The sequence below is a fragment of the Ranitomeya variabilis genome, chromosome 3, assembly GCF_051348905.1.
Source record: "Ranitomeya variabilis isolate aRanVar5 chromosome 3, aRanVar5.hap1, whole genome shotgun sequence".
Classification (NCBI taxonomy): Eukaryota; Metazoa; Chordata; class Amphibia; order Anura; family Dendrobatidae; genus Ranitomeya; species Ranitomeya variabilis.
This window is the reverse complement of record NC_135234.1, coordinates 772,482,339-772,770,696: the sequence shown is the minus strand read 5'-3', so window position 1 is coordinate 772,770,696 and position 288,358 is coordinate 772,482,339. Positions and strand designations below refer to the sequence as shown.

At 46.2% G+C, this 288,358-nt stretch overlaps 1 protein-coding gene across 5 annotated transcripts; it reads right to left on the bottom strand.

Annotated features, from left to right (window-relative positions):
* Nucleotides 1-55,385: 55,385 nt before the first annotated feature.
* SLCO2B1 (solute carrier organic anion transporter family member 2B1) lies at nucleotides 55,386-274,337 on the bottom strand. Of its 5 annotated transcripts, none has more exons than XM_077298836.1 (15): nucleotides 248,086-248,261; nucleotides 224,680-224,786; nucleotides 158,741-158,878; nucleotides 153,640-153,802; nucleotides 152,656-152,877; nucleotides 138,763-138,861; nucleotides 129,304-129,434; nucleotides 121,770-121,872; nucleotides 115,990-116,154; nucleotides 113,467-113,665; nucleotides 112,367-112,526; nucleotides 97,285-97,454; nucleotides 95,127-95,191; nucleotides 92,030-92,150; nucleotides 55,386-56,265 (listed from the first exon to the last, which is right to left on the bottom strand). In XM_077298836.1, the coding sequence occupies exons 2-15, from the start codon at nucleotides 224,761-224,763 to the stop codon at nucleotides 56,079-56,081; spliced, it is 2,007 nt and encodes a 668-aa protein (XP_077154951.1). In that variant the 5' UTR covers nucleotides 224,764-224,786; nucleotides 248,086-248,261; the 3' UTR covers nucleotides 55,386-56,078. The 5 variants fall into 5 exon arrangements, with proteins under 5 accessions (XP_077154951.1, XP_077154950.1, XP_077154952.1 ...); XM_077298835.1 differs by lacking the exon at nucleotides 248,086-248,261 and adding an exon at nucleotides 241,795-243,179; XM_077298837.1 differs by lacking the exon at nucleotides 248,086-248,261 and adding an exon at nucleotides 274,113-274,337 and having other exon boundaries at nucleotides 55,485-56,265.
* Between the last annotated feature and the right edge of the window lie 14,021 nt (nucleotides 274,338-288,358).

Below are 288,358 nucleotides of genomic sequence, written 5' to 3'. Positions count from 1 at the left end.
CCTATGTACAAGAATATAACTACTATAATACTGCTCCTATGTACAAGAATATAACTACTATAATACTGCTCCTATGTACAAGAATATAACTACTATAATACTGCCCCTAGGTACAGGAATAAAGCAATCCTACTACAAATATTCTGTATCCTGCTATGTTTCTGGGTGTTTGCTGTATGATATCATGCGTGTGGCTATAAGGCGGTATACTATTCTCCGTCTTTCTCTCCTCTGTCTGTTTTTTCGTGTTTTCTCCTGGTAGCTCCGATCCTCTGTCGTTTTGCACCACCTGCTCCGCCATCTGTCAGTGTCTCTGGGGTCATGGTCTTTGTGTTGTAGGATTTTTTTGCTCCTCTATCTATGATAACTCTGTATTATACTCGCTCGGTGTAACATTAGTCACTGTGATTATCTGTGATGAGATTTATCCGTTCTTGCTGTTACGTTTTGCTCTTTTCTCAATACCACATGCATCTGCTCATCTTTGCCTTGGGGTCTTTTCTATTTAGCTCTGATCTTGGCTACATGGACATGAAAGAAAAATCTAAGCCAAGAAATCACAAATATGCTTCAGGGCAATGCAGACCTTTAAGTGCACCCCTAGCTGGAGGTGACCTTCAGAATGGGTGCCATGTAATACTGCGCTCCCCCTGTAGAGGTCCTTCCATAGCTTTTACAGGGGAGAACAGAGCGATCGACAATATTGAAGCTGTTCAGCTCTTGTTTCGCAGCCCCTTTACACGGGATGATGAAGAATGATGGGCACAGAATGACCAATAGTAGATAGAGATGAGCGAACCCAAACTTGGAGCTTCGGGGTTCGTACTGGACACCTAGATTCCGGTACCGAACCCCGAACATGGACTTCTTACTGTATCTCCAGTTTCCTGTTCGAGTTTGCTAGTCTCATAAAGTTTGTTGAAAGACTGCAGTACAGCCAATCAACAAGCTTTTAGACTGGGGGGCGCTTCCGGAACCATCATCACCATGGCTGTGATTGGTTGGCACAGCAAGTAACACACCTTGTATAAAGGTCGGATCATGAGTGCCGCCACCAGTATGCTTTCATTAGTTCTATGGGGGCTGGCTGCATTACATTTTATGGGGGCTGGCTGCATTACTTTTCATGGGGGTTGCATTACATTCTATGATGGCTGGCTGCATTACAATTTATGAAGGCTGCATTACATTCTATGGGGGCTGGTTACATTATATTCTATGGGTGCTGCAGTACATTCAATGGAGGCTGCATTACATTCTATGGGGGCTGGCTGCATTACATTTTGTGAGGGCTGCAATACATTTTAGGGGGGCTGCATTACATTCTATGGGGGCTGCATTACATATTATGGGGGCTACATTCCATTCCATGGGCGCTGCATTACATTCTGTGGGGGCTGACTGCATTACATTTTATGAGTGCTGCAATACGTTCTATGGAGGCTGGCTACATTCCATTCCATGGGGGCTACATTCCATTCCATGGGGGCTACATTCCATTCCATGGGGGCTGCATTACATTCTGTGGGGGCTGACTGCATTACATTTCATGAGTGCTGCAATACATTCTATGGGGGCTGCTTTACATTCTATAGTGGCTGGCTGCATTACATTCTCTGGGGCAGCATTGTACCCCTGTATGGGGCTGCATTGTATCCCTGTGTGTGGCAACAATGTACTGTATGGAGCATTATTGGATGTATTATACTGTATGGCAGGTCCAGCAAAATCTTAACTCCAATATGGCGCTATTTCCTTTGTGAGATTTGCACTGTGCCTCAAAAGTATTTTTCAACCTCATATGGGGGATCGGCATACTCAGGAGAAATTGCACAACAAATTGTGAGTTCTATTGTCTCCTGTTACCCTTGTAAAAATAAAAATTTGGGGCTAAAATAACATTTTTTGGGGAAAAATTTGATTTTTGTTTTTGTTTTCTATGTTATAAACTTTTGTGCAGCCCTGTGGGTTAAAGGTATTCACAACACATCTAGATACATTCCTTGAGGAGTCTAGTTTCTAAAATAAGGTCACTTTTGGGGAGTTGTAACTGTTTAGGCACCGCAGGGGCTTTCCAAATGGGACATGGCGTCGACTAATTATTCCAACAAATTTTGTTTTCAAAAAGGCAAATATGTCAGAGCAGATACAATGTTTTCAGAATGTTTCTCTCCTGGCTGACAAATACTGATGTAAAATATTGAGCAAATACTGAACGTGTGAACGTGGCCTAAGGAGGAGGAAACTTATCTATTATCAGAAGCCAGACTAAGCTGGGCAAATTCCCTGTACAGACGCACACAAGACCTGATGACAGAGTATGTGAGTGTGGGGGAGAGAGCAGCGCGGTATGTGAGTGTGGGGGAGAGAGCAGCGCAGTATGTGAGTGCAGAGGAGAGAGCAGTGCAGTATGTGAGTGTGGGGGAGAGAGCAGCGCAGTATGTGAGTGTGGGGGAGAGAGCAGAGCGGTATGTGAGTGTGGGGGAGAGAGCAGCGCGGTATGTGAGTGTGGGGGAGAGAGCAGCGCAGTATGTGAGTGCAGAGGAGAGAGCAGTGCAGTATGTGAGTGTGGGGGAGAGAGCAGCGCAGTATGTGAGTGTGGGGGAGAGAGCAGAGCAGTATGTGAGTACGGGGGAGAGAGCAGCGCAGTATGTGAGTGTGGGGGAGAGAGCAGTGCAGTATGCGAGTATGGGGGGGAGAGCAGCGCGGTATGTAAGTATGGGGGAGAGAGCAGTGCAGTATGTGAGTGTGGGGGAGAGAGCAGCGCAGTATGTGAGTGCTGGGGAGAGAGCAGCGCAGTATGCGAGTATGGGGGGGAGAGCAGCGCGGTATGTAAGTATGGGGGAGAGAGCAGCACAGTATGTGAGTGTGGGGGAGAGAGCAGCGCAGTATGTGAGTGTGGAGGAGAGAGCAGCACAGTATGTGAGTGTGGGGGAGAGAGCAGAGCAGTATGTGAGTGTGGGGGAGAGAGCAGCACGGTATGTGAGTGTGGGGGAGAGAGCAGCGCAGTATGTGAGTGCGGGGGAGAGAGCAGCGCAGTATGTGAGTGTGGGGGAGAGAGCAGTGCGGTATGTGAGTGTGGGGGATAAAGCAACGCAGTATGTGAGTGTGGGGGAGAGAGCAGCGCAGTATGTGAGTGCGGGGGAGAGAACAGCACAGTATGTGAGTGTGGGGGATAAAGCAGCGCAGTATGTGAGTGTGGGGGAGAGAGCAGCGCAGTATGTGAGTGTGGGGGAGAGAGCAGTGCGGTATGTGAGTATGGAGGGGAGAGCAGCGCGGTATGTGAGTGCGGGGGAGAGAGCAGCGCAGTATGTGAGTGTGGGGGAGAGAGCAGAGCAGTATGTGAGTATGGGGGGGAGAGCAGCGCGGTATGTGAGTGCGGGGGAGAGAGCAGCGCAGTATGTGAGTGTGGGGGAGAGAGCAGCGCAGTATGTGAGTGTGGGGGAGAGAGCAGTGCGGTATGTGAGTATGGGGGGGAGAGCAGCGCGGTATGTGAGTGCGGGGGAGAGAGCAGCGCAGTATGTGAGTGTGGGGGAGAGAGCAGCGCAGTATGTGAGTGTGGGGGATAGAGCAGCGCAGTATGTGAGTGTGGGGGAGAGAACAGCACAGTATGTGAGTGTGGGGGATAAAGCAGCGCAGTATGTGAGTGTGGGGGAGAGAGCAGCGCAGTATGTGAGTGTGGGGGAGAGAGCAGCGCAGTATGTGAGTGTGGGGGATAGAGCAGCGCAGTATGTGAGTGTGGGGGAGAGAGCAGCGCAGTATGTGAGTGTGGGGGAGAGAGCAGAGCAGTATGTGAGTACGGGGGAGAGAGCAGAGCAGTATGTGAGTACAGGGGAGAGAGCAGCGCAGTATGTGAGTGTGGGGGAGAGAGCAGTGCAGTATGCGAGTATGGGGGGGAGAGCAGCGCGGTATGTAAGTATGGGGGAGAGAGCAGTGCAGTATGTGAGTGTGGGGGAGAGAGCAGCGCAGTATGTGAGTGCTGGGGAGAGAGCAGCGCAGTATGCGAGTATGGGGGGGAGAGCAGCGCGGTATGTAAGTATGGGGGAGAGAGCAGCACAGTATGTGAGTGTGGGGGAGAGAGCAGCGCAGTATGTGAGTGTGGAGGAGAGAGCAGCGCGGTATGTGAGTGTGGGGGAGAGAGCAGCGCAGTATGTGAGTGCAGAGGAGAGAGCAGTGCAGTATGTGAGTGTGGGGGAGAGAGCAGCGCAGTATGTGAGTGTGGGGGAGAGAGCAGAGCAGTATGTGAGTACGGGGGAGAGAGCAGCGCAGTATGTGAGTGTGGGGGAGAGAGCAGTGCAGTATGCGAGTATGGGGGGGAGAGCAGCGCGGTATGTAAGTATGGGGGAGAGAGCAGTGCAGTATGTGAGTGTGGGGGAGAGAGCAGCGCAGTATGTGAGTGCTGGGGAGAGAGCAGCGCAGTATGCGAGTATGGGGGGGAGAGCAGCGCGGTATGTAAGTATGGGGGAGAGAGCAGCACAGTATGTGAGTGTGGGGGAGAGAGCAGCGCAGTATGTGAGTGTGGAGGAGAGAGCAGCACAGTATGTGAGTGTGGGGGAGAGAGCAGAGCAGTATGTGAGTGTGGGGGAGAGAGCAGCACGGTATGTGAGTGTGGGGGAGAGAGCAGCGCAGTATGTGAGTGCGGGGGAGAGAGCAGCGCAGTATGTGAGTGTGGGGGAGAGAGCAGTGCGGTATGTGAGTGTGGGGGATAAAGCAACGCAGTATGTGAGTGTGGGGGAGAGAGCAGCGCAGTATGTGAGTGCGGGGGAGAGAACAGCACAGTATGTGAGTGTGGGGGATAAAGCAGCGCAGTATGTGAGTGTGGGGGAGAGAGCAGCGCAGTATGTGAGTGTGGGGGAGAGAGCAGTGCGGTATGTGAGTATGGAGGGGAGAGCAGCGCGGTATGTGAGTGCGGGGGAGAGAGCAGCGCAGTATGTGAGTGTGGGGGAGAGAGCAGAGCAGTATGTGAGTATGGGGGGGAGAGCAGCGCGGTATGTGAGTGCGGGGGAGAGAGCAGCGCAGTATGTGAGTGTGGGGGAGAGAGCAGCGCAGTATGTGAGTGTGGGGGAGAGAGCAGTGCGGTATGTGAGTATGGGGGGGAGAGCAGCGCGGTATGTGAGTGCGGGGGAGAGAGCAGCGCAGTATGTGAGTGTGGGGGAGAGAGCAGCGCAGTATGTGAGTGTGGGGGATAGAGCAGCGCAGTATGTGAGTGTGGGGGAGAGAACAGCACAGTATGTGAGTGTGGGGGATAAAGCAGCGCAGTATGTGAGTGTGGGGGAGAGAGCAGCGCAGTATGTGAGTGTGGGGGAGAGAGCAGCGCAGTATGTGAGTGTGGGGGATAGAGCAGCGCAGTATGTGAGTGTGGGGGAGAGAACAGCACAGTATGTGAGTGTGGGGGATAAAGCAGCGCAGTATGTGAGTGTGGGGGAGAGAGCAGCGCAGTATGTGAGTGTGGGGGAGAGAGCAGTGCGGTATGTGAGTATGGGGGGGAGAGCAGCGCGGTATGTGAGTGCGGGGGAGAGAGCAGCGCAGTATGTGAGTGTGGGGGAGAGAGCAGCGCAGTATGTGAGTGTGGGGGATAGAGCAGCGCAGTATGTGAGTGTGGGGGAGAGAACAGCACAGTATGTGAGTGTGGGGGATAAAGCAGCGCAGTATGTGAGTGTGGGGGAGAGAGCAGCGCAGTATGTGAGTGTGGGGGAGAGAGCAGTGCAGTATGTGAGTGTGGGGGAGAGAGCAGCACAGTATGTGAGTATGGGGGGGAGAGCAGCGCGGTATGTGAGTATGGGGGAGAGAGCAGTGCAGTATGTGAGTGCGGGGGAGAGAACAGCACAGTATGTGAGTGTGGGGGATAAAGCAGCGCAGTATGTGAGTGTGGGGGAGAGAGCAGCGCAGTATGTGAGTGCGGGGGAGAGAGCAGTGCAGTATGTGAGTGCGGGGGAGAGAACAGCACAGTATGTGAGTGTGGGGGATAAAGCAGCGCAGTATGTGAGTGTGGGGGAGAGAGCAGCGCAGTATGTGAGTGTGGGGGAGAGAGCAGTGCGGTATGTGAGTATGGGGGGAGAGCAGCGCGGTATGTGAGTGCGGGGGAGAGAGCAGCGCAGTATGTGAGTGTGGGGGAGAGAGCAGCGCAGTATGTGAGTGTGGGGGAGAGAGCAGCGCAGTATGTGAGTGTGGGGGAGAGAACAGCACAGTATGTGAGTGTGGGGGATAAAGCAGCGCAGTATGTGAGTGTGGGGGATAAAGCAGCGCAGTATGTGAGTGTGGGGGAGAGAGCAGCGCAGTATGTGAGTGCGGGGGAGAGAGCAGTGCAGTATGTGAGTGCGGGGGAGAGAACAGCACAGTATGTGAGTGTGGGGGATAAAGCAGCGCAGTATGTGAGTGTGGGGGAGAGAGCAGCGCAGTATGTGAGTGCGGGGGAGAGAGCAGTGCAGTATGTGAGTGCGGGGGAGAGAACAGCACAGTATGTGAGTGTGGGGGATAAAGCAGCGCAGTATGTGAGTGTGGGGGAGAGAGCAGCGCAGTATGTGAGTGTGGGGGAGAGAGCAGTGCGGTATGTGAGTATGGGGGGAGAGCAGCGCGGTATGTGAGTGCGGGGGAGAGAGCAGCGCAGTATGTGAGTGTGGGGGAGAGAGCAGTGCAGTATGTGAGTGTGGGGGAGAGAGCAGCACAGTATGTGAGTATGGGGGGGAGAGCAGCGCGGTATGTGAGTATGGGGGAGAGAGCAGTGCAGTATGTGAGTGCGGGGGAGAGAACAGCACAGTATGTGAGTGTGGGGGATAAAGCAGCGCAGTATGTGAGTGTGGGGGAGAGAGCAGCGCAGTATGTGAGTGCGGGGGAGAGAGCAGTGCAGTATGTGAGTGCGGGGGAGAGAACAGCACAGTATGTGAGTGTGGGGGATAAAGCAGCGCAGTATGTGAGTGTGGGGGAGAGAGCAGCGCAGTATGTGAGTGTGGGGGAGAGAGCAGTGCGGTATGTGAGTATGGGGGGAGAGCAGCGCGGTATGTGAGTGCGGGGGAGAGAGCAGCGCAGTATGTGAGTGTGGGGGAGAGAGCAGCGCAGTATGTGAGTGTGGGGGAGAGAGCAGCGCAGTATGTGAGTGTGGGGGAGAGAACAGCACAGTATGTGAGTGTGGGGGATAAAGCAGCGCAGTATGTGAGTGTGGGGGATAGAGCAGCGCAGTATGTGAGTGCGGGGGAGAGAGCAGCGCAGTATGTGAGTGTGGGGGATAAAGCAGCGCAGTATGTGAGTGTGGGGGAGAGAGCAGCGCAGTATGTGAGTGCGGGGGAGAGAGCAGTGCAGTATGTGAGTGCGGGGGAGAGAACAGCACAGTATGTGAGTGCGGGGGAGAGAACAGCACAGTATGTGAGTGTGGGGGATAAAGCAGCGCAGTATGTGAGTATGGGGGGGAGAGCAGCGCGGTATGTGAGTATGGGGGAGAGAGCAGCGCAGTATGTGAGTGCGGGGGAGAGAGCAGCGCAGTATGTGAGCGTGAAGGAGAGAGCAGCGCAGTATGTGAGTGTGGGGGAGAGAGCAGCGCAGTATGTGAGTGTGGGGGAGAGAGCAGCGCAGTATGTGAGTGTGAGGGAGAGGAGCGCAGTATGTGAGTATGGGGGAGAGAGCAGCGCAGTATGTCAGTGTGGGGGAGAGAGCAGCGCAGTATGTGAGTGTGGGGGAGAGAGCAGTGCAGTATGTGAGTGCGGGGGAGAGAGCAGTGCAGTATGTGAGTATGGAGGGGAGAGCAGCGCGGTATGTGAGTATGGGGGAGAGAGCAGCGCAGTATGTGAGTGCGGGGGAGAGAGCAGCGCAGTATGTGAGCGTGGAGGAGAGAGCAGCACAGTATGTGAGTGCGGGGGAGAGCAGCGCAGTATGTGAGCGTGGAGGAGAGAGCAGCACAGTATGTGAGTGTGGGGGAGAGAGCAGCGCAGTATGTGAGTGTGGGGGAGAGAGCAGCGCAGTATGTGAGTGTGGGGGAGAGAGCAGTGCAGTATGTGAGTATGGGGGGGAGAGCAGCGCAGTATGTGAGTATGGGGGAGAGCAGCGCAGTATGTGAGTGTGGGGGAGAGAGCAGCGCAGTATGTGAGTGTGGGGGAGAGAGCAGCGCAGTATGTGAGTGTGAGGGAGAGGAGCGCAGTATGTGAGTATGGGGGAGAGAGCAGTGCAGTATGTGAGTGTGAGGGAGAGGAGCGCAGTATGTGAGTATGAGGGAGAGGAGCGCAGTATGTGAGTGTGGGGAAAGAGCAGTGCAGTATGTGAGTATGGGGGGGAGAGCAGCGCGGTATGTGAGTATGGGGGAGAGCAGCGCAGTATGTGAGTGTGGGGGAGAGAGCAGCGCAGTATGTGAGTGTGGGGGAGAGAGCAGAGCAGTATGTGAGTGCGGGGAGAGAGCAGTGCAGTATGTGAGTATGGGGGGAGAGCAGCACAGTATGTGAGTGCGGGGGAGAGAGCAGAGCAGTATGTGAGTGTGAGGGAGAGGAGCGCAGTATGTGAGTGTGGGGGAGAGAGCAGCGCAGTATGTGAGTGTGAGGGAGAGGAGCGCAGTATGTGAGTATGGGGGAGAGAGCAGTGCAGTATGTGAGTGTGAGGGAGAGGAGCGCAGTATGTGAGTGTGAGGGAGAGGAGCGCAGTATGTGAGTGCGGGGAAAGAGCAGTGCAGTATGTGAGTATGGGGGGGAGAGCAGCGCGGTATGTGAGTATGGGGGAGAGCAGCGCAGTATGTGAGTGTGGGGGAGAGAGCAGCGCAGTATGTGAGTGTGGGGGAGAGAGCAAAGCAGTATGTGAGTGCGGGGAGAGAGCAGCGCAGTATGTGAGTATGGGGGAGAGAGCAGCGCAGTATGTGAGTGTGGGGGAGAGAGCAGCGCAGTATGTGAGTGTGGGGGAGAGAGCAGCGCAGTGTGTGAGTGTGGAGGAGAGAGCAGCACAGTATGTGAGTGTGGGGGAGAGAGCAGAGCAGTATGTGAGTGTGGGGGAGAGAGCAGCACGGTATGTGAGTGTGGGGGAGAGAGCAGCGCAGTATGTGAGTATGGGGGAGAGAGCAGCGCAGTATGTGAGCGTGGAGGAGAGAGCAGCACAGTATGTGAGTGTGGGGGAGAGAGCAGCGCAGTATGTGAGTGTGGAGGAGAGAGCAGCACAGTATGTGAGTGTGGGGGAGAGAGCAGAGCAGTATGTGAGTGTGGGGGAGAGAGCAGCACGGTATGTGAGTGTGGGGGAGAGAGCAGCGCAGTATGTGAGTGCGGGGGAGAGATCAGCGCAGTATGTGAGTGTGGGGGAGAGAGCAGTGCGGTATGTGAGTGTGGGGGATAAAGCAACGCAGTATGTGAGTGTGGGGGAGAGAGCAGCGCAGTATGTGAGTGCAGGGGAGAGAACAGCACAGTATGTGAGTGTGGGGGATAAAGCAGCGCAGTATGTGAGTGTGGGGGAGAGAGCAGCGCAGTATGTGAGTGTGGGGGAGAGAGCAGTGCGGTATGTGAGTATGGAGGGGAGAGCAGCGCGGTATGTGAGTGCGGGGGAGAGAGCAGCGCAGTATGTGAGTGTGGGGGAGAGAGCAGAGCAGTATGTGAGTATGGGGGGGAGAGCAGCGCGGTATGTGAGTGCGGGGGAGAGAGCAGCGCAGTATGTGAGTGTGGGGGAGAGAGCAGCGCAGTATGTGAGTGTGGGGGAGAGAGCAGTGCGGTATGTGAGTATGGGGGGGAGAGCAGCGCGGTATGTGAGTGCGGGGGAGAGAGCAGCGCAGTATGTGAGTGTGGGGGAGAGAGCAGCGCAGTATGTGAGTGTGGGGGATAGAGCAGCGCAGTATGTGAGTGTGGGGGAGAGAACAGCACAGTATGTGAGTGTGGGGGATAAAGCAGCGCAGTATGTGAGTGTGGGGGAGAGAGCAGCGCAGTATGTGAGTGTGGGGGAGAGAGCAGCGCAGTATGTGAGTGTGGGGGATAGAGCAGCGCAGTATGTGAGTGTGGGGGAGAGAACAGCACAGTATGTGAGTGTGGGGGATAAAGCAGCGCAGTATGTGAGTGTAAGGGAGAGAGCAGCGCAGTATGTGAGTGTGGGGGAGAGAGCAGTGCGGTATGTGAGTATGGGGGGGAGAGCAGCGCGGTATGTGAGTGCGGGGGAGAGAGCAGCGCAGTATGTGAATGTGGGGGAGAGAGCAGCGCAGTATGTGAGTGTGGGGGATAGAGCAGCGCAGTATGTGAGTGTGGGGGAGAGAACAGCACAGTATGTGAGTGTGGGGGATAAAGCAGCGCAGTATGTGAGTATGGGGGGGAGAGCAGCGCGGTATGTGAGTATGGGGGAGAGAGCAGTGCAGTATGTGAGTGCGGGGGAGAGAACAGCACAGTATGTGAGTGTGGGGGATAAAGCAGCGCAGTATGTGAGTGTGGGGGAGAGAGCAGCGCAGTATGTGAGTGCGGGGGAGAGAGCAGTGCATTATGTGAGTGCGGGGGAGAGAACAGCACAGTATGTGAGTGTGGGGGATAAAGCAGCGCAGTATGTGAGTGTGGGGGAGAGAGCAGCACAGTATGTGAGTGTGGGGGAGAGAGCAGTGCGGTATGTGAGTATGGGGGGAGAGCAGCGCGGTATGTGAGTGCGGGGGAGAGAGCAGCGCAGTATGTGAGTGTGGGGGAGAGAGCAGCGCAGTATGTGAGTGTGGGGGAGAGAGCAGCGCAGTATGTGAGTGTGGGGGAGAGAACAGCACAGTATGTGAGTGTGGGGGAGAGAGCAGCGCAGTATGTGAGTGTGGGGGAGAGAGCAGCGCAGTATGTGAGTGTGGGGGAGAGAGCAGCGCAGTATGTGAGTGTGAGGGAGAGGAGCGCAGTATGTGAGTATGGGGGAGAGAGCAGCGCAGTATGTGAGTGTGGGGGAGAGAGCAGTGCAGTATGTTAGTGCGGGGGAGAGAGCAGTGCAGTATGTGAGTATGGAGGGGAGAGCAGCGCGGTATGTGAGTATGGGGGAGAGAGCAGCGCAGTATGTGAGTGCGGGGGAGAGAGCAGCGCAGTATGTGAGCGTGGAGGAGAGAGCAGCACAGTATGTGAGTGCGGCGGAGAGCAGCGCAGTATGTGAGCGTGGAGGAGAGAGCAGCACAGTATGTGAGTGTGGGGGAGAGAGCAGCGCAGTATGTGAGTGTGGGGGAGAGAGCAGCGCAGTATGTGAGTGTGGGGGAGAGAGCAGTGCAGTATGTGAGTATGGGGGGGAGAGCAGCGCAGTATGTGAGTATGGGGGAGAGCAGCGCAGTATGTGAGTGTGGGGGAGAGAGCAGCGCAGTATGTGAGTGTGGGGGAGAGAGCAGCGCAGTATGTGAGTGTGAGGGAGAGGAGCGCAGTATGTGAGTATGGGGGAGAGAGCAGTGCAGTATGTGAGTGTGAGGGAGAGGAGCGCAGTATGTGAGTGTGAGGGAGAGGAGCGCAGTATGTGAGTGTGGGGAAAGAGCAGTGCAGTATGTGAGTATGGGGGGGAGAGCAGCGCGGTATGTGAGTATGGGGGAGAGCAGCGCAGTATGTGAGTGTGGGGGAGAGAGCAGCGCAGTATGTGAGTGTGGGGGAGAGAGCAGAGCAGTATGTGAGTGCGGGGAGAGAGCAGTGCAGTATGTGAGTATGGGGGGAGAGCAGCACAGTATGTGAGTGCGGGGGAGAGAGCAGAGCAGTATGTGAGTGTGAGGGAGAGGAGCGCAGTATGTGAGTGTGGGGGATAGAGCAGCGCAGTATGTGAGTGTGAGGGAGAGGAGCGCAGTATGTGAGTATGGGGGAGAGAGCAGTGCAGTATGTGAGTGTGAGGGAGAGGAGCGCAGTATGTGAGTGTGAGGGAGAGGAGCGCAGTATGTGAGTGCGGGGAAAGAGCAGTGCAGTATGTGAGTATGGGGGGGAGAGAAGCGCGGTGTGTGAGTATGGGGGAGAGCAGCGCAGTATGTGAGTGTGGGGGAGAGAGCAGCGCAGTATGTGAGTGTGGGGGAGAGAGCAAAGCAGTATGTGAGTGCGGGGAGAGAGCAGCGCAGTATGTGAGTGTGGGGGAGAGAGCAGCGCAGTATGTGAGTGTGGGGGAGAGAGTAGCGCAGTATGTGAGTGTGGGGGAGAGAGCAGCGCAGTATGTGAGTGTGGGGGAGAGAGCAGCGCAGTATGTGAGTGTGGGGGAGAGAGCAGCACAGTATGTGAGTGTGGGGGAGAGAGCAGCGCAGTGTGTGATATAAGTAGACACAGATAGATGTATTTTGGGAGAGGGGTGTGAATCTAATATTCTGTGCACATTTTCTCATACCCTGCTGCACATCTCGCCACTTTTTCCTCCGTATTTTCATTGCTTCCTGGGGTTCACATAATGGATCTGTGCTGGGTTCCGGTGTTTCCATTTGGTCAGAGCAACTTCACATTACGATGAATGAATATATTTCTATGATTGTGTGCAGTGAAGTACAGACAGTATTCACTATCTTAGTCATATCCCCAGTAATGTACTGAGGCAACAGAGCAGCTCGTACCGAGCCATAAACCATGGGACAGAGATAATTTGAATTTTCCTTGCTTTAAAGAGAAAATATGTATGTAGGGAATATGAGATTGTCGGCGAGCACATTGTTCTGCAGCAAAGAAAGCTCCCAGAGATTTGTCTTCAGTATGCAGCTCCATGCAGTCATGTTCTACCATGAGATCGGTAGATAGATAGAAAATAGATTAATAATAGATAGATAGAAAATAGATTAATAATAGATAGATAATAGATAGGTAATAGATATAGATGATATATAGATAGATATTAGACAGATAAAAAGTAGATAGAGTTGTGTGAAAAAGTGTTTGCCCTCTTCCTGATTTCCGATTATTTTGTATTTTTGTCACACTTAAATGTTTCCGATCACCAAACAAATCTAAATATTAGACAAAGAAGTAAATCACAAAATGCAGTTTATAAATGTAGGACTTTATTATTAAGGGAAAAAGAAATACAAACCTACTGGGCCCTGCGTGAAAAAGTGATTGTCCCCTAAACCTAATAACTGGTTGGACCACCCTTAGCAGCAACAACTGCAGTCAAGCATTTGCGATAACTGGCAATGAGTCTTTACAATGCTCTGGAGGAGTTTTAGCCGCTCATCTTTGCAAAATCATTGTAGTTTAGCCACATTGCAGGTTTCCAAGCATGAACCACCTTTTTAAGGTCATTACAGCATCTCCATCAGATTAAGGTCAGGATTTTAGCTAGGTCACTCCAAAGTCTTATTTTTGTTTTTCTGAAGTCATTCGGAGGTGAACCGACCGTGTGTTTTGGATCATTGTCTGCTGCATAACCCAAGTGCTCTTCAGCTGGAGGTCACAAACAGATGGCCGGACATTCTCCTGCAGGATTTTTTTGTAGACAGCAGAATTCATGGTTTCTATTATCACAGCAAGTCTTCCAAGTCCTAAAGCAGCAAAGCAGCCCCAGACCATCACACTACCACCACCATATTTTACTGTTGGTATGATGTTCCTTTTCTGAAATGCTGTTTCTTCTACACCAGATGTAGTGGGACATACAACTTCTAAAAAGTTAAACTTTTGTCTCGTCAGTCCACAGAGTATTCTCCCAAAAGTCTTGGGGCTCATCAAGATGTTTTCTGGCAAAACTGAGACGAGCCTTTATGTTCTTATTTCTCAGCAGTTGTTTTCATCTTGAAACTCTGCCACGCAGGCCATTTTTGCCCAGTCTCTTTCTTATGGTAGAATCATGAACACTGATCTTAACTGAGGCAAGTGCGGCCTACAGTTCATTGGATGTTGTTGTGGGGTCTTTTGTAACCTCTTGGATGAGTCATCGCTGCGCTTTTGGGGTAATTTTGATCAGCCGGCCACTCTTGAGAAGGTTCACCATTGTTCAATGTATTTACCATAGATCTAAATTACCTTTGTTGCAGAATTTCTTTGGATCCTGGTATGATGTCTAGCTTTTGAGGAGCATTTGGTCTACTTCACTTTGTCATGCAGGTCCTATTTAAGTGATTTCCTGATTGAGAAGAGGTGCGGCAGTAATCAGGCCTGGGTGTGGCTAGGGAATGTGAACTGAGCTTCCCAAAGATGTGATAAACCACAGTCAATTTATGGTTTAAGCGGGAGGGGAGGGGGCAAATACTTTTTCGCACAGGACCCTGTAGGTTTGGATTTATTTTTCCCTTAATAATAAAGACCTTCGTTTAAAAACTGCATTTTGTGATAACTTGTGTTATCTTTGCCTAATTTTTAAATTTGTTTGGTGTGGCAAACACTTTTTCACACAATTGTAGATAGATAGATAGATAGATAGATAGATAGATAGATAGATAGATAGATAGATAGATACATACATAGATAGATAGATAGATAGATAGATAGATAGATAGATAGATAGATAGATAGATAGATAGATAATGGATTGATGCATAGATAGCCAGACTTGGTGTATGTAAACTTTTGATTGTGAGGTCTAAAGTTCAGGTACAAGGATGTAGTAATTTTGGAGCTGCTTCGTATAGAGACACCTGATGACAGGGCCCTGCCACACATCCGTACTGGTGGCATCCTGCCATGATATCTCTTCTCAATGTTGTTTCTTTCTTTTCCTTTCCCCTTGGGTCATTGATCCTGAAGAATTAATCATCTTGGTGTTGATGGAATGAAGAATTCTGATGAAATGATCCAGTCACATTTCTACAAGATTCAGGACAATGCTGACCATACACAGCGGTGGATTATGTCACAGTGTCGTATTCATCATGGACAGATGCTGTCACTTTAGGGCTGATGAGCTAATAGCTTTATTAACTGTACAGGTAAATGCAGTATGGATCAGTCAGAGGATAGATCCCAATTACATCGAATGATTGATGTCATCTCTGAGGACTTGTTCACTTTTGTTTTCCTTCTGGCCCAGACCGCCATATAGACTCCTTCCAGGTAAGATGTGAGTCTGCAGAGGTTATTGTTACGGCATCTTTTGGATCCTCCATTTTACAGAATGGAGCAGTCAGAGGAAACAGCTACAATTAAATCCAGTGGTTGGTGACTAGAGGTGCTCGGCGCATCTGTCAAGATTCACATACGTCAGATCGTGCAGATTTTACATTGAGATTCGATTTTCATCAAAATATAATCTCTGCAAACGAAATGTTCCTTATATTACACTCTGCCGTCAATAAAAGAACCCAGAGTATAATTAATATAGGATGTAAAAAATTTTTTATGGGAAGCTAATGCCTCACCGTTACGTAGTCCTGCCATAGCCACAGCTCATTGTCCTCTCCTCAGAGCCTCTTCTTTTCCTCTTCCTCCATCACATGCATTATCTTGGTTGTGGTTTGCTCCTTAACTAGGTCTGTGTATGCGCACTGTGTCATCACATGGGTGACACGGACGCATTTAGCATGTTGTGACTTTCAATGTGCAGCGCTAGAGCCACAGACGGCCATCTTTCTGCTGGATTCACATGGAACATGCTACAAAAAAAAATCTGTATTCAGGAAAAATTTAAAGAGAATTCAATTCTACTCAAACAAATTCCCTCATCTCTACCGGTGGTATCATCTCTGATAAGTTATTTGCTTTTTTTTTTTTTTTTTCCTCCTAGCCCAGACCTCCGTGAAGACTTCTTCCAGCTGCGATGTTCCTCTGCAGAGTTGAGTGTTCTTTGGATTCATAATTTTACAACACATGACATCTGCAATGTCTCTTCTTTGAGCCACAAAAACCCTTTTACAGAACCCTCCTGAAAGCCTCAACGTCGGTTGTGCCAGCCACAAGCCAACCACTGACAGCAATAATGGCTGTCCACAACCACAATGTAAACTTTGACTGCCATATTACCTTCTGAAGCCAAAATATCACTTCTACAATCCACAAAGTCCTCATGATAGCCACAATATACATTTTGACAGTCACAAAGTCCACATTACAGCCACAATGCCAGATGGAAGTCAAAATGCCCCAGAGACACAATGTTTCAAGAGAGACACAATACCACCCATGTCTACCACAATGGGTCCCGTGAGTAATTCAATGCCCAATATGACAGCCACAATGTCCTCATGACAGCCACAACCCCACATGACAACCTCAATGCCCATCATAGCCCTCATTTCATCCACAATGCTCATTATACTCCATAATTCATCCACAGGTCCCCAGGAAAGCAGCAATGCCTCCCCTTGCTGTGACCCCAGTGTCTGATCCGTGGCACCAACATTGCCGGAGATTTCTTATTTTTCCATGTGCTCTAAACTTGCCTCGAACTGTAAGCTGCCTCCTCGATCACAAATGTATAATGGAAGCTGCCGGTGATGGACGAGGACAGACTTAGTAATTATGTCTCAGACTAATCATTACCAGAACTTTTAATTGAGTCATAGAGAAATACGGTGTATCCAAAATGGCAGTAATAAAGCAGCAGAGAACATCGCTCGCTGCCTCATTGACTTCATGAAATGTTTATGTAAATGACATTGGAAGCAGATAGCCGCATGAGCGAGTACACAGTACAGGCAAATGATCAAACTCATGTTATTACTCAATGGAGAAAGAATATGTATGGAGTACACTGAATGCACCTCCACCAGCCTGACATCCACAGGTGTCCGAGGAGTCAAGGGGCAGCAAGAGAAACTTCCCTCAAAATGACTGCACCTCCACCAGCCTGAGATCAACAACAGGTGTCCAAGGTGTAAGGGGAAACCAAGAAAAACTTCCATCAACATTACTGCACCTCCACCAGCCTGAGATCCACAGGTGTCCGAGGAGTCAAGGGGCAGCAAGAGAAACTTCCCCCAAAATGACTGCACCTCCACCAGCCTGAGATCAACAACAGGTGTCCAAGGTGTAAGGGGAAACCAAGAAAAACTTCTCCCAAAGGTACTGCACCTCCACCAGCCTGAGATCCACAGGTGTCTGAGAAGTCAGTGTGCACCAAGAAAAACTTCCCTCATCATTACTGCACCTCCACCAGCCTGAGATCCACAGGTGTCTGAGAAGTCAGTGGGCACCAAGAAAACCCTCCCATGACATTACTGCACCTCCACCAGCCTGAGATCAACAACAGGTGTCCAAGGTGTAAGGGGAAACCAAGAAAAACTTCTCCCAAAGGTACTGCACCTCCACCAGCCTGAGATCCACAGGTGTCTGAGGAGTCAGGGAGCAGCAAGAAAAACTTCCCCCAAAATTACTGCACCTCCACCAGCCTGAGATCCACAGGTCTGTGAGGAGTCAGTGGGCACCAAGAAAAACTTCCCTCAACATTACTGCACCTCCACCAGCCTGAGATCCACAGGTGTCTGAGGAGTCAGGGAGCACCAAGAAAAACTTCCCTCAACATTACTGCACCTCCACCAGTCTGAAATCCACAGGTGTCCGAGGAGTCAGTGGGCACCAAGAAAAACTTCCCTCAACATTACTGCACCTCCACCAGTCTGAAATCCACCAGTGTCTGAGGAGTCAGTGGGCACCAAGAAAAACGTCCCTCAACATTACTGCACCTCCACCAGCCTGAGATCCACAGGTGTCTGAGGAGTCAGGGAGCACCAAGAAAAACTTCCCTCAACATTACTGCACCTCCATCAGCCTGAGATCCACAGGTGTCCGAGGAGTCAGGGGGCACCAAGAAAACCCTCCCCGACATTACTGCACCTCCATCAGGCTGAGATCCACAGGTGTCTGAGGAGTCAGGGAGCACCAAGAAAATCTTCCCCCAAAATTACTGCACCTCCACCAGCCTGACATCTACAGGTGTCTGATGAGTCAGGGAGCACCAAGAAAACCCTCCTCCAACATTACTGCACTTCCACCTGCCTGACATCCATAGATGACCAAGGAGCAAGGGGAGGGCCAGTGTCAAAACCCGGGGCCCTGAGCAAGCTGGGGATGACACACACTGTCGGGCACACTGGCATGCTATGGGGCCCCTGAGTCAGGCCTACCGTGTGCATTAAACTGTTTGAAATTCTTACCTTTCCTCGTTCCCCTCTGGCTGCAGGTCAGGTCTCTTGCGTGTCTCCTAAATCTGTGTCAGGAAGAAGGCGCAATGACATCACTAGAGCGCGACATCTGAACTGAGAAGTGCAGAGAGACAGAATAGGCTGAAGACACCGGAGCTGAGGAGACCAGAGCTGCAGCCAGCCGGGAACAAGGAAATGTAAGTATTTGATCATTTATTTTTTATGTTTGGGGCCCATTCTCTATGTAGCATTATATGGAGCCCATTATTTAGGGAGCATTATATGGGGTCCATTGATCTGTATGAAGCATTTTATGAGGCTCTTTCTGTATGGAGCATTATATGGGGCCCATTCTGTATGGAGCATTATATGGGGCCCATTCTATATGGAGCAATATATGGGGTCCTTTATACTGCATGGAGCACTATATGAAGCCCATTATTCTGTATGGAGCAATATATGGGGTCCATTATTCTTTATGGAGCATTATATAAGGTCTATTATTCTGTATGGAGTTTTATAAGGGGTTCATTTACCTGCATTGAATAGTATATAGGGCTCATTATACTGCATGGAGCAATATATGGGGCCCATTATACTGTATGGAGCAGTATATGGGGCTCATTAAACTGTAGTGAGCTGTTGTGAATTCTGTTCTTGGGCTCCCTCCGGTGGTTATAAGTGGTAGTGCTGCTGTCTGTCCTTCACAGCAGTTATCAGGTGTGTCCACTCTGGACTGGGCTATTTAGTCTGGCCTCACCCTTTAGTCAGTGCCAGTTGTCCATTGTATTCTGGAGGATTCACATCCCTTCATGGTTTCTCCTGCTTCCTGGTCTTTTCACCAAGATAAGTTCTGCTTGTTTGCAGCCCACATGTTGTGGGCCTCATTGTTCAGTGCATTTCATGTTTTTTCTTGTCCAGCTTAATCTGTGTAAGGATTTATGCAGTCAAGCTGGAATCTCTGGAGAGGCAGATATACGCTCCATATCTTTAGTTAGATGTGGAGTTGTTTGTATTTTCTGTGGTGGATATTTCCTAGTATTTTAATACTGACTGCATAGTTCTCTGTCCTATCTTTCCTATTTAGCTAGAATGTCCTCCTTTGCTAAATCCTGTTTTCAGCCTGTGTATGTTTTTTCCTCTCCTCTCACAGTCAATATTTGTGGGGGGCTGCCTATCCTTTGGGAATTTTCTCTGAGGCGAGAGAGTTTTCCCTTTTCTATCTATAGGGTTAATTAGTCCTCCGGCTGTGTCGAGGTGTCTAGGATCAGTAGGTACATCCCACGGCTACTTCTAGTTGCGGTGTTAAGTTCAGGGTCCGCGGTCAGTATAGATACCACCTTCTCCAGAGTACGTCCAATGCTACTCCTGGGCCACCAGATCATAACAGTGAGCATAATATGAGGTCCATTATACTGTATGGAGCAATATATGGGGCTCATTATACTGTAGGGAGCAATTTATGGGGACTATTATTCTGTATAGAGCAATATATGAGGCCTATTATTCTGTATGGAGAAATCTATGGGGCCCATTATATTGTATGGAGCAATATATGTGGCTAATTATACTGTATGGAGCAATATATGGGGCTCATTATACTGTATGATGCAATATATGGGGCCCATTTTACTGTATAGAGCAACATATGGGGCTCATTATACTGTATAGAGTTATATATGGGGCTCTTTATACTGTATAGAGCAATATAAGGAGCCCATTATACTGTATGGAGCAATATATGGGGCTCATTATAATGTATGGAGCAATATATTGGGCTCATTATACTGTATGGAGCAATATATGGGGCTCATTATACTGTATGGAGCAATATATGGGGACATTACATTGTATGGAGGACTATCTGGTGCCCATAATATGGAAAACTATACTGTCTGGCCTAAAATGAAAACTTTTGAATTCCCCAGGGCACTGTGTGCTGTGAGGATTTGCTGGTTTCTAAGCTATTGTAGAATTTACAATAGATATCACTCATGTGATGTAAGAAGTAAGTGAAATTATTATTATTTATATAGCACCATTGATTCCATGGTGCTGTACATGAGAAGGGGTTACATACAAATTACAGATATTACAGTAAGCAAACTAACAATGACAGACTGATACAGAGGGGCGAGGACCCTGCCCTTGCGAGCTTACATACTACAGGATGGTGGGGAAGGAGACAGTAGGTTGAGGGTTGCAGGACCTCTGGTGTTGGTGAGGCAGTAGCTTCGGTAGTGGTGAGGAGGCAGCGGGGTCAGTGCAGGCTGTAGGCTTTCCTGAAGAGATGAGTTTTCAGGCTCCGTCTCAAGGATCCGAATGTGGTGGATAACCAGACGTGTTGGGGCAAAGAATTCCAGAGGATGGGTGATATTCGGGAGAAGTCTTGGAGGCGATTGGATGAGGAGCGAATAAGTGTGGAGGAGAGAAGGAGGTCTTGAGAGGACCGGAGATTACGTGAGGGAAGATATCAGGAGACTAGTTTAGAGATATATGGAGGAGACAGGTTATAGATGGCTTTGTAGGTCAGTATTATTTCACCTTGCGGAGAGTGACATGTTAAGCATGTCGAGGTGAGGAGACTTAAAGTCGCAATGCTCCTCTGGGAAATATGAAAATTGTCTCTTCAGCGAGGAAGAGGACTAGAACTCTAGTGCCACCTATTGGAAGTAGCAATCCTAACAGTCAATGTCGACCCTTTAACGAGCCTTGTCACATGACTGAGAATAATAGCCAAACCAGAATCTCAATTTGCAGACACCGTGTTCCGGGGTACTGCCCCTCGTCAGTGCAAAGTGGAGATCTGATTTGGCTGATTGAAAGGCGTCTGACCGGGATCCAAGAAGTATCGTTTCTCCTTGCGGAGAGTGAAATGTTAAGCATGACGAGGTGAGGAGACTTAAAGTCGCAATGCTCCTCTGGGAAATCTGCAAATTGTCTCTTCAGCGAGAAAGAGGACTAGAACTCTAGTGCCTCTCAATCAGCCAAATCAGATCTCCACTTTGCACTGACGAGGGGCAGTACCCCGAAACACAGTGTCTGCAAATTGAGATTCTGGTTTGGCTATTATTCTCAGTCATGTGACAAGGCTCGTTAAAGGGTTGACATTGACTGTTAGGATTGCTACTTCCAATAGGTGGCACTAGAGTTCTAGTCCTCTTCCTCGCCAAAGAGACAATTTGCATAGGTCAGTATTAGTAATTAGAACTGGATATGCTGAGGGAATGGGAGCCAGTGAAGAAATTTGCAGAGGGGGGAAGTGGAGGAGTAGCGAGGAGAGAGATGAATTAGTCGGGCAGCAGAGTTAAGGATGCACTGGAGAGGTGCAAGAGTGTTAGCAGGGAGGCCACAGAAAAGGATGTTGCATTAGTCAAGGCGGGAGATGATGAGGGCATGCACAAGCATTTTAGTAGACTGACGGTTGAGGAAAGGACGGATTCTTTGGCATTATGCGAAACCTACTGTGTATTTCTCTGCCATATCTGTGCATTATGAGTTGTGGTATGTATTAAAGGTGCCCACTGTGACTCTTTCGCCCGGGGCCCACGAAAACCTGGAGCCGGCCCTGAGCCAGGGGGCACCAAGAAAAACATCCCCCAACATTACTACACCAGCACCAGCCTGGTAGAAGGTGTCATCCATCTACAGGTTTCAGGGCAGCCAGGATGGACCGATAAAACCTTCAACACAATTGCATCATTACAACAAGGCAAGCAGCAAACATTAAAAAGTGCTGGGGCTTTAAAAAAAATGTTGTCAATTATTAGTGTGAACACCCTCTTGTAATTGGAGATGCAGTTGTGGTCATAATCAGCCAATAACATTACCCCCCATGTTACATAGCAGTCAGCGCTCTGCCGCCATCATGTACAGTGGTTCTGATTTACCCCAGAGAAAGTGTTGCTGTTCTAGGATTTTCCTGACATTTTCTGGTCTGTAAACAGCTGACAACACAGCAAAGGATCTGATTGTGGAAAGTTGTCAGTAAGGAGATAAGACAAAAACATTTCCAAGGCATTATATCTACCATGGACACTGTAAAGATGTCATCAAGTAGGGGCTGAAATTTGTCCCAACAATGACATTAACGAAAACAAAAAGCCAGCTCACCAGACAGCCATTGGTAGGTGCACGGAACCTCCACGCCGATCCACGTGGTAACGTATAATGGTAGACAAAAGGTTGATTCCAGCTCCAAAAATGTCTTGAACAAATAAATCCTTTATTGGTGCATGTTTAAAAAGACACAGGCTGCAATGCTCTCCATGATAAAGACGGGAAACGAGCTACGCGTTTCGATCTATTACAGATCTTTGTCAGAGCTACATAGACACAGACATACTAACATTTTAAAACTACCACCGACCAATCAGCATAGAATGCAAAAACATGTGACTTAAGGTCCTTCTAATACAATACAAAATTATTCTAAAAACAACATTTTTATACAAAATATATCAAAATATAAATATATATAAAAAATAAAAAAGATAGAAGAAAAAAGAATAAACAGCTCATAAATATGATGTTAATAATGATACATTAACTTGTTGCGTTTATTAAGACCGGCTGGAAACCGGGTATTCAAGTAATAAATCCAAAAGGCTTCACGTGTGAGAAGACAGCGTTTGAAATTCCCACCTCGCTGGGGTTTATTTACACGTTCAATACCGTATGCCAAAAAATATTTAGTACTGCAAGCATGTTGAGTAATAAAATGTTTGGATGCAGCTGAAACTGATCGGGAAGAAACACCCCCATTTTCAATGTCATATAAATGTTCATTGATCCGTACTTTCAACTTGCGTGAAGTACAGCCAACATATGACAATTGACACATAGTGCAGTCAATTTTATATACCACGAAAGCAGTATTGCAATTAATATATTGTTTGATAATAAAGTTTTTTGATTTGTCTGAATTTGTAAATGACTTATTAATTGACGTGTGAGCACACATCTTGCATCTATTACTGCCGCATTTATAAAACCCATTATAGTTCAGCCATGTTTTATTCATGTTTTTATCTGAACGGAACATACTTGGAGAAATTCTGTTGCCTATAGTGGCAGCCCGTCTAGATATTACATTAATTCCTGTGTCAAGAATTCTCGCCAGACTTGGATCCTCATAAAGGATAGGTAAAAATGTATTAATAAGATTTTTAATTTTGCTAAATTGAGGGCTGAATTGGAAACAAATAAAAGGTTTTTTATTTCTGGTTCTATTTGTTGGATTTAAAACAGGTTCATTTGTAATAATCGGTGTAATTAAATTGTTACGATCTCTATGATCAACAATTTTACGTGCCCTATTTAACATCCAATACGGATAGCTGCGGCGTTTTAATTTGTTAGATGCCATATCAATTTCATTTTTTAAAACTATATTGTTACTGCAATTTCTCTTGACTCTAACGAACTCGCCAACTGGTATAGATTGAATAGTGTGCATGGGGTGTCCACTATGCGCATGTAAAATAGAATTGCCGCTAAGAGATTTATGATAAGTTTTTGTTTCAATAACCTGGTCAGCAACACCAATCAAATTCAGATCCAAAAAGTTAATTTCTTTTCGATTAAATTTGTGGGTAAAACGTAAATTATAATCATTCAAATTCAAATAATTAATGAAATCTGGTATGGCAGATACATCGGCAGACCAAATGATTTACAGGATAATGTGAATAGCTTGGAGAAGCTCCTATCACAGGAGACTAAAGTTTGGTGGGATCAGACTACCATGAATAATTATTTGGCCAAAGATATGGTCCCCCGTGGATTACGCATTAAGAAGATACCTACCACTATTTTTTCGTCTGAGTTTCAGGAAGAGTGGAACAATGTTTTGAGCAATTGCTCTTTGAATTTAATGAGACTTATTGTTAAATATGAAGATATTAAATTGAATGAAATACAGAAACAAATGGAGGATGTTAATTCATTATTAGTACAATATAAGAATTTGTCTCAGTTTGATTCTCTCATAAAGAAAATGCATGAAAATATCTCTGCATTAGAGGATGATATCATGGAGAGAAAGAAAAGAAAATTTACTAGAGACATGAATGACTATGCCACTAACAAAGTCTATGAATGGGGGCAGTGGGAGAACATAAATAGAACTCCTAAATCTATTTTGAAAAGAAACCAGTCTCATTTCAGACAAACGGCAGCAAAAATGCACGTGAATTTTACCTCCTCCGATCCGGATTCTTCGGACAATAATCGCAGCATGTCAGATGTGTCTGTTAATGATGTAGGAGTTGCTGGAAGGAAAAAGTTTTTTCGACATTCAAAAAACGCCAAAGGCGTGGGGGTAGAAAACACCGTGGAAAATCAAGGTGTCATAACGCGCAACAGGAGACGTCTATTCAAGTGAATAACAATGATAATGTCTTGAATTTATCATCTAGAGTTCTAACTGATGATCAACTTGCGGTTTTATCCCTTGGTTTAAATTTTGTCCCCAGCCAAAGATTTGATTTATTTTCCACTCTTTTGGATATCAATAAGTTTATCCGTAACCTAACAGTCAAAAAACACTTTTTGATTAATGTGGACAATTCAGCGGATGGTGAACAACAACAACAGGAGACTTCTATTCACACTAATGAGTTTCATGGAATGGACTTTACGGATCAGGTTTCTTTAGTTGTTTTACAATCTCTACATAATGAAAATCAAGCTAATGTAATGACAATTGATCAGTCTCATAATTTCACAACTAAAAACCCCAATTTTTATCCCATCCAGTCCAGATCTGAATGTATGGACAGATTTCAGGAGGTGATGGAGCGAGAATTGCGGAACTTAGATGAAAATGTAACTCTTAATGGGTCTGAATTTAATAACAATTTTTCACGGAAGCAATGGCAGGCCTTACATCAGCTACAGGATATGAAAGACATAATAGTCAAAATGTCCGATAAGGGTGGGTTGGTGGTTGTCCTCAATATAGCTGACTATCATTTCAAATTGATGGAATTGTTATCTGATTCATCCACTTATATTGAATTAAAAGGAAATCCATCTATGGAATTTAAAAATTAGACAATTAAAATAATTGAAGAGGGTGTTAGTTTGGGGGTCCTAACCAAAAAACAATCTGATTATTTAATTGTACAAGATCCTGTATGCCCCATCATACATGGTTTGCCAAAAGTACACAAAAGTGATGTTGTCCCCCCCTTAAGACCAATAGTATCTGGTATTGGCTCAGCTAATGAGCATCTTTGTGAATGGGTTGATTCCCTATTACAGCCCCTTGTGAGTAAGATCCCTGGTTACATCAAGGACTCAAGGGAAATTCTGGGGGTTTTTTCTAATAAAAAATGGTCAGTAAAATTTACTTGGCTTTGTTGCGATGTAGTTTCACTATATTCATGCATTCCACACCATCTAGCCATGCAGGCTCTCCAGTTCCATCTGGACAGTTTCAGTAATTATTCTTTGGATTTAAAACAATATATTTTACAGGTCACTTTTTTTCTTATGACTCATAATTTTTTCACATTTGATTCTCGTTATTATTTACAGAAAACAGGTGTGGCCATGGGTGCGAAATTTTCACCCTCTTTAGCCATCCTTGTCATGGCATTTTGGGAGTACAATTACATCTTTTCTGCTTCCAATCCTTTTTCATCTTGTATACAATGGTATGGCAGATACATCGACGATCTACTTATCATTTGGTCTGCCGATGTATCTGCCATACCAGATTTCATTAATTATTTGAATTTGAATGATTATAATTTACGTTTTACCCACAAATTTAATCGAAAAGAAATTAACTTTTTGGATCTGAATTTGATTGGTGTTGCTGACCAGGTTATTGAAACAAAAACTTATCATAAATCTCTTAGCGGCAATTCTATTTTACATGCGCATAGTGGACTGTTGTGAATTTCCAGTGTGGATTTTGATAGGGTTTTTGTTGACCATATAAGTTACCTTTCTTTATTCTGCTATCAGTAAGCGGGCCTCTCTGTGCTAAACCTGGTTCATTTCTGTGTTTGTCATTTCCTCTTACCTCACCGTCATTATTTGTGGGGGGCTTCTATCCAGCTTTGGGGTCCCCTTCTCTGGAGGCAAGAAAGGTCTTTGTTTTCCTCTACTAGGGGTAGCTAGATTCTCCGGCTGGCGCGTGTCATCTAGAATCAACGTAGGAATGATCCCCGGCTACTTCTAGTGTTGGCGTTAGGAGTAGATATATGGTCAACCCAGTTACCACTACCCTATGAGCTGGATTTTTGTATTCTGCAGACTTCCACGTTCCTCTGAGACCCTCGCCATTGGGGTCATAACAGTTTGCCAGGCCAATATTAAATGTTTAATGCATTGCAGAAGAGGGATTATAAGAAAGAAGATTCTGAGTTTTTTTTTTTCTTTTTCCCCTTTACCTCAGAGTGGCTATGCTTGCTGCAGACATGAATGTCCAGACCTTGATTACAAGTGTGGACCAGCTGGCTACTCGTGTGCAGGGCATACAAGACTATGTTATCAGAAATCCTAGGTCAGAACCTAAAATACCGATTCCTGAACTGTTTTCCGGAGACAGGTTTAAGTTTAGGAATTTCGTGAATAATTGTAAATTGTTTTTGTCCCTGAGACCCTGTTCATCTGGAGATTCTGCTCAGCAAGTAAAAATTGTTATTTCGTTCTTACGGGGCGACCCTCAGGATTGGGCTTTTTCGCTGGCGCCAGGAGATCCGGCATTGGCTGATCTTGATGCGTTTTTTCTGGCGCTCGGTTTACTTTATGAGGAACCCAATCTTGAGATTCAGGCAGAAAAGGCCTTGCTGGCTATGTCTCAGGGGCAGGACGAGGCTGAAGTGTATTGCCAAAAATTTCGGAAATGGTCCGTGCTGACACATTGGAACGAGTGTGCACTGGCCGCTAATTTTAGAAATGGCCTTTCTGAAGCCATTAAGAATGTTATGGTGGGTTTTCCCATTCCCACAGGTCTGAATGATACTATGGCACTGGCTATTCAAATTGACCGGCGGTTGCGGGAGCGCAAAACCGCAAATTCCCTCATGGTGTTGTCTGAACAGACACCTAATTCGGTGCAATGTGATAGAAAAACCGCAAATTCCCTCATGGTGTTGTCTGAACAGACACCTGATTTAATGCAATGTGATAGAATCCTGACTAGAAATGAGCGGAAAATTCATAGACGCCGGAATGGCTTGTGCTACTACTGTGGTGATTCTACACATGTTATCTCAGCATGCTCTAAACGTATAGCTAAGGTTGTTAGTCCTGTCACCGTTGGTAATTTGCAACCTAAATTTATTCTGTCTGTAACTTTGATTTGCTCACTGTCATCTTATCCTGTCATGGCGTTTGTAGATTCAGGTGCTGCCCTGAGTCTTATGGATCTCTCATTTGCTAAGCGCTGTGGTTTTACTCTTGAACCATTAGAAAATCCTATACCTCTTAGGGGTATTGATGCTACACCATTGGCAGCTAATAAACCGCAGTATTGGACACAGGTTACCATGTGCATGACTCCTGAACACCGCGAGGTGATACGTTTCCTGGTTTTACATAAAATGCATGATTTGGTTGTTTTAGGGCTGCCATGGTTACAGACCCATAATCCAGTCCTGGACTGGAAGGCTATGTCAGTCTCAAGTTGGGGCTGTCGTGGTATTCATGGGGATTCCCTGCCTGTGTCTATTGCTTCTTCTACGCCTTCGGAAGTTCCGGAGTATTTGTCTGATTATCAGGATGTCTTCAGTGAGTCTGAGTCCAGTGCACTGCCTCCTCATAGGGACTGTGACTGTGCTATAGATTTGATCCCAGGCAGTAAATTTCCTAAGGGAAGACTGTTTAATCTGTCGGTACCTGAACATACCGCTATGCGTTCATATATCAAGGAGTCTCTGGAGAAAGGACATATTCGTCCGTCTTCTTCCCCTCTTGGTGCGGGATTCTTTTTTGTGGCAAAAAAGGACGGATCTTTGAGACCTTGTATTGATTATCGGCTTTTAAATAAGATCACTGTCAAATTTCAGTATCCTTTACCGCTGTTGTCTGACTTGTTTGCCCGGATTAAGGGTGCCAAGTGGTTCACCAAGATAGACCTTCGTGGTGCGTACAACCTTGTGCGCATTAAGCAGGGTGATGAATGGAAAACCGCATTCAATACGCCCGAAGGTCATTTTGAGTACTTGGTGATGCCTTTTGGGCTCTCCAATGCGCCTTCAGTTTTTCAGTCCTTTATGCATGACATTTTCCGGAAGTATCTGGATAAATTTTTGATTGTTTATCTGGATGATATTTTGGTTTTTTCTGATAATTGGGATTCGCATGTGGAGCAGGTCAGGTTGGTCTTTAAAATTTTGCGTGAAAATTCTTTGTTTGTCAAGGGCTCAAAGTGTCTCTTTGGTGTACAGAAGGTTCCCTTTTTGGGATTCATTTTTTCCCCTTCTGCTGTGGAGATGGACCCAGTCAAGGTCCGAGCTATTCTTGATTGGACTCAGCCCTCGTCAGTTAAGAGTCTTCAGAAGTTCTTGGGCTTCGCTAACTTCTACCGTCGTTTTATCGCTAACTTTTCTAGCATTGTGAAACCTTTGACGGATATGACCAAGAAGGGCTCCGATGTAGCTAACTGGGCTCCTGCTGCCGTGGAGGCTTTCCAGGAGTTGAAACGCCGGTTTACTTCGGCGCCTGTTTTGTGCCAGCCTGACGTCTCACTTCCCTTTCAGGTTGAGGTGGATGCTTCGGAGATTGGGGCAGGGGCCGTTTTGTCGCAGAGAGGCCCTGGTTGCTCTGTTATGAAGCCTTGTGCCTTTTTCTCTAGGAAGTTTTCGCCTGCCGAGCGAAATTATGATGTGGGCAATCGGGAGTTGTTGGCCATGAAATGGGCATTTGAGGAGTGGTGTCATTGGCTCGAGGGTGCTAAGCATCGTGTGGTGGTCTTGACTGATCACAAAAATCTGATGTATCTCGAGTCTGCTAAACGCCTTAATCCGAGACAGGCCCGCTGGTCATTGTTTTTCTCCCGCTTTGATTTTGTTGTCTCGTATTTACCAGGTTCAAAGAATGTGAAGGCCGATGCTCTTTCTAGGAGCTTTGTGCCTGATGCTCCTGGAGTCGCTGATCCTGTTGGTATTCTTAAAGATGGAGTTATCTTGTCAGCTATTTCTCCGGATCTGCGACGTGTGTTGCAGAGATTTCAGGCTGATAGGCCTGAGTCTTGTCCACCTGACAGACTGTTTGTCCCGGATAAGTGGACCAGCAGAGTCATTTCCGAGGTTCATTCCTCGGTGTTGGCAGGTCACCCGGGAATTTTTGGCACCAGAGATCTGGTGGCCAGGTCCTTTTGGTGGCCTTCCTTGTCAAGGGATGTGCGGTCATTTGTGCAGTCCTGTGGGACTTGTGCTCGAGCTAAGCCTTGCTGTTCTCGTGCCAGCGGTTTGCTCTTGCCCTTGCCTGTCCCGAAGAGACCTTGGACACATATCTCCATGGATTTCATTTCTGATCTTCCGCTATCTCAGGGCATGTCCGTTATCTGGGTGATATGTGATCGCTTCTCCAAGATGGTCCATTTGGTTCCTTTGCCTAAGCTGCCTTCCTCTTCCGATCTGGTTCCTGTGTTTTTCCAGAACGTGGTTCGTTTGCACGGCATCCCTGAGAATATTGTGTCAGACAGAGGATCCCAGTTCGTTTCCAGGTTCTGGCGATCCTTTTGTAGTAGGATGGGCATTAATTTGTCGTTTTCGTCTGCTTTCCATCCTCAGACTAATGGACAGACGGAGCGAACCAATCAGACTTTGGAGGCTTATTTGAGGTGTTTTGTCTCTGCTGATCAGGACGATTGGGTGACATTCTTGCCGTTGGCTGAGTTTGCCCTTAATAATCGGGCTAGTTCCGCCACCTTGGTTTCGCCTTTTTTCTGCAACTCTGGTTTCCATCCTCGCTTTTCTTCGGGTCATGTGGAGCCTTCTGACTGTCCTGGGGTGGATTCTGTGGTGGATAGGTTGCAGCAGATCTGGAATCATGTGGTGGACAACTTGAAGTTGTCACAGGAGAAGGCTCAGCGCTTTGCCAACCGCCGCCGCGGTGTGGGTCCCCAACTACGCGTTGGGGATTTGGTATGGCTTTCTTCCCGCTTTGTTCCTATGAAGGTCTCCTCTCCCAAATTTAAACCTCGTTTTATTGGGCCTTACAAGATATTGGAAATCCTTAATCCTGTATCTTTTCGTCTGGATCTTCCTGTGTCGTTTGCTATTCACAATGTATTTCATAGGTCCTTGTTGCGGCGGTACATTGTGCCTGTAGTTCCTTCTGCTGAGCCTCCTGCTCCGGTGTTGGTTGAGGGCGAGTTGGAGTACGTGGTGGAGAAGATCTTGGATTCTCGCCTCTCCAGGCGGAGGCTTCAGTACCTGGTCAAGTGGAAGGGCTATGGTCAGGAGGATAATTCCTGGGTGGTCGCCTCTGATGTTCATGCGGCCGATTTAGTTCGTGCCTTTCATGCCGCTCATCCTGATCGCCCTGGTGGTCGTGGTGAGGGTTCGGTGACCCCTCACTAAGGGGGGGGTACTGTTGTGAATTTGCTTTTTGCTCCCTCTAGTGGTTACTAGTTTTTTGACTCTGGTTTTTCTGTCATTCCTTTTATCCGCACCTGGGTCGTTAGTTAGGGGTGTTGCTATATAAGCTCCCTGGACCTTCAGTTCTATGCCTGGCAACGTAGTTATCAGAGCTAGTCTGCTGTGCTCTTGTCTACTGATCCTGGTTCCAGTTATATCAGCTAAGTCTGCCTTTTGCTTTTTGCTATTTGTTTTGGTTTTGTATTTTTGTCCAGCTTGTTCCAAATCTATATCCTGACCTTTGCTGGAAGCTCTAGGGGGGCTGGTGTTCTCCCCCCGGACCGTTAGACGGTTCGGGGGTTCTTGAATTTCCAGTGTGGATTTTGATAGGGTTTTTGTTGACCATATAAGTTACCTTTCTTTATTCTGCTATCAGTAAGCGGGCCTCTCTGTGCTAAACCTGGTTCATTTCTGTGTTTGTCATTTCCTCTTACCTCACCGTCATTATTTGTGGGGGGCTTCTATCCAGCTTTGTGGTCCCCTTCTCTGGAGGCAAGAAAGGTCTTTGTTTTCCTCTACTAGGGGTAGCTAGATTCTCCGGCTGGCGCGTGTCATCTAGAATCAACGTAGGAATGATCCCCGGCTACTTCTAGTGTTGGCGTTAGGAGTAGATATATGGTCAACCCAGTTACCACTACCCTATGAGCTGGATTTTTGTATTCTGCAGACTTCCACGTTCCTCTGAGACCCTCGCCATTGGGGTCATAACAGTGGACACCCCATGCACACTATTCAATCTATACCAGTTGGCGAGTTCGTTAGAGTCAAGAGAAATTGCAGTAACAATATAGTTTTAAAAAATGAAATTGATATGGCATCTAACAAATTAAAACGCCGCAGCTATCCGTATTGGATGTTAAATAGGGCACGTAAAATTGTTGATCATAGAGATCGTAACAATTTAATTACACCGATTATTACAAATGAACCTGTTTTAAATCCAACAAATAGAACCAGAAATAAAAAACCTTTTATTTGTTTCCAATTCAGCCCTCAATTTAGCAAAATTAAAAATCTTATTAATACATTTTTACCTATCCTTTATGAGGATCCAAGTCTGGCGAGAATTCTTGACACAGGAATTAATGTAATATCTAGACGGGCTGCCACTATAGGCAACAGAATTTCTCCAAGTATGTTCCGTTCAGATAAAAACATGAATAAAACATGGCTGAACTATAATGGGTTTTATAAATGCGGCAGTAATAGATGCAAGATGTGTGCTCACACGTCAATTAATAAGTCATTTACAAATTCAGACAAATCAAAAAACTTTATTATCAAACAATATATTAATTGCAATACTGCTTTCGTGGTATATAAAATTGACAGCACTATGTGTCAATTGTCATATGTTGGCTGTACTTCACGCAAGTTGAAAGTACGGATCAATGAACATTTATATGACATTGAAAATGGGGGTGTTTCTTCCCGATCAGTTTCAGCTGCATCCAAACATTTTATTACTCAACATGCTTGCAGTACTAAATATTTTTTGGCATACGGTATTGAACGTGTAAATAAACCCCAGCGAGGTGGGAATTTCAAACGCTGTCTTCTCACACGTGAAGCCTTTTGGATTTATTACTTGAATACCCGGTTTCCAGCCGGTCTTAATAAACGCAACGAGTTAATGTATCATTATTAACATCATATTTATGAGCTGTTTATTCTTTTTTCTTCTATCTTTTTTATTTTTTATATATATTTATATTTTGATATATTTTGTATAAAAATGTTGTTTTTAGAATAATTTTGTATTGTATTAGAAGGACCTTAAGTCACATGTTTTTGCATTCTATGCTGATTGGTCGGTGGTAGTTTTAAAATGTTAGTATGTCTGTGTCTATGTAGCTCTGACAAAGATCTGTAATAGATCGAAACGCGTAGCTCGTTTCCCGTCTTTATCATGGAGAGCATTGCAGCCTGTGTCTTTTTAAACATGCACCAATAAAGGATTTATTTGTTCAAGACATTTTTGGAGCTGGAATCAACCTTTTGTCTACCATCCAACAATGACATTACCTAGAAGTAGCTATCCCTCAAAAACTGAGGAAATTACAATAAAGGAAATTGGTGCCAGAGGCCAACAGCCACATTAAAGGAGCTGCAAGAACTTCTTACCAGTCCTGGTTGTGTTCTGCATATGACAACAATCTCCCATATTCTTTATATGTCCGTTCTGTTGGGGAGAGTATCAATGCAGAGCCTGTCTTACAAAGAAAAACATCCAAGTCCAGCTTTGTTTTGCTTAAACCGTCATCAAAACTGTGTTTCCATCCAAAACACATAAAAAACTCTATTGTCTACAGCCAAGCCATCAGATACAATCGTATATGTTCCAACCCCATTGATAGAGATGAAGACCTTTTTGAATCAGGGCTACCATCCAAGAACAATTGAAAACCAGATTACAAAAGCCACCAGAATATCAAGGAATCACCTGCTACATTACAAAGCTAAAGAAGAAAATAACCGGGTACCTCTAGTAGTTACCTACAATCCAAATCTGGAGGTGCTAAGGGGAGCAGCACGGAAATTACAACCTTTACTACAAAAAGATGCCCGATTACAATCCTCCAGACCCCCCACTACTGTGTTTTAGGCAGCCCCCAAATCTAAGAAACATCATTGTCAGAAGCTCCCTGTCCTCTCCAACAGCTGCAGGAACCTTTCCTTGGAACCAGAAAAAATGTAAAACCTGTCCATTTATAATGACCACGGACAAGATAAAGATCCCCAACTCACATCAGGACTACAAGATCCCAGGTACCTTCAGCTGCGTCACTTCTAATGTGGTGTACCTAATTATTTGTGCTAAATGTCCAACTGGGGGTCTGTATGTGGGGGAGACAGGGCAGAAACTGAGAACAAGGATGAACTCTCACCGCCACACAATAAGAGAAAAAAGAATGGATCTACCTGTGGCCAAACATTTCTGTCTCCCCAATCGCAACATTATGGACATGAAATTACTTGTATTAAAGCGTAACTTCAAATCTCAGAGAGACAGAAGAGTTTGGGAATATAAACTGATGATGATCTTTGATACACTCAAATGACAGGAATGAATGTGTCCATGGATTTATGTCTTTTTACATCAACTTAGGAACTAATGAATTTGCCCCTCAGACCATGTGTGGTCATCACAACAGAACCAGACCCCAATCAGAGGACAATAAGACACTCCTTATCTAAGAACTGGTCCAATATTTATGGACATAACTGTTTATCACTCATGGTAATTCTGCTTCATGTCACCTGTCTTATCTATGGGGTTTTTTTTTCTGTGATGTGTTGTGCATGTGGAGCCCCCCCAGACGCAGGGCCACAGGGTACTCAGTACCGGGCCTCTCTGTCTCAGTTCTGGGGTTGTCACAGTGGCTAGACCCGGTCCGTGACCCTGCTAAGGGGCGTCCAATGAAAGATGTGATGATGGTGCGTGGTGTAGGTCACGGCGAATAATGAGGACACAGGGCTGTAGTCTCTTTACCTCTTTACTGAAGGCTTCAGGATCCTCAATCCAGAGTACTGCTAACAGGGCTGGCTGAGACCGGCCGGTCCGATGGCACCTCCAGAGTTCCCCTTGCAGGTGGAAATCTGTGCCTACCTTCTAGTGCCTGTGTGTTGTAGTACTTCCCTGCTGAGCACCACGGGATAGTCCTCACAACTGTTGTGTCTGTTTCTGATGTTCTTCTCTCACAACTCGTATCTGTTCTGATGTTCTTTCTCCGTCCCCCAGATGATATGGATACGACGCACCCGTATGACGGGTAGGCTTGGAGTTCTTCCGGGACCCTAGAGTCGCCCCTCTCCCACAGTTGCCCCCTATGTCTGCTTAGGTGATTTAGGTGAGACAGCCCGCCTATAATTAACTGTCCTGCCGTTGGTTTGAAGTAATGCTTGGAGCTCAATACTTCCTCGGCGTTCCGGCTACGCGCCTCAGTAGGATGTTGCCTCGATCTTACAGCACGACTCCTACTGGTGTTTCTCCTTTTTACTTTGATCTCGTTTCTCACTCTCCACAATAAACCTCGCTTCTTGTACTTTCTTGAGACACCGCCGCAATGTCGTGCAGGCGCGGTTCCTTAACGCTCTGTCTTGTTCACTAGGCCTCTGTCAGGATCCCACCCCTGACAGGGACCCCCTGAATCTTCCCCTGCAACACCCTCTGCCACAGGATGTTGCCTGGTTCCAACCCAGTCAGCTTCTGATCCAACTTTCTATCCAACCCCCAGTTTTACCAGATTGTGAGGAGTGGCCTAATACATAGAACCCTTAGCTCCCCCTGGAGGCCAGACTGTGAAGTGTATTGGTGTCTGTGATACCTGGTCAGATGAACTCCTTCAGTGCCATCAGACGTACCAATACTCCCCTTAGTGGCGGAGCATCAGTACTGCAATGACCAGGACTCTGGGGCGCTGCACATAAATATGTGATTCTCCAGCATTTCTTTTAGTCTATGCCTGATGAAGAGACCTGTGTAGTCTCGAAAGCTTGCAATTTGTTACCATCTTTTCAGTTAGCCATTAAAAGGTATCAACCACTGAGGACTCTCAATTCCAAATATTATTGTGACAAGTAATGTTTATATACTGTGATGTCATGTATTGTAAAGTGAATGTACTGTTTATAGGATTAGGGCTAGAATAGGATGTTAGGTAGTATAGGACAATAGTGGTGTAGAATAGAGGGGGGTACATTAGTGATAGAGAACAGCACAGAACAGAGAAGGAGATAGGCAGCACAGGAGTAAAGTTAATGCGAGGGGCAGCACAGAGCGGAGAAGTATAGTCAGGATAGTCATCCCCAAGCAGGATCCAGGGTCTAAGACCAGGGCGGGAGCAGATGAAATGGCATTCCCAGCACCATTCCCAATTGGAACCGGACGAGGGTCCGATATGGAGCTGGTGACAGGAAAGGCACAGATAGGACACGGATTGTCCAATGATACAGATTGGACACGAACTGTCCAGGGATATAGTTGAACTTGCCGGGAAAGGGAAGATGATGGAGGAGATAGAGCCTGTCCGGATGGCAGGGAGAGATATGAAGATGCATCTGTGTTTGCCGTGTGCTGCCTATGTAATGAAAGTAGTGCTGTCCAGTAAAGTTGTGTTTTTTTTAAAAGACTGGTGACTCTGAAATGTTTTGTGACGCTGAAGAGACCTAGACGGGGGGACTCCAGCAATTGAAGCGATTACTCTACTGCGCGCATCATACACACTACAGAAAAGACTTTGTGTTTCCTCTGTGGGGCGCCAGGGTGTGGGAACCATACAGCCAGTTGCCACAACTACCACCCTAGCTGCCTTACAATAATACATATGCATAGACATATATAATCTAAATGATTATACTGTAGTTACCTACATCTACCACTCGGGGAGGAGTTCACTGCATACTGTGGTATTATTGAGTGTGATGTATAGCCAGTATGCACAGAGCTCTTGGGCTTCCCCTAGTGGTGGCTAAAGGTAATCACATTTTCAGTGCAAATGGGGCCATAAAACAATGATGTTAGTTGTGTGTGATGCTTGTAGTTGCTCTGAAGCCTTTAAGCATAGGCGACCTTTAGGACACACCACCATACATTCAATTCTGGTGGTAAAAGCTGACTGTGCACATTGAGTAGGTGGCACTTGTTGGCTAATCTGCTCGACTCCAGCTCCTTTGCACTAATTGTCATCTGTAATCTAGCAGCAGGGAATATATAGGGAGTAGGGTATATTATTTTCATGCATTATTGCTGTATATTTACTGCAGGGTATTTGCTTGCTATGTTTTTGTCTTGGGTTTTGTCTGTTTAGTGGCCAGTGTGACCATGCGCTTACATGCTGCATGCACTCCAATTTATATTCCAGTTCATCTCTTTAGGTTTTTTTCTACAATCCTTGACTTGACTACTCATGGAATGTCCAAGAGGCTTCTGGAAAAAGTGAAGACCTCCCAGACTCCCTATAGAGTTGAAAAGTTATAAAATGTCCCAAGCACTGCTGAAGGAAGCATCGTAAAACTTTCCATAAACCAACACTTAAAGGCTTCCTGTGCTGAAGTTCTGTTGTGACGTGGAGACTTGGTGAGGAATTGCAAATTCCTGCGAGCGGTCAACAGGGCCTGGCTTTCTTGAAAGCTTCCTTATGGAAGGACAGTAGTTAATGATGGTGAGCCTGTTTCATCTAAGTCACCTGAAACTTCTGTCAACCAGGTATGACACTTCATGGCACTCGAAATCTGCATTGTGCAGAGGGGATGGTTGCGTTCAATCACATGTGTCCATTGAGCTAATGGAGAGATGACTATGGTGCATGGGATCCCAGAATGGAGAGGACAACAACTTTCTAAAACCTCAAAAGAAGATTACTGCAAGCAAGAAGATTGTGGTGGATCTCCTGGTCAGCATGGACTAGTTAAGTTTAACTCTTGGAGTGAGGTTGGTGCCTCCTATCCTGTTAATTTCAAGAATGGTTGAGTAATTGTTACCATTGTCCATGAGTGCAGAGGATGTGGTTACGAATCCAACCATGGTCATCACTTCATCTAGAGTTCTCGTAGGCTTCTTCTGGATTCTCTTGTCCTCCGCCCCAAAAGTATATTCAGCATGTTACGGTTTTTCCTTATAAACATGGTCTTATTTCATGTACTGTATGTGCAACCGAGATAGAAAAAAAATAAACTGTAAGCTCCACTGGGCACAGGGACTAAAGGGTGTGTGATAGTAGCACCACCATGTATGAGTTACCGGAAATAAAATACATAAGCTCAAAAGCTCCTGCCTTTCAAGGCTCGTCTCCATCCATGAATGAAGACTTCTTAGGTTGTTGCCTCTTCAATCTTAACTATTGATATAACTCAAAGACCTTCAGACAGCAATCACTCTACCACTCAACCCAATGTCAAAGGTTTGAAGACAGCAATGAAAAGCTTCAAGGAGGGTTATTACATCAAGTCGGAGAAATCAATCGTCTCTGACTATCCTAAGAGCCTCAAGGCAATGTGATTCATCAGGATGTGCTGGAGTCAATAGTGACATTTCTTCCTCTAAAGATCTATAAATAAAAGTGGAATGTCTCAGGCAAATGAGAAAGGAAGACGAATTAGAAAGGGATCATCACCTTGTGGCTTCGGAAAAAGTTATCGAAATTTAAATATAAGAAAAGAAAAAAAATTGATAAAAAAATTAGCTTAATTGTGATGCGGCTGCAGTGTAGTGTAGTGCAACCTCCACCAGGGGGTGCTGGCGAGGGAAGAGAGACCGCACACTCACAGCGCAGCAACACTGAGCGGCCGCACAGGTGTCACAGGTAAAGAGTGTTCAGACGAGCTGAGTCAGAACCTGTCAGGAGCAGAAGTACCAGAAGTAACAATAATGCACGTAGTCAGAGACAAGCCAGAAGTCAGAGCCAAACGGAAGCGCAGTATCCAAAACGTGAGAGGTAAGGTGAAGTCGGGGTACAAGCCAGAGAGTCAAAGCCGGTCGGGGAACATGGTATCAGAGATGGAAAACAAGAGGCGGAGCTCAGAGATCAGGCTGAGTCATACATTGTAGGGAAACAACCAGACAAACACTAAATCAGGGATAGGGAACGGGTCTCATACAAATACAGGAAGTCAGAGGTAGAAGGATCACCAGGGTATACGGGTCAGCTGCTCTAGCCTGGAAGCATGAGCTATCACTGATGCTGGCCAGAAGACTGCAGAGGACTTAAAAAGCCCAGCCAACTCCAAAACAAGGCCGAGGGGATTAACCCCTTTAATGACCAGTCCAGAGAGATGATAGCAGAAAACAAACCCTGAACTGGATCATGACATTAATTTCATCTGATCGTCAGACATCAACGCAAATCTGATAGTGACTGATTTGGATGGTACAGTATCTCTATGCTGGGACATAATGAGAGACTCATCCTATTAAACATTTGAAAAAAAAACTTCATAGTTTTGTAATTTTAAAGCAAACCTGTCACCAGGTTGCATACCGATATAGTTAAGACTCGAGGAGCGGTGTCTCCAGGTGGACCCTTCTGAGTGCAGAGCTCGGGGCAACTGCCCCCTTTACTTCCTGGTTGCTCCTGGTTCAAAGTATCCACTGGTTATCTGCTGAGCTTTTCTGTATTCTCCACGACAGAGTCACTTCCAGACTCTTCTGACGATGTCTTATCTCTCCGTGAAAAAAGGAATGACCAGTTCAAAAGTGGACGTACAGAATCCTTACCATTCAGGTGTTGTTGGAGGAGAGTCAGGAGGTCCAGCCAACATCAGTCTCTTGGATAAGGGGGCTTTTAGACATTTAGTGTCATGCGTAATTAGAGAAGATGATCCACATTGCATTAAAGACACAATACAAAGGCTGGGCAGCAACAGAAACAGAACTCGGGAGGACAATGGGAAAAGCAAAGGAGAGATGCCCGTTTCCCCATCTCGCAGTACACTACCTGCATACTTCAACCAATATACCAGTGTGGTGGGTCTCAGCCTTGGGATCCAAGCGCCCTTATCTGTTATATATAAAAACTAATATCTGTTTTCCGTTCTTGCGTGCCTGGAAATGACTGGACCAATCGGAACCAAATTTGGCACATAGATAAATCAGATGCTTCCAAAGGTTCAGCTCTCTAGGTATGACCGTTTTGGGGATATATTGTGCATGTGCACCAAAAAATGGAATACAAAAGGAAATATTAATTTATGTCCAAACAAGTCAACTAATCTGACCCAAAATTGATTGGTAAATACAGTAGGTGCTTTGGAAGGTTTCAGATAAGGTTTCAGCTCCGTAGGACCAAACTTTCTGAAAAACAAATATTAATTGAAATCTCTTTGGGACACCACTGGAGAGACGGAACATTTCTCCGCAGAACTGTTATGTCGGCTTCATATCATCATATCATATATTGGTGGGTATGTCATCTCTAAGGTTGTTCTTCATTGGGTCAAAATATTCAATGAAAGTTATTTCCTAAAGAAATTAATAATGATAAAACCCCCAAACATTGGATTCCATCCTTGTTTATAGTGAGAGGATTTCATGGTCACACCAAGGACATGGTTAGACTTTCTCCATATGTCTTAAGGTACCGTTACACTAAACGACTTACCAACGATCACGACCAGCGATACGACCTGGCCGTGATCATTGGTAAGTCGTTGTGTGGTCGCTGGGGAGCTGTCACACAGACCGCTCTCTCCAGCGAAAAAAGCGATCAGGGGAACGACTTCGGCATCGTTGAAACTGTCTTCAACGATGCCGAAGTCCCCCTGCAGCACCCGGGTAACCAGGGTAAACATCGGGTTACTAAGTGCAGGGCCGCGCTTAGTAACCCGATATTTACCTTGGTTACCATTGTAAAAGTTAAAAAAAAAAACCACTACATACTCACATTCTGATGTCTGTCACGTCCCCTGCGGGCGTCCACAGGGTTAAAACTGCTTTCGGAAGGAGCGCTGGTAATGCACGCGCTGCTGTCGAGAGCTTCCCTGCACTGAATGTGTCCATGCCGGCAGCAGCGGTGACGTCACCGCTGTACTCTGCTTTACGGCCGGCGCTGACACAGTCAGTGCAGGGAAGCTCTCAGCAGCAGCGCGTGCATATTAGCAGCGCTCCTGCCGAAAGCAGTTTTAACCCTGTGGACGCCGGCGGGGGACGTGACAGACATCAGAAGGTGAGTATGTACTGTTTTTTTTTTTAACTTTTACAATGGTAACCAGGGTAAATATTGGGTTACTATGTGCGGCCCTGCACTTAGTACCCAGATATTTACCCTGGTTATAAGTGAACACATCGCTGGATCGGCGTCACACACGCCGATCCAGCAATGACAGCGGGTGATCAGCGACCAAAAAAAGGTCCTAATCATTCCCATCGACCAACGATCTCCCAGCAGGGGCCTGATCGTTGGTCGCTGTCACACATAACAAGATCGTTAGCGGGATCGTTGCTACGTCACCAAAAGCGTGACGTTGCAACGATATCATTAACGATATCGTTATGTGTGACTCAGCTTTTAGGGAAATCTAATTATCTCACTGACAGTAATCTGATCTAATTAATAACTCACGAGCCCAAATATTTACATACAGTGTTAGGGCTAGCGGAACGCACCAAATAATTAGAAGGATGGTATAAGGTGCATTCGCAGCCCGGAGTCCACCGTGCAGAGATGGAACCTGCTGTTGAGTAATGACGGACTATATGGTGGTACAATGTGGATTCACACACGGGTTAGCTTCACCCGGTATGAAGGAAGCAAACCCTGTGGCGTCACAGGGCCGCGGTACCGCACAAAGAGCGCAAGCAAGGAGTCACAGAACTCTGTCCCAACTCAGGGAAAGAGTTCCTCTAGACCTCTTGCGCTCGACACCACTACTGGGGTGTCAGAGATTAATAAAAATAACAATTTAATGCACAAGAGTGCGTGCAGTGCCGCTCTGGCGGACGCCACTAACCACCCAGACTTGGGCCAGGAAAGCGCTCTATTAGCGCACGGCGCCGCACTAGCGGTCACTGCTATCAGACGCTGTATCATGTGCTAGCTGTGTGGAATAGCACTGTCAGGTGCTAGGTAGCTTCCACCATTCGTGAACAGTCAACAACACTAGGGATGGGAATGATTCGGAGCTTTCATCCATCGACAGGCATACATCCACACACACACATTAATAAGTTTATACTAGCGCATGGCTGTGCGGCCATGCGAACCTTTTATAGCGGAAGCTCTCCAGGACCTTCCTAGTGGTCCAATAGGAGCTGCTACAGTGCCTGAGTGTGTGATCCCCGACCTCCAATGAGAGGTCATCCCTTGGGGCATGCTCAGAAGAAAAGCAGGACTTAGTCCCAGGGACACCTGCTCGCCGCTGATCAGTACTGGTTACAATAGCTGAGTCTGGAAGGGCAGCAGTAACCAGTCGTCCAGTATCAGCTTGAGCCAGACTCCAGGACCGACATCTCTGCTGAGCAGGCTCCACTGTGGCTGGAGGAGGAGAATGGGAGACCGCAGCGGAGGTGGTTTGAGATTCCCCCTGTGCAGCGGCGGGAACTCGACACCTAACATACAGATCATGAAGAATTAATCTGCTTTTGATTTTTTTCACAGGTGATAGGAACAAGAAAGCGATTACTCTTATGGCTATAGCTATAAGAGCTGAGAGATGGGATCTGCATATTGGTCCTGGTGCCTCAAAGACAACAATGGCTCCTCTGAGCCTCATAGCAACTGCTCAGTCATGGAAAGCCATGCTATGAAACATGGGGGGCAAAGGGTCAGAGGTTATACATCAGGGGCAATGGGGTCAAAAGTTATACTGAGAGGGCAATGGGGACAGATGTTATACACCAATGGTTATGCAGCGGGATGTCATACTCCGGGGCTAAGGGCAGGATGTTATACTCTTTGGCTAAGGGCAGGATGTTTTACTCTGGGGATAAGGGCTGGATGTTATACACCAATAGTAATGAGGCTGGATGTTATACACCGCAAGCTAAGGGCCCGATGTTATACAATGGGGCAAATGTTATAAACGGGGGCTAATGAGGCTGGATGTTATACATTCAGGGTGAGGGGGCTGGATGTTATACAGAAGGGGAGTGAATGGGGCTGGATGTTATACATCAATGATAATGCAGCCAGATGTTATACACCGGGGGGTGATGAAGCCAGATGTTATAGAGAGGGGGGTGAATGGGGCTGGATGTTATACAGAGGGGGAGGAATGGGGCTGAATGTTACACACCTTGGATGAGGGGGCTGGATATTATACAGAGGGGGGATGGGGTTGGATGTTATACAGAGGGGGGAAGAATAGGGCAGCTGGATATTATACACCAGGGTGAGGGGGCTGGATGTTATACAGACAGGAGGATTGGGATCGATGTTATACAAAGGGGGGAATGGGGCCAGATCTTATACACCGGGGGTGAAGGGGCTGGATGTTATACAGAGGAGGGGGGGATTGGGCTCAATGTTATACATGGGGGGTGAAAGGGCTGGATGTTATACAGAGGGTGCAATGGGGGTCTGTAGTGTGAACATAAAAATGGATATTTTGAGTCCATATTGAAATATGCAGAATGCATTCAGACCATGATAGAGCAGCATTGCTGGTCATACCGTTACAGACAGACAATGTTCATAGTGACACAATCTTGAGAACTGTTTACTCCCATTGTCTGAAGATTTTTACCTCACAAATAATTCTGTTTCTCTATGTTTGTTGTTTGTTATTGTAAAACATGGAGTTTTGTTGAACCTAACTCTGTTGTGGACTTATGTTATCTAGGGAGCTTTTATGTTGTTTGGGTTTATTGCCCATTGTCTGATGTTTGCCTGGTATCTCTGATTCATGCTATCCCAAAAGCTGGCCACTAGAGGACGAAGCTGGACCAGAGTTACACCTAGTACAAATCACTATACAAGGCCAGAGAAACATGACTAAGATAGATGCAGAAAGTTGGGTACCCGTATTTATACACGTACAGTGTTGTGATATCTGCATACGTAGAGACGCCCATGCAGTGGTGTGAATTTTCAAGTAGTTCTCTGTCTTGGTGCTTATTTCTCTGATATTCCAGATGGATGATGTTTAAAAGCTCCTTGGTGATGATGTGAGTATATGTACTTAATCTTTATATGTACTTAATCTTTATATGTTAAAATATACAAAAGTGTACGCAATCATACTATGCCTTTAATTTGTACTTTGAAATAAAATTGCAATATATCGCAAGTAGTAGCCTTCTTTAAAGCCATATCCAAAACTTAGTTTTAAAAACTTGACAATACAGGGGCTGGATGTTATACATCGGGGGTGAGGTCCCGGATGTTATACAGAGGGGGGTGAAGGGGTTGAATGTTGTACATCAGGGGTGAGGGGGCTGGATGTTATACAGAGGGGGCGATGGGGCTGGATGTTATATACTGCGGGCAATAAGACAAGTAAATAATGGAATTCATTGATTAGGACTTTAATTCTGGGTCCAATACTTTTTTATGTATGTCCAGGACTACTCATTGGGGGCTGGCCTTGCAGGTTCTTTATATGTCATTGGGCTGAGACTTGACATTTAGTTTCAGGTTTATTATCTTTTTATTTTCAGCTACTGTAACTTGAGATTTATATATGTGGTGAAGAGATAAAAAATGGAATAAAAGTTAATAAGTTGAGAGAAGTTTTCTGAGAACTTCAGTAAATAAATAAAGATCTGTGAAGAAAAATCGAAAATAAATAATAGAAGGCAGAATATTTTATATCCTGAAATCCACAGCGGAGCCGATCCAGAAATCTGCAGAACAACTTTAAAGATTGATTTCTGTTATTAACTCTCCTTTCATGCGTTTCCCGGCGGATCTTCCTTCCAGCGTGATATATTCCGGGCCATTCCTCTGCGAGTCCTTCTGCTCCGCCATCGATTTTAATGTTCACCTTCGATGCCTTTTTGGACTGTCTGACCACAGAACGGCATCTGGCGCCACATATATCTTCCGGGCAGCTTGGCTTTGGAATTTAGGAGGTTAGATATTTACTTTGCAAAGTAATTAAGTTTAGGACTCGGAGCCTCCATTGCTTAAATTTAAAGGAGAGCCAGTAAAATATACAATGACAAAAGTTTGTGCACCCCTGGTCAAAATGACTGTTATTGTGAACAGTTAAGCAAGTTGAAGATGAAATTATTTATAAAGTTACAGATGACGGATTACATTTGTATTTCAGCCAATAGATAGATCGATAGAGAGATCGATTTTTTCATATTTTACATTTTAAAAATTACAAAAAGGAAAATGGGCCAATACAAAAGTTTGGGCAGCCTGCATGGTTAGTAGGACACCTGCCCCTTGTGAAAGCAAAGGTAAAACACCATGCGAAACGCACGTCGGGGGCTGAACCACCCGGTTTGCGCACTGCACGGCATTGACCTCCTCCACAGGGTAAGACGGTTTTACTCTTATTTCTTTGAGTATTTAACTCTTAAAGATAGCGCTGCGGTCAGATCATTGATACAAATGGCCTTCTTTGACCAAATGAAGCACTTCGCACTTTTCTAAATACGTATATGTTGACCGAGGCTACCCATACTTACTGTAACCCTGTATGCATGTTCACCTACCCAGCGAACAATTCCCTGTGGGGAACATTTTGGATTATTGTACACTGTGTCTGTTTGTCCTTTTGTTACTAAATCTTTTAATATTGTTGTTACCCTTTTGATAATTAAATGCAAGTTTAACTCCTTTAAACCAATTCCTCCTTTTTCTCTTGTTTCAAATGCCATGTTTTGGAGTGGTTTCATATGTGACTGTTATGCCCCCACTTGGTGCATGGTCTCATTAATTAACATGTTTCTTGTTTTCTTGTTTCTAATGGTTAGTACCTAGTAGCGCCCCCTTTTGCAAGTATCATAGCCTGTAAATGCTTTTTGGAGCCAGACAAGAGTCTTTAAGTTCTTGTTTGAGGAATTTTCTTCCTTTCTTCCTTGGAGAATTCCTCCGGTTCTGTGAGATTCCTGGGTCATCTTGCCTTCTCTGCTATTTTGAGGTCTAGCCACTGATTTTCAATTATGCTCAGCTCAGCGGACTGTGAGGGCCATTGTAAAACCTTCATCTTGCATCTTTTGAGGTCGGCTATTGTGGAATGTGACGTGTTTAGGATCATTATCCATTTGTAGTAGCCATCCTCTTCCTCTTCCTCTTTTCACATTCAGCTTTTTTACAGAGGGTGTGAAGTTTGCATGAAGAATTTGTTGAAATCTCATTGAATCCATTCTTCCCTCTACCCATTAAATGTTCCCCGTGTCATTGCCTGCAACACAACCCCAAAGAATGAGCGCTCCATCCTATGCTTAATGGTTGGCAAGATGTTCTTTTCCTGAAATTCTGTGCCCTTTTTTCTCCACACATACCTTTGATCATTGTGGAAAATACAGTTACATCCATATATATTTGGACAGAGACATTTTTCTAATTTTGGTTACAGACATTACCACAATGAATCTTAAACAAAACAATTCAGATGCAGTTGAAGTTCAGACTTTCAGCTTTCATTTGAGGGTATCCACATTAAAATTGGATGAAGGGTTTACGAGTTTCAGCTCCTTAACATGTGCCACCCTGTTTTTAAAGGGACCAAAAGTAATTGGACAGATTCAATAATTTTAAATAAAATGTTCATTTTTAGTACTTGGTTGAAAACCCTTTGTTGGCAATGACTGCCTGAAGTCTTGAACTCATGGACATCACCAGACGCTGTGTTTCCTCCTTTTTGATGCTCGGCCAGGCCTTCACTGCGGTGGTTTTCAGTTGCTGTTTGTTTGTGGCCTTTCTGTCTGAAGTTTAGTCTTTAACAAGTGAAATGCTGCACAATTGGGTTGAGATCAGGTGACTGACTTGGCCATTCAAGAATATTCCACTTCTTTGCTTTAATAGACTCCTGGGTTGCTTTGGCTTTATGTTTTGGGTCATTGTCCATCTGTAGTATGAATCGACGACCAATCAGTTTGGCTGCATTTGGCTGGATCTGAGCACACAGTATGGCGGCTCTGAAGACCTCAGAATTCATTCTGATAAAATAAAATGTAATTCTCATGATAAACAAACACAGATGAAAATATCCAGCTCATCCATATTTCTTGTCCCGAGTTAAGAATTGCATTTTAGATGCTTTCTGGAACTTTATTTGAACAGACTATGCATTTTGGAGCCAGTAATGGTGATTTACTAATAGGGTGTGATGCACCAGTAGTGATGACTATGGAGACTGGTTTCCATCCATCATTATGTCTGTGTGTTCTCATCAGGCGTATGTCACCCATATTTTATACTGTCAGTATTTAATAGGGATGAACTAATGTTGTAGGACTTATCATGAGTCACCAGCACCAGGAAAAAGGAAGTAGAATCAGAGAAGATCCTTCACGACCTTCTGTCAAATGAATGAATCATTATCGAGAAATTAGCTTGTTCTACTTTTTATTACTTTTCTTCCGTTTTCTGTTCTTGGCATGCTGATATAAAAAAGATGTACAATCAGAAAAATAAAGTCGCCATGAACTGGACGTGAGACTTCAGTTCAAAGCCTACGCCTGCATTGCTGCATACATACCAACAGCCCCAATTTTGCTTGGACAGTTCTCACAAAGGGATGGGGTTTGGTAAAACCTTACTAAAACTTACTTACAAAAATATTCAGCCCCCTTGGCATTTTTCGTGTTTTGCTACCTCACAATCTGGAATTTCGCTGTTTATTTATTGGTGTGTATCAATTCATGTAAAGAACAGGCCGACTACTGTGAACATTTGATTTTCTTTTTACTGTAAAGCAAACAACAAATAGGGCAAAATAACTGAAATCTTCTGTGTGTGTAACTATTCAACCCCCTAATGTCAGTACTTTGTAGAGCCTCTTTTACCCACAATTACAGCTGTAAGTCCCTTTAGATAAGTCTCTATGAGCTTTCTACATTTTGCCTCTGGGATTTTTGTCTATTCCTCAAGGCAAAACTGTTCCGGCTCCTTCACGTTAGATTTTTCCTCTGGTGAACAGCGATCTTCACGTCTGACCACAGATTCTCCATTGGATTAAGGTCTGAGCTGTGACTCATCCACTCCAGAAGATTTACACATTTCTCCTTACACCACTCGAGGGTCATTGTTGGGGGTCATTGTCTTGTTTGAAGGTGAACCTCCATCCCAGTCTCAAATCACTGACAGAATGAAACTGGTTTTGCTCAAGAATATCCCTGTATTTCACACCATCCATCTTCCCCCTCGACTCGGACCATTTTCCCTGTCCCTGCTGCCGAAAGACATCCCCAAAGCATGATGCTGCCACCACCATGTTTCAATGTGGGGGATGGTATCCTTGGGGTGATGAGCTGTGTTGATTTGGAACCAAAAAGTTAAATTTTGGTCTCATCTGACGGCACCATCCTCCATACATTTGATGAGTCTCCCACATGTCTTTTGGCAAACGAGTCTTACAATTTTTGTGTGTAAGTAAAGATATTTTCTCTACCGTAAAGGCCCCTTTTATGGAGTGTACGTCTTATTGTGGTCGTATGGACAGATACTCCAGTCTCTACCTGGGAGCTCTGCAGATCCTTCAGAATGACCTTTGGTCTCTGTGCTGCCTCTCTGATTAATGTCCTCCTTGCCCGGGCTGAGAGTTTTGGTGGGCAGCCCTCTCTTGGCAGGATTATTGTAGTACCATGCTCTTTCCATTTGATGATAATGGATTTGATGGTGCTCCGGGGATCATCAGATATTGGGAGATATTTTTTAACAAATCCCTGACTTGTACTTCTCAACAACTTTGTCCCTGACTTGTTTGGAGATCTCTTTGGTCTTCATGGTGGTGTTTGGAGATCTCCTTGGTCTTCATGCTGGTGTTTGGAGATCTCCTTGGTCTTCACAGTGTTGTTTGGAGATCTCCTTGGTCTTCATGGTCTTGTTTGGAGATTTCCTTAGTCTTCATGGTGCTGTTTGGAGATCTCCTTGTTCTTCATGGTGTTGTTTTGAGATCTCCTTGGTCTTCATGGTGTTGTTTGAACATTTCCTTGGTCTTCATGGTATTCTTTGGAGATTTACTTGGTCTTCATGGTGTTGTTTGGAGATCTCCTTGGTATTTATGGTGTTGTTTGGACATCACATTGGTCTTCATGGTGTTTTTGTTAGTGGTGCCTTTTGTTAATGGAGTTGCAGCCTCTGTGGCCTTTCAGAAAAGGTAAAGTGACACTTAGATTGCACAAATGTGGACATCTGGTCACTAAGTATGGGACTTATGAAAGGAATTGCTTGCACCAGGAACTTAGGATCTTCATCACAAAAGGGGTGAATATATATGCACATGCCAATTTTTAGTTATTTGATCCCATAAATTTAATTTTCACTGTCCTCTCTCCACTCCCATCACTGTTCTCTCCCCACTCCCATCATTGTCCTCTCATCACTCACATCATTGTCCTCTCCCCACTCCCCATCATTGGCCTCTCCCCACTCCCCATCATGTCCTCTCCCCACTCCCCATTATTGGCTTCTCCCCACTCCCCATCATGGCCTCTCCCCAATCCCATCATTGTCCTCTCCCCACTCCCCATAATTGGCCACTCCCCACTCCTTCTCATGGCCTCTCCCCACTCCCCATCATGTCCTCTCCCCACTCCCATCATTGTTCTCTCCCCACTCCCCATCATTGGCTTCTCCCCACTCCCCATCATGGTCCCCTCTCCACTCCCATCACTGTCCTATCCCCACTTCCCATCATAGCCTCTCCCCAATCCCATCATTGTCCTCTCCCCACTCCCCATCATTATCCTCTCCCCACTCCCCATTATTGACCTCTCCCCAATCCCTCTCATGGCCTCTCCCCACTCCCCATCATGGCCTCTCCCCACTCCCATCATTGTCCTCTCCCCACTCCCCATCATTGGCCTCTCCCCACTCCCCATCATGGTCCTCTCTCCACTGCCATCACTGTACTATCCTCACTCCCCATCATTGGCCTCTCCCCACACCCCATCATGGCCTCTCCCCAATCCCACCATTGTCCTCTCCCCACTCCCCATCATTATCCTCTCCCCACTCCCCATCATTGGCCACTCTCCTCTCCCCATTATGGTCCTTTCCCCACTCCCATCACTGTCCTCTCCCCACTACCCATGATTGTCCTCACCCCACTCCCCATCATGGCATCTCCCCACTCCCATCATTGTCCTCTCCAAACTCCCCATCACTGTCATCTCCCCATCATGGCCTCTCCCTACTCCCCCTCATGGCCTCTTCCCACTCCCATCATGTCCTCTCCCCACTCCCATCATTGTCCTCCCCCACTCCCCATCATTGGCCTCTCCCCACGCCCATCACTGTCCTATCCCCACTTCCCATCATGGCCTCTCCCCAATCCCATCATTGTCCTCTCCCCACTCCCCATTATTATCCTCTCCCCACTCCCCATCATTGGCCTCTCCCCACTCCCATCATTGTCCTCTCCCCACTCCCCATCATTGGCCTCTCCCCACTCCCCATCATGGTCCTCTCTCCACTCCCATCACTGTCCTATCCTCACTCCCCATCATTGGCCTCTCCCCACACCCCATCATGGCCTCTCCCCAATCCCATCATTGTCCTCTCCCCACTCCCCATCATTACCCTCTCCCCATCATTGGCCACTCCCCTCTCCCCATCATGGTCCTTTCCCCACTCCCCATGATTGTCCTCACCCCACTCCCCATCATGGCATCTCCCCACTCCCATCATTGTCCTCTCCAAACTCCCCATCACTGTCATCTCCCCATCATGGCCTCGACTTACTCCCCATCATTGTCCTCTCCCCACTCCATCATTGTCCTCTCCCCACTCCCCATCATGGTCCTCTCCCCACTCCCATCACTGTCCTTCCCCTCTCCCATCACTGTCTTCTCCTCACTCCCCATCATGGCCTCTCCCCATTCCCATCACTGTCCTCTCCCCACTCCCCACAATTGTCCTCTCCCCACTCCCCATCATTGGCCTCTCCCCACTCCCATCACTGTCCTCCCCCATTCCCCATCATGGTCGTCACCCCACTCCCTTCACTGTCCTCTCCCCACTCCCTTCACTCCCCCTCATGGCCTCTCCACACTCCTATCATTGTCCTATCCCCACTCCCCATCATTGTCCTCTCCCCACTCCCCACCATGGTCCTGTCCCCACTCCCCCTCATGGCCTCTCCACACTCCCATCATTGTCCTATCCCCACTCCCCATCATTGGCCTCCCGCCACTCCTCATCATTGGCCTCTCCCTACTCCCCATCATGGTCCTCTCCCCACTCTCATCAATGCCCTCTCCCCACTCCCATCAATGTCCTCTCCCAATCACTGTCCTCTCCCCACTCCCCATCATGCTCTTCTCCCCATCATTGGCCTCTCCCCATTCCCCATGATTGGCCTCTCCCCACTCCCCATCATGGCCTCTACCCAATCCCATCATTGCCCTCACCCCATTCCCCATCATTGGCCACTCTCCATTCCCCTTCATTGTCCTTTCCCCACTCCCATCACTGTCCTCTCCCCACTCCCCATGATTGTCCTTACCCCACTCCCCATCATGGCCTCTCCCCACTCCCATCATTGTCCTCTCCCAACTCCCCATCACTGTCATCTCCCCACCCCCCCTATGGCCTCTTCCCACTCCCATCATTGTCCTCTCCCCACTCCCCATCATTGTCCTCTCCTCACTACATCACTGTCCTCTCCCCACTCCCCACCTCACTCCATCACTGTCCTCTCCCCACTCCCCATCATGGTCCTCTCCCCACTCCCATCACTGTCCTCTCCACACTCCCCATCATTGGCCTCTTCCCACTTCTCATCATGGTCCTCTCCCCACTCCCATCACTGTCCTCCCCATTCCCATTACGGTCCTCTCCACACTCCCATCACTGACCTCTCCCCACTCCCATCACTGTCCTCTCCCAACTCCCCATCACTGTCCTCTCCCCACTCCCCCTCATGGCCTCTCCACACTCCCATCAGTCTTCTCCCCACTCCCCATCACTGTCCTTTCCCCACTCCCCATAATGGCCCTTTCCCCACTCCCATCACCATCCTCTCCACACTCCCATCACAGTCCTCTCCCCACTCCCATCAATATCCTCTCCCCACTCCCCATCATGGACCTCTCCCCACTCCCATCACTGTCCTCTTCCCACTGCCAATCATTGGCCTCTCCCCACTCCCCATCATGGTCATCTCCCCACTCCCATCACTTTCCTCTCCACACTCCCCATCTTTGGCCTCTCCCCACTCCCATGATTGGCCTCTCCCCAGTCCCATGATTGGCCTCTCCCCACTCCCATGATTGGCCTCTCCCCATCATGGTCCTCTCCCCACTCCCATCACTGTCCTCTCCCCACTCACATCACTGTCCTCTCCCCACTCCCCATCACTATCCTCTCCCCACTCCCCATCATGACCTGTCCACACTCCCCATCATTGTCCTCTCCCCACTCCCCATCATTGTCCTCTCCCCACTCCCCATCATGGTCCTCTCCCCACTCCCATCACTGCCCTCTCCCCACTCCCATCACTGTCCTTTCCCCACTCCCCATCACTGTCCTTTCCCCACTCCCCCTCATGGCCTCTCCCCACTCCCATCACTGTCTTCTCAACAGTGTATTGGGATAAGAAAACACTCATCTCTCCATCCGCCCTTCCGCAGCATCAATTTTTTCTTCTTGGCCCACTACTTTCTAAATTACACAGGCGCACATTGCATGCTGACATCATCAAGCCGCATGCACCTGTGTCACTGATAAAGCGCTGGGCAGGAATCCGGGAACCTGCAGCTCCACTGACATTTCCTCTTGTAGGCAGTGGAGCTGCCCAGCACGCCACACATGATGATGGCAATCTGGCCATGGGCCCCTTGAGAAATAGTCGAGACTGCCCTCATTATTACCACTCTGCAAGGGCCCCCCTCCATTCCCGTGCCCAGTGCAGCTGCACTGGCTATATGTCCGCCCCTGGTCTGGGACTGTTATTTGATTGTGGAAACTTTTATACAATGTTTGCTCTGGGGGCTTCACATACACTGATCCTGCGCTGAGCACAAAGGTTGCAACTTATAATTTGTCCTTTTTTAGAATCACTTTTTTGTCTTGTGGTTTTACCAGCCTTTCTTTTGTGCCAAATTTAGCAAAATGGCGCAAGAGAACACATTAATTTTGTGCAAATTTAAAAGTGCTCTTTGTATCTGTTTTCTACCTTTTTACAGAAAAAAAGTGGAACGATGCATTAAAACATTCGCAGCAAAATGCCAAGCGAACAAATAAAATCACTCCAGTAAGGGATCTAAACGTCAACACACAATGTTGTGACTTTTTAAAAAGTTGCAAATATTAAATGTTCTGTAAATATCTGAATTATAGAAGCCACATTTACAATTAAAACTAAAATGGCAATATGACAAGCATCAAAAAAAGGAAAAAAAACTAAAATTATGCAAAAATCCAATAATGAATCCAGCCAATAGAGTTATTTCTAAAGAATTTGTCCTTATTGATGACTGAGCAGGATTACAGTTGGTCATGTTTGGTATCGGTAGAACATGAAGTCAATGTTCACTCCGTTATATCTATAAATTTTATTACTACCACCCCTCCCGTAAGGCGCAATGAAGCAGCGACAGGTTATTGCCATCTTCCTTTATGGCACAATCACACAGTTCTGATTTATTTTTACTAAAGTCCACCTTCTCTGCCTCATACCAACATATATTATATTTATGTTTATCCAAACATCCAATTCTGCAGTAAAAACGCTCAAACTGGACCAGAAAAAGGATCACAACAAATACAGAAAAAAGAAATCCTGTTGGATAAACCGACATTATATAATATTGTTATAATATAACTCTATATTACTCTAGAAATAGATCAGATTCATTTGTATAGAAAAAGAGTAACAAATTCTCATCATATGTCCAATAATCATTTGTAAAATTAATGTGCATCTCTTGATTCTGAATAGTGAGTGCAGCTCTGGAGTATAATACAGGAGGTAACTCAGGATCAGTAATGTAATGTATGTACACAGTGACTGCACCAGCTGAATAGTGAGTGCAGCTCTGGAGTATAATACAGGATGTAACTCAGGATCAGTAATGTAATGTATGTACACAGTGAGTGCACCAGCAGAATAGTGAGTGCAGCTCTGGAGTATAATACAGGGTGTAACTCAGGATCAGTAATGTAATGTATGTACACAGTGACTGCACCAGCTGAATAGTGAGTGCAGCTCTGGAGTATAATACAGGGTGTAACTCAGGATCAGTAATGTAATGTATGTACACAGTGACTGCACCAGCAGAATAGTGAGTGCAGCTCTGGAGTATAATACAGGATGTAACTCAGGATCAGTAATGTAATGTATGTACACAGTGACTGCACCAGCAGAATAGTGAGTGCAGCTCTGGGGTATAATACAGGATGTAACTCAGGGTCAGTAATGTAATGTATGTACACAGTGACTGCACCAGCAGAATAGTGAGTGCAGCTGTGGAGTCACTGTGTACATACTGTACATTACCTATTCTATACTGTTTGTGAGTTACATCCTGTATTATACTCCAGAGCTGAGCTCACTAAAACTCTATTTCCCTTTATATAAAAACTGGTCCCTGATTTGTAAGAGCACAAATATTATCCCTGCCATTATAAAGTCCTGTACATATATAAATTGAAATAGAGCTTCTATGGGATGTGGGACACATAAAACATGGAATGTATCATGTTGATAATACAAAGAATAAAAAATCAGTTTATTTCTTTAAAAAGTAACGAGTTTGCTATAAAAAAGTCTCATTTTTTTCTCCAAGGATTTATAATTCTTCATGGATCTAGATAGGGAAACGTTCCAAAAAATAAAAATGTTATCTCCTCATTTTGTAATGGTTTATGCTGTGTCAGTTCTTATGTCCTGCCAGAAGTCCATGTTGATTACTATTCTCAGATATAAAGGATCATATTAGTTCTTTGATCATATTTGCAGGAATGCTGCTCTTAGACTTCCGCCTTACATCTCCTACACCCCATATTTTCTGATTTCACATCACATGTGGAAATGGGGGGCTGAGATTAGCTTCATACCACTAATTGGCAGTGAGGGGAAGGCCAACTGCAGCCAGAATAACAGCTGAAGCTAAAGCTCCTTATGGAATGTAGAAGAAATAAAGGCCGATTGGATCTAGGACGGTCACTAGGCAAAGTCTTCTTTATGAAAAAAAGGTCCGCTAGAGCTGGAATTGCAGCTTAAGTTCCAGTTTCTTTAATAGAAAGCAGAGCAAGAAAAGGCCAACTGGAGCAAGGATAGCAGATGAAGGTAACGTTTCTTTTATGAAACAATTAAAGGAAAACTAGAGTTTGGATAATGACTAAAAGGTAAAGTTGTATTTATGGATCTTAGAGAAAGCTGGAGCAGTGATAACAGCCTAATGTAAGCGTCCGTCATAAAATGTAGCGCAAGTAAATGCCATCTGAAGTTAGAATAGCTGCTAAAGAGTAACATCTATTTTGCGGAATACAACGCACAAAAATGTCACTTGGAGTTAGGATCACAGCTTAAGTTAAAACATTTTTTACGGCATATAGGAAAAGCAAAGATCAACTGGAGCTACGGTCGCAGCTAAAGATGATTTATAATTAAAATATAATGCAAGTAAGGGTTCATTGTAGCAGGGAAAGAAGCTTAAGACAAAGTTTTCCTTTTTGGAATCTAAAGCAAGTAAAGGCCAACTGGAGCTAGAATAGTAGATGAAGGTAAAGTGTCTTTTGTGGCACAAAAAAAAAAAACAAGTCAATTCCAATTGGCGCTAAGATAGCAGCCTAAGCTGAAGTTTCCTTTATGGGATATAAAACAAGTAAAGGCCAACTGGAGCAAGGGTAGCAGCTGATGAAGATGTTTTATTTTATTGGACTATAAAGCAAGTAAAGACCAAATGAAGCAGGAAAAGCAGTTGGAGGTTTTGTTTCCTTTATGGAACATAGAATAATTACAGGGAAACTAAAGCCAAGATTGCAGCTAAAGGTAAAGTTTCCTTTATGGAATATAGAGCAAGTAAAGGCCAACTGGAGCTAGAATAGCAGCTGAAGGTAAAGTTTGTTTTGTGGAATAAAGAATAAGTAAATTCCAACTGCAGCTAGAATAGCAACTTAAATTGAAGTTTCCTTTCTAGAATACAGAGCAAGTAAAATCAATTGGAACTAGGATATCAGCCACAAGTAAACATGAATTTATAGAATATACGGCAAATAAAGACTAGGTTTAGCTAGAATAACAGCTGCATGTGTACAAAGGAAAGTTTCCTTTATATAAAGTAAATCAATTAAATGGACTATGATAGCAGCTGAAGGTAACATTTCTTTTATGGAATATACGGTAAGTAGAGGCCAACTAGAGCAAGAACAGCAGCTTAAGTTGAAATTCATTCACAAAATGTCAATAAGTTAAACTGGATCTAGAATAACCGTTTATGTCTTATACAGAATGTTCTGAATTGTATCCATTCACATGTTTGACTATTTTTATGACTTTGGTCCCGCAAATTTCAGCATTAGGTTCATCATTAACCACTTCATAATTTTCCATTTCTCCTGAATCAATAAAAAAATGCATAATAGGTGGAATTTGTGAGATAAGTTATGTTCTTACTATATCATGTCTATGCCCAAACCACGAGGAAGCTTCTCGGACCTGTTTGCCTCAGCAGATACAGTATATGTTCAGCTCTATTGAAAAAAGTAACATTTATCACCAAGCAATCATCAGAACAAATACAAAGGAAGTTTATGACGGAAGCTGTTGGGTAATCCTTGGTCCTTGGACTTGTCTCTTTCCATGTAATATTTTTGAAACATTTGTAGCTTGTTCAGCAATTTTTTCCAAAAAGACATAATGGGGAAAAAAGAGGTTATTGCCAAATATCACCGCTGGAGATGAGAGGTTTCTAGTGAACTTCTATTGCCACGTCCCAAGTATTCGGTCATGTCCAACACTCATAGCACGAATTCTGCATCCCCATGGAACTTCCCGTCATTGATCTAAGCAGCCTCCTCCTTATCCCTCCCTGGGACAATGATAAGATTTTCCTGCTTTTCATTTAATTTATGCATCGCTGGATTTTGTTCGTCCTCTATCTTGACCTTTTCTTTGTGACGTAACACAAAGTAAACCGCAATGAAGAAGATCAAAGCTCCAATTTCAAAGAGAATCTGCAAGCCGATGTACCTGCGGAGAACAAAAGCCAGATGGGTGAAAGTGAAGATCATAGAGCACCGAGCCGCATTAATAATATTATGTATGCACAGCCAGACTCAGCAACAATGTAGATCTGTTCAATTTAGCTGAAGAGTCATTAGCACAATGTACTGTAAAACCGCTAGATCTAATAAATGCTTCTGCACAAAACTACATGTAAATCGGTGATACTGACTAGACATGAGCGAAAAGTCGGCAAAATTCGGTCACAGTTCGGTAAATGATCGTGTTCCACTAATGCTTTTGTTAGGACTTTGCTTAGGATAGTGGAGCTGCCTGGACATGTTTTATGAGAGAAGGGGATGTGTCTACATCAGAGGAGCGGCAGAGTGTAATTTTTTTCCTCCAATATCTTAATGTGTATACATTTTGGCAGCCAATCAGGGCACAGAAATTATCCACAATGTCCTGACATAAGGGCTTTTGTCATTTGCGACTGAAGTCACATGTTCTTCTCCATATAATAAGCGGACATGTTGTATTGCTGGCACAATTTTCTCAGTGTAACAGTGCAGAGAGGCTAGTCCTACAAGTTGTCATATTGTTAAATAGGATCCTGTCCTGTGAGAAATCGACCTTCCGACATCTAACTAGTTTGTGCTAATAGTGTTGTGCAGGCAGGAGTCCACATTTCCTACTACAAATTGTTTACTCTAAATCTATGTTGCAGTCAGGATTCAGGAGGCCCATTTGCTATTCAAAATAGATGGGGATAATATTGAGGTGCAGCAAGGAGGCCCCATTTGCTATTCAAAATAGATGGGGATAATATTGAGGTGCAGCAAGGAGGCCCCATTTGCTAATCAAAATCGTTAGGTCTAATTTTTAGATTCCTCCAGGAGGCCCCATTTAGTACTCAAGACCATTAGGATTAATATTGTTGTTCAGGCACACTATCTCAGAAAATAAATACAGATTGTTCATTTAGTAACAGGTGATTGACAGCTGTGGGCCTAGGGTTGTGAAACAGCTGGTTAAAAGAGGGGAAGAGTACATACCACATGAGTGGGAAAAAGTGAGGTCATGATGGAAGGGGGAATAGGCTTGGTGTATGACATGTACGTGGGTAATGTATTAATGTGAATGAAAGCTCAACTGAACAAATACCATCTTGTCCTATCCAAAGACCACTGACAACATGTTACTAGAAGGACTACTCCATTCCTTTTCTTTAGCAGCCGCACAAAGGTACGCCTTGTAGATGAGGGCCAGAAAGATCATGTGCTCCAGTGGATAACAAGCACTGCATCAAGTGGGCTCTCCTCCTCTTCCTCCATCTTAACATCACAAGCCGTACAATCCTCAAAGGTGGCACCCAAATAATGATTGTTTCCACCCTTATCACAACTTTCAAACAGCACAACTGACTGTGGAGAACCACAGATGGGCCATTCAGTGGAGCTTTTCACACATTCTATTCCATGGCCATCAGAGGTCTACTGCAAAGATTCACAGAATCCAGAGGAGGAAAGCATCTGCACTGATGCCCAAATTTTTTTCCTGTTGGAGCCAGGGTAGGACAAAGTAGGGTCCGAGCAGAGTCCAGACCCTCGCCACCAGACATTAACCACCAAGTGATCCTAATGAGACTGAGATACCTGAGTGGCAAACGCAGACTGTACTGTGCTGCCAGAGCAGGAATGGGAGGAGGGTGACTCTCAGGGTGAGGAGAGGGAGAATAGAGAGGATGACTATGAGGTTGTAGATCCAACTTTGTGTGAACCTAGAGGCATTTAGCTCAGTAGCTCAGCAGAGGAGGTGGAGGAGGAGGAAAATAAGAAGATTATGTTGTGGCTTGCTGTAAAGACATGGAGTGATGCAACCATGGCAAGCAGTGCATCCTCAGCCACAACTGTGGCTGAAGCCAGCATCGGTCATGAGTCTGCAGCTCACAGGGGCAGCAAGGGTTGCCTAGCCTGGCCCTTTTTTGAGACTGCAAAAGATGACCCAACTCAAGTTATCTGCCAACTTTGGAAAAAACATCTCAGTAGAGGCAAAAATTGCAATAATTTTACTACTTCATGCATGAACCTTAACATGTGCAATCGACATGCCTTAGTCTGGGAATCTATACTTTCTATCTATACTATCTATCTATACTCCATCACAGTGGCAAGTGTTCTGACACAGTTCTCTGGCTGCAGAAATACCACTTGTTTACCCCCTACAGTCAGTGTGAGTGAGAGCCCATCAGCTCTTATGGAAGTGGAAATCCCTACTGTTTTTGTTTCACCGAGCAAACCACATATTTCTCAATCCACCATACCATCTCTGCCTACACCTTACTTACAGTCCAGCAGTTTGTCCTGTTCACCCTACTTCATCCTTTCTCAGCACAGTAGCCAGACCTTGGTCCTGAAGTTATGGTCACATAAAAGAATATTTCCTCCTACACATGCCAAAGCTAAGAGCTTGACCTCCACTGTCATGAATCCCCAATGGCTAGGGATAGCACAGGACAAGCAAAGTACAAATAATTAACGGACGAGCTCTAGGGTGATGGAACCTGGGCTGACCGCTGCCCTACGCCTGACAAACGCAACTAGAGATAGCCAGGGAGCGTGCCTACGTTGGTTCTAGACGCCACGCACCAGCCTAAGAGCTAACTAGTACTGCAGAGAGAATAAGACCTCACTTGCCTCCAGAGGAATGAACCCCAAAAGATATAGTTGCCCCCTCACATGTATTGACGGTGAAATGAGAGGAAGGCACACACATAGAGATGATATATATAGCTTTAGCAAATTGAGGCCCGCTGTAAACTAGAAAGCAGAAAGATACAAAAGGGGACTGAGCGGTCAGCAAAAAACCCTAATCAAAAATACCATCCTGAGATTACAAGAACCCATGTGCCAACTCATGGCACATGGGGAGAACCTCAGTCCACTAGAGCTACCAGCTAGCATAGAGACATAATAAGCCAGCTGGACAAAAAAACAAACAACTGAAAATCAGCACTTAGCTTATCCTGAAAGATCTGGGAGCAGGTAGGCAGGAACCAAACAGAGCACATCTGAATACATTGATAGCCAGCAAGGGAATGACAGAAAGGCCAGGTAAAATAGGAAACACCCAGCCTCTGATGGACAGGTGGAAACCAAAGGCCGCAACCCACCAAAGTCACCCAGTACCAGCAGCAACCACCAGAGGGAGCCCACAAACAGAATCCACAACAGTACCCCCCCCTTGAGGAGGGGTCACCGAACCCTCACGAGAACCCCCAGGGCGATCAGGGTGAGCTCTATGGAAGGCGCGGACCAAATCAGTCGCATGAACATCGGAGGCGACCACCCAGGAATTATCCTCCTGACCATAACCCTTCCACTTAACCAAATACTGGAGTTTGCGTCTGGAAACACGAGAATCCAAGATCTTCTCAACAACATACTCCAATTCTCCCTCCACCAGCACCGGAGCAGGAGGCTCAACCGAAGGAACAACGGGTACCTCATACCTCCGCAACAACGACCGATGGAACACATTATGAATAGCAAACGATGCTGGGAGATCCAAACGAAAAGATACAGGGTTAAGAATCTCCGAGATCCTATAAGGACCGATGAACCGAGGCTTGAACTTAGGAGAAGAGACCTTCATAGGGACAAAACGAGAAGACAACCACACCAAATCCCCAACAAGAAGTCGGGGACCCACGCGGCGACGGCGATTAGCAAACTGCTGAGTCTTCTCCTGAGATAACTTCAAATTGTCCACCACCTGATTCCAAATCTGATGTAGCCTGTCCACCACCACGTCCACTCCAGGACAATCCGAAGACTCCACCTGACCAGAGGAAAAACGAGGATGAAACCCCGAATTACAAAAAAAAGGAGAGACCAACGTGGCAGAACTAGCCCGATTATTAAGAGCAAATTCGGCCAGTGGCAAAAAAGCAACCCAGTCATCTTGATCAGCAGAAACAAAACACCTCAAATAAGTTTCCAAGGTCTGATTAGTTCGCTCCGTCTGGCCATTCGTCTGAGGATGGAATGCAGACGAAAAAGACAAATCAATGCCCATCTTGGCACAAAACGTCCGCCAAAATCTAGACACAAACTGGGATCCCCTGTCAGAAACAATATTCTCCGGAATCCCATGCAAACGAACCACATTCTGAAAAAATAAAGGGACCAACTCAGAGGAGGAGGGCAACTTAGGCAAGGGCACCAAATGAACCATCTTAGAAAAGCGGTCACAAACAACCCAGATAACGGACATTTTCTGTGAAACCGGGAGATCAGAAATAAAATCCATGGAAATGTGCGTCCAAGGCCTCTTCGGGATGGGCAAGGATAACAACAACCCACTGGCCCGAGAACAGCAAGGCTTAGCTCGAGCACACACTTCACAAGACTGCACAAAGGTACGCACATCCCTAGACAAGGAAGGCCACCAAAAAGACCTGGCCACCAAGTCTCTAGTACCAAATATTCCAGGATGACCAGCCAACACAGAAGAATGGACCTCGGAGATGACTCTACTGGTCCAATCATCCGGGACAAACAGTCTTTCTGGTGGACAACGATCCGGTTTATCCACCTGAAACTCCTGCAATGCACGTCGCAAGTCCGGGGATACGGCGGACAATATTACCCCATCCCTAAGGATACCAGTAGGTCCAGAGTCTCCAGGAGAGTCAGGCACAAAACTCCTGGAAAGAGCATCTGCCTTTACATTCTTTGAACCTGGCAGGTATGAAACCACGAAATTGAAACGAGAAAAAAAACAACGACCAACGAGCCTGTCTAGGATTCAAACGCCTGGCAGACTCAAGGTAAATGAGATTCTTGTGATCAGTCAAGACCACCACACGATGTTTAGCACCCTCAAGCCAATGACGCCACTCCTCAAATGCCCACTTCATGGCCAAAAGCTCCCGATTACCCACATCATAATTGCGCTCGGCGGGCGAGAATTTTCTAGAGAAGAATGCACATGGCTTCATCACCGAGCCATTAGAACTTCTCTGCGACAAAACCGCCCCCGCTCCAATCTCGGAAGCATCAACCTCAACCTGAAAAGGAAGTGAAACATCTGGTTGACACAACACAGGAGCAGAAGAAAACCGGCGCTTAAGTTCCTGAAAGGCCTCCACAGCCGCAGGAGACCAATCAGCAACATCAGCACCCTTTTTAGTCAAATCAGTCAAAGGTTTAACAATACTGGAAAAATTAGCAATGAACCGACGATAAAAATTAGCAAACCCCAAGAACTTCTGAAGGCTCTTAACAGATGTAGGTTGTGTCCAGTCACAAATAGCCTGAACCTTGACGGGATCCATCTCAATAGTAGAAGGAGAAAAAATGTACCCCAAAAAAGAAATCTTCTGGACTCCGAAGAGACACTTTGAGCCCTTCACAAACAGAGAATTGGCCCGCAGAACCTGAAACACCTTCCTGACCTGTAGAACATGAGACTCCCAGTCATCAGAAAACACCAAAATATCATCCAAATACACAATCATAAACTTATCCAGATATTCACGGAAAATATTGTGCATAAAGGACTGAAAGACTGACGGAGCATTGGAGAGTCCAAAAGGCATTACCAAATACTCAAAATGGCCCTCAGGCGTATTAAATGCGGTTTTCCACTCATCACCCTGTTTTATCCGCACCAGATTATACGCACCGCGAAGATCTATCTTAGTGAACCACCTAGCCCCCTTAATGCGAGCAAACAAATCAGTTAATAATGGCAATGGATACTGATATTTGACTGTAATCTTATTCAGAAGGCGATAATCTATACAAGGCCTCAGGGAACCATCTTTTTTAGCCACGAAAAAAAAACCTGCTCCCAGAGGGGACGAAGATGGACGAATATGTCCCTTTTCCAAGGACTCCTTAATATAATTCCGCATAGCAGTATGCTCTGGCAGTGACAGATTAAATAAAAGACCCTTAGGGAACTTACTGCCAGGAATCAATTCTATAGCACAGTCACACTCTCTATGAGGAGGGAGCGAATTGAGCTTAGGCTCCTCAAAAACATCCCTATAGTCAGACAAAAACGCAGGGATCTCAGAAGGAGTAGATGAAGCAATTGAAATCGGAGGTGCATCACCATGAACCCCCTGACATCCCCAGCTTAACACAGACATTGTTTTCCAGTCCAGGACAGGATTATGAGTTTGTAACCATGGCAGCCCCAGCACTAGTACATCATGTAAATTATACAGTACAAGGAAGCGAATCACCTCCTGATGAACGGGAGTCATGCGCATGGTCACTTGTGTCCAGTACTGCGGTTTATTCATAGCCAATGGTGTAGAGTCAATTCCCTTCAGAGGAATAGGAACTTCCAGAGGCTCCAGACTAAAACCGCAGCGTTTAGCAAATGACCAATCCATAAGACTCAGGGCAGCGCCCGAATCCACATAGGCCTCGACGGAAATGGATGACAGTGAACAAATCAGAGTTACAGACAAAATGAACTTAGGCTGCAGAGTACCAATGGCAAAAGATTTATCAACCCTTTTTGTGCGTTTAGAGCATGCTGATATAACATGAGCTGAATCACCACAAAAACACAATCCATTTTTCCGCCTATAATTTTGCCGTTCACTTCTGGACTGAATTCTATCACATTGCATAGTCTCAGGTGTCTGTTCAGAAGACACCGCCAACTGGTGCACGGGTTTGCGCTCCCGTAAACGCCGATCAATCTGAATGGCCATAGCCATAGACTCATTCAGACCTGTAGGCGTAGGGAACCCCACCATAATATCCTTAATGGCCTCAGAAAGACCATTTCTGAAGTTTGCAGCCAGGGCGCACTCATTCCACTGAGTAAGCACCGACCATTTCCGAAACTTTTGACAATATATTTCCGCTTCATCATGCCCCTGAGAGAGGGCTAATAAAGCCTTTTCAGCCTGAATCTCCAGGTTAGGTTCCTCATAGAGCAATCCCAATGCCAGAAAAAACGCATCCACACTGAGCAATGCAGGATCCCCTGGTGCCAATGCAAATGCCCAATTCTGAGGGTCGCCCCGCAGGAAAGATATTACAATCTTGACCTGTTGAGCAGGGTCTCCAGAGGAGCGAGATTTTAAAGAAAGAAACAATTTACAATTGTTCCTGAAATTCAGGAAGGTAGATCTATCTCCAGAAAAGAACTCTGGAATAGGAATTCTAGGTTCAGACATGGGAGTGTGAACAACAAAATCCTGTATGTTTTGAACTTTTGCCGCGAGATTACTCAGGCTGGAAGCCAAACTCTGGACATCCATGTTAAACAGCTAAGATCAGAGCCATTCAAGGGTTAAGAGGAGGTAAGAAGCAGCTAGACAGCAATTAAGGGCTAGGCAGCAAAACTCTGAAGGGGAAAAAAAAAAAAAAAAAAATTTCCCTTAAACAATTCTATTTCTCCTGCTTCAGCCCAAAATATTAACACTTTGTGGGCCGGCTATACTGTCATGAATCCCCAATGGCTAGGGATAGCACAGGACAAGCAAAGTACAAATAATTAACGGACGAGCTCTAGGGTGATGGAACCTGGGCTGACCGCTGCCCTACGCCTGACAAACGCAACTAGAGATAGCCAGGGAGCGTGCCTACGTTGGTTCTAGACGCCACGCACCAGCCTAAGAGCTAACTAGTACTGCAGAGAGAATAAGACCTCACTTGCCTCCAGAGGAATGAACCCCAAAAGATATAGTTGCCCCCTCACATGTATTGACGGTGAAATGAGAGGAAGGCACACACATAGAGATGATATATATAGCTTTAGCAAATTGAGGCCCGCTGTAAACTAGAAAGCAGAAAGATACAAAAGGGGACTGAGCGGTCAGCAAAAAACCCTAATCAAAAATACCATCCTGAGATTACAAGAACCCATGTGCCAACTCATGGCACATGGGGAGAACCTCAGTCCACTAGAGCTACCAGCTAGCATAGAGACATAATAAGCAAGCTGGACAAAAAACCAAACAACTGAAAATCAGCACTTAGCTTATCCTGAAAGATCTGGGAGCAGGTAGGCAGGAACCAAACAGAGCACATCTGAATACATTGATAGCCGGCAAGGGAATGACAGAAAGGCCAGGTAAAATAGGAAACACCCAGCCTCTGATGGACAGGTGGAAACCAAAGGCCGCAACCCACCAAAGTCACCCAGTACCAGCAGCAACCACCAGAGGGAGCCCACAAACAGAATCCACAACACTCCACCATTTCCAATCTGTTGGCCACGGATATGCTGCCTTTCCGCCTGGTGGATACAGACGGTTTCTGAAAGTTGATAACCGTTGCAGTCCCTCAGTACCAGTTGCCCAGTTGCCATTACTTCTCTAAAAAAGCTGTGCCTGCACTACATCAGAATATTGCACACAACATCACCTGTACCCCCCCAAAATCTATGCAGTAAAGAATAGTAATAACGGTCCTAGGAGCGCTGGAAATGAGACCAGAACAAGGATTTTAGTGTTGAACCCTCTCAACGGTTTTAACCGTTGAAACGCGTTGTGTTCAACACTAAAATCCTTGTTTTGGTCTCATTTCCAGCGCTCCTAGGACTGTTATTACTATTCTTTACTGCATTTTGTATCCTCCTAGAAGGTTAACAGCTGGAGCTGCGGTGGACCCTTTCCATTAATTTTAACTGTGACCCTCACAGCGCTCCCCAGTGACCGCTTTCTTTTCCCTTGAATCCCAAAAAATCTATGTCAGCCAGGGTGCATTTCACCACTGACAGCTGGAAGAGTAAACATAGGCAGGGGAATTACATTTTGCTAATTGGGCACTGGGTAACTCTGGTGGCTGTGGGGGCACTCCACACATGTTGCATCGACTGTGGCAGCAGCAACGAGCCCTGGTACAGTATGTCCTTTTGAATAGCCTGGGCTTACGCAATCTGTACGTGGTGCAAATCATGCTTGCGGAGTGGGCACAGATGAATGACCTCTGCACCCTTTTGCACAGTTTAAAATTGCTACTAAGATGACTATCGCTGAAGATGCGACCATCATCATCACTATTCCTGTCATCTACATGCTAAAGCACTCTTTGAATAGTTCGCTGTAGAGGTGGTGGTCCCCGAGGAAGAGTTGGAAAAGGAGGAGGATGCGGAATGGATAACAATATCTCTAAGTTCTGGACTGTTGTTGCACATGCAGGTGCCATTGGATGGTGGATTGCAGTGATCGAGGGGAGCTCATGGTACCATACAAACTGTTAATGAAGGTGCAGGAGGCAAAGAACAAATGGATGAGGATGAGGAGGAAGAGGTGATGGGTGCGCAAAAGTCAGGAGATGAAGAGGATAATGATCTCCTCTCTGTTGTCCGTGGTTGGTGGTAGGGGAAAGAGAAAGCAACCGTAACTGTTACCCCACCACCAACACACCATGGTTTTTGACCTCAAGGAAGCACCCGACACATGAGCACCTTCTTGCTGCCCTATCTGCAACATGATGTCTGTATTGTTAGGATTAGAAATAGTGCTGACTATAGGGTTGCCACTCTGTTAGATCCATGGTACAAGAGTAAATTTTGCCAGATGCTTCCTACCTGGAAAGGGACACGCGCATGGTAGAGTATCAAAACATGCTTATAGACGGTTGTGATGGTGTGATATGTTATGTGGGTATCATTTTGTGTATATTTATATTATACTGATTGTTCTCTTGTAGTATGAGTTATTTGCCAATTGATGAATGGCTGTTATTTGCCATCTGATATCAGCCCCCACATTCCTGTACTGTTATCTCTCCACAGGGTCAGTGAATAAACCTGTTTGCTAATATGCTAATGACATACTGAACTAGCTTGTTGAAACAATGACCCCCTGTAGTGCCTTTATCCACCAGGCACCTTTGTCAGGTGTGGGAGGCCTGAAAAGCACCACAACCTGTTTGACTACTCCTGGAGATAAGAAGAGGACAGGAGCTGGGGGGAAATCAGATCCTGTGTGGAACCCATGATGTGAAGACAGCACTTCAGAGAGAGAAAGAAGGGAATATGGACTGTTATCCTCTGTGCTGGATTGTTGGACTTTTATCCTATTACTGAACTGCATTTGTGTTCTGGAATATTTTATCCTTTGTGTGGTGGATCGTATATATGGACCTTTCGTACTTTTGCCTAAATACAGGTCTTGGGATTGTTCACTATTCTCTTGCTCTGTTGATTATGTGATACCAGAGAAGGAACCTGTGACAACTGGTGACAAGCAGCGGGATCAACAGAGCGTAACCTAATGGAGAACCACCCACAGAGTGAGTACATAAATTGCACTGTATCCAGTTTACAGGAGAGAGCCAGAGACTTGGGCCTGAACTACCAGGGACTGACTAAAGAGGCCTTAATTGACCTACTGGTGGGTGCCAGCCAGACCTCCTACTCCCATATGTCTGAAGGACGAGCACTGGAGACGAGGACCCCCACCCCAAAAAGCCAGTGGGTGGTGTGGTACAAAGAAGAGATGGCGGTTCTGGGCCCAGGCGTCTCTCAGGAGTACAAGGAGGAGGCTGCCCGCCAGGCACAGCGGAGACAAGAAGCAATGGAGCTTGAAAGAGGGAGTAAAGCAATGTGGAATGTAAACCTAACGATCCGGGAGCCTGTACAGATCACCCGGACAGAGTTTAAGTCATTTGATGAGGCTTCCGAAGATGTGGAGGGGTTCTTCAAGGACTCTGAGCAGCAGTGTGCTGTGATGGAGGTGCCCCACTCTGGCTGGATGCGTTTGTTAGTGGGACTCCTGAACGGTAGCCTGGCGGAGGCTTACCGAACCATTGACTCACAGCGGAATTGGGATTATAACATTGTAAAGCGGACTATCCTGGATTACCATGCTATCACCCCAGACTCATATAGGGCCAAGTTCCGAGACCTCCCATGCACTTCGGGGGGATCGTTTAGGATGTATGCACATAAGATGTCCCAGGCATGTCGGAGATGGCTGGAAGCAGAAAATGCCTTTACTGTGGAAGATGTTATACAGGCGTTCCTTATAGAACAATTTCTTGTCAAGTGCCCCGCAGAGGTACGGGAATGGGTCCGGGAGCGCACGCCATGCACCGTGGATAGAGCTGCAGCCCTGGCCGATGAAGCCCTTACTATCAGCCCGCAATGGAGGAGGCTTCTGGACAATGAACCACAGCCTTCTCCTGCACCCCGTCCCCCTCCGATTATATCTGCCCCTCCACCCAGCCGCAGGCCGATGACAATCACAGCTCATAATCCTGGGCCCCAACAGTTCCGACCACGACCTGGGGGTATCACAGAGAGGAGATGTTACGGGTGTGGGCAACCTGGACATTTGCAGTCTGGCTGTCCCTGAAGGATTTGGAGGGAGCCCCACGCAGCCCCACCTCGTCCAGTGCATCTTGTGTACTCCATCCCGCCTGAGGAAGAGCTACCACCACCCCCACCAGAGTGGATCACTGACCACGGCACCATAGATACCCCTCCTGGAGTGTATGGACTCCGGCCTTTGTCCATCAGAAATACACAGCAACGGCATTGCCACCTGCAGGATGTCTTAATTGATGGATACAAAGTGTCGGGATTTAGAGACACGGGGGCATTCCTGACTATCGCTGACCCCCGTGTGGTTCGACCCGAGGCAATTCACCAGGGCCTGGGAATTCCCATTGTCCTGGCGGGGGGTGTCCACAAATATATACAGAGAGCTTTGGTACTTTTGGATTTTGGTTTTGGAGAAAAACTGTGTTGGATTGGAGTTATGGGAGGACTTCCTGCAGATATCCTCCTTGGGAATGACATTGGGGAGTTGCAAAGTCATTTTGTGGGAGCAGAAGGTCCATGGGCCTCTCACACTTCTGAAAGAACAATTGGAGGGAGATATCGCAGATATCGTAACACCCATCATTCCCTACGTTCTAGAGTTCAGAGACTGTCTCGCCCAGCTAGCTACCTTGGCTAATGAACATGTCTTGCTCACTTATTATGAGGGGGGAGAGGTTGTGATGGTGTGATATGTTATGTGGGTATCATTTTGTGTATATTTATATTTTACTGATTGTTCTCTTGTAGTATGAGTTATTTGCCAATTGATGAATGGCTGTTATTTGCCATCTGATATCAGCCCCCATTCCTGTACTGTTATCTCTCCACAGGGTCAGTGGATAAACCTGTTTGCTAATATGCTTATGACATATTAAACTAGCTTGTTGAAACAATGACCCCCTGTAGTGCCTTAATCCACCAGGCACCTTTGTCAGGTGTGGGAGGCCTGAAAACCACCACAACCTGTCTGACTACTCCTGGAGATAAGGAGAGGACAGGGGCTGGGGGGAAATCAGATCCTGTGTGGAACCCATGATGTGAAGACAGCACGTCAGAGAGAGAAAGAAGGGAATATGGACTGTTATCCTCTGTGCTGGATTGTTGGACTTTTATCCTATTACTGAACTGCATTTGTTTTCTGAAATATTTTATCCTTTGTGTGGTGGATCGTATATATATATGGACCTTTCGTACTTTTGCCTAAATAAAGGTCTTGGGATTGTTCACTATTCTCTTGCTCTGTTGATTGTGTGATACCGGAGAAGAAACCGGTGACAACAATCTTGTCTATAAGAGTGGTTTTCCCAAAGACAGCAGAGAGGCACACATTGTTCATTACAGTTACAGACTTCCAACCCTGGGATCGTCAAGTCATCAACGCAAAAACATTAGCAGCAGCAACAGTGTATGTGGCATGTTCAATTTCTTTGAGTTGTTTCACCCATTTTTAAGACCAGCCCGTACACTAGCAGAACAGAGTACACGTCTGACATGTTGTGAACGACTGGAGAGGATGGTGCAGGAGTATCTCAAGCTCAATATCAATGCCATCAGGGGGAATTTGAACCCTTTTGAATCTGGGTCTTCTAAAATGGAAAAGTGGCCTGAGCTCACCTCTCACGCCTCGGAGGTTTTGTCATGCCCGGCAGATAGTGTTCTCTCATAACGTCTTTTCAGCGCTGCTGTCGTGTCTTCATAGAAAAGTGCATTTTGCTGTCCCCTAAAAGTGTAGATGGCCTAACTTTCATCAAAATGAACTAGTCATAGATATCCAATGACTTTTACACCCCGGTCGCAGACAAGGTGATGGTGTAGTTTTTAGTGTAATGCATTGATCTCGTGTTACTGCAGTCTGCAACACCTTTTTCATGGTTTCTGTGCTTGCTGTTGCTCCTGCTGCTGATGTCACACAAAAATTTTTGAAATGTGGAGACTCCAAGTTGGGTCTCCATCTGTTGAGTTGCCGGTACTGGAAGGGGTGTCAGAGCCCCATTATACTGTTTCTACTCTGTGGAAATTGATGCTACTTTAGTGGTGTGTGGCAACAATCTTTTGAACTGTGGAGACTCCAAGTTGGGTCTCCATCTGGTTTGTTGTCTGAATTTGGCAGGAGTCTCAGAGCATCACGCCTTCACCTGTCACTTATCCACTTTGTACAAGAATGTAACTACTATAATACTGTCCCTTATGTACATAGGAGCAGTATTATAGTAGTTATATTCTTGTACATAGGAGCAGTATTATAGTAGTTATATTCTTGTACATAGGATCAGTATTATAGTAGTTATATTCTTGTACATAGGGGCAGTATTATAGTAGTTATATTCTTGTACATAGGGGGCAGTATTATAGTAGTTATATTCTTGTACATAGGGGCAGTATTATAGTAGTTATATTCTTGTACATAGGGGCAGTATTATAGTAGTTATATTCTTGTACATAGGAGCAGTATTATAGTAGTTATATTCCTGTACATAGGAGCAGTATTATAGCGGTTATATTCTTGTACATAGGGGCAGTATTATAGTAGTTATATTCTTGTACAGAGGAGCAGTATTACAGTAGTTATATTCTTGTATATAGGGGCAGAATTATAGTAGTTATATTCTTGTACATAGGGGCAGTATTATAGTAGTTATATTCTTGTACATAGGGGCAGTATTATAGTAGTTATATTCTTGTACATAGGAGCAGTATTATAGTGGTTATATTCTTGTACATAGGGGCAGTATTATAGTAGTTATATTCTTGTACATAGGAGCAGTATTATAGTAGTTATATTCTTGTACATAGGAGCAGTATTATAGCGGTTATATTCTTGTACATAGGGGCAGTATTATAGTGAGTATTACTATTTATGCATTTATTTATGTATTGGGCATTGTTGGACATGTGCTCAGTGTGGATATCCTCATTTAAACCTTGGACTGCTAAGTATTTATCCTCTATTGATATTTGCAAGTTTTTTATTATTTTCAATAAAACTCTTTCTGCTAAACCACCATGTGGTATTATTACCTATTCAATATGGTTTTTGATGAGTGTCTCCACTTGAGCTTGTGTTAGATGCACATACACACATATATATATATATATATATATATATATATTTTTTTTTTTTTTATTGATATGTATTCTTATTTGTGATCTATTGCTACTCACTGGGATTTTTCTTGGGTTTATTTTACTCTCTGGAGCCTGCTTTATTCATATCTTCATATACAGGGGATATTGACTATTTGTTTGGGTATGTTTTACATGCTTTTTAAATGTTTTTATGTTTTTGTAAACACTTTTTTTGCCTCAATAAAGCAATGTTCACTTTATTTATTCAGGTTGTAAGTGCACTTCATTTGCGCTACTTTTTTCTCTTTTTTCTAGGCAGTATTATTGTAGTTATATTCTTGTACATAGGAGCAGTATTATAGTAGTTATATTCTTGTACATAGGGGCAGTATTATAGTAGTTATATTCTTGTACATAGGAGCAGTATTATAGTAGTTATATTCTTGTACATAGGGGCAGTATTATAGTAGTTATATTCTTGTACATAGGAGCAGTATTGTAGTAGTTATATTCTTATTTTTATGAGCAGTATTATAGTAGTTATATTCTTGTACATAGGAGCAGTATTGTAGTAGTTATATTCTTATTTTTATGAGCAGTATTATAGTACCGTATTTTCCGGCGTATAAGACGACTTTTTAACCCCCGAAAATCTTCTTAAAAGTCGGGGGTCGTCTTATACGCCGGGAATCGTCTTGTACGCCGGTGTATATGGTGGGTGGGGAGGGGGAGTGATCCTGATGACGAGGGGGCGTCTCACAGGAAAGTGAGTAATCCCCATTACCTTATCCTAGCGGTGCAGCGTGGGGGTGTCAGTGCTGGGAGCGGCGGCGGCTGCTGTGTTCTGGTGCGGCGGCTCCTCTTCTGTGTGGGGCCTCTGTGCTGTGGGGTGGCGGCGGCAGCGGCGTATCTTTATCCAGTTGGGGCTCCTCCGGCATCTCCTTAGCCCTGGAGGCCCCGCCGCAACTCCATCGGTGCAATGTGGTGGCCTCCGGGAAAATGGCCGCTGCTCAGATTCAGATCTCGTGTCCCGAGATTTCGGGACGAGATCTGAATCTGAGCAGCGGCCATTTTCCCGGAGGCCACCGCATCGCACCTATTGAGCTGCCTCCGGGAAAATGGCCGCTGCATTGCACCGATGGAGTTGCGGCGGGGCCTCCAGGGCTAAGGAGATGCCGGAGGAGCCCCAACTGGATAAAGATATGCCGCCGCCACCGCCACCCCACAGCACAGAGGCCCCACACAGAAGAGGAGCCGCCGCACCAGAGCACAGCAGCCGCCGCACCAGAGCACAGCAGCCGCCGCCGCCACTCCCAGCACTGAGACCCCCACGCTGCACCGCTACGATAAGGTAATGGGGGATACTCACTTTCCTGTGAGACGCCCCCTCGTCATCAGGATCACTCCCCCCCCCCCCAAAAGGCACATATTCACCGGCCCTATAAGACGACATAGGGTGTATAAGAAGACCCCCGACTTTTAAGAAGATTTTATATTTTAACTGGTAAAGTTGGGGGGTCGTCTTATACGCCCAGTCGTCTTATACGCCGGAAAATACGGTAGTTATATTCTTGTACATAGGAGCAGTATTGTAGTAGTTATATTCTTATTTTTATGAGCAGTATTATAGTAGTTATATTCCTGTACATAGGAGCAGTATTATAGTAGTTATATTCTTGTACATAGGAGCAGTATTATAGTAGTTATATTCTTGTACATAGGAGCAGTATTATAGTAGTTATATTCTTGTACATAGGAGCAGTATTATAGTAGTTATATTCTTGTACATAGGAGCAGTATTATAGTAGTTATATTCTTGTACATAGGGGTAGTATTATAGTAGTTATATTCTTGTACATAGGAGTAGTATTATAGTAGTTATATTCCTGTACATTGGGGCAGTATTATAGTAGTTATATTCTTGTACATAGGGGCAGTATTATAGTAGTTATATTCTTGTACATAGGGGCAGTAGTATAGTAGTTATATTCTTGTACATAGGAGCAGTATTATAGTAGTTATATTCTTGTACATAGGGGCAGTATTATAGTAGTTATATTCCTGTACATAGGGGCAGTATTATAGTAGTTATATTCTTGTACATAGGAGCAGTATTATAGTAGTTATATTCTTGTATATAGGGGCAGTATTATAGCAGTTATATTCTTGTACATAGGGGCAGTATTATAGTAGTTATATTCTTGTACATAGGAGCAGTATTATAGTAGTTATATTCTTGTACATAGGGGCAGTATTATAGCAGTTATATTCTTGTACATAGGAGCAGTATTATAGTAGTTATATTCTTGTATATAGGGGCAGTATTATAGCAGTTATATTCTTGTACATAGGGGCAGTATTATAGTAGTTATATTCTTGTACATAGGGGGCAGTATTATAGTAGTTATATTCTTGTACATAGGGGGCAGTATTATAGTAGTTATATTCTTGTACATAGGAGCAGTATTATAGTAGTTATATTCTTGTACATAGGGGCAGTATTATAGTAGTTATATTCTTGTTTTTATGATCAGTATTATAGTAGTTATATTCTTGTACATAGGAGCAGTATTATAGTAGTTATATTCTTGTACATAGGAGCAGTATTATAGTAGTTATATTCTTGTACATAGGGGCAGTATTATAGTAGTTATATTCTTGTTTTTATGAGCAGTATTATAGTAGTTATATTCTGGTATGCAGGAGCAGAATTATAGTAGTTATGTTCTTGTACATAGGGAGCAGTATTATAGTAGTTATATTTCTGTAGATAGGGGCAGTATTTTAGTAGTTATATTATTGTACTTAATGCTGCCTATCAGGGGCTGGCTGGCAATTTTCAGCCTGGGAGGCAATCACAAGGCAGTGGCCCTCGAGTTGCAGTGGCCCTCCTTTTCCCTGCTTATATCTGGCCACTGCATTAAAGTAGCAGGGATAACAGGCTTTAAAAACAGGCTGGTACACAGATATGGGAACTGAATGGAGCTTGCTGCATAGATATGGGAGCAGAATCGAGCTTACTCCAGAGATATGGGAACAGAACGGAGCTCACTACACAGATATGGGAGCAGAACCGAACTTACTAGATTCAGAAATATGGGAGCCAAACCGAACTTACTGCAAAGATATGGGAGCAGAACCGAGCTTACTACAGAGATATGGGAGCAGAACCGAGCTTACTAGATTCAGAGATATGGGAGCCGAACCGAACTTACTAGATTCAGAGATATGGGAGCCGAACCGAGCTTACTACAGAGATATGGGAGCAGAACCGAGCTAACAGCAAGGATATGGGAGCAGAACCAAGCTTACTGCAGAGATATGGGAGGAGAACGGGGCTTACTACAGAGATATGGCAGCAGAAACAAGCTTACTACAGAGATAAGGGAGCAGAACCAAGCTTTCTACAGAGATTGAAGAACAGAACCGAGCTTACTACAGAGATATGGGAGCAGAAACGAGCTTACTACAGAGATATGGGAACAGAACCGAGCTTACTACAGAGATATGGACGCAGAACCGAGCTTACTGCAAAGATATGGGAGCAGAACCAAGCTTACTACAGAGATATGGGAGCAGAACCGAGCTTAGTGCAGAGAAATGGGAGCAGAACCGAGCTTACTGCAGAGATATGGGAACAGAATCAACCTTACTACAGAGATATGGGAGCAGAACCAAACTTACTACAGAGATATGGGAGCAGAACCTAGCATACTACAGAGATAAGGGAGCAGAACCGAGCTTACTACAGAGATAAGGGAGCAGAACCGAGCTTAATAAGTCTACTACATGGAACCAAGTCTGCTACATAGAAACTGGAGCAGAACTGAGATTACGACATACATACAGTACCATAATCTAGATTACTACATTGATAGAGTACCAGAACCAAGCTTACTGCTTAGATATGGTGCCATAACGGAGCTTACTTACAAACATACACACAACAATACAGCTACACAGTGCCTAGTACTATCACCACTACACAGAGAATACATAACATTATAATATCACCATTACCTCTACATGAAACTACATTCTATACAAAGACCAATGATGCCACCATACACTCCCTGACAGAAGTTGTGTCGCTTATCCATGTTATGTAAATAAAAGCTTATAACCTGATGTTAAATTCATCCATTGGTTGTATAAGTTATTCTTTTGAAAGCTGGAACCCTCCAAAATGTGATTTAGGTTAAGAAAATAAATTGTTATCAAAGCAGAAATATTGATCAGTTAATGGACACAGAATGGTCAGATTTTGGCAAGACAAAATTTTTGTTGCCCGCAGACAAATAATTAACTTAAAATACAAATATATGTTGCATAACATTGGTGAATGAAGTTGTGGTGCTCATCTAGATTCTTTGGCTTTGTCTTCCAAGCTTCCTCTTTCATCCTTCCCCAAACATGCTCAATGATGTTCATGTCTGGTGACTGGGCTGGCCAGTCCTTGAGCACGTTGATCTTTTTTGCCTGGAGGAACTTTGTTGTAGAGATGGATGTATGAGATGGAGCACCATCCTGCTGCAGAATTTGACCCCTTTTATGATTTGGAATATAAGAGGTAGCTAATACTTCTTGATATTTTAGGCTATTGATATTGCCTTCCACCTTGCAAATGTTTCGCACACCCCCATACTGAATGTAACCCCAGACCATGATCTTTCAACCACCAAATTTAACTGTCTTCTGGGTGTATTTTGGATCCATACGGGCTCCAGTAGGTCTCCTGCAGTGTTTGTGGCAGCTGTGGTGTAATTCTACTGAAGAGAAATCCATCTTCTGCCACTTTTCCAGTGTCCATCTATTTAGCAGGTTGTGGGAGTTTGCAAACGGCACACGGTTTTTTATTTGCCTTTTGTTTGTTTAGTGCTGGCTTCTGGGCACTGATTCCACCATGGAGGCCATTTTGAGACAGAATCCTACAAACTGTTCTAGTTGACACAGGTAAAGGTTTAGGTGTGCACTCAGCCTTAATATGGCGAGGTGCTGGTGTAACGGACCAATGGCCCAGAATAACAGTAAAAGTTAAATTCACTGCACTCTCTCTAGGTTTCTTATGCAATGTCTGGTATAAATGTATTATACATAAACTGGGAGCGTAACAGAATATTACAGCATCTGTGATTTTTTATATACAACGTTTCGGCTCAACCAGAGCCTTTGTCACGTAATCGCTTGTTCCAGCTAAGACAGTGATATACAGAGAAGGCGGAAAGTCCCAGCGGTGCAATATAAGCTCTATTGTTATCTAAATGTCCGCCTATGGAAGATCCTGTCCAGTAGTGTGGACCTGCAGTGTCTGTTATGACAAGCGGCGCTCCCGCGCCTTGCTAACGATCGGCGTGTCACGTGCGGTGAATTTAACTTTTACTAGTTGACACAGGGACTTGAGGTGACTAGGCCTGTTGGAGCTCTGCTGCTGTGGAAGAGAGGCTTGCTTTGGATTTTCTAACCAACAAACATTCCTCCTGAGCAGTTGTCTTGTGGGGTCTGCCGGACCTGGGCTAGTCAAACACATCTCCAGTCTCTTCAAATTTTTTTTTAATTCTTTGTACTTGACGCTGAGACACATTAAAGGTGCCCGCCACCTTTGCAGTGGATCTGGTCTTTAGCCTCTTGATAATCCAGGCTTTGGTTGCAGGGTGGATTTTTGGCATGTTGGCAAGAGCTCAAGTTGCAGTTCAAGTGAAGGTCTGGGGTGCTGGGTTTCTTTTTATACACACACACTAAATAACCGATCATTTACTGAGCACAGGTAAGGATGTAAACTAGGATTGGGTGCATTATATGACCAGGTGACAAAACTTTTGTCTTGCTAAAATCTGACCATTCTGTGTCCATTAACTGATCAATATTTCTGCATTGATGTCAATTTATTTTCTTAACCTAAACCACATTTTGGAAGGTTTCAGCTTTCAAAAGAATAATTTATACAACCAATGGATGAATTTAACATCAGGTTATAAGCTTTTATTTACATAACATGGATAAGCGACATTACTTGTCAGGGAGTGTACAACTTTTACTACTTGTATACTACAATACTGATCATTAATTTTAAAAAAGCACAACACTAAGTGCCATTGTATACAGGAACTCTATTTACGGTCAGTGTAAAGATACTACAGTGATCACTGGTGACATTATACACAGGAGATCTGTATGAGGTGTCAGTGTACAGGTAATACAGTGATCACCACTGCCAGTGACATTATACATAGGAGCTTTGTATATAGTATACATTGTATAGTGTCAAAGGGAGCATAGACACTAAAATAAGAAGTCACAACATTTTATTAATGGAATACAGAAAAAACCATACAAAAAATAATATGAATACTAATAACATAACACAATACAAAAACAATTCCAACATGTAAGCAGGAGGAGAGCCAACCAGTACACTAAAGGGTAGGGCACATATCCAAAATATGATCTAGGTAAGTATTAGCAGTCCATGAGGGTCACCTGTGCTCTCATATGAGAGAAGTGTCTGTAAAGGACTGACGCCTTATATCACAAGATACATCATTATGGCCCAGTACATGTATATCACCAAGGCAATAGCAACTCACCCATAGTGGATCAGGATACGTGTGCGACCTACCCGCTGCCCCTGACGCGCGTTTCGCTCGATCGCTTCTTCAAAGGGGAAGTGATGTGGGTGTCTTGCTACTAATGCACTATTTATAGGAAGGATCCCTTAGAGATTATTTATATAATTCTCTTGTCGGTATGGATGGTTTTTCTGTTTTTTAGAAGTCCATATTATTATTCTTTGCATTTATAATCTGGTGATATTTTCATCCATTATTAGTATTTATGCCCGAATTCCGTTTGTTTGAGAATGTGAGACACTAATGGTGCATAAATATGGCACATTTTCGATTAGTTCTTACATCTTAATAGGCACATATAATTGATATCTGTGTACGCATGCGCATGTTTACTTGCATCTCCATGGTAACACTACCGCGGACCTAATGATACTGGATGCCTGCTACACGCAGGCGCTGTATGCTCTTACTCTTAACCAGGGCTCAGGCACTTCCGGGGCTTTTTAGTATATACTTCCGGGTCTGTTGGCGCTAGTAGTGCGCATGCGCAGTTCTGTTTACCGGACACAGTGTGATCTCCATAGCGTCTATATGGAATGCGACGCGCATGGTGATTGGTACCATAGGCGTTTTTTCGCCCACATGCGCGCCGCATAATGACGCATATGGAGTGCGCACCTCTATGCACGTGTGGGTCTGAGATGCGCATGCGCCGATTATACTAGTATCCGGCTTCCTATAAATAGTGCATTAGTAGCAAGACACCCACATCACTTCCCCTTTGAAGAAGCGATCGAGCGAAACGCGCGTCAGGGGCAGCGGGTAGGTCGCACACGTATCCTGATCCACTATGGGTGAGTTGCTATTGCCTTGGTGATATACATGTACTGGGCCATAATGATGTATCTTGTGATATAAGGCGTCAGTCCTTTACAGACACTTCTCTCATATGAGAGCACAGGTGACCCTCATGGACTGCTAATACTTACCTAGATCATATTTTGGATATGTGCCCTACCCTTTAGTGTACTGGTTGGCTCTCCTCCTGCTTACATGTTGGAATTGTTTTTGTATTGTGTTATGTTATTAGTATTCATATTATTTTTTGTATGGTTTTTTCTGTATTCCATTAATAAAATGTTGTGACTTCTTATTTTAGTGTCTATGCTCCCTTTTTCCGCTAGTATATAATATGTCCCATTGGGAGTGATACTCCTATAGACTTGCTTTGATATTGGGAGAGCAATATCTGATTTTTTGAATATGCTCTCGGCCACTTACAATACATGCTTATTGATTATTGTATGCAATTGTATAGTGTCAGTGTACAGGTAATACACTGACTCACTAGTGACGTCTCTAGCTGAAGTCCTTCATCTTTGCTTTTCATTTTCATCCAGCACAGACTGCCGTCACTTCTTCCAGCCAGGACTCGTCTCTGCATAAAATAACAGTTACCTAGAGCACGGCTTCCAGACCACATTCCCCACTTTTTCCCTTTCTTCTACACCATGTTCCAAATTATTATGCAAATTATATTTTTCTCGGATTTTCCTAAATGGTCTGTGCAAATGACAGTCAGTCTAATAAAAGTCATCACCCGTTAGATTATACATCGAATTTTATTGGAGAAACCTCCCAATGATAACAGTATAATCTCCAAAATGAATAAAAACTCACAATGCACTGTTCCAAATTATTAGGCACAGTAGAATTTCTAAACATTTGATCTGTTTTAAAGAACTGAAAATGCTCATTTGTGGAATTTACAGCATTAGGAGGTCACATTCACTGAACAAAAAAGATATTTAACTCCAAAACATCCTAACAGGCCAAGTCACATGTTACCATAGGAACCCTTCTTTGTTATCACCTTCACAGTTCTCGCCTCCATTGAACTTGTGAGTATTTGGAGAGTTTCTGCTTGTATTTCTTTGCATGAAGTCAGAATAGCCTCCCAGAGCTGCTGTTTTGATGTGAACTGCCTCCCACCCTCATAGATCTTTTGCTTGATGATACTCCAAAGGTTCTGTATAGGGTTGAGGTCAGGGGAAGATGGTGGCCACACCATGAGTTTATCTCCTTTTATGCCCATAGCAGCCAATGACTCAGAGGGATTCTTTGCAGCATGAGATGGGGCATTGTCAGCATGAAGATGATTTTGCTCCTGAAGGCACAATTCTGATTTTTATACCATGGAAGAAAGTTGTCAGTCAGAAACTCTATATACTTTGCCGAGGTCATTTTCACACCTTCAGGTACCTTAAAGGGCCCTTTCAGCTGTTTCCCCATGATTCCAGCCCAAAACATTACTCCTCCATCTCCTTGCTGATGTTGCAGCCTTGTTGGGACATGGTGGCCATCCACCAACCATCCATCTGGACCACCCAGGGTTGCTCGACACTCATCAGTAAACAAGACTGTTTGGAAATCAGTCTTCATGTGTGTCTGGGCCCACTGCAACTGTTTCTGCTTGTGAATACTGTTTAGGGGTGGCCGAATAGTAGGTTTATGCACCACAGCAAGCCTTTGAAGGATCCTACACCTTGAGGTTCGAGGGACTCCAGAGGCACCAGCAGCTTCAAATAACTGTTTGCTGCTTTGTAATGGTATTTTGGCAGCTGCTCTCTTTATCCAATGAATTTGTCTGGCAGAAACCTTCCTCATTATGCCTTTATCTGCATGAACTCTGTCTGTGCTCTGTTTCAGTCATAAATCTCTTCACAGTATGATGATCACTCTTAAGTTTTCGTGAAATATCTAATGTTTTCATACTTTGACCAAGGCATTGCACTATTTAATGCTTTTCAGCAGCAGAGAGATCCTTTTTATTTCCCATTTTGCTTGAAACCTGTGGTCTGCTTTATAATGTGGAACATCATTTTTAAGTAGTTTTTCTTTAATTAGAATCACCTGGAAAACTAATGATCACATGTATTTAAGATTGATTTCAGTGATCCATTGAGCCCTGAGACACAATACCATCCACGAGTTTATTTGAAAAACAAAACAATTAAATCTTTATGACACTTAAATCCAATTTGCATCATAATTTGGAACATGGTGTACACTAGACATCTGAATACAGAGGTGCACCCACAAACAATATATAATTGGTTATTATGCAACCTCATAGATTGTAAGCTTGCGAGCAGGGCCCTCATTCCTTTTGGTATCTGTTGATCTATGTGTTTATTGTTATGCTTAATGTCCATTGTCTGTACAAGTCCCCTCTAAAATGTAAAGTGTTGGCACTATAGAAATAAAATTATTATAATTATTATTATTAACCATTCCAAATATAAATTATAATCCACCACTGTGAACCCACTAACTATAAATATCCACTTTCCCCATTTAATATATACATTAATTAGCACCTGTACTCTTTCCCCCAATTCATTACCAGTCACTTCATCCTCAACACCCCCCACTATGTACCTACCACTCTAACCCTAACCCCGATTCATTATAGTTACATGCCCCTCCCTCCCTAATTCATTGTCATGTCTTTCTCTCCCACCCTCTATTCATTATCAACTGCTCTACCCCACATTCAATACATCATTTACTCCCCCACCCTTAAAATTCATTATTTGTTCTTCCCCTAGATCATCATTTGCTCTCCCCACCCCCTCTTCAATTGATCATTTGCTCTCCCCACCTTCAATTAAATTGCTGTCCCCTGTCCCTCACACTGAATTTATCATTTTGCAGTCCCCCCACTTTAATTTGAAGTCCCCTTACTTCATTCATTGCAGTCCCCTATCACCCCCTCACTTCATCTGCAGTGACCCTTCATCATTTGCAGCCCCCTATCCCCCTTCCATTTCATCATGAGCAGTCCCACATCAGACACACTTCATCATGTGCAGTCCTGCAGTCCCCTTCTCCCACTTCATCATGTGCAGTCCCCTTACCCCCCCACTTCATCATGTGCAGTCCCCTTATCCCCCCACTTCATCATGTGCAGTCACCCTTACCCCCCACTTCATGTGCAGTCCATCTTACACTCCACTTTATCATGTGCAGTCCCCATTACCCCCCACTTCATGTGCAGATCACCTTACCCCCCCACTTCATCATGTGCAGTCCCCTTTAACCCCCAATTCATCATGTGCAGTCCCCCTTACCCCCCACTTCATCATGTGCAGTCCCCCTTACCCCCCACTTCATCATGCGCAATCCCCCTTACCCCCACATCATCATGTGCTGCCCCATTCCATCATGTACAGCCCCACTCTCCCCACTTCATCATGTGAAGTCTCCTTTATCCACTAAACTATCATGTGCAGCCCCACTCCCCCTTCATCATGTGCAGCCCCACTCCATCGTGTACAGTCCCACTCAACCTTCATGTGCAGCCCCACTTACCCCCTCACTCCATCATGTGCAGTCTCCTTTAACCCCCAAATTCCATCATGTGCAGCCTCCTTACACCCCCCACTTCATAACTTGCAGTTACCCACCATTAAATTTATTTTAAAAAGAAAACAAAAAAGTTTTTCATACTTACCTCACCAGTCGCTCCCCTGCAGTGCCTCTCTGCTTCTAGCATCCGGGTCATGTCGGCGTGTGCATGAGGACGCCATCGCGCATGCCCAACAGCTAACCTGGAAGTATAGAGAACATGAAGGGAGCAGTAGCTGCGCAGCCGTCAAGGTGACAGCCAAGCATAGCTCCTGGCCCCAGCGCAGACGTGTGCGCTAACTGTGATGCGGCTGTGTCTGCTGTCAGCCATGTCACAGTACAGCAGACATGGCTGCGCACAATTTGCTGTGTGGCTGTAGCCACCACCAGGCAGCCGGCCCTGAACAGCTGCTGGGGGAGCGGCCCGGGGGGCATTTGCCTCTTTGCCACCTGGGCCAGTCAGCCCCTGCTGCCTATATATACCACTTTAACTACTATCATACTAATATATATGCAGTACTGTGTTGGATTTCTCTTCCCCATGTCTCATTATCTTGTAGTATTCATCATAACCTGATTGCAGCAACCTCTCGTACATCATAACTATATTTGCTACTTTGTAGATTTTCATTACTCATCCTGACGTTTTCATTTTGGGAATTTGTTTCATTGGTTTACATGACTCCGTGTAATGAAATTCACTGCTAGTTTTCACAAAAAGGCCATAAAACTGCAATACTAAGAGTAATTGTACCATACAGCAAGCTACTTATTATAGAAGGACAAGGACACAGAAGTGGAAATTAATTCACAACCAATAACAAATAATAAGTATCCAGGGGTGACTATAGCCTCTTGTAATTTTACAGTTCATAAAACACCAACCATATTTTTTGAAGGGCTACACTGAAAAAGTGATATGTATAAAAAAGTTCTGCACTGTCTAAAAAAAAGTATTCTTATTTATAATGAGAAGTGTTATAGTAACTACTGTATATTCTTGTACATGGGGGGCAGTATTATAGTAGTTATATTCTTGTACATAGGAGCAGTATTATAGTAGTTATATTCTTGTACATAGGGGCAGTATTATAGTAGTTATATTCTTGTACATAGGAGCAGTATTATAGTAGTTATATTCTTGTACATAGGAGCAGTATTATAGTAGTTATATTCTTGTACATAGGGGCAGTATTATAGTAGTTATATTCTTGTATATAGGGGCAGTATTATAGTAGTTATATTCTTGTACATAGGGGCAGTATTATAGTAGTTATATTCTTGTATATAGGGGCAGTATTATAGTAGTTATATTCTTGTACATAGGGGCAGTATTATAGTAGTTATATTCTTATACATAGGGGCAGTATTACAGAAGTTATATTCTTGTACATAGGGGCAGTATTATAGTAGTTATATTCTTGTACATAGGAGCAGTATTATAGTAGTTATATTCTTGTACATAGGAGCAGTATTATAGTAGTTATATTCTTGTATATAGGGGCAGTATTATAGTAGTTATATTCTTGTACATAGGAGCAGTATTATAGTAGTTATATTCTTGTATATAGGAGCAGTATTACAGTAGTTATATTCTTGTACATGGGGGGCAGTATTATAGTAGTTATATTCTTGTACATAGGGGCAGTATTATAGTAGTTATATTCCTGTACATTGGGGCAGTATTATAGTAGTTATATTCTTGTACATAGGGGGCAGTATTATAGTAGTTATATTCTTGTACATAGGAGCAGTATTATAGTAGTTATATTCTTGTACATAGGGGCAGTATTATAGTAGTTATATTCTTGTACATAGGGGGCAGTATTATAGTAGTTATATTCTTGTACATAGGAGCAGTATTATAGTAGTTATATTCTTGTACATAAGAGCAGTATTATAGTAGTTATATTCCTGTGAAGAGGGAACAGTATTACAGTAGTTATATTCTTGAACATAGGGGCAGTATAGTAGATATATTCTTGTACATAGGGGCAGTATTATAGTAGTTATATTCTTATACATAGGGGCAGTATTACAGAAGTTATATTCTTGTACATAGGGGCAGTATTATAGTAGTTATATTCTTGTACATAGGAGCAGTATTATAGTAGTTATATTCTTGTACATAGGAGCAGTATTATAGTAGTTATATTCTTGTATATAGGAGCAGTATTATAGTAGTTATATTCTGTACATAGGGGCAGTATTATAGTAGATATATTCTTGTACATAGGGGCAGTATTACAGAAGTTATATTCTTGTACATAGGGGCAGTATTATAGTAGTTATATTCTTGTACATAGGGGCAGTATTATAGTAGTTATATTCTTGTACATAGGAGCAGTATTATAGTAGTTATATTCTTGTACATAGGAGCAGTATTATAGTAGTTATATTCTTGTACATAGGAGCAGTATTATAGTAGTTATATTCTTGTACATAGGAGCAGTATTATAGTAGTTATATTCTTGTACATAGAAGCAGTATTATAGTAGTTATATTCTTGTACATAGGGGGCAGTATTATAGTAGTTATATTCTTGTATATAGGGGCAGTATTATAGTAGTTATATTCTTGTACATAGGGGCAGTATTACAGTAGTTATATTCTTGTACATGGGGCAGTATTACAGTAGTTATATGTTATGACCCCAATGGCAGAGGGTCTCAGGAATAAATACCAAGTCTGCAAACACAAAAAAACAGCTCATAGGGCAGTGGTAACTGGGCTGACCATATATCTAATCCTAGCACCACAAATAGAAGCAGCCGGGGAACGTGCCTACGTAGGTTCTAGACGTCTCGCGCCAGCCGGAGAACTAACTAACCCTAGAAGGGAAAAGAAAGACCTTTCTTGCCTCCAGAGAAAAGACCCCAAAAGTTGGATACAAGCCCCCAACAAATAATAACGGTGAGGTAAGAGGAAAAGACAAACATAAGAATGAGCTAGGTATTTAGCAAAGAGAGGCCCACTAGGTAATAGCAGAATATAGTAAGATGACTTATATGGTCAGCAAAAACCCTATTAAAATATCCACGCTGGATATTCAAGAACCCCCGAACCGTCTAACGGCCGGGGGGAGAACACCAGCCCCCTAGAGCTTCCAGCAAGGTCAGAAATCACATTTAGTACAAGCTGGACAAAAATAGTAGCAAAGCAAGTAACTCAAAAAACAAAGAAGCAAGACTTAGCTTAATTTTGCAAGAGCCAGGACCAGCAGACAGGAGCAACAGAAGGATCTGATTACAACGATGCCAGGGACTGGACTAAGGATCCAGGAGGTTAATATAGCGACCCCCCTGGACTAACGACCCAGGTGAGTGCCAAACAGAAAAAAGACAATCCCAGAGTCATACCACTAGTGACCACAAGAGGGAGCCAAAAAGTCTAATTCACAACAGTACCCCCCCCTTAAGGAGGGGTCACCGAACCCTCACCAAGACCACCAGGGCGATCAGGATGAGCAGCGTGAAAGGCATGAACTAAATCGGCCGCATGCACATCAGAGGCAACCACCCAGGAATTATCCTCCTGACCATAGCCCTTCCACTTGACCAGATACTGAAGCCTCCGCCTGGAAAGACGAGAATCCAAGATCTTCTCCACCACGTACTCCAACTCGCCCTCAACCAACACCGGAGCAGGAGGCTCAACAGAAGGAACCACAGGTACAACGTACCGCCGCAACAAAGACCTATGGAACACGTTGTGAATGGCAAACGACACAGGAAGATCCAAGCGAAAGGACACAGGATTAAGGATTTCCAATATCTTGTAAGGACCGATGAAGCGAGGCTTACATTTAGGAGAGGAGACCTTCATAGGAACAAATCGAGAAGACAGCCATACCAAATCCCCAACACGAAGTCGGGGACCCACACCGCGGCGGCGGTTGGCAAAACGCTGAGCCTTCTCTTGTGACAACTTTAAGTTGTCCACCACATGATTCCAGATCTGCTGCAACCTATCCACCACAGAATCTACCCCAGGACAGTCACAAGGCTCCACATGTCCCGAGGAAAAACGAGGATGGAAACCAGAGTTGCAGAAAAATGGCGAAACCAATGTAGCGGAACTAGCCCGATTATTAAGGGCAAACTCAGCCAACGGCAAGAAGGTCACCCAATCATCCTGATCCGCAGAAACAAAACACCTCAAATAAGCCTCCAGAGTCTGATTAGTTCGCTCTGTTTGTCCATTAGTCTGAGGATGAAAGGCAGACGAAAACGACAACTCAATGCCCATCCTAGCACAAAAGGATCGCCAGAACCTGGAAACAAACTGGGATCCTCTGTCAGACACAATATTCTCAGGAATGCCGTGTAAACGAACCACATTCTGAAAGAACACAGGAACCAGATCGGAAGAGGAAGGCAGCTTAGGCAAAGGTACCAAATGGACCATCTTAGAAAAGCGATCACATACCACCCAGATGACAGACATGCCCTGAGACACCGGGAGATCTGAAATGAAATCCATGGAAATGTGTGTCCAAGGCCTCTTCGGGACAGGCAAGGGCAAGAGCAACCCGCTGGCACGCGAACAGCAAGGTTTAGCTCGAGCACAAGTCCCACAGGACTGCACAAATGACCGCACATCCCGTGACAAGGAAGGCCACCAAAAGGACCTAGCCACCAGATCTCTGGTGCCAAAAATTCCCGGATGCCCTGCCAACACCGAGGAATGAACCTCGGAAATGACTCTGCTGGTCCACTTATCAGGAACAAACAGTCTGTCAGGTGGACAAGAGTCAGGTCTACCAGCCTGAAATCTCTGCAACACACGTCGCAAATCCGGAGAAATGGCAGACAAGATAACTCCCTCTTTAAGAATACCAACTGGTTCTGCGACTCCCGGAGAGTCAGGCACAAAGCTCCTTGAAAGAGCATCAGCCTTCACATTCTTTGAACCTGGTAAATACGAGACCACAAAGTCAAAACGGGAGAAAAACAATAACCAGCGGGCCTGTCTAGGATTCAGGCGTTTAGCAGACTCGAGATACATCAAATTTTTGTGATCAGTCAAGAACACCACACGATGCTTAGCACCCTCGAGCCAATGACGCCACTCCTCAAATGCCCACTTCATGGCCAACTACTCCCAATTGCCAACATCATAATTCCGCTCAGCAGGCGAAAACTTCCTTGAGAAAAAGGCACAAGGTCTCATCACAGAGCAACCAGGGCCTCTCTGCGACAAAACGGCCCCTGCCCCAATCTCAGAAGCATCCACTTCAACCTGAAAGGGAAGTGAGACATCAGGCTGGCACAAAACAGGCGCCGAAGTAAACCGGCGCTTCAACTCCTGGAAAGCCTCCACGGCTGCAGGAGCCCAGTTAGCAACATCAGAACCTTTGTTGGTCATATCCGTCAAAGGTTTAGCAATGCTAGAAAAATTAGCAATAAAACGACGGTAGAAGTTAGCAAAACCCAAGAACTTCTGAAGACTCTTAACTGACGTGGGTTGAGTCCAATCATGAATAGCACGGACCTTGACTGGGTCCATCTCCACCGCAGAAGGGGAAAAAATAAACCCCAAAAAGGGAACCTTCTGTACTCCAAAGAGAGACTTTGAGCCCTTAACAAATAAAGCATTCTCACGCAAAACCTGAAACACCATCCTGACCTGCTCTACATGCGAGTCCCAGTCATCAGAAAAAAACAGAATATCATCCAGATAAACGATCATAAATTTATCCAGATACTTCCGGAAAATATCATGCATAAAGGACTGAAACACTGAAGGAGCATTAGAGAGCCCAAAAGGCATCACCAAGTACTCAAAATGACCTTCGGGCGTATTAAATGCAGTTTTCCATTCATCTCCTCGCTTAATGCGCACAAGGTTGTACGCACCACGAAGATCTATCTTGGTGAACCACTTGGCACCTTTAATTCGGGCAAACAAGTCTGACAACAGAGGCAAAGGATACTGAAATTTAACAGTGATTTTATTCAAAAGCCGATAGTCAATACAAGGTCTCAAAGATCCGTCCTTCTTGGCCACAAAAAAGAATCCCGCACCAAGAGGGGAAGAGGATGGACGGATATGCCCCTTCTCCAGAGATTCCTTGATATACGAACGCATTGCGGTATGCTCAGGTACAGACAGATTAAATAGTCTTCCCTTAGGAAATTTGCTACCTGGAATCAAATCTATGGCACAGTCACAGTCCCTATGAGGAGGCAGAACACTGGACCTGGACTCGCTGAACACATCCTGATAATCAGACAAATACTCAGGAACTTCCGAAGGAGTAGAGGAAGCAATAGACACCGGCGGGGAATCACCATGAATACCCTGACAACCCCAACTTGACACAGACATTGCCTTCCAATCCAAGACTGGATTATGAGTCTGTAACCATGGCAAACCCAAAACGACCAAATCATGCATTTTATGCAGAACAAGAAAACGAATCACCTCCCGATGTTCAGGAGTCATGCACATGGTTACCTGTGTCCAAAACTGCGGTTTATTTTCCGCCAATGGCGTAGCATCAATACCCCTCAGAGGGATAGGATTAACCAACGGCTCAAGAACAAAACCACAGCGCTTGGCAAATGACAGATCCATAAGACTCAGGGCAGCACCTGAATCCACAAACGCCATAACAGGGTAAGAGGACAATGAGCAAATTAAAGTCACAGACAAAATAAATTTAGGTTGCAAATTACCAATGGCGACAGGACTAACAACCCTTGTTAGGCGTTTAGAGCATGCTGATATAACATGTGTAGAATCACCACAGTAAAAACACAACCCATTCTGACGTCTATGATTTTTCCGCTCATTTCTGGTCTGAATTCTATCACATTGCATCAAATCAGGTGTTTGTTCAGACAACACCACCAGAGGATTCGCGGCTTTGCGCTCCCGCAAACGCTGGTCAATTTGAATAGCCAGCGCCATGGAATCATTCAGACTTGTAGGAATGGAGAAACCCACCATCACATTCTTAATGGCTTCAGAAAGGCCATTTCTGAAGTTTGCGGCCAGAGCACACTCATTCCACTGAGTAAGCACGGACCATTTCCGAAATTTTTGGCAATACACTTCAGCTTCATCCTGGCCCTGAGAAATAGCTAGCAAGGCTTTTTCTGCCTGAACCTCAAGATTGGGTTCCTCGTAAAGCAATCCGAGCGCCAGAAAAAACGCATCAATATTTGCCAATGCCGGATCTCCTGGCGCTAGCGAAAAAGCCCAATCCTGAAGGTCGCCCCGTAAAAAAGAGATAACAATTTTCACTTGCTGAGCTGGATCTCCAGATGAACGGGGTCTCAGAGAAAGAAACAATTTACAATTGTTCCTGAAATTCCTAAACTTAAATCGGTCTCCAGAAAACAGTTCAGGAATAGGTATTTTAGGTTCAGACATTGGACTACTGGTAACAAAATCTTGTATGCCCTGCACACGAGCAGCAAGCTGATCCACACTTGTAATCAAAGTCTGGACATTCATGTCTGCAGCAAGCACAAGCCACTCAGAGGTAAAGGGGAGGAAGAGAGGGAAAAAAAAAAATTAAAAAAAAAATTCAGAATTTCCTTTCTTATTATCCCACTTCTGCAATGCATTAAACATTCAATGTCGGCCTGGCATACTGTTATGACCCCAATGGCAGAGGGTCTCAGGAATAAATACCAAGTCTGCAAACACAAAAAACCAGCTCATAGGGCAGTGGTAACTGGGCTGACCATATATCTAATCCTAGCACCACAAATAGAAGCAGCCGGGGAACGTGCCTACGTAGGTTCTAGACGTCTCGCGCCAGCCGGAGAACTAACTAACCCTAGAAGGGAAAAGAAAGACCTTTCTTGCCTCCAGAGAAAAGACCCCAAAAGTTGGATACAAGCCCCCAACAAATAATAACGGTGAGGTAAGAGGAAAAGACAAACATAAGAATGAGCTAGGTATTTAGCAAAGAGAGGCCCACTAGCTAATAGCAGAATATAGTAAGATGACTTATATGGTCAGCAAAAACCCTATTAAAATATCCACGCTGGATATTCAAGAACCCCCGAACCGTCTAACGGCCGGGGGGAGAACACCAGCCCCCTAGAGCTTCCAGCAAGGTCAGAAATCACATTTAGTACAAGCTGGACAAAAATAGTAGCAAAGCAAGTAACTCAAAAAACAAAGAAGCAAGACTTAGCTTAATTTTGCAACAGCCAGGACCAGCAGACAGGAGCAACAGAAGGATCTGATTACAACGATGCCAGGCACTGGACTAAGGATCCAGGAGGTTAATATAGCGACTCCCCTGGACTAACGACCCAGGTGAGTGCCAAACAGAAAAAAGACAATCCCAGAGTCATACCACTAGTGACCACAAGAGGGAGCCAAAAAGTCTAATTCACAACAGTTATATTCTTGTACATGGGGCAGTATTATAGTAGTTATATTCTTGTACATAGGAGCAGTATTATAGTAGTTATATTCTTGTACATAGGAGCAGTATTATAGTAGTTATATTCTTGTACATAGGAGCAGTATTATAGTAGTTATATTCTTGTACATAGGAGCAGTATTATAGTAGTTATATTCTTGTACATAGGGGCAGTATTATAGTAGTTATATTCTTGTACATAGGGGGCAGTATTATAGTAGTTATATTCTTGTACATAGGAGCAGTATTATAGTAGTTATATTCTTGTATATAGGGGCAGTATTATAGTAGTTATATTCTTGTACATAGGAGCAGTATTATAGTAGTTATATTCTTGTACATAGGGGCAGTATTATAGTAGTTATATTCTTGTACATAGGAGCAGTATTATAGTAGTTATATTCTTGTACATAGGGGGCAGTATTATAGTAGTTATATTCTTGTACATAGGGGCAGTATTACAGTAGTTATATTCTTGTACATGGGGCAGTATTATAGTAGTTATATTCTTGTTCATAGGGGCAGTATTATAGTAGTTATATTCTTGTATATAGGGGCAGTATTATAGTAGTTATATTCTTGTACATAGGGGCAGTATTATAGTAGTTATATTCTTGTACATAGGAGCAGTATTATAGTAGTTATATTCTTGTACATAGGAGCAGTATTATAGTAGTTATATTCTTGTACATAGGGGCAGTATTATAGTAGTTATATTCTTGTACATAGGAGCAGTATTATAGTAGTTATATTCTTGTACAGAGGAGCAGTATTATAGTAGTTATATTCTTGTACAGAGGAGCAGTATTATAGTAGTTATATTCTTGTACATAGGAGCAGTATTATAGTAGTTATATTCTTGTATATAGGGGCAGTATTATAGTAGTTATATTCTTGTACATAGGGGCAGTATTATAGTAGTTATATTCTTGTACATAGGGGCAGTATTATAGTAGTTATATTCTTGTACATAGGAGCAGTATTATAGTAGTTATATTCTTGTACATAGGAGCAGTATTATAGTAGTTATATTCTTGTATATAGGGGCAGTATTATAGTAGTTATATTCTTGTACATAGGGGCAGTATTATAGTAGTTATATTCTTGTACATAGGAGCAGTATTATAGTAGTTATATTCTTGTACAGAGGAGCAGTATTATAGTAGTTATATTCTTGTACAGAGGAGCAGTATTATAGTAGTTATATTCTTGTACATAGGAGCAATATTATAGTAGTTATATTCTTGTATATGGAGCAGTATTATAGTAGTTATATTCTTGTACATAGGGGCAGTATTATAGTAGTTATATTCTTGTACATAGGAGCAGTATTATAGTAGTTATATTCTTGTACAGAGGAGCAGTATTATAGTAGTTATATTCTTGTACAGAGGAGCAGTATTATAGTAGTTATATTCTTGTACATAGGAGCAATATTATAGTAGTTATATTCTTGTATATGGAGCAGTATTATAGTAGTTATATTCTTGTACATAGGAGCAGTATTATAGTAGTTATATTCTTGTACATAGGGGCAGTATTATAGTAGTTATATTCTTGTACAGAGGACAGTATGATATGGAGTTCCTTTCCTCTATATGGGGGGAGTTGTTTTTAATTGTTTGGACTGTGAAATCTATGTTCCATTGTAATTTTAAATGAAGATTGTTTTCTACCTTGCAGTAGACTAGCATTAACATCTTTAATAGTTATGAGTGAATATACTCATTACTCGAGATTTCTCCAGCACGCTCGGGGGTCCTCCGAGTATTTTTTAGTGCTCGGAGATTTAGTTTTTCTTGCCGCAGCTGAGTGATTTACATCTGTTAGCCAGCATAAGTACATGTGCGGGTGGCCTGCTTGCTAGGTAATCCCACATGTACTTATGCTGGCTAACAGATGTAAATCATTCAGCTGTGGCAAGAAAAACTAAATCTCCGAGCACTAAAAAATACTCGGAGGACCCCCGAGCATGCTGGAGAAATCTCGAGTAACGAGTATATTCGCTCATCACTAATCTTTAATAATAATTTCTATCGTCTTGTGAGTTTACCTTTGCCTCAGCAGATTGTTATTATAATATTGGCAGGAGGCTTTGGCTCCACACTTCTTCCCCCATAATATACAGGTGCTGTCAATCATACTTCCAAACATGACGGGGCCAGGCAGCCAGGCTGGAAAATAGGTATTAAAGTCATAAATTACTAGAAAAATAATCACAGAATATTTATGAACTTTCTTATTCACCGTCATTTTCTCAGCATCGGTTCCATTTATTAGGACCATATACAGGTCCTTCTCAAAAAATTAGCATATAGTGTTAAATTTCATTATTTACCATAATGTAATGATTACAATTAAACTTTCATATATTATAGATTCATTATCCACCAACTGAAATTTGTCAGGTCTTTTATTGTTTTAATACTGATGATTTTGGCCTACAACTCCTGATAACCCAAAAAACCTGTCTCAATAAATTAGCATATCAAGAAAAGGTTCTCTAAACGACCTATTACCCTAATCTTCTGAATCAACTAATTAACTCTAAACACATGCAAAAGATACCTGAGGCTTTTAAAAACTCCCTGCCTGGTTCATTACTCAAAACCCCCATCATGGGTAAGACTAGCGACCTGACAGATGTCAAGAAGGCCATCATTGACACCCTCAAGCAAGAGGGTAAGACCCAGAAAGAAATTTCTCAACAAATAGGCTGTTCCCAGAGTGCTGTATCAAGGCACCTCAATGGTAAGTCTGTTGGAAGGAAACAATGTGGCAGAAAACGCTGTACAACGAGAAGAGGTGACCGGACCCTGAGGAAGATTGTGGAGAAGGACCGATTCCAGACCTTGGGGAACCTGAGGAAGCAGTGGACTGAGTCTGGTGTGGAAACATCCAGAGCCACCGTGCACAGGCGTGTGCAGGAAATGGGCTACAGGTGCCGCATTCCCCAGGTAAACAGCGGCAGAAGCGCCTGACCTGGGCTACAGAGAAGCAGCACTGGACTGTTGCTAAGTGGTCCCAAGTACTTTTTTCTGATGAAAGCAAATTTTGCATGTCATTCGGAAATCAAGGTGCCAGAGTCTGGAGGAAGACTGGGGAGAAGGAAATGCCAAAATGCCTGAAGTCCAGTGTCAAGTACCCACAGTCAGTGATGGTGTGGGGTGCCATGTCAGCTGCTGGTGTTGGTCCACTGTGTTTCATCAAGGGCAGGGTCAATGCAGCTAGCTATCAGGAGATTTTGGAGCACTTCATGCTTCCATTGGCTGAAATGCTTTATGGAGATGAAGATTTCATTTTTCAGCACGACCTGGCACCTGCTCACAGTGCCAAAACCACTGGTAAATGGTTTACTGACCATGGTATTACTGTGCTCAATTGGCCTGCCAACTCTCCTGACCTGAACCCCATAGAGAATCTGTGGGATATTGTGAAGAGAAAGTTGAGAGACGCAAGACCCAACACTCTGGATGAGCTTAAGGCCGCTATTGAAGCATCCTGGGCCTCCATAACATCTTAGCAGTGTCACAGGCTGATTGCCTCCATGCCACGCCGCATTGAAGCAGTCATTTCTGCCAAAGGATTCCCGACCAAGTATTGAGTGCATAACTGAACATTATTATTTGATGGTTTTTTTGTTTGTTATTAAAAAACACTTTGATTTGATTGGACGGGTGAAATATGCTAATTTATTGAGACAGGTTTTTTGGGTTATCAGGAGTTGTAGGCCAAAATCATCAGTATTGAAACAATAAAAGACCTGACAAATTTCAGTTGGTGGATAATGAATCTATAATATATGAAAGTTTAATTGTAATCATTACATTATGGTAAATAATGAAATTTAACACTATATGCTAATTTTTTGAGAAGGACCTGTAATATTTGTCAACTGAACCTCAAGGACTCAAGTTTCACTCTCCCTGCACACTAGGTAATGGGATGGAGAACCACATTACATCATTACTGGCGTACTAAACCTGTGGATATAAAGAATATTCCACCGGGTCTGATACATAATACATAGCATACTTCATTAGACATCCGGGACTCAGACACCAAGCCCCCAGATATTGATACTGGGACACCCAACATCTGGACCCAAATAATTGCGGTACATACAGATGGACGGAGACCACTAAACCACAGGACACTGGGATCACTAAACAACTGAGCATCAGGAGCCATGACACCTACCCACTCTACACAAGGGATTAGGACACTAAACGACTGTACCCCAAGGACAGCTATAAACTTCTGGACAGAAGGGACTGGGACACTAAATCACTGCACACTGGGAATTGAGACACTACACCACTAGACATTATGGACCAAGACATTAAACCACTAAAAACCAAGGACTGGGGCACTAAATGACTTGGACACCAGGGACCAGAACATTAAAGCACTTTGTTCCAGGGACTGGGACACTAAACTACAACACACCAAAGACAAAGAAACTAAATTCACAGACACCAGGGACTGAGACACCAAAACACTGGACACCAGGGACTAGGACATGAGACCACTAGGCACAAGGAACTGGGAGAATAAGTTACTGGTCATAAGGATCTAGTACCCTCAGCCACTGGACATCAGGTACTGGGACACTAAACCACACACACCAAAGACGAGGAAACTAAAGTTATGGACACCAGGAACTGAGACACCAAAACACTGGACACCAAGGAATGGGACATGAGACCACTAGGCACAAGGAACTAGGAGAATAAGTTACTGGACATAAGGAACTAGTACCCTCAGCCACTGGACATCAGGCACTGGGACACTAAACCACACACACCAAAGACGAAGAAACTAAAGTCATGGACACCAAGGACTGAGACACAAATACACCGGACACCCAGGAATGGGACATAAAACCATTAGGCACAAGGAACTGAGACCCCAAATTACTGGTCTTGGACCCTTAACGACTGGACACCAGATACTGGGGCACTAAGACTATGGTCACATTTAGAGGGGGCATACAGTATACCATTCCGTAGACAGGAGCAGCTGGTATCACTGTCCCACGGAGCCTTGTATGTTTAGTCAAATGTGTAAAGGAAATGATCCAGTGAAGCATCCACTGAGCTGTCATCAGGACAGGACAAGTGATCCCACCAAATGAAGCATCTTCTTACCGAGGATCCTCAAAAGCATAAACTGAATCCCAATAGCCAAGGACTTTTCTGCTGCATTCACACTCCTGAAATATAGAACAGGAAATAAATATAAACCATAGATTCAATGTAATACATTTATATCAGTTATAGAGATGAGAGGAGTGATTGGCGGAGGATCAACTTGGAGTTGGATCACCTGAAATTTGCAGGTACCCACTTTGCAATTAGAAACAAATGCAAAAAATGAAAAAGCAGGACGGGCACCAGTTCATACACTGCTGAATAAAAAGAAAGCGAGAGTAATAATGTCAGGTGCGGCTTTGTGGGCTTTCCCATAATGCCCTGCCCCTATCACATCATAAGGTCTAGCCCAGCCAATCAGGGAGGTGCTGGAGCTGCAGAGTTATGTGCATGTGAATAAGGAGACGCTAGAGTTACACGTTATGTGAATAGGGAGGCGCTGGAGAGTTATGTGCATGTAAATAGGGAAGTGCTGGAGCTGCAGAGTTATGTGCATGTGAATAGGGAGGTGCTGGAGCTACAGAGTTATGTGCATGTGAATAGGGAGGTGCTGGAGCTACAGAGTTATGTGCATGTGAATAGGGAGGTGCTGGAGCTGCAGAGTTATGTGCATGTGAATAGGGAGGTGCTGGAGCTACAGAGTTATGTGCATGTGAATAGGGAGGTGCTGGAGCTACAGAGTTATGTGCATGTGAATAGGGAGGTGCTGGAGCTGCAGAGTAATGTGCATGTGAATAGGGAGGTGCTGGAGCTGCAGAGTTATGTGCATGTGAATAGGGAGGTGCTGGAGCTACAGAGTTATGTGCATGTGAATAGGGAGGTGCTGGAGCTGCAGAGTTATGTGCATGTGAATAGGGAGGTGCTGGAGCTGCAGAGTTATGTGCATGTGAATAGGGAGGTGCTGGAGCTACAGAGTTATGTGCATGTGAATAGGGAGGTGCTGGAGCTGCAGAGTTATGTGCATGTGAATAGGGAGGTGCTGGAGCTGCAGAGTTATGTGCATGTGAATAGGGAGGTGCTGGAGCTACAGAGTTATGTGCATGTGAATAGGGAGGTGCTGGAGCTGCAGAGTTATGTGCATGTGAATAGGGAGGTGCTGGAGCTGCAGAGTTATGTGCATGTGAATAGGGAGGTGCTGGAGCTACAGAGTTATGTGCATGTGAATAGGAAGCTGTTGGACTTGCAGAGTTATGTGTATGTGAATAGGAAGCTGTTGGACTTGCAGAGTTATGTGCATGTGAATAGGGAGGTGCTGGAGCTGCAGAGTTATGTGCATGTGAATAGGTAGGTGCTGGAGCTGCAGAGTTATGTGTATGTGAATAGGGAGGTGGTGGAGCTACAGAGTTATGTGTATGTGAATAGGGAGGTGGTGGAGCTACAGAGTTATATGCATGTGAATAGGGATGTGCTGGAGCTGCAGAGTTATATGCATGTGAACAGGGAGGCTTTGGAGTTGCAGAGTTATGTGCATGTGATTAGGGAGGTGCTGGAGCTGCAGAGTTATGTGTATGTGAATAGGAAGGTGCTGGAGCTGAGAGTTGTGTGATGGTGAATTAATTATGTGATATTCTGCAGTAACAGAATTTTAAAAAACAGGTTTTTTTTTACTCTTCACATATTGCACATAATGACGGCAGTTTTCTGATTTTGCTCCTCCCAGCTGCAGTGTCTGCATTGATCTTCTGTGCAGGTGCCGCTGATTCTCACATCCTGTGCAGTGACTCACCGCGCCTGCGCAGATAATCAATACAGACACTGCCCACAGGAGGGCGGACTGGGTTCACGTAACCGTGCGCGTGCATAGCGCACACACAGGATTACAGCGCCGAACAGGTCAGTGTGACGCTAATTGGAGGGGGTACCATTATAATGAAGTGAGGGGGCAGTGATTTCCTCCAGACACCGCATGGCCCTGGAGCCTGGAAGATAACACTAAAATATAACATTATAAGTGTTTATCTCAAGATCTACACCGCAGCTATGAGGCACACAGGTAAGATTGGTGTAATCCTTCTGTTACCTGTATGCCCATAATAATAGATCAAAATCATCCGGGGGGGTGGGACAGATTCCTTTTAATGTCAGGAATTTATATAGTGACCCACATAACACACTAATATTTCTTAAGATCTGATCCTTATACATATATCTCTACCTAAGTATCAACATGATCGATGGCGTCTGGGATGTGCTGGCGACAGCCCCTGCCAGAAAGGACAGCACCATAAAGGGCAGGAAGAGATGGCGGCAGCTGCTTCCGCAGGACCCCGGAGTGGCCGAGCGGCCGGATCCTAGAGATGTTATACAGCGGCACCCGGTGTAGTTCTGTAACGAGGAGAACAAACATGTGTATTGTAGTTTATACTCCGTGTATCACATATCTAATGTAACAATGCAGATTTTCTATGTTCTTGTCCATTGTGGTCAGACGTTACATTATGACTAATCTTGGCCTTATCTTTGCCCGGAATGATTATTTTGCTACATGTATTTCTTATCTTGCAATGTACAAATACTTAATGACATCACATCTTCAGTCTTAGCTACAGAAAGGAGTTATCTCGAATACAGTCTTTTCCTTGCACCCCGTTTCCTTTGCAGCTGCCGTATGTTTGGCCAGTAGAATCCTGCCTTGATGATGATCATTGGGGATTTTACCAGCTGGGCTTAAGGTGATTCTGTGATCCCAGAGTCCGCTATCTTAATAGACGTTGTTGCTTTTGTCATCCAACACGTATGGCAGGACACGTGGCTGCTATGGGGTCTGTGGACTGGGGTTCCCCCATGCCAGTGCCGGCACCGTCTCCCATCTCCGCCCATCATCGCAAGTTCAACTGTATTGGCATCCTGGATGAAAGCAATAATGGAAGAGGGAGCGTCAACTGATGCTCCCTCTCCCATCATTCCCCCTCTGCATCTGACGCCTCAGTGCAGAGGGCGCGATGAAGCCACTAAATGGAATTCACTGCAGTGAGATGCACAGGCGCTGCAGAACGCTCGCTGCAGAGGCCGGAGCAGCAGGACAACAACGAGGAAAGGTGAGTATTTGTATTTTTTTTCTAAATCAGTGAGTAAATTGTGGTTTCCATAACACTGTACAGAGGACTATGGGGAGTGCATTATACTATGTAGCAGAGTATGTGGAGTGCAAAATACTGTATGGAGGACTACGAGGGTGCATTATACTGTATAGTCTATGAAGGGCTATGGAGACTGCATTATATTGTGTGGAGGACTGTAGGGAGTGCATTATACTATATGGAAGACTGGGGAGTGCATTACACTATATGGAGGACTATGGGGAGTGCATTATAGTGTATGGAGGACAATGGGGTGCATTTTACTGTATGGAGGACTATGGGGAGTGTATTATAGCATATGGACTATGGAGGACTATGGGGAGTGTATTATACTGTATGGTGGACTATGAGGTGAATTATACTATATGGAGGACTATGGGGAGTGCACTATACTGTATGTAGGACTACAGGGAGTGCATTATATTGTATGGACAATGGAAGACTATGGGGTGCGTTATACAGTATGGAGGATTCTGGGGAGTGCATTATAGTATATGGAGGACTTTGGTGTGCATTATACTGTATTGAGGACTATGAGGAGTGAATTATATTATAACGAGTATTATGGGGACTGCATTATATGCATTGTATGGTGAACTATGGGGAGTAACAAAAAATAAATCCACCAATCCAAGAATATTAAATACAAGCAGGGTGTGACTATAGCTAAAATTTAAGTGATTAACATATGCAAATGGAACGATCTCACCTCAAAGTTCTGGGCACTCAACGCGGGGGTAATGAGGCAATCAAACTGATTGATTGCCTCATTACCCCCGCGTTGAGTGCCCACCACGGATTTGGAGGGACACCTTACAAATTTCCCCTGATGAGTTTATACAACGAAACGCGTAGGGAAATGGTTTCTTTAATTTGGGGTTAAGCATAAATCCTTTTGGCAGCGTGGGTAAATGGGTAGGTGGGATGTGTGGCCGGAATGTGCCCCTCCTCCCGGATGCAGCGCCAACAGTGAGCGGTCTTATCCATAGCAAAGATAGAGAACTTTGAGGTGAGATCGTTCCATTTGCATATGTCAATCACCACTACTGCTTTTCCATTCCACAAGAAGGTATTTGGAATATAAGATATATGATGGTTGATTGCTTTTGTACTGCGATTCTCGTGTTTATGAGAATCCTTTTTCCCCTAGGAGATTGTTAAATTGAATGGTGGTGTAAAATCTCGGGGATTGTTGTGGTTTTACATTCCAAAGAATGTGATTGCCCTTTGAGTCCGTTTTTGTGTGTTTATTATGTTGGTTTATTATACCATTTTTAGACCTATTTATTAAAAGTTAAATTTTAGCTATAGTCACACCCTGCTTGTATTTAATGAACTATGGGGAGTGCATTATCGTATATGGAGGACTGGGGAGTGCATTATATTATATGGAGGACTATAGGGAGTGCATTATAGTATATGAAGGACTATGGAGAGTGCATTATACTATATGGAGGACTATGGGGTGCATTATACTATATGGAAAAGTATGGGGAGTACATTTTAATATATATAGAGGACCATGGGGAGTGCATTTTGCTGTATGGAGGACCGAGGAATGCATTGTACTATATGGAGGACTATGGGGTGTATTATACTATATGGACTACTATGAGGAGTACACTATACTGTGTGGAGGCCTATGGGGAGTCCATTACACTGCATGGAGGACTATGGGGAGTGCATTGTACTGTATGGAAGAATATGGGGAGTCCATTATACTGTTCAAGGACTATGGGGAGTGCATTATTCTATATGGAGGACTATAGCTAGTCCAATGTGCTGTATGGATGACTATGGGGAGTGTATTATGCTGTATGGAGGACTATGTGGAGTGCATTATACTATATGGAGGACTATGGGGAACTGCATTATACCATATGGAAGACTATGGGGCTCATTATAATTTGTGGAGTGCTATGTGAGGGCCACTATAATATATGGAGGGTTATTTGAGGGCCATTATAATATTTGGAGGGCTATGTGGGGGCCATTATAATATTTGGAGGGCTATGTGGGAGTCTTCATACTTTATGGAGGGCCATGTGGGGGGCTTGCTTTATAATATTTGGAGGGCTATGTGGGGGCCATTATAATATTTGGAGGGCTATATGGGAGTCTTCATACTTTATGTAGTGCCATGTGGGGGCTTGCTTTATAATATTTGGTGGGCAATGTGGGGGCCGTTATACTGTATGCAAGCAATTATACAGTGTGAAGGTTTGTGCGGGGGCCATCATATTGTGTTGTGGGCTGTGTGGGGGCCAGTATACTGTTTGGAGAGCTATCCGGTGCCATTATACAGTGTGATGAGGTGTGGGGGGCATTATACTGTGTTTAGGTCCATGATAAAGTACTACATGGTGGGCTGTGCTGAGATCACAGTTGGGGCATCACACAGTATTGGGGTCACCATATGTTTCCGGGGGAGTTGAGGTGGGGTACAGTAGGGTCATCATACTGACATATGGAGGGGACTGTGAAGGAATTCACTGGGGAGATAGGATACATTGTTTGGGGGGCACTTTTGTTGACATCAACCTCTATGGGCGCAATGAAAGGGGAATCTAGTGGCTCCAGTAGGAGGAAGTTACTTTCTAAAAGCTGCAAAGTAAATGGCTTACATCAGGAGGCTAAATATCTACAAAAGCCATAATATATCTGTTTGTTACACTTGCATCAAGTCTAGAAAAACCTTAGTCGGGAAATCAGTCTAAACTCCAACCTGATACATTGTAACAAACCAGATTAAGTCAGTGATTCAGGGATCTGCCATCTGGAACGGGGCTGTGGCTTTAATACCACGATACAAACATCACACATGTAGGATGTAGAATGTGTGGAGAGCGAGCAGCAGCCGGATACAATATTACACTCGTGTTTTGTGTTTATTCTGAAATTATCTTTATTGACAAACAGCGAGAAGCAATTATTTAAAGTAATGGAAACTTATCGGCAGAAGATAATGGGATTTTCCTGGTAATGCTTGTTTCATTATTGGACTCATTGTGCATTTGCCGGAGGACATCTTATATTTTATATTAGTGTGTTGTAGATGATCAATAATGAAAGGATTGTAGGAGGTAAAGACAGTCAGTCTGTACCAGCCTGAAATCTCTGATAACAAAGAAACTCATTTTATTCCCTCATTTTACAGTCTCTTCTCCCAGTAATGGCTGATAACAGGGAGTAATAGATTGTAGGTCTTTTATTAAATAAAAATACTTTCACATGACACTAACTATGATACATTACAAATAAAACACAACCGAACAAAACATAAGAACAAAGCTCCAATCAGACGGCAACAAACGACAAAAAAAAGAAACCTACTAATCAGGGACAAGGAAGAAAAATTCCAATTAAATAAAGAAAGCAAAAAGAAAAGACAACAAACAAAATACTCATAACTTACATGAATACCCCTGTAAAAATTATAAATAGTAAATAGTATAAAATCATACAAGACCCCCGGCCCAGCTTCATTCATACTACTATATACAACCCCAACTACATTCACACTATATCGTCCTATATACAATATTATATACAATATATACACTATAAACACATTATATACCGATTTATACAACGCCGCAAACACAACAAAACCCTACTGGTCCCACTGCCTTACCTCACATCCACCCCCTTACACCACCACATTCACCCTACAACAAACCTAAATACGATACAGTGTACAAAATTAACATTTTTTTTTATTTTTTTTTTTCTCTTTTTCCATTTTTTTCCATTTTTTTTTTTTAATATATTTATAAACACACACCTACACTAACTATCCCGCCACCCCTGATCCAGCTCTGGCCACAAAGTTCAGGAATTATCCGAGCTAGGATCAGGCCCCAAAGTTTTTCCCCAGGCGGGGCCTGGGCCAGGCCAGATCAGTCTCTTATCACCGCCGTTGAACCCCCCCAATCCCCCCACCCAACCTATCTAAGACCCTCTATTATACACACTATATACAATATATACAATACACTATACAATATATACATAAACCAACATCACAGAACACAACCTATATACTCACCACCCAAGGCTCAAGTTCGATGCCTGCAAACCTTCTATTCAGGGAACAGAAATACAAAACAAAAACCTAGGGTGTAAAGACATCAGCCCACCACCAGGATATAGGAGCGCTAACGGACTAAGGCACCCCGAAGGAGAAACCCCTCCAGAGATGGGCCGCCCTCCGGGCACCCAGTCTTTCGCACTCCAGAGAAACGCACCTTCACCAGGGCACCTAGGATGCTGCTACAAACTTCATCTACACGGAGGATTTTACTCTGCGTCGAAACTAAAACTCGTGCGTTCCACGTGAAGTACCTGACCACTGCGCTGACTAAGAATAAAGTGTCTCGGTCCCTTCTCCCGAGGTCTCTGAACGCTCCATAGGCCCACTCGGCATAGGACAGAGTGGCCAGCCGCGGCCAACCAATGGAAGCGCCCACCCTGTTGTACACCTCTGTATTAAAGGGACAATGAAGCAGGAAGTGCTCCATGCTTTCCAGCATGGTAGCACAAGCCTCACGGGGACAATTCCTGTCCTCGGAGCTCCTGTACTTCAAATTGTCCTTCACATACAACTTACCTTGGAAGCAGCGCCAAGTCAAGTCCCAATACTTCTTGGGGATCCTGCTAGAATTTAACAAACTTAACCCAACCTCTAGATCCCGACGTGGGCAGTCCTTGAGGACCAATGGTTTCTGAAAATGCGAAAGCAAGACCCGCATGTCGAGGAGTTTCCTCGGGAGGGACCTCACTTCCCACATTCCCAGACCCCACCGGCGCATCATTTTCAGAACCGGGGTAACATAAGCCGGGAGATGCCCGTGCGGTGTACGGAGATCCTTCAATCTTCCCCCTGTCTCCCATTCCTGGAAGAAAGGCTGAAACCATCCCTTGCAGGAGAATACCCACAGAGGAGCCCTCTCTTTCCAGAGGTTTGCCACGTTAACTTTCAAAAAGGCGTTCACTAGAAACACCACGGGGTTCACCATATTCAACCCCCCTAGTCTCCTCGTGCGGTAAGTGACCTCCCGTTTGACTAGGTTCAGTCTATTCCCCCATAACATCTGGAAGAACAGACTGTAGACCCATGTCCAGAGAGGCTCTGGTAAGACACAGACGCTGCCCAGGTAGATTAACAAGGGGAGCAGGAAAGCTTTGCACAGGTCAACCCTTTCCCTCAGGGTCAAAGACCAACCCTTCCATTGGTCCACTCTTTGGGCGACACCTTTGATTCTGCCTTCCCAGTTTTTCGTGGGGTAATCACCCTGGCCAAATTCGATGCCTAGGACTTTGGCATGTTCTTGGGGTTCGGGGAGGGTGTCCGGAAGATCAAACGCGGGATCCCCGCCTCCCAGCCAGAGACTCTCACACTTGTCCTGGTTGACCTTGGACCCGGATGCCTCCGAGTAGCTCTCCACTTCTGACATCACCACCATCGCCTCCTCTTGCGAAGAAACAAAGACGGTAACGTCGTCCGCGTAGGCCACTACCCTCAGGATAGCCTCCGGCGCCACCCCGCCCATCCTCACCCCCGCCAACTGTCCACAATCGACCCTTCTGAGGAAGGGATCGATCGCAAATGCGTAAAGCAAAGGGCTAAGAGGGCAGCCCTGACGGACACCAGATCCTACCCTGAAAGGTTGTCCAATCCACCCGTTTACCAGAGGGAAAGTCTCAGCCCCTGCGTACAAGGTCTTAAGCCAGTCCACAAACCCTCCAGGCAGACCATACCTCAAAAGAGTGGACCAGAGGTACTCGTGGTCGACCCGATCAAAGGCTTTTGCCTGATCCAGGGTCAGCAAGAACCCCTTCCAAAGGCCCGCCCTGCCTTGCTCCATGGCCTCTCGGACACCCAGAACAGCACTGAAAGTGCTACGGCCAGGAACGCAACAGTGCTGAGCCTCCGAAAGGAGCCGCGGTGCAAACTTCACCAGCCTGTTGAAGAGTATCTTAGCCAAAACCTTCCTGTCCACATTGAGAAGTGATATGGGACGCCAATTCTCAATGCGTGACGGATCCTTACCCTTTGACAAAATGATCAGAGCCGACCTCCTTAATGATCTCGGCAGAGTGCCCGAGGAGAGACACTCATTAAACACCTGAGTCAAGAGGGGGACCAAGGAGTCCCTAAAAGTCCTAAAGAACTCGGATGTTAAGCCATCCGGACCTGGCGATTTTTTGGGCCGGAGCCCATCGATCGCCAGTCTCACTTCCTCTTCTTTGATCGCTTCTGCCAAACCGCCCAGCGAGAGGTCAGCCCCTGGCTCAGGAACAGCTTCAGCCAGGAAAGCCGACATCCTGTCACGATCCAGTTCCTTCCTTCCCAAGAGGTGCGAGTAGTATGAACTGACGACCTCCAAGATCCCTGATCTGGACCTTCTCAGGGATCCCGTACTGTCCATCAGCCCCGTCACTATCTTACTATTCACTGACATCTTGCAGCTTCTGCAGGGGTCGGGCGAGTAGTACTTCCCGTAGTCCCTCTCAAAAACCAAAGATGCGTGCCTATCGTACTGACACCTCATTAGCAAGGATTTCACACTGGAGATCGCCTCGCGGCTACCCCCAGTCGAGACAAGATGCTCGAGTTTCCTCCTCAGGCTCTGATACAGGCGATCCCTGTTCAGGCTTCTGAGGTTCGAGAGTTGCCGGAAGAATCTCGCCACCCGATGTTTGAACATCTCCCACCACTCAGACTTAGTGTTACTTAGGCCCAGCAGCGGTACCTGGCTCTGAAGAAAATCCTCAAAGGACCGTCTTACAGCTTCTTCCTCAAGGAGTGATGAATTCAGCTTCCAATAACCTCTTCCCATCCGAGGAGTCTCTGTAACGCTCAGAGAAAACATAATCAAACAGTGATCGGAGAATTCCACCTCCACAACCGACAACGGCGAGGAAACGGCCTCCTCCTTCAAATAAAACCTGTCTAACCTAGACCTGCACTGACTACCTCTAAAAAAGGTGAACCCCGCATGGCCTGTGTTGTGCCGGATGTGGACATCCACCAGGCGTGCCTCACTTACTATCCTATTTAGCGCGACGCAATCGTAAGCCAGGCGGTCTCCGGAACCTCCTCTATCACAGGGTCTCGTGACGTTGTTGAAATCCCCTCCAAAGAGCACCTGCCGACTCGAAAATAAGAAAGGTTTGATCTTCATGAAGAGACACTTGCGGTCCCACTTGGACTGGGGACCGTAGATGTTAATGAGCCGAAGCTCCTGTCCCCCCATGGAGACATCTAGGATCAAGCATCTCCCCATTTCTAACTCGATCAATCGTCTGCATTCAACCTCTGCGGTCTTAAAAAGGACCGCCACCCCACTATACGGCTCGGCCGCAAGAGACCAGTAGGAGGGCCCATGCCTCCACTCCCGCCTTGCTTTATGCATGGTTGATAGGTCGGTCAACCTGGTCTCCTGCAAAACAAAATGTCGGCGTCAAGTTGGCCGAGAAAATGAAAGGCCGTGTACCTTGCCGCTTCTGACTTTATGCTGGCAACATTAATGGTTGCCAGCGTCAACGGGGTGGGTGCCGCCATCATGATTGATTGAATTAGATAGCCTTTTTCTTCCCACCCCCAACAGTTTCACCCTCTTCCTCTGACAATGATGAGTTTTTAGTGCGCTTAAGACAAACAGACTCATCCATTCTCTCCTTACATACACTCTGGCCCTTGTCTGGTGGTCCTGAGTTAGTCCCCCCCCCAGAAGGCTTTGTATTTGCCCCCTGAGAAGAAGACCCAGCGACCTCCTGAGCCCCAACAACCTTGTCCGCAACCTCCGACTCCGGGTCCCCATCGCCCCCCTCTGGAGGGGAGTCCTGGAGGGCCCGGAACCGGTTAGAGAGATCCACCAGAGGGGGGGCGGCTGGACCTTCCAATGGCACCTGGATCAGGGCTACGGAGTCAGAGGGGTCGCACTCCAAGGAGGAGGCTCGAGGCCCGGACCCCCTCTTTTCCTTAGTTGTTTTCCTGTTACCCTTTTTCTTTTGCTGTGACCACTCCCCCTCTCCCTCATCCAGACTGTCACCGGATGAAGGTTCCTGGGCAGACATGGCGTCCTTTTGCTCCTCCCTTTCAAGTCTCTTGACTTCCTCGCTCAATTCGCTGTCTTTAGGATCCTCAGCTGCAAGTGAAGCACCCGGGTCAGAGTTTAGGGTCATTACTCCCTGCCCCCTGTTCCCATGGCGCTGCTCCTGCCGCCTGATATTGGATGGCGGCAGCCTGCTCCTCACCGGTTCCCTGCCTCCTCCGCCTCTGCTGGTCCCTTCACCGGCGAGATTAGTCCCGGCTTTCGCCTGTCCCGCACTCACCGCTTTCAGGACCGCATTGGCAAATGAACGCGGACAGCGACTGAACGGGTGACCGAGGTCACCACACAGGTTACACCTAATCCTGCCACAGGTAGCAGCGAGATGGCCGAGGTCCTCACACAGTGCGCATTTCTGGGTGGTACACTGCGCACTGAAGTGTGTGGGGCTGCCGCACCTGTGACAGACCTTAGGTTGTCCCCGGTAGAAAATCAAGATCCTGCCCCTCCCCAAAAATGTTGAGGAAGGGATATGGGTAACGGTGTTTCCTGAAACCTTCAATTTCACCATGAAGGTCCAGGCTCCTGACCAGATACCATGCTCGTCGAGGGTCTTTTCGGGAATACCGACGATGTCGCCGTATCGTCCAACCCAGGTGGAGATGTCGACACAGGAAAGTGACTCGTTACTGGTCAAAACGGTCACCTTCCTGACCGAGTTCTGGCGGGATATTGCTACAGGGAGGAAACCCTGCCATTCGGGGCGACCCCGAGCCAGCTCATGGCGAGACCAGAAAAGCTCAAGGCCCTCCGGTCTCACGAAGCTGACATCGAAGTAGGAGGTCCCATAAGGATGGATCAAGGCGAAGATGTCATATGCCACGAAGCCCATCCCCAGCAGGAGCTCAGCAACCTTTGACCGATCAGGACAGGCATCCTTGCTTACCCACTGGAGACGGGCCACATTCCTACGGTTACTCCTCTGCCCCGGTGTCGGCAGAGACCAGACAGTCTCTGCCCCTCTATCTCGGAAGGCGGAAAGACCGTGTCTCTGTATCCAGAAAGACAGATCAACCTCCCTCCCCTCTACATTGATGGAACTCTCCCCTCTCCTCAGGGCGTCCAGGAAGCGCTGCTGCAAGTCACCATCCTCAGGGTCACCAGACAAGGGCGCACTACTACCCCCAGCAGTGACAGCTCCTGAATAGCTTGGGGCTGAAGACCCCGCCACCGCTGGGGGGGCAGCGGGACCACTACCTGCTTCCCCTCCACCAACACCATTAAAGCTCTCCTCATTCACTCCACCACCACCACTATTCCCATCATTTGTAACTCCACTACTCCCATCATTCACTCCACTACTACTCCCACCATTCACTCCACTACTACTCCCATCATTTCCTGCACAGCTCCTTTCATTCCCCTTACCACTGCCACCACTTCCCGTCACTTTATTATCAGTATTCTCACCACCATTTGTCCCAGTGTTCTCTACACCTGCCACAGTCACATCCATTCCTTCCTCACTTGTGTCTGGCTTCTCTGCACTCACACCTGCTGGACCGGGGGAGGGGTGCAGCACCACACCCGTTTTCCCTTGATTGGTGCTGACTCTCTGTTGTGTCTTTGGAGCGCCTTGCCCCCCCACTGCAGCAGTTTGTACTTTATTATTCTGGGCCCGCTGCATGTTGGGGGGCACCGCCTGCCCCGCACCCACAGACTTCGGGGTCCTGGTGGCATGCTGGGGCGCTGGAGCACTCTGTCCCCCTGTCGCAGCAGGGCGCCTCGTGTTCCCTGCAGATGATTTATCCTTTTTGGACACGCTGCTCCCCCGTCGCAGCTGCGTGCCTGTTCTCCTTTAAGGCGCACTGCGCCCCTGTCACAACAGTGCACCCCCCTTTCGCCGCACCAAGTTTCTCGGACCTGCCCCCCACAGCCCCGGCGTCGGCCGGCTCAGTCGTAGTGAGCAGGGATGGAGTCTGCCCACACCGTCCCCCTTTCGCAACGGCGTGGACACCCACCTCACCCTCCTCAGCCCCGGTGATAACCGGCTTAGCCGCAGAGGGCAGGGAGGGAAACTCCTCGGGGTCCCCTATGTCCGGCGCCGTGAGTACCTCCACAGCCTCGCCCCCTGGACTGTTCCCCGCACAGACGGCAGCACCGCCGGACGTCCTCCTCCTCTCCCCACCTTGCCTGTGCCCCGGACCCACTGCAGAGCCCGTGCCTTTAGGTTTGGTGGGGTTTACACAGGAGGTGGTAGGTGTAACATCATCCAACAGTACATATCTGTAACTCACCACCTCCCGTGCGGTCTCCTTCGTCGTCTTCTTCCTTTTCTGGGTTTCCTCTGCTGGCTCGTCCTCACCAAAGGAGAAGCGGTCCAAGTTCACTGGAGACTCCAGCTGTCGGATCTCCTGTAGCAGACCGCCCTCCTCCTCTTCCTCCGCTGACACTCCAGCCTGTGCTGTCGGAGTCCTCTGCCGTGCCGGGAGGCCGCTTCCCTGTTGTCGGCTCTGCGACTCACTCTCCCGGCTGGTTCCAGCTTGTAGGACTCCAGTTACAGCCACGTCGTCGTCCTCCTCCTCGTCGCTTAGGACGCCGGTTCTCCTGAGGTATTTAACCCCTTCATTTCTGAGAACCGCCGCTGATTCTTAAACCTCTCCAGGAAGGGACCTGCACTTTTCTCAATCCCCTCCCGGAGGAGCACTAACCGGACGACCTCATCTCTGAGGGCTCTGAACCTCTGCGAGGTCGCGGGTCTCTCCTTATTAGAGGCTCGGGTATTCAGGATCCGAGCTACCCTCAGCTCCTCCTTCAGCCCGGTCAGTGCTTTGCCGGCGTCCTCGTACTGACGTAGCATGGCGACCACTCGGGAGGAGAAGGTACTCGTGGACTCGCCGGAGCTCCTCTCCCCCCAGGATGTTCCTGGGCTCTCGTTCCTGGGGCGCCCCTGTCTCCCTCTCTGGGCGGACGATGAGCCGTCTCAGGGTTGGAGTAGGTGGGTAAGGTTTTTCTCACCCGTCCCGACCTCCTCAGTCCTTCTTGGGCCGGTTGCTGCTGCTGCTCTCTGTCCCCCGCCGGCACAGACCGGGGAACAGAAGCCTGGGAAGCCATGCCGGCCTCCCAGGAAGCCTGCCTCTCCCTGGGGAGAAGAGAGGCCGACTCTGGGCCTCCTGCTGGAAGTCCTGGAGCTCACAAAGCAGGTGCTGCTCCTAGCAGGGAGTAATAGATTGTAGTCACCTGAAGCCTCTCCTCAGTACAAGGCATATGAAAGCCGCATAGAGTTTGCTAAAAAACACATGAAGGACTCCCAGACTATGAGAAATAAGATTCTCTGGTCTGATGAGATGAAGATAGACCTTTATGGTGATAATTCTAAGCGGCATGTGTGGAGAAAACCAGGCACTGCTCATCACCTGCCCAATACAATCCCTACAGTGAAGCATGGTGGAGGCAGCATCATGCTATGGGGGTATTTTTCAGCTGCAGGGACAGGACGACTGGTTGTCATTGAAGGAAACATGAATGTGGCCAAGTACAGAAATATCCTGGATGAAATTTCTACATTTCTGTTTTTTTTTCAGTCAAGATGGGGTGCAGAATGTACATTAATGAGAACAAAAATGAACTTTTTTTAATTTACCAAATGGCTGCAATGAAACAAAGAGTGAAAATTTTAAAGGGGTCTTGAATACTTTCCGTACCCACTGTATATCTATAAACTGCATGCTGTGAGAGGGGAGGAGGGAGATGCAGCTGCAGTATCTCTCCTGTATATCTATAGACTGCATGTTGTGAGATGGGAGGAGTAAGATGCAGATACAGTATCTCCCCCTCTGTGTATCTATAGAATGCATGCTGTGAGAGGGGAGAAGGGAGATGCAGCTGCAGTATCTCTTCTTCTGTATATCAATAGACTGCATGCTGTGAGAGGGGAGGAGGGAGATGCAGCTGCAGTATCTCTCCTGTATATCTATAGAATGCATGCTGTGAGAGAGGAGGGAGATGCAGCTGCAGTATCTCTGCTTCTGTATATCTATAGAATGCATGCTGTGAGAGGGGAGGAGGGAGATGCAGCTGCAGTATCTCTCTTGTATATCTATAGAATGCATGCTGTGAGAGGGGAGGAGGGAGATGCAGCTGCAGTATCTCTCCTGTATATCTATAGACTGCATGCTGTGAGAGGGGAGGAGGGAGATGCAGCTGCAGTATCTCTCCTTCTGTATATCTATAGACTGCATGCTGTGAGAGGGGAGGAGGGAGATGCAGCTGCAGTATCTCTCCTGTGTATCTATAGAATGCATGCTGTGAGAGGGGAGGAGGGAGATGCAGCTGCAGTATCTCTCCTGTATATCTATAGACTGCATGCTGTGAGAGGGGAGGAGGGAGATGCAGCTGCAGTATCTCTCCTGTATATCTATAGACTGCATGCTGTGAGAGGGGAGGAGGGAGATGCAGCTGCAGTATCTCTCCTGTATATCTATAGACTGCATGCTGTGAGAGGGGAGTAAGATGCAGCTACAGTATCTCCCCCTCTGATTGCATGCTGTGAGGGGAGGAGGGAGATGCAGCTGCAGTATCTCTCCTGTATATCTATAGAATGCATGCTGTGAGAGGGGAGAAGGGAGATGCAGCTGCAGTATCTCTCCTTCTGTATATCTATAGACTGCATGCTGTGAGAGAGGAGGGAGATGCAGCTGCAGTATCTCTCCTTCTGTATATCTATAGAATGCATGCTGTGAGAGGGGAGGAGGGAGATGCAGCTGCAGTATCTCTCCTGTATATCTATAGAATGCATGCTGTGAGAGGGGAGGAGGGAGATGCAGCTGCAGTATCTCTCCTGTATATCTATAGACTGCATGCTGTGAGAGGGGAGGAGTAAGATGCAGCTACAGTATCTCCCCCTCTGATTGCATGCTGTGAGGGGAGGAGGGAGATGCAGCTGCAGTATCTCTCCTGTATATCTATAGAATGCATGCTGTGAGAGGGGAGAAGGGAGATGCAGCTGCAGTATCTCTCCTTCTGTATATCTATAGACTGCATGCTGTGAGAGAGGAGGGAGATGCAGCTGCAGTATCTCTCCTTCTGTATATCTATAGAATGCATGCTGTGAGAGGGGAGGAGGGAGATGCAGCTGCAGTATCTCTCCTGTATATCTATAGAATGCATGCTGTGAGAGGGGAGGAGGGAGATGCAGCTGCAGTATCTCTCCTGTATATCTATAGACTGCATGCTGTGAGAGGGGAGGAGTAAGATGCAGCTACAGTATCTCCCCCTCTGATTGCATGCTGTGAGGGGAGGAGGGAGATGCAGCTGCAGTATCTCTCCTGTATATCTATAGAATGCATGCTGTGAGAGGGGAGAAGGGAGATGCAGCTGCAGTATCTCTCCTTCTGTATATCTATAGACTGCATGCTGTGAGAGAGGAGGGAGATGCAGCTGCAGTATCTCTCCTTCTGTATATCTATAGAATGCATGCTGTGAGAGGGGAGGAGGGAGATGCAGCTGCAGTATCTCTCCTGTATATCTATGGACTGCATGCTGTGGGGGGGAGGAGGGAGATGCAGCATCTCTCCTGTATATCTATAGACTGCATGCTGTGAGATGGGAGGAGGGAGATGCAGCTGCAGTATATCTCCTTCTGTATATCTATAGAATGCATGCTGTGAGAGGGGAGGAGGGAGATGCAGCTGCAGTATCTCTCCTGTATATCTATAGACTGCATGCTGTGAGAGGGGAGGAGTAAGATGCAGCTACAGTATCTCCCCCTCTGATTGCATGCTGTGAGGGGAGGAGGGAGATGCAGCTGCAGTATCTCTTCTGTATATCTATAGACTGCATGCTGTGGGGGGAGGAGGGAGATGCAGCTGCAGTATCTCTCCTGTATATCTATAGACTGCATGCTGTGAGATGGGAGGAGGGAGATGCAGCTGCAGTATCTCTTACATGTCTGAGGGTAGGAGGGAGTTGAAGGAGACTTCTGTTTGGATTACAACACGCAGCAGAACTCCGGCTTCACTCCAGGAGGATCAGGAGGTTATGGAGAAGCTGGTAGGATACAATTTAGTAGTTGGCACAATCGGATAAGGGACTTACTTACCAGCACTTTATTCTCCTTGTAGTCAAAGTTCACGTCTTCGCAGCCGGCATAGCACGGGGAGATGTACTCGACGTCGTCCGCACCACAGATTGGGTTGAAAGCGGATTTGGAGCAGCCACAATCACTGCTGCATTCTGTAACATTGTGCCAAAGTCCAGCACTGAAAAACAATGCACATCTCCGATAAAGAAAAGTCTACGCGCCACTACTTATCTGTACTAATCCTAAAGGGCATCATGTCTTATACTCTAGTCACATCAAGAGCTGTGTTCACAGTGGCATGCCTCGAAAACAGAATGCGGAGGGTACCATCAAATACAATAAGTTATAGGGGTCTACCTGAGGCATGTCAAGAACAGTAATGCAAAAAAAACAAGAAAAAGAGGACATGCTATAAACTGGGACCACCAAGATACACAAACAAGTATAAAGTTTATTGGAAGCCACAAAACACCCAACATTTTTTTTTTAAACATTTAAAAACTGAAATACAGTACATCCCCATAATAGGGTCAAAACCACCAGACGGAGACCCAAATGACATCAATACATAGCATGAACAATACACCTTCAATAACCACATTTCACTACAGAAAAAAATGCGTAAATGCTAAATACAGATGATCAAATACAGACAATGTAGGGTATCACATGCACGAGAAAAAGCAGATATGGCTGAAGCCAGTTCACATCTATGTGTAATATTTAGAAGGTGGAGATTGGAGGCTGCCAAAAGAATTGCCTACCGCCTTAACTAGGGCTGAAAAATATGCTTACCCCCAAAGATGGAAAATTCATGCTTAAAGGTGCAGGAAATATAAAGTGTCACGTGCACTGAAGGGGAGATAGATAGAAACACCATTCCTCTAACATTGAGCTTCGAATCCCCTACAATGCCAGACTCCGCCAGTAGAGGGGGCTCACTGCATATAGATTTTACATTGTCCGCAATAATATCACAGTTTACAGTCAGCTCCCCCTAGTGGTGGCTGCAGATAGGCAGAGTTTTAACATTTAATCTCTGTATTCTGGACATTTGGGCTTTATAGGAGGATTGAATAACTGCAATGTAAACTGATTTGTACAAAACGTTTTCTTACCTCAAGCGCTGGTCGGCATTGGGACTTGCAAACTGCTGTGTGGAGCATCCCAAAAACAGCAGAGGAAGAGCGATCAGAACGCAGCACAACAATCCGATGACGCACATCGCTCCGCACTGCTTGGGGGACAACTGGAACCTCTTCATGATAAATCCACCTAATACAATGCCGGACATGGCCCCCGGGATATTCACCGATCCTGAGGAGAACGATGTTACTTTACTCAACCGTAAAAACGTTCCTTATGTCCATGACACTGATCACTCAGGGGGCCGTGCGCTATAAAAGCCATAGAAAAGCTTTCCAGGGGATTCTCACCCTCAGCCCCTGACCAAGCGGAATGTTTATCTTAAAGTAGTCATGTTGACAAAACATTGATACAATGTATCACACAGTTCAGGATGGTTATGGTCAGCGAGGGCCCCTATAACAATACCAAATATTCTATTACTAGCCCCCTAATCAGACACTAATGAGCCTTAGAGAAGCCATCAGGTTGTTTTTGGACCAATAACCCCCGCCCTGCCTTAATGCGGGTCTGGTAGAATAGATTGGAAGCTGCGTATGTATCAAACACATAAGAACTGGTAGTAAATGGTCTTATCAATGAAATGTCTCCATTTCCTTCCTTTCTTCATCCAGCAAAGCACTGACTTCATTAGACTAGTAGCATGTGCATCTAACAATACCGACGCGCTTCGAGTCCGGATGTTATTGGTTTTTTGAGGATCAAGTTACAAAATGACCAAACTACGGGTATAAAAGCACAAAGATCCCAATATTTATAGCCATTGCAGAGAGAGTGTATCGTGTCAGTATAGATCTTCTATGGATGCTTCCATCAATGGGAGCCGGCTGGATAGGAGAAAATATTCATGAGTTGATGTCATTCTATAAATTAATTTCAGCCTTGAGGGAATGTGATTTAGCTGTAACTGAACAATCTGCAGATTAATTCTGAAATGTAGCACTCACAAGAGGCAGTTTATTCTGACCAGATACATTTCCTCTGTAAAAGTTGTAATTAACTAATTTGAATATTAATCGCATTCTAAGTTCTATTTTGTGTTACATGGTTGTGTATGTAAACGCGTCAGTGTATTTTTACGCCCATAATACTATTTTACTGAAGTCACAATAAAAATATTTTGCTGTTATCTCGCTTTGCTGAATAAAAAATGTCATGACTTCTAACAAAGCTGCTAAATACCTGACATGCCTTATCCGGGCACAGTGGAGTGGATTGTCCAGGACCCAGAATGCACAAGATACATGTATTGGATGGGGTGAGCTGTATCACAAAATGTCTTATGTTACTGCTTCCTTTGTAACTTGATGTCCACTGACTGTTGCCAAGAGTAATCCGTCTCTAGCAGCAGATACAAAAATGGATTACAGGAAGGATCTTTGTATCTAGAGGAAATGGAGCAGGTCTTTGTCTCTACAGGAAGTGGGGCAGGTCTTTGTCTCTACAGGAAGTGGAGCAGGTCTTTGTCTCTACAGGAAGTGGGGCAGGTCTTTGTCTCTGCAGGAAGTGGGGCAGGTCTTTGTCTCTACAGGAAGTAGGGGCAGGTCTTTGTCTCTACAGGAAGTGGAGCAGGTCTTTGTCTCTACAGGAAGTGGGGCAGGTCTTTGTCTCTACAGGAAGTGGGGCAGGTCTTTGTCTCTACAGGACGTGGAGCAGGTCTTTGTCTCTACAGGAAGTGAAGGCAGATCTTTTTCTCTCTACAGGAAGTGGAGGTGGGTCTTTGTCTCTGTACAGGAAGTGAAGGCAGATCTTTTTCTCTCTACAGGAAGTGAGGTTTGCCTTTATATCGCTTCAAGAAATGGAGGCAGATCTTTGTCTTTCTTCAGGAAATAGGGTAGGTCTTTGTCTTTGTACCAATTGTGGTGAGGGGTCTCATTCAGGCCAGAGAAAAGATTGGGTAGTGGCAATGCATCCTGGGGAGTGGGAGAGAGACAAAAAGAATGTTCTTGCACCTGTAGTGCTGGCAGGAAGGAAGGGGAACAGTTCACTTAAAAAAGTGAGGGTGGCAAGTGACACAGCAGGAGAATAGGGACGGTTCCTGGACATACTTGCCTGACATGTGCAGTAAAGGCAGTTTTAGCTTCTTATGAAGTACCAGGGCAGCAAATCCAGACTCTACATGATTTGTTTAAAGGACGGGATTGAGGTCATTGCGATTCTAACAGCTCTGGCACATGTAGGCTGGGTAACATCCATCACTATGGCAGAGTGACGATGGAGTCCAGATAGTATGACTCCTCCTGATATTGACTCCACCCAGATGACTAATGGTAATTTGCATACAGAATGAAGTTTAAAAAGTGATTTTTGGCGATTTGCCTGCATCTGATTTAGCACAAAGGGGCGGCTGTAGAAACCTTATTAATTTACGTAAGTGGCCATAAGATGACCAAACCTGATGACATTACTGCTGGTTCCAGGGGCCAATCTATAAGTCCAGGCACCCAGAAATCACATCGTATGATCTATCACTGATTTACACCGTGGTCACCTACCGATCATCAGATTAGCCAAGGACGCCGTGATCGAAAACTGTCTCTCCAGGAACTTGGCCATGAATGTCGCCAGCCCGCATATCATGGCCGACAGATTCGCTTGAGCCAAAACCACCAAGATATAGATTGGATTTTTCAAAGTCCTGAGCAAAACTTTGGGAAAGACTGAAACAAAAAAAATTGAATTACTAACATGAATTACTGGAATTTTCTGGTTGTGTACTGTCGCTGTGCGTTGTACTACTGACGTTCACCACTAGGAGTGCTGTTAATTTAATGTCATAGAGACTGGACAAAAACATTGATGGCATCCAGGGGTCAAGATGCCAACTAATCCCGAAAATAAAGAGATAATGGTGTCTGCATATTCCTTGCTGGTTCAGATTTTCTGTCACCCTCTTGGTTTTCCATTAGTAGCAAAACTGACTACTTTCTTCCAAAAACAGCGCCACCCCAGTCTAATGGTTGCTTCTGGTATTGCAATTTACCACCATAGAAGTGATTGGTGTAAGCCTGCAATACCACGCAAAACCTGTTGATGGGGAAGGTGCTGTTTTGGAAGAAATATGCCACGTTTTTCTAATATTTTACAACCCCTTTAACATAAACCGATATGTTAAAGGGTTGTCCACAATTTTAAAAACATTTCTAGCAAACAACGCCACTTCTGACCACAGGCCGGCTCCATTATTGCAGCTCAGCTTCATTCGTTTCAGTGGACTCTAAACTGCAATACCAGAAACAACCAGGCGTGGTGCTGTTTCAAAAAGAATGACGACGAAATTTTCTAACACTGTAAAACCGATATCTACTGTTCATCCTGAGCCCCCTGATTCATGAATGTAATGCAAGGATGGCAGTGAATACTGACACATTTAGCTCGGTAGAAGGGATCGCTGTTGAGATATCATTTTGCATAGGACTGCAGAACCTGGGAAACAGTGAGTATATTAAAAATCCCATTACCCCTCCCCCTCCCATAATATTCGGCATCTGCAATTTTCATTTTCTGGTTTCAATTTTCAGATAAACCATATGCAGCTCCTGGAAAAGTGTGAATAATCCAAGGTCTCCGCGATGTCGAGTTCTTAACACATCGGTCTCGGGAGGATTCAGAAGGACAATGTCATTTTCTGTATTTAGAAGAAGGTTCCATGGAGGCATCAGACTGGACAGTAACCTCCATAAAATGTGCCGCCTCCTCCGGGACTCACGACGAACAGTAGCCCCGTCTGAAGTGTCACGATCAAAAAACACCTACACTGTGAAAAGGAGGAGGAAAAACTACAAGGACACCAAACACAAAAATGGAAGAAAATATAAGGACTGAGCAGAACATAGAGAAATAAACGATAAAATAACTGCAAAAAAATAATAGGAAAAAATGACATAATAATAATAGATTCAAATAATAAAATACTAGAAAAGAAACAAAAACACCTTCGTAAGAAATACAGGTAATAATAAAGCCAAAACAAAATAATAAAAAAAATCAATGAAAAAATAATTACATAGTAATAAATACAGATAACTGCAAAATACAAGAAAAAAAGAGAACAAGCCTACGTAATACATAAGGATAAAATAAATAAAAAACACTCTATGAAAAAATAATTACATAGTAATAAATACAGATAACTGCAAAATACAAGAAAAAAAGAGATCATGACTACGTAATACATAAGGATAAAATAAATAATAAAATACTAGAATAGAAACAAAAACATCTTCATAAGAAATACAGGTAATAAAGCCAAAACAAAAATAATAATAATAATAAAAAAAACACTCAATGAAAAAAAATTACATAGTAATAAATACAGATAACTGCAAAACACAAGAAAAAAGAGATCATGACTACGTAATACAAAAGGATAATAAAGCAAATACCAAATAAAAAACACTCAATGAAAAAGCAATGACATACTAATAAATACAGGTATCTACAAAACACGATAAATAGAAAAAGAAAAAATGTAAAGAAAATATTTAGGAAATAAAAAGCTGCTAAGTAGATAAAACAAGGGAAGCACAAATAAACTACAAAAATCTAATAATAAATATAAATTAATGTTTAAGAATGAAAATAATAAAATAAATTAGTGATCACATGAGAAGTACTAATAAATAAATAAATAAATAATTTAAAAAAACGTCGACCTCCCGATTTTTGACAACCAGCCTGGCTAAAGCAGACAGCTGGGATTCTCAGGCTGGTAAAGGTCCATTAGTAAACACTTAAAATTGATTGATAAAGCAAATATAGCAATGGTAAAACTTTACAAAATGTATTTCTAATATTAACCCGGTTGTCAGAAATTAGGTTTTGAAATGAGCTGTGCAGAAATTGAAATAAAGTTTAAAATTGAAACGTTAACGTTTTTGGCATTCCATAAATAAAATCTGCAGAAGGGATCAGGATATGAATGGTCCTGGTCTCCTCTGCAGAACCGCTGTGTGAGCATAAGATAGAAGTAGATCCAAACTGCTCAACATCGAAACTACAAACACCAAGAAGTAATAGTGGTGGAATTGTGGAAATCACAGGATGGAGACGTCGGTGATCTACAAATTGTGAAACATGGAAACTACATTTTTTAAATATTTTGATTCCTTCAGTTTAGAACACCCTTGAAATTGCTCTAGAAAATTATGTATTTCTCCAAGAAAATTATTGCAAGTACATGTTTTATTATACACGTTTATTTCCGGATATTGGAACAACACAAAAAAAATTGAAAAACAGGCACATTAGACATAAGTTCACACAAAATCCCCAAAAATGGACAGGACAAAATTTTTGGCCCCCTCAACTTAGTATTTGGCTGCACTCCCTTTTGAAAACAAATGTTGACCCTCCACCATATTTGACTGTAGGTGCTGTGTGTGTTTTTTTGTAGGCCTCATTCTGTTTCTAGTAAACAGTAGAATTATGTATTGTACCTGAAAGTTCTATCTTGGTCTCACCTGTCCACAAAACTCTTTCCCTGAAGGATTTTGTCTTTTGTACATTTTGGCTTCCTGAAGTCTAGCTTTTTTATGCCTCTGTGTCAGCAGTGGGGTCCTCCTGGGTCTCCTACCATAGTGTTTCATTTCATTCACATGTCGATGCATATTTCATGCTGAGCCTACAGGACAGCTTGAATTTCTTTGGACCTTGAATATGACTGCTTATCCACAACCCGGCTATCCTGTGGTACAACCATTCAGAAATTTTTCTCTGCCTTCCAGAGAGATTAGCTAAGCTGCCATGGGTTGCAAACTTCTTGATTATGTTTCACTTCATGTACAAAGGAACATCCAGATCTCTGGAGATGGACTTGTAACCTTGAGATAGTTCATATTGCTTAACAAATTTTGGTTCTCAAGTCCTCAGACCGTTCTCTTCTCCTCCTTCTGTTCTTCATGCTTAGTGTAGAACACACAGACACAGTGTGATTTTCATATTTCCCACACCTGTTACTTGCCACAGGTGAGTGTGACCGAGCATTACATGCTTGACACAAAGTTGTTCACCCATGATTTTAGAAAGGTGCCAACAATTTTGTCCTGACCATTTTTGGGGTTTTGTGTAAAATTATGTCCAATTTTTTGTGTTGTTTCAATACACAAAAAGGAAATAAACATAGGACTAACAGAACATGGGGAATTGTAATAATTTTCTGGGAGAAATACTTCATTTTCTGGCACAATTTCAAGGGTGCCAACACTTTCGGCCATGACTGTATAGGCCACGCCGGCTGCTCACAGGAGCTCCACTGACTTGTCAGTGATCCAGACTGAATAAATCAAGATATTCTGAAAATATTGTTTCCATTTTTCATCGTTTGCAGACCAGTGACGTCTCCATCCTGTGATCTGCATAATTCCACCACTTTTCCTTGTTGGTGTCCTGACTCCAACATCGAGGGGCGTATATGCAGATTCTCATTGGTTAATATAATGACCTTGGTGTAGACGACGTCCCCTATGGAGAGAGCAGCCGGTGACGGAGGATATTACACATATAATGGAGCAAGCTATGACTGTATACACAGAGAGAAACAATGTATCACTGACTGTATCACTGATGTTTGTGAGACGCGGTGACTCAGGAGCGTGAGCTCTGACCGGCCGCCTCTGCCAGATGGCTCTGGGCGTTATTATGTCGCTATATTTGGGAAACCATAACAAATAGTTGTGAGATCAGTTGTAAATCTGTCCTGTTATTCATATTTACACATGAAGGAAGAAGCGTTTAACCCTTAAAAACCAGCGACCATCCACATTATGATTAACAATGTAGCGGTCGGCCGGCTTTCTTCTTCTTCCTCTTTTCCGGGGGCGGCTCTTTGTTTCCTTGTCAGTGAGACATCATCAGCTCCTACTGTATATTGCTGCATTACCGGGAGAATGGGAGGTGAGGAAAGGGAGAAAGGAACTGGGATCATGGTAGGGAAAATAGGAAAAGAAGATTGGGAGAGTACAAAAAAGGAAAAAAGGGAAGAACGAAAAACTAAAGAAACAGGACAAGAAAGGAAAGGGAAAAAAGGCAAGGAAAAGAAAAGGGAGGAAGAAGAGAAAAAGAAACAAGAAAGAATCTGAAGGAAAGATGAGAAGGACATTGAGGAGCAGGAGGAAAAGAAGGAAAAGGGGGGAAGAAAAAAATGGAATAGTAAATAAAAGAGAAAATGATTCAGGAAAAAGAAAGGGAGAGAGAAGAAAGTGATGTCATCGTACTGGAAATAAAAGAATGGAAAGTGAAAAAAGGGAACAGAAAGGAGAGGAAGGGTATGGAAAAGTGCCTGGAACATGGAAAGGGAAGGAGAAGGAAAAAGAAAGGGAGAAAGAAGGGAAAATGAAGGAGAAGAGGAAAATAAGATAAAGAGTAAGGCAAAAGAAAAACAGGAGGAAAGAGAATGAAAGTTGATAGGGAAGAGCGATAGAATGAAGGGAAAGAGGAGGAGATATGGAAAGTGAAAGGGAAGGGGAAAGGTGGAAAACAAATGAAAATAAAAAGATGAGGAGAAGGGGAAGAGATGAAAAAACGCACGTCAATGAAGTGGGAGGTAAAGGAAGGGAAATGTAGAAGAAAGGTGGAAGAGAGAGAAGAAGGGGAAGAGAAAAAAGAAAAAGCAAGGAAAAAGGAAAAAGGGATGTGAAAGAAAGGGAGTGAATGGAAAAGTGGAAGGGATGAGAAAAGGGAAGAAGAAAAAGAAAGGAAGATGAAGGGAAAAGGTAACAGAAACAGAATAGGAACAAAATGTAAAAGTATAAAGGGAAAAGGAAGAGAAGGGGAAGTGGAGAGTAACAGAAAGGGAAAGGAGAGGAAGGGAAAGGGGAGAAGGGTGGGAGAAAGGAAAATGGGAAAATGCCATAAAAAGTGACAGCAAAGTAAAAGGAGAGAAGAGAAGTGGAAAAGAAAGGGAAGTGAAGGAAAGTAGGAAGAAGAAAAAGAGAAATGGTCAAAGGAATTGTGAAAGGGAAAGCGTCATATTTAGTAACAGGAAAGTGAAAGAGGAGGAGAAGAGAGAAGAATTGGAGAAAGAGAGGAAAGAGGAAGGGTAGAAAAGAAAACATGAAGGGGACATAAAGTGAAGGAAAAACAAAAAAGGATGGTGAAAAGTATAAGGAAAAAGAAGAAAAATGAGGAACATTTCCCACCGCAGACAATCTATTCCCGCAGTTATCACAGGAAACCTTCCTACTTTCCATCCGATGTGTCTTATGTATGAACCCAGCCTTGCAGGGGTTAACAGAGTTCCTGGGGCAACATTACGGGGGGCAATGAGGTGCAGTACCTCTGATGAACTTTGCCAAGGACACGGGTTCACTGGTGTCAGGATCATTTTTGAAGGCGTCCATCAGGCCGGGCTTTCTCTCCTCCGCGCTCTCAATTGTAACCTGCAAGAAGAAGAAATCGAGAAGAATCTCAAGAGCCAAGAAAAGGAGCAGAGACGTCCACAGCGCACAGAAGGGTTAATAAGAGACGGAGGATGTCACAGACATTCATCATCATCATCGTCATCATCGTCATCGTCATCGTACATTCTGCTCCAGGATGTGGAACATAGGGGCCGCAGAGCTGAGCACGCTCCTATGTATGGGTACAGATAATGTAGTAGATGTCACCTGCAGTCCTATGTAACGCCACAGATAACACAGTGATAGCTCTCTGAGTACAGATAATGTAGTAGATGTCACCTGCAGTCCTATGTAACGCCACAGATAACACAGTGATAACTCTCTGAGTACAGATAATGCACTAGATGTCACCTGCAGTCCTATGTAACGCCACAGATAACACAGTGATAACTCTCTGAGTACAGATAATGCACTAGATGTCACCTGCAGTCCTATGTAACGCCACAGATAACACAGTGATAACTCTCTGAGTACAGATAATGCACTAGATGTCACCTGCAGTCCTATGTAACGCCACAGATAACACAGTGATAACTCTCTGAGTACAGATAATGTAGTAGATGTCACCTGCAGTCCTATGTAACACCACAGATAACACAGTGATAACTCTGAGTACAGATAATGTAGTAGATGTCACCTGCAGTCCTATGTAACGTCACAGATAACACAGTGATAACTCTCTGAGTACAGATAATGCACTAGATGTCACCTGCAGTCCTATGTAACGCCACAGATAACAGTGATAACTCTCTGAGTACAGATAATGTAGTAGATGTCACCTGCAGTCCTATGTAACACCACAGATAACACAGTGATAACTCTCTGAGTACAGATAATGTAGTAGATGTCACCTGCAGTCCTATGTAACACCACAGATAACACAGTGATAACTCTCTGAGTACAGATAATGTAGTAGATGTCACCTGTAGTCCTATGTAACACCACAGATAACACAGTGATAACTCTCTGAGTACAGATAATGCACTAGATGTCACCTGCAGTCCTATGTAACACCACAGATAACACAGTGATAACTCCGAGTACAGATAATGTAGTAGATGTCACCTGCAGTCCTATGTAACACCACAGATAACACAGTGATAACTGTCTGAGTGCAGATAATGTAATAGATGTCACCTGCAGTCCTATGTAACACCACAGATAACAGTGATAACTCTCTGAATACAGATAATGCAGTAGATGTCACCTGCAGTCCTATGTAACACCACAGATAACACAGTGATATCTCTGAGTACAGATAATGTAGTAGATGTCACCTGCAGTCCTATGTAACACCACAGATAACACAGTGATAACTCCCTGAGTACAGATAATGTAGTAGATGTCACCTGCAGTCCTATGTAACACCACATATAACACAGTGATAACTCTCTGAGTACAGATAATGTAGTAGATGTCACCTGCAGTCCTATGTAACACCACAGGTAACACAGTGATAACTATCCGAGTACAGATAATGTAGTAGATGTCACCTGCAGTCCTATGTAACACCACAGATAACACAGTGATCACTCTCTGAGTACAGATAATGTAGTAGATGTCACCTGCAGTCCTATGTAACACCACAGATAACACAGTGATAATTCTCTGAGTACAGATAATGTAGTAGATGTCACCTGCAGTCCTACGTAACACCACAGATAACACAGTGATAACTCCCTGAGTACAGATAATGTAGTAGATGTCACCTGCAGTCCTATGTAACACCACAGATAACACAGTGATAACTCTCTGAGTACAGATAATGTAGTAGATGTCACCTGCAGTCCTATGTAACACCACAGATAACAGTGATAACTCTCTGAATACAGATAATGTAGTAGATGTCACCTGCAGTCCTATGTAACACCACAGATAACAGAGTGATAACTCCCTGAGTACAGATCATGTAGTAGATGTCACCTGCAGTCCTATGTAAGACCTGCAGGGAGCGGCTGGTGCCGGCATCTCATGACAATCTCTGACAATATGTTCAGCAGGTTTCTTGGCGCTGTACAGCACTGTGCACACAGGACCCTTGTCCCCATGTGGCAGCGCAGTCATACAGGGCACAGCTGTCAGTGGAGCTCAGTGATCCGGTCACTGGTGATGTCACATAATATAGGACTGGTCAGTGCTGCGCCTTACGGATTAATACATCTTCCTCAAGAGCAGAAATCTCTCAGCTGAAGGTTCGGCATCAGAAGTAGTCAGCAGCGCAGCACGAGGCGCTGGTCGTGTTTGTAGCATTAATTTAACCAGATGTCTCTATAAATGTCACGTCTTGTCATTATTACCTACAGTATGTCCCTGTGCCTGTGTCAGTGGTTACTGGTCCTGGCAGTGGTTACTGGTCCTGGCAGTGATTACTGGTCCTGGCAGTGATTACTGGTCCTGTCAGTGATTACTGGTCCTGGCAGTGGTTACTGGTCCTGGCAGTGGTTACTGGTCCTGTCAGTGATTACTGGTCCTGTCAGTGATTACTGGTCCTGTCACCGATTACTGGTCCTGTCAGTGGTTACTGGTCCTGGCAGTGATTACTGGTCCTGGCAGTGATTACTGGTCCTGGCAGTAATTACTGGTCCTGGCAGTAATTACTGGTCCTGGCAGTGATTACTGGTCCTGGCAGTGATTACTGGTCCTGTCAGTGATTACTGGTCCTGTCACCGATTACTGGTCCTGTCACCGATTACTGGTCCTGGCAGTGATTACTGGTCCTGTCACCGATTACTGCTCCTGTCAGTGATTACTGCTCCTGTCACCGATTACTGGTCCTGGCAGTGATTACTGGTCCTGGCAGTGATTACTGGTCCTGTCAGTGATTACTGGTCCTGTCACCGATTACTGGTCCTGGCAGTGATTACTGGTCCTGGCAGTGATTACTGGTCCTGGCAGTGATTACTGGTCCTGTCAGTGATTACTGGTCCTGTCACCGATTACTGGTCCTGTCACCGATTACTGGTCCTGGCAGTGATTACTGGTCCTGGCAGTGATTACTGGTCCTGTCAGTGATTACTGGTCCTGTCACCGATTACTGGTCCTGTCAGTGATTACTGGTCCTGGCAGTGATTACTGGTCCTGTCACCGATTACTGCTCCTGTCAGTGATTACTGCTCCTGTCACCGATTACTGGTCCTGTCACCGATTACTGCTCCTGTCACCGATTACTGGTCCTGGCAGTGATTACTGGTCCTGTCAGTGATTACTGGTGCTGTCAGTGATTACTGGTCCTGTCACCGATTACTAGTCCTGTCAGTGATTACTGGTCCTGGCAGTGATTACTGGTCCTGGCAGTGATTACTGGTCCTGTCACCGATTACTGGTCCTGGCAGTGATTACTGGTCCTGTCAGTGATTACTGGTGCTGTCAGTGATTACTGGTCCTGGCAGTGATTACTAGTCCTGGCAGTGATTACTGGTCCTGTGAGTGATTACTGGTGCTGTCAGTGATTACTGGTCCTGGCAGTGATTACTGGTTCTGTCACCGATTACTGGTCCTGGCAGTGATTACTGGTCCTGTCACCGATTACTGGTCCTGTCACCGATTACTGGTCCTGGCAGTGATTACTAGTCCTGGCAGTGATTACTGGTCCTGTGAGTGATTACTGGTGCTGTCAGTGATTACTGGTCCTGTCACCGATTACTGGTCCTGGCAGTGATTACTAGTCCTGTCACCGATTACTGCTCCTGTGAGTGATTACTGGTGCTGTCAGTGATTACTGGTCCTGTCACCGATTACTGGTCCTGGCAGTGATTCTTGGTCCTGGCCTGCTATTGTGAGGCTGCAGATAACACCGGCCCCATAGTGTCGCGGTGACAATGGCGGCCGTCTCCCGGCTTCCCTGTTATTTTTCTGATCACAGATTGTAAACATTTACAGTCATTTGACTTTTTCTCCCAAATCTCTAAAATGAAGAAGTCAGACTCGCGTCGTCCTCCGCCACTTCCTCTTTACACTGACATTAGCCATCCAGATCATGTGCCAAAAGGCATTGTGCAAGTGTGTGCCTACTGCAGACGTAGCAGAGCTGAATGTGTCAGACACCCGCCTCTTATATCGAGTGGCCAGTGTTATTTGTGCACAAGATGTTCGGATAAGCCAGGTTGTGGCCCTCGGGTCACCTGGCCTTGTACCTAGTATGGACTCTATGGACAGTCATCTTCCTACGCTTCCTCCTCTCTGTGTGAGTGCCACAGGTGGGGTAGCCGACCCGAGGAGTTCTGACGTAACATCTGCCATTATCCCCGCGAGTCAGTGGAAGGGTGAGACTCTGTGATGTGCTCCATCTTGGGTATTGTGCTGGGACTGTTCTATGTGTTATCTGCCTGTTTTGTGGTTCAATAAAGTATTACCGCCCTGTTTTACCCTCACCCTGTGTTGTCTGAGTAGCGTTATGCCCACGTAAAAGGGAGAGCGGGCGTTAGGCGGGACGATCCCTGGTCCATGCGGTTCCAGCTAGAGGACCCTGGGGTGCCCGCCGACCTCCTGTGTCTTCACAACCAATATTAGAGGAGTTGCACCATCTGGGGCACAACCAATGTCTGGGGCACAATGTTGGGGAACGGTTTGGCAAAATGTATTTTTTGGGCACTTTTTTTTACCAGTTGTGCCGTCCATGTGGCATTTCTTTTAGACGTAGCCATACCTACTATGTGGCACAGTATTTGGGTACATCGTGACCCACAGAAGGTACAGCAAGAGGGGCAGATGGGGCAGCAAACAACACATAATATAGGCTAGAAGCAGGAAGGGGCATTTGTGTAAGTCAAATAAAAGGTGAGAAGAGAACTCGAAAAGTGAGGAACCAAGAAGTGTAGGCAGCAAAACCCACAGACACAAGTTGCGGCTGGGAGAAGTCATCATGGCGGTCTGGGCCAGAGGGGAAACAAAAGTGCCCACCTACAATCAGGGGGGATGCCACCTGTGGGTCACCTCTATGATCTGCAGGACTGTATGGTCACCGTGTGGTGGTAATATTCTAGAGTCAGATGTATAAAGGTCATGTTGTGGTAGTATTACTTATGCCTCTTAGGGAATATAACTTTCGAATAGTGACTGATTAGAATATATGGCATACAGCTGAGTTATAGCTACAATATTTCAATATTAAGGGCCACAGTTTTGTACTAGGTGCCACACTCCGACCTAAACCAGCTCTGGAAATAGACATTTAGTAGAAGGGCCCCATCCCCATGTCTAATGTCCGCCATTGGGTGTAGCAGGGCTCTTTGGGCTCCACGTGCCCATGTTTGTCTCCGTCCCTCCTTTCTCCCCCATATTTGCTTGTTACAGCTCTATCCATTACGCTGCACTCAGCAAAACAGACAAACCACAACTCGTTCTGCGCCCAAACACTGCAGACTCCAGGATCTCGTTCTCATCACGTGGCCGCGTTATGGAAGAACATTCAGAATGATCGGACATAGAAAGGTGTAAGGTCGGAGTAAGATTCTGGCTCCCCAGAAGTTTTACTGAAGCTCAGTTAGGGGATGTGCAAGATTGGACGACTCACGGGCTCCGGGACATGACTACATACAGAGGGGCAGCACATGTGGCTGCAGAGGGTCCATGGAGATGGGCTAATGGGGGGCTTACTACAGGTTGGTCTTGTCCTTATATTCATGGAGGTGACAATCTGCACAGGTGCTGAAATATTGCTAAAATGGAAAGCATAGACCCGGACCTAAGACCTGGACCTATGAGTGTGGGGGGTCAAGAAGCACCAAAACAAGTCTTAAAGGGAGTCTGGAAGCTGGCTTTCTTTAGCTATGTAATCCGACAGCAGCATGATGTAGAGACAGAGACCCTGATTCCAGCGATGTATCACATAGTTCACTGAGTGCAACAGTTGTGATAGAATCACTGTTTTTTCTACTTCAGATATAGCAGAGCTTGAATGCTGAGCTGTGTATAACCCCGCCCACACCACGGACAGCTGTGTATAACCCCGCCCACACCATGGCAGCTGTGTATAGCCACGCCCACACCACTGACAGCTGTGTATTACCCCGCCCACACCACTGACAGCTGAGTATAACCCCACCCATACCACCGACAGCTGTGTATAACCCCGCCCACACCACGGACAGCTGTGTATAACCCCGCCCACACCATGGCAGCTGTGTATAGCCACGCCCACACCACTGACAGCTGTGTATAACCCCGCCCACACCACTGACAGCTGTGTATAACCCCGCCCACACCACTGACAGCTGCGTATAACCCCGCCCACACTACTGACAGCTGTGTATAACCCCGCCCACACTACTGACAGCTGTGTATAACCCAGCCCACCATTGACAGCTGAGTATAACCCCACCCATACCACCGACAGCTGTGTATAACCCCGCCCACACCAATGACAGCTGTGTATAACCCCGCCCACACAACTGACAGCTGTGTATAACCCCGCCCACACCATTGACAGCTGAGTATAACCCCGCCCTTACCACTGACAGCTGGGTATAACCCCGCCCACACCATTGACAGCTGAGTATAACCCCGCCCACACCACTGACAGCTGTGTATAACCCCGCCCACACCATTGACAGCTGAGTATAACCCTGCCCACACCACTGACAGCTGAGTATAACCCTGCCCATAACATTGACAGCTGCATATAACCCCACCCCACACCATTGACAGCTGGATATAACCCCGCCCACACCACCAACAGCTGCGTATAACCCCGCCCACACCACAGACAGCTGTGTATAACCCCGCCCACACCATTGACAGCTGTCTATAACCCCGCCCACACCATTGATAGCTGGATATAACCCAGCCCACAAGACAGCAGCATATAACCCCGCCCACACCATTTACAGCTGCGTATAACCCCGCCCACACCAACGACAGCTGCTTATAACCCGCCCACACCACTATCCATTATCTATCTATTACCTATTATCTATTTATTATCTATCTATCATCTATCTATCTATTTCCACAATCAGTGATGGTTTGGGGAGCCATGTCATCTGCTGGTGGAGGTCCACTGTGTTTTATGAAGGCCAAAGTCAGCGCAGCCGTCTACCAGGACATTTTAGAGCTCTTCATGCTTCCCTCTGCCGACAAGCTTTTTGTAGATGGAAATGTCATTCTCCAGCAGGACTTGGCCCCTGTCCACACTGCCAAAAGTACCAATACCTGGTGTAAAAACAACAGTATCACTGGGCTTGATTGGCAGCAAACTCACCTGACCTTAACCCCATAGAGAATCTATAGAGTATTGTCAAGAGGAAGATGAGACACCAGACCCAACAATGCAGACGAGCTGAAGGCTGCTATCAAAGCAACCTGGGCTTCCATAACCCCTCAGCAGCGCCACAGGCTGATCTACCTATCTATCTTCCCTTCTGCATTGTAAGATGTGTGTAATTCAGTGTCCGGACATAAGATGGCAGTTACCTCTTTTGGCATTTCCCTGGGGAAGAAGAAGTAAGGAATGGAGGCCAGCGCTACAATGCTCGCTGCCACTATGAAGCCGAGCCACCAGGCTCCGATCCAGCGCGGGTCACTGGGAGTAAGAACTATTTCACCTATGAAACAAATGAAAAGCAATGATGAGCAGATTCCCGATTTCTTGTATTAATACAATTTTTATAATGAGGTTTTTTCTTTATTATTTTACAAAACTTTATTTTTTTCTCTATAATAAAGCCTTTTATGTCTGGACAAAAATAAGTGAAACCACTGCCAATGTCATGGAAGGTTTCATCATTAGAAAGACATTTTAAAAGGGTTAATCACAACTCATGAGATGGGTGAAACGAGAAGGACGGCTGCTTCAATACTGGGTAGTATCAAGCTTTGTGGGCTCACTGTGGGGGCATCACAATGTGTATAGATAATACTGTGTGGGGTTACTGAGGGGGTATCATACTGAGTATAGGTAGGATCATACTATGTGGGGGCACTGAGGGGGCGTCATACTGTGTATAGGTAGGATCATACTGTGTGGGGGCACTGAGGGGGCGTCATACTGTGTATAGGTAGGATCATACTGTGTGGGGGCACTGAGGGGGCATCATACTGAGTATAGGTAGGATCATACTATGTGAGGGTACTGAGGGGGCATCATACTGTGTATAGGTAGGATCATACTATGTGGGGGTACTGAGGGGGCATCATACTGTGTATAGGTAGGATCATACTATGTGAGGGTACTGAGGGGGTATCATACTGAGTATAGGTAGGATCATACTATGTGAGGGTACTGAGGGGCATCATACTGTGTATAGGTAGGGTCATGCTATGTGGGGGCACTGAGGGGGCATCATGCTGTGTATAGGTAGGATCATACTATGTGGGGGCACTGAGGGGGCATCATACTGTGTATAGGTAGGATCATACTATGTGGGGGTACTGAGGGGGTATCATACTGATTATAGGTAGGATCATACTATGTGAGGGTACTGAGGGGGCATCATACTGTGTATAAGTAGGATCATACTATGTGAGGGTACTGAGGGGGTATCATACTGAGTATAGGTAGGATCATACTATGTGGGGGTACTGAGGGGGCATCATACTGTGTATAAGTAGGATCATACTATGTGGGGGTACTGAGGGGGCATCATACTGTGTATAGGTAGGATCATACTGTGTGGGGGCACTGGGGGGCATCATACTGTGTATAGGTAGGATCATACTGTGTGGGGGCACTGAGGGGGCATCATACTGTGTATAGGTAGGATCATACTATGTGGGAGCACTGAGGGGGCATCATACTGTGTATAGGTAGGATCATACTGTGTGGGGGCACTGGGGGGCATCATACTATGTATAGGTAGGATCATACTATGTGGGAGCACTGAGGGGGCATCATACTGTGTATAGGTAGGATCATACTGTGTGGGGGCACTGAGGGGGCATCATACTGTGTATAGGTAGGATTATACTGTGTGAGGGTACTGAGGGGCATCATACTGTATATAGGTAGGATTATACTGTGTGGGGGCACTGGGGGATCATACTGAGTTTAGGTAGGATCATACTATGTGGGGGTACTGAGGGGGTATCATACTGTGTATAGGTAGGATCATACTATGTGAGGGTACTGAGGGGGCATCATACTGTGTACAGGTAGGATCATACTATGTGAGGGTACTGAGGGGGTATCATACTGAGTATAGGTAGGATCATACTATGTGGGGGCACTGAGGGGCATCATACTGTGTATAGGTAGGATCATACTATGTGAGGGTACTGAGGGGGTATCATACTGAGTATAGGTAGGATTATACTGTGTGGGGGCACTGGGGGATCATACTGAGTTTAGGTAGGATCATACTATGTGGGGGTACTGAGGGGGTATCATACTGTGTATAGGTAGGATCATACTATGTGAGGGTACTGAGGGGGCATCATACTGTGTACAGGTAGGATCATACTATGTGAGGGTACTGAGGGGGTATCATACTGAGTATAGGTAGGATCATACTATGTGGGGGCACTGAGGGGCATCATACTGTGTATAGGTAGGATCATACTATGTGAGGGTACTGAGGGGGTATCATACTGAGTATAGGTAGGATCATACTATGTGAGGGTACTGAGGGGCATCATACTGTGTATAGGTAGGGTCATGCTATGTGGGGGCACTGAGGGGGCATCATGCTGTGTATAGGTAGGATCATACTATGTGGGGGCACTGAGGGGGCATCATACTGTGTATAGGTAGGATCATACTATGTGGGGGTACTGAGGGGGTATCATACTGATTATAGGTAGGATCATACTATGTGAGGGTACTGAGGGGGCATCATACTGTGTATAAGTAGGATCATACTAAGTGAGGGTACTGAGGGGGTATCATACTGAGTATAGGTAGGATCATACTATGTGGGGGTACTGAGGGGGCATCATACTGTGTATAAGTAGGATCATACTATGTGGGGGTACTGAGGGGGCATCATACTGTGTATAGGTAGGATCATACTGTGTGGGGGCACTGGGGGGCATCATACTGTGTATAGGTAGGATCATACTGTGTGGGGGCACTGAGGGGGCATCATACTGTGTATAGGTAGGATCATACTATGTGGGAGCACTGAGGGGGCATCATACTGTGTATAGGTAGGATCATACTGTGTGGGGGCACTGGGGGGCATCATACTATGTATAGGTAGGATCATACTATGTGGGAGCACTGAGGGGGCATCATACTGTGTATAGGTAGGATCATACTGTGTGGGGGCACTGAGGGGGCATCATACTGTGTATAGGTAGGATTATACTGTGTGAGGGTACTGAGGGGCATCATACTGTATATAGGTAGGATTATACTGTGTGGGGGCACTGGGGGATCATACTGAGTTTAGGTAGGATCATACTATGTGGGGGTACTGAGGGGGTATCATACTGTGTATAGGTAGGATCATACTATGTGAGGGTACTGAGGGGGCATCATACTGTGTACAGGTAGGATCATACTATGTGAGGGTACTGAGGGGGTATCATACTGAGTATAGGTAGGATCATACTATGTGGGGGCACTGAGGGGCATCATACTGTGTATAGGTAGGATCATACTATGTGAGGGTACTGAGGGGGTATCATACTGAGTATAGGTAGGATCATACTATGTGAGGGTACTGAGGGGGTATCATACTGTGTATAGGTAGGATCATACTATGTGGGGGCACTGAGGGGGCATCATACTGTGTATAGGTAGGATCATGCTATGTGGGGGCACTAAGGGGGCATCATACTGTGTATAGGTAGGCTCATACTATGTGGGGGCACTGAGGGGCATCATACTGTGTATAGGTAGGATCATACTGTGTGGGGGCACTGAGGGGGCATCATACTGTGTATAGGTAGGCTCATACTATGTGGGGGCACTGAGGGGCATCATACTGTGTATAGGTAGGATCATACTATGTGAGGGTACTGAGGGGGTATCATACTGAGTATAGGTAGGATCATACTATGTGGGGGCACTGAGGGGGCATCATACTGTGTATAAGTAGGATCATACTATGTGGGGGTACTGAGGGGGCATCATACTGTGTATAGGTAGGATCATACTGTGTGGGGGCACTGGGGGGCATCATACTGTGTATAGGTAGGATCATACTGTGTGGGGGCACTGAGGGGGCATCATACTGTGTATAGGTAGGATCATACTATGTGGGAGCACTGAGGGGGCATCATACTGTGTATAGGTAGGATCATACTGTGTGGGGGCACTGGGGGGCATCATACTATGTATAGGTAGGATCATACTATGTGGGAGCACTGAGGGGGCATCATACTGTGTATAGGTAGGATCATACTGTGTGGGGGCACTGAGGGGGCATCATACTGTGTATAGGTAGGATTATACTGTGTGAGGGTACTGAGGGGCATCATACTGTATATAGGTAGGATTATACTGTGTGGGGGCACTGGGGGATCATACTGAGTATAGGTAGGATCATACTATGTGGGGGTACTGAGGGGGTATCATACTGTGTATAGGTAGGATCATACTATGTGAGGGTACTGAGGGGGCATCATACTGTGTACAGGTAGGATCATACTATGTGGGGGCACTGAGGGGCATCATACTGTGTATAGGTAGGATCATACTATGTGAGGGTACTGAGGGGGTATCATACTGAGTATAGGTAGGATCATACTATGTGAGGGTACTGAGGGGGTATCATACTGTGTATAGGTAGGATCATACTATGTGGGGGCACTGAGGGGGCATCATACTGTGTATAGGTAGGATCATGCTATGTGGGGGCACTGAGGGGCATCATACTGTGTATAGGTAGGCTCATACTATGTGGGGGCACTGAGGGGCATCATACTGTGTATAGGTAGGATCATACTATGTGGGGGCACTGAGGGGGCATCATACTGTGTATAGGTAGGATCATGCTATGTGGGGGCACTGAGGGGGCATCATACTGTGTATAGGTAGGATCATACTATGTGGGGGCACTGAGGGGGCATCATACTGAGTATAGGTAGGATCATACTATGTGGGGGCACTGAGGGGGCATCATACTGTGTATAGGTAGGATCATACTATGTGGGGGCACTGAGGGGGCATCATACTGTGTATAGGTAGGATTATACTGTGTGGGGCACTGAGGGGGTATCATACTGTGTATAGGTAGGATCATACTATGTGAGGGTACTGAGGGGGTATCATACTGAGTATAGGTAGGATCATACTATGTGGGGGCACTGAGGGGGCATCATACTGTGTATAGGTAGGATCATGCTATGTGGGGGCACTGAGGGGGCATCATACTGTGTATAGGTAGGATCATACTATGTGGGGGCACTGAGGGGGCATCATACTGAGTATAGGTAGGATCATACTATGTGGGGGCACTGAGGGGGCATCATACTGTGTATAGGTAGGATCATACTATGTGGGGGCACTGAGGGGGCATCATACTGTGTATAGGTAGGATTATACTGTGTGGGGCACTGAGGGGGTATCATACTGTGTATAGGTAGGATCATACTATGTGAGGGTACTGAGGGGGTATCATACTGAGTATAGGTAGGATCATACTATGTGGGGGCACTGAGGGGGCATCATACTGTGTATAAGTAGGATCATACTATGTGGGGGTACTGAGGGGGCATCATACTGTGTATAGGTAGGATCATACTATGTGGGAGCACTGAGGGGGCATCATACTGTGTATAGGTAGGATCATGCTGTGTGGGGGCACTGAGGGGGCATCATACTGTGTATAGGTAGGGTCATGCTATGTGGGGGCACTGAGGGGCATCATACTGTGTATAGGTAGGATCATACTATGTGGGGGCACTGAGGGGGCATCATACTGTGTATAGGTAGGATCATACTATGTGGGGGCACTGAGGGGCATCATACTGTATATAGGTAGGATTATACTGTGTGGGGGCACTGAGGGGCATCATACTGTGTATAGGTAGGATCATACTGTGTGGGGGCACTGAGGGGCATCATACTGTGTATAGGTAGGGTCATGCTATGTGGGAGCACTGGGGGATCATACTGTGTATAGGTAGGATCATACTATGTGGGGGCACTGAGGGGCATCATACTGTGTATAGTTAGGATCATACTATGTGGGGGCACTGAGGGGGCATCATACTGTGTATAGGTAGGATCATACTATGTGGGGGCACTGAGGGGCATCATACTGTATATAGGTAGGATTATACTGTGTGGGGGCACTGAGGGGCATCATACTGTGTATAGGTAGGATCATACTGTGTGGGGGCACTGAGGGGCATCATACTGTGTATAGGTAGGATCATACTATGTGGGGGCACTGAGGGGGCATCATGCTGTGTATAGGTAGGGTCATGCTATGTGGGGGCACTGGGGGATCATACTGTGTATAGGTAGGATCATACTATGTGGGGGCACTGAGGGGGCATCATACTGAGTATAGGTAGGATCATACTATGTGGGGGCACTGAGGGGGCATCATACTGTGTATAGGTAGGATCATACTATGTGGGGGCACTGAGGGGGCATCATACTGTGTATAGGTAGGATTATACTGTGTGGGGCACTGAGGGGGTATCATACTGTGTATAGGTAGGATCATACTATGTGAGGGTACTGAGGGGGTATCATACTGAGTATAGGTAGGATCATACTATGTGGGGGCACTGAGGGGGCATCATACTGTGTATAAGTAGGATCATACTATGTGGGGGTACTGAGGGGGCATCATACTGTGTATAGGTAGGATCATACTATGTGGGAGCACTGAGGGGGCATCATACTGTGTATAGGTAGGATCATGCTGTGTGGGGGCACTGAGGGGGCATCATACTGTGTATAGGTAGGGTCATGCTATGTGGGGGCACTGAGGGGCATCATACTGTGTATAGGTAGGATCATACTATGTGGGGGCACTGAGGGGGCATCATACTGTGTATAGGTAGGATCATACTATGTGGGGGCACTGAGGGGCATCATACTGTATATAGGTAGGATTATACTGTGTGGGGGCACTGAGGGGCATCATACTGTGTATAGGTAGGATCATACTGTGTGGGGGCACTGAGGGGCATCATACTGTGTATAGGTAGGGTCATGCTATGTGGGAGCACTGGGGGATCATACTGTGTATAGGTAGGATCATACTATGTGGGGGCACTGAGGGGCATCATACTGTGTATAGTTAGGATCATACTATGTGGGGGCACTGAGGGGGCATCATACTGTGTATAGGTAGGATCATACTATGTGGGGGCACTGAGGGGCATCATACTGTATATAGGTAGGATTATACTGTGTGGGGGCACTGAGGGGCATCATACTGTGTATAGGTAGGATCATACTGTGTGGGGGCACTGAGGGGCATCATACTGTGTATAGGTAGGATCATACTATGTGGGGGCACTGAGGGGGCATCATGCTGTGTATAGGTAGGGTCATGCTATGTGGGGGCACTGGGGGATCATACTGTGTATAGGTAGGATCATACTATGTGGGGGCACTGAGGGGGCATCATGCTGTGTATAGGTAGGATCATACTATGTGGGGGCACTGAGGGGGCATCATACTGTGTATAGGTAGGATCATGCTATGTGGGGGCACTGGGGGATCATACTGTGTATAGGTAGGATCATACTATGTGGGGGCACTGAGGGGGCATCATGCTGTGTATAGGTAGGGTCATGCTATGTGGGAGCACTGGGGGATCATACTGTGTATAGGTAGGATCATACTGTGTGGGGGCACTGAGGGGGCATCATACTGTGTATAAGTAGGATCATACTATGTGGGGGCACTGAGGGGGCATCATACTGTGTATAGGTAGGATCATACTATGTGGGGGCACTGAGGGGCATCATACTGTGTGTATAGGTAGGATCATACTATGTGGGGCACTGAGGGGGCATCATGCTGTGTATAGGTAGGATCATACTATGTGGGGGCACTGGGGTATCATACTGTGTATAGGTAGGATCATACTGTGTGGGGGCACTGAGGGGCATCATACTGTGTATAGGTAGGATCATACTATGTGGGGGCACTGAGGGGGGCATCATACTGTGTATAAGTAGGATCATACTATGTGGGGGCACTGAGGGGCATCATACTGAGTATAGGTAGGATCATACTGTGTGGAGGTGATATGGGGGAATAACACTGTGTATGGGTATTATCATACTGTGTGGGGGCACTGAGGGGATCATACTGTGTATAGGTAGGATCATACTATGTGGGGGCACTGAGGGGGCATCATGCTGTGTATTGGTAGGATCATACTATGTGGGGGCACTGAGGGGGCATCATGCTGTGTATAGGTAGGATCATACTATGTGGGGGCACTGAGGGGGCATCATGCTGTGTATAGGTAGGATCATACTATGTGGGGGCACTGAGGGGGCATCATACTGTGTATAGGTAGGATTATACTGTGTGGGGGCACTGAGGGGGCATCATACTGTGTATAGGTAGGATTATACTATGTGGGGGCACTGAGGGGGCATCATACTGTGTATAGGTAGGATTATACTGTGTGGGGGCACTGAGGGGGCATCATACTGTGTATAGGTAGGATCATACTATGTGGGGGCACTGAGGGGCATCATACCGTGTATAGGTAGGATCATACTATGTGGGGGCACTGAGGGGGCATCATACTATGTATAGGTAGGATCATGCTATGTGGGGGCACTGAGGGGGCATCATGCTGTGTATAGGTAGGATCATACTATGTGGGGGCACTGAGGGGGCATCATGCTGTGTATAGGTAGGATCATACTATGTGGGGGCACTGAGGGGGCATCATGCTGTGTATAGGTAGGATCATGCTATGTGGGGGCACTGGGGGATCATACTGTGTATAGGTAGGATCATGCTATGTGGGGGCACTGAGGGGGCATCATGCTGTGTATAGGTAGGATCATACTATGTGGGGGCACTGAGGGGCATCATACTGTGTATAGGTAGGATCATACTGTGTGGGGGCACTGAGGGGATCATACTGTGTATAGGTAGGATCATACTATGTGGGGGCACTGAGGGGGCATCATGCTGTGTATAGGTAGGATCATACTATGTGGGGGCACTGAGGGGCATCATACTGTGTATAGGTAGGATCATACTGTGTGGGGGCACTGAGGGGATCATACTGTGTATAGGTAGGATCATACTATGTGGGGGCACTGAGGGGGCATCATGCTGTGTATAGGTAGGATCATACTATGTGGGGGCACTGAGGGGGCATCATGCTGTGTATAGGTAGGGTCATGCTATGTTGGGGCACTGGGGGCATCATGCTGTGTATAGGTAGGATCATACTATGTGTTAGCACTGGGGGATCATACTGTGTATGGGTATTATCATACTGTGTAAGGGGGCAATGTGTGTGCATCTGTGAGGAAGGCAAGTCTGGGACATCATACTACATGGTGGCCATAACTGATATACGGTAATAAACTTTGCAGGACTTCATTATGGACTGATTTTTGAGTAGTTGCACATAAAAGGCTTGGTGTCGTTTTGATTGTGGTTTAACTATCAAAAAAATCAGCTGCGGCTGCATTGGGGGTATGTGTACTGGCCCTGTAAATATAATAAAAGTCATGTTCCAATAGCATGCGTCAGTGGTGCAGGGACACTATGGCTACGAGGAGAGATGTTGCCTTCAGCAGAAGCATGGTGTCTGACCTAGATACATCTAGAGACTTGGCATCTCTCAGCAGCTTGAGGTTTCCTTGCAGAGAGCAGGTCTCGCACGCTGACATGGCGGCATATGCTGCCGCAGACACCTCGCCGGGCTGATAATAGAGGTTTTATGGATCAGCAGAAGGCAGCGACGCTCGGCAGCACAACGCCTGTCAGCTCGCCTTTATTTTTGGGTCGTGAAGCTTTGATGCCGGCTCAGCGTTCACACTCACTGGCTGGGAGCTTGTCAATGTCCACATAGTAGCGTAACATGGCAGATCCGAGGATGAAAGCGACGCCGGGGCCCATCACTGTCACAGAGAAGAGGATGCCTGCAAGAAGACAAAAAGTGGGAAGGTTCAGAGGAAACTCTGCATCCTGAGAAATACTTATGTGACTGCAACCAACGTAAAGAAATGGAGCAAAAAGTCCAAGATATAGTTCTTAAAGGGATCCAGGACTAGAACAAAATGGCTGCTCCTGTCCTTGTGTTCTGTCTGGTACTAAGGCTCAGCTCCATTTCCTGGTACTGTAGAGAGAGGCAGGTAAAGCAGACTCAGTGCCAGAAAAGGGAAGGAGCATAAAGGGGTAATGGGGGCAGCTCATACAACAGAGGTATGGGGTATATTAAAAAAGGGAGAAAGGAGAGGTATGGTGGAGAGGAAAATGGATGAAAGGTCAGGGATGGACCATGGCGAGAAAGGGTTAGAAACATTGTCAGACATGGATGTAGATATGTTCGGAGAGAAATGGATATGTGGCAGAGCTGAGATGGAGCCGTTAAAGGACAGAGATTGACAACTGTGAGGACAGGAGTGGACCGGCTGCAGGACAGAGTATGAGTCACAAAAGTATAGATATGGAGATTTGGCAGGACAGTGATGGAGCCATGTCGGGAGAGGGCTGGAGACATGACAAGACAGGGCTGGAGACGTGGCAGGACAGGGCAGGAGACATGGCAGGACAGGGCTGGAGAAGTGGCAGGACAGGGCTGGAGAAGTGGCAGGACAGGGCAGAAGATGTGGCAGGACAGGGCAGGAGACATGTTGGAACAGCTGGAGACGAGGCAGAACAGGGCTGGAGATGTGGCGGGGCAGTGCTGGAGATGTGACGGGGCAGAGTTGGAGATGTGGAAGAAGGGGGCAGGAAATGTGGCAGGACAGGGCAGGAGACGTGGTAGGACAGGGCAGGAGACATGGTAGGACAGGGCAGGAGATATGGTAGGACAGGGCTGAAGATGTGGCAGGGCAGGAGATGTGTTGGAACAGCTGGGGACATGGCAGAACAGGGCTGGAGATGTGGCAGGACAGGGCAGAAGATATGGCAGGATAGGGCAGGAGACACGTCGGAACAGCTGGGGACATGGCAGAACAGGGCTGGAGATGTGGCGGGGCAGTGCTGGAGATGTGACGGGGCAGGGCTGGAGATGTGGAAGGACAGGACAGGAGATGTGGCAGGACAGGGCAGGAGACGTGGCAGGACAGGGCAGGAGACATGGTAGGACAGGGCTGAAGATGTGGCAGGACAGGGAAGATGATGTGGCAGGGAAGGAGATGTGTCGGAACAGCTGGGGACATGGCAGAACAGGGCTGGAGATGTGGCCGGACAGGGTTGGAGACATGGCAGAACAGGGCAGAAGATGTGGCAGGACAGGGCTGGGGATGTGGCAGAACAGGGCTGGAAATGTGGCAGAACAGGGATTGAGATGTGGCAGTATAGGGCTGGAAACGCGGCAGGACAGGGTTGGAGATGTGACAGGACAAGGCTGAAGATGTGGCAGAAAAGAGATGAAGCCGTTAAAGGACAGAGCTTGAGGCCTGGGAGGACAGGGGTGTACCTGTTGCAGGATAGAGTAGGAGTCACAAAAGGATAAAGATGGAGATTTGCAGGAAAGGGATGGAGCTGTGTCAAACAGGGCTGGGGACGTGGCAGAACAGGGCTGGAGAGGTGGCAGGACAGGGCAGGAGATGTGGCAGGACAGGGTTGGAGATGTGGCAGGACAGAGGTGGAGACATGGCACGACAGGATTGGAGACGTGGCGGAACAGGGCTGGAGATGTGGCAGTGGAGCACCCCCACTCCCGCAGGGCTGAGGGGTACCCGGTACCGGGCCTCTTTGTCTCAGTTCTGGGGTTGTCACGGTGGCTAGACCCGGCCCGTGACCCTGCTGAGGGGCGTCCAATGAAGGTGGAGAGTGATGCTGTTGTGGTGTGGTGCCGGTCGCAGTAAATAACGAGGACACCAGGTTGCAGTCTCTTTACCTCTTTACTGAAGGCTTCAGGATCCTCAGTCCGGAATACGGTTAACCGGGCTGCGTGAGTCCGGCCGGTCCGATGGCACCTCCGGAGTTCCCTTTGCAGGTGGAAATCTGTGCCTTCCTTCTAGCGCTTGTGTGTTGTAGTCCTTCCCTGCTGTGCTTACGGGATAGTCCTCACAACTGTTGTGTCTGTTTCTGAAGTTCCCTCACAACTCGATTATGATGTTCTGTTTCGTCCCCCAGATGATATGGCTAGGACGCACCCGTATGACGGGTAGGCTCGGAGGTCTTCCGGGACCCTAGAGTCGCCCCTCTCCAGATGTTGCCCCCTGTGTCTGCTTAGGTGATTTTGGGTGAGACAGCCCGCCCAGAACTGACTGTCCTGCCGTAGGTTTGAAGTAAGGCCTGGAGCTCAATACTTCCTCGGCGTTCCGGCCACCGGTTATGCGCCTCAGTAGGATGTTGCCTCGTCTTACAGCACGACTCCTACTGGTGATTCTCCTTGTTGCGTTGATCTCGTTTCTCACTCAGCACAATAAACCTCGCTTCTTGTCCTTTCTTGAGGTACCGCCGCAATGAAGTGCAGGCGCGGTCCCGTAACGTTCTTTCTGTTCGCTAGGCCTCTGTCAGGATTCCACCCCTGACAGGGACCCCCCTGAATCTTCCCCTGCAACACCCTCTGCCACAGGATGTTGCCTGGTTCCAACCCAGTCAGCTTCTGACTAACTTCCTATCTAACCCCCAGTTTTACCAGACTGTGAGGAGTGGCCTAATACATAGCGCCCTTAGCTCCCCCTGGAGGCCAGACTGTGAAGTGTATTGGTGTCTGTGATACCTGGTCAGGTGAACTCCTTCAGTGCCATCAGACGTACCATAGCCCCCCTTAGTGGTGGAGCAACAGTACTGCAACGACCAGGACTCTGGGGCGCTGCACTAGGACAGGGCTGGAGATGTGGCAGGACAGGGCTGGAGATGTGGCAGGACAGAGTTGGAGATGTGGCAGGACAGTGTTGGAGATGTGTCAGGACAGGGTGGGAGATGTGGCAGGACAGAGCTGGAGATGTGTCAGGACAGGGTTGGAGATGTGGCAGGACAGAGCTGGAGACATGGCTGGAGACGTGGCCGGACAGGGCTGGAGAAAAGGCAGGACAGGGCTGGAGATGTGGCAGGACAGAGATGGAGACATGGCAGGACAGGGCTGGAGATGTGGCAGGACAGGGCTGGAGATGTGGCAAGACAGGGTTGGAGATGTGGCAGGACAGAGCTGGAGACATGGCTGGAGACGTGGCCGGACAGGGCTGGAGAAAAGGCAGGACAGGGCTGGAGATGTGGCAGGACAGAGATGGAGACATGGCAGGACAGGGCTGGAGATGTGGCAGGACAGGGCTGGAGATGTGGCAAGACAGGGTTGGAGATGTGTCAGGACAGAGCTGGAGACATGGCAGGACAGGGCTGTAGACGTGGCACATCAGGGCTGGAGATGTGGTAGGACAGGGCTGGAGATGTGGCAGGACAGAGCTGGAGACATGGCACGTCAGGGCTGGAGATGTGGCAGGACATGGCGGGAGACATGGCAGGACAGGACTGGAGATGTGGCCCATCAGGGCTGGAGATGTGGCAGGACAGGGCTGGAGACATGGCAGGACAGGGCTGGAGACATGGCAGGACATGGCTGGAGACGTGGCAGGACAGAGCTGGAGACATGGCAGGACAGGGCTGGAGATGTGGCAGGACAGGGCTGGAGATGTGGCAGGACAGGGCTGGAGATGTGGCAGGACATGTGGCCAGACAGGGCTGGAGACATGGCCGGACAGGGCTGGAGACGTGCAGAGCAGAGCTGGAGACATGTCAGGGAAGGGCTGGAGATGTATCAGGACTGGGATGGAGCCATAGCAGCATTGTAGCTCAGTGGTTAGCACTGCAGCCTTGCTGCACTGAAGTCCTTGACACAAATCCCACCAAGGACAACATCTGCAAGGAGTTTGTATGTTCTCCCTGTGTTTGCATAGGTTTCTTATGGATTCTCCTTCTTTCTCCCACAGCCCAAAGACTGATAGGGAATATAGATTGTGAGCCCCAATGGTGACAGAGATGATGAGGTCTGTACAGGGCTGTGGAAATATTAGCACCTTATAAGAGAGTAAAAATAAAATAAATAAGGGTTGGAGATGTGGACAGACCGAAATGGAGCTGTGGATGGACAGAGAAGGAGCTGTGAACGGACAGAGATGGAGCCATGGATGGACAGAGATGGAGCCATGGATGGACAGAGATGGAGCCGTGGATGGACAGAGATGGAGCTGTGGATGGACAGAGATGGAGCCATGGATGGACAGAGATGGAGCCGTGGATGGACAGAGATGGAGCTCTGGATGGACAGAGATGGAGCCGTGGATGGACAGAGATGGAGCTGTGGATGGACAGAGATGGAGCCGTGGATGGACAGAGATGGAGCCGTGGATGGACAGAGATGGAGCCATGGATGGACAGAGATGGAGCCGTGGATGGACAGAGATGGAGCTGTGGATAGACAGAGATGGAGCCGTGGATGGACAGAGATGGAGCTGTGGATGGACAGAGATGGAGCCATGGATGGACAGAGATGGAGCCGTGGATGGACAGAGATGGAGCTGTGGATGGACAGAGATGGAGCCGTGGATGGACAGAGATGGAGCTGTGGATGGACAGAGATGGAGCCATGGATGGACAGAGATGGAGCCGTGGATGGACAGAGATGGAGCCATGGATGGACAGAGATGGAGCCGTGGATGGACAGAGATGGAGCCATGGATGAACAGAGATAGAGCGGTGGATGGACAGAGATGGAGCCATGGATGGACAGAGATGGAGCGGTGGATGGACAGAGATGGAATCATACATGATACATTAGGAGACAGCTGGACAGGGATGAAGATGTTGCAGGACCAAACTGAAGCCAAGAAAGTGCAAGGAACCAACTGGTAAGGTCCTGCAACATCTACAAGGGACAGGTACATGAATGAAATAGGAGTGTGATGGAGAAACTGAGAGCTGGGGCACATAGATGAAAGCAAATCACAGAACGAATGAATGGAGCGAAGGATGAAGTACAGTGATAAGAGGACCAGAGAACATTGTTAGTTCTTTCTCCTTGTTTTGTTCCACACAAAGAGGAAGAAATCAGCCGGGAAACAGAATTATTTACTATTCACGCTCTTGTCATTGTGAAGTTGACTCTTTTCTGCCACTCACAATTCATGTACAAGCTTCCAGGAACTACTAGTAAAATTCTAACAAGATAACATTAGAAGAACATCAAAATACTGAAATGTTCAAGATGAAGAAACACCAAGAAAAATCCTGCATAAAACAGGACGCGTCTCATTAGCAGCGGCTGCAGAGTATCATGTCCTCTGGATATCTGCGATCTGTGACATGAAAGCAGACGCAGCGTTACATTATGCATGACGGCGCTCGTTATCTGGGGATTACCTGAAACTGAAGTCACTCTGCAAAATGTAATTTATGAGCAAATATTTGATCCTGCAAATTATAAACTGTGGAACCTGCAGAGCAGAAAGCGCCCGGTCCAGAGATAGAATTCATTACAATGATTATCCGGCAAGGAGCAGAATCTAGTACTTTATTATCTGAAGAAACCCAGATGAGATGGATGGATAATAGATAGATAGATAATAGAAAGATTAATAGATAGATAGATAGATAGATAGATAGATAGATAGATAGATAGATAGATAGATAGATAATAGATAGATAGATGATAGATAGATAGATGATAGATAGATAATAGATAATAGATAGATAGATAATAGAAAGATTAATAGATAGATAGATAGATAGATAGATAATAGATAGATAGATGATAGATAGATAGATAGATAGATAGATAGATGATAGATAGATAGATAATAGATAATAGATAGATAGATGATAGATAGATGATAGATAGATAATAGATAGATTAATAGATAGATAGATAGATAGATAGATAATAGATAGATAGATGATAGATAGATAGATAGATAGATAGATAGATAGATAGATAGATGATAGATAGATAATAGATAATAGATAGATAGATGATAGATAGATGATAGATAGATAATAGATAGATAGATAGATAGATAGATAGATAGATAATAGATAGATAATAGACAGATTAATAGATAGATAGATAGATAGATAGATAATAGATAGATAATAGACAGATTAATAGATAGATAGATAGATAGATAATAGATATATAGATAGATAATAGATAGATAGATGATAGATAGATAATAGATAATAGATAGATAGATGATAGATGATAGATAGATAATAGATAGATAGATGATAGATAGATAGATAGATAGATAGATAGATAGATAATAGATAGATAGATAGTAAACAAAAAGGGAAACAGCACAAAAAGATGTAAAAAAAGGCCTTTAATGCCCTGTGGCGTGGCAACGTTTCGGATAAAACAAATCCTTTCTCAAGCGATTTGCTTGAAAAAGGATTTGTTTTATCTGAAATATTGCCACGCCACAGGGCATTAAAGGCCTTTTTTTACATCTTTTTGTGCTGTTTCCCTTTTTGTCTACTGTCTAGAAGGCCATTAGAATGCTGGTCAGGGAAGCGTGCACACTTTAAGGTATTTTTCTGGTGCTGTTCCTCTTTTTCTACATAGATAGATAGATACAGGTCCTTCTCAAAAAATTAGCATATAGTGTTAAATTTCATTATTTACCATAATGTAATGATTACAATTAAACTTTCATATATTATAGATTCATTATCCACCAACTGAAATTTGTCAGGTCTTTTATTGTTTTAATACTGATGATTTTGGCCTACAACTCCTGATAACCCAAAAAACCTGTCTCAATAAATTAGCATATCAAGAAAAGGTTCTCTAAACGACCTATTACCCTAATCTTCTGAATCGACTAATTAACTCTAAACACATGCAAAAGATACCTGAGGCTTTTAAAAACTCCCTGCCTGGTTCATTACTCAAAACCCCTATCATGGGTAAGACTAGCGACCTGACAGATGTCAAGAAGGCCATCATTGACACCCTCAAGCAAGAGGGTAAGACCCAGAAAGAAATTTCTCAACAAATAGGCTGTTCCCAGAGTGCTGTATCAAGGCACCTCAATGGTAAGTCTGTTGGAAGGAAACAATGTGGCAGAAAACGCTGTACAACGAGAAGAGGTGACCGGACCCTGAGGAAGATTGTGGAGAAGGACCGATTCCAGACCTTGGGGAACCTGAGGAAGCAGTGGACTGAGTCTGGTGTGGAAACATCCAGAGCCACCGCGCACAGGCGTGTGCAGGAAATGGGCTACAGGTGCCGCATTCCCCAGGTAAACAGCGGCAGAAGCGCCTGACCTGGGCTACAGAGAAGCAGCACTGGACTGTTGCTAAGTGGTCCCAAGTACTTTTTTCTGATGAAAGCAAATTTTGCATGTCATTCGGAAATCAAGGTGCCAGAGTCTGGAGGAAGACTGGGGAGAAGGAAATGCCAAAATGCCTGAAGTCCAGTGTCAAGTACCCACAGTCAGTGATGGTGTGGGGTGCCATGTCAGCTGCTGGTGTTGGTCCACTGTGTTTCATCAAGGGCAGGGTCAATGCAGCTAGCTATCAGGAGATTTTGGAGCACTTCATGCTTCCATCGGCTGAAATGCTTTATGGAGATGAAGATTTCATTTTTCAGCACGACCTGGCACCTGCTCACAGTGCCAAAACCACTGGTAAATGGTTTACTGACCATGGCATTACTGTGCTCAATTGGCCTGCCAACTCTCCTGACCTGAACCCCATAGAGAATCTGTGGGATATTGTGAAGAGAAAGTTGAGAGACGCAAGACCCAACACTCTGGATGAGCTTAAGGCCGCTATTGAAGCATCCTGGGCCTCCATAACATCTCAGCAGTGTCACAGGCTGATTGCCTCCATGCCACGCCGCATTGAAGCAGTCATTTCTGCCAAAGGATTCCCGACCAAGTATTGAGTGCATCACTGAACATTATTATTTGATGGTTTTTTTGTTTGTCATTAAAAAACACTTTTATTTGATTGGACGGGTGAAATATGCTAATTTATTGAGACAGGTTTTTTGGGTTATCAGGAGTTGTAGGCCAAAATCATCAGTATTAAAACAATAAAAGACCTGACAAATTTCAGTTGGTGGATAATGAATCTATAATATATGAAAGTTTAATTGTAATCATTACATTATGGTAAATAATGAAATTTAACACTATATGCTAATTTTTTGAGAAGGACCTGTAGATAGATAGATAGATAGACAGAAACTCGGGATCAGTAATGTAATGTATGTACACAGTGACTGCACCAGCAGAATAGTGAGTGCAGCTCTGGAGTATAATACAGGATGTAACTAAGGAACAGTAATGTAATGTATGTACACAGTGACTGCACCAGCAGAATAGTGAGTGCAGCTCTGGGGTATAATACAGGATGTAACTCAGGATCAGTAATGTAATGTATGTACACAGTGACTGCACCAGCAGAATAGTGAGTGCAGCTCTGGAGTATAATACAGGATGTAACTCAGGATCAGTAATGTAATGTATGTACACAGTGACTGCACCAGCAGAATAGTGAGTGCAGCTCTGGGGTATAATACAGGATGTAACTCAGGATCAGTAATGTAATGTATGTACACAGTGACTGCACCAGCAGAATAGTGAGTGCAGCTCTGGGGTATAATACAGGATGTAACTCAGGATCAGTAATGTAATTTATGTACACAGTGACTGCACCAGCAGAATAGTGAGTGCAGCTCTGGAGTATAATACAGGATGTAACTCAGGATCAGTAATGTAATGTATGTACACAGTGACTGCACCAGCAGAATAGTGAGTGCAGCTCTGGAATATAATACAGGATGTAACTCAGGATCAGTAATGTAATGTATGTACACAGTGACTGCACCAGCAGAATAGTGAGTGCAGCTCTGGAGTATAATACAGGAGGTAACTCAGGATCAGTAATGTAATGTATGTACACAGTGACTGCACCAGCAGAATAGTGAGTGCAGCTCTGGAGTATAATACAGGATGTAACTCAGGATCAGTAATGTAATGTATGTACACAGTGACTGCACCAGCAGAATAGTGAGTGCAGCTCTGGAGTATAATACAGGAGGTAACTCAGGATCAGTAATGTAATGTATGTACACAGTGACTGCACCAGCAGAATAGTGAGTGCAGCTCTGGGGTATAATACAGGATGTAACTCAGGATCAGTAATGTAATGTATGTACACAGTGACTGCACCAGCAGAATAGTGAGTGCAGCTCTGGAGTATAATACAGGAGGTAACTCAGGATCAGTAATGTAATGTATGTACACAGTGACTGCACCAGCAGAATAGTGAGTGCAGCTCTGGAGTATAATACAGGATGTAACTCAGGATCAGTAATGTAATGTATGTACACAGTGACTGCACCAGCAGAATAGTGAGTGCAGCTCTGGAGTATAATACGCTATGTAACTCAGGATCAGTAATGTAATGTATGTACCCAGTGACTGCACCAGCAGAATAGTGAGTGCAGCTCTGGAGTATAATACAGGATGTAACTCAGGATCAGTAATGTAATGTATGTACACAGTGACTGCACCAGCAGAATAGTGAGTGCAGCTCTGGGGTATAATACAGGATGTAACTCAGGATCAGTAATGTAATGTATGTACACAGTGACTGCACCAGCAGAATAGTGAGTGCAGCTCTGGAGTATAATACAGGAGGTAACTCAGGATCAGTAATGTAATGTATGTACACAGTGACTGCACCAGCAGAATAGTGAGTGCAGCTCTGGGGTATAATACAGGATGTAACTCAGGATCAGTAATGTAATGTATGTACACAGTGACTGCACCAGCAGAATAGTGAGTGCAGCTCTGGGGTATAATACAGGATGTAACTCAGGATCAGTAATGTAATGTATGTACCCAGTGACTGCACCAGCAGAATAGTGAGTGCAGCTCTGGAGTATAATACAGGATGTAACTCAGGATCAGTAATGTAATATATGTACACAGTGACTGCACCAGCAGAATAGTGAGTGCAGCTCTGGGGTATAATACAGGATGTAACTCAGGATCAGTAATGTAATGTATGTACACAGTGACTGCACCAGCAGAATAGTGAGTGCAGCTCTGGGGTATAATACAGGATGTAACTCAGGATCAGTAATGTAATGTATGTACCCAGTGACTGCACCAGCAGAATAGTGAGTGCAGCTCTGGAGTATAATACAGGAGGTAACTCAGGATCAGTAATGTAATGTATGTACACAGTGACTGCACCAGCAGAATAGTGAGTGCAGCTCTGGAGTATAATACAGGAGGTAACTCAGGATCAGTAATGTAATGTATGTACACAGTGACTGCACCAGCAGAATAGTGAGTGCAGCTCTGGGGTATAATACAGGATGTAACTGAGGACATTCACAGCAGATAACCACCACTATGCCTCCCTCCTTTTGTAAGTGCACATTAGAAATACCCCAGAAATGTCTCGGAAGTGACCAGAAGGTGAGAGCTACAACTGTTTGTTAATTGTCATCACCCCTTTATCTCCCACACTTACTTACGCCCTTACAGCTTTTGCTCCATTAATCCTCACTCTCCTTCACTACCCCAAAACTTCAGCGCTCTCCAAATAAATAATTATCTCCCCCTCCCCACCTGACTTATTTTGCAGACCTGCTCCTCAATCTTACATCCCTATTACTGAACACAGAACAGGCCGGCCTCTCTCCTCCCACCTCCACTCATCCTCTCTGCTTCTCCTCACTGCTGGCAATATATCTCCCAGCGCTGGACCTCCGCAGCTGACGCCCCCATTAATTCTCTCTCCTCTCACTTCCCACCTACTAAAATCTACTGTAATATAAAGCCAATTGCTGTGACCCCTCTCCGCTGCTCCCTTTTTCTGGAACACTTTGGAACGTCTGTTCCATCTGCAATAAGCTCCACGTCATCCACTACCTCTTTAGCTCTCACAATCTATCTTCCGATCACTGCCTTAATTGACCACTTTTCCACCTGGTTTCAACGCTTTCTCTCTGCTGACAGTCCCACCATTATTATGGGTGACTTCAACATCCCTACTGACACCTGCAAGCCTGCAACCTCCAAAACTTCTACCACTTCAATCATTCTTTGGTCTTACACAGTGGTCCTCTGCAGCCATCCACACGGAAGGACGTACACCAGACCTTAACTTCTCCCATCTCTGCTCCTTAACTAATCTCACAGCCTCATCTCTCCCTATTTGACCATCACTTACTCACTTTCTCATCGCTGTCCTTAAAATCCCCCATGTTCAGAAAGTAGTGCACCCTCGTTGAAATTTTGCACACCTAGACATTCATACACTCTCCGATTCTATTCCACCAGTGTCCTCCATATCTTCACTCCACGACACAGACAGTACCACTGTTTTCTACAATGTCAAACTGGCACCATACTCGGTCGCCCATCTCGCGCATGGCAGAGTGCGACAAATCAATAGACAACCCCGGCACAACAACCTCACGAAATACCTTTGGCAAGTGTCCAGGGTTGCGGAGCGATGCTGGAAGAAAATACATTCACAGGAAGACTTCACTGCATTCAAAACAGCAACTTTCACTTTCAACTCAGCCCTCACCTCTGCTAATGAGGACTATCAGTATCTTCCTTATCCCACAACCCCAAATAGTTATTCAACACTTTTAGCTTCACTGCCCCTTCTGACCTCCCTCATCTACGCAGAAGACTTTGCTGCACATTTCAAAAATAAGATTGACCAAACAAGACAAGTCTTTATTGCAGATCCACCACAAAGCCTAAGTATAACAGACCACTGCTCCTCCCTCATAAACTTCCTCAAACATGTCACCTATCCTGAAAAGACCATCCCCCGACTCGACCTCTACATTCAACTATCGTCCCATGCCGCTGCTCCTGATCACCTCCAAACTCTTCGAACTGAATGTCCATGCTGAACTTTCCTTCCATCTCATATCTAACTCATTCTTCGACAGCCTACAACCCAGTTTCTTCCCCAAAGCTCCACCGAAATGCCTTGACCAAAATAACCTAGACTTACTGCCAAATCTAACAAACAATTCTCTTTATTCCTCATTCAAGACCTGACCTCTGCCTTTCACACAATCGACCACTGCCTCCTACTACAGATCTTTCCTTTCCCTGGAGTCAAAGACCTTGCCCTCTCCTGGATCTTCTGAGTACTTCTAATCTCACATTCAGCACCTCCCACACTACCTCCTCATCCCGTTCTCTCTTTTGGGGTCCCTCAAGGCTCTGTTCTGGGACCCATACTCTTCTCCATCTATACCTTTGTTCTGGGACAACTAATAAAGTCCCATGGCTTCCAGACCCATCTATATGCTGATGACTCTCAGATCTACCTCTGGCAAAGATGTCACCTCTCTACTGTCCAGAATCCCTAAGTGTCTATCAGCCATATCCTCCTTAATTTCTTTCTAAAACTCAATGTGAACAAAACAGAACTCATCATCTTTCCTCCATCTCATGTACCTTCCCTACCTAATCTATCCATCACAATAAATGATATCACTCTTTCCTCTGTACTGGAAATCCACTGCCTCGGAGTAACCCTCGACTTTGCCTTGCCCTTCAATCCACACATCCAAGCTCTTGACACCTCCTCAAAAAACAATTCAAAAATATTTCCAAAAAATGTCCTTTCCTCAATCATGAATCTACTAAAATAATAGTGTCCTTATCTCCCGCCTCGACTACTGCAATATCCTCTTCTGTGTCCTCCCAGCTAACACCCTTGCACCTCTCCAGTCCGTCATTAACGCTGCTGCCTGACATCCATTTTGCCTTTGCTATTTCTCCACTTCTCCCCTCTGCAAATCCCTTTTTTGGCTCCCAATTCCCCAACATGTCCAGTTCAAACTACTATCATTGACCTTCAAAGCCGTCCATAATCTTTCTCCTCCATATATGTCCAAACTAATCTCCCGATATCTTCCCTCACTTAATCTTCAATCCTCGAAGACCTCCTTCTCTCCTCCACACACATATGTTCCTCACCCAATCGCCTCTATGACTTCTCTTGAGCATCACCCATCCTCTGGGATTCTGTGCCCCAACAAGTCCGACTATCCACCACATTCGGAACCTTCAGACGGAATCTGAAAACCCAAAAAATAGGTTAAACCGCACCCTATGTCCCTTACAGCCTTCCTAGGCCTGTGGACGCAAGTCCTTGCCAGGGGGTCAGCCCAGCTAAAAAGTCCAATCCATAATGTAAAAAAGAGGACAGCGCCACAACGGTCAGTGATGAGAAAAAACTTACAGCTTTAATCTGCCAACTGCGGCGACGTTTCGGTATAAACCTTTATCAAGCTTGATAAAGGTTTATACCGAAACGTCGCCGCAGTTGGCAGATTAAAGCTGTAAGTTTTTTCTCATCACTGACCGTTGTGGCGCTGTCCTCTTTTTTACATTATGGATTGGAATCTGAAAACCCATCTCTTCAAGAAAGCCTACAACCTGCAATGACCACAAGGCCACCTCACCACTACCGGAGCTACTTCAACCCCTGACCTACTGTTTCCTTCCCACTATCCTGTAGACTGTAGGCCCCCAAGGACAGGGTCCTCTCCTTTCTGCACCAGTGGGTCACTATCAGTTTTTTCATTGTAATCTACATCCCTATCTTGTATGTAACCGTCTTCGTGTGCAGCACCATGGAATCAATGGGCTCTTATAAATAATAATACTCAGCTCACAATTGGGAAATAGTCATTAGTTCATGTTTTTTTACACCCAATCATTTTCTCATATTTAACAAGCCTGTGTTGCTGATTTTACCTATGTACAGAGGAGAGTTTCTTTTGCTGGCAAAGTCATCAATGTAGGAAATTCCAAATGGCTGTATGGGCACGCTACCGATGCCGAGCAGGATCTGCCCGATGAAGAGAATGGACAGAACATCCATGTTGCCTTTCTGAGCCTTCGTCACACACTGGTCGCTCCTGGGACTTTGGTTTATTGGTCCGGGCTGACAGATATCTGTTGAGTTACTGTAGACACCTGTTATAGAGAGTGGGAGAGAGAAGAGGGTGAGTATCTCCATAGTCGGCTCTTGTCTTCCAATGGTTGGTGTCTCCTCTCCGCACTGTGTTGCATCAGGTACACTGAGGGTTTGAGGCTCTTGTAGATGAGCCGATGTCGGTTTCATCCGTTGCTCTAGGCCACCAGGGAAGGTTTTATTCACCTGTTCACTAGCTTAGACCTTCAGGGAAGCTTTAAATCCTCCATTATCCTACATCCCTAATGAAGTAGATATCAACCCCTCTGCTACAAGAACAGTTCTTTTTCTTTTTAATTGCAGTACTTTATTCTTGAGAGGCCATATTGATCTGTCAAATGGTTTCCTAAACCACCAAAGAAAATCATTACCTCCTCCATTGCTCTAGGCCACCAGGTATTCACCTCTCCATTACCCTAGACCATTAGGGAAACAAACATTAATGTCCCCGGTAGATCACTGAGGAAGTAGGCATGAGTCCCTCTATTACACTTGACCACTAGGGATGCTGATATTACCCATTTCCTTTATATATTAAATAACGGAAATTAATTTCTCAACTACCCCTTGACCAACAGGATCACAAATACTAAACTCATAGCTAGAACACAAGGAAAGCATACATGTCCTCCTCAGCATCCCGGGGACACAAGAATTCCCATCCATGAAGCTCCTTGTATATCTATACTTTTTTTTGTCCTCTCAGGTTTCTTACATCCTATAGGCACAGCCCAGTAGGATAGTTCCCCAAACTCTTTACTTACTGGCAATAGATTTGTCATATTCATACTGTCCCATGATGAAGTGAGGTAGACACATGATGAATCCAGCAGCGCAGACAATCAGAGCCCCAGCACCGATGAACCGCGGTCGGTGGACTCTGCTTCCAAAGTAGCTGACGAAGACGATGAGCAAGGTGTTCCCGATCTGAAACCAAAAGTAACAGAAAAGTTACAAATGACCTGAAAATTCTCAAATATATGAGAAAACGTTTTTATAATTGGTTTTAATTGAAAACTGTTAACAATTTTGTTTTTGCATCTTGCATATATTACAGCACATTGCAAGCTGCTCATTCCAATCAATCACAACAGTGTAATGCCTGCTGCAGTGCAGTAGTACACAACCTCCACCAGGGGGTGAAGGAAAATAGGTACACTCACAGTGAAATCGCAGAGCAGCAGGCAGGAGCCACTAGGTGGCGAAAGAGTAGTAAGACAAAGCCGGGTCAGCAACTGAGAGGGAATGAGGTACCAGAGGTCACAGCAATACACGTGGTCAGAAACAAGCCAAAGAAGTCAGAGCCGAATGGGAGGAGGAAAGCCAGAAATGCAAGACAGTCAAACAGGTCAGAGAACAAGCCAAGTCAAATACCAAGGGTTCACAATGCGGGGAGCGAGTACAACAATGAGCGAAGTCACGGGAACACAGGATCGGGACCTAGGTTAACGGGCAGAGGATAAATCAGGGTATAATGGGGTCAGCTGCTTAAGCCAGAGACAGGAAGTATAACTGACACTGCTTGCAGGTAACAGTGGACTGAAATAGCCAGACAGATCCCAAAACAAGGCCAGGGGAGAGATGTTGTGAATTCTGCTTTTGGGTTCCCTCCGGTGGTTGTAGGTGGTAATGCAGTTGTCCCTGAGTTGCAGTCCTGGTCAGGTGTATCTGCTGATTGCAGTTCTGACTGGGGAATTTAGGTGTGCAGGATTCATTAGTCCTTGCCAGTTGTCAATTGTTGTTGGGAGGTGTAGGACCTCTACCTGGTTCCTCCTGCCTTCCTGCCAAATCAGCAAAGATAAGTGTCTGGTTTTTTTTTCCTGTGACACACATGCTGTGTGTTTCACAATTCAGTGCTATTCTTTGTGTTTTCTTGTCCAGCTTAGATTGTGTCAGTATTTTCTCAGTCTTGCTGGATTCTCTGGAGTGGCAGATATACATTCCATGTCTTTAGTTAGATTGTGGAACTTTTTGTATTATCTGCTGTGGATATTTTTGGAAGGGTTTTAATACTGACCGCCTAGTAATCTGTCCTATCCTTTCCTATTTAGCTAGAGTGGCCTCTTTTGCTAAATCCTGTTTTCTACCTGCGTGTGTCTTATCTTCTCCTTCTCACAGTCATTATTCGTGGGGGGCTGCCTATCCTTTGGGGGTCTGCTCTGAGGCAAGATAGCATTCCTATTTCCATCTATAGGGGTATTTAGTCCTCCGGCTGTGTCGAGGTGTCTAGGGTTGTTAGGCACACCCCACGGCTACTTCTAGTTGCGGTGTTAGTTCAGGATCTGCGGTCAGTACAGGTTCCACCGACTCCAGAGAAAGTTTCATGCGGCTCCAAGGTCACCGGATCACAACAGAGAGAATAATCAGAAACAAACCCCAGACTGGATCATGACAAAAAGTTTGGGTTTCCGGTTGGCTCCCTTTTCAAGCCCTCCTGTCTTATCCTGAATGTAAATCGGATCATACATAACAAATCATTTCAGGATTCAGCTTACATTCACTTTCAGAAGAAAGGTATAGCTCTAGGCAGAGTCGACTGGGAGGCCAGACTGTCAGGGTTGAACAGAATTGACCCCCCGAGGAAGCCTACGCGAAACGCGCTTCGGGGCCGCCGGACAGACACTGGCACCGATTCTTTTTTTGGGTAAGACAGGCATAGCTTCACTTCTAGTTTAGCCTACTTTAGGATTGAAAAGTAGTTACCTATATGGCTCCACTAGGCACATGTGTGATTTTATTGCACTATGCACCTTTATGGTATACTTTATATTGATTGATAGTCTGACATGTCCCTAGTGGCCATAGGCTCTTGCCTTTTCTTTGCCCTGGGTGTTATTTTCAGTGGTTTTTGTCTGCCGTATATGAGCTATACGTGTACCTTGTATGTCAAGTCTGTATTTATGTGTATTTAATATTTATAATAAAAATTGTTACCCTTTTTAGTAAATGATGCCTTTGGGTTTATTCGTACTCCGTGGTTCTTTGTAGGATATGATTAGCAGTGGAGTTTGTGCCCTGTATTTCTCTATGTCCATTATAAGGGTGTATCCCTGTGATAGGTCTTGATTGATATGCATCAGTGGTATTTGTATTTAGAATTGAGCAGCTTGCAGTGCTTTCTGATACATGCAGGCTGCAGATGTGAAATGTCTACATTGTAACTAACGTACAGTTCTATTAGCAAGAGTTGGGCAAGATGGATTTTCTGACTATTTTATTTCAATACCGGTACCCAACATAGTGCCACTGTCGTCCATGTGGCTGTGTTTAGAACTGCAGCTCATCCCCATTGAAAGCTGAGCTGAAGTACAAGGTAAAGCCAAAAGGATGAAAGCAGCAGTAAGTTGAGTGCTACTTCTTGCAGCAGTAAGTTGAGTGCTACTTCTTGCAGCAGTAAGTTGAGTGCTACTTCTTGCAACAATGCAACTCCTTCTTTCTGCTAAGTACAGACTAATGACATCAATGTTGTCTCACAGAAAGCCTTTTTATGTTTGTGTCATCATGGTTACTATTGAGGCAGGAGGCCTGGCATGTTCCAGCCATGGACATGGGGTGTGAGATTGCTCAGCTTCCTTCTATAATAGAAAGACTGATACTCATTGTGCACTTTGCAGATGAATCAATGAGAAAAACCCTTGCATTTTTTTGATTGTCACAAATTTCAACATCAATTAATGTTAAACTGCAACTTATCTTGTGAGGAATAGCATACGTAACACTTCCATGAAGAGGAGCATGAGCAGATATTGTGGTTTCATCACTAAAATCTCATGTAGCATGCAGTCATTTAAAAAAAAAAATTTCATAGAGGTCAGAGTCAAGAGTCTGGCACCAAGTAAGGCCTCCCCCCATTGTGAGATTTTGGGGTGAATCATAATGCCTGTCCACATGGGCAATGTCCTGGCCAAAAGTCCCTTAATCAATTGGAAAGATAATTGCTTCTAAAATAATAAACAGATAATCCATCTAAATGGTATCAAGTCAAAAAGATTAAACTGGCCCGAGAATATAGCAGAGTATGCCCTGGTGGACCAAGGTTTGGTCAGAATAATGGGCCATAAAAGGTCTAGCGAAAGACAAGTCCATTTGGAGGTGACTCTGGAGCAATCTCTTACCAGTAAAGTATCTTTCTTATGAGATAATGCAGTAATAACACACCATATATAATGATAATAGTAAGGATTACAATATAACTTTACGGAATGATCTGAATAGAAGGAAGAAGGACCTCACAATCATCTCAACTGGTGGCCTCAAGGGGTAAAAGGCGAATACTAATGACTAGGGATGAGCAGACCCAAGGAAGTTCAGGTTCGTCAGGTTCGGCTGAACTTTAGTCCAAAGTTCGGTTTCAGTACCAGAACTTGGCAAACAAATGTGGATAGGAAAATTACTAATAAATAACAGATTAAAAAAATATACAAAATAATAATAATCTTGAACCGGAAGACAAAGGTCCAAGTGGAGGAGTGGAACAGTTCCTTGCATGTGTAGTTTACTGTACTTGTTAATAAATAAATACATGAAAAAATGATGTGGGGTTGACTAACTAATCAACCACAAAAACTATTACCCAGATTGCTACCACAACAGGGCAATCGGGAAGAGATGAGGCTAAGTGCCAGAATTGGAGAATCTAATGGACGCGACATTTCTGGGGTGGCTGAGGGTTGGTCTTATTAGGCTGGGAAGGGGCCAATATCCAAAGACATTCCAGCCTATCAATATCAGCCCCCAGCTGTCTACTTTGCCTTAGCTGGTTATTAAAAATAGGGGGACCCCATGTCATTTTTGGGTGGGCGGTCCCCCATATTTAATAACCAGCAAAGGCAAGGCAGACAGCTGGTCCATGGATATTGGCCCTTTCCCAGCATAATAAGACCAGCTCACAGCTGTCTGATTTCTTTCGGCTGGTTATTAAAAATACGAGAGACCCCTCGTCATTTTTTTCATTATTTATTTATTTTACACAGTCCTATGTATGCTTGGCATGACTGTGATGACTGCGGAAGTGCCCACAGCCTAAATGTTTGTTGATTGGCTGCGCTGCAGTCTTTTAACAAGCTTTATTAAGCACCTGAACTCCGAACAATATAACAAACTTTTCACGGACTACAGTACGAGTTGGCTCATCCCTACTAATGACTATGGTGTTCTTCATGCTGACTTCAGAGGGGCACAAACGGAAAGATTAGATGCAATTCAATTCACACAGGAAATAAATATAGACCCCTTGACCAGAGCAAAAAAAATAATTGGGTCAGGTCTGAGATCAAAATTTATTTAGACTATGTGGTTCTGAGGTCTGAATTACGTAGGCATAGTCAGGGGTCTGTCTATTTCTATTGATCTGGGATCTGGGTTTATTATGCAATTGATTTAGAATTCCTCCTGAATGTTGGGGTCAGTAATGGTCTATGGGTTGGATTTACAGTTTAAAACAATTTAGTAGCCAAGTATATGAGACCTGGTATGGAAGATTAGGGGCTTGATTTCTAAACTTATTCTGAAGTCTATATTCGTTGAGAAGGTCTGTAGTTTATAAAAGGTCTAGACTGAGTTCAAAATTCATATTGGGATCTGGATTTTGATGCTTCCGTTGGACCATCCTACATTTTCTACTCATGTGGAGGATAATGGATGTTGGATTAGCGTTTTTGTTTTGTCATCCCCCTACATAATAATTTGGGGAGCAGCACATCACAGTAGAAGGGTCGTCAGTCAGCAGAGTCTGAAGATGTGGATACATTTGGAGGACTGTGGCTGCAGGAGCTGGTCGTTGACTTGGACAGAGGATCTGGGCATCTTCTGGGTGTTTGGAGCAGCATTCCAATGGAATAGCATTTCTGGGTGGGTTACAGTCACCTCATTAAAGGAAGCAAGAATCCCAGATGTCTGACTGGAGAGCCCAAATCGTTTCTCGATGGTGGAGATTGAACTTTTGAGGTAGCCGGAGAGGAGGAGCTGAGAGAGTTGGAGGAGACCATGGCAAACCACGAAGACCTGAAAGAATGAGAAATGTTAATCAGTTTATATGAGAGATGAAAGCAATAGAGCAGAGGACAAACTGATGATACTCAGAGGATGCGGAAAACTAAAGGGACAAAACGTTCAATACAACCCTGCAACAAAATGTATTATACAGTGTGTCTGTAAAGTCATGGTGCACTTTTGGCGCCCTTTCTCTGGCCCAATCAGATCACACCTGTTCATGACAGATTTCAAGAACCAATCAAACAACATAAACTCATTTAAGCTGTTGCTGAGCCCCCAGTCAGATTAACCCCTGATAAACTAAACTCTGATTAATAAACTGCCAGGTCTGTGACATCATGCAACCACTATCGTTAGGATGTGTGGAGGGCAACAAATGGAGCCCACATCGAACTGCACTGAATAGGTGTGAAACTGGGAGAATTTTTCTTTTATTTGGAGCAGATTTCACATTTCTATCGTCTTTTGTTGCTTCCAGTGACTGGTCAAAAGTGCACCATGACTTTACGGACACACTGTAGTCACAAATACTTACATTAGAGTAATAAATCTCCCCGATTGTGTCACTGTCCTTAAATATTATTACTATGTTGTATCCAAAAACTATTATTACGTAACAACTAGAAATGTCAGGCATACTAAAAGATGTAACTTAGGATCAGTAATGTAATGTAATGTATATACACAGTGACTGCACCAGCAGAATAGTGAGTGCAGCTCTGGAGTATAATACAGGATGTAACTCAGGATCAGTAATGTAATGTATGTACACAGTGACTGCACCAGCAGAATAGTGAGTGCAGCTCTGGGGTATAATACAGGAGGTAACTCAGGATCAGTAATGTAATGTATGTACACAGTGACTGCACCAGCAGAATAGTGAGTGCAGCTCTGGAGTATTATACAGGAGGTAACTCAGGATCAGTAATGTAATGTATGTACACAGTGACTGCACCAGCAGAATAGTGAGAGCAGCTCTGGAGTATAATACAGGATGTAACTCAGGATCAGTTATGTAATGTAATGTATGTACACAGTGACTGCACCAGCAGAATAGTGAGTGCAGCTCTGGAGTATTATACAGGAGGTAACTCAGGATCAGTAATGTAATGTATGTACACAGTGACTGCACCAGCAGAATAGTGAGTGCAGCTCTGGAGTATAATACAGGATGTAACTCAGGATAAGTAATGTAATGTATATACACAGTGACTGCACCAGCAGAATAGTGAGTGCAGCTCTGGGGTATAATACAGGAGGTAACTCAGGATCAGTAATGTAATGTATGTACACAGTGACTGCACCAGCAGAATAGTGAGTGCAGCTCTGGGGTATAATACAGGATGTAACTCAGGATCAGTAATGTATGTACACAGTGACTGCACCAGCAGAATAGTGAGTGCAGCTCTGGAGTATAATACAGGATGTAACTCAGGATCAGTAATGTAATGTATGTGCAGCGCCCCAGAGTCCTGGTCGTTGCAGTACTGTGGCTCCGCCACTATGGGGAGCTATGGTGCGTCTGATGGCACTGAAGGAGTTCATCTGATCAGGTATCACAGACACCAATACATTTCACAGCTGGGCCTCCGGGGGGAGCTAAGGGTTCTATTCACTAGGCCACTCCCCACCATAGTGGGTAAACTGGGGGTCAGGCAGGAAGTTAGATCAGAAAGCTGACTGGGTTGGAACCAGGCAACACCTTGTGGCAGAGGGTGTTGTGGGGGAAGATGCAGTAGGGTCTCTGTCAGGGGTGGGATCCTGACAGAGGCTTGGCAACTTGAACGACCGTAACGGGACCGTGCCTGCTCCGGGTAGCGGCGGTGCCCAAGGAAGGATTAGAAGAGAGATAGATTGTGCTGAGTGAGAAACGAGATCACGCAAAAGGAGAAATACCAGTAGGAGTCGTGCTGTAAGACCGAAGCAACATCCTACTGAGGCGCACTACCGGTGGCCGGAACGCCGAGGGAGTATCATAACATTCAGCTTCAAGCAATACTCCAAACAGCGGCAGGACAGTCAGTCTAAGGCGGGCTGTCTAACTTAAATCACCTATGCAGTCTTGGGGGGCAACTTGTGGAGAGGGGCGACTCTAGGGTCCCGGAAGAGCTCCGAGCCTACCCGTCAAACGGGTACCGTCCCAACCAGAACACCAGGGAGGGACGGAGGATTAGCAGAACATCATCTAATCGAGTTGTGAGGGAACTTAAGAAACAGACACAACAGTTGTGGGGACTTTCTGTACACGATCGCGGATGGCCTGCGTCGTCTCTCCCACGTACAGCAGGCCACATGGGCATTTTAATAGATAGATAACCCAAGACGAGTCACAGGTGAAAAAATCGGGGACATGAAAAATTTTACCGGAATGAGGATGATGGAACGTGGGGCCTTTGAGGACATTGTGGCATTGGGAACAGTGGAGACAAGGAAAAGTTCCCTTACGTGGGTTTTGCAGGAAACGTTGGCGAGGTACAGATTTATTGGTGCCTATATCAGCTCTAACCAGGGAATCCTTAAGATTGGGGGCTCTTCTGAAACAGGGGAGAAGATATTTAGGGACCTCTCTTCTCATGATGACAATTTGTCTATATATTCTACAAAACCTAACCATGACATGTTATCTCTTTGCTCAGAGACACCATAATTATTACCCAGATTGTTGTGAATTTGGATTCTGGGCTCCCCCGGTGGCCGCTTGTGGAATTGGACCTGTCATCCTCTTTCCTGTTTCACCTGATTCCATCAGTAGTGGGTGTCGCTATTTAAGCTCATTTCTCTGGTGGTTTCTTGCCGGTCAACAATGTTATCTGATGCCTCTCAGTGCTTGTTCCTGCTTCTAGACAACTACTAGATAAGTTGGACTTTTGTCCATGTTTTGTTTTGCCTATTTGTTCCAGTTCACAGCTGAAGTTTTGTTACTGTGTCTGGAAAGCTCTCGTTGATCAGGGATTGCTACTCTGGCGTTATGAGTTAATGCCAGAGTTTAAGGTAATCTCTGGATGGTGTTTTGTTAGTGTTTTTCTGCTGACCATGAAAGTATACTATCTGTCTTCTGCTATCTAGTAAGCGGACCTCAAATTTGCTAAGACTATTTTCCTGCTGCGTTTGTTGTTTCATCTGAACTCACCGTCATTATATGTGGGGGGCTACTGTCTTCTTTGGAATATTTCTCTAGAGGTGAGCCAGGTCTTATATTTCCCTCTGCTAGCTATTTAGGTCTTAGGCCAGAGCTGGGCATCTAGCGATAAATAGGAAATGCTACCTGGCTATTTCTAGTTGCGCGGCAGGCTTAGTTCATGGTCAGTATAGTTCCATCTTCCGAGAGCTTGTCCCTCTATAGGCTTGCTATGATCTCTGCCTGCAGAGATCATGACAGTTTGACCGGCCAGTAAAGTGTTAAAGACCCAGGTTGAGAAAGGAGAGTTATAAGAAGTCTGCTGAAATTTTTTTTTTTTTTTCTCCTCCAGTCTGCCTTGCTGCAGTCTTTTCTCTCTCTCTCCTCCTAATCTCTGTATGCTCTGTGTGCACCTGACAATAATGGATCTCCAGAGTGTAACTGCGGGTTTGAATAATCTCATCACGAAAGTACAAAATTTACAAGATTTTGTGGTACATGCTCCGGTATCTGAGCCGAGAATTCCTTTGCCGGAGTTCTTCACAGGGAATAGAGCTAGCTTCCAGAATTTCCGAAATAATTGTAAGCTTTATTTGTCCCTGAAGTCTCGTTCAGCTGGAGACCCTGCTCAGCAGGTTAGGATTGTGATTTCCTTGCTCAGGGGTGACCCTCAAGATTGGGCCTTCTCATTGCCAGCAGGGGATCCTGCGTTACGCGATGTGGATGCGTTTTTTCTGGCTTTGGGCTTGCTTTATGAGGAACCTCATTTGGAACTTCAGGCAGAAAAAACTTTGATGGCACTATCTCAGGGGCAAGACGAAGCTGAAGTTTTCTGCCAAAAATTCCGTAAATGGTCTGTGCTTACTCAGTGGAATGAGTGCGCCTTGGCGGCAACTTTCAGAGAAGGTCTCTCTGATGCCGTTAAGGATGTTATGGTGGGGTTCCCTTTGCCTGCAGGTCTGAATGAGTCCATGACAATGGCTATTCAGATTGATAGGCGTCTGCGGGAGCGCAAACCGGTGCACCATCTGGCGGTGTCTATGGAAAAGACGCCAGAAAGTATGCAGTGTGATAGAATTCTGTCCAGGAGCGAGCGACAGAATTTTAGACGGAAGAATGGATTGTGTTTCTATTGTGGGGATTCTACTCATGTTATATCAGCATGCTCTAGGCGTACAAAGAAGCTTGATAAGTCTGTTTCCATTAGCACCATTCAGTCTAAGTTTATTTTGTCTGTAACCCTGATTTGCTCTTTGTCATCCATTGCCACGGACGCCTATGTTGACTCTGGCGCCGCTCTGAGTCTTATGGATTGGTCCTTTGCCAATCGTTGTGGTTTTGATTTAGAGCCTTTGGAGACTCTTATTCCTCTGAAGGGGATTGACTCCACCCCATTGGCTAATAATAAACCACAATACTGGACACAAGTAACCATGCGTATCAATCCGGATCACCAGGAGATTATTCGTTTCCTGGTGCTGTATAATTTACATGACGATTTGGTACTGGGATTGCCATGGTTGCAGTCTCACAACCCAGTCTTGGACTGGAGAGCAATGTCTGTGTTGAGCTGGGGATGTAAGGGTATTCATGGGGACGTACCTTTGGTTTCTATTTCGTCGTCCATTCCCTCTGAAGTCCCTGAGTTCCTCTCTGATTATCAAGACGTCTTTGACGAACCCAAGCTTGGGTCGTTACCTCCGCACCGTGAGTGCGATTGTGCCATAGATTTGATACCGGGTTGTAAATATCCAAAGGGTCGTTTGTTTAATTTGTCTGTGCCGGAACATGCTGCTATGCGGGAATATATAAAGGAGTCTTTGGAAAAGGGACATATTCGTCCATCCTCTTCTCCCTTGGGAGCTGGGTTTTTCTTTGTCTCAAAAAAAGACGGCTCTTTGAGACCATGTATTGATTATCGGCTTCTGAATAAGATCACTGTTAAGTATCAATACCCATTGCCATTGCTTACTGATTTGTTTGCTCGTATAGAGGGTGCTAAGTGGTTCTCTAAAATTGATCTTCGTGGGGCGTATAATTTGGTGCGGATCAGGCAGGGGGATGAGTGGAAGACCGCATTTAATACGCCCGAGGGCCACTTTGAGTATTTGGTCATGCCTTTTGGTCTTTCTAATGCCCCTTCAGTTTTCCAGTCTTTTATGCATGATATTTTCCGCGATTTTCTGGATAAATTTATGATAATATATCTGGATGATATTCTGATTTTTTCTGATGACTGGGACTCTCATGTCCAGCAGGTCAGGAGAGTTTTTCAGGTTCTGCGGTCTAATTCTTTATGTGTGAAGGGGTCTAAGTGCGTTTTTGGGGTCCAGAAAATTTCCTTTTTGGGGTATATTTTTTCTCCCTCTTCCATTGAGATGGATCCCGTTAAGGTGCAAGCTATTTGTGACTGGACTCAGCCCTCCTCTCTTAAGGGTCTTCAGAGATTTTTGGGCTTTGCCAACTTTTACCGCCGATTTATTGCTGGTTTTTCGGATGTCGTTAAACCACTGACTGATTTGACCAGACAAGGCGCTGATGTTGCTAATTGGTCCCCTCATGCTGTAGAGGCCTTTCAGGAGCTTAAGCGCCGTTTTGCCTCTGCCCCTGTGTTGCGTCAGCCTGATGTGAATCTGCCTTTTCAGGTTGAGGTTGACGCTTCGGAGATCGGAGCTGGGGCAGTGTTGTCGCAGAAAGGTTCCGACTGCTCCGTCATTAGGCCTTGTGCCTTCTTTTCTCGCAAATTTTCGCCCGCAGAGCGGAATTATGATGTTGGGAATCGGGAGCTTTTGGCCATGAAGTGGGCGTTTGAGGAGTGGCGCCATTGGCTCGAGGGGGCTAGACATCAGGTGGTGGTATTGACTGACCACAAAAATTTGATTTATCTTGAGACTGCCAGACGCCTGAATCCTAGACAGGCGCGCTGGTCTTTATTTTTTTCTCGCTTTAATTTTGTGGTGTCATACCTACCGGGTTCTAAGAATGTTAAGGCAGATGCCCTTTCTAGGAGTTTTGACCCGGACTCTCCTGGTAATTCTGAACCCACAGGTATCCTTAGGGAGGGAGTAATTTTGTCGGCCGTTTCTCCTGATCTGCGACGGTCCTTGCAAGAGTTTCAGGCGGATAGACCGGATCGTTGTCCGCCTGATAGACTGTTTGTTCCGGATGATTGGACCAGCAGAGTCATCTCTGAGGTACATTCTTCTGCATTGGCAGGTCATCCCGGAATTTTTGGTACCAGGGATTTGGTGGCAAGATCCTTCTGGTGGCCTTCTCTGTCACGAGATGTGCGAGTCTTTGTGCAGTCATGTGACGTTTGTGCTCGGGCCAAGTCTTGTAGTTCTCGGGCTAGCAGACTGCTGTTGCCCTTGCCTATTCCTAAGAGGCCTTGGACACACATCTCGATGGATTTTATTTCAGATCTGCCTGTTTCCCAGAAGATGTCTGTCATCTGGGTGGTCTGTGACCGTTTCTCTAAAATGGTCCATTTGGTTCCTCTGCCCAAGTTGCCTTCTTCTTCTGAGTTGGTTCCTCTGTTTTTTCAGAATGTTGTCCGATTGCACGGTATTCCTGAGAATATTGTTTCTGACAGAGGTACCCAATTTGTATCTAGATTTTGGCGGGCATTCTGTGCTAGGATGGGCATAGATTTGTCTTTTTCGTCTGCTTTTCACCCTCAGACTAATGGCCAGACCGAGCGGACTAATCAGACCCTTGAGACATATCTGAGGTGTTTTGTCTCTGCTGACCAGGATGATTGGGTTGCTTTTTTGCCATTGGCAGAGTTCGCCCTCAATAATCGGGCCAGTTCTTCCACCTTGGTGTCCCCGTTTTTCTGTAATTCGGGGTTTCACCCTCGATTTTCCTCCGGTCAGGTGGAATCCTCGGATTGTCCTGGAGTGGATGCGGTGGTAGAGAGATTGCATCACATTTGGGGGCAGGTTATGGACAATTTGAAGTTGTCCCAGGAGAAGACTCAGCGTTTTGCCAACCGTCATCGTCGTGTTGGTTCTCGGCTTTGTGTTGGAGATTTAGTGTGGTTGTCTTCTCGTTTTGTCCCTATGAGGGTCTCTTCTCCTAAGTTTAAACCTCGGTTCATCGGCCCTTATAGAATATTGGAGATTCTTAATCCTGTTTCTTTCCGTTTGGACCTCCCTGCGTCCTTTTCCATTCATAACGTTTTTCATCGGTCGTTATTGCGCAGGTATGAGGTACCTGTTGTACCTTCAGTTGAGCCTCCTGCTCCGGTGTTGGTTGAGGGTGAGTTGGAGTACGTTGTGGAGAAAATTTTGGACTCTCGTGTTTCCAGACGGAAACTCCAGTATCTGGTCAACTGGAAGGGTTACGGCCAGGAGGATAATTCTTGGGTCAATGCATCTGATGTTCATGCTTCTGATCTTGTTCGTGCCTTCCATAGGGCTCATCCTGGTCGCCCTGGTGGATCTGGTGAGGGTTCGGTGCCCCCTCCTTGAGGGGGGGGTACTGTTGTGAATTTGGATTCTGGGCTCCCCCGGTGGCCGCTTGTGGAATTGGACCTGTCATCCTCTTTCCTGTTTCACCTGATTCCATCAGTAGTGGGTGTCGCTATTTAAGCTCATTTCTCTGGTGGTTTCTTGCCGGTCAACAATGTTATCTGATGCCTCTCAGTGCTTGTTCCTGCTTCTAGACTACTACTAGATAAGTTGGACTTTTGTCCATGTTTTGTTTTGCCTATTTGTTCCAGTTCACAGCTGAAGTTTTGTTACTGTGTCTGGAAAGCTCTCGTTGATCAGGGATTGCTACTCTGGCGTTATGAGTTAATGCCAGAGTTTAAGGTAATCTCTGGATGGTGTTTTGTTAGTGTTTTTCTGCTGACCATGAAAGTATACTATCTGTCTTCTGCTATCTAGTAAGCGGACCTCAAATTTGCTAAGACTATTTTCCTGCTGCGTTTGTTGTTTCATCTGAACTCACCGTCATTATATGTGGGGGGCTACTGTCTTCTTTGGAATATTTCTCTAGAGGTGAGCCAGGTCTTATATTTCCCTCTGCTAGCTATTTAGGTCTTAGGCCAGAGCTGGGCATCTAGCGATAAATAGGAAATGCTACCTGGCTATTTCTAGTTGCGCGGCAGGCTTAGTTCATGGTCAGTATAGTTCCATCTTCCGAGAGCTTGTCCCTCTATAGGCTTGCTATGATCTCTGCCTGCAGAGATCATGACACCAGATGTTGTATATACTTTATTTTCTTATTTTATTTTTTTTCGGTTCTTTGTATATATTTATTGGTGGTGTCTCACCTTATGTTGTAGTAACTGATGAAGGTCCTGCCTTTTGGACCGAAACGTTTTGTGGTGTACTACATTAAATTCTTCATTTGAGCATCCATAGCACAAAAGAAAAAAAGATGAAATGACGGTCCAACTCAAAAAAATAAATACAAATAAACTTTTATTTATACATAATATGACCAAAGTGCAGGGAAGGAAAAATCGGCACTAACAGAAAAACACTGAAAGCAGCAGCAGGAGGCGCATGCCCAGGACCATGTCCACTAAGTACATATTAGTCTAAAAGACAAGGTTCTCGTAGAAAATAACTAAGTAGACGGTACAAAATAATCACTAGAAAATTAGGAAAAATAACACAAAAACCCAGTATTATTCAATACATATAGATTGCGGCAAGAAAATCGATAATCCGCAACAATGCATAGCTATAATCAATTGGCGAGAGATCACACAGCCACAAGACCATTCTAACTAGAGTGATATATGCAGGATAGCTGCAATGGGTATGACCGTACACATGTGGAAACAAGATCACCAAAGATCTGGCTACAGCTAGTGTGCTTGTAATCATATAGCAAAAAATCATTGAAACTAATAAAAAGATAACACACGCTGAGCTCATAGAAAGCACTAAGGCCAACCATGTATGACAGTAATACCCTGTAATATACCAGCCACTAGAATCGCTGAAGTAACTCACCGCACAAAGAAGACAATGGTGCCTGGGGACCCGGAGGCGCGTCCCCAGGCACCATTGTCTTCTTTGTGCGGTGAGTTACTTCAGCGATTCTAGTGGCTGGTATATTACAGGGTATTACTGTCATACATGGTTGGCCTTAGTGCTTTCTATGAGCTCAGCGTGTGTTATCTTTTTATTAGTTTCAATGATTTTTTGCTATATGATTACAAGCACACTAGCTGTAGCCAGATCTTTGGTGATCTTGTTTCCACATGTGTACGGTCATACCCATTGCAGCTATCCTGCATATATCACTCTAGTTAGAATGGTCTTGTGGCTGTGTGATCTCTCGCCAATTGATTATAGCTATGCATTGTTGCGGATTATCGATTTTCTTGCCGCAATCTATATGTATTGAATAATACTGGGTTTTTGTGTTATTTTTCCTAATTTTCTAGTGATTATTTTGTACCGTCTACTTAGTTATTTTCTACGAGAACCTTGTCTTTTAGACTAATATGTACTTAGTGGACATGGTCCTGGGCATGCGCCTCCTGCTGCTGCTTTCAGTGTTTTTCTGTTAGTGCCGATTTTTCCTTCCCTGCACTTTGGTCATATTATGTATAAATAAAAGTTTATTTGTATTTATTTTTTTGAGTTGGACCGTCATTTCATCTTTTTTTCTTTTGTGCTATGTATATTTGATGATAGGCCCTAAGGGTCAGTGGTCACTTTTTTGGTACGGATGGTCGTTGTATTGCACGTTACCATGGTGACTAGTTCTATAAGCTTCTATTTATTTGAGCATCCAAGTTGAGTGCAAGGTTTTCATTTTTTCCATTGTAAGGTGTGGGAACCTACCTTGGCACCTCCATCCAGTAGTGCACGCGCTCTTGTTTATTGCACCAGCAGAATAGTGAGTGCAGCTCTGGAGTATAATACAGGATGTAACTCAGGATAAGTAATGTAATGTAATGTATATACACAGTGACTGCACCAGCAGAATAGTGAGTGCAGCTCTGGAGTATAATACAGGAGGTAACTCAGGATCAGTAGTGTAATGTATGTACACAGTGACTGCACCAGCAGAATAGTGAGTGCAGCTCTGGGGTATAATACAGGAGGTAACTCAGGATCAGTAATGTAATGTATGTACACAATGACTGCACCAGCAGAATAGTGAGTGCAGCTCTGGGGTATAATACAGGATGTAACTTAGGATCAGTAATGTAATGTATGTACACAGTGACTGCACCAGCAGAATAGTGAGCACAGCTCTGGGGTATAATACAGGATGTAACTCAGGATCAGTAATGTAATGTATGTACACAGTGACTACACCAGCAGAATAGTGAGCACAGCTCTGGGGTATAATACAGGATGTAACTCAGGATCAGTAATGTAGTGTATGTAGTGTTGAGCGATACCTTCCGATATCGGAAAGTATCGGTATCGGAAAGTATCGGCCGATACCATCAAAGTATCGGATCTAATCCGATACCGATACCCGATCCCAATGCAAGTCAATAGGACGAAAATATCGGAATTAAAATAAACCCTTTCTTAACTTGTAGGTTCATTCTACATGAAGGAAAACAACTAAGAATAATGTAGGATGTATTGGGGGACGTGGCGGAGACATTAAAGGCACAGAGGTTTAGCCCAATCTAATAGAATAGCAGGATTTTGTTTTGTTTTTTATGACGTTCGGCGTTAGAAAGATTTTGACTATGTTAATTTTTTTTTTATTTTGTCAGATATTGATGTTTCACTACTTCCACGCCCTTCACCTTCTTTTTTACTTCTCCCACACTTTCTTCTTCATTATCCTCATCATCAGCTTCCTTGACATCAACTTCTTCACCTTATTCATCTTCTTCTTCATCTTCTACCTATTATTTTTTTTGTTACATTGTTCATATTCTTTTTATTTTACTATTATCTTCTTCATATTCAACTTCTTCATCATATTCTTATTTGTGACAGGCATTCCCGTACTTGTTATCTATAAAAGTTTGAAGATTACACCTTCCGTTCTGCCTGTCACAAAACAGTTACATTTGTCCGCGTTCAGTTTGGCCTGCAGCATCAGGCTTTATCCAGGGGCACCACGAGGAGGAACGGACTCACCCCCATACACTGCTTAGTTTTCTTCTGCTTATAATTTATATAATATCTTTTGCTCTGATATTTAGTCTTATGCTTAATGTTCTTCTGCTCTTTGTTCTGCAGCCTCTTGTTCTTCTGCTTCTCGGTCTTCCAGGTCGTCGTCGTCTCCAGGGTCGTCGTCTCCGGGGTCGTCGTCATCGGGGTGGTCTTCAGGGTCATCGTCTCCAGGGTCGTCATCATCTCAGTGGTTGTCGTCTCTGGTGTCGTCGTCATCTTAGGGGTGGTCTTCCGGGTCGTCGTCTTTAGGGTCTTGAACTTGGAAATGTAGCAGAAGGTACAAGAAGGCTGAGAAAATGCCGAGAAACAGCTGATGGAACTGGAACTCGGATGGCTACCTGAAGGTCCAAGAGCCAATGGAACTACCGAGGACCAGCTGACGTTACTGAAACCCGGTTACTAAGCAGGAGGTACCCGTGCCTGAAAGCACTGCCAAGGACCACCTGACGTTGGTGGAACTCGGATACCCAGAGGGAGGCACCTAAGCCAAAGGCTCTGCCCGCAACCAGCTGACGGTACTGGAACCAGGATGGGGAGCAGAAGGTACAAGAGCAAAAGACACTGCCGAGAACCAGCTGACGGTACTGGAACCCGGATGGGTAGCCGAAGGTCCAAGAGCCAATGGAACTACCGAGGACCAGCTGACGTTACTGGAACCCGGTTACTAAGCAGGAGGTACCCGTGCCTGAAAGCACTACCAAGGACCACCTGACGTTGGTGGAACTCGGATACCCAGAGGGAGGCACCTAAGCCAAAGGCTCTGCCCGGAACCAGCTGACGGTGCTGGAACCAGGATGGGGACCTATTCAAGCTTGTCTTCCTAGAGCCCCAACTAGCGGTGTTGGAACAAAGGGTCAGCAGGGGGAGCAGAGTGTAGGCCGAAGCCTGCACTGGAGGCATTTGTAGGTCTGTTGTGTCTGCGTGGCTGTTGCAGGACACGTTGCCGGCTACACAGCAGGGGAACAGCTGGCGGTGCTGAACCCCACTGACACATTGGCTGGTGTTTATCTCTGTGCAGCTAGCAGTACCGGGCCCCAACTGGTGGTGTTAGAGCCCAGGGTCAGCAGGAGGAGAGGGAGCAGAGTGTAGGCCGAAGCCTAATTGAACCAATTTTAAAAGTAACCTTTAACCCCCCCTCAGGTGTTACAAAGTAGAAGAGCCACACCTTATGCAGCAGTAGTGCTGCACAAGTCAAAGGTTGCTCTTTTAATTTTGTTCCTTGCACAAGCTGAATGAAACACGTACAACAGTTTGGCCCTTATAGAGTCAATCTGTCTTGGAGGCGGGAGTTCCCTTCGTAATGAGACGCAGCACAGCTGGCAAAAATACCACCTTGGTGCTTGGCGCGGCCTCCTGAGCATCGCATTTTGCTGTACAGGAGTCTGCGTTGTTGCGTTATCCCTTGGCCATGCGCTGCCCGTCTTCTGACATCATTTCATGTCGGCTGGTGCGGTTCGCGATGCCCATGAATCCCAGCCCCGCAGTGTCTTAACAGTGTTTCACACTGCGGGGCTGGGATTCATGGCCTGGCGCAGTACATAGGTTCGCCTCTCGCTCGTGTCCTTACACCTGCTACAGACTGTGCGGCGTCAGCTGATCCCTTATCGCATGCCACGGCCATGAAGCCGCACAGTCTGAAGAAGGCGGAAGGAGATGAGGGACAGGCGAAGAAATGCACCGTTCATGCCCATCAATCACACCCTCGCAGTCAAAATAAATAAGACACCGAGGGGCGTTGTGTCGGGCAGGGCGGCCGCAGAGGCGCAGCCAGCCAAACAATGATGTCAGAAGAAGGGCTGTGCTACCAAGGGGGTTGTTGCGTGTCATTACAAAGGAAAGTCACACCTCAGGGACGTTTTAATGTTCTCAGGGGACACATTGTAGACGTGTTCTGTTCCACGTGTGCAAGGAGAATAAGGTTATGAGCCACCTTGCACACATGCAGCATTACTGCTGTACAAGGTGGCTGTAAAACATACAAACACGTGGGGGAGGGGGGACAGGTTCCCTTCAATTTCAGTTCTTGCGTCTGCGTGGCTGTTGCAGGACACGATGCCGGCTACACAGCAGGGGAACAGCTGGCGGTGCTGAACCCCACTGACACATTGGCTGGTGTTTATCTCTGTGCAGCTAGCAGTACCGGGCCCCAACTGGCGGTGTTAGAGCCCAGGGTCAGCAGGAGGAGAGGGAGCAGAGTGTAGGCCGAAGCCTGCACTGGCGGCAGCTTTGTGTCTGCGTGGCTGTTGCAGGACACGATGCCGGCTACACAGCAGGGGAACAGCTAGCGGTGCTGAACCCCACTGACACATTGGCTGGTGTTTTTCTCTGTGCAGCTAGCAGTACCGGGCCCCAACTGGTGGTGTTAGAGCCCAGGGTCAGCAGGAGGAGAGGGAGCAGAGTGTAGGCTGAAGCCTGCACTGGCGGCAGCTTTGTGTCTGCGTGGCTGTTGCAGGACACGATGCCGGCTACACAGCAGGGGAACAGCTGGCGGTGCTGAACCCCACTGACACATTGGCTGGTGTTTATCTCTGTGCAGCTAGCAGTACCGGGCCCCAACTGGCGGTGTTAGAGCCCAGGGTCAGCAGGAGGAGAGGGAGCAGAGTGTAGGCCGAAGCCTGCACTGGCGGCAGCTTTGTGTCTGCGTGGCTGTTGCAGGACACGATGCCGGCTACACAGCAGGGGAACAGCTGGCGGTGCTGAACCCCACTGACAAAGTGGCGTGTGTTTTGCTCTGTGCAGCCAGCACTTCCGGACAGCAACTAGCGGTGTTGGAGCCCGGGCTCTGCAGGTGGAGCAGAGTGTAGGCCGAAGCCTAATTGAACCGATTTTAAAGGTAACCTTTAACCCCCCCCTCAGGGGTTACAAACTACAAGAGCCACAGCTTGGGCAGCAGTAATGCTGCACAAGTCAAAGGTTGCTCTTTTAATTTTGCTCCTTGCACACGCAGAAAGAAACACGTATAACATTTAGGCCCTTAAGCAGTCAAACTGTTTTGGAGGCGTGAGTTCCCTTTGTAATGAGATGCAGCACAGCTGTCAAAAATCCCACCTTGGTGCTGGGCGCGGCATCCTGAGCGTCGTTATTTGCTGCACAGGAGTCTGCGCTGTCGTGTTATCCCTTGGCCTTGCGCTGCTAGCGCTGCCCATCTTCTGACATCATTTAATGTTGGCCGGTGCGATTCGCGATGACCATGAATCCCAGCCCCGCAGTGTCTTTACATTGTTAAAACACTGCAGGGCTGGGATTCATGGCCTGGCGCAGTACATATGTTCGCCTCTCGCTCGGGTCCTTACACCTGCTTCAGACTGTGCGGCGTCAGCTGATCCCTTGTCGCATGCCACGGCCATGAAGCCGCATAGTCTGAAGAAGGCCGAAGGAGATGAGGGACAGGCGAACTGATGCACTGCTCATGCCCATCAATCACACCCTCGCAGTCAAAATAAATAAAACACCGAGGGGCGTTTTGTGGGTCAGGGCGGCCGCAGAGGCGCAGCCAGCCAAACAATGATGCCAGAAGACGGGCAGCACTACCAAGGGGGTTGCAGCGTGTCATTACAAAGGAAAGTCACACCTCAGGGACGGTTTAATGGTCACAGAGGACACATTTTAGACGTGTTCAGTTCCACATGTGCAAGGGGAATAAGTTTCTGAGCCACCTTGCACACATGCAGCATTACCGCTGTACAAGGTGGCTGTGAAACATACAAACGCCTGGGGGAGGGGGGACAGGTTCCCTTCAATTTCAGTTCTGGTGTCTGCGTGGCTGTTGCAGGACACGATGCCGGCTACGCAGCAGGGGAACAGCTGGCGGTGCTGAACCCCACTGACACATTGGCTGGTGTTTTTCTCTGTGCAGCTAGCACATCTGGGCGCCAACTGGCGGTGTTAGAGCCCAGGGTCAGCAGGAGGAGGAGAGGGATTAGAGTGTAGGCCGAAGCCTGCACTGGAGCAAGTTGAAAGGGAACCCTTAAACCCCCCCCCCCCTCAGGGGTTTGTAGCTGAAAGAGCCATCTTGTACAGCACTAATGCTGGAAAAGGTAAACTTAGCTCTTTTAATTATGGTCCTTGCAAACGCTTAACTTGACACTTATGAAATGTGTCCCCTCATACCGTTAAACCGTCCGGTCGGAGGGACTTTCCTTTGTCATGTGACGCAGCACAGCTGTCATTCTTACCCCCTTGGCGCCGTGCGCCGCCTCCTCAGCGTTGTTTGAATCTGTCCCGGAGCCTGCGCTGTTATGTTAGCCCTTGTCCATGCACACATTTTGCGTTGCCCATCTTCTGACATCATTTGGTGTCAGGCTGGCTGCGCCTGTGCGGCTGCGCTGGCCAAGATCCCGCCTCGCTGTGTCATCTAATGTAATCACTCTGCGGACCTGTGATCCATGGGCATGCGCAGAGCATATCCTTGCCTCTCACTCCCCTCCTTCCAGCTTCTTCAGACTGTGCGGCGTCATGGCCGTGGCATGCTATTGGGGATCAGCTGACGGCGCACAGTCTGAAGAAGGCTGAGGGAGATGAGAGAGAGGCGGAGGTTAAGATATGCACTGCGCATGTCCATGGATCACAGGCCCGCAGTGGGATTAAATCAGAAGACACTACGAGGCGGGATCTCGTCCAGCGCGGCCGCACAGGCGCAGCCAGCCTGACACCAAATGATGTCAGAAGATGGGCAGCGCAAAATGTGTGCATGGACAAGGGCTAACATAACAGCGCAGGCTCCGGGACAGATTCAAACAACGCTGAGGAGGCGGCGCACGGCGCCAAGGGGGTAAGAATGACAGCTGTGCTGCGTCACATGACAAAGGAAAGTCCCTCCGACCGGACGGTTTAACGGTGTGAGGGGACACATTTCATAAGTGTCAAGTTCAGCGTGTGCAAGGAGCACCACAAAAAGAGCCACTTTTTCCTTTTGCATCATTATTACTGCTGCACAAGGTGGCTCTTTCAGTAACAAACGCCTTGGGGGGGGGGACAGGTTCCCCTAAATTTAAGTTGTTGGGCCTGCGTGGCGGTCGCATGACACGTTGCCGCATACACAGCAGGGGAGCAGCAGGCATTACTGAACCCCACTAACACATTGGCGAGGTTTTTGGCTCTGTGCGGACAGCACTTCCGGACAACAACTAGTGGTGTTGGAGCCCAGGGACAGCAGGAGGAGGAGGTGGAGGAGATAGGAGGGATTGCCACACACACAGCTGGGGAACAGCTGACGTTACTGAACCCCAATAACAGAGGAGCGACTGTTGGGACTGTGCGGGCCGCACTTCCGAACAACAACTAGCGGTGTTGGAGCCCAGGGACAGCAGGAGGAGGAGGTGGAGGAGATAGGAGGGATTGCCACACACACAGCTGGGGAACAGCTGACGTTACTGAACCCCAATAACAGAGGAGCGACTGTTGACTGTGCGTACAGCACTACCAGGCAACAACTAGCGGTGTTGGAGCCCAGGGACAGCAGGAGGAGGAGGTGGAGGAGATAGGAGGGATTGCCACACACACAGCTGGGGAACAGCTGACGTTACTGAACCCCAATAACAGAGGAGCGACTGTTGACTGTGCGTACAGCACTACCAGGCAACAACTAGTGGTGTTGGAGCCCAGGGACAGCAGGAGGAGGAGGTGGAGGAGATAGGAAGGATTGCCACACACACAGCTGGGGAACAGCTGACGTTGCTGAACCCCAATAACAGAGGAGCGACTGTTGACTGTGCGTACAGCACTACCAGGCAACAACTAGCGGTGTTGGAGCCCAGGGACAGCAGGAGGAGGAGGTGTAGGAGATAGGAGGGATTGTTGCCACACACACAGCTGGGGAACAGCTGACGTTGCTGAACCCCAATAACAGAGGAGCGACTGTTGACTGTGCGTACAGCACTTCCAGGCAACAACTAGCGGTGTTGGAGCCCAGGGACAGCAGGAGGAGGAGGTGTAGGAGATAGGAGGGATTGTTGCCACACACACAGCTGGGGAACAGCTGACGTTGCTGAACCCCAATAACAGAGGAGCGACTGTTGACTGTGCGTACAGCACTACCAGGCAACAACTAGCGGTGTTGGAGCCCAGGGACAGCAGGAGGAGGAGGTGTAGGAGATAGGAGGGATTGTTGCCACACACACAGCTGGGGAACAGCTGATGTTGCTGAACCCCAATAACAGAGGAGCGACTGTTGACTGTGCGTACAGCACTACCAGGCAACAACTAGCGGTGTTGGAGCCCAGGGACAGCAGGAGGAGGAGGTGTAGGAGATAGGAGGGATTGCCACACACACAGCTGGGGAACATCTGACGTTGCTGAACCCCAATAACAGAGGAGCGACTGTTGACTGTGCGTACAGCACTACCAGGCAACAACTAGCGGTGTTGGAGCCCAGGGACAGCAGGAGGAGGAGGTGGAGGAGATAGGAGGGATTGCCACACACACAGCTGGGGAACAGCTGACGTTGCTGAACCCCAATAACAGAGGAGCGACTGTTGACTGTGCGTACAGCACTACCAGGCAACAACTAGCGGTGTTGGAGCCCAGGGACAGCAGGAGGAGGAGGTGGAGGAGATAGGAGGGATTGCCACACACACAGCTGGGGAACATCTGATGTTGCTGAACCCCAATAACAGAGGAGCGACTGTTGACTGTGCGTACAGCACTACCAGGCAACAACTAGCGGTGTTGGAGCCCAGGGACAGCAGGAGGAGGAGGTGGAGGAGATAGGAGGGATTGCCACACACACAGCTGGGGAACAGCTGACGTTGCTGAACCCCAATAACAGAGGAGCGACTGTTGACTGTGCGTACAGCACTACCAGGCAACAACTAGCGGTGTTGGAGCCCAGGGACAGCAGGAGGAGGAGGTGGAGGAGATAGGAGGGATTGCCACACACACAGCTGGGGAACAGGTGACGTTGCTGAACCCCAATAACAGAGGAGCGACTGTTGACTGTGCGTACAGCACTACCAGGCAACAACTAGCGGTGTTGGAGCCCAGGGACAGCAGGAGGAGGAGGTGGAGGAGATAGGAGGGATTGCCACACACACAGCTGGGGAACAGCTGACGTTACTGAACCCCAATAACAGAGGAGCGACTGTTGACTGTGCAGACAGCACTTCCGGGCACCAACTAGCGGTGTTGGAGCCCAGGGACAGCAGGAGGAGCAGAGGAACACAGTGTAGGCCGAAGCCTGATTGGAGAAAGTCGAAAGGGAACCTTTAACCCCCCCCAAGGCGTTTGTAGCTGAAAGAGCCAGCTTGTGCAGCACAAAGGATGCAAAAGGAAAAGGTGGCTCTTTTCATTATGCTCCTTGCAAACACAGAACTAAACACTTATAAAATGTGTCCCCTGATACCGTGAGACCGTCCCGGAGGTGGGACTTTCCTTCGTAATATGACGCAGCACAGCTGTCATTCCTACCCCCTGGGCGCCGTGCCCCGGCGTTGTTTGATTCCGTCCCGGAGCCTGCGCTGTTATGTTATCCCTTGGCCAGGCACACTTAGCGCTGCCCATCTTCTGACATCATTTGGTGTCAGGCTGGCTGCGCCTGTGCGGCCGCACTGGCCGAGAGCCCGCCTCGCAGTGTCATCTAATGTAATCCCACCGCGGGCCTGGGATCCGTGGCCATGCGCAGTGCATATCCTCGCCTCTCACTCCCCTCCCTACAGCTTCTTCAGACTGTGCGGCGTCACGGCCGTGGCATGCTATTAGGGATCAGCTGACGGCGCACAGTCTGAAAAAGGCGTAGGGAGATGAGTGAGAGGCGGAGGTTCAGATATGCACTGCGCATGTCCATGGATCTCAGGCCCCCAGTGGGATTAAATCAGAAGACACTGCGAGGCGGGCTCTCGGCCAGCGCGGCCGCACAGGCGCAGTCAGCCTGACACCAAATGATGTCAGAAGAGGGGCAGCGCTAAGTGTGCCTGGCCAAGGGATAACATAACAGCGCAGGCTCCGGGACGGAATCAAACAACGCTGAGGAGCCGGGGCACGGCGCCAAGGGGGTAGGAATGACAGCTGTGCTGCGTCATATTACAAAGGAAAGTCCCACCTCCGGGACGGTTTTACGGTATCAGTGGACACATTTTATAAGTGTTAAGTTCTGCGTGTGCAAGGAGCTAAACAAAAATAGCTACCTTTTCCTTGTGCAGCATTACTGCTGCACAAGGTGGCTCTTTCAGTAACAAACGCCTTGGGGGGGGGGGGACAGGTTCCCTTACATTTCAGTTGTTGTGTCAGCGTGGCGGTCGCAGGACACATTGCCAGCTACACAGCTGGGGATCAGCTGACGTTACTGAAACCCAATAACACTGGGTCGTATGTTTTGACTGTGCAGACGGCATTTCTGAGCCTCAACTGGCGGTGTTGGAGCCCAGGAATTAAAGTTCAGGTGGTAGAAAGATGAACACAACAGGAGACCTGGATACTGTAGACAGTCACCAAATTATTTAATCAGGAAGAGGAGTGGCAAATTCCTGCGAGATCCAGGCCTTGTTCATTTTCAGGAAAGTAAGCCGGTCAATGTTATCGGAGGATAGTCGCATGCGACGGTCAGTTAGTACACCACCTGCAGCACTAAAGACGCGTTCCGATAATACACTAGCCGCAGGGCAAGCCAGCACCTCCAATGCATACTGGCTTAGCTCTGGCCATGTATCCAGCTTTGAGACCCAAAACTTGAAAGGGGAAGAGCCGTCTGGGAGTACAGCAAGAGGGCAAGACATGTAGTCTGTCACCATCTGACGTAACCGTTGCCTCCTGCTGACTGGAGCCGTCTGTGATGGTGTAGACTTTTGTGGCGGCACAAAATACTGTGCCACAGTTGGGCCATACTGGTCTTGCCTTGGGCAGAGGCACTGCTTCTGCTCCCTCTTTGTGCAGAGCCTCCTCCACTGCCTGGACGCACTGAGCTGCTTTGTAATGCACTAGCAGCACTTCTCTCACTTGGAATGGAGAAGATGATGGAATTCACCAGTGTGTCTTGGTACTCCCGCATTTTTCGCTCCCGGTTCAACGGTGTGATGAGGCTTTCTACGTTGTCCCGGTTGCGAGGATCGAGGAGGGTGAACACCCAATAATCAGACATGTTGAGAATGTGGGCGATGCGGCGGTCGTTTCTCAGGCACTGCAGCATGTAATCCACCATGTGCTGCAGACTGCCAACTGGCCAAGAAACGCTGTCCCCTGCTGGAGGCGTGATCTCTGCCCGCTCATCATCACCCCACCCTCGCTGTACACACTGAGTACTGGACAATTGTGTAACTCCCTCCTCTGGACGGATGTCTTCCTCCTCCATTGACTCCTCCTCATCCTCCTCACAAAGTGTCCCCTGCCTACGCGTTTGTGAGGAACCACGTGGCGCTGACTGTCCAGAAGATGATGGAAATGGTGAATCCTCATCCTTCACCTCTTCCACAACATCATCCCTTAGCGCTTGCAGTGATTTTTCAAGCAAGCAGATAAGGGGGACAGTCATGCTGACTAGTGCATCATCTGCACTCGCCATCCGCGTGGAATAATCAAAGGGACGCAAAACCTGGCAGACGTCCTTCATAGTGGCCCACTCTGTGGTTGTGAAGTCTGAACGGCGCGGAGTGCGACTTCTTTGCGCCTGATGCAGCTGGTACTCCATTACAGCTTGCTGCTGCTCACACAACCGCTCCAACATATGTAACGTGGAATTCCACCTGGTAGGTAGGTCACATATGATGCGATGTTCCGGCAGGTGGTGTCGGCGCTGCAGAGCCGCAATGCGCGATTTTGCCGTGCTGGAACGCCGCAAGTGAGCACACTCTAGGTGGACCTTGTGCAGCAGTGCATCAAGATCCGGATAGTCCCTCAAAAAACTCTGCACGACCAAATTGAGCACATGTGCCAGACATGGGATGTGAGTGAGGTTGCCGAGGCCCAGAGCTGCCACCAGATTTCGGCCATTATCACACACTACCATGCCTGGCTGGAGATTCGCTGGCACAAACCACACATCGCTCTCCTGCTTGATGGCATTCCAGAGCTCCTGCGCTGTGTGGCTTCGATTCCCCAAAGAAATTAATTTCAAGACGGCCTGTTGACGTTTGGCCACGGCTGTGCTCATGTCGGTCGTAACAGGTAAACGTTCATTACGGGTCCATGTGGAGGTGGACTGTGACGGCTCCTGCATCGATGATTCTGAGGAACTGGTGTAAGAGGAGGAGTCAATGCGTACAGAATGGATTCCTGCAATCCTTGGAGTGGGCAGGACACGTCCTGCGCCACTCGCACGATCTGTACCCGGCTCAACGACATTAACCCAATGGGCAGTGAGGGAAAGGTATCGCCCCTGTCCATGTTGACTGGTCCACGCATCGGTGGTGAGGTGGACCTTGCTACTGACGGCGTTCAGTAGCACGTGTTTTATGTGTCCCTCCACATGCTTGTGCAGGGCAGGGACGGCTTGCCTGCTGAAGTAAAAGCGGCTGGGCACATTGTACTGTGGGACTGCCAATGACATCAAGTCACGGAAGCTGTCAGTCTCCACCAGCCTGAATGACAGCATTTCCAGTGACAGAAGTTTGGCAATGCCTGCAGTCAGAGCCTGTGCTCGTGGGTGGTTTGACGAGAAAGGCTGCCTTTTCTCCCATGCCTGTACTACCGATGGCTGTAGACTGGGCTGGGAGTGTGTGGATGACTGGGAAAGTGGTGCTGCGGGTGGAATTACAGTGGGTCTCTGGACAACAGGGCCAGAGGTTCTTCCACGGCGATCCTGGGAGGAAGCCGAACCAGCTGCATGTGAGCTGGAGGAAGAGGCAACACGAGCTGAAGAGGTGGTAGCTGCCGCTGTTGGTTGGCCAAGCTCTTCAGTGTGTTTTTCTAACTCCGCCGCGTGCCTGTTGCGCACATGTTTCCACATGTTGGAGGTATTGAGGTTGCTGACATTTCGACCTCTTTTGATTTTGTGATGACACACCTTGCATTTGACATAGCAAATGTCATCTGCAACTGTGTCAAAAAAGGGCCAGACACTGCAAGTCTTGGGAGCGCCCTTTTTGGCTTTTGGAACAGACATGCTCCTAACAGGTGCCAAAGTGGAGGCTACAGGCTGCGCAGTCTTCCCCCTCCCTCTACCTCTTTGGCCCGTTCTAGGAATCTCTTCCTCGGAGCTGCTCCCACAACCTTCCTGTCCCTCACGCCACGATGGGTCAAGGACCTCATCATCTACACTACCCTCTGCCACCAACTGCTCCTCCTGGGTAGTCTCAGCAGCAGAGCACGCACCAGAAAGTGACACCTGAGTGTCATCATCAGCGGATGCGGCCTGCGATGTGGTGACCGGAGGCACTGGCCCACCCGCCTCTTCAGACTCAGAGAGAAAAAGCTGTTGGGCATCACTGCACCCTGCCTCTTCTTCCATTTCTCCAATGCTGCTTGGCTGGCCCCCTGTTTCCAAGCCAAGAGATTCAGAGAACAGAAGTAGAGACGGCTCCTGTCCTGGGCTCTCTGTCTGCCTGGCCAATTTGGCAGGTGGTGAAGAAACAGATGGCTGCTCTCCAGTGCTCTGTGTCTGAGAGGATGTGGCACTAATTGAAGTCGATGCGTTAGCTGCCATCCATCCGACAACGGCTTCAATTTGGTCTTCACGCAGCAGCGGTGTACGGCGCTCTGCGACAAAGCTGCGCATGAAGGACTGTTCCCTGGTGAAACTGGGTGCTGAGGAGTCACCGGTGCCCGCAGCAGGCACAGAATCCCCACGTCCTCTCCCTGCTCCGCGCCCACGCCCACGTGCCTTACTCCCTGCCTTCTTCATCTTGGTTGACTGATAAAGATAAGCAGAAAAGTACTAACGGCTTTGTGTGCTTATTCCTGAACAGCTCCGAGTCCTAACAGGTATAGGAAACACTAATTTTCTAAAGTGTGGACTAGACTTTAATATGAGCTAATGTGGCCTACACAAATGTAAAGTGGTGTGTTTGGTGAACTTTATTATTTATTTATTTTTTGGGGGCTGAACTGACAACAGAGAGAGCTGCAGTCACACGGAGACCGTGCAGACAGCCGTAAACGGCGCTGCAAGGCCCAAAAAACCTCCTCTACTTTATCCTATGTAGTGTTTTTCCACAAGTTAGCTGGATACGGGTGGAAAGACACTAATAGGAATTTTTTGAAAAAATGTGCAGCAGCCTGCACTACTTAAAACAAAAGGAAAATTGATTTTACGGTATGACGCAGTGAAGAACCCTGAGCTGGAGACAACCAGGCTATGGCTGCTCACAGACTACAGGGCGAGCTGCAGTCACACGGAGACCGTGCAGACAGCCGTAAACGGCGCTGCAAGGCCCAAAAACCCTCCTCTACGTTATCCTATGTAGTGTTTTTCCACAAGTTAGCTGGAGACGGGTGGAAAGACACTAATAGGAATTTTTTGAAAAAATGTGCAGCAGCCTGCACTACTTAAAACAAAAGGAAAATTGATTTGACGGTATGACGCAGTGAAAGTCACTAATAGGAATTATTACAAAAAATGAGCAGCAGACTACACTACTTGAAAAAAAAAAAAAAAAGAACAGTATGAGGCAATGAACCACCCTCCCTGAACTGAATACAACCAGCTATGGATGGCCTATGGCTGCACTCAGACTAGAGAGTGGGCTGCACTCACACACACACACACACACAGACCTTGCAGATCGCTGTGAAAACAGCGCTACAAGGCAAAAGCAAGATGATTAGTAGGTGAACACAGCGGTTGCTAAATTAGCCTTTGAAAAGCACAAAGAAGCAAATCGCTATTTCTAAACTGGCCCTCAGTCAGCAAACAGCATCCTGTCACTAACTGAATTCACAGCAGAGTGAGCGAAAAATGGCGCCAGCGACTTTCAAACTGCATCATGACATCATTTCAGCAGCCAATCACAGCCTTGCCAGTAGTTTCATGCCCTCCATGCTGAACAGGATGTGCCCACACTTGGAATCATTCTCATTGGCTGATTTCGTGCAAATTTGTGCAGTTTGAATCCTGGGAACTTCCGATTCCGGTATCCGATACGCGGCAAGTATCGGATCTCGGTATCGGAATTCCGATACCGCTAAGTATCGGCCGATACCCGATACTTGCGGTATCGGAATGCTCAACACTAAATGTATGTACACAGTGACTGCACCAGCAGAATAGTGAGTGCAGCTCTGGAGTGTCATAGAGGAAGAGGCGGAGCCTGCTTGCCGTGTGCTCTGTGTGCTGCCTAGAGAGAGCTCCTTGGAAGGGAGGTAAAGTTTTTCATCCAGGACTTTTTGTCTGCCCCCTTCCCAGGAAAGAAGGCTCATTTTGGGACTGGCCTCCGGGGCTGGGCCCCCGGCTCCCACCTCCCGGTCCAAGCCGGCGGGGGGTGGGATGACTCCAACTCCGGCTAGGGCCACAAGATCTGGCCAAGGATCAGGCAAGGGATCCAGTATGAAGACCCGTAGGACCCCTGAGGCCGCGGCGGCTCCTTCCCCCGGAGGTAGGCCTAGTACGAGCAGGGGTGCTGCAGCGGTGCCCCTTGGTTGGGGTACTAAGGTGGCTAGAGAATCCGCCGTGGGCTATGGTTCACGCATCCATGCGCACCTCTGCGAGTATGAGGATGCCTCAAGGAAGCTAAAATCCCTCTGGGGGGAGTTGAGGGTAGCTAAGGAGAGGTCTGACAGGGCCTCCTGCAATAAGAAGGCGAGCTATCCGCCGCGGTCAAGAAGATAAAAAAATCCATACAAGACCTGGAAAGCCGGAGGTGTGAGATCCTGGATGGCAGCCGGCCCTTCCGTGAAAAGCTGGAGAACGATGACCGGTTCAGAGCCATGACCGGTGGGGCTCCGGAGGGGTCACGGAGCTCCGGCCAGGTGGTGGAGGAGGATGATAAGGAAGAGGAATGCAAGGAGGAGGTCGCGCCCTACCCACCGCCTGGTGGCCTGGTAAGAGATCTCCAGGCGTCGCATAGCGGGATAGCCCCCGAGCAGGTGGCTCTCCCGTCAGATTCTGGCCCTTCAGGGGACAGCGGGAGCGAGGGGGAGGATGAGGATGGTGGTAGGAGCAGCGAGGGGGGCTGCCTCGTCATGCAGCAGATCCGGCAGATCAAGTCCCCGGTCCGTTTTAACCAGCTGAGGTTCGGGGATGAGATCTGTGAGGACGAGGCAACCAGGAGGGGGATGAAGAGAAAGGCAAAGAAAAGTAAGAAGAAGAAAACATCTACTGTGGAGAAATATGTGTATGTCCCCCTCTCTGGGGCCCCCGATCCCGCTGTGCGGCACCCGCTACCCACCCCGGCTCGGGCTCTGTTGTGGGTCCGCAGCGAGGGAGCGGGGAGATTACAGGCCATGACACGCAGGACGCGGCCTCTGTTTGTGGTAACGGAGGGGGTAGTGATATGTCGGATATGGAGCATCGTGTGGAAGGTGGCCCAGAGGTGGGCAAGAGAGTGGCAGCCGGGACCGCATCTCCGGCGGTGAGCGCTGGGGTGTCCGGGTCCCGCACTTACGGATCCGATAAAACTGGATCGCTTCTGGTGACCCAGGCACCTAGTAAAGTAAAGGGGGAGGGGCCTGTGGCTCCGGCAGAACCGGCTCATAAAAAGAAAATGGTGGGGGCTCCCCTGGCAGGGTCTGCAGTGAAGTCGGGGTCTCCTGCATTGGGGGCACCGCCGCTGGTGGATGCTGAGGGGGAGTGGCCTAGCCTGGGGTCGGCTGCTGGAGTTGCTGTGGCCAGGCTGTTTGTGGCCCAGGGTGTGGTGGTGGGGGGTGCTGTGCCCCAGGGGACTGGTACCGCCGGGGGGATTCCTGGGGGTGGATCCAGCTCTGGGTCGGCTCTGGGGGTCCCGCTGCGGCCGGTCTCAGGGGGCGTGGCCTCCTCAGCACCTGCTGCCCATGTAGGAGCAGCTTTGGATAGCTGTGCTGTGCGGCTGGAGGCTGGGGGCGTGGTTGCTGCAGTCTGCAATGGAGCAGGGACTGCAGCTGCAGCAGACAGCAGCAAGGGCGCCTGCCTGGCGGGGTCCCCTGAGTCTGGGGGCTTACCTGCGGTGGGGGCTCCGGTGACAAGGCAGGATGGAGCTGGAGGCGGGTCTGCACCTGGCTTCCTACCTGCCAGTGAGGGAGGAGGCTCTGCGCCTGCTGTGGTGGAAAGTCAGGCTGTGCTGCTTAAGTCATATGGCAGCACGACCCTTAAAGGGACACAAGCGCTGTGTGTGCCAAACCCCCCAGCAGGGAAGATGCCACCAGTAGGTGGCAGTAGCAGAGGGGAAACAGAACCTGGAAGTACCCAAAAGGTGAGGCAAAATAATACTGACCCCAGTCTGCATGTGAGTGAGAGTGGGGTGACTGATGGAGTGGATGAGGAGGGTGCGGGTATGGAAGTGTCTATGGTTGAGGATGCGAGTGGCAGTGCGTCTAAGGTGGCAAGTGTGAGTACGGTGTCTGATGGTAGTGGGAGAAGGGGGGAGGGGGCCGGTCCATCTGCCCCCCCAGCCACAGGTTCTCTGAGTTATTCAGGGGTGGTGGCTGGAGCCTCGGGGTCTAGTCAGGGGGTTTCCTCGCCTCTGGACCTCAGGGATAGCATCTTGCGGCGCCGTTTCCTGGAGGCCCTCAAAAAGGGAGAACGGACGATCGAAGTAGAGGGAAGAGTGGTGGACTTGGCCTTTTGGCTGGATAGACACGGCCAGGCTGCCTTCCAAGATAAAAGGGAAGGGGAAACGGTTTGGTCCCTCCCGACAGCCGGGCAGGGGGTGGCCAGGCGGAATGTGGTCCGTCTTCGGTGGAGGGGCAGTGAAGCGTGCCCGCCAAGGGCGAGGGTTGTGGAGCTCCTTCTGAAGATGGACTTCAGGGCGACGGACATCTTTGCCCTGATTCATCCGTTTGGCACCTCCTTCTTCGATGTCAGTTTTGTTCGGCCAGAGGGCTTGGAGCTTTTCTGGTCGAATTTCGAACTGGCAAAGGGGGAGCCCGGCTGGCGACACTTTGCTGTGCAGGCGGTGTCTCGCCAAAATAGTGTAAAGAGGGTGACCGTTCTGACAAGTAACGAGTCCCTCTCTGGGGTCGACATAATGACGTGGCTTTCCCGTTATGGGGAAGTCACCGAGGTCCCTAAAAAAAATAGGGACGAGTTTGGCATTTGGTCAGGGGGCTGGACCTTCATGGTAAAGTTGAAGGTTTCAGGAGGTACGGTCACCCACATCCCCTCCTCAGGATTTCTGGGGAGGGACAGAATCCAGATCTTCTACCAGGGGCAACCGAAGGTCTGCCACAGGTGCGGTGATCCCCGCCACTTCAGCGCAGGCTGCAAGGTGCAGAAATGTGCCTTGTGTGGCGGGGTAGGCCATCTTGCCGCGGCCTGTGGTGACATTAGGTGTCACCTGTGTGGTGACCTAGGTCACCCGTATAGCCGCTGCCCCCGTTCCTTTTCCAGCACCATCTCTGGCCCGGCAGGGGGGAGCCGAGGGGGGGTCCCCGGAGGTGCAACTTCTGCTGGGGCTGAGGGTGGAGGCGTGAGGGGAGCTAAGGGGTCAGTGAGGAAAGGTGAGGCTGGTACATCTGCCCACCAGTGGCAACAGGTGAGGAGCCGTAAGGGCAGGGGGAAGGATAAGCCTCAGGCATCTGGGGTGATGACTGCCCCCACCCTGGAGGCGGCAGCCGAAGCCTCTGAGGCCCTGGGGGAGAAAGCGGTGAGCGAGGAGATCCGGAGGATGGAGAGGGAGGAGTTGGCTGCTTCTGATAACTCTTCCCAGTATGAAAGTCTGGATGAAGAGGTGGTAGAGCAGCCTAAAAAGACGGGTGACAATCGTACCAGTAAGAGTCGGAAGAAGAGGAAGAACAAGGCTAAAAAATCTAAGCCCCCCCCTGGCCACTAGGGTGCCTACGGAAGGGCCTGCCGACTCCCCTCTGATCCCCCTCTCCAATCAGTTCCAAGCCCTCGATGACTCTGCTGTGTCGGAGGTCGGGGGTGAGGGACCGGACGCAACATCTGGGGTGCCTTCGGGGAGTGGTGAGGTCTGTCCTCTGGGGGATTCACACTCCTCTGGAGGGGGGACTACCTCGGGGTCCAGGGGCGAGGAATCTATTTCTGGGAAGTCCAGTGCTGTAAAGGAGGATATGGACACCTCGGTATCTTTAAAGAGGAGGGGTGAGTCTGGCTCTTCCTCAGAGGGGGAGAGGAAATCAGGGGGTACGGTTAAAAAACAGGCCATCTAACTCAATCACCCATGATGGCGGAACCTACCCCGTTGTCTCTGGCGTCGATTAATGTCGCCAGCATAAAGTCGGATACGGCTAGATTTACGGCCTTTGATTTTTTCACCCGGGTTGAGGCTGATATTTTATTTTTGCAGGAGACCAGACTAACGGACCTCGGGTCCATCTACAAAGCAAAGAGGGAATGGAGGAGTGGGCCCTCATACTGGTCTCTTGCGGCCGAGCCGTATAGCGGGGAAGCGGTCCTTTTTAAGACCGCGGAGGTGGAATGCAGACGGGTGATCGAGGTAGAAATGGGGAGATGTTTGGTCCTTGACGTCTTCATGAGGGGACAGGAGCTTCGGCTCATCAATATATATGGCCCGCAATCTAAGTGGGACCGTAAATGTCTCTTCCTGAGGATCAAGCCCTATCTTTTTACGAGCCGGCAGGTGGTCTTCGGTGGGGATTTTAATACTGTAACCAGACTCCGTGATAGGGGAGGCACCGGAGACTGGGGGTTAGGTAGGAAGTTAGTTAGAAGCTGACTGGGTTGGAACCAGGCAACATCCTGTGGCAATGGGTGTTGCAGGGGAAGATTCAGGGGGGTCCCTGTCAGGGGTGGGATCCTGACAGAGGCCTAGCGAACAGAAAGAACGTTACAGGACCGCGCCTGCACTTCATCGCGGCGGTACCCCAAGAAAGGATAAGAAGCAAGGTTTATTGTCCTGAGTGAGAAACGAGATCAACGCAACAAGGAGAAACACCAGTAGGAGTCATGCTGTAAGACGAGGCAACATCTTACTGAGGCACGTAGCCGGTAGCCGGAAACGCCGAGGAAGTATTGAGCTCCAGGCCTTACTTCAAACATACGGCAGGACAGTCAGTTATAGGCGGGCTGTCTCACTCAAATCACCTAAGAAGACATAGGGGGCAACATTTGGAGAGGGGCGACACTAGGGTCCCGGAAGAGCTCCGAGCCTACCCGTCATACGGGTGCGTCCTAGCCATATCATCTGGGGGGACGAAGAAGAACATCATAATCGAGTTGTGAGGGAACTTCAGAAACAGACACAACAGTTGTGGGGACTATCCCGTAAGCACAGCAGGGGAGGACCACAACACACAAGCGCTAGAAGGTAGGCACAGATTTCCACCTGCAAAGGGAACTCTGGAGGTGCCATCGGACCGGCCGGACTCAGGTAGCCCGGTTAACCGTATTCCGGACTGGGGATCCTGAAGCCTTCAGTAAAGAGGTAAAGAGACTGAAACCTGGTGTCCTTGTTATTCACCGCGACCTGCACCGCACCACAATATCGTCGCACTCTCCACCTTCATTGGACGCCCCTCAGCAGGGTCACGGGCCGGGTCTAGCCACCGTGACAACCCCAGAACCGAGACAGAGAGGCCCGGTACCGGGTACCCCTTGGCCCTGCGGCAGTGGGGGCGCTCCAACTTGGCGTCACGAACAGGATCTACTTAAGCCTGAAGAATCAGGTCATGTGTGCCTTGGAACTGTGACTTATTATACTTGGACTGTGACTTATTGCAAAGACTGTGCATTGCCACTTGCCGCCAAAAACCGCCGCCATTACAGCGCTGAGGAGAGCGCAGGAGGAGAAGAGGGGCGTGGAGTAGGCGTGGACCAGCTGAAGAGCGCGAAAGACAATGGCCGCCCAGTCTAAACATTTTTGCATCCTGAGGACGTGTCCGTCAGCAGCCAAGGTCCGCCTTCTCATCCTCTTTGGAGGGTGGAGACCATGGAGACGGGGCCACTCACGAAAGAGACCGCAGGAAGAAGACACTGGAGAGGAAGCAAAGATGGTGACGCCGGGAGCACCGCGTGGGGACGACCCGACCCAGCATGAGGCTGCACCATCCGACACAGCCCCAGACGTGCCATCGTTGCAGGGACTGGCCCTTAATGAGCTACCGATGGGCAGACTGTTGTGAATTTGGTTTCTGGGCTCCCCCGGTGGTTACTGGTGGTACTGAACTTGTGTGCTTCATCTCCTCTGTTCACCTGTTTCCATCAGGATGTGGGAGTTTCTATTTAGCCTTGCTCCTCAGTCATTTCTATGCCGGCCAACAATGTTACCAGAAGCCTTTCTGTTGCATGTTCCTGCTCCTAGACTACTATGAGCTAAGTTGGACTTGTAGTCCTAAGATTGTTTTGCATTTTTGTTCCAGTTCTCTGTTTTTGAATATTTCTGAGGCTGGAAGCTCTTGTGAGCTGAAATTGCCACTCTGGTGTCATGAGTGGATATTAGAGTCTTAAAGTAATTTCAGGATGGTGTTTTGAAAGGGTTTTCAGCTGACTGTGAAGTTCCCTTTTCTGTCTTCCTACTATCTAGTAAGCGGACCTCAATTTGCTAAACCTATCTTCATACTTCGTATGTCATTTTCCTCTAAAATCACCGATATGTGGGGGCTACTGTCTGCCTTTTGGGGAAAATTTCTCTAGAGGTAAGCCAGGTCTGTATTTTCCTCTGCTAGGGTCAGTCAGTCCTCCGGCTGGCGCTGGGCGTCTAGGGATAAAACGTAGGCACGCTACCCGGCCACTGTTAGTTGTGCGGTAGGTTTAGCTCACAGTCAGCTCGAGTTCCCATCTTCCAAGAGCTAGTCCTTTTGTATGCTATACTACGGTCTCTTGCCATTGAGAACCATGACAGTTTGGCCGGCCAAGAGTTAAAATAATTGGCAGAAGAAAGGAGAGAAAAGAAGTCTGCAGAGAGTTATTTTTTTTTTTTCTGAGTTTGCTCATTAGTTGATTCACTTGCATCTCTGCTTTCTGCAGCCTTCGTCTCTCTCTCCTTCTAATCCTTGAATGGTTCTGATTTCACCTGATTAAAATGGATCCTCAGAGTTTAGCTACTGGTTTGGATAATCTCGCTATGAAGGTTCAAAGTTTACAGGATTTTGTAATTCATGCTCCTATATCTGAACCTAGAATTCCTTTACCTGAATTTTTCTCCGGGGATAGATCTCGCTTCCAGAATTTCAAACATAATTGTAAATTATTTCTTTCCCTGAGATCTCGCTCTGCTGGAGATCCTGCACAGCAGGTCAGGATGGTAATTTCCTTGCTCCGGGGCGACCCTCAGGATTGGGCATTTGCTTTGGCACCAGGGGATCCTGCGTTGCTCAATGTGGATGCGTTTTTCCTGGCTTTGGGGTTGCTTTATGAGGAACCTCATTTAGAGATTCAGGCTGAAAAAGCCTTGATGGCCCTGTCTCAAGGGCAAGATGAGGTTGAAATATACTGCCAAAAATTTCGTAAGTGGTCTGTGCTTACTCAGTGGAATGAGTGCGCCCTGGCGGCGAATTTCAGAGAGGGTCTCTCTGATGCCATTAAAGATGTTATGGTGGGGTTCCCTGTGCCTACAGGTCTGAATGAGTCCATGACAATGGCTATTCAGATTGATCGGCGTTTGCGGGAGCGCAAACCTGTGCACCATTTGGCGGTGTCTACTGAGAAGGCGCCAGAGATTATGCAATGTGATAGAATTCTGTCCAGAAGCGAACGACAGAATTTTAGGCGAAAAAATGGGTTATGCTTCTATTGTGGTGATTCAACTCATGTTATATCAGCATGCTCTAAACGTACTAAGAAGGTTGATAAGTCTGTTTCAATTGGCACTTTACAGTCTAAGTTTATTCTATCTGTGACCCTGATTTGCTCTTTATCGTCTATTACCGCGGACGCCTATGTCGACTCTGGCGCCGCTTTGAGTCTTATGGATTGGTCCTTTGCCAAACGCTGTGGGTTTAATTTAGAGCCTCTGGAAGTTCCTATACCTCTGAAGGGTATTGACTCCACGCCATTGGCTAGTAATAAACCACAATACTGGACACAAGTAACTATGCGTATTAAACCGGATCACCAGGAGATTATTCGCTTCCTTGTGTTGTATAATCTACATGATATGTTGGTGCTTGGATTGCCATGGCTGCAATCTCATAACCCAGTCCTCGACTGGAAAGCAATGTCTGTGTTAAGCTGGGGATGTCAGGGGACTCATGGGGACGTACCTTTGGTTTCCATTTCGTCATCTATTCCCTCTGAGATTCCGGAATTTTTATCTGATTATCGTGACGTTTTTGAGGAGCCTAAACTTGGTTCACTACCTCCGCACAGAGATTGCGATTGTACTATAGATCTGATTCCGGGCAGTAAGTTTCCAAAGGGTCGTTTATTTAATCTATCTGTGCCTGAACATGCTGCTATGCGGGAATATATTAAGGAGTCCTTGGAAAAGGGACATATTCGTCCTTCGTCATCTCCCTTAGGAGCCGGTTTTTTCTTTGTATCTAAAAAAGATGGCTCTTTGAGGCCGTGTATTGATTATCGGCTTTTGAATAAAATCACGGTTAAATATCAGTATCCTTTGCCACTGCTTACTGATTTGTTTGCTCGAATAAAGGGGGCCAAGTGGTTCTCTAAGATTGATCTTCGTGGGGCGTATAATTTAGTGCGAATTAAGCAGGGGGATGAGTGGAAAACCGCATTTAATACGCCTGAGGGCCATTTTGAGTATTTAGTAATGCCTTTTGGTCTTTCAAATGCCCCTTCAGTCTTTCAGTCTTTTATGCATGACATTTTCCGTGAATATTTGGATAAATTTATGATTGTGTATCTGGATGATATTTTGATTTTTTCGGATGACTGGGACTCTCATGTCCAACAGGTCAGGAGGGTTTTTCAGGTTTTGCGCTCTAATTCCTTGTGTGTAAAGGGTTCTAAGTGTGTTTTTGGGGTTCAAAAGATTTCGTTTTTGGGGTACATTTTTTCCCCCTCTTCCATTGAGATGGACCCTGTCAAGGTTCAGGCTATTTGTGATTGGACGCAACCCTCTTCTCTTAAGAGCCTTCAGAAGTTTTTGGGCTTTGCTAATTTTTATCGTCGATTTATAACTGGTTTTTCTGATGTTGTTAAGCCGTTGACTGATTTGACTAAGAAGGGTGCTGATGTTGCTGATTGGTCCCCTGCTGCTGTGGAGGCCTTTCGGGAGCTTAAGCGCCGCTTTTCTTCCGCCCCTGTATTGCGTCAGCCTGATGTTACTCTTCCTTTTCAGGTTGAGGTCGACGCTTCAGAAATCGGAGCTGGGGCGGTTTTGTCGCAGAAAAGTTCCGACTGCTCCGTGATGAGACCTTGCGCGTTCTTTTCTCGTAAATTTTCGCCCGCTGAGCGAAATTATGATATTGGTAATCGGGAGCTCTTGGCTATGAAGTGGGCTTTTGAGGAGTGGCGTCATTGGCTTGAGGGGGCTAGACATCAGGTGGTGGTATTGACCGACCACAAGAATTTGATTTATCTTGAGTCTGCCAGGCGCCTGAATCCTAGACAGGCGCGCTGGTCGTTATTTTTCTCTCGGTTTAATTTTGTGGTTTCTTACCTACCGGGTTCTAAAAATGTGAAGGCGGATGCCCTTTCTAGGAGTTTTGAGCCTGATTCCCCTGGTAATTCTGAACCTACAGGTATCCTTAAGGATGGAGTGATATTATCTGCTGTTTCCCCAGACTTGCGACGGGTCTTGCAGGAGTTTCAGGCGGATAGACCTGATCGTTGCCCGCCTGGTAGACTGTTTGTTCCGGATGATTGGACCAGTAGAGTCATCTCGGAGGTCCATTCTTCTGCGTTAGCTGGTCATCCTGGAATCTTTGGTACCAGGGATTTGGTGGCAAGGTCCTTCTGGTGGCCTTCCCTGTCGCGAGATGTGCGAGGTTTTGTGCAGTCTTGTGATGTTTGTGCTCGGGCCAAGCCTTGTTGTTCTCGGGCTAGTGGATTGTTGTTATCTTTGCCTATTCCGAAGAGGCCTTGGACTCACATCTCCATGGATTTTATTTCTGATCTCCCTGTTTCTCAGAAGATGTCTGTCGTCTGGGTGGTGTGTGACCGTTTCTCTAAGATGGTCCATTTGGTCCCCTTGCCTAAATTGCCTTCCTCATCCGAGCTGGTTCCTCTGTTTTTTCAAAATGTGGTTCGCTTGCATGGTATTCCGGAGAATATCGTTTCTGACAGGGGAACCCAATTCGTGTCTAGATTTTGGCGAGCGTTCTGTGCTAGGATGGGCATTGATTTGTCTTTTTCGTCTGCTTTCCATCCTCAGACTAATGGCCAGACCGAGCGAACTAATCAGACCTTGGAGACTTATTTGAGGTGTTTTGTGTCTGCGGATCAGGATGATTGGGTTGCCTTTTTGCCCTTGGCGGAGTTTGCCCTCAATAACCGGGCTAGTTCTGCCACCTTGGTTTCTCCTTTCTTCTGTAATTCTGGGTTTCATCCTCGTTTCTCTTCCGGTCAGGTGGAGTCTTCGGATTGTCCTGGAGTGGATGCTGTGGTGGAGAGGTTGCATCAGATTTGGGGGCATGTGGTGGACAATTTGAAGTTGTCCCAGGAGAAGACTCAGCAGTTTGCCAACCGCCGTCGTCGTGCTGGTCCTCGTCTTTGTGTTGGGGACTTGGTGTGGTTGTCTTCTCGTTTTGTCCCTATGAAGGTTTCTTCTCCTAAGTTTAAGCCTCGGTTCATCGGCCCGTACAAGATATTGGAGATTCTTAACCCTGTGTCCTTTCGTTTGGACCTCCCTGCATCTTTTTCTATTCATAATGTCTTCCATCGGTCATTGTTGCGCAGGTATGAGCTACCGGTTGTGCCTTCCGTTGAGCCTCCTGCTCCGGTGTTGGTTGAGGGTGAGTTGGAGTACGTTGTCGAGAAGATCTTGGACTCCCGTGTTTCCAGACGGAGACTTCAGTATTTGGTCAAGTGGAAGGGCTACGGTCAGGAGGATAATTATTGGGTGACAGCCTCTGATGTTCATGCCTCCGATTTGGTCCGTGCCTTTCATAGGGCTCATCCTGATCGCCCTGGTGGTTCTGGTGAGGGTTCGGTGCCCCCTCCTTGAGGGGGGGGTACTGTTGTGAATTTGGTTTCTGGGCTCCCCCGGTGGTTACTGGTGGTACTGAACTTGTGTGCTTCATCTCCTCTGTTCACCTGTTTCCATCAGGATGTGGGAGTTTCTATTTAGCCTTGCTCCTCAGTCATTTCTATGCCGGCCAACAATGTTACCAGAAGCCTTTCTGTTGCATGTTCCTGCTCCTAGACTACTATCAGCTAAGTTGGACTTGTAGTCCTAAGATTGTTTTGCATTTTTGTTCCAGTTCTCTGTTTTTGAATATTTCTGAGGCTGGAAGCTCTTGTGAGCTGAAATTGCCACTCTGGTGTCATGAGTGGATATTAGAGTCTTAAAGTAATTTCAGGATGGTGTTTTGAAAGGGTTTTCAGCTGACTGTGAAGTTCCCTTTTCTGTCTTCCTACTATCTAGTAAGCGGACCTCAATTTGCTAAACCTATCTTCATACTTCGTATGTCATTTTCCTCTAAAATCACCGATATGTGGGGGCTACTGTCTGCCTTTTGGGGAAAATTTCTCTAGAGGTAAGCCAGGTCTGTATTTTCCTCTGCTAGGGTCAGTCAGTCCTCCGGCTGGCGCTGGGCGTCTAGGGATAAAACGTAGGCACGCTACCCGGCCACTGTTAGTTGTGCGGTAGGTTTAGCTCACAGTCAGCTCGAGTTCCCATCTTCCAAGAGCTAGTCCTTTTGTATGCTATACTACGGTCTCTTGCCATTGAGAACCATGACAGTTTGGCCGGCCAAGAGTTAAAATAATTGGCAGAAGAAAGGAGAGAAAAGAAGTCTGCAGAGAATTATTTTTTTTTTTTCTGAGTTTGCTCATTAGTTGATTCACTTGCATCTCTGCTTTCTGCAGCCTTCGTCTCTCTCTCCTTCTAATCCTTGAATGGTTCTGATTTCACCTGATTAAAATGGATCCTCAGAGTTTAGCTACTGGTTTGGATAATCTCGCTATGAAGGTTCAAAGTTTACAGGATTTTGTAATTCATGCTCCTATATCTGAACCTAGAATTCCTTTACCTGAATTTTTCTCCGGGGATAGATCTCGCTTCCAGAATTTCAAACATAATTGTAAATTATTTCTTTCCCTGAGATCTCGCTCTGCTGGAGATCCTGCACAGCAGGTCAGGATGGTAATTTCCTTGCTCCGGGGCGACCCTCAGGATTGGGCATTTGCTTTGGCACCAGGGGATCCTGCGTTGCTCAATGTGGATGCGTTTTTCCTGGCTTTGGGGTTGCTTTATGAGGAACCTCATTTAGAGATTCAGGCTGAAAAAGCCTTGATGGCCCTGTCTCAAGGGCAAGATGAGGTTGAAATATACTGCCAAAAATTTCGTAAGTGGTCTGTGCTTACTCAGTGGAATGAGTGCGCCCTGGCGGCGAATTTCAGAGAGGGTCTCTCTGATGCCATTAAAGATGTTATGGTGGGGTTCCCTGTGCCTACAGGTCTGAATGAGTCCATGACAATGGCTATTCAGATTGATCGGCGTTTGCGGGAGCGCAAACCTGTGCACCATTTGGCGGTGTCTACTGAGAAGGCGCCAGAGATTATGCAATGTGATAGAATTCTGTCCAGAAGCGAACGACAGAATTTTAGGCGAAAAAATGGGTTATGCTTCTATTGTGGTGATTCAACTCATGTTATATCAGCATGCTCTAAACGTACTAAGAAGGTTGATAAGTCTGTTTCAATTGGCACTTTACAGTCTAAGTTTATTCTATCTGTGACCCTGATTTGCTCTTTATCGTCTATTACCGCGGACGCCTATGTCGACTCTGGCGCCGCTTTGAGTCTTATGGATTGGTCCTTTGCCAAACGCTGTGGGTTTAATTTAGAGCCTCTGGAAGTTCCTATACCTCTGAAGGGTATTGACTCCACGCCATTGGCTAGTAATAAACCACAATACTGGACACAAGTAACTATGCGTATTAAACCGGATCACCAGGAGATTATTCGCTTCCTTGTGTTGTATAATCTACATGATATGTTGGTGCTTGGATTGCCATGGCTGCAATCTCATAACCCAGTCCTCGACTGGAAAGCAATGTCTGTGTTAAGCTGGGGATGTCAGGGGACTCATGGGGACGTACCTTTGGTTTCCATTTCGTCATCTATTCCCTCTGAGATTCCGGAATTTTTATCTGATTATCGTGACGTTTTTGAGGAGCCTAAACTTGGTTCACTACCTCCGCACAGAGATTGCGATTGTACTATAGATCTGATTCCGGGCAGTAAGTTTCCAAAGGGTCGTTTATTTAATCTATCTGTGCCTGAACATGCTGCTATGCGGGAATATATTAAGGAGTCCTTGGAAAAGGGACATATTCGTCCTTCGTCATCTCCCTTAGGAGCCGGTTTTTTCTTTGTATCTAAAAAAGATGGCTCTTTGAGGCCGTGTATTGATTATCGGCTTTTGAATAAAATCACGGTTAAATATCAGTATCCTTTGCCACTGCTTACTGATTTGTTTGCTCGAATAAAGGGGGCCAAGTGGTTCTCTAAGATTGATCTTCGTGGGGCGTATAATTTAGTGCGAATTAAGCAGGGGGATGAGTGGAAAACCGCATTTAATACGCCTGAGGGCCATTTTGAGTATTTAGTAATGCCTTTTGGTCTTTCAAATGCCCCTTCAGTCTTTCAGTCTTTTATGCATGACATTTTCCGTGAATATTTGGATAAATTTATGATTGTGTATCTGGATGATATTTTGATTTTTTCGGATGACTGGGACTCTCATGTCCAACAGGTCAGGAGGGTTTTTCAGGTTTTGCGCTCTAATTCCTTGTGTGTAAAGGGTTCTAAGTGTGTTTTTGGGGTTCAAAAGATTTCGTTTTTGGGGTACATTTTTTCCCCCTCTTCCATTGAGATGGACCCTGTCAAGGTTCAGGCTATTTGTGATTGGACGCAACCCTCTTCTCTTAAGAGCCTTCAGAAGTTTTTGGGCTTTGCTAATTTTTATCGTCGATTTATAACTGGTTTTTCTGATGTTGTTAAGCCGTTGACTGATTTGACTAAGAAGGGTGCTGATGTTGCTGATTGGTCCCCTGCTGCTGTGGAGGCCTTTCGGGAGCTTAAGCGCCGCTTTTCTTCCGCCCCTGTATTGCGTCAGCCTGATGTTACTCTTCCTTTTCAGGTTGAGGTCGACGCTTCAGAAATCGGAGCTGGGGCGGTTTTGTCGCAGAAAAGTTCCGACTGCTCCGTGATGAGACCTTGCGCGTTCTTTTCTCGTAAATTTTCGCCCGCTGAGCGAAATTATGATATTGGTAATCGGGAGCTCTTGGCTATGAAGTGGGCTTTTGAGGAGTGGCGTCATTGGCTTGAGGGGGCTAGACATCAGGTGGTGGTATTGACCGACCACAAGAATTTGATTTATCTTGAGTCTGCCAGGCGCCTGAATCCTAGACAGGCGCGCTGGTCGTTATTTTTCTCTCGGTTTAATTTTGTGGTTTCTTACCTACCGGGTTCTAAAAATGTGAAGGCGGATGCCCTTTCTAGGAGTTTTGAGCCTGATTCCCCTGGTAATTCTGAACCTACAGGTATCCTTAAGGATGGAGTGATATTATCTGCTGTTTCCCCAGACTTGCGACGGGTCTTGCAGGAGTTTCAGGCGGATAGACCTGATCGTTGCCCGCCTGGTAGACTGTTTGTTCCGGATGATTGGACCAGTAGAGTCATCTCGGAGGTCCATTCTTCTGCGTTAGCTGGTCATCCTGGAATCTTTGGTACCAGGGATTTGGTGGCAAGGTCCTTCTGGTGGCCTTCCCTGTCGCGAGATGTGCGAGGTTTTGTGCAGTCTTGTGATGTTTGTGCTCGGGCCAAGCCTTGTTGTTCTCGGGCTAGTGGATTGTTGTTATCTTTGCCTATTCCGAAGAGGCCTTGGACTCACATCTCCATGGATTTTATTTCTGATCTCCCTGTTTCTCAGAAGATGTCTGTCGTCTGGGTGGTGTGTGACCGTTTCTCTAAGATGGTCCATTTGGTCCCCTTGCCTAAATTGCCTTCCTCATCCGAGCTGGTTCCTCTGTTTTTTCAAAATGTGGTTCGCTTGCATGGTATTCCGGAGAATATCGTTTCTGACAGGGGAACCCAATTCGTGTCTAGATTTTGGCGAGCGTTCTGTGCTAGGATGGGCATTAATTTGTCTTTTTCGTCTGCTTTCCATCCTCAGACTAATGGCCAGACCGAGCGAACTAATCAGACCTTGGAGACTTATTTGAGGTGTTTTGTGTCTGCGGATCAGGATGATTGGGTTGCCTTTTTGCCCTTGGCGGAGTTTGCCCTCAATAACCGGGCTAGTTCTGCCACCTTGGTTTCTCCTTTCTTCTGTAATTCTGGGTTTCATCCTCGTTTCTCTTCCGGTCAGGTGGAGTCTTCGGATTGTCCTGGAGTGGATGCTGTGGTGGAGAGGTTGCATCAGATTTGGGGGCATGTGGTGGACAATTTGAAGTTGTCCCAGGAGAAGACTCAGCAGTTTGCCAACCGCCGTCGTCGTGCTGGTCCTCGTCTTTGTGTTGGGGACTTGGTGTGGTTGTCTTCTCGTTTTGTCCCTATGAAGGTTTCTTCTCCTAAGTTTAAGCCTCGGTTCATCGGCCCGTACAAGATATTGGAGATTCTTAACCCTGTGTCCTTTCGTTTGGACCTCCCTGCATCTTTTTCTATTCATAATGTCTTCCATCGGTCATTGTTGCGCAGGTATGAGGTACCGGTTGTGCCTTCCGTTGAGCCTCCTGCTCCGGTGTTGGTTGAGGGTGAGTTGGAGTACGTTGTCGAGAAGATCTTGGACTCCCGTGTTTCCAGACGGAGACTTCAGTATTTGGTCAAGTGGAAGGGCTACGGTCAGGAGGATAATTATTGGGTGACAGCCTCTGATGTTCATGCCTCCGATTTGGTCCGTGCCTTTCATAGGGCTCATCCTGATCGCCCTGGTGGTTCTGGTGAGGGTTCGGTGCCCCCTCCTTGAGGGGGGGGTACTGTTGTGAATTTGGTTTCTGGGCTCCCCCGGTGGTTACTGGTGGTACTGAACTTGTGTGCTTCATCTCCTCTGTTCACCTGTTTCCATCAGGATGTGGGAGTTTCTATTTAGCCTTGCTCCTCAGTCATTTCTATGCCGGCCAACAATGTTACCAGAAGCCTTTCTGTTGCATGTTCCTGCTCCTAGACTACTATCAGCTAAGTTGGACTTGTAGTCCTAAGATTGTTTTGCATTTTTGTTCCAGTTCTCTGTTTTTGAATATTTCTGAGGCTGGAAGCTCTTGTGAGCTGAAATTGCCACTCTGGTGTCATGAGTGGATATTAGAGTCTTAAAGTAATTTCAGGATGGTGTTTTGAAAGGGTTTTCAGCCGACTGTGAAGTTCCCTTTTCTGTCTTCCTACTATCTAGTAAGCGGACCTCAATTTGCTAAACCTATCTTCATACTTCGTATGTCATTTTCCTCTAAAATCACCGACAATATATGTGGGGGCTACTGTCTGCCTTTTGGGGAAAATTTCTCTAGAGGTAAGCCAGGTCTGTATTTTCCTCTGCTAGGGTCAGTCAGTCCTCCGGCTGGCGCTGGGCGTCTAGGGATAAAACGTAGGCACGCTACCCGGCCACTGTTAGTTGTGCGGTAGGTTTAGCTCACAGTCAGCTCGAGTTCCCATCTTCCAAGAGCTAGTCCTTTTGTATGCTATACTACGGTCTCTTGCCATTGAGAACCATGACAGCAGACCCAACTGGCCGCCGTCTGAGGAGTGTGTGGCCGCAGCCGAGGCCCGGCAGATAGCATGCCGCCGGGAGGCCGATGCTCGTGTAACCGCTCGGCTGGGCCAGCCTACGGAGGTCCGCCTAACTCTGGTGTCCCCTGCTCCCTCTATCCCGGCCGCGGCAGAGTGCGAGCTGCAGGCGCAGGGCCTGAGGATCCTGCCGGAGGCAGAACATCTGCGGCGCCTGATGACGGCGTGGAGGAATAGACCCCAACCTGCGGTCCAGATCGACCTGACGGAAGCCGAGGAGGTTCCCCCGTCACATTGGGGTGTGGTGGTGTTCTTCAACTCCCGGGAAGGACGGGGAGTTATACAAGAAATTGGAGAGCCACTGCAGGTCCGTGTGGATCGGGAAGAGGTGGAACCCTGCGGGGGAAGGTACGTGTTGTGGATTCTGTTTTTGGGCTCCCTCTGGTGGTTACGGCTGGTACTGGGTGACTTTGGTGGGTTGCGGTCTCTGCTTTCCACCTGTCCATCAGAGGCTGGGTGTTTCCTATTTAACCTGGCTTTTCTGTCATTCCCTTGCCGGCTATCAATGTACTCAGATGTGCTCAGTTTGGTTCCTGACTACCTGCTCCCAGATCTCTCAGGATAAGCTAAGTTCTGTTTTTTAGTTGTTTGGTTTTTTGTCCAGCTTGCTAATTATGACTCTATGCTAGCTGGTAGCTCTAGTGGGCTGAGGTTCTCCCCATGTGCCATGAGTTGGCACATGGGTTCTTGTAATCTCAGGATGGTTTTTGATTAGGGTTTTTTGCTGACCGCTCAGACCCCTTTTGTATCATTCTGCTTTCTAGTTATAGCGGGCCTCATTTTGCTAAATCTATTTTCATCTCTATGTGCGTGCCTTCCTCTCATTTCACCGTCAATACATGTGGGGGGCAACTATACCTTTTGGGGTTCATTCCTCTGGAGGCAAGCTAGGTCTTTATTTCCTCTGCAGTGCTAGTTAGCTCTTAGGCTGGCGCGTGGCGTCTAGAATCAACGTAGGCACGCTCCCTGGCTATTTCTAGTTGTGTTTGTCAGGAGTAGGGCAGCGGTCAGCCCAGGTTCCATCACCCTAGAGCTCGTCCGTTATTTATGTTATTTTGCTTGTCCAGTGCGATCCCCAGCCATTGGGATCCATGACAGTATAGCCGGCCCACAAAGTGTTAATTGTTTGGGCTGAAGCAGGAGAAAAAGAAGTGTTTTAGGGAAAAAATTTTTTTTTTTTTTTTCCCCTCAGAGTTTTGCTGCCTAGCCCCTAATTGCTGTCTAGCTGCTTCTTACCTCCTCTTAACCCTTGAATGGCTCTGACCTTAGCTGTTTAACATGGATGTCCAGAGTTTGGCTTCCAGCCTGAGTAATCTTGCTGCAAAAGTTCAAAACATACAAGATTTTGTTGTTCACACTCCCATGTCTGAACCTAGAATTCCTATTCCAGAGTTTTTTTCTGGAGATAGATCTACCTTCCTGAATTTCAGGAACAATTGCAAATTGTTTCTTTCTTTGAAATCTCGCTCCTCTGGAGACCCTGCTCAGCAGGTTAAGATTGTAATATCTTTCCTGCGGGGCGACCCTCAGAATTGGGCATTTGCATTGGCACCAGGGGATCCTGCATTGCTCAGTGTGGATGCGTTTTTTCTGGCACTGGGATTGCTCTATGAGGAACCTAACCTGGAGATTCAGGCTGAAAAGGCTTTATTAGCCCTCTCTCAGGGGCATGATGAAGCGGAAGTATATTGTCAAAAATTTCGGAAATGGTCGGTGCTTACTCAGTGGAATGAGTGCGCCCTGGCTGCAAACTTCAGAGATGGTCTTTCTGAGGCCATTAAGGATATTATGGTGGGGTTCCCTGCGCCTACAGGTCTGAATGAGTCTATGACTATGGCCATTCAGATTGATCGGCGTTTACGGGAGCGCAAACCTGTGCACCAGTTGGCGGTGTCTTCTGAACAGGCACCTGAAACTATGCAATGTGATAGAATTCAGTCCAGAAGTGAACGGCAAAATTATAGGTGGAAAAATGGATTGTGTTTTTATTGTGGTGATTCAGCTCATGTTATATCAGCATGCTCTAAACGCACAAAAAAGGTTGATAAATCTTTTGCCATTAGTACTCTGCAGTCTAAGTTCATTTTGTCTGTAACTCTGATTTGTTCACGGTCTTCCATTTCCGTCGATGCCTATGTGGATTCAGGCGCTGCCCTGAGTCTTATGGATTGGTCATTTGCCAAACGCTGCGGTTTTAGTCTGGAGCCTCTGGAAGTTCCTATTCCTTTGAAGGGAATTGACTCTACACCATTGGCTATGAATAAACCGCAGTACTGGACACAAGTGACCATGCGCATGACTCCCGTTCATCAGGAGGTGATTCGCTTCCTTGTACTGTATAATTTACATGATGTACTAGTGCTTGGTCTGCCATGGTTACAAACTCATAATCCAGTCCTGGATTGGAAAACAATGTCTGTGTTAAGCTGGGGATGTCAGGGGGTTCATGATGATGCACCTCTGATTTCAATCGCTTCATCTACTCCTTCTGAGGTCCCTGCGTTTTTGTCTGACTATCGGGATGTTTTTGAGGAGCCTAAGCTCAATTCGCTCCCTCCTCATAGGGATTGTGACTGTGCCAGGGCCGGACTGGCCATCGGGCACTTCTGGCAAATGCCAGAAGGGCCGGTGCCAGTAGTGGGCCGCTCGATCCGCCTCCCCCCGCCCCCGCCGTCGCATTCAACTGTACCGGCGAATATATATTCAATGATGGAGGAGAGCGTCTACAGACGCTCCTCTCCCATCATTCCCCGCTCTGCCTCTGACACTGCGGGTGCGCGATGACGTCATATCATCGCGCACCTGCTGTGTCCCGGGCAGACTGCACGCTGCTGAGACAGAGACAGGAGCAGGAAGGCGGAAGCAACGCTGGCAAGAGGAGAGGTGAGGAGAGTTTTTTTTTTTTCTGGACTGTGGGGCCATTCTCGGAGGAGGTGAGGGGAGGAAGAGAAGAGATGTGGGCTGTATATAGTTCTCTGTGGGCTGTGCTCTGTGCTGTATACTGCTGTGGGCTGTATATAGTTCTCTGTGGGCTGTGCTCTGTGCTGTATACTGCTGTGGGCTGTATATAGCTCTCTGTGGGCTGTGCTCTGTGCTGTATACTGCTGTGGGCTGTATATAGTTCTCTGTGGGCTGTGCTCTGTGCTGTATACTGCTGTGCTATATATAGTACTCTGTGGCTGTGCTCTGTGCTGTATACTACTGTGCTATATATAGTTCTCTGTGGTCTGTGCTCTGTGCTGTATACCACTGTGGGCTGTATATAGTTCTCTGTGGGCTGTGCTCTGTGCTGTATACTACTGTGCTATATATAGTACTCTGTGGCTGTGCTCTGTGCTGTATACTACTGTGCTATATATAGTACTCTGTGGCTGTGCTCTGTGCTGTATACTACTGTGCTATATATAGTACTCTGTGGCTGTGCTCTGTGCTGTATACTACTGTGCTATATATAGTACTCTGTGGGCTGTGCTCTGTGCTGTATACCACTGTGGGCTGTATATAGTTCTCTGTGGGCTGTGCTCTGTGCTGTATACTACTGTGCTATATATAGTACTCTGTGGCTGTGCTCTGTGCTGTATACTACTGTGGGCTGTATATAGTTCTCTGTGGGCTGTGCTCTGTGCTGTATACTACTGTGGGCTGTATATAGTTCTCTGTGGGCTGTGCTCTGTGCTGTATACTACTGTGCTATATATAGTTCTCTGTGGGCTGTGCTCTGTGCTGTATACCACTGTGGGCTGTATATAGTTCTCTGTGGGCTGTGCTCTGTGCTGTATACTACTGTGCTATATATAGTACTCTGTGGCTGTGCTCTGTGCTGTATACTACTGTGGGCTGTATATAGTTCTCTGTGGGCTGTGCTCTGTGCTGTATACTACTGTGGGCTGTATATAGTTCTCTGTGGGCTGTGCTCTGTGCTGTATACCACTGTGGGCTGTATATAGTTCTCTGTGGGCTGTGCTCTGTGCTGTATACTACTGTGGGCTGTATATAGTTCTCTGTGGGCTGTGCTCTGTGCTGTATACTACTGTGCTATATATAGTACTCTGGCTGTGCTCTGTGCTGTATACTACTGTGGGCTGTATATAGTTCTCTGTGGGCTGTGCTCTGTGCTGTATACTACTGTGGGCTGTATATAGTTCTCTGTGGGCTGTGCTCTGTGCTGTATACTACTGTGGGCTGTATATAGTTCTCTGTGGGCTGTGCTCTGTGCTGTATACTGCTGTGGGCTGTATATAGTTCTCTGTGGGCTGTGCTCTGTGCTGTATACTGCTGTGCTATATATAGTACTCTGTGGCTGTGCTCTGTGCTGTATACTACTGTGCTATATATAGTTCTCTGTGGTCTGTGCTCTGTGCTGTATACCACTGTGGGCTGTATATAGTTCTCTGTGGGCTGTGCTCTGTGCTGTATACTACTGTGCTATATATAGTACTCTGTGGCTGTGCTCTGTGCTGTATACTACTGTGCTATATATAGTACTCTGTGGCTGTGCTCTGTGCTGTATACTACTGTGCTATATATAGTACTCTGTGGCTGTGCTCTGTGCTGTATACTACTGTGCTATATATAGTACTCTGTGGGCTGTGCTCTGTGCTGTATACCACTGTGGGCTGTATATAGTTCTCTGTGGGCTGTGCTCTGTGCTGTATACTACTGTGCTATATATAGTACTCTGTGGCTGTGCTCTGTGCTGTATACTACTGTGGGCTGTATATAGTTCTCTGTGGGCTGTGCTCTGTGCTGTATACTACTGTGGGCTGTATATAGTTCTCTGTGGGCTGTGCTCTGTGCTGTATACTACTGTGCTATATATAGTTCTCTGTGGGCTGTGCTCTGTGCTGTATACCACTGTGGGCTGTATATAGTTCTCTGTGGGCTGTGCTCTGTGCTGTATACCACTGTGTGCTGTATATAGTTCTCTGTGGGCTGTGCTCTGTGCTGTATACTACTGTGGGCTGTATATAGTTCTCTGTGGGCTGTGCTCTGTGCTGTATACTACTGTGGGCTGTATATAGTTCTCTGTGGGCTGTGCTCTGTGCTGTATACTACTGTGGGCTGTATATAGTTCTCTGTGGGCTGTGCTCTGTGCTGTATACCACTGTGGGCTGTATATAGTTCTCTGTGGGCTGTGCTCTGTGCTGTATACCACTGTGGGCTGTATATAGTTCTCTGTGGGCTGTGCTCTGTGCTGTATACCACTGTGGGCTGTATATAGTTCTCTGTGGGCTGTGCTCTGTGCTGTATACCACTGTGGGCTGTATATAGTTCTCTGTGGGCTGTGCTCTGTGCTGTATACCACTGTGGGCTGTATATAGTTCTCTGGGCTGTGCTCTGTGCTGTATACCACTGTGGGCTGTATATAGTTCTCTGTGGGCTGTGCTCTGTGCTGTATACTGCTGTGGGCTGTATATAGTTCTCTGTGGGCTGTGCTCTGTGCTGTATACCGCTGTGGGCTGTATATAGTTCTCTGTGGGCTGTGCTCTGTGCTGTATACTACTGTGGGCTGTATATAGTTCTCTGTGGGCTGTGCTCTGTGCTGTATACTGCTGTGGGCTGTATATAGTTCTCTGTGGGCTGTGCTCTGTGCTGTATACTGCTGTGGGCTGTATATAGTTCTCTGTGGGCTGTGCTCTGTGCTGTATACTGCTGTGGGCTGTATATAGTTCTCTATGGGCTGTGTTCTGTGCTGTATACTACTGTGTGCTATGTGCTATATGTAGTACACTGTGGGCTGTGCTGTATGTAGTACTCTCTGGGCTGTGCTGTATATAGTACTCTGTGGGCTGTGCTATATATAGTACTCTGTGGGCTGTGCTGTATATAGTACTCTGTGGGCTGTGCTGTATATATTGCTCTGTGGGCTGTGCTGTATATAGTACTCTGTGGGCTGTGCTGTATATAGTACTCTGTGGGCTGTGCTGTATATAGTACTCTGTGGGCTGTGCTGTATATAGTACTCTGTGGGCTGTGCTGTATATAGTACTCTGTGGGCTGTGCTGTATGTAGTACACTGTGGGCTGTGCTTTATATAGTACTCTGGGCTGTGCTGTATATAGTACTCTGGGCTGTGCTGTATATACTTCTCTGTGGGCTGTGCTGTATATACTTCTCTGTGGGCTGTGCTGTATATACTTCTCTGTGGGCTGTGCTGTATATAGTTCTCTGTGGGCTGTGCTGTATATAGTTCTCTGTGGGCTGTGCTGTATATAGTACTCTGTGGGCTGTGCTGTATATATTACTCTGTGGGCTGTGCTGTATATATTACTCTGTGGGCTGTGCTGTATATATTACTTTGTGGGCTGTGCTGTATATATTACTTTGTGGGCTGTGCTGTATATATTACTTTGTGGGCTGTGCTGTATATATTACTCTGTGGGCTGTGCTGTATACTACTGTGTGGACTGTGCTGTATACTTCTACGTGGGCTGTGCTGTATACTACTGTGTGGTCTGTGCTGAATACTGCTCTGTGGGCTGTGTTATCTACTACACGGGCTGTGCTATAGTATGCAGGCTGTGCTGTATACTATGCGGTTTGTGCTATATAATATGCGGGCTTTGCTATATACTATGGGGAGTATATTATATTCTATACTATGGGGGGCTGCATTATATTCTATGGGGGGCTACATTATATATTAAGGGGAGGTGGGCTGTATTATATTCTATGGGGGTTACATACTCTGGGGTGGCTGCATTATACTCTGGGGTGGCTGCATTATACTCTGTGGTTGGTGTATTATACTCTGGGGTGGCTGCATTATACTATATGTGGGCTGCATGATACTGTATCGAGGACTATGGGGAATACGTTATACTATATGAAGAACTATGGGGTGCATTATACTATGGGAAGTGAATTGTACTACATGGATGACTGTGGCGGTGCATTATACTATATGGAGCACTATGAGGAGTGTATTATGCTATATGGAGGACTATGAGGAGTGTATTATACTATGTTGAGGACTGAGCAGTGTATTTTAATATATGGAGGACTATAGGGAGTGTATTATACTATATGGAGGACTATGGAGCACATTATAATATATGGAGGACTATGGGGTGTATTTTACTAAACAAGTAAAATGCTGCATATTCAGATTGTTTTTGCTGGAACAAAAAGCCTTGTTGTCAGCAGCACATTGCCAGTGTAAACTGTAGATGTGCTGCTGAAAACATGATACTGTATGGTGATCTGTTAGTGATCTATTAGTGATCGTTCTGTCCCATCATTATTCCTCAGCTGGTGGAAAGAGGCCGGGAAACAAGCGTTGAACAACTTCCGTATTGTCGATCAAACTCATTTAGCGGCCTGAACTCAGCGCACGTAAATACAACAGAAAGGCTTCTGTGTGATGTGGAATATGTTAGCTTTTGGGGCCCCATTTTAAACTTTGCCTAGGGCCCCACTTTGCCTAAAACCGGCCCTGCCTACAAGTGTACAAAGATATTATACAGTCACCATGTGACAAGTGGGCCTGTGTAACTTCAAATGCCAGGGCTGAATTTTAGTCCCAGTCCGGCCCTGGACTGTGCTATAGAATTAATTCCTGGCAGTAAGTTCCCTAAGGGTCGTTTATTTAATCTGTCAGTGCCAGAGCATACTGCTATGCGGAATTATATTAAGGAGTCCTTGGAAAAGGGACATATTCGTCCATCTTCGTCCCCTCTGGGAGCGGGTTTTTTTTTCGTGGCAAAAAAAGATGGTTCCCTGAGGCCTTGTATAGATTATCGCCTTCTGAATAAGATTACAGTCAAATATCAGTATCCATTGCCATTATTGACTGATTTGTTTGCTCGCATTAAGGGGGCTAGGTGGTTCACTAAGATAGATCTTCGCGGTGCGTATAATCTTGTGCGGATAAAACAGGGTGATGAGTGGAAAACCGCATTTAATACGCCTGAGGGCCATTTTGAGTATTTGGTAATGCCTTTTGGACTTTCTAATGCTCCTTCAGTCTTTCAGTCCTTTATGCACAATATTTTCCGTGAATATCTGGATAAGTTTATGATTGTGTATTTGGATGATATTTTGGTGTTTTCTGATGACTGGGAGTCTCATGTTCTACAGGTCAGGAAGGTGTTTCAAGTCCTGCGGGCCAATTCTCTGTTTGTGAAGGGCTCAAAATGTCTCTTCGGAGTCCAGAAAATTTCTTTTTTGGGGTACATTTTTTCTCCTTCTACTATTGAGATGGATCCCGTCAAGGTTCAGGCGATTTGTGACTGGACACAACCTACATCTGTTAAGAGTCTTCAGAAGTTCTTGGGTTTTGCTAATTTTTATCGTCGGTTCATTACTAATTTTTCCAGTGTTGTTAAACCTTTGACTGATTTGACTAAAAAGGGTGCTGATGTTGCTAATTGGTCTCCTACGGCTGTGGAGGCCTTTCAGGGACTTAAGCGCCGGTTTTCTTCTGCTCCTGTGTTATGTCAACCAGATGTTTCACTTCCTTTTCAGGTTGAGGTTGATGCTTCCGAGATTGGAGCGGGGGCGGTTTTGTCACAGAGAAGTTCCAATGGCTCGGTGATGAAGCCATGTGCGTTCTTTTCTAGAAAATTCTCGCCAGCCGAGCGCAATTATGATGTGGGTAATCGGGAGCTTTTGGCCATGAAGTGGGCATTTGAGGAGTGGCGTCATTGGCTTGAGGGTGCTAGACATCGTGTGGTGGTCTTGACTGATCACAAAAATCTGATTTACCTTGAGTCTGCCAGGCGTCTGAATCCTAGACAGGCTCGTTGGTCGTTGTTTTTTTCTCGTTTCAATTTTGTGGTTTCATACCTGCCAGGTTCAAAGAATGTGAAGGCAGATGCTCTTTCCAGGAGTTTTGTGCCTGACTCTCCTGGAGACTCTGGGCCTACTGGTATCCTTAGGGATGTAGTAATATTGTCCGCCGTCTCCCCAGACTTGCGACGTGCATTGCAGGTGTTTCAGGCGGATAAACCTGATCGTTGTCCACCAGAAAGACTGTTTGTTCCGGATGATTGGACCAGTAGAGTCATCTCCGAGGTCCATTCTTCTGTGTTGGCTGGTCATCCTGGAATATTTGGTACTAGAGACTTGGTGGCCAGGTCTTTTTGGTGGCCTTCCTTGTCAAGGGATGTGCGCACCTTTGTGCAGTCTTGTGAAGTGTGTGCTCGGGCTAAGCCTTGCTGTTCTCGGGCCAGTGGGTTGTTGTTATCCTTGCCTATCCCGAAGAGGCCTTGGACGCACATTTCCATGGATTTTATTTCAGATCTCCCTGTCTCACAGAAAATGTCCGTTATCTGGGTTGTGTGAGACCGCTTTTCTAAGATGGTTCATTTGGTACCCTTGCCTAAGTTGCCTTCCTCTTCTGAGTTGGTCCCTTTATTTTTTCAGAACGTGGTTCGTTTGCATGGGATTCCGGAGAATATCGTTTCTGACAGGGGATCCCAGTTTGTGTCTAGATTTTGGCGGACGTTTTGTGCCAAGATGGGCATTGATTTGTCTTTCTCGTCTGCATTCCATCCTCAGACGAATGGCCAGACGGAGCGAACTAATCAGACCTTGGAAACTTATTTAAGGTGTTTTGTTTCTGCTGATCAAGATGACTGGGTTGCCTTTTTGCCACTGGCCGAATTTGCCCTTAATAATCGGGCTAGTTCTGCTACTTTGGTCTCTCCTTTCTTTTGTAATTCGGGGTTTCATCCTCGTTTTTCCTCTGGTCAGGTGGAGCCTTCGGATTGTCCTGGAGTGGACGTGGTGGTGGACAGGCTACATCAGATTTGGAATCAGGTGGTGGACAATTTGAAGTTGTCTCAGGAGAAGACTCAGCAGTTTGCTAATCGCCGTCGCCACGTGGGTCCCCGACTTCTTGTTGGGGACTTGGTGTGGTTGTCTTCTCGTTTTGTCCCTATGAAGGTCTCTTCTCCTAAGTTCAAGCCTCGGTTCATCGGTCCTTATAAGATCTTGGAGATTCTTAACCCTGTATCTTTTCGTTTGGATCTCCCAGCATCGTTTGCTATTCATAATGTGTTCCATCGGTCGTTATTGCGGAGGTATGAGGTGCCCGTTGTTCCTTCGGTTGAGCCTCCTGCTCCGGTGCTGGTGGAGGGAGAATTGGAGTATGTTGTTGAGAAGATCTTGGATTCTCGTGTTTCCAGACGTAAACTCCAGTATTTGGTTAAGTGGAAGGGTTATGGTCAGGAGGATAATTCCTGGGTGGTCGCCTCTGATGTTCATGCGACTGATTTGGTCCGCGCCTTCCATAGAGCTCATCCTGATCGCCCTGGGGGTTCTCGTGAGAGTTCGGTGACCCCTCCTCAAGGGGGGGGTACTGTTGTGGATTCTGTTTTTGGGCTCCCTCTGGTGGTTACGGCTGGTACTGGGTGACTTTGGTGGGTTGCGGTCTCTGCTTTCCACCTGTCCATCAGAGGCTGGGTGTTTCCTATTTAACCTGGCTTTTCTGTCATTCCCTTGCCGGCTATCAATGTACTCAGATGTGCTCAGTTTGGTTCCTGACTACCTGCTCCCAGATCTCTCAGGATAAGCTAAGTTCTGTTTTTTAGTTGTTTGGTTTTTTGTCCAGCTTGCTAATTATGACTCTATGCTAGCTGGTAGCTCTAGTGGGCTGAGGTTCTCCCCATGTGCCATGAGTTGGCACATGGGTTCTTGTAATCTCAGGATGGTTTTTGATTAGGGTTTTTTGCTGACCGCTCAGACCCCTTTTGTATCATTCTGCTTTCTAGTTATAGCGGGCCTCATTTTGCTAAATCTATTTTCATCTCTATGTGCGTGCCTTCCTCTCATTTCACCGTCAATACATGTGGGGGGCAACTATACCTTTTGGGGTTCATTCCTCTGGAGGCAAGCTAGGTCTTTATTTCCTCTGCAGTGCTAGTTAGCTCTTAGGCTGGCGCGTGGCGTCTAGAATCAACGTAGGCACGCTCCCTGGCTATTTCTAGTTGTGTTTGTCAGGAGTAGGGCAGCGGTCAGCCCAGGTTCCATCACCCTAGAGCTCGTCCGTTATTTATGTTATTTTGCTTGTCCAGTGCGATCCCCAGCCATTGGGATCCATGACAGGTACGGTCCCGACCTGGAGCCTGGAGACGCGGTGACTTACACCCGGTGGAGGAGAGAGGTTGGCTGGATAGCTCGGGGCGTCCAGCAGTGCGTCGCACTCCAGGCCGCTGCTGGAACGTCGGAGGACGAGCCTCCTGCAAGGAAGGCGCCGGAACCTGCCCCCGCGGAACCCCAGGGAATTCAGGCCCACCGCATAGCTACAGGTCGTGCTCACCCACGAGTGAGGAGGGTGTCCCAACGAGGGATCCTATCATTGCTGGGACCGGTCCTTGCTACACCATCACGACCCGTTTGTCCGGTGAGGCCCGGAAGGAGACCGCCTCCTGCCCAGCCAGAAACTGAGTAAGCAAGAATGCTTCATCATTTGTATATAGTTAACTGTCTGTCTTACTATGTGTTTTCTTGCTGCTACAACCCGACTAGGGTTAACTCTTAAAGGGATCCCTTAGTTTACCCGGGATCCCTATTTTGCCTTTTTGCTTTTGTTTTTGTTTCTTGTTCATCATTGTTGAAAAGAACTGCTGGATCATGAACACTGCATGATTACAAACTTATTGTAAATAGTTTGCACCTTCTTAAAGGTGCCCTCTACTGGTTTTACAAAGAAAAGGACTCTCTGCGAAGAAACTGTTCTTGGAAACAGCACCGGAGTCCTTGCTGTACACGAACTTGCAGCTTGAGAAGTTGCACTACCTCCGAGAGCCTTGGTCCCTTCCTAAAGGGGACGTTCACCAATAGCACTTAAAGTCGAATAATGCTTACATGTAAAAGTTATATGTAGTTAGCTAGTTAATTGTAAGAAATGTTTAATAATGTGTTAAAGAACGAGGACAGGAAGTGAACCTGTACGGGGTTAGTCGGTGAGTCCTCCTAGGAGCCATACAGAGATGGCTCAGTGATCTTGAACTGAGAGAAGGTTGATAAGTTCTATACTGTGTATAGTAGCAGAAATGCAGTAGGCCCGGGCAGAAAGGGGCGGTCCTGCAAGAGAACGAGAGGCAGTAGGCCTGGGGCAGATAGACAGGCGGTCCTGCAGATGTAAAGGTGGAAAATGAAGAAAAGTTGATTAGCCTTATAGTGTTTTATAAGAAGGTCTTTAGTGGATTCAGTGTGTACGTCCTTAAAGGCAACGTTAAATTATTGTTCAGAAATTGCACTAAGTAGAATACCCGGTTGGGTAAGAAAAGTTATTTATAGTATGTTATTTAAAATATTTAACCATGTTTGTAACATTCAAGTGTCCTCACCTCCCATAAAGGGAAGCTCTGTTCAAGTTTACTTGTTATTGCATTTCAAAATTGTATGTCTTTTTGCTGACATGTATTGTTGTTTTCTTCCCAGTCCAGGAGTACTGGGTTTAACCGGGGTGGAGTGCAGCGTCCCAGAGTCCTGGTCGTTGCAGTACTGATGCTCCGCCGCTAAGGGGGGCTATGGTACGTCTGATGGCACTGAAGGAGTTCACCTGACCAGGTATCACAGACACCAATACACTTCACAGTCTGGCCTCCAGGGGGAGCTAAGGGTGCTATGTATTAGGCCACTCCTCACAATCTGGTAAAACTGGGGGTTAGGTAGGAAGTTAGTTAGAAGCTGACTGGGTTGGAACCAGGCAACATCCTGTGGCAGAGGGTGTTGCAGGGGAAGATTCAGGGGGGTCCCTGTCAGGGGTGGGATCCTGACAGAGGCCTAGTGAACAGAAAGAACGTTACGGGATCGCGCCTGCACTTCATCGCGGCGGTACCCAAAGAAAGGAAAAGAAGCGAGGTTTATTGTGCTGAGTGAGAAACGAGATCAACGCAACAAAGAGAAACACCAGTAGGAGTCGTGCTGTAAGACGAGGCAACGTCCTACTGAGGCGCGTAGCCGGTGGCCAGAAACGCCGAGGAAGTATTGAGCTCCAGGCCTTACTTCAAACCTACGGCAGGACAGTCAGTTATAGGCGGGCTGTCTCACTCAAATCCCCTAAGAAGACATAGGGGGCAACATTTGGAGAGGGGCGACACTAGGGTCCCAGAAGAGCTCCGAGCCTACCCGTCATACGGGTGCGTCCTAGCCATATCATCTGGGGGGACGAAGAAGAACATCATAATCGAGTTGTGAGAGAACTTCAGAAACAGACACAACAGTTGTGGGGACTATCCCGTAAGCACAGCAGGGGAGGACCACAACACACAAGCGCTAGAAGGTAGGCACAGATTTCCACCTGCAAAGGGAACTCTGGAGGTGCCATCGGACCGGCCGGACTCAGGTAGCCCGGTTAACAGTATTTCGGACTGGGGATCCTGAAGCCTTCAGTAAAGAGGTAAAGAGACTGCAACCTGGTGTCCTCGTTATTCACCGCGACCTGCACCGCACCACAATATCGTCGCACTCTCCACCTTCATTGGACGCCCCTCAGCAGGGTCACGGGCCGGGTCTAGCCACCGTGACAACCCCAGAACCGAGACAGAGAGGCCCGGTACCGGGTACCCCTCGGCCCTGCGGCTGTGTGGGCGCTCCAAAAGCGTAGCCTTGAATAGCATAGTAAGCGAAGCTCGCCTGGTGGATGTCCACATCCGGCACACCCCAGGTCACGGGGGTTTCACCTTTTTTAGGGTAAGCAGTAGGTCTAGGATAGGTTTTTTTTAAAGGAGAAAGCCGTCTCTTCTGCAGTGTCCGCTGTTGAGGTGGAGTTCTCTGATCACTGTTTCATTTTCTTTACTTTGAATGTTACAGAGACCCCCCGGATGGGGAGAGGCCTATGGAAGCTGAATTCGTCCCTTCTGGAAGAGGCGGAAGTAAGACAGTCCTTTGAGGAATTTCTTCAGAGCCAGGTACCTCTCTTGGGTCTTTGTAGCAGTAAGTCTGAGTGGTGGGAGATCTTCAAAAGAAGGGTCGCAAGGTTCTTCCGTCAGCTCTCGAGCCTCAGGGGCCTGAACAGGTACCGCCTGTATCGGGAGCTGGGGAGGAAACTCGAGCAGCTCGTCTCGACTGGAGGGGACCGAGAGGAAATCTCCAGGGTGAAGACCTTGCTCAAGAGGTGCCAGTATGATAGGCACACATCCTTGGTTTTTGAGAGGGATTTCGGGAGGTACCGCTCGCCCGACCCTTACAGAAACTGCAGGTTGTCAGTGAATTGTAAGATGGTGAAAGGACTGATTGACAGTACGGGGTCCCTGAACAGATCCAAATCAGGGATCCTGGAGGTGGTCAGATCCTTCTACTTGCACCTCTTGGGGAGGAGGGATCCTGATCGGGATGAGATGTCGGCTTTCCTGACTGAAACCATCCCTGAGCCAGGGGATGACCCCTCTCTTCATGTTTTGGCAGAAGCAATCAGGGAAGAGGAAGTGAGACGGGCGATTGATGGGCTCCGGCCCAAAAAGTCACCCGGGCCGGGTGGCTTAACATCCGAGTTCTACAAGACTTTTAGGGACTCTTTGGTCCCCCTCTTGACTGAGGTGTTTAATGAGTGCCTCTCCTCGGACATTCTGCCCAGTTCAATGAGGAAGTCAGCCCTGATTATCCTGTCAAAGGGTAAAGACTCGTCCCGTATTGAGAATTGGCGTCCCATAGCGCTTCTCAATACGGACCGAAAGGTTCTGGCAAAGGTGCTTTTTAATCGGTTGGTGCAGTTTGCGCCCCGGCTCCTTTCGGGGGCCCAGCACTGCTCTGTTCCAGGCCGCAGTACATTTAGTGCTGTGCTCGGTGTCCGGGAGGCAGTGGAGCAGGGCAGGGCAGGTCACTGGAAGGGGTACTTGCTGTCCTTAGACCAGGCGAAGGCCTTTGACTGGGTTAACCATGAGTACCTCTGGTCCGTCCTTCTGAGGTATGGTCTGCCTGGGAGGTTTGTTGATTGGTTGAGAGTTTTATACCATGGGGCAGAGACTTTTCCGCTCGTGAACGGTTGGGTCGGACACCCTTTTGAGGTGAGGTCTGGTGTCCGCCAGGGCTGTCCTCTGAGCCCACTGTTATACGTGTTTGCGATCGACCCCCTTTTAAGGAGGGTGGAGCGTGGACCGTTGGTGGGAGTCAGGATGGACCAGGCGGAGCCAGAGGCCGCCTTGAGGGTAGTGGCGTATGCTGACGATGTTTCCCTTTATGTATCCTCGAGAGAGGAGGCAGATTGGGTGATGTCTGAGGTTGAATGCTACTCGGTGGCATCCGGGTCCATGATCAACCGGGACAAGTGTGATAGTCTCTGGCTGGGAGGGGGAGATCCAAGTTTTGATCTCCTGGACACTCTTCCAGGGCCTCAGGCCACAGCAAAAATATTAGGCATCAGTTTCGGCCCGGGGGACTATTCCCAGCAAAACTGGGAGGGCAGACTTAAGATTGCCGCCCAGAAGGTGGATCAGTGGAAGGGTTGGTCCTTGACCCTAAGGGAAAGGGTTAGTCTTGCCACGGGCTATTTGCTTCCTTTGCTAATATATTTGGGCAGCGTCTGCATCTTGCCAGAGCCTCTTTGGACACGGGTCTACAGCCTGTTTTTCCAATTATTATGGGGAAATAGGCTGAACCTAATCAAGAGGGAGGTCACGTACCACACGAGGAGACTAGGAGGGTTGGGTATGGTCAACCCAGTGGTGTTTCTAGTAAACACCTTTCTTAAGGCAAACATCGCCAACCTCTGGTTAGAGAGGGCTCCTCTGTGGGTATTCTCCTGTAGGGGGTGCTTTCGGCCTTTCTTCCAGGAATGGGAGGCAGGAGGGCAGGTAAAGGACCTTCGTACACCTCATGGGCATCTTCCGGCTTATGCTACCCCGGTTCTGAAGGTGATCCGTCGGTGGGGTCTGGGAGTGTGGGAGATCAGGACCATGTTGAGAAAGTTTCTTGACAATAGGGTCCTGTTGACCCACTTTCAGAAGCCCCTGTCGCTCAGGGATTGCCCAATCCGGGATCTGGAGGTGGGGCTCGGGTTATTAAACTCTAAGCGGATCCCCTTGAAGTTTTGGGACTTGGCTTGGCGCTGCTTCCATGGGAAGCTGTATGTGAGGGACAACCTGAAGTGCAGATGCTCTGATGACCGGGATTGTCCCCGCGAGGAGTGTGGCGGTATGCTTGAAAGCATGGAGCATTTCCTGCTTCGGTGTCCCTTTAATACAGAGGTCTACAGCAGGGTGGGTGCTTCCATTGGCTGGCCCAGGCTGGCAGGTCTTTCCTATGCGGAGTGGGCCTATGGGGCATTCAGGTCCCTTGGTGGCCGAGATTGGGGCACTGTTTTCTTAGTTTAGTTACTAGGTTCCACACGTGGAATGCACGGTGTCTAGTGTCTACTCAGCGGAAAGTCCTCCCCAGGGAAGAGGTGATTAGGAACATCCTGGGTGACCTGGCAAAAGTGCGCTTGCTGGAGTTTGAGAGGCTGGGTGCAGGGAGGGCCTCTCTTCTTTGGAGGGGTTTCTCCTTTAATGTGCCCTAGGGAGAGTTAGGTTCTGTGTGCCTGTGATAGGGTTGAGTTAGTCTTATTTATCTTTTTGTCTTTATTTTGTAGGGTCAGATAGATGTGTAGGGACAGGGAGGGACAGATAGGGACAGTCTTTAGGGACAGGTAGTTAGTATTAGGTTGGTAGTGAGGGTCAGTGAGGGACAGGTAGGGGCAGGTAGGGAGAGATTGGTAGGGCTATAGGGACAGGATTTTCTCTTTTGTGTTGTTAGGGAGGGTCAGGGTGATGTGCGGTAGATTAGGGTGAGAGCCTCTATGGTCTCCAGTTCCTGGTGGTGGGCTGTAACCCTCACTCACAGATTTTTGTTTTGTAATTGGTAACCCGGGTATAGGGCTTGCAAGCATTGAACTTGCGCCTGTTCTTTGGTCATGATTATGGTGTGTACTGGTTATTATTATGTTGAATTGATATATGTTATTATAAGGTTATTTTTATATATATATATATATATATATATATATATATATATATATATATATATATATATATATATATATATATATATATATATATATATATATATATGTGTTACATGTGTACTATGATGCGTTTAGGGGGGATTTAGTTTAGGTGGGGTGGGGGGTTTCTTGGGGGGTGGGGGGATGGGTTTTGGAGAATGGACGTTTGGCGGGATGCCAGGGGAAAAAAAAAGGCCATAAACTTTTATGGACCTTGCTGTGTAGGAAAAGCCACAAACTTTCGTGGGACCTGGTGTGATAGGCCACAAACTCTCGTGGGACCTGGTGTTATAGGCCACAAACTTTCGTGGGACCTTTGGGGAATGGTGGTGGTTTAGTTTAGGAGGAAAAAATAAAAAAATAAAAAAAATACATAAAATAAAAAAAATAAAAAAAATATATAAAATAAAAAAATATATAAAAATATATGATTACGTTTCGGCCAGGAGGCCTATTTACTTTGTTTAGGGCAGATGGCCGACTTTTGTTTATTTTTCTAGGGATAAATGCATGGGTATGTGTGTATGAGGGGAAAAAGGAACAAAGGAAGGGAAAAAAAAGGATATATGTTAAGGTCTCTTCCCTTGCTGGGGGTATTAATGAAATAGAGAAACATTTTGTTTGTATAAATCTGTTGGACATTGGACTTTTGGGGATTGTGAATAATTTGTTTTGTTATTGAGTTTGTCTGTAAGTAGTGTTGAGCATTCCGATACCGCAAGTATCGGGTATCGGCCGATATTTGCTGTATCGGAATTCCGATACCGAGATCCGATACTTTTGTGATATCGGGAATCGGTATCGGGATCGATATTAATGTGTAAAATAAAGAATAAAAATAAAAAATATTGATATACTCACCTCTCCGACGCAGCTTGGACCTTACCGATGTAACCGGCAGCTTCCGTTCCTAAGAATGAGCGCTTGAAAGACCTTAGATGACGTCGCGGCCTGTGATTGGTCGCGTGAGCGGTCACGTGACCGCCACGCGACCAATCACAAGCCGCGACGTCATCTAAGGTCTTTCAAGCGCTCATTCTTAGGAACGGAGGCTGCCGGTTACATCGGTAAGGTCCAGGCTGCGTCGGAGAGGTGAGTATATCAATATTTTTTATTTTTATTCTTTATTTTACACATTAATATGGATCCCAGGGCCTGAAGGAGAGTTTCCTCTCCTTCAGACCCTGGGAACCATACAGGATACCTTCTGATACTTGGTGTCCCATTGACTTGTATTGGTATCAGGTATCGGTATCGGCGATATCCGATACTTTTCGGGTATCGGCCGATACTATCCGATACCGATACTTTCAAGTATCGGACGGTATCGCTCAACACTATCTGTAAGCTTTGCCTGTAAGTTTTGTTTTGTACTTTTATAATAAAAAAAGAGATACAGGATGTAACTTAGGATCAGTAATGTAATGTATGTACACAGTGACTGCACCAGCAGAATAGTGAGTGCAGCTCTGGAGTTCGGTTTCTAATGTCATAAGTCAGCAGCTCTTAGGGTACAGAGAATACATATTGCACAAAAAGTTTTGTGTTATACAAGGGTAGCGTGCGAGAACACAAAAGTTATATCTAGTAATTCTCACGTGAACGGTGGGGGCATCACTGCGCACATTTGAAATCTCTATATGACCTGGTAAAACTAGTAATTCCCGGTCTCCTGCATACCCGGGATGTCACACATCTTCCATTACATAACTGATTTTATAACAGATGCAGGTGGAGCATGAAAAGGAGAAAATTCATAAAAAGGGCGAGTGCGCTGTAAGTGAGGAGTAGCCTGAGGGTGAGTACGCTGTGAGTGAGGTGAGGGCTGAGGGTGAGTACACTGTGAGTGAGGATTGGACTAAGGGTGAGTACGCTGTGAGTGAGGAGTGAATTGAGGGTGAGTGCACTGTGAGTGAGGTGAGGGTGAGTGCACTGTGAGTGAGGAGTGGACTGAGGTTGAGTGCGCTGTGAGTTAGGTGTGGATTCAGGGTGAGTACGCTGTGAGTGACGTGTGGGCTGAGGGTGAGTGTGCTGTGATTGAGGTGTGGACTGAGAGTGAGTGCGCTGTGAGTGAGGTGTGGACTGTGGGTGAGTGCGCTGTGAGTGAGGTGTGGACTGAGGGTGAGTACGCTGTGAGTGAGGAGTGGACTGAGGGTGATTGCACTGTGAGTGATGAGTGGACTGAGGGTGATTGCGCTGTGAGTGAGGTGTGGACTGAGGGTGAGTGCGCTGTGAGGTGTGGACTGAGGGTGAGTGCGCTGTGAGTGGGGTGTGGGCTGAGGGTGAGTACGCTGTGAGTGAGGTGAGGGTGAGTGCACTGTGAGTGAGGAGTGGACTGAGGGTGAGTGCGCTGTGAGTGAGGTGTGGGCTGAGGGTGGGTGCGCTGTGAGGCGTGGACTGTGGGTGAGTGCGCTGTGAGTGAGGTGTGGACTGAGGGTGAGTACGCTGTGAGTGAGGAGTGGACTGAGGGTGAGTGCGCTGTGAGTGAGGTGTGGGCTGAGGGTGAGTGCGCTGTGAGTGAGGTGTGGACTGAGGGTGAGTACGCTGTCAGTGAGGAGTGGACTGAGGGTGATTGCACTGTGAGTGACGAGTGGACTGAGGGTGATTGCGCTGTGAGTGAGGTGTGGACTGAGGGTGAATGCGCTGTGAGGTGTGGACTGAGGGTGAGTGCGCTGTGAGTGGGGTGTGGGCTGAGGGTGAGTACGCTGTGAGTGAGGTGAGGGTGAGTGCACTGAGTGAGGAGTGGACTGAGGGTGAGTGCGCTGTGAGTGAGGTGTGGGCTGAGGGTGGGTGCGCTGTGAGTAAGGCGTGGACTGTGGGTGAGTGCGCTGTGAGTGAGGTGTGGACTGAGGGTGAGTACGCTGTGAGTGAGGAGTGGACTGAGGGTGAGTGCGCTGTGAGTGAGGTGTGGACTGAGGGTGAGTGTGCTGTGAGTGAGGTGTGGGCTGAGGGTTAGTGTGCTGTGAGTGAGGTGTGGGCTGAGGGTGAGTGCGCTGTGAGTGAGGTGTAGGGTGAGTTCGGTGTGAGGTGTGGACTGAGGGTGCGTGCGCTGTGAGTGAGGTGTGGGTGAGTGCGCTGTGAGTGAGGTGTGGGTGAGTGCACTGTGAGTGAGGTGTGGGCTGAGGGTGAGTACGCTGTGAGGTGTGGGCTGAGGGTGAGTACACTGTGAGTGAGGAGTGGACTGAGGGTGATTGCGCTGTGAGTGAGGAGTGGGCTGAGGGTGATTGCGCTGTGAGTGAGGAGTGGACTGAGGGTGATTGCGCTGTGAGTGAGGAGTGGACTGAGGGTGAGTGCGCTGCGAGTGAGGTGTGGGCTGAGGGTGAGTGCGCTGTGAGTGAGATGTGGACTGAGGGTGAGTACGCTGTGAGTGAGGAATGTACTGAGGGTGATTGCGCTGTGAGTGAGGAGTGGACTGAGGGTGAGTGCGCTGTGAGTGAGGTGTGGGCTGAGGGTGAGTGCGCTGAGAGTGAGGTGTGGACTGAGGGTGAGTACGCTGTGAGTGAGGAGTGGACTGAGGGTGATTGCGCTGTGAGTGAGGAGTGGACTGAGGGTGATTGTGCTGTGAGTGAGGTGTGGACTGAGGGTGAGTGCGCTGTGAGGTGTGGACTGAGGGTGAGTGCACTGTGAGTGAGGTGTGGACTGAGGGTGAGTACGCTGTGAGTGAGGAGTGGACTGAGGGTGAGTGCGCTGTGAGTGAGGAGTGGACTGAGGGTGAGTACGCTGTGAGTGAGGTGAGGGTGAGTGCGCTGTGAGTGAGGAGTGGACTGAGGGTGAGTGCGCTGTGAGTGAGGTGAGGGTGAGTGCGCTGTGAGTGAGGAGTGGACTGAGGGTGAGGAGTGGACTGAGGGTGAGTGCACTGTGAGTAAGGAGTAGACTGAGGGTGAGTGCACTGTGGGTGAGGAGTGGACTGAGGGTGAGTGCGCTGTGAGTGAGGTGTGGACTGAGGGTGAGTGCGCTGTGAGTGAGGTGTGGACTGAGGGTGAGTGCGCTGTGAGTGAGGTGAGGGTGAGTGCCTTGTGAGTGAGGAGTGGACTGAGGGTGAGTGCGCTATGAGTGAGGTGAGGGTGAGTGCGCTGTGAGTGAGGAGTGGACTGAGGGTGAGTGCACTGTGAGTAAGGAGTAGACTGAGGGTGAGTGCACTGTGGGTGAGGAGTGGACTGAGGGTGAGTGCGCTGTTAGTGAGGTGTGGACTGAGGGTGAGTGCGCTGTAAGTGAGGAGTGGACTGAGGGTGAATGCGCTGTGAGTGAGGTGTAGGGTGAGTGCGGTGTGAGTGACGTGTGGACCGAGGGTGAGTGCGCTGTGAGTGAGGTGTGGGGGAGTGCGCTGTGAGTGAGGTGTGGGCTGAGGGTGAGTGCGCTGTGAGTGAGGTGTGGGCTGAGGGTGAGTGCGCTGTGAGTGAGGTGTGGGCTGAGGGTGGGTGCGCTGTGAGGGAGGTGTGGACTGAGGGTGAGTACGCTGTGAGTGAGGAGTGGACTGGGTCATTCCATGTCAAGTGAACCAATGATTTTTACCACTATATTTTTAATTCTTTTGAGATTTTGTTATTTGGTAATAGTGTGTCAGAGAATGCAAAATGTGAAGAAATAAAAAATTCTAGATTTTTTTTTTTATTTTTTATTGATTTTCAAAGTTCGGAAAAAGTGCGAATTTCGGTGTTGCCTGCCTTTACATTTCTCCCCATAACTCGGGCTAGAAAAGAGATAGAGAAACAAAATAAACACCATTCTACTCAGAACTGTACAGGCTTTCACCAGATATGTCACAAGAGTATCTTTGATAATATTTTACCTATGCGAACGCAAGCGCAAAATTTTAAAACGCATTTCCGAAAAAAAACGTTTAATTTAAAAATTTCAAAAACTGCATATGTGCCTGTTATACTCCTATTCACATCTGTACCAAAATATAAGATGGGATCTTGATGGGATCATATTTTAAAAAATAAAACTATTACAGTGTCAGTTCAAAAATCTTGATTTCAGATCTGCTCAGCTTGTGGTCTAACAGTGTGGGGTCTATATTTACCAAATAATCCATGATTGCTAGATATTACTGTATTATTTTACTATGTTAGAGCTTAGAAGCAGGAGAGGACAGAGGAGAAGCTTTGTTAGGGCTGAGAATGACCAGGGGTAGACAGTGACTGCAGAGCAGATGACCGGCCGGCAGCTCCAGCCTCCACAGACCGTATTCACACCAAATTATCACCCAGGAAACTCCTCAAATGGAGGGAGAAAAATATTCTTAACATCCAGTTCATGTATTGTACAAACCAGGACTACAAAGAGGAGGAGGAGAGTTTGTTATAACATCGGTTACAGGAAGCAGAACCCATCACAGGGACTCAGCAATACCGGACTGTCATCCCATGTAGTGGAAATAAAGACAGTGACGTCCATGACGTGGTAGAAGGCGGCACAAGATCGGCAATGGATGACACAACTGGCTATGTGACCTGTGAATATGATCGGCGCTGGCGGCTACTGGACTCTCCAAAGATTGTGAAAATGAAGACATAGAAGTGACTTTTAGGCACCTTCTGGTCCAGCGCCGTCCTATGTGTATCCAAGAAAATCAGACATTGTAAAAGTGAATAAAAATCAGATATAACTCGGGTGGAGCCGAGCACCATGACAGCCGCACATACTGACACAGAAGGAAACGGCCATTGCTAGTGAGCGCTTATGGACAAGATGACATTTCATCCTCTAGAAGGGACACATTGATGATAACAGGCCAGTGTAAAAACCTACTATTAATTGTTTGATTAGTTCATATTTTATAGAACGAGGATTTAACTACTGGACTATTCTTCTTAAACACTTCAGAAATGACATGTTTAGTGATATAGTAGAAAAAAAATTGTTCCATGTATAAATAGGTGGTAGAAATATTGGTTCTTTTAATCTTGTTTTTAACATATAATTAGGACGAGACTATTTAGAGAATCACACTTGAGGATGTGATCACGTTTTATCTTTTGGCTTGTTCAATGAATTCAGGTTAAAAATGCTGAGCAAGTAGTTATGATGATTAAGATGTATTTATTCTGGCACTTTGGTATTTGTTTTTTGTGTTTCTTTATTGTTACATATAAATGTTGAATGCAATAAGTTGTAATTTGAAAAGAAAAAAGGGAAGAAGCTCACACAAACATAAAATCAGATGATTCAAGGCTTAAAAAAAATACAAATGTGATAGATCCCAAGTTGAATCCCTGTACAAATATAAACAAGGACACACATAAAACACATGCATGTTTTCACAATTTTAAAAAATACGTTTTTTTCAGAATTGCGCATCAAATTTTTTAATTTGATTTCTCCAAAACAAAATATAAAGAAACATAGTCTTGTGACATATCAAATGAAAGCCGGTACCGTTCTGAGAAAAATGATGCCTCTCCCACCTCTATATCTTAATTCTAGCCCGAGATATGATAAAAAATGTAAAGCCATACCAGGCCAAAATCCATGCTTTTTCAAAACTTTAAAAATCTGTAAAAAATTAACTGATGAAGAAAAAAATTCTAAACTTTTAATTTGTAATTAACTAAAGTTGTACTTCATAAAAACAAAAAATAAAAAAAATCTAAAGACGTAAGGTAAAAAAAATATTCATATTTGGATCACTTGATATGGAATGACCCGACTGAGGGTGAGTGCGCTGTGAGTGAGGTGTGGACTGAGGGTGAGTGCGCTGTGAGTGAGGTGTGGGCTGAGGGTGAGTGCGCTGTGAGTGAGGTGTGGGCTGAGGGTGAGTGCGCTGTGAGTGAGGTGTAGGGTGAGTGCGGTGTGAGTGAGGTGTGGACTGAGGGTGAGTGCGCTGTGAGTGAAGTGTTGGTGAGTGCGCTGTGAGTGAGGTGAGGGTGAGTATGCTGTGAGTGAGGTGTGGGCTGAGGGTGAGTACACTGAGTGAGGAGTGGACTGAGGGTGATTGCGCTGTGAGTGAGGAGTGGACTGAGGGTGAGTAAGGTGTGGGCTGAGGGTGAGTGCGCTGTGAGTGAGGTGTAGACTGAGGGTGAGTACGCTGTGAGTGAGGAGTGGACTGAGGGTGATTGCGCTGTGAGTGAGGAGTGGACTGAGGGTGAGTGCGCTGTGAGGTGTGGACTGAGGGTGAGTGCGCTGTGAGTGAGGTGTGGACTGAGGGTGAGTACGCTGTGAGTGAGGAGTGGACTGAGGGTGAGTGCGCTGTGAGTGAGGAGTGAGGTAAGGGTGAGTGCGCTGTGAGTGAGGAGTGGACTGAGGGTGAGTGAGGAGTGGACTGAGGGTGAGTGTGCTGTGAGTGAGGTGAAGGTGAGTGCGCTGTGAGTGAGGAGTGGACTGAGGGTGAGTGAGGAGTGGACTGAGGGTGAGTGCACTGTGAGTAAGGAGTAGACTGAGGGTGAGTGCGCTGTGAGTGAGGAGTGAGGTAAGGGTGAGTGCGCTGTGAGTGAGGAGTGGACTGAGGGTGAGTGAGGAGTGGACTGAGGGTGAGTGTGCTGTGAGTGAGGTGAAGGTGAGTGCGCTGTGAGTGAGGAGTGGACTGAGGGTGAGTGAGGAGTGGACTGAGGGTGAGTGCACTGTGAGTAAGGAGTAGACTGAGGGTGAGTGCGCTGTGAGTGAGGAGTGGACTGAGGGTGAGTGAGGAGTGGACTGAGGGTGAGTGCACTGTGAGTAAGGAGTAGACTGAGGGTGAGTGCACTGTGAGTGAGGTGTGGACTGAGCGTGAGTGCGCTGTGAGTGAGGAGTGGACTGAGGGTGAGTGAGGTGTGGACTGAGGGTGAGTGCGCTTTGAGTGAGGTGTGGACTGAGGGTGAGTGCGCTTTGTCGGTCTCTAACCTTGATGCTGGTGAATGGATTCCTGCAGCATTTCTTGTTGTTTGTCTGACTTTCACAGTAGATGTTTTGACTCGTGGCCGTCATTTTCCTTCAGATACTTTACTTCTCTGTAAAAAAAAGAATGTAGTGTAAGAGGATCTCAGCAGCTCAGACTCTTTCCATCCTATCAACTTCAGGGAAAGAAAAGGGTGAGGATAAAAAAATACATTACACCATCATCTTCTGTAATGATCTGGATGCCGGAAAGCCGCAGGAGGTCAAATTACCCAAGAAGTAAAACCGGGACAGATCAAACATCGTGAAAAAAGTTTATGCCACAAACTTAACCACAACTCTGGCCTCACCCAATTACATCTCATTCTCCCTTTGCCACGTACATATATATGACAGTGTGGAATAAATGTGGTGCACACATTGTAACGATTCCACAGTTGTGCAGAAGGTCACATGACATACGTATGAGATTTGCATACTAGCAGTCGCATGCCAACTCGTCTACTCAGCTAATGACTGTAGGTATGCCAATCGTAAACATGCGGTCACATGACTGCCTACTCACGCCAGCAATACTGGGATATTAAGATGGCTCTTGCACCGAACACTGTCAAGTTTCAGCAGTTTGCAACAACAGAGTGACTGCACAGTTTCAACTTAATTCTGGACATCACCTTTTATTAATAATATAGTGCATTTGAAAGATACAAAATTGACTGTGCCTCTAGATGCTGTTCTTCTTTATAGGCACATGGTACTGGTACATTGTGAGACAGCGCTAAATAAAATTACACCTCTATGTACTAACTAAATAAGTGTTTGTATGTATCTCTATCTATCTATATATATGTTTGCTGCTTTAGTTTGTACACAGAAAAACTGTATCTCAACGTACCAGTACAATGTGCCTATAAAGAAGAACAGAAGAACATAATTTCCTTCTATGACAGAATCCCTGACTGGGTGGATCAGAGAAACGCAGGAGATATAGTATATTTTGACTTTAGCAATGCATTTGACAAAGTATCTCATACCATCCTTATTTAAAAAAAAAAAAAAGACCAACTATGGAATGGACAAGGCAACTGTTAGGTAGATTCATAACTGGCTCAGTGATCGGACCCAAGGAGTGGTCATAAATGGTTGCACATCCAGTTGAAAGAATGTCTCAAGTGGAGTACCACAATGCTCAGTCCCGGCGTCAGTGTTGTTCAACATCTTTATCAATGATTTAGATGAAGGAATTGAGGGTAAACTGATTACACTTGTTGATGACGCAAAGCTAGGAGGGATATCTAATACCAGAGAGAGGATTCAAAAAGATCTAAATACACTGTGGGCAGCAACTAACAGAATGGTTTTTAACAAGGAGAAATGCAAAGGCCTATATCTGGGCAAGAAAAATGAAAAAAGCATATATAGAATGGGAGGAATAGAACTAAGCAACAGTACGTGCGAAAAAGACTTGGGTGTAGTAATAGATCACAGATTGCACATGAGTCAACAGTGTGATGTAGCAGCAAACAAGGCAAACACAGTTCTAGGATGTATTAGGAGAAGCATAGAGTCTAGATCACATAAAGTAATTATCCCGCTATACTCCTCCTTGGTCAGGCCTCGTCTGGAATACTGTGTCCAGTTCTGGGTGCCACATTTTAAAAAAGACTTTGAAAAACTGGAGCAAGTTCAGAGAAGAGCGACCAGGATGGTGAGCGGACTGCAAACCATGTCCTATGAGGAACGGTTACAGAATCTGGGAATGTTTAGCTGCAAAAAAAAGACTAAGAGGAGACTTAATAGCCGTCTACAAATATCTGAAAGGCTGTTACATTGTAGAGGGATCATCATTATTCTCATTTACACATGGAAAGACGAGAAGCAATGGGAGGAAACTGAAAGGGAGAAGATACAGATTAGATATTAGAAAACACTCTGACAGTGAAGGTGATCAATGAGTGGAACAGGCGGCCACGAGAGGTGGTGAGTTCTCCCTCAATGGAAGTCTTCAAACAGAGGATGGACAGATGTCTGTCTGAGAAGGTTTTGTAAATCCTTCATTGAGCAGGGGGTTGGACCAGATGACCCTGGAGGACCCTTCCCACTCCAGCAATCTAGGATTGTATGATTAACAGAATGTAGAGGTGTAGCCATATATAATTCTCTTATCCTTGGCAATATAGAGTTCCTTTGTCAGAGGAGGAACTGAACAATCAAGGTATCGCCTGAGTTTGCATGGAGGACGCATCACTGTGCTACAGAGCTGAAGTCGGGACATAGCCCTGATGTATTGGGACAGCAGAACACCTCCCCCAATTTGTCAATGTCCTACTGGATAAAAGATGGTTGGGAGGAATGGCCCGTAATGTTCTCCTGACACATTTAAGGAAAACAAAAAACTATGAATAATATATCATAGCTGAAGGACCCAGGACTTTTAGGTTAACCCCTCAGTCACCACTAAGAGCAAGTAAAAAAACCGACACATGTAAAGTCCAGCTTGTCCAGTCTATGTCTCTACCTTAGTCCACTCAACCATAAGCTTGAGAAGAGGAATACAAGTGTAGAAATAATCGGCTATAAACGTAAGAGACCCTATCCTTGCCAGATATTTGGGAATTTAGTCTCTATAATGAGGTGAGAAGATACCAAACTCCACCAGAACTTCCCCAAATACAAAAACTTAAGGGCTTTTGAAGCCAACACCGACATTTGATTGTTTGCAACACTAAAAGCAGAGAATGCAACAAATGGCATCCACAGATCTCCTTCTCTCCATAACTTGTAGGCACGGCTGACCCTTGTGGAGGGAAGGCTTTAGGATGGATTCACAAGTAAATAAGATCCGTTTACAATTGTCCGAAAATTGAGATCAATAAAGAGTAACTGGAATAGTGATGAAGGTATGAAAAGAAAAACAGTAAAATATTAAAAGTATTTCACTGGTTCCCTATCACTTCCTGACAAAAGTGGTGGCCTGAGGAGCAGAAACTGTTCAAGGAACATATGTCTGCCTGAGGCTTACTACTAAACTCACAAGCAGCGCAGCGTAGCCTGTATTATCTGGGTGACGGGTTATTATCTTTACCTCTGTTAGCAAAAATCTGAAGATATGACAATTCTAAGAATCAGATAGGAACAAAAGTCTTCATAAACGTAGAATCACACAATGCAGAGAAACGACATTCCTACCGTGAAAGAAAAAGTAAGCAATCAGACGAGCGAATGGCCAAAGTGCAGAAGTCATAATAATCTACTGTAGAAGAAACAAACAAAGAAAATCCAGACATATTAGAAGACCCTGAGTGAAGAGTAACGGCACTGGTGTACAGGAAGCTGGGAGATTTCTATGTACAAGAATATAACTACTATAATACTGCTCCTATGTACAAGAGTATAACTACTATAATACTGCTCCTATGTACAAGAATATAACTGCTATAATACTGCCCCTATGTACAAAAATATAACTACTATAATACTGCTCCTATGTACAAGAATATAACTGCTATAATACTGCTCCTATGTACAAGAATATAACTACTATAATACTGCCCCTATGTACAAGAATATAACTACTATAATACTGCTCCTATGTACAAGAATATAACTACTATAATACTGCCCCTATGTACAAGAATATTACTACTATAATACTGCCCCTATGTACAAGAATATAACTACTATAATACTGCCCCTATGTACAAGAATATAACTACTATAATACTGCCCCTATATACAAGAATATAACTATTATAATACTGCTCCTGTGTACAAGAATATAACTACTATAATACTGCCCCTATGTACAAGAATATGACTACTATAATACTGCCCCTATATGCAAGAATATAACTATTATAATACTGCTCCTATGTACAAGAATATAACTACTATAATACTGCCCATATGTACAAGAATATAACTACTATAATACTGCCCCCTATATACAAGAATATAACTACTATAATACTGCTCCTATGTACAAGAATATAACTACTATAATTCTACCCCTATGTACAAGAATATAACTACTATAATACTGCCCCTATGTACAAGAATATAACTACTATAATACTGCTCCTAAGTACAAGAATATAACTACTATAATACTGCCCCCTATGTACAAGAATATAACTACTATAATACTGCCCCTATGTACAAGAATATAACTACTATAATACTGCTCCTAAGTACAAGAATATAACTACTATAATACTGCCCCTATGTACAAGAATATAACTACTATAATACTGCTCCTATGTACAAGAATATAACTACTATAATACTGCCCCTATGTACAAGAATATTACTACTATAATACTGCCCCTATGTACAAGAATATAACTACTATAATACTGCCCCTATGTACAAGAATATGACTACTATAATACTGCCCCTATATGCAAGAATATAACTATTATAATACTGCTCCTGTGTACAAGAATATAACTACTATAATACTGCCCCTATGTACAAGAATATTACTACTATAATACTGCCCCTATGTACAAGAATATAACTACTATAATACTGCCCCTATGTACAAGAATATGACTACTATAATACTGCCCCTATATGCAAGAATATAACTATTATAATACTGCTCCTATGTACAAGAATATAACTACTATAATACTGCCCATATGTACAAGAATATAACTACTATAATACTGCCCCCTATATACAAGAATATAACTACTATAATACTGCTCCTATGTACAAGAATATAACTACTATAATTCTGCCCCTATGTACAAGAATATAACTACTATAATACTGCCTCTATGTACAAGAATATAACTACTATAATACTGCCTCCTATGTACAAGAATATAACTACTATAATACTGCTCCTATGTACAAGAATATAAATACTATAATACTGCTCCTATGTACAAAAATATAACCACTATAATACTGCCCATATGTACAAGAATATAACTACTATAATACTGCCTTTATGTACAAGAATATAACTACTATAATACTGCCCATATGTACAAGAATATAACTACTATAATACTGCTCCTATGTACAAGAATATAACTACTATAATACTGCTCCTATGTACAAGAATATAACTACTATAATACTGGCTATATGTACAAGAATATAACTACTATAATACTGCCTCTATGTACAAGAATATAACTACTATAATACTGCCTCCTATGTACAAGAATATAACTACTATAATACTGCTCCTATGTACAAGAATATAACTACTATAATACTGCTCCTATGTACAAGAATATAACTACTATAATACTGCCCATATGTACAAGAATATAACTACTATAATACTGCCTTTATGTACAAGAATATAACTACTAGAATACTGCCCATATGTACAAGAATATAACTACTATAATACTGCTCCTATGTACAAGAATATAACTACTATAATACTGCTCCTATGTACAAGAATATAACTACTATAATACTGCCCATATGTACAAGAATATAACTACTATAATACTGCTCCTATGTACAAGAATATAACTACTATAATACTGCCCCTATGTACAAGAATATAACTACTATAATACTGCCCCTATGTACAAGAATATAACTATTATAATACTGCCCCTATGTACAAGAATATAACTACTATAATACTGTCCCCTATGTACAAGAATATAACTACTATAATACTGCCCCCTATGTACAAGAATATAACTACTATAATACTGCTCCTATGTACAAGAATATAACTACTATAATACTGCCCTCTATGTACAGGAATATAACTACTATAATACTGCCCTCTATGTACAAGAATATAACCACTATAATACTGCTCCTATGTACAAGAATATAACTACTATAATAATGCTCCTATGTAAAAGAATATAACCACTACAATACTGCCCTCTATGTACAGGAATATAACCACTATAATACTGCCCTCTATGTACAGGAATATAACTACTATAATACTGCCCCTATATGCAAGAATATAACTATTATAATACTGCTCCTATGTACAAGAATATAACTACTATAATACTGCCCATATGTACAAGAATATAACTACTATAATACTGCCCCCTATATACAAGAATATAACTACTATAATACTGCTCCTATGTACAAGAATATAACTACTATAATTCTGCCCCTATGTACAAGAATATAACTACTATAATACTGCCCCTATGTACAAGAATATAACTACTATAATACTGCTCCTAAGTACAAGAATATAACTACTATAATACTGCCCCCTATGTACAAGAATATAACTACTATAATACTGCCCCTATGTACAAGAATATAACTACTATAATACTGCTCCTAAGTACAAGAATATAACTACTATAATACTGCCCCTATGTACAAGAATATAACTACTATAATACTGCTCCTATGTACAAGAATATAACTACTATAATACTGCCCCTATGTACAAGAATATTACTACTATAATACTGCCCCTATGTACAAGAATATAACTACTATAATACTGCCCCTATGTACAAGAATATGACTACTATAATACTGCCCCTATATGCAAGAATATAACTATTATAATACTGCTCCTGTGTACAAGAATATAACTACTATAATACTGCCCCTATGTACAAGAATATTACTACTATAATACTGCCCCTATGTACAAGAATATAACTACTATAATACTGCCCCTATGTACAAGAATATGACTACTATAATACTGCCCCTATATGCAAGAATATAACTATTATAATACTGCTCCTATGTACAAGAATATAACTACTATAATACTGCCCATATGTACAAGAATATAACTACTATAATACTGCCCCCTATATACAAGAATATAACTACTATAATACTGCTCCTATGTACAAGAATATAACTACTATAATTCTGCCCCTATGTACAAGAATATAACTACTATAATACTGCCTCTATGTACAAGAATATAACTACTATAATACTGCCTCCTATGTACAAGAATATAACTACTATAATACTGCTCCTATGTACAAGAATATAAATACTATAATACTGCTCCTATGTACAAAAATATAACTACTATAATACTGCCCATATGTACAAGAATATAACTACTATAATACTGCCTTTATGTACAAGAATATAACTACTATAATACTGCCCATATGTACAAGAATATAACTACTATAATACTGCTCCTATGTACAAGAATATAACTACTATAATACTGCTCCTATGTACAAGAATATAACTACTATAATACTGGCTATATGTACAAGAATATAACTACTATAATACTGCCTCTATGTACAAGAATATAACTACTATAATACTGCCTCCTATGTACAAGAATATAACTACTATAATACTGCTCCTATGTACAAGAATATAACTACTATAATACTGCTCCTATGTACAAGAATATAACTACTATAATACTGCCCATATGTACAAGAATATAACTACTATAATACTGCCTTTATGTACAAGAATATAACTACTATAATACTGCCCATATGTACAAGAATATAACTACTATAATACTGCTCCTATGTACAAGAATATAACTACTATAATACTGCTCCTATGTACAAGAATATAACTACTATAATACTGCCCATATGTACAAGAATATAACTACTATAATACTGCTCCTATGTACAAGAATATAACTACTATAATACTGCCCCTATGTACAAGAATATAACTACTATAATACTGCCCCTATGTACAAGAATATAACTATTATAATACTGCCCCTATGTACAAGAATATAACTACTATAATACTGTCCCCTATGTACAAGAATATAACTACTATAATACTGCCCCCTATGTACAAGAATATAACTACTATAATACTGCTCCTATGTACAAGAATATAACTACTATAATACTGCCCTCTATGTACAGGAATATAACTACTATAATACTGCCCTCTATGTACAAGAATATAACCACTATAATACTGCTCCTATGTACAAGAATATAACTACTATAATAATGCTCCTATGTAAAAGAATATAACCACTACAATACTGCCCTCTATGTACAGGAATATAACCACTATAATACTGCCCTCTATGTACAGGAATATAACTACTATAATACTGCCCCTATGTACAAGAATATAACCACTATAATACTGCCCCCTATGTACAAGAATATAACTACTATAATACTGCTCTTATGTACAAGAATATAACTACTATAATACTGCCACTATGTACAAGAATATAACTGCTATAATACTGCTCCTATGTACAAGAATATAACTACAATAATACTGCTCCTATGTACAAGAATATAACTGCTATAATACTGCCCCTATGTACAAGAATATAACTACAATAATTCTGCCTCCTATGTACAAGAATATAACTATAATACTGCCCCTATGTTCAAGAATATAACTACTATAATACTGCTCCTATGTACAAGAATATAACTACTATAATACTGCTCCTATGTACAAGAATATAACTACTATAATACTGCTCCTATGTGCAAGAATATAACTGCTATAATACTGCTCCTATGTACAAGAATATAACTACTATAATACTGCCCCTATGTACAAGAATATAACTACTATAATACTGCTCCTATGTACAAGAATATAACCACTATAATACTGCTCCTATGTACAGAATACAACTACTATAATACTGCCCCATGTACAAGAATATAACTACTATTATACTGCTGCTATGTACAAGAAAATAACTACTATAATACTGCTCCTATATACAAGAATATAACTACTATAATACTGCCCCTAGGTACAAGAATATAACCACTATAATACTGCTCCTATGTACAAGAATATAACTACTATAATACTGCCCCTATGTACAAGAATATAACTACTATAATACTGCTCCTATGTACAAGAATATAACTACTATAATACTGCCCCTATGTACAAGAATATAACCACTATAATACTGCTCCTATGTACAAGAATATAACTACTATAATACTGCCCCTAGGTACAAGAATATAACCACTATAATACTGCTCCTATGTACAAGAATATAACTACTATAATACTGCCCCTATGTACAAGCATATAACTACTATAATAATGCCCCTATGAACAAGAATATAACTACTATAATACTGCTTCTATGTATAAGAATATAACTACTATAATACTGCCCCTGTGTGCAAGAGTATAACTACTATAATACTGCCCCTATGCACAAGAATATAACTACTCCAATACTGCCCCTATGTACAAGAATATAACTACTATACTACTGCCCCTATGTACAAGAATATAATTACTATAATACTGCTCCTATGTACAAGAATATAACTACAATAATACTGCCCCTATGTACAAGAATATAACTACTATAATACTGCCCCTATGTACAAGAATATAATTACTATAATACTGCTCCTACATACATGAATATAACTACTATAATACTGCCCCTATGTACAAGAATATAACTACTATAATACTGCCCCTATGTACAAGAATATAATTACTATAATACTGCTCCTATGTACAAGAATATAACTACAATAATACTGCCCCTTTGTACAGGAATATAACTACTATAATACTGCCCCTATGTAGAAGAATATAACTACTATAATACTGCTCCTATGTACAAGAATATAACTACTATAATACTGCTTCTATATATAAGAATATAACTACTATAATACTGCCCCTATGTACAGGAATATAACTACTATAATACTGCCCCCTATGTACAAGAATATAACTACTATAATACTGCCCCTATGTACAAGAATATAACTACTATAATACTGCCCCTATGTGCAAGAATATAACTACTATAATACTGCTCCTATGTGCAAGAATATATCTACTATAATACTGCTCCTATGTACAGGAATATAACTACTATTATACTGCTCCTATGTACAAGAATATAACTACTATAATACTGCCCCTATGTACAAGAATATAACTACTATAATACTGCCCCTATGTACAGGAATATAACTACTATTATACTGCTCCTATGTACCAGAATATAACTACTATAATACTGCTCCTATGTACAAGAATATAACTATTATAATACTGCCCCTATGTACAAGAATATAACTACTATAATACTGCCCCCTATGTACAAGAATATAACTACTATAATACTGCTCCTATGTACAAGAATATAACTACTATAATACCGCTCCTATGTACAAGAATATAACTACTATAATGCCGCTCCTATGTACAAGAATATAACTACTATAATACTGCCACTATGTACAAGAATATCACTACTATAATACTGCTCCTATGTACAAGAATATAACTACTATAATGCTGCTCCTATGTACAAGAATATAACTACTATAATACTGCCCCTATGTACAAGAATATAACTACTATAATATTGCCCCTATGTACAAGAATATAACTACTATAATGCTGCTCCTATGTACAAGAATATAACTGCTATAATGCTGCTCCTATGTACAAGAATATAACTACTATAATACTGCTCCTATGTACAATAATATAACTACTATAATACTGCGTCTATGTACAAGAATTTAACTACTATAATACTCCTATGTACAAGAATATAACTACTATAATACTGCTCCTATGTACAAGAATATAACTACTATAATACCGCTCCTATGTACAAGAATATAACTACTATAATGCTGCTCCTATGTACAAGAATATAACTACTATAATACTGCCACTATGTACAAGAATATCACTACTATAATACTGCTCCTATGTACAAGAATATAACTACTATAATGCTGCTCCTATGTACAAGAATATAAGTACTATAATACTGCCCCTATGTACAAGAATATAACTACTATAATATTGCCCCTATGTACAAGAATATAACTACTATAATGCTGCTCCTATGTACAAGAATATAACTGCTATAATACTGCTCCTATGTACAAGAATATAACTACTATAATACTGCGTCTATGTACAAGAATTTAACTACTATAATACTCCTATGTACAAGAATATAACTACTATAATACTGCTCCTATGTACAAGAATATAACTACTATAATACTGCCCCTAAGTACAAGAATATAACTACTATAATACTGCCCCCTATGTACAAGAATATAACTACTATAATACTGCCCACTATGTACAAGAATATAACTACTATAATACTGCCCCCTATGTACAAGAATATAACTACTATAATACTGCTCCTATGTACAAAAATATAACTACTATAATACCGCTCTTATGTACAAGAATATAACTACTATAATGCTGCTCCTATGTACAAGAATATAACTACTATAATACTGCCACTATGTACAAGAATATCACTACTATAATACTGCTCCTATGTACAAGAATATAACTACTATAATGCTGCTCCTATGTACAAGAATATAACTACTATAATACTGCCCCTATGTACAAGAATATAACTACTATAATACTGCTCCTATGTACAAGAATATAACTGCTATAATACTGCTCCTATGTACAAGAATATAACTACTATAATACTGCTCCTATGTACAAGAATATAACTACTATAATACTGCCTCTATGTACAAGAATATAACTACTATAATACTGCTCCTATGTACAAGAATATAACTACTATAATACGTCTCCTATATACAAGAATATAACTTCTATAATACTGCCCCTATGTACAAGAATATAACTACTATAATACTGCCCCTATGTACAAGAATATAACTACTATAATACTGCTCCTATGTACAAGAATATAACTACTATTATAATACTGCTCCTATGTACAAGAATATAACTACTATAATACTGATCCTATGTACAAGAATATAACTACTATAATACTGCCCCTATGTACAAGAATATAACTACTATAATACTGCTCCTATGTACAAGAATATAACTACTATAATACTGCTCCTATGTACAAGAATATAACTACTATAATACTGCTCCTATGTACAAGAATATAACTACTATAATACTGCCCCTATGTACAAGAATATAACTACTATAATACTGCTCCTATGTACAAGAATATAACTACTATTATAATACTGCTCCTATGTACAAGAATATAACTACTATAATACTGATCCTATGTACAAGAATATAACTACTATAATACTGCTCCTATGTACAAGAATATAACTACTATAATACTGCTCCCTATGTACAAGAATATAACTACTATAATACTGACCCCTATGTACAAGAATATAACTACTATAATACTGATCCTATGTACAAGAATATAACTACTATAATACTGCTCCTATGTACAAGAATATAACTACTATAATACTGCTCCTATGTACAAGAATGTAACTACTATAATACTGCCCCTATGTACAAGAATATAACTACTATAATACTGCTCCTATGTACAAGAATATAACTACTATAATACTGCCCCTATGTACAAGAATATAACTACTATAACACTGCCCCCTATGTACAAGAATATAACTACTATAATACTGCCCCTATGTACAAGAATATAACTACTATAATACTGATTGTCATGCTGTAATGTAGCGAGACCGGGATTACCTAGTAGAGGTGTAGCTCAGTGGCTACGTAATTTTCAGTGTAGCTCCTGTTGGTGGAGTTAGATGTACGCTGCAGGTAGCCTCCAGTTATTACTCAAGGTCGTCCTCGGTATTGCATCTGCTGACCATGGTGTAACTACAACAGGTGCAGGGGTTGCAATCGCACCCGGGCCCTGGAGCCTAGGGGGCCCTAAAAGTCCCTTTGGCCTAAAGAAAAAGAGTATTGCTATGAAAGATTTAAAATATTTGGGAGCCCCGTTGGAGCTTTCGCATCGGGGACCATGAGATTCAAGTTACGCCACTGCTGACACGGACCGGATGCAGAGTTACAGCTATGGCTGCTTCGGAGCCTGTTCAGACAGGTGTGCTTTCGGAGTTCAGGGAACATAGAGCTGTTACAGAGTTCAGGTAATGTCGGCGCGGCTCAGGGTAAGGTACATGCTACACAGGAATACAGGAGCGTGCACGGGAGGCAGGGAGGAAGAAGCAGGGAACGAGGAAGCTGCCATGGCCGGGCGGTGAGTATGTCGGCATCCCTGCATGGAGGAGGGAGATGCATCACGCAGGGACGTCGGCATAGCGTTACAGCTCTAGTATATTACTTGTTTTGTTTGCTGTTTTATCTTTTCATCTTATCACAAACCTTTCTGACATTTATCTTTACCAGTAACAACAAACGTTTTGTAACTCACTTTTTATTCTTACTATCTGAACTGAGATTCCACAACCTGAAAGACGACACCACATGATTAAAAAAAACCCACAAATTTAAATAGCTGAATTTTTCAGATAACATATTTAGAATTTGATGGATTTCCTTGTAGAAATTTAAAGTTATTTACAAAATGGCAAACGTTAATCTGAGAATGGGAATTAGTTAATTAAGTGACCCCTCTTTCCTGTCTGTATTGGAAAACAGGTCTGCATCCAGCACCTCCCCAACTGAAATAATACTAGAAATCCCAGCATGCCATACATTCTCCACACTGCCTGACTACATGCTGGTGCAGCGCCCCCACTGCCGCAGGGCTGAGGGGTACCCGGTACCGGGCCTCTGAGTCTCTGTTCTGGGGTTGTCATGGTGGCTAGACCCGGTCCGTGACCCTGCTGAGGGGCGCCCAATGAAAGGTGGGGATGGTGATGCTGTTGTGGTGTGGTGCAGGTCGTAGTAAATAACGAGGACACCAGGTTGCAGTCTCTTTACCTCTTTACTGAAGGCTTCAGGATCCTCAGTCCGGAATACGGTTAACCGGGCTACCGGAGTCCGGCCGGTCCGATGGCACCTCCAGAGTTCCCTTTGCAGGTGGAAATCTGTGCCTACCTTCTAGCGCTTGTGTGTTGCGGTCCTCCCCTGCTGTGCTTACGGGATAGTCCCCACAACTGTTGTGTCTGTTTCTGAAGTTCCCTCACAACTCGATTTTGATGTTCTTCTTCGTCCCCTCAGATGATATGGCTAGGACGCACCCGTATGACGTGAAGGCTCGGAGCTCTTCCGGGACCCTAGAGTCGCCCCTCTCCTGTTGTTGCCCCCTATGTCTTCTTAGGTGATTTTGGGTGAGACAGCCCGCCTATAGCTGACTGTCCTGCCGTAGGTTTGAAGTTAGGCCTGGAGCTCAATACTTCCTCGGCGTTCCGGCCACCGGCTACGCGCCTCAGTAGGATGTTGCCTCGTCTTACAGCACGACTCCTACTGGTATTTCTCCTTGTTGCGTTGATCTCGTTTCTCACTCAGCACAATAAATCTCGCTTCTTGTCCTTTCTTGGGGTACCACCGCAATGAAGTGCAGGCGCGGTCCCATAACGTTCTTTCTGTTCGCTAGGCCTGTCAGGATCCCACCCCTGACAGGGACCCCCCTGAATCTTCCCCTGCAACACCCTCTGCCACAGGATGTTGCCTGGTTCCAACCCAGTCAGCTTCTCTCTAACTTCCTATCTAACCCCCAGTTTTACCAGATTGTGAGGAGTGGCCTAATACATAGCACCCTTAGCTCCCCCTGGAGGCCAGACTGTGAAGTGCATTGGTGTCTGTGATACCTGGTCAGGTGAACTTCTTCAGTGCCATCAGACGTACCATAGCCCCCCTTAGCGGCGGAGCATCAGTACTGCAACGACCAGGACTCTGGGGCGCTGCACTGGGACTTGTAGTTCCAAACCAGGTGATTGGCAGTGTCTGGAAGGATGGCTGAAGCTCAAACCTCCAGGGAAAACTCTAAGGAAAAGCCCCGTTGCATTGAAAGCAGAGATTTCACATACTGCGCTCCAAAAGCAATTCTCAGGGAGACCTATGCCTCGCCCATAGATCTTAACAGCTCAATTACATATTAAGAAAAATGTGCGTTTCTCAAGAATAAGTCATCAAGTTGCAAGTGTGACGCCCCAGGGTCCTGGTTGTTACAGTGGCATTGCTTTCCTCACGGGGAGAGTGATGTCACGCTTGGAAGCGATGAAGGATCCTTTTGACAGGTAATCAGCACATACAACACCACTCCAGGCCAGAGCTGCTCTCTCTGGTCAGGATGAGGAGTCAGTTGCTAGGTAGTTGCTAGGCAGTTAGGAAGAGTTAGACAGTTGGTGCCAGACAGCAGATGGGAGCAGTCGGAGGCAGAAGGACGAGTGAGGGGCCATGTAGCCTGAAATACTGCAGCTCCAAGATAGCGAGATACAGAAGGAAGAACAACTTGTAGTGAACGTGCCGGAGAGCGAAGCACAGGAGAGTGACAATAAGGGGGAATAGCAGAGACTGGGCTACTTCCCTGACAGAGTGAGCGCAGATACCGGTAACCGGAGGACCGAGGTTGTGTCATACTCTAGGAGGCACAACAGAAACCGGTAGGGCAGCTAGACTACATGTAACTTGTCATCCCTAATACCCAGGAGAAACAGTGGCGCATAGAGCCCGGGTCGTGATAGAGACCGTGTAAAAAGGCTCGAGTCACCTGTCATACGGGTTTGAGTCCTACCTAAAGGGGGACAGAGAGAACTGAGAGGACCTTTCCAGAAGCCATAGGCAGTAAGGGACTACAACACCACCGCGCTAGAGGAAGGCTTTTAACTCCACCTGGTTAAAGGGGACTCTGAATTCGCTTCCAAGCTGGCCGGACCCTGCCCGTACCTGTGTTCTGGTGCCCTGGACTGTGGCGGCCTGCTACCATCAGTAAACTATGTAAAGAGACTGCAAACCTGTGTCCTTCGTTCTTTGTTGCACCACTCACCATCTTTATCTACACACCGGGAGCCCTGGAGATACACTTCACCTGTGGGAAGTTATACCATCCAAGCTGCCATAACATCACCCCAGAGGACCCCTTTAAGCAGTGTCAGTCCCCACTGACCGAATACCACATGTGGCGTCACGAACTCTTATTATCTCATAAATCCCTCTAAATACATTCCCTTTAATATGGGTGCCCAGGGCCACGGATCGGGTCGCCGTTGCCGTGACACATCCCTTTAAGTACCGGACCCAGTACCGAGTACCCAACGGCCCTGGCGGGCATTTCACAGGTACCAGGATATCATTTTATTCAACTTTCTGCGACCTACATGCCGATACAAATGGCTCAGGAGGGATGTTTAAGTGAAAGCTTTGGCCACAGGTCATCTGTGCACACCAAAACCAAAAAATATTACTGCACACTACAAAGAGGCAGGTTTGCATCAGCAATTTCCAGTATACTATTAATTAAGTGCAGCAATATTGGTAACTTTATGATAGTTGTATTCATTATCTTATTTATCAATATATAAAGCAGAAAAATAACAATGAAAACATAAGCAAACGATTAGTACCGATCATACCGGGACCTTATAGCACCTGGAGAGTTTGTCTGTGTGCACACATTGCAGGTTTGCTGCATTTTATCCTTGCAGATTTTCTAGATAAACCTGCAGCAATCCTGATGACAGCAAAGTGAATGAGAAACCTGAAGTGTCATGCACACGTAGAGTATTTCTGACTCGCAGATTTGTCGCAGAACATGATCTACAGAATGTCAATTCTCTGTGCGTTTTTGCCCTGCATGTCTCACACTTGACTTCACTCCAATCAGTCAAAAGCATACGAAAGAAAAGCACCAAAAACGCAGGCAATAACGCACAGAAAAAAAGCAGGCAAAAACACACCAAAAATGTACAGAAAAAAAGCAGGCAAAAACACATGGAAAAAAGCAGGCAAAAACGCTTAGAAAAAAGCATGCAAAACCACCCATTTTTGTGCTGTGTTTTTCCTGCCAACAGATGCAGAAATGATGCGGACATTTTACTCATTGTGTGCACATAGCCTTACAGGTTGCAGATCATCGATATAACAAGAATAAAGTCATCTCCATAAACAGGTAAATACATATAAATTCCAGAACTATTAATAATATGTGAGCTCTGGACACCCGGCTGTAGTGAATCAACATCTGGATTGTTGCATGTTGACCACAGGGTAAAATAAACCCTGGAAATACTCGTGGACATTGATAGCACACGCTGGTTGAAGATCACCGGGCAGCTACATGTACAAAAACAGCCCCATGGTTAAAAGTATAAAAGATGCAGCAATAATACATGTGCACATTGACAGCGCACACTGAAGTTTCACAGGTCACAAGTCGCTGACCATTATTGTTATCATTATTGACCGGGAAGACACAAAGTAAGTCGTTACCTTGATACAAGTTGTGTTCTCTTGTCCCTGAGTCCATATATTATCACCCCAGGTGCCTCCAGGACCCGTCTCCTCCAGATCTGCGCCTTCAGTCCCTGCGCTCTCTATTATAGAGAAATGTTTTGTGACCTTTAAACACAAAGTAAACCAGACCGGCCACATTCACCCATGAGCCCAGAAACGCTCACAGCTCAGGGCTGCAGAACAGGTCACTACTGGATACAATGTATCAATAAATTCCTGGACAGAATCCCGCACTTCCCACACTGGATTTTGACATTCTGGTTTGGCATGTGGAGATGTGGACAATGACGTCCCCTCCAGGACTTCAGTATGGGTGGGGTAATGGTCATAGCTGCATTTACTGCCCAGGGCAGAAGATTTTAGCCATTTATTATTGCATTCTATGACAATTCTTTACAGACCCTGTTGAACAAACAGACCTAGCATTCAGTGCTATCTCCATTCCTCTAATATCTTCATCCTGTGCAGTCATCGCACCGATTGTCCATCCATTGTAGTGTGAGCAGGTTACGGGATGCAGTGACGGACAGGAGGAAGAGCAAGGGTTAACAATTTTACTTGAACAGGGGGATACTCCACGCAGGGAGGCAAACAGTTTAAACGGTTCAATGGCAAAAGGATATGCAGGGTTGAAAAACAGTAGATTTAGTAACGGCCGCTCCTTTCTACACTTATCGTGTCAGAAGTTTCACCGACTCTAGATGCTGATTGAGTCAGTATCGCCGACAACAGCTGGTGCGGTGCTTGTCCAAGAAGGTCCTGCTGGTAATGGCGGTCTGTCTTCTGGCGGCAGTGGTCGGCGTCCAGCACCTTTCCCTGGGCCCCTAGTCCATAAGTGGCTGTGGCCAATGCAGGCAAGGCCGTAATACTGTCAGGGTCCTGGTCAAACAGTTTGGCAACATCCAGCAATGTGAGCAGCAACAAACAGTCCTGCACACTGCCCTGGCTCTTAAGCTTATGTGCGACGCTCAGCTGAACAGGGCTCCCGGCTCTCTCACTGTCACTGTGGCAAGCTCCAGCAGCGTCCTGGTATATGGCCAGCCCCGTTTCGTCTCGGCCTGGCTGCACACCTCACGGAGCATGCTGCGCAAGCACTTTGCTCCTCTCAAGGCTGGCGGGAAAAGTCGAGCACGGGCCTGCGCTACATTTATGCTTGATGGCTGGAGCACTCACATCCCCCTGCTGCGCGCGGTCGGTTCCTGCCAAGTCTCTCTCTTGGCCACCGGGTCTGTCTGCTGCAGTCCATCGCAGTGCCAGAGGGTTGGGTGCGGAGTGCACTGCCTGCCCTGCTGCTTCCACGCTGATGGCAGGGGCCTCTCTGCAGCTTCAAGAGCTTTCTCCCTCAGTTTCCGGCCAGGTTTACTCTCTAAACAGGCCCCCTCTTCCTGGGTCATGAGGCCTGTCCGGTCCCCTATTCCTTCCCCCAGGAAACAGAGGATGCAGCCTCAGCAGTTCCGGACCCGGCTCAGTACAGGTACTTGCAGCCTGGTCCTCCTCCTTACAGTAGCAAAAAATATACTGTAACAGTCTTCATGAAGAAAAAGAGTGGCACTCACCATCCCATAATATCAATCCTTTGTTTCAGACACATTCAAAACTGGTTATAGGAGGGCGCAGGTAACACTATGGACGACGATCGCTTCACATTGTACTAATGCTTCAACGGAACCTACTATCGAAGCGATGGTCGTCCACAGTGTTACCTGCGCCCTCCTGCAAACAGTTTTTAATGTGTCTGAAACAAAAAAAATGATTTGTGGGATGGTGAGTGCCACTCTTTCTCTTATTTTCATGAAGACTGTTACAATTGCTTTTTTAGAGTTAAGCACAAGATCCTGGTAGTCACATGGCGTGTCTCAGTCACCAGCGAACAAGGCTTTTGTTAGTGGTGCCAGATCAGTCTTATGCTATTTTCCATACAATATACTGTAAACTTATCAAACTCACCCCAAAAGCTCCACACAGTGCTGCACCGCCCTACATGTGCTCCCTCATCTCATTCTACTAGTCCTCTCCACAGTGCTGCACCGCCCTACATGTGCTCCCTCATCTCATTCTACCAGCCTATTTATCCTCTCCACAGTGCTGCACCGTCCTACATCTGCTCCTCATCTGTCTACCACCTACCTGTCCTCTCCACAGTGCTGCACCACCATACATCTTCTCATCTGTCTACCTCCCTACCTGTCCTCTCCACAGTGCTGCACCACCCTACATCTTATTCTCATCTGCCTATTACCAAACCCATCCCCTTTACAGTGCTTCACCACCCTATATTTCTTCATCTCTGTCTACCACCCTACCCGTCCTCTTCACAGTGCTGCACCGCCCTACATCTTCTCTTTATCTATCACCTACCTGTCCTCAACACAGTACTGCACAGCCCTACATCTCATTCACATCTGCCTATTACCCTACCCATCCTCTTCACAGTCCTTCACCACCCTACATCTCCTCCTCACCTTTGTCTACCTCCCTATCCGTCCTCTCCACAGTGCTGCATGGCCCTACATCTCCTCCTCATCTGTCTACCTCACTGACCATCCTCTCCACAGTGCTGCACAGCCCTACATCTTATTCTCATCTGTCTACTCTCTTACCCGTCCTCTCCACAGTGCTGCACAGCCCTACATCTCATTCTCATCTGCCTATTACCCTACCCATCCTCTCCACAGTGCTTCACCACCCTACATCTCATTCTCATCTGTCTACCTCACTGACCATCCTCTCCACAGTGCTGCACAGCCCTACATCTCATTCACATCTGCCTATTACCCTACCCATCCTCTCTACAGTGCTTCAACACCCTACATCTCCTCCTCACCTCTGTCTACCTCCCTCCCTGTCCTCTCCACAGTGCTGCATGGCCCTACATCTCCTCCTCATCTGTCTACCTCACTGACCATCCTCTCCACAGTGCTGCACTGCCCTACATCTCCTCTTTATCTGTCTACTCTCTTACCCGTCCTATCCAAAGAGGCCTGCAAGGGACGTAAGGTCATATGACCATTCTCAGATAACGTGAATGGAATCACAGTACTGTGTGGGGCACTGTGGACATCATAATGTGTGTGTGTGAGGGGCTATCATATTGTGTGATTTAGGGGGCAATGTGGGGCATCATACTGTGCATGGATACTATAAAGACACAATACACTGTGTGGGGGTATTGTGAGCATCATAATGTCTGTTGAGGGATTGTTGGCATAATGTGTGTGTTTGGGGGGCATCATACTGTGTGTCGGAGGGACAATATGGGGCATCATACTGTGTGATGGGCATCAAATGGTGTGAGTGGCACTTTGGGAGCCACAAACACTAATGGGCTTCACCAGCAACAAAATTTCTGTGTGCACACATATACAGGACTGGACGAGGTTAGAGAAGAGCTCAGTCTGTGTTTATCTTTCATAACTTTCAGACTTTGAAGGAATGGATCAGTTCCGCTTGTTCACGATGCTGCTCAGCGGCCCGACAGTCAGGATACATGGCATCCCGTCAGACTTCTGCCTGTCCTTGTCCGTGCCTAGGATGAGCTGCATCCTCAACGCCTCTGTGGATTATTTCTCAGAGAATCCCTTTACATTTTTACAGAATCACCAAAAGACTTCTTGAACTCTAATGCATTTCATATCAGTATGTATACAGATACAAACTGGTGACTAGTATATGCCACTTTACATACGCCACCATATTTTAAGAGATGGGATAGGCCATGCAAACACTTTTTACCACTTGTGTCCCCCTATTTCCTCCTATTTCTTCTATTATGAGTTCTGTGTATGGAATAGCACCGAACACATATAACGCCCAGATAGACAGACTAAGAAGCAATTCTTGCCTTTGGCTCATAAACAGTCATACAAAATTCATAATTATAACCACTGACCACAAAATGCCATAATATAAAAATAAACAAATGTGATACAGTGCCCAGATAAACATTTCCATAAGGGGCCCAGATAAACATTATCTGAGCACAGTATAGCAAAATGTATCTGGTCACTGCATAGCAAAGTTTATCTTGAACCTGTTTAGTATTGTTTCCCTAGATTCTGTGTGGCAGTGATTATCTGAGAACGATATGGCACTGTTTATCAGGGCATGGAATGGCAATATTTATCTGGGCGATCTATGGTAATGTTTACCTTGGCACCATATTGCAGTGTTTATCTGAGCGCTGTATAGCAAACTCTATCTGGTCACTGTATGGTAAACGCTGTCATATGGTGTAAAGATAAATATCACTATACATCGCCCAGATAAATGTTGCTAGGACAAACACTACCAAAAAGTGTCAAGATAAACTTTGCTATGCAGTGCCCAGATAAACATTACCATTGCCTTCTTACATATCATGAAGGTCACACACAATACTGGATGTAGGAGTTATTGATGGGGGGTGTACTCATTTTTGCATCAGTTAATTTGCGTAAAACTGAAGAATTTGTAAAAACATCAAGTTACTCCAGGATAATAGAAAATAGATTGCCTGTTGTGATGCGAATGAATTAGTGGATTCTCTTCCTCCATAGAAACCATTTATCAAATGCAGATAAGCCCCCCTCAGCCTGAAAAGAAAAGCGCTCACCTGAAGCCCCCAGACCCTTTACACCAAGATCAATAGCTGTCAAACAATGGGCTGACCAAACAAAAGAGATAAAGTCGGTGACCCTAATGACTGTACCTGATCAGAGCTCTTGTCTCACACTCCATTACCAGCAGAGAATTAGCACCGGCCCTTTAAGAGGGGACTCAATAAACTGGAAGCTAAATAAAGAGAAAAGGCAATGTACAGTCTGTGTGAGAGAAGATTGATGAAGACGGTACAACGCTTCCCCTCCCCCACCACGATGGTTGTAGAACCTGAATAAATGATGTATCAAGAAAAGAATTAAAAAATGTAACAATGTATCAAGTGACATCAACTATGACCAACCACAGCCTCCTCTACATCGAGGGGTGATTTTGTATGGTGAGGGGGGTCTTGTCCCTTTTAACCCTCAACACCATTGATCTTTTTTCAATAGAAGGATGACCTAAGTAGAGGAACCATTATAGGTCATGCTAAAGTGATTGTGGCCCTTTGATGGAGTGTAGAAACTGCTGGTATCTTTTCTTGGAGGTGGAAGAGAGATGAAAAATGAATGTGGAATACAGGAAAATTGTCCAAGAATCATAGAATGATGAAGACACAAACACCAATCCTTTTTTTCTAGGATGGCAAAACCAGGTGTTATAAAAGAAGGGTTGACTTTGATCTTTTGGGTTGTGGTCACCCACCCCTTATCTTTCTGTTCTTACTCCACTCCTGACAGTCTCTGCAAACTGTGACTTCAGGGACAGCACCCCCATTGGTCTCCATCAATGCAATCATTTTGGTCGGACCCGTGAAGAAGCACAGAAAGAGCGAAACGTCGCTACCAACTTAAGAGGTTCTGAAGTGATGAACAGAGCAGGACTAAACTCATCAACAACAGCATCGGCCTCTCAGTCTCTTCCTCATTTTACCAGAGCAGATTTTGTTATTTTTCTCATGAACTGGGCAAAAGATCAAATCTAAAAACGGATTTTGTTGAGACTGATAAATGTGTTCCTCCAGAAAAAGTTCTATTATGGAGGGGACAATGTGAGGAGAACAGTGTAAACGGAGAGCGGAGAAGGGTCCGAGCGAGGAGCACAAAAAAGTAACAAAAAAATTTTTTTTTTATATGTCCACAGATATTATACAGAGTCGTTACATTCCTCTTTTTCCAGGAGAAAGACCCTGCTATTCCCCGAAATGTCCCCTTCGTGTTTCTTACCAATATTATTATTATTCTATGCAAAATTATGATTGTAATTACGTATTTTTTTACTATTGCATGTTAACACAAATTTTTGTATTTTGTTTGTTCTTTATAGAATTTTTGTGATTATATTTTGGGGTAAAAGATACAAAAAAATAAAATAAAAAAAAGTTAGCATCCCTGAGCTCTGGCGTCCAGCTGTAACTATTAGAGCAAGAGTCCCCGCGACGGATGAGTGAATCTCCTTCATTGGGGGCAGATTTATCAAATGCGACCGCCGGATTTGATTTGATCGTATAAAACGATCCGATTCGTACAGGTTTCAAATGCCACGAAAAGGCGTTTATTCTGCGTCAAGGTCTCTCCAGATTCCAAATCATCACAGACAGATAGATACAACTGAGAAATCGTAGAATTTTGCGTCGTCTTTAAATCTTAAAGTAAAAGTATCAAGAATGAAAAGTAGCCAGAAACTCACTGATAAGTGCAGCATCCGCATAGAAGGACATGGGGAGCGGAGGGTCCTCTGAGTCTCCCCCCTGGTGATGGGCATCAGCCGTACTCCACCTTGGCAGTCGGGGGGCGTCCTGTGTCCCCTCAATCACAGCCACACGGAGGACGTCCTGACTTCTCGGACACAGAGTTACGACACAGATCTGGCTTCTTGCTTTGTTCTCCTATTTCCCATTTTTTCTGCTGACACTTTTTTTTTTAATGCCAGACGGCCATAAATACAGGAAGTTTTATTGGTCAGCAGCCGGGGGCTGGAGCGGAGTGCGGACTGTCCTGAGAGGGGTCGCACAGTCACCCCAAAAAGTCTTTAGTCTCTGGTCGGGCACATGGCGCCCATCATCTGAGGATAATCGTCTCCACATAAGGGGCAAATATCAGTTCTCAGACCCCAAGAACTTTCAGAAAAAGTTGCGAAAAGTTACATTTGTGTCAAAAGAAGGAAAACTGGTAAATATGTAACAAAAGTTCACAGGAGACGGGAAAGAACGTGCCTGTGATAACACCGGGAAGGGCCACAATGGGTCTGATCCACGGGGGGCCGATACTGGGGGTTCCGGTATTATTTCTGGACATTCGCTTTTACATATTATCCAGATCTCTGCAGGGTGCGTCCTCAGGAAACCACAGAAAACGAGCGTCCATGGCGACAACAGTGCAGAACAAAATGGACCAATTAGGGAGCATTTCCCCTTTAATTCCATAATATTTGGGGTCTCTGATGAAGAAATCTTCATAGCAGAAAAACAGATTCCAGAAATTAAACTTTGCCCGTTGATAAACATGGAAGTGCACAATCCCGTCCGGTAAAGCTGCGCAAACTCGTTAAAGGCAAATATAAGTCACTTTAAATTTCACAAATATTTAATGATTTTTTTGCGATTTGATTCTTTTTAGGACTGGGAAGGGGTTAAGATATGATAATATTATTCTCACCTGTCCTGGTGATGCAGCTCCCTGCCTGCTCCTACGTTGGCTCACTTTCTCCCTCTGGATCTTGTCTTCTCTTTTGTCTTCATTCTTCAGTGTCTCCAATTTATGTCATGCGTGACCCCATAACGTTATAGAGTCACCACCGCTCTGCTGACCCCATAACTGCAGCGTCCAGACCTCCTCTGGTATCGGCACAAAACACTGTGCCCCCATCAGGAGCTTCATCACCGAGCAAATGCATGCAGCCGTAGATCACCAAGCACAATGCCGAGCGTCGGATGAAGTGGTGTAAAGCCGCCACCACTGGACTCCGGAGGAGACGTGTTCTGTCTAGCTGCGTCTGATGGAGGAGTCTGGGTTTGCTGATTCCAGGAGAACGTTACCCCCTAACTGCACTGTGCCCCCTGACAGATGCTGGAGGAGGATAATGCTATAGGCGGTTATCGGGGCGACCTCAGCCCCTCAGCTCCAGTGAGGGAAAATCGTAATCTTCAGCACAAGACATTCTGGACAATTGTAGCTTCAGCTTTGTGGGAAGTTTGGGGAAGACCATTATTTGCCCCTCATGACTATGCCCAGTGCACAAGGTCCATACAGACATGGAGGTGGATGCAGCGCCCCAGAGTCCTGGTCGTTGCAGTAATGTTGTTCTTCCACCAGGGGGAGCAATATTACGTCTGATGGCAATAAAGTAGATCTTCTGTCCAGGTATCACAACAACACACACTACACTTCACACTCCAGTCCACCAGGGGGAGCAAAGGTTCTATCTACTAGGCCACTCCTCACATATAGGTAAAACTGGTGGGTTGGTTAGGAAGTGAGGGAGAAGCTGACTGGGCTTCAAGGAGACAGTCAGAGCCCGACGGAGTTTGGCAGAAGCTAGCTGGAGTGAGCTCCAGCCAGATCCAGACTGCAGTCTGTGGAGGACGAGGGTCCACGGAGCTGTGCCTGCCCCACGTGCGGCAGCATCCAAAGAAAGAGACATTGAAAGGAAGCGTGTTGTAGTGAGTGAGAAACGAAGAAGAAACGAAGGAGAAAACACCAGTTCTGCCCTGTAAAGGCTGCCTCGTTCTGAGGCACGAAGCCGGTGGCCGGAACACCGAGGGAGTAATAGTCTCTACGCTTTACTTCAAAGACCAGACCGGCAGGACAGTCAATTCCAAGTTGGCTGCCCGACCTTAATACCTAAGAAGACAGGTGGCAACTTGTGGGGGTCGGGGCGTCTCTAGGGTCCCTATAAACAAACCTCAGGCCATCAGTCATACGGGTTTTGTTCTATCCGACCACGGGGAACAGTGAGAGGAGTAATAACAGTGAGGACCTCATTAGAGCTTATGCAAGTGGGAACCTACTGTGTTACTATGCGCATAGGAAGGCTATTGAATTCCACCTGGACAAAGGGGACTCTGGATTTGCCTTCAGACCGGCTGCACTCTGCCTGCCCTGTGATCTGGTGCCCTGGACTGTGGACACTGAAGCCTTCAGTAAAAGGTAAAGAGACTGCAACCTTGTGTCATCGTTCTTCACTGCGCCTCACACCATCCACCATCTACACTCTGGGAAGCCCTGGGGACATACTTCACCTGTGGGAAGGTATACCATCTAGCTGCCATAACATCACCCCAGCGGCCCCTAAGTAGCGTCGGTCACCCTGACCGAATACCACAGGTGGCGTCACGAACATTTCCCCTTTAAAGACCTTTCACAAAACCATAAAAACTCTCTTCTTTTATCGGACGTCCCCCGAGGGCCACAGACCGGGCCGGGCCACCGTGACATCCCCTTGCCCTTAATGTGGGGGTACTCCATGGAGTCCTCTCTCTATATATAATGTCTATGTGCAAAACCAAATATCTCATTACAGTAATTACGCAGGATGAGGAGGAACCAGAGACCCCACAGCTACAGCCACCTCTACACATCACAAGCTATTACTCCCTGTTATCAGCCATTACTGGGGAGGAGACTGGAGGACAGGTGCCCACAATCAGTCACACCCTGCTAGGAGCAGCACCTGTCTTGTGAGCTCCAGCACTTCCAGCAGGCGGCCCAGAGTCTGCCTCTCTTCTCCCCAGGGAGAGGCAGGCTTCCTGGGAGGCCGGCATGGCTTCCCAGGCTTCTGTTCCCCGGTCTGTGCCAGCGGGGGACAGAGAGCAGCAGCAGCAACCGGCCCAAGAGGGACTGAGGAGGTCGGGACGGGTGAGAAAAACCATACTCACCTACACCAACCCTGAGATGGCTCATCGTCCGCCCAGAGAGGGAGACAGGGGCACCCCAGGCCCCAGGAAGGAGAGCCCAGGAAGATCCTGGGGGGAGAGGAGCTCCGGCGAGTCCACGAGTACCTTCTCCTCCCGAGTGGTCGCCATGCTACGTGAGTACGAGGACGCCGGGAAAGCACTGACCGGGCTTAAGGAGAAGCTGCGGGAGGCTCGGATCCTGAACACCCGTGCCTCTAATAAGGAGAGACCCGCGACCTCCCAGAGGTTCAGAGCCCTCAGAGATGAGGTGACCCGGTTAGTGCTCCTCCGGGAGGGGATTGAGAAAAGCGCAGGTCCCTTCCTGGAGAGGTTTAAGAACCAGCAGCAGTTCTCAGAAATGAAGGGGTTAAATACCTCAGGAGAGCCGCCAGCCGGCGTCCTAAGCGATGAGGAGGAGGAGGACGACGACGTGGCTGTGACTGGAGTCCTACAAGCTGGAACCAGCCGGGAGAGTGAGCCGCAGAGCCGACAACAGGGAAGCGGCCTCCCGGCACGGCAGAGGACTCCGACAGCACAGGCTGGAGTGTCAGCGAAGGAAGAGGTGGAGGGCGGTCTGCTACAGGAGATCCGACAGCTGGAGTCTCCAGTGAACCTGGACCGCTTCTCCTTCGGTGAGGACGAGCCAGCAGAGGAAACAAAGAAGAGGAAGAAGACAACGAAGGAGACCGCACGGGAGGTGGTGAGTTACAGATATGTACTGATGGATGATGTTACACCTACCACCTCCTGTGTAAACCCCACCAAACCTAAAGGCACGGGCTCTGCAGTGGGTCCGGGGCATAGGGAAGGTGGGGAGAGGAGGAGGACATCCGGCGGTGCTGCCGTCTGTGCGGGGAACAGTGCAGGGGGTGAGGGTGTGGTGGTACTCACGGCGCCGGACATAGGGGACCCCGAGGAGTTTCCCTCTCTGCCCTCTGCGGCTAAGCCGGTTATCACCGGGGCTGAGGAGGGTGAGGGGGATGTCCACGCCGTTGCGAAAGGGGGACGGTGTGGGCAGACTCCATCCCTGCTCACTACGGCTGAGCCGGCCGACGCCGGGGCTGTGGGAGCAGGTCCGAGAAACATGGTGCGGCGAAAGGGGGGTGCACTGTTGTGACAGGGGCGCAGTGCGCCTCAACAGACGATAAAAGGCGCGCGGCTGGGACAGGGGAGCTGTGTGCCAAGAATATAAGGAAAAAGCAGGAAAAATCATCTGCAGGGAACACTGGGCGCCCTGCTGCGACGGGAGGACAGAGTGCTCCAGCACCCAAGCGTGACACCAGGCAGTGGTGTTCGACAAGCAGCGGGCCCAGAATAATAAAGTGAAAACTGCACCAATGAAGGGAAAACGGGTGTGGTGCTGAACGCCTCCCACGGTCCAGCAGGTGTGAGTGCAGAGAAGCCAGACACAAGCGAGGAAGGAATGGATGTGACTGTGGAAGGTGCAGAGATCACTGGGACAAATGGTGGTGACAATACTGGTATGGAATGAATGATGAGCAGAAAATGATGGGGTAGTAGTGGAGTGAATGATGGGAACTGTGCTGCAGCAAATGATGGGAATAGCTATATCAAAGTGGCGCACAATGACCACAAAAAAAGAGTATATTCCTTTAAATTAACATTTTACTAAACATCAAAAAATCACAAACGGTTAAAAAGAAACTACTGGATACCACTAATCAAAGGGAGCACTGTGACCAACAAGCAGCCAATGCCTTTTGATGGGAGTAGTAGTGGAGTGAATGAGGAGAGCAGCACTGGTGTTGGTTGAAGGAAAGTAGGTAATGGTCCCTCTGCCCCCCCCCCCAGCAGTCAAGAGCTGTCACTGCTGGGGGTAGTAGTGCGCCCTTGTCTGGTGACCCTGAGGACCGTGACTTGCAGCAGCGCTTCCTGGATGCCCTGAAGAAAGAGTTCTATCAATGTAGAGGGGAGGGAGGTTGATCTGTCTTTCTGGATAGAGAGACACGGTCTTTCCGCCTTCTGAGATAGAGGGGCAGAGACTGTCTGGTCTCTGCCAACACTGGGGCAGAGGAGTAACCGTAGGAACGTGGCCCGTCTCCAGTGGGTAAGCAAGGATGCCTGTCCTGATCGGTCAAAGGTTGCTGAGCTCCTGCTGGGGATGGGCTTCGTGGCATATGACATCTTTGCCTTGATCCATCCCTATGGGACCTCCTACTTCGATGTCAGCTTCGTGAGACCGAAGGGCCTTGAGCTTTTCTGGTCTCACCACGAGCTGGCTCGGGGTCGCCCTGAATGGCAGGGTTTCTTTTCTGTTGCTATATCCCGCCAGAACTCAGTCAGGAAGGTGACTGTTTTGACCAGTAACGAGTCACTTTCCCATGTGGACATCTCCACCTCGGTTAGTCGATACGGCAACATCGTCGGTATTCCTGAGAAGACCCTCGACGACCATGGTATCTGGTCAGGAGCCTGGACCTTCATGGTGAAATTGAAGGTTTCAGGAAACACCGTTACCCATATCCCTTCCTCAACATTTTTGGGGAGGGACAGGATCTTGATTTTCTACCGGGGGCAGCCTAAGGTCTGTCACAGGTGCGGCATCCCCACACACTTCAGTGCGCAGTGTACCACCCAGAAATGCGCACTGTGTGGGGACCTCGGCCATCTTGCTGCTACCTGTGGCAGGATTAGGTGTAACTTGTGTGGTGACCTCGGTCACCCGTTCAGTCACTGCCCGTGTTCCTTTGCCAATGCGATCCTGAAAGCGGCAAGTGTGGCACAGGCGAAAGCTGGGACAAATCTCGCCGGTGAAGGGACCAGCAGGGGCGGAGGAGGCAGGGAAACGGTGAGGAGCAGGCTGCCGCCATCCAATATCAGGCGGCAGGAGCAGCGCCATGGGAACAGGGGGCAGGGAGTAATGACCCTAAACTCTGACCCAGGTACTTTACATGCAGCTGAGAATCCTAAAGACAGCGAATTGAGCGAGGAAGTCAAGAGTCTTGAAAGGGAGGAGCAGGAGGATGCCATGTCTGCCCAGAAACCTTCATCCGGTGACAGTCTGGATGAGGGAGAGGGGGAGTGGTCACAGCACAAGAAAAAGGGTAACAGGAAAACAACCAAGGATAAGAGGGGGTCCGGGCCTCGAGCCTCCTCCTTGGAGTGCGACCCCTCTGATGCTCTAACTCTGATCCGGGTGCCATTGGAAGGTCCAGCCGCCCCCCCTCTGGTGGATCTCTCTAACCGGTTCCAGGCCCTCCAGGACTCCCCTCCACAGGGGTACCATGGGGGCCCGGAGCAGGAGGTTGCGGACAAGGTTGTTGGGGCTTAGGAGGTTGCTGGACTTCTTCTCAGGGGGCAAAGCCCTTTGGGGAGGGGACTACCTCAGGACCACCAGACAAGGGCCAGAGTGTGTGTAAGGAGAGAATGGATGAGTCTGCTTGTCTTAAGCGCACTAAAAACTCATCATTGTCAGAGGAAGAGGGTGAAACTGTTGAAGGTGGGAAGAGGCTATCTAATTCAATCAATCATGATGGCGGCACCCATCCCGTTGATGCTGGCAATTATTAATGTTGCCAGCATAAAGTCAGAAGCGGCAAGGTACACGGCCTTTCATTTTCTCGGCCAACTTGACGCCGACATTTTGTTTTTGCAGGAGACCAGGTTGACTGACCTATCAACCATGCATAAAGCAAGGCGGGAGTGGAGGCATGGGCCCTCCTACTGGTCTCTTGCGGCCAAGCCGTATAGCGGGGTTGTAGTCCATTTTAAGACCACAGTGGTTGAATGCAGATGATTAATCGAATTAGAAATGGGAAGATGCTTGATCCTAGATGTCTCCATGGGGGGACAGAAGCTTTGGCTCATTAACATCTACGGTCCCCAGTCCAAGTGGGACCACAAGTGTCTCTTCATGAAGATCAAACTTTTCTTATTTTCGAGTGGTCTTTGGAGGGGATTTCAACAATGTCACGATACCCTGTGATAGAAGAGGTTCCGGAGACCGGCTGGCTTACGATTGCTTCGCGCCAAATAGGATAGTAAGTGAGGCATGCCTGGTGGATATCCACATCCGGCACAACACAGGCCATGCGGTGTTCACCATTTTTAGAGGTTGTCAGTGCAGGTCTAGGTTAGACAGGTTTTATTTGAAGGAGGAGGCCACCTCCTCGCCGTTGTCGGTTGTGGAGGTGGAGTTCTCCGATCACTGTTTGATTATGTTTTCTCTGAGCGTTACAGAGACTCCTCAGATGGGAAGAGGTTACTGGAAGCTGAATTCGTCACTCCTTGAGGAAGAAGCTGTAAGACGGTCCTTTGAGGAATTTCATCAGAGCCAGGTACTGCTGCTGGGCCTAGGTAACACTAAGTCACAGTGGTGGGAGATGTTCAAACATCAGGTGGCGAGATTCTTCCGGCAACTCTCGAACCTCAGAAGCCTGAACAGGGATCGCCTGTATCAGAGCCTGAGGAGGAAACTCGAGCATCCAGTCTCAACTGAAGTGTGAAATCCTTGCTGAAGAGGTGTCAGTACGATAGGCACGCATCTTTGGTTTTTGAGAGGGTTTACTGGAAGTACTACTCGCCCGACCCTTACAGAAGCTGCAAGATGTCAGTGAATAGTAAGATAGTGATGGGGCTGATAGACAGTACGGGATTCCTGAGAAGGTTCAGACCAGGAATCTTGGAGGTCGTCAGTTCCTACTACTCGCACCTCTTGGGAAGGAAGGAACTGGATCGTGACAGGATGTCGGCTTTCCTAGCTGAAGCTGATCCTGATCCAGGGGCTGACCTCTCGCTGGCGGTTTGACAGAAGCAATCAAAGAAGAGGAAGTGAGACTGGCGATCGATGGGCTCCGGCCCAAAAAAATCACCAGGTCCGGATGGCTTAACATCCGAGTTCTTTAGGACCTTTAGGGACTCCTTGGTCCACCTCTTGACTCAGGTGTTTAATGAGTGTCTCTCGTCAGGCACTCTGCCGAGATCATTCAGGAGGTCAGCTTTGATCATTTTGTCAAAGGGTAAAGATTGAGAATTGGCGTCCCATAGCACTTCTCAATGTGTACAGGAAGGTTTTGGCTACAATACTTTTCAACAGGCTGGTGAAGTTTGCGCCGCGGCTCCTTTCGGAGGCCCAGCACTGTTGCGTTCCTGGCCGTAGCACTTTCAGTGCTGTTCTGGGTGTCAGAGAGGCCATGGAGCAAGGCAGGGCAGGCCTTTTGAAGGAGTTCTTGGTGACCCTGGATCAGGCAAAAGCCTTTGATCGGGTCGACCACGAGTACCTCTGGTCCACTCTTTTGAGGTATGGTCTGCCTGGAGGGTTTGTGGACTGGCTTAAGACCTTGTACGCAGGGGCTGAGACTTTCCCTCTGGTAAATGGATGGATTGGACAAACTTTTGGGGTAGGGTCTGGTGTCTGCCAGGGCTGCCCTCTTAGCCCTTTCTTTTACGAGTTTGCGATCGATCCCTTCCTCTGAAGAGTCAATTATGGACCATTGGCGGGGGTGGGGATGGGCAGGCTGGCTCCAGAGGCTATCCTGAGGGTACTGGCCTACGCGGACAATGTCGCCGTCTTTGTTTCTTAGCAAGAGGAGGCGATGGCGGTGATGTCAGAAGTGGAGAGCTACTCTTAGGCATCAGGTCCAAGGTCAACCAGGACAAGTGTGAGAATCTCAGGCTGGGAGGCTGGGACCCCAGGTTTGATCTTCCTGACACCCTCCCCGAACCCCAAGAACATGCTAAATTCCTAGGCATCGAATTTGCCAGGGTGATTACCCCACTAAAAACTGATAAAGCAGAATCAAAGGTGTCACCCAAAGAGTGGACCAATGGAAGGGTTGGTCTTTGGCCCTGAGGGAAAAGGTTGACCTGCGCAAAGCTTTCCTGCTCCCCTTGCTAATCTACCTGGGCAGCGTCTGTGTCTCACCAGAGCCTCTCTGGACACAGGTCTGCAGTCTGTTCTTCCAGATGTTATGGGGAAATAGACGGAACGTAGTCAAGCGGGAGGTCACTTACCGCACGAGGAGACTAGGGGGGTTGAATATGGTGAACCCCGTGGTGTTCCTAGTGAACACCTTTTTGAAAGTTAACATGGCAAACTTCTGGAATGAGAGGGCCCCTCCTTGGGTATTGCCCTGCAAGGGATGGTTTCAGCATTTCTTCCAGGAATGGGAGACAAGGGGATTTGGCCTGGCCCGGGCCCTGCCTGGGGAAAAACCTTGGGGCCTGATCCTAGCTCGGATAATTCCTGATTTGATTCCTAATTTGTGGCCAGAGTTGGATCAGGGGTGGCGGGATAGTTAGTGTAGATGTGTTTATAAACAGTTTAAAAAAAAAAAAAAACAACAACCAAATATATATACAGTACAGAGCAAAAGTTTGGACACACCTTCTCATTTAAAGATTTTTCTGTATTTTCATGACTATGAAAATTGTACATTCACACTGAATGCATCAAAACTATGAATTAACACATGTGGAATTATATACTTAACAAAAAAGTGTGAAACAACTGAAAATATGTCTTATATTCTAGGTTCTTCAAAGTAGCCAACTTTTGCTTTGATGACTGCTTTGCACACTCTTTGCATTCTCTTGATGAGCTTCAAGAGGTAGTCACCGGGAATGGTTTTCACTTCACAGGTGTGCCCTGTCAGGTTTAATAAGTGGGATTTCTTGCCTATTAAATGGTGTTGGGACCATCAGTTGTGTTGTGCAGAAGTCTGGTGGACACACAGCTGATAGTCCTACTGAATAGACTGTTAGAATTTGTATTATGGCAAGAAAAAAGCAGCTAAGTAAAGAAAAATGAGTGGCCATCATTACTTTAAGAAATGAAGGTCAGTCAGTCCGAAAAATTGGGCAAACTTTGAAAGTGTCCCCAAGTGCAGTGGCAAAAACCATCAAGCGCTACAAAGAAACTGGCTCACGTGAGGACCGCCCCAGGAAAGGAAGACCAAGAGTCACCTCTGCTTCTGAGGATAAGTTTATCCGAGTCACCAGCCTCAGAATTTGCAGGATAACAGCAGCTCAGATTAGAGACCAGGTCAATGCCACACAGAGTTCTGGCAGCAGACACATCTCTACAACAACTGTTAAGAGGAGACTTTGTGCAGCAGGCCTTCATGGTAAAATAGCTGCTAGGAAACCACTGCTAAGGACAGGCAACAAGCAGAAGAGACTTGTTTGGGCTAAAGAACACAAGGAATGGACATTAGACCAGTGGAAATCTGTGCTTTGGTCTGATGAGTCCAAATTTGAGATCTTTGGTTCCAACCACCGTGTCTTTGTGCGACGCAGAAAAGGTGAACGGATGGACTCAACATGCCTGGTTCCCACCGTGAAGCATGGAGGAGGAGGTGTGATGGTGTGGGGGGGGCTTTGCTGGTGACACTGTTGGGGATTTATTCAATATTGAAGGCATACTGAACCAGCATGGCTACCACAGCATCTTGCAGCGGCATGCTATTCCATCCGGTTTGCATTTAGTTGGACCATCATTTATTTTTCAACAGGACAATGACCCCAAACACACCTCCAGGGTGTGTAATGGCTATTTGACCAAGAAGGAGAGTGATGGGGTGCTACGCCAGATGACCTGGCCTCCACAGTCACCAGACCTGAACCCAATCGAGATGGTTTGGGGTGAGCTGGACCACAGAGTGAAGGCAAAAGGGCCAACAAGTGCTAAACATCTCTGGGAACTCCTTCAAGATTGTTGGAAGATCATTCCCAGTGACTACCTCTTTAAGCTCATCAAGAGAATGCCAAGAGTGTGCAAAGCAGTCATCAAAGCAAAAGGTGGCTACTGTGAAGAACCTAGAATATAAGACATAATTTCAGTTTCACACTTTTTTGCTAAGTATATAATTCCACATGTGATAATTCATAGTTTTGATGCCTTCAGTGTGAATGTACAATTTTCATAGTCATGAAAATACAGAAAAATCTTTAAATGAGAAGGTGTGTCCAAACTTTTGCTCTGTACTGTATATTAAAAACAAATGTTAATCTTGTACACTGTATTGTATTTAGGTTTGTTGTAGGGTGAATGTGGTGGTGTAAGGGGGTGGCTGTAAGGTAAGGCAGTGGGACCAGTAGGGTTTTGTTGTGTTTGCGGTGTTGTATAATATTTGGTTTAGTATAATGTGTTTATAGTGTATATATTGTATATAATATTGTATATAGGACGGTGTGAATGTAGTTGGGGTTGTATATAGTAGTATGAATGAAGCTGGGCCGGGGGTCTTACATGATTTTATACTATTCATTATTTATAATTTTTCGAGGGTATTCATGTAGTTATTGTTATTTTGTTTTTTTGCCTTTTAGTTTGTTTTTTTTTTTCATTTTATTTGAATTTTTCTTTCTTGTCCCTGATTTGTAGGTCATGAACTTTCTCCATTTTGTTTCCATTTCGGGTTTATTTCTTTGTGATTTGTGCCGTCTGATTGGAGTTTTGTTCTTATGTTTTGTTCTGTTGTGTTTTATTTTTGTAATGTATCGTAGCTGCGTCATGTGAAGTATTTTTCTATAACAAAAGACCTACAATCTATTACTCCCTGTTATCAGCCATTACTGGGGGAGGTGATTACAATCTATTGCTCCCTGCTATCAGTAGGGTTTGCCCACCTTTGGGGCTAATCTTTAATCTGTCTTTTCTGACCTCCACTCAGCTGATTTATGACCAAAAACCACATTAATGATGAATATGGAGGGAAAATACCCTATAAAAGCAAAACACTGCAAAATTTGTAGTGAAACCTAAATTTAGTTAAAAAAAAGTCTAATATCCTATAGAAGGTGGCGCTGTTGTTATGATTTCTATGAGAATATGTTGCCTGCAATGCTGGTGAGAAACGGTACTGCAAGTCCAAAACAACACTCCTGTGTGGTCCGTATTCTGTATCCTGCAGCTTTCAAGCTATTGCAAAAGTGCAAGTCTCAACATTCCAACAACCTGAAGCTGTCAGGGCAGATAAGGAGTGTAGTTTTCTGACAGAGATCTATAGGTGGAGAAACTGCTGTAGAGAATGGTTAAGATTTAATTTCATAGCTAATGGTGAATATAATGTTATGTACAGCACCGTGGAATAGTACGATGTGCAGGACAGGATCGCCAGAAAAAAATGCATTATGTTAAATCAGATTACTCACAATAACTCACCAAACAGCAGATGAGCTAGACACAAAATAAGAAGAAAAACTGCAAAAAAAGAAAGGATTAATCTCCCGCTGTCTGCAGATGATCCAGAAAAATCAGCAAAAACTGACTGCTGTACAGGAGAGACACCTGATGGACTTGGAGAGCAGTGCAGGCAGATCTCAGCTGAGCATCCTGCACTGCACAAATCGAATTTCCCAGGAAAACCCACGAGAACAGGTTATTTTAAATTCTGCCTGATCCGCTCATCTCAAATCATAGCCGTAAGACATAAAGGTCAGTCAATCAGGAAAATTGCTAGAACCTTGAAGGTGTCCTCAAGTAGAGTCATGAAAACCGTCACTCGCGATAATGAAACATGAGGACCACCCCAGAAAAGGAAGAGCAAGAATTACCACTGCTGCAGAGGATAAGTTCATCAGTGTTACCAACCCCAGCAAACACAAACTGACAGCACCTCGAATAATATATCTCATAAATAATTTCCAGGCATCAAGAAGTCGACACATCTCATCGTCAGTTATCCAGAGGTGACCATGAGAAAAGGCCTTTATGTCAAAATGCTGCAAAGAAGTTGTGACTCATGACCACAGACAACAAGAAAAGACTTGTTTGTGCAGCAAAAAAAAGAACATTAGATCAGTGGAAACCAGAACTGTGGTTGAAATTTGAGATATTTGGCACCAACTAGCTTTAGTACCAAGACTTTGAGAGATGCATAAATGATGAGCAGGTGGTTTCTGTATGTGTGGTGCCCACGGTGAACCATGGAGTAGGGTTGACATTTGGTTTGTACTTTTTGGGACCATTGTGTTTCAACATTACAATGACCCAAAACATCTCCAGACAATGCAAGAGCTCTGTGACTGAGAAGGAGAGGGATGGAAGCTGGCCAGATGATGTGGCCAACACAATCAACTGATCTCAACCCAATGTTGATGGCTTGGGACGATTTGGATGCAGAGTGAAGGGAAAACAGCAACAAGTACTCATCACCTCTGGAACTCCTCCAAGACTGCTAGAATACGTATCATTCAGGAGACATCCAGATGAAACTGCTGAGAGAAGCCGAGGGGTGTAAATATGACAGGTTGATTTAGAATTATCCAGCAACTATAGGGGTTAACATAGCTATAGCAGACATGCAGTGGTTAGCTCAGACCTAGAAGATACTAGGAAAGTTGTTATTGTGTCTGTTGTGAACTCTGTTTTTGGGCTCCCTCTTGTGGTCACGAGTGGTACTGAGTGAGTGCTGTCTTTGGGCTCCCTCTGGTGGCTCTTTTTGTCTTTCTGCAGGTCTGTGGCTGAGATCAGCTGCCTCGACCATCTCTAGTTGGTTCCCTATTTAGCTCAGCTGGACTTTCAGTTGTTGCCTGCTGTCAATGTCTTCAGTGCTATTCTGATTTCTCCTGACTCAGTCGTTATCAGTCTCTCCAAGAGAAGCTAAGTTTCTGTTTGTTCATATTTTGCTCATCTGCGTTCTATATTTTGCTTGGTTTATGATGAGTCCTGTCCAGCTTGCTAATATGTAGCTTGCTGGTAGCTCTAGGGGGCTGAGTTTCTCCCCTCACACCGTTAGTTGGTGCGGGGGTTGAACTCTCAGTGATTAGCGGGCCTCATTTGCTAAATCTGTTTCATTTCTACGTTTGTATTTTCCCCTTAACTCACCGTTATTATTTGTGGGGGACTTTCTATATCTTTGGGGTATTTTCTCTGAGGCAAGTGAGGTCTTGCTTTCTCTCTTCAGGGGTAGCTAGTTTCTCAGGCCGTGAAGAGACGTCTAGGATTTCAGGTAACGTTCCATGGCTACTTTTAGTGTGTATTGGATAGGATCAGGATTGCGGTCAGTTCAGTTACCACCTCCCTAGAGCTCGTTCTATGTCCAGTTACTTAGCTGGTCAGATCTGCGATCCTCAGCCACTAAGGATCATAACATGTGTCCTAGACATGCAAGAGGAAGATGTGTGCTGGCTTGTGTCCTGTCAAACTGAAATCAGACAAGCTGTACAGACAAGTTCTTCCTGGGAAGCCATTGTTGTAATCATAGAAGCAGTCAAAACAGCTAGAAGCAGCTTTATTACCTCAAGATGGATGTGAGAGAGCTACAGCACCGGACTCATCCCCTACCTCACTGTATGAGCAAGGTACAGTTCTGCTTAAGTTAAGACACTATATGAAGAAAAGTTATCTGTGAAGAGAAATTATCTGTGAAGAAACTTTCATATATGTTGATGAAGCATTGCATGAAGAGAAGTTATTCTGTATAACGAAAAGATGATTGAATAAAAACCCCTGTGATCAACTTCAGCTCAGAACTGTGTCATAGCCGTGTTCCTGTAAACCGTTAGCTCACCTCTACTGTGAAGGATTCTAATTAATGGTCGCCCTGAATAAGATTTCCCCAGGATTCCAACAAGAACTCATGTTTCCCTTCTATCGCTCTCACATACTGAGTGGCGTGCATGCAACATTGGTGGCCCATACGGGGAATCCTGAGAGGGAATAAGACTGTAATTGAGAAGAGGCACAGCTATTGAAACCATAATGTGTCCCACAATTTCTACTGAAAGTAGCAATACCCCATATGTGGTTCTACAGTACAGCTTAGCCACATGGCGAGACTTGGGAGGGATGGAGCGCTATTTGCCTCCTGGAGGGCAACTTTTCCTAGAATAGTTTGCAGACTCCATATACAGAGCCCCTAATTGCTAGAAGAGCAGAATCCATCCCTCAAGTGACCCCATTTTGGAAATTAGACCCCTTTGGTAATTTATCTACAGGTGTAGTCACAATTTTGGCTCCTTGGGTGTTTTCCACAAGCAAGCAGCAATGAGTGTTGCCAATTGAAAATTGCAAACTGCCGCTGTAGTGACTAGTATCTTATATTGACCAGTACTTTATGCCCATCTCATGCTTCTGGAGACATGCACCCGTAAGTTAGGTGGACTATCATCACTCCAGAAATGCCAAACGTGGATGCTATATGTGCTTTAGGTACACTGAGAGGCTCAGAAGTGAGGGGGCATTTGGATTTGGGAGTGTAGAATTTGCTGAATTTCTTTTGGAGAGTGAGGAGCCATTTTGCTTTTCCAGAGTCTTTGTGCTACCAGTAACGTGGAAGTCCCTATTTTTCCATTAACAGATGATGGACCTGAGTGGAGACTTGCTTTTTGTGGACTGAGTTGAAGCTTTTATTGGGAACATTTTACATAACGTTTGGGATCACATTTATCCGGCGCTCTATGTTGAGCACTTATATTGGGGTTTCAACCTAAATCTCTGAGTGACGTGATTCAGGTGAAACCCCGCGGGATCCATTCACTATAATGAGGCAGCAGAATTACTCTGGTCTCCATCTGAGATTTACACGGAAACCCTGGTGAAAGCGCTCAGTGCAGAGCACAGGATAAATGTGCGCCGAGCCTTACTGCGATCTTTGGGAGGCAGAATAAACAAATCAACAGCAGGTGAAGAATTGGATTTATTTATTTTTTACGACGTTCCTCCTGCTGTATAAGTGATTAGGCGACTTTATTTTTTGGTGCGATTACGATACCATATTTATATCGGGTTTTTATGTTTGGCTGCTGTCACACACTAAAAGACGCTTTTTACTGCAAAAACTAGTTTTTGCACACATTTTTCCATATTTCGGTTGACAGGGTCATGTGAGGGTTTGTTTTTTGTGGGAAGAGTTGAAGTTTTTATTGGTACCATTTTCATTCACATGACATTTTTGGATCGTTTCTATTCCGATTTTTGGGAGGCAGAATGAACAAAAACCAACAATTCAGGAATTTTATTTTTTTATGTTGAGTGTTGTAATATTGATAAGGCAGTTTTATTCTTTGGGTCAGTACAATTAGAGCGATGCCCTATTTATATTGTTTTTCAGATTTTGGCGCTTTTACACAATAAAAACTATTTTATAGAACAAAATTACTAGGGCAACACCTTCTTAAACTAAATGTTTGGCTCTGATAAAATAAATACACCTTTACTCCCCCCGTACTGGCCCCATTTCCGCAGTGTCGGCACTTGCAGTCCAAGGGTTGTGATACGGTGGAATGACACATGATGCCGAAGCCCAGTCAGCACTGGCATGACTGTCTCCGCCTTCGAACAAACTGAACAGGAAGTGGGAGTACTGGCTGCAGCTGATCTTGGACTTCCTCTTCGCGCCACGTCATTTCGCTGCATCACAGCTTTGGGACTGTGAGTGTCGACACCGCGGGAATGGAGCCGGTATAGGACATGAGTATAGGTTTACGTATTTTATCGGGGCTGAACATTTAGTTTAAGAAGGGGTTGTCCTCGTGTTGGAGAAAACCTTTAACAAACCTAAAACTAGCAATCTAGAACTAGAAGGCGAACATCCAAGTGGATGACAAGGTGGATGTTGCGGTGTACGTGGAAAAGGCTAGGGAAGAGGAGTCCAACACTGAGGTGTTTGTTTTTTTTAGAGAACTAACTTAAAAGAGCAATAAGCCCAAAATAAGCTAAAAAGCTACAACCGGGGGGAAGAGGTCGAACTGGAGAAGGATGTGGCGCTGTAGGTGGAAGATGAGGAGGAAGTTGCCAGCATAGTTTTGGGGTTTTTTATTTGGGGAAGAAGCAATAGAGTGGGATACTGCCTGGGTGTGGCTGGTATAGTTGTATAGTCATCCAAAGACATGGACAAGTTCCGTGGGATCCACGCCTGGATCATTTTCGTGAATGGTAGGTTCCCCACGTTGGATATGTACCGCCACGTGCGCCTGTCTGTGATCACTCCCCCTGCCCTGCTAAACACATTATTATTTATTTATATAGCACCATTAATTCCATGGTGCTGTACATGAGAAAAGCGGTTACGTACAGGGTTATAGATATCGTTTACAGTAAACTAATTTACAATGACAGACTGGTACAGAGGGGAGAGGACCCTGTCCTTGCAGACTTACATTCTACGACATTACTCTTACCGCAGGGTAGCCAAGCACCTCTAAAGGAAACTCAGGCTATGTGTCCAATTTGGAGACCCAGAAGTTAAATGGGGCAGACCCATGAGTTAGTACGTGGAAACGTGTGGATGCATACTGTTCCACCATGTTGTTGTAACACTGTCTCCTGCTATTACAAGGTGGTGCTGGATGTTGTGGCATGCTCATAAAGTTTTGACACATTTTGGCCATGCTAACTCTGCCTTCTGAGGTGCTGGCTGAGCCCCGGCTGCGTTGTCAACTTCTCTCTCCGCCTTATTCTTCCACTGAGTCCCCAGTGTCAGATGGGAAAGACATCAGAAGTTTCTCTACCAGCGTGCGCTTGTATGCACGCATTTTTCAATCCCACTCGTGACGGAAGTAATGATGGCACATTGTCCTTTTAGCGGGGATCCAGCAGGGTGGTCTCCCAGTAATCTGCACTGGTAACAATACAGACAACTCAGGCACAGCAGCATGTATTTTCAAATGTGTGCCAGGCTGCCCTGAGTCAACGACAAGCTGTCCTTTGCGTGAGGTGTATTGTCTGGGTACTCCGTATCCCCCCAGCCATGCTACAGTGATGCTAGTGAGCTGATCTGAGCTCCACCCTGCTGTGAACACGGTTGTTCCTCCTCCTCCTCCTCATCCTCCCAAACTGTCCCCTGGCTGGACACTATTGGGACAGTAATCTACCTTCTGAGCCATGTGTGGACAACAGACCTGATAACGGTGTGAATTAGCCCTTCTCCTCCTGCTCCTCTTCCTCCGGTGCCATCACCTCATCCATCATGGCCTGAATGACCATGTAAGTGGTATAGGAATGCCGATTATTGCGTTATTAGCATTGACCATATTGATGGAATATTCAAAGTAGTGCAACAGGGCACACACGTCCCGCATTGAGGCCCTCTCATTGGTTGTGAAGTGGGTTGATCTTCATTGCGGCTCAGCCTTGTGTTCTGTAGTTCAAACTCCACTTTTGCCTGATGCTGCTCTTACAGTCTTTCCAGCATATGCAAGATGGAGTTCCACCTTATGTCACATATCAACAAGTCGATGGCAGAAGTGACGCTGTAATGAAGAGATGCAAGCAGCAGCAAGGTGAAAATGCCAAAAGCGAGCACGCACTGCCCACACTTTCAGCAGCAGCTTTGATATGTGTAGGCAGTTTTTCAGGAAGCTCTGTACCACCAAGCTCAGCACAAGCAATGGATGTGTGTCAAACCGGTTAGGCCTAGAACTCCTACCAGATTACGCACAAAACCAATCCGAGCTTGAGGTTTACCAGCACCAACCACTCATCTGTTTGATCCTGCGAGTTGTGGGATTTACCCCCCAAACAGATGAGTTTCAGAACAGCCTGCTGTCGTTTCCCTATGGCCGTGCTGAAGTTGGTGTTGCCGGTCTTACTGTGACCAGATGAGGAGGCAGTGGATAAAGAGGAGTAAAAGGAAGAGGTAACTTCGTCAGATAAACATTCAGTTACCCTACGTTGTGGTAGGACAACCACTGTCCCAGCTGCCATTACATTTACCCAGTGGGCAGTTATGGAGAAGGAACGTCTCCGGCCGTGCTTACTGGTCCAGATATCGGTGGTTATGTGGACCTTGCCACTGATGGCGCTGCACAGTGCACACTTGATTTGGTTGGCAATATGTTTGCACAGGGCAGTGATGGTCCTTCTGGAAAAGTAGTGGCGGTTGGGTACAATATACTGCCGGACCGTCATCGACATAATTTTTAAAAAAACCTGTACATCTCCACCAGCCGGAATGGCAGCATTTCAAAGGCCAGTAATGTGGAAAGCTGTCATTCAGTATCATGGCTCATGGGTGGCTAGGGGGGTATCTCACCTTTCTCTCGAGAATTTGGGGGATGGAAAGCTGAACACTTCCATTGGACTGTGTGGAGATGCTTTGTGACACTCTGGTGTTGGTTATGCTGTCACATCCTCTCTTTGCAGGGAGGCAGCTGATCCTGTTGATCGTGAGGAGGAGGAAGAGGCCGAGACTGCAGCAGTAGAGCAGGAGGAGGCTCAGATCTGTCAAGGTTTTTAAGGTGTGTAGAACAAATAGAAGAAAAAATCCAGCTTCCAAAAATATCAAATTTATTGGGAGTAAAATGCAAAGTCCAGTGACATGGTTCACAAAAGAGTGAGTGGCAGCAGGCTACGCATTTCGAACAATAACATTTTCTTTCTCATAGAAAGAAAGAACATGTTATTGTTCGAAACGCGTAGCCTGCTGCTACTCACTCTCTTGTGAACCATGTCACTGGACTTTGCATTTTACTCCCAATAAATTTGATATTTTTGGAAGCTGGATTTTTCTATTTGTTCTATTGTTCTACGTGATTACTGCACGGTATCCGGGCTTCCCCACAACACATGCCTAGCAGGTGAGCTGGTTTTTATCACTTTATTTCTTGTTTAAGGTGTGTACTCCACTGCACCTTGTGCTTGGAATTCAGATGCCAAGTCATACAGGTGGTGCTCAGGTTCAGAACATTTATGCCTCGCTTCGGGCTGTGATGGCACAGCATGCAAACCACCAGTCAGTTCATAGAATCATAGAATGGTAGAGTTGGAAGGGGCCTCCTGGGTCATCTGGTCAAACCCACTGCTCAAAGCAGGATTTGCTAAATCATCCCAGACAGATGTCTGTCCAGCTTCTGTTTGAAAACTTCCATGGAAGGAGAACTCATCAGTCATCACCTCTCGTGGCAGCCTGCTCCACTCATTGATAACCCTGTCAAAAAGTTTTTTCTAATATCTAATCTGTGTCTCCTCACATTCAGTTTCATCCCATTGCTTCTAGTCTTTCCTTATGCAAATGAGAATAAAGATGTTCCTTCTACAATGTGACAGCTCTTGAGATATTTGTAGACAGCTATTAAGTCTCCTCTCACTCTTCTTTTTTGCAAGTTAAACATTCCCAAATCCTGTAAACATTCCTCATAGGACATAGTTTGCAGTCCGCTCACCATTCTGGTCGCTCTTCTCTGAACTTGCTTCAGTTTGTTGATGTCTTTTTTAAAATGTGGAGCCCAGAACTGGACACAGTATTCCAGATGAGGTCTGACCAAAGAGGAGTAGAGGGCAATAATGACTTCACACAATCTAGACTGTATGCTTGTGTTAATACATCCCAGAATTGTATTTGCCTTTTTTTGCTGCTGCATCACACTGTTGACTCATGTTCAGTTTATGATTAGTGATGAGCAAATATACTCGTTACTCGAGATTTCCCGGGCACGCTCGGACAAGTGCTCGTAGTTTTAGCATAAGTACATGTGGGGGTTGCCTGGTTCCTAGGGAATCCCTACATGTACTTATGCTGGCTAACAGATGTAAATCATTCAGCTGCGGCACTAAAAACTAAACTCCGTGCACTAAATAATACTCTGAGGACACCCGAGCGTGCTCGGGAAATCTCGAGTAATGAGTATGTTCGCTCATCACTATTTATGATCTATTAGTATACCCAAGTCTTTTTCACATGTGCTGTTGCTTACCCCTATTCCTCCCATTCTGTAAATGCTTTTTTTATTTTTACTGCCCAGATGTAGTACTTTGCATTTTTCCCTGTTAAAAACCATTCTGTTAGTTGCTGCCCACTGCTCCAGTTCATTTACATCTTTTTGAATCCTCTCTCTCTTCTCTAGTATTAGCTATCCCTCCTAGCTTTGTGTCATCAGCAAATTTAATCAGTTTACCCTCAATTCCTTCATCTAAATCATTGATAAAGATGTTGAGCAATACAGGGCCCAGGACAGAGCCCTGTGGTACCCCACTTGAGACATTCTTCCAACTGGATGTGCAGCCATTTACGACCACTCTTTGGGTCCAATCACTAAAAGCCAGTTATGAATCCACCTAACAGTTGCCTTGTCCATTCCATACTCAGCCATTTTTTCAATAAGGATGGTGTGAGATACTTTGTCAAATGCTTTGCTGAAGTCAAGATATACTATATCTACAGCATTTCCCTGATCCACCCAGTCAGTGATTCTGTCATAGAGGGAATAAGTTAGTCTGACATGACTTATTAGTTACAAACCCATGCTGACTCTGGTTAATCACTTCATTCTTATCCAGGTACTTACATACATGTTGTTTAAGAATTTGTTCAAAGATCTTTCCTGGTATAGGCATCAGACTCACCGGCCTATAGTTCCCTGGGTCCACCTTCTTCCCCTTTTTGAAGACAGGAACAACATTTGCTCTTCTCCAGTCTTCTGGGACTTCTGCTGTTCTCCAAGAATTTTCAAAGATTATGGAGAGTGGTTCAAAAATTTCTTCTGCTATCTCCTTCAGTACTATGGGGTGTAATTCATCTGGACCTGGAGACTTGAATTCATTTATGTTAGCTAAGTGTTTCCTCACTATCTATCTATGCAAAATAGGAATTTAAAAGTTCGGCCTTCTCAACATCCTTTCTCACCATTTCATCATTTCCATCCTGTAAATATCCTATAGCATCTTTGACTTTTCTTTTACTTTTGACATATCCCCAAAATCCTTTTTTATTGCTTTTAACATCTCTTGCAAGCCTTAATTCATTGTCAACTTTAGATAATCTGATTTGTGCCCTGCAGATTCTGCAGACAGCATTATATTCTTCTTTAGATATGCCTCTCTCTTTCCATTTGATAAATATTTATTTCTTCCTTTTTAGCATGTGTTTAAGTTTTGTGTTCTTCCATCCTGGTTTCCTTAAATGCTTCCTATTCTTCCCTCTTTTCGACATTGTTAACGATTGTGCTTTGAGAATCTAATTTTTCAAGATTTCCCATCCTTCCTGGACATTTTTGTCCTTAAGAATATCCAGCCATTGGATCCCTCTGATTCTCTTTCTTAGTCCCTTAAAATCTGCCTTTCTGAAATCTAACCTTGAAGTCTGAGTCTTCACAGGTCTTCTTCCTCTAGTTATCCAAAATTCTAAAATAGCATGGTCACTACCTCCTAGAGTCCCAGCCACTCTTACCTCCTCCACCATTTTCTCCCTGTTTATAAGGATTAGATCCAAGGTAGTAGATCCCCTTGTTTTCTCCCCTACCTTTTGGAAGATAAAATTGTCAGCAAGAGAGGATAAGAATAAACAATTTTGGTTCACCTGTTAGTTTTGCCTGTTGTCTTCACCACATTTCCTGAAGAAATGACACGCCAGGGAACTCTTTGGAACTGTCTTTGGTGTGCTTAATTCATCAGCATGGTGGGCAACACCAGCCACCCGCTGTGCCTTTGCACCCTGCTCCCTGTTTTGCTGTGCTGCTAGGGCAAGGGTGGCCACCTCGATTTCCTCCAAACTGCACTCATCACTAGGATGGCCTCCACTCCATGCTGGGTCTAGAACCTCATCATTCCCTGCATTGTCTTCTACCGACTCCTCAACCTTACCCTCCGTGCCAGTGTGCACACTGTAGAAAGATGCTGCAGTTGGCAACTGAATCATCTGACATGTGCTGCGGTGGTCCACTGATTGTCTGCACTAGCCCTCCCACATACTCATCCTCCATCCTTACAAGTGGTTGGGCATCAGTGAACTTAGTCTCTTCCACTTGTGAGGTGGATCCAGGTGGATGGGCCATGGGACCCTAGTCTGTGAACTCCTCAAAAAGCAGAAAAGACTGCTGCATGAGTTGGGGCTCAGCCTGGCTGATTTGCAAAGGGGTGAGGTGAAGCTGGATGACCATGGTCCTCAGGTGCCAACTGAGCACTTTGTGCAGTTGCATGCGTGTAAGGTAACGCAAACGAACTGGAGCCACGCTCAGGGATCCAGTCTAGCATATTTTCATCAATATTTTCATCAACAATACTTGGGCCTGCGAAAGGACACATAATGTGGTGTTGCCTGCCTGCACCAGAGAAAGGTGTTGTATTTGGGCACCTGGCAGATACAGAATGCCTATGTCTTCTCCCGGCATCAGGTACACCACCATCAGCAGATACACCAGCACCACGGCGTCCATGTCCTCTATTTAAGGCTTTCCTCGTTTTTTGGAAGTGGCTTTTCTCCACACTACTCGCAAAGAGATGGCAAAAGAGTAGGTTTTTTTTCAACACTATGAGAAAATACAGCGGTCTAGAAAAATTATTTGTTTTGCCTGCAACTGGCAATGAGATGGCTGATGCTAATTGTTTATTTGCAACAATACTAGAAAACACACAGGTGTCCAGAAATAACATTTGCTTGGTCTACAAATGGCAATGAGATGGCTGATGAGTAGAATTATTCTATATGTACACTGGTCGTACAAACACGGCTGCAGAGTACACACAGTGGCTTTTGACACAGTACTCCCACAGATGGGGGTGCAGAGTACACACAAACTTAAAGGAACAGTACTCCCACATACAGGGGTTGCAGAGTACACACAGCGGCTTAAAGGCACAATACTCCCACTGACAGAGGTGCAGAGTACATACAGAAACGTAAAGGAACAGTACTCCCAAATACAGGGGTTGCAGAGTACACACAGAGGCTTAAAGGAACAGTACTCCCACTGACGGAGGTGCAGAGTACACACAGAGGCTTAAAGGAACAGTACTCCCACTGACGGAGGTGCAGAGTACACACAGAAACTTAAAGGGACACTGTCACCTGAATTTGAAGGGAACAATCTTTAGCCATAGGGGCGGGGTTTTCGGTGTTTGATGCACCCTTTCCTAACCCGCCGGCTGCATGCTGGCTGCAATATTGGATTGAAGTTCATTCTCTGTCCTCTGTAGTGCATGCCTGCACAAGGCAATCTTGCCAGAATTCAGGTGACAGTGTCCCTTTAAAGGAACAGTACTCCCACAGACTGGTGTTGCAGAGTGCGCTACCTAGGGGCTTATTCACAATTCAGTATTTGGTCAGTATTTTACATCAGTATTTGTAAATAACAGAAAATCAGATGTACATTAAAAAGTCAGTGTTCAGGATTCGGGACTGGAAACCCAGAAATGTACTGTTTGGTTTCGTTCATGCAGTGTGGTCTAATCTCACTTCTGGCCTCAGCCTGTGTTATATCACCAGCAGGAGGCAGAATAGCGATGCTGCCACTAAATAGAGACAATAAGGCTGTGTGCACAGGATCCGGAAGTAGCAGCACATGTCCGCTGCGTCCAAAGTGCTGCCGGCTATTGACCGCCGGTGAATCCTCTGTGATCACAGAACCATGCGCATTCGCCGCGCCCAATACATTGTACGGGTGACATTTATCTTGGAGGTTTGCATCTCCCCAAGATACATAGACATGCTGCGGTCTGGAGAGACAGGCCTCATGTCCATCTCCACGGGTGAGCCGCGGGCGTTTCTGGACACATAGTGGACATGAGATTTCTTGAAATCCCATCCGCTATGCTGTAACATCTGGACGCTGCACAAGTACACAGCGTCCAACCCGCAGCATTTACTGATGGTCTGCACATACCCTGATAATCTCTCCTGGAAAACAGAGGAAAAATTGATGCTGCTGAAGCCGCTTGTGCCCCATCCCCGCTCCCCTCTGTGCTGCTAGGAGCCAGCTAAAGTCAGGACATGGATTGTACTTGTCATTCCCCCATATTGTACCTGCCGCCCACCCTGCATTGTATCCGCTGCTGCCCCATGTATAGTACCCTATGTATAGTAAACACAACCCCCCAAGTATTGTACCCTGTGTATGGTACCTGCAGCCCCCATGTATTATACTCAACATCCCCCCATGTACTGCAGCCCCCGCTCTCCCCATGTATTGTACTCACACTCTCCCCATGTATTGCACCCGCCATGCCCCAACTGTACTATCTGCCCCCCCATATATTGCACCCGCCGCTCTCCCCATGTATTGTACTCACACTCCCCCCATGTATTGCATCCGCCATGCCCCATCTATACTATCTGCCCCCCATATATTGCACCCGCCGCTCTCCCCATGTATTGTACTCACACTCTCCCCATGTATTGCACCCGCCATGCCCCAACTGTACTATCTGCCCCCCCCATATATTGCACCCGCCGCTCTCCCCATGTATTGGACTCACACTCCCCCCATGTATTGTACCCGCCATGCCCCATCTATACTATCTGCCCCCCCATATATTGCACCCGCCGCTCTCCCCATGTATTGGACTCACACTCCCCCCATGTATTGTACCCGCCATGCCCCAACTGTACTACCTGCCACCCCCATATATTGCAGCCCCCGGTCTCCCCATGTATTGCACCCGCTATGCCCCATCTATACTATCTGCCCCCCATATATTGCACCCGCCGCTCTCCCCATGTATTGTACTCACACTCCCCCCATGTATGGCATCAGCTGCCCCCCCATGCATAGTACCTGTCAGCACCATATATTGTACCTGCCGATGGGGCACCATCAGCAGCAGACCACCACACATCGCCTCCCGAGCTCATTAGCCCCTCAGCAGCCGTCTGCTCTGCAATCTTAAAGGGAACATCCGGACCCTATAATTATTACTTATAAACAAATCTCCAGAAAGTTTCACAATATAATCCTGACATTCCTCTGATTGCTGCAACTTTTTATCGCACAAAGAAACCGAGAGGCTACAAGGCAATGGTGGTAATTGGAGATGTTACCGAGACCCTGGCGGGGGGCTGCGAACCATCATCATACATCTCACCAAGACCACCAGCAATGTAGCCTCCTGCGCCTGTAGCACCAACATAGAAGAAGCGCAGGAATGATACAACGTGTCCTCAGGTGCAGCAGACGGACACCTGCAGCCGCAGCTCCTCGCACTCACCGTCCATCGATCCCAGAGATCAGTCACATTCCAAGGAAAGTGAAAGTTCTGTTCCCAAGGAGGAGCCGAGGTTCCTGATGCCACATTATAATTACACCGGAGCCGTGTGGTTCTGTCCGGGATGACGGCCGCCGCCTCCGACTTATGGAAAACTCCACTAAGAGTTTCTGAATTTAGATCCATGAGGTTAAATAAATACATGAAACTGCGACACCCGGGCGAGAGGGAAGGCAGAACGGGCGGAGGCTGGAGGCGCTCCAGAAACCTCACACACGAGGAAACCAGCCAAGACACACACGGAGCATTACACCCGGAATATTACACCCAGAACATTACACCCAGAACATTACACCCAGAACATTACACCCAGAACATTACACCCAGAGCATTACACCCAGAGCATTACACCCCCAGAGCATTATACCCAAAACATTACACCCAGAGCATTACACCCCCAGAGCATTACACCCAGAATATTACACCCCCAGAGCATTACACCCCCAGAGCATTACACCCCCAGAGCATTACACCCCCAGAGCATTACACCCAGAGCATTACACCCCCAGAGCATTACACCCAGAACATTACACCCCCAGAGCATTACACCCCCAGAGCATTACACCCAGAACATTACACCCCCAGAGCATTACACCCCCAGAGCATTACACCCAGAACATTACACCCAGAACATTACACCCAGAACATTACACCCAGAACATTACACCCAGAGCATTACACCCCCAGAGCATTACACCCCCAGAGCATTACACCCAGAACATTACACCCAGAACATTACACCCAGAACATTACACCCCCAGAGCATTACACCCCCAGAGCATTACACCCCCAGAGCATTACACCCAGAACATTACACCCCCAGAGCATTACACCCCCAGAGCATTACACCCAGAACATTACACCCCCAGAGCATTACACCCCCAGAGCATTACACCCAGAACATTACACCCCCAGAGCATTACACCCAGAACATTACACCCCCAGAGCATTACACCCAGAACATTACACCCCCAGAGCATTACACCCCCAGAGCATTACACCCAGAACATTACACCCCCAGAGCATTACACCCAGAACATTACACCCCCAGAGCATTACACCCCCAGAGCATTATACCCCCAGAGCATTACACCCAGAACATTACACCCAGAACATTACACCCAGAACATTACACCCAGAGCATTACACCCCCAGAGCATTACACCCCCAGAGCATTACACCCAGAACATTACACCCAGAACATTACACCCAGAACATTACACCCCCAGAGCATTACACCCCCAGAGCATTACACCCCCAGAGCATTACACCCAGAACATTACACCCCCAGAGCATTACACCCCCAGAGCATTACACCCAGAACATTACACCCAGAACATTACACCCAGAACATTACACCCAGAACATTACACCCAGAGCATTACACCCCCAGAGCATTACACCCCCAGAGCATTACACCCAGAACATTACACCCCCAGAGCATTACACCCCCAGAGCATTATACCCAAAACATTACACCCAGAGCACTACACCCCCAGAGCATTACACCCAGAACATTACACCCCCAGAGCATTACACCCCCAGAGCATTACACCCCCAGAGCATTACACCCCCAGAGCATTACACCCCCAGAACATTACACCCCCAGAGCATTACACCCAGAGCATTACACCCAGAACATTACACCCAGAGCATTACATCCCCAGAGCATTACACCCAGAACATTACACCCAGAGCATTACACCCCCAGAGCATTACACCCCCAGAGCATTACACCCAGAACATTACACCCCCAGAGCATTACACCCCCAGAGCATTACACCCAGAACATTACACCCAGAGGATTACACTCCCAGAGCATTACACCCAGAGCATTACACCCCCAGAGCATTACACCCAGAACATTACATCCAGAGCATGACACCCAGAGCATTACACCCAGAGCATTACACCCCCAGAGCATTACACCCCCAGAGCATTACACCCCCAGAGCATTACACCCAGAACATTACATCCAGAACATTACACCCCCAGAGCATTACACCCCCAGAGCATTACACCCAGAACATTACACCCAGAACATTACACCCAGAACATTACACCCCCAGAGCATTACACCCCCAGAGCATTATACCCAAAACATTACACCCAGAGCATTACACCCAGAACATTACACCACCAGAGCATTACACCCAGAACATTACACCCCCAGAGCATTACACCCAGAACATTACATCCAGAGCATTACACCCAGAGCATTACATCCAGAGCATTACACCCAGAACATTACATCCAGAGCATTACACCAAGAACATTACACCCAGAATATTACACCCAGAGCATTACACCCAGAGCATTACACCCAGAATATTACACCCAGAACATTACACCCAGAGCATTACACCCCCAGAACATTACACCCGGAACATTACACCCAGAACATTACACCCAGAACATTACACCCAGAGCATTACACCCAGAATATTACACCCAGAGCATTACACCCAGAGCATTACACCCAGAATATTACACCCAGAACATTACACCCGGAACATTACACCCAGAACATTACACCCAGAGCATTACACCCAGAACATTACACCCAGAGCATTACACCCAGAACATTACACCCCCAGAGCATTATACCCAAAACATTACACCCAGAACATTACATCCAGAGCATTACACCCAGAGCATTACACCCAAAACATTACACCCCCAGAGCATTACACCCAGAACATTACACCCCCAGAGCATGACACCCAGAGCATTACACCCCCAGAGCATTACACCCCCAGAGCATTACTCCCCCAGAGCATTACACCCCCAGAGCATTACACCGCCAGAACATTACACTCCCAGAGCATTACACCCCCAGAGCATTACACCCAGAGCATTACACCCAGAGCATTACACCCCCAGAGCATTACACCCCCAGAGCATTACACCCCCAGAGCATTACACCCCCAGAGCATTACACCCCGAACATTACATCCAGAACATTACACCCAGAACATTACACCCCCAGAGCATTACACCCAGAACATTACACCCAGAACATTACACCCCCAGAGCATTACACCCCCAGAGCATTACACCCAGAACATTACACCCCCAGAGCATTACACCCCCAGAACATTACACCCCCAGAGCATTACACCCAGAACATTACATCCAGAACATTACACCCAGAACATTACACCCCCAGAGCATTACACCCAGAACATTACACCCAGAACATTACACCCCCAGAGCATTACACCCAGAACATTACACCCAGAACATTACACCCCCAGAGCATTACACCCAGAACATTACATCCAGAGCATTACACCCCCAGAGCATTACACCCCCAGAGCATTACACCCAGAACATTACACCCCCAGAGCATTACACCCCCAGAACATTACACCCCCAGAGCATTACACCCAGAGCATTACACCCAGAACATTACACCCAGAGCATTACACCCCCAGAGCATTACACCCGGAACATTACACCCAGAGCATTACACCCAGAACATTACACCCAGAGCATTACACCCCCAGAGCATTACACCCAGAACATTACACCCCCAGAGCATTACACCCAGAACACTACATCCAGAACATTACACCCAGAACATTACACCCCCAGAGCATTATACCCAAAACATTACACCCAGAGCATTACACCCCCAGAGCATTACACCCAGAACATTACACCCCCAGAGCATTACACCCAGAACATTACACCCAGAACATTACATCCAGAGCATTACATCCAGAGCATTACACCCAGAACATTACACCCAGAACATTACACCCAGAGCATTACACCCAGAACATTACACCCAGAACATTACACCCAGAACATTACATCCCCAGAGCATTACACCCAGAACATTACACCCAGAACATTACACCCAGAGCATTACACCCAGAACATTACATCCAGAGCATTACACCCAGAACATTACATCCAGAGCATTACACCCAGAACATTACATCCAGAGCATTACACCCAGAGCATTACACTCCCAGAGCATTACACCCAAAACATTACACCCAAAACATTACACCCGCAGAGCATTACACCCCCAGAGCATTACACACAGAACATTACACCCCCAGAGCATTACACCCCCAGAGCATTACACCCCCAGAGCATTACACCCCCAGAGCATTACACCCAGAACATTACACCCAGAGCATTACACCCAGAACATTACACCCCCAGAGCATTACACCCAGAACATTACATCCAGAACATTACACCCAGAACATTACACCCCCAGAGCATTACACCCAGAACATTACACCCAGAACATTACACCACCAGAGCATTACACCCAGAACATTACACCCCCAGAGCATTACACCCAGAACATTACACCCCCAGAGCATTACACCCAGAACATTACACCCAGAACATTACATCCAGAGCATTACACCAAGAACATTACACCCAGAGCATTACACCCCCAGAACATTACACCCCCAGAGCATTACACCCCCAGAGCATTACACCCAAAACATTACACCCCCAGAGCATTACACCCCCAGAGCATTACACCCAGAACATTACACCCCCAGAGCATTACACCCCCAGAGCATTACACCCCCAGAGCATTACACCCAGAGCATTACACCCAGAACATTACACCCCCAGAGCATTACACCCCCAGAGCATTACACCCGGAACATTACACCCAGAGCATTACACTCCCAGAGCATTACACCCAGAGCATGACACCCAGAGCATGACACCCAGAACATTACACCCAGAGCATTACACCCAGAACATTACACCCAGAGCATTACACCCAGAACATTACACCCAGAACATTACACCCAGAACATTACACCCAGAACATTACACCCAGAGCATTACACCCAGAACATTACACCCAGAACATTACACCCAGAGCATTACACCCAGAACATTACACCCAGAGCATTACACCCAGAACATTACACCCAGAACATTACACCCAGAACATTACACCCCCAGAGCATTACACCCAGAACATTACACCCAGAACATTACACCCCCAGAGCATTACACCCAGAACATTACACCCCCAGAGCATTACACCCAGAACATTACACCCCCAGAGCATTACATCCAGAACATTACACCCCCAGAGCATTACACCCCCAGAGCATTACACCCAGAACATTACACCCAGAACATTACACCCCCAGAGCATTACACCCAGAACATTACACCCAGAGCATTACACCCCCAGAGCATTACACCCAGAGCATTACACCCAGAATATTACACCCCCAGAGCATTACACCCAGAATATTACACCCCCAGAGCATTACACCCAGAGCATTACACCCAGAGCATTACACCCCTAGAGCATTACACCCAGAACATTACAGCCCCAGAGCATTACACCCAGAACATTACACCCAGAGCATTACACCCAGAGCATTACACCCAGAACATTACACCCAGAATATTACACCCCCAGAGCATTACACCCAAAACATTACACCCCCAGAGCATTACACCCCCAGAGCATTACACCCAGAACATTACACCCAGAATATTACACCCCCAGAGCATTACACCCAGAACATTACACCCAGAGCATTACACCCAGAACATTACACCCCCAGAGCATTACACCCAGAGCATTACACCCCCAGAGCATTACACCCAGAACATTACACCCCCAGAGCATTACACCCAGAGCATTACACCCAAAACATTACACCCAGAGCATTACACCCCCAGAGCATTACACCCCCAGAGCATTACACCCAAAACATTACACCCCCAGAGCATTACACCCCCAGAGCATTACACCCAGAACATTACACCCCCAGAGCATAACACTAAGAACATTACACCCAGACAGCTCCCCGCAGGGGGAAGAGCTTCGCCGCCTGTCAGGGAACTGGAACATCAGGAAGAAGGATGTCTGCACAGTCCTGGTAATACTCACATGGTGCGGGCATCATAGTCTGAGCCAACCCAGGGCAGTATAGATCATGTGGCACATGTCACCTGCAGTCCTATGTAACACCACAGATAACACAGTGATAACCCTCTGAGTACAGATAATGTAGTAGATGTCACCCGCAGTCCTATGTAACACCACAGATAACAGTGATAGCTCTCTGAGTACTGATAATGAAGTAGATGTCACCTGCAGTCCTATGTAACACCACAGATAACAGTGTGACTCTCTGAGTACAGATAATGTAGTAGATGTCACCTGCAGTCCTATGTAACACCACAGATAAGAGTTATCACTGTTATCAGTGTATTGCATAGGACTGCAGATTCAGACCTTTCTGAGAATTATTTAGGACCTGTCTTGTTCGAGGCTTCGTGCATGTTTTTCATTCTTACATGACCACGTCTCCACACATACGGTTGCCACATGGCCAGTATCACCGCCTTAAGCTGCTGGACCAGAGCAGTTGATCTCTACACTCTTTCCTCTTCTCCTATTGGTGGGGCCAGGGGCCTTACTAGAGCCCCATGGGCAATGATGCTGAATTCAGACCTGGGCCCCCACCTCCATGTTGGTCAGATGAAACATTCGTTTGTAGCATTCTAAATTCTATAAAGACATAGGGGTAAGTGTCCCCATCATGGCATCTTCCTGTAATAATGTCACCCATTTTGTCATCTTTCTGTAATAATTTTCCTCATCCTGGCCTTTATCCTGAAATAATGTTTCTCATCCTAGACCCTGCTTGCTAGAAAGTCCAAAATACTGGGCTCCTTTCTGGTATAATGTCCCCCATTATGAGCCCCTTCCAGTAATGATATTCCCCATCCTGGGCATCTAACTGGTATATTCTAATGTCCTCTGTCCTATTCCCTTTACTGTAATATTGTGTTCCATCCTGGCCCCTTCCTGTAACAATGTCCCCCCTCCTGCTGTAATGTCTCCCATCATGGTCCCCTTCCTGGTATACTGACTCCATCCTATCCTGGGTTCTTGCCGGGATAAACACTCCCATCCTGGACTCTATTCTTGTTAAATGATCCACATCCTGGGCCCCTTCCTGGTATCTGACCCACTTGCTGTAATAATATCTGCCGTCCTGCACCCTTCCCTGGTATAATGAGCCCATCCTGAGGCCTTTACTTGGATGATAAACACCATCTTATGCTCCTTACTGGTATAATGACCCCATCCTTGCCCCATTCTGGTATTATGATTTTCCCCTCGAGCCCCTTTTTTGTATAACAAACCCCATCTTGGGCCCCTTCTTGGTATATTGACCCTCATCCTGGTCCCTTCCTTGTAAAATTACCCTCATCCCAGTCTTCTTCCTAGTAAAATGACCCCCATTTTAGTATAATGACTCCCATCCTAAGCCCCTTCTTTTTACAATGACCCTCATTCTAAACCCCCATGTATTGTTTGACCCCCTCCATGGATGAGAAGCCCCCACACATTGTGAGTGACCCCCTCCATGGATGAGAAACCCCCACACATTGTGAGTGACCCCCTCCATGGATGAGAAGCCCCCACACATTGTGAGTGACCCCCTCCATGGATGAGAAGCCCCCACACATTGTGAGTGATCCCCTCCATGGATGAGAAGCCCCCACACATTGTGAGTGACCCCCTCCATGGATGAGAAGCCCCCACACATTGTGAGTGACCCCCTCCATGGATGAGAAACCCCCACACATTGTGAGTGACCCCCTCCATGGATGAGAAGCCCCCACACATTGTGAGTGACCCCCTCCATGGATGAGAAGCCCCCACACATTGTGAGTGATCCCCTCCATGGATGAGAAGCCCCCACACATTGTGAGTGACCCCCTCCATGGATGAGAAGCCACCACACATTGTGAGTGATCCCCTCCATGGATGAGAAGCCCCCACACATTGTGAGTGATTCCCTCCATGGATGAGAAGCCCCCACACATTGTGAGTGATCCCCTCCATGGATGAGAAGCCCCCGCACATTGTGAGTGACCCCCTCCATGGATGAGAAACCCCCACACATTGTGAGTGACCCCCTCCATGGATGAGAAGCCCCCACACATTGTGAGTGACCCCCTCCATGGATGAGAAGCCCCCACACATTGTGAGTGACCCCCTCCATGGATGAGAAGCCCCCACACATTGTGAGTGACCCCCTCCATGGATGAGAAGCCACCACACATTGTGAGTAATCCCCTCCATGGATGAGAAGCCCCCACACATTGTGAGTGATTCCCTCCATGGATGAGAAGCCCCCACACATTGTGAGTGATTCCCTCCATGGATGAGAAGCCCCCACACATTGTGAGTGATTCCCTCCATGGATGAGAAGCCCCCACACATTGTGAGTGATTCCCTCCATGGATGAGAAGCCCCCACACATTGTGAGTGATTCCCTCCATGGATGAGAAGCCCCCACACATTGTTTGACCCCCTCCATGGATGAGAAGCCCCCACACATTGTGAGTGACCCCCTCCATGGATGAGAAACCCCCACACATTGTGAGTGACCCCCTCCATGGATGAGAAGCCCCCACACATTGTGAGTGACCCCCTCCATGGATGAGAAGCCCCCACACATTGTGAGTGATCCCCTCCATGGATGAGAAGCCCCCACACATTGTGAGTGACCCCCTCCATGGATGAGAAGCCACCACACATTGTGAGTGATCCCCTCCATGGATGAGAAGCCCCCACACATTGTGAGTGACCCCCTCCATGGATGAGAAGCCCAACACATTGTGAGTGACCCCCTCCATGGATGAGAAGCCCCCACACATTGTGAGTGATCCCCTCCATGGATGAGAAGCCCCCACACATTGTGAGTGATTCCCTCCATGGATGAGAAGCCCCCACACATTGTGAGTGACCCCCTCCATGGAAGAGAAGCCCCAACACATTGTGAGTAACCCCCTCCATGGATGAGAAGCCCCCACACATTGTGAGTGATCCCCTCCATGGATGAGAAGCCCCCACACATTGTGAGTGACCCCCTCCATGGATGAGAAGCCCAACACATTGTGAGTGATCCCCTCCATGGATGAGAAGCCCCCACACATTGTGAGTGATCCCCTCCATGGATGAGAAGCCCCCACACATTGTGAGTGACCCCCTCCATGGATGAGAAGCCCAACACATTGTGAGTGACCCCCTCCATGGATGAGAAGCCCCCACACATTGTGAGTGATCCCCTCCACGGATGAGAAGCCCCCACACATTGTGAGCCCCCCATGGATGAGAAGCCCCCACACATTGTGAGTGAGCCCCCCCATGGATGAGAAGCCCCCACACATTGTGAGTGATCCCCCCCATGGATAAGAAGCCCCCACACATTGTGAGTGATCCCCCCCATGGATAAGAAGCCCCCACACATTGTGAGTGACTCCCTCCATGGATGAGAAGCCCCCACACATTGTGAGTGATCCCCTCCATGGATGAGAAGCCCCCACACATTGTGAGTGACCCCCTCCATGGATGAGAAGCCCAACACATTGTGAGTGACCCCCTCCATGGATGAGAAGCCCCCACACATTGTGAGTGATCCCCTCCACGGATGAGAAGCCCCCGCACATTGTGAGTGACCCCCTCCATGGATGAGAAGCCCCCACATATTGTGAGTGACCCCCTCCATGGATGAGAAGCCCCCACACATTGTGAGTGATCCCCTCCATGGATGAGAAGCCCCCACACATTGTGAGTGACCCCCTCCATGGATGAGAAGCCCAACACATTGTGAGTGACCCCCTCCATGGATGAGAAGCCCCCACACATTGTGAGTGATCCCCTCCACGGATGAGAAGCCCCCACACATTGTGAGCCCCCCCATGGATGAGAAGCCCCCACACATTGTGAGTGAGCCCCCCCATGGATGAGAAGCCCCCACACATTGTGAGTGAGCCCCCCCATGGATGAGAAGCCCCTACACTCCATAATTTCCCTCTGGATCAATAAAGTGTATCGCATCGTATCGTACACATCAGTTGTCTCAGGAAGCTTTACTGCTGGCAGACACAGGACTCATGGCAGTGCAGCGCCCCAGAGTCCTGGTCGTTGCAGAAATGTCGTTCTTCCACCAGGGGGAGTGATATTACGTCTGATGGCAATAAAGAAGATCTTCCTACCAGGTATCACAAACCATACACCACACTTCACACTCCAGACCACCAGGGGGAGTCTTGCTCCTATCTATTAGGCCACTCCTCACAATAGGGTAAAACTGGTGGACTGGATAGGAAGTTAGAGAGAAGCTGACTGGGCTTTGCCCAGGCAACACCTGTCAGGCAGACAGGGAGAGGAGAAACATCTGAGCTGCAGACAGAGGGTCCCTGACAGGGGTGGGATCCTGTCAGAGGCCTAGACAGAAAGCTACAAAGCTGCGCCTGCCCTACGTGCGGCAGCATCCTAAGAAAGGACACAAAGAGAATTGTATTGTAGCGGGTGAGAAATGAAGTCACAGCACAAGGAGATAAAACCAGAAGGAGTTCTGCCCTGTAATAGGCTGCCTCCTTCTGAGGCGCAGAAGCCGGTGGCCGGAACACCGAGGGAGCAACCGTCTCCAAGCCTTGCTCCAGAGACCGGCAGGACAGTCAATTCCCAGTCGGCTGCCCGACCTTAATACCCAGGAGGCACGATGGCAACTGTGGGGGTCGGGGCGTCTCTAGGGTCCCTGTAAAAAGCCTCAGGCCATCAGTCATACGGGTTTGTCCTATCCATACCATCTTGGGGACAGAGAGGAAGAAATAACATCTAGAACATCTACAACAGTTGTGAGGACCTTACCGAGAAGCTCAGCAGGGAGGTACTACAACACACAGGCGCTAGTAGGAAGGCTACTGATTTCCACCTGGATAAGGGAACTCTGGATTTGCCTTCAGACCGGCCGGACTCTACCTACCCTGTGGTCTGTACCCTGGACTGTGGATGCTGAAGCCTTCAGTAAAGGTAAAGAGACTGCAACCTTGTGTCCTCGTTATTCCCTGCACCTTAAATCATCCACCATCACTATCTACACTCCCTGGGAAGCCCTGGGGATACACTTCACCTGTGGGAAGTGTAGGGGTTATACTCACTCAGGTGCGGTGGATGACACTCTGGAGGCACGTTTCATTAAAAGTTCACAGGTTTATTGCTCTATAAACCACTTAGTAAGCAGAGAAAACAAATGGCCTTTAGCTGTTGTGAAATTGGATTTTGGGCTCCCCCGGTGGCCACTGGTGGAATTGAACTGGTGTGCATCATCCCCTCTGTTCACCTGTTTCCATCAGGATGTGGGAGTCGCTATTTAACCTTGCTCCTCTGTCACTTCCATGCCGGTCAACATTGTAATCAGAAGCCTTTCTGTGCATGTTCCTGCTGCTAGACAACTCCCAGCTAAGTTGGACTTTAGTCCTCGTTTGTTTTTGCATTTTGTTCCAGTTCACTGCTGTAGTTTCGTTTCTGTGTCTGGAAAGCTCTTGTGATCTGAAATTGCCACTCTGATGTTATGAGTTAATACTAGAGTCTTAAAGTAATTTCAGGATGGCGTTTTGATAGGGTTTTCAGCTGACCATGAAAGTGCCCTTTCTGTCTTCCTGCTATCTAGTAAGCGGACCTCAATTTTGCTAAACCTATTTTCATACTACGTTTGTCATTTCATCTAAAATCACCGCCAATATATGTGGGGGCCTCTGTCTGCCTATCGGGGAAACTTCTCTAGAGGTGAGCCAGGACTATATTTTCCTCTGCCAGGATTAGTTAGTCCTCCGGCCGGCGCTGGGCGTCTAGGGATAAAAAACGTAGGCAACGCTACCCGGCTACTGTTAGTTGTGCGGCAGGTTTAGTTCATGGTCAGTTTAGTTTCCATCCTTCCAAGAGCTAGTACTTATGTTTGCTGGGCTATGTTCTCTTGCCATTGAGAACCATAACAGTTTGACCGGCCAAAAAAGGGTTAAATTAATTGACAGAGAAAGGAGAGAAAAGAGAAGTCTGCTGAAGATTTTTTTTTTTTTTCCCCCTTCCCTTCAGTTCTGAGTGTGCTTGTAATTGAATCTCTTGCAAGTCTGCCTATATTGCAGCCTTTCTCTCTCTCTCTCTCCTTCTAATCCTGGAATGGCTCTGTGTTCACCTGTTTAAAATGGATATTCAGAGTTTAGCTGCAGGTTTGAATAATCTCACCACGAAAGTTCAAAATTTACAAGATTTTGTTGTTCATGTTCCTATATCTGAACCTAGAATTCCTTTGCCTGAATTTTTCTCGGGGAAAAGATCTTGCTTTCAAAATTTCAAAAATAATTGCAAGTTGTTTTTGTCCCTGAAATCTCGCTCTGCTGGAGATCCTGCTCAGCAGGTCAGGATTGTGATTTCCTTGCTCCGGGGCGACCCTCAGGATTGGGCTTTTGCATTGGCTCCAGGGGATCCTGCGTTGCTCAATGTGGATGCGTTTTTTCTGGCCTTGGGGTTGCTTTATGAGGAACCTCAGTTAGAGCTTCAGGCGGAAAAGGCCTTGATGTCCCTATCTCAGGGGCAAGACGAAGCTGAAATATACTGCCAGAAATTCCGTAAATGGGCTGTGCTTACTCAGTGGAATGAGTGCGCCCTGGCGGCGAATTTCAGAGAGGGTCTCTCTGATGCCATTAAGGATGTTATGGTGGGGTTCCCTGTGCCTGCGGGTCTGAATGAGTCCATGACAATGGCTATCCAGATCGATAGGCGTCTGCGGGAGCGCAAACCTGTGCACCATTTGGCGGTGTCTACTGAGAAGACGCCAGAGAATATGCAATGTGATAGAATTCTGTCCAGAAGTGAACGGCAGAATTTAAGACGAAAAAATGGGTTGTGCTTCTATTGCGGTGATTCAACTCATGTTATATCAGCATGCTCTAAGCGTACTAAGAAGCTTGATAAGTCTGTTTCAATTGGCACTTTACAGTCTAAGTTTATTCTATCTGTGACCCTGATTTGTTCTTTATCATCTATTACCGCGGATGCCTATGTCGACTCTGGCGCCGCTTTGAGTCTTATGGATTGGTCCTTTGCCAAACGCTGTGGGTATGATTTGGAGCCTCTTGAAACTCCTATACCCCTGAAGGGGATTGACTCCACCCCATTGGCTAGTAATAAACCACAATACTGGACACAAGTAACTATGCGGATTAATCCGGATCATCAGGAGATTATTCGCTTTCTTGTGCTGTATAACCTACATGATGTGTTGGTGCTTGGATTGCCATGGCTGCAATCTCATAACCCAGTCCTTGACTGGAAAGCTATGTCTGTGTTAAGCTGGGGATGTAAGGGGAAGCATGGGGACGTACCTGTGGTTTCCATTTCATCATCTATTCCCTCTGAGATTCCTGAATTCTTGACTGAATATCGTGACGTTTTTGAAGAACCTAAGCTTGGTTCATTACCTCCGCACCGGGAGTGCGATTGTGCCATAGATTTGATTCCGGGTAGTAAATACCCTAAGGGTCGTTTATTTAATCTGTCTGTGCCTGAACATGCTGCTATGCGAGAATATATAAAGGAGTCCTTGGAAAAGGGACATATTCGTCCTTCGTCATCTCCCTTAGGAGCCGGTTTTTTCTTTGTGGCTAAGAAAGATGGCTCTTTGAGACCGTGTATTGATTATCGGCTTTTGAATAAAATCACGGTTAAATATCAATATCCGTTGCCACTGCTGACTGATTTGTTTGCTCGCATAAAGGGGGCCAAGTGGTTCTCTAAGATAGATCTCCGTGGGGCGTATAATTTGGTGCGAATTAAGCAGGGGGATGAGTGGAAGACCGCATTTAATACGCCCGAGGGCCACTTTGAGTATTTGGTGATGCCTTTTGGTCTTTCAAATGCCCCTTCAGTCTTTCAGTCCTTTATGCATGACATTTTCCGTGATTATTTGGATAAATTTATGATTGTGTATCTGGATGAAATTTTGATTTTTTCGGATGACTGGGACTCTCATGTCCAGCAGGTCAGGAGGGTTTTTCAGGTTTTGCGGTCTAATTCCTTGTGTGTGAAGGGTTCTAAGTGCGTTTTTGGGGTTCAAAAGATTTCCTTTTTGGGATATATTTTTTCCCCCTCTTCCATCGAGATGGATCCTGTCAAGGTTCAGGCTATTTGTGATTGGACGCAACCCTCTTCTCTTAAGAGTCTTCAGAAATTTTTGGGCTTTGCTAACTTTTATCGTCGATTTATTGCTGGTTTTTCTGATGTTGTTAAACCATTGACTGATTTGACTAAGAAGGGTGCTGATGTTGCTGATTGGTCCCCTGCTGCTGTGGAGGCCTTTCGGGAGCTTAAG

Coding starts and splice junctions, on each gene's coding strand:
- SLCO2B1 (XM_077298837.1), bottom strand. CDS start 224,763: ATGACGGCCACGAGTCAAAACATCTACTGTGAAAGTCAGACAAACAAC. Junction 129,435..138,762: donor CATTGACAAGCTCCCAGCCA/GTGAGTGTGAAC, acceptor TTTGTTTCATAG/GTGAAATAGTTCTTACTCCC. Junction 112,527..113,466: donor AATGCCGACCAGCGCTTGAG/GTAAGAAAACGT, acceptor ATTGTTTTTCAG/TGCTGGACTTTGGCACAATG.